The 288,358-nt window shown below is 41.4% G+C and overlaps 4 protein-coding genes across 11 annotated transcripts; 2 read left to right on the forward strand and 2 right to left on the reverse strand.

Annotated features, from left to right (window-relative positions):
* Nucleotides 1-4,691: 4,691 nt before the first annotated feature.
* Nucleotides 4,692-44,211, forward strand: EHF (ETS homologous factor). 2 transcript variants are annotated; one of them, XM_048855652.2, is made up of 9 exons: nucleotides 4,692-4,796; nucleotides 23,038-23,137; nucleotides 28,956-29,201; nucleotides 30,771-30,830; nucleotides 33,329-33,397; nucleotides 33,489-33,557; nucleotides 37,319-37,378; nucleotides 38,738-38,933; nucleotides 39,795-44,211. In XM_048855652.2, the coding sequence occupies exons 2-9, from the start codon at nucleotides 23,041-23,043 to the stop codon at nucleotides 39,892-39,894; spliced, it is 897 nt and encodes a 298-aa protein (XP_048711609.1). In that variant the 5' UTR covers nucleotides 4,692-4,796; nucleotides 23,038-23,040; the 3' UTR covers nucleotides 39,895-44,211. The 2 variants fall into 2 exon arrangements, with proteins under 2 accessions (XP_048711609.1, XP_074985607.1); XM_075129506.1 differs by lacking the exons at nucleotides 4,692-4,796; nucleotides 33,329-33,397 and having other exon boundaries at nucleotides 22,748-23,137.
* APIP (APAF1 interacting protein) lies at nucleotides 38,780-137,303 on the reverse strand. 4 transcript variants are annotated; one of them, XR_012668925.1, is made up of 9 exons: nucleotides 136,907-137,303; nucleotides 130,655-130,755; nucleotides 126,672-126,720; nucleotides 123,590-123,707; nucleotides 121,946-122,081; nucleotides 114,124-114,291; nucleotides 110,984-111,074; nucleotides 57,160-57,230; nucleotides 38,780-38,873 (listed from the first exon to the last, which is right to left on the reverse strand). XR_012668925.1 is itself a non-coding variant. In XM_048855653.2 (7 exons), the coding sequence occupies exons 1-7, from the start codon at nucleotides 136,973-136,975 to the stop codon at nucleotides 113,283-113,285; spliced, it is 741 nt and encodes a 246-aa protein (XP_048711610.1). In that variant the 5' UTR covers nucleotides 136,976-137,301; the 3' UTR covers nucleotides 109,599-113,282. The 4 variants fall into 4 exon arrangements, 1 of the variants encoding a protein (XP_048711610.1); XR_012668924.1 differs by lacking the exon at nucleotides 38,780-38,873 and adding an exon at nucleotides 65,514-65,557 and having other exon boundaries at nucleotides 57,024-57,230; nucleotides 110,984-113,382; nucleotides 136,907-137,301; XR_012668923.1 differs by lacking the exon at nucleotides 38,780-38,873 and having other exon boundaries at nucleotides 57,024-57,230; nucleotides 110,984-113,382; nucleotides 136,907-137,301.
* On the reverse strand, nucleotides 118,622-121,939 carry LOC125639114 (uncharacterized). The gene is made up of 2 exons (XM_048855651.2): nucleotides 120,068-121,939; nucleotides 118,622-119,194 (listed from the first exon to the last, which is right to left on the reverse strand). Exons 1-2 carry the CDS (start codon nucleotides 120,591-120,593, stop codon nucleotides 118,656-118,658), a joined length of 1,065 nt encoding a protein of 354 aa, XP_048711608.2. The 5' UTR covers nucleotides 120,594-121,939; the 3' UTR covers nucleotides 118,622-118,655.
* A 955-nt stretch (nucleotides 137,304-138,258) lies between the features above and the next one.
* PDHX (pyruvate dehydrogenase complex component X) lies at nucleotides 138,259-238,464 on the forward strand. 4 transcript variants are annotated; one of them, XM_048855646.2, is made up of 11 exons: nucleotides 138,259-138,449; nucleotides 149,072-149,155; nucleotides 160,072-160,172; nucleotides 178,886-179,103; nucleotides 183,124-183,222; nucleotides 199,589-199,772; nucleotides 202,459-202,606; nucleotides 219,802-219,860; nucleotides 223,578-223,736; nucleotides 233,559-233,623; nucleotides 235,833-238,464. In XM_048855646.2, exons 1-11 carry the CDS (start codon nucleotides 138,308-138,310, stop codon nucleotides 236,095-236,097), a joined length of 1,524 nt encoding a protein of 507 aa, XP_048711603.1. In that variant the 5' UTR covers nucleotides 138,259-138,307; the 3' UTR covers nucleotides 236,098-238,464. The 4 variants fall into 4 exon arrangements, with proteins under 4 accessions (XP_048711603.1, XP_048711604.1, XP_048711605.1 ...); XM_048855647.2 differs by lacking the exon at nucleotides 138,259-138,449 and adding an exon at nucleotides 138,475-141,223; XM_048855648.2 differs by lacking the exon at nucleotides 138,259-138,449 and adding an exon at nucleotides 141,264-142,335.
* Nucleotides 238,465-288,358: the final 49,894 nt, after the last annotated feature.

Consider the following 288,358-nt stretch of genomic DNA (forward strand, 5'->3'; position numbering starts at 1 on the left):
TTTGTCATGTCCTGCTGCTTTACCATTCTTCATTATATGGACTGCATTTCTCACCTCTTCCTCCATAATGTCAGACTCAGGAACAACATTAGGATCACATGTTGGCAACTCTGCCAAAAAGGGGCTTGCCTCTGTGACACTCTGTACCTCAAAGTAGCACCCTGGAACTCCCATATTCACCACTGTTATATGATTATGATACATTTTGTACAAAATACGCTTTGTGAGGAATCATTTTAAAAAGACTTGATCTGTTGAACCTTAATATCCTGTTGGATTGTAGGTGCTATCGTTGTATGTGAAGTTATGAAGTACTGCTATAGGTGTTACCGAAATATGTTGTGAGGCTGGGAAACACCCACAGGCAGCCTTTCAGTTGTAACAAAGGAGCAGCTTTCACTGGCTAGACAGGTGTTAATGGCCCATCAAAGAGAATCCACTCTCTGAGATGCATTTTGGAGAGGGCACATATGCAGTGGGGACTGTCTGACCAATGAAGACTGCCTGACCCCCATGTCACAGCAAGGATCTTTCTAGCAGCTGAAAGAAAGTATAAAAGAGGGGCAGTGACATCATCGCTTGGCCTTCTCCCAATCTCAAACCTGGAAGACAGTCTGGAAGACAAAGACTTTGAACTAGGAAGATTGGTGCCAGACTGAAAGGGAATCCAGTCTGTGTATTGAGGAACTGTAAACTGCCTATAATGTTTGCTAGTGTGAGAGACTGCTTGATTCAAACTTAGTCTGTTAAAGTTAGAATTTGGACTGCATTGCTATTTTTACTTCTTAGGTGACCAACTCTGATCTCTATGTCTGCATCTTATAATCACTTAAAATCTATCTTTAGTTAATAAATCTGTTTTATATTTTACCTGAAACAATGTGGGTTTTGTTGAAGTGCTTGGGGAATCTCAGCTCGGATTACAAAGACTGGTCCATGTTCACTTTCCTGTTAAGAAGTGGTGAACTAATTAATGAACTTGTACCATCCAAGGGAGTCTTCAGCAGTGTAAGATGGTATATTTCTGGGATGCAAGGCTGGGGTGATTGGCTGGTGCCTTTCTCTGTGTGATTCATGAGTGGCTCAGGGAGCATTCATGCAATTTAGCTGGGTGTGTGGCTCCACATGTTGATGACTGAGTGATCACAGCACCTGGAGGGGTTTTGCTGCTTGTCACTGGCACAGCATTGTGTGAGATAACTCTCCAGCCTGAGCTAAAGGAGCTCAGTGGTCCCACACTGTTCCAGACTGTACCCCAAGGATCCCATCACAGCCTCATTTAAAAGACTCTCAAAATATTGTTTCCGCCTCTACTTCACTTGTTCTGGTGTTACTAGAAGTCTTCCCTGCTCATCCTTTACAAATGGTGCTGTAATACCACCCTCATTTGCGTCTCATTTTTGCAATGCTATAGATCTTTTTGCCAGCCACCTGTGGGTAGCTGACAAGCTCGGTGTACAGGCTGTCTAGGACACTCTCTTTGGCCTTCTTCACTGCTTCTTTGTATCTTTGTATTTGCTTTCATTTGCACTCCATGGGTTCATTTCTTTTACACGCCATTTATTTGTTTCAGATTACTACCTGCACTTCATTGATCCACCACCACTCCCCTGTTTCGTTTGGTTTCCCCACAGAACTCTTCCATCACTGCAATCCATGTTTCTTTAAGATGGTTTCACTCCTCTTCAGCTGGTGCCAAATCTGTTTCCGGATGCCTATCCTGGACTGCCTGCATAAACTTCTCTGCCACACTTCCCCTTAACTTCCTGTACTTCAATCTTGTTTCTTTCTAACTTATTTCCCTCCTTGTCCAATGCTTTACTGCAGCTTTTGCCACAAGAAGCTTGTGCTGCAGCACTAACGTCTCTCTTGGTATCTCTTTGCAGTTCATAAGTCCACTGAGATTTCCTCACCAAGATCAGTCTGGCATATGTTTCCACCATTGATGTACATGACCGCATTCCTGATTGTAATAGGGCTGCCACCTACTGCCTCCAAAACACCCCCTTCTGGCCAATGGTGCCACTGCAGTCTCCTGCCTCTGTTTTCCCCTTTTCAGTGCTTCTTAACCAAACTCCACAGTCCAAAGGTAATTAAACATTCCCCATTTGGGGGTCCAGTTTGTCCAGTCCTCATGTCCAGTGGCCATCCAGACCCCAACCCAATTTCAGTGTGTCTCTACTGTTAATAGAAAATAACACAAAGTCTTTCAAAATAGAACACAAACTGACACAGTCCTCACCTCAGTTTCTGCTGGGCACAGCCTCTCCTCCCTGGGGCTCTGTCGTTGTGTCCCCAGCACCTCCCTCCTGGAGTTTGGCATTTTCCGCTGGCCTCTCTGCTGGTGCCTTTCCCCCTTCAGGCTCTACAGGAGCCTTCTTAATATCTGCAGGTGTAGCCACACTTCTCTAGACTTTTTAAAGTTTTAAAATATAATTTTTCCCCTTCCCTGCAGCTTCCTGCTGCTTTTATACTGGAGTCACCTGAGTCTGTGGGAGCTCATTCTGCAAGCAGGGTTGGCTAGTCCTAGCTCTCCAGCTATTTTGCTTTTGGGACCCTGTATCGGCTATCACCTATTGATGGGCAACACATTTGTCTAGTAACACTTTCCCTTCTTCTTTCATGGTGCCTAAGGTGAAATTTCCTAAGCATCTGTCATACCCCCTTCTTTTCTTGCTTGTGTGTTCATTCATACCACCCAGCACCAAAAGCAGCGCCTCTGATGCTGCTGTATCCGCTAATGCCCACAAGTTGGAAACTCTCCTTTACTTTTGTTGCATCCTTGCTGAGGTGCATAGGCTGATATCACAAACAGGGCACACTCTTTAACTTGGACTCATACAGCCATCAGTCTGTCACTTAGTCTAAAAAGTTCAGTCACCATCTTCTTCAACTCTCCTCTTACTACTGCTCTGACTCCATTATGGTTCCTTTTGTCACCCATGGAGAAGAGTTTACAATTTAAGACCAACTCCTTGGCTGTGTTCCCAGTCTATCATGTTTCCTGTGGGCACAAAACATAACTACCGCTCCTTACTGTCATATCAGCTACTTCCACGCCTTTCCCGGTCAGACTGTATACGTTCATTGTTGCTACTTTTATGGTATGGGATTTCTTTGGCTGTGCAGGCAACTGCTTTTTGTCTGACTCTGCTCCTATCACTCGTCCCCTGACTCTAGAGAACAGTTCAGGTGCCGGCCACCAGAAGTCTTACTGGCCTGGGGCTACCAGGCTGGAGGTGAGCAAACATCTGGTATAGGGCTGAGACACCCTTCCACCATTAGCAGTAATCCCTGGAGGAGAAACATACAGACTAGTCTCACCCCTCCTCATTACCGGTATCTACTACTGCTCTTTCGTAACTTGTCATAAAGAAGAAACTGCTTGCACCAATGTATTTCAGCTTCAACAAGAGAGATTAAGAGATATACACCCTAGAATATCCCATAGCCCAGTGGTTAGGGCTCTCAGCAGGGAGTTAGGAGAGCTGGGTTCAAGTCCCTGCCCTACATCAGGTAGGGTGGGGATTTGATCCCACATCTCCCCCATCCTGGGTTAAGGATCTAACCAGTGGCATATTTGAAATAAGGGGGGGGGGCTCTTCCTCCCCCCCTTGTTTTTCTTGAAAAAGGGCTGACCTGGCTTAGGTGAAATCCAAGTGTGTGTGTGTGTGTGTGTGAGAAGTCTGCCTTTGGCCCAGAGTAAGGTGCCTAATGCCTTTTGAAGGTAGGACTTAGGCCCCATTCTTCTCCTCAGCATTTGCCACTGTCCATCTTAGGCAGCTCCCTGGCTTTGGTGAATCCCTATTTTAGGCTTAATTCTCCCCATGCATTGGACAGTGAGCCTTGGCACCTAACTCAGGGTTGTGAATTCCAGTAGGCAGCAGGGCACCTAAAAGTTCAGTACTGCAACGCTCAGTCCTAAGTCCGCCTTCTTCCACCTTTGCCCTGTTGCACATACATATGCATGTTCATCCTCCTGCACATATGAGCATGTCCTTGTCCCAAAAGAGATTTTTCTCATTATCTTTTCCTTCACTCAGATATTTACAAAAGTTAGAGGTGAAAATGAAATAATGCACTCAATTCTCCCTCACACTTGTGAAGCCCTGTTAAGTTAAATGGAAGCCCACAGGTATAAGTGAAGGGAGAATGACATTGGATCATCCAGTCTATCTCCCTGCTAATGTACGATTGTTCCTCACAGTACATTTTCTAGTGTTATTTCCAGTCTAATTTTAAATGTCCTAAGTTCTGGACATTCTTACATTTTACTTCTCCTTGTTCTAATTATAAGCTGCCTATTTACCTGAAATAATCTTTTGTAAAAACCAACCAACCAACCAAACAAACAAACAAATAAAAAAGGAGGAGGCAGGACGGTCTTTAAAAAACAACTACAGAGCAATCAAGACCTCGTCCATTGACTGGTTTCTTTTTTGTTCTTGACATACATGTGTAACCTGGTTAGACCTGTTTTGTTTGAACACTAAGGTGTGAGTTGGCTGTATGCAAATGTTTGCAGTGTTTCTTTTTTTTCCTCTCTCTCTCTCTCTTTTTATTGCTGCAGACCCAATCAAAAGAACAGGAAACGACGTAAGGAATTCCCCCATTGGCTGATTAAATGTTCTGCAAAATGTTTTAAAATTAATATCACATTCATTTATCATCACTCGTGTGAGGCTTTTGAAGTGCTAACCTAGCACCTGTGTTTACTTAACACCTGCCATTCTCTAGACAGCCTTCTCATTGCCTCTGCTAAAGGATTTCCCCTTCAGAATCAGCAGCTAAATGAGGTAAGTTTTATTTAACTTCCTTTTAAACGAACACCACTGAAGATAAAAGAGTGCAGAAGTGTGCACTGGAATCACTCCCACTCAACACCCATCTCAGCCCCTTTCCCCCCACTTTGAAACTGCAACTAACCTCTTTTAATCAAAAGTTTTTGAGCATTAAAATAATAAACGCTTTTACTCTCCTGGTTTGAACCTGCGTCCTGCCCTTGCTTGTGTTTAAGAACACGCTCCTACTATTTGTATTTCCTTAGGGACAAATCAGCCAGCCTTACTAACTTTGAATAGTCCCATTGATTTCAATGGGGCTACTCATGCGAGTAAAGTTCTATACTCATGGCGAGTAAGGTGGTCAGCAACTGCCCCTTAGTTTTATGAGCGTGGTTTTTATAATAATGTATTTAATGATGTTTTGGGGCCTAATTGTGTCACCTTTACTGACATTAATAATACTTTTATCCCCTGAGTAACTGCAGTCAAATCACTGGGGCTAGTTATTTAATAAAGTACTATTCAATGTGAGCAAGGGTAGTGGAAGCAGACCTTTAAAATTGATGGTGAAATTGGCATGGAGTCTCCTTAGTGTCGCAGCATGTGTGGGCACTATACAGATAAAATGATCTTGCTGGTTTTGTAGTAGTGATGGTGATAATTATGAGGATGATAGAAAATCCTACCTGGCTTACTTTTTGCTCAATCCTTGCTCAACTAAAACTCCCACTGGTTTCAGTTGGGGCTGTATCCTAAAGTCCTTAGCCCCTTCCCAGTTAAAACTCTTCACTGTAGAGTCAATGCATGTTCTGTGTGAGTAAGGACTGAATAAAATCTCAGTAAAAGCTTTAAGAATTCATCTCTCAGAGTTTTGCCTGTTGTATTCCCATTGACTTCAATGGTAGTTTTACTTGAATAAATACAGTGTATGGTCTTTAAGGTTTAGCCCATTCCAAATAACAGTATCTACTAAAGTCTTGTTGTAATATTTTAGTAGAAGAGATTGCACTGATTTTTACAGCAGGGCTGATCAGGAAATGACACTGAAAGTATAAAGTGGCAGTAATACATTTACTAGTATTTCACTGCTTGAGAGATTTAAAATATTATTTGTAGACCTCCTGGATATATATGTATATATATTTGCTTGTGTCTATACCATATGTTTGAATTATTTTACCTAAAAAAGACATATCACGTTGTCTTTCCATCTAAGTTTAAAGTGCATCCAGCTTCTTCGTTTTGTTCATGGGCTTTGGAAAACAGAAACCAGTTCATAATGATAAGAGCTATACCATAGCCAACTATAAAGTAAAACTGGTTTACTTAATACTTATTGTTCTAGCTTTCGGTATATGTGCTTATCTTCAGTGTGTCTATCTTCTAGCAATATTTCTTTTAATCTGTGAATAGTCCTGGTGGGACAATGGATCTGTTCTGAGTGCTTTTCGTTGGTAATTTGCTGGTAGCAGTTTAAGTCAGTTTTCTGATGTAAACTTTGCATTTTATAGTTACCAGAGTTGGAGAACAGAAAAGACCTATTGTTAAAATAAGTCTGACAGCCAAAGAAATCAGTTGCAATTAAAGTCTTCAGACAAATATGACAAAGATGTTAAGCAACAAATCTCACCATGAAATGTCAATTTCAGCCTAGAGTTTCAATAGGCTGTAGCAGAGCAGACTAATCCTTTATTTTTCCCACATTGGGACATCATGACAAAGTAGGCAGTTGTGACTCAGCCCTTGTCAGTGTTAAAAAGCTTTGAGAGAGAAACAGCATTTCACAGCTAGTTAGAGGGTGGCAAGAGTTCATATTATTCCAGTTGTGGTGGGATCTTGTAATAGAACATGGTCCAGTGAGCACTGGAAATAATAGTTTACCACTGTGTAGGAACAATCTGGTGCCATCCCAGTCAATTAGGACATTATTGTAACCTCAGATATTTTCTCATCACTGAGTTTTTATGAGTGAAAAGAAAGTTCTGTGTCCAGTTCTGGTCACCCCACCTCAAAAAGGATATAGTGGAACTTTAAAAAGATTCAGAGAAGGGCAACAAAGATAATCAAGGGTAAGGAAATGCTCTCATACAAGGAGAGACTAAAAAGATTAGGGCTGTTCATTTTAGAAAAGAGACGACTAAGGGGGATATGATATAGGTCTATAAAATCATGAATGGTATGGAAAAAGTGAATAGAGAAATGTTATTTACCTTTTCACACAATAAAAAAACAACAGGTGTCACCTGACAAAATTAATAGGCAGTAGGTTTAGTACAAACAAGAGGATGTACTTTTTCATACAACATGCAACTAACCTATGGAACTCATTGTCATATGATGTTGTGATGGCCAAAAGTAAAACTGGGTTGAAAAAAGAATGGGAGAAGTTCATAGAGGATAGGTCCATCAATGTCTACTAGCCACGGTGGTCAGGGATAGAACCCCATGCTCATGAAGATCCTAAAATTATGATTTATGGATGCCAGGAGTGGAAGATGAGTGGATCGCTCCATAATTATCCTGTTCTATACACACATTCTGAAGCTCTGGTATGGGCCACTATCAGAAACAGGATACTGGACAAGATGGACCATGGTCTGACCTAGCATTGTAGTTCTTATGCTCTTATGGACAGATAATTAGATATAGGAATTAGCGGAGAACTGTGAGATGACAAATTCAACTCTAAAATCGTTCAGTTAACTGTAGAGCCTCTTTCAGCTGCTTTCATTCCCAATGAATACTCATCTAAACACTGGTACTCATTGTGTCTGGTGATATAGGAAGAGGAATTTAGGATGGAGATAAAATAGTAAAAACAAAACATCCAAAATCATAGATTAACAGCGATTAGAGACAGAAAAGCTCTGTCATTTTAGGTGATCCATTCTATCTCCTGCTCAGGCAGAATTGTTTGCTAGAGTATGTTACCCCATCCCATTTCAAATTATACAGTCAAAACTATGAGGACACAAAATAAAGAACGTAACATAAATTAGGTGGGTTTTCCCCCCTAAAATCACACTTGTCATGCAGAAGTGAGCATCAAGTCGTTAATCTCAAAGCCAAGGACTACTGGCAATATCTGAAGGAAGTCTTTCAAGACAGTGGAGATATTAACATTGCACACATCCTGCACACATATATGAGTCTGATCATGGAAACTCTTCCAGACTCAGTTCTTTACATTCACCATGCATCTTCATGCTTTCCCTATTAAAATATCCAGACCAAGGTAAGAGCCACAAATTATATTGATGCATTCAATTTTTCTGCTGATGATCCTGATCATTGTGATGTTTAGGGCCTCAGACAGATCTAATCGGTGCTTGAGCTCCTGAAGAAATTTAAGTGGAATGTGGTCTTTTTGAATCATGCTGGTTACACACAATGCTACATAGTCTCTGATGTGCCTTGGTTTGGAAGGTGGATGGCACAGAACACAACTGGCTGACTTAATATTGGTCAATGTGCCAAGACTGAGATGTAATTAAACAGCTGACCACTAACCAATGTATTTCTGATGATAACAACGTGATTCCCCTCAGTGTGATTCCCTCAGATCTTGCATTGCTCAACTTCTCTTCATGCTGCATACAGTTGAGGATTAGATTTTCAGTTGTTGGTGAGAAGAGCATACAAGGAAAGGAATCACAGGCAGAATTTTCAATCATGAATTTTATAAATGGTTTGCTGAAAAGAAGGTCAGGACATATTATGTTAAGATGTACTTGGTGCTAAAAAGAAGTATTAGTGACTTTAATACCTGTGCAGCTTGCAATACTGCTGTAAAATTAAATCTGGGTCCAGTAACAGAACTTTGGGACAAAAAAATGTATTGGATTTTGTTACTAATTTTAAAGACAGTGCAGTATTATTTGTAAACCTACTGTTAGCAGAGTAGAAGGCTAATAGCACCAGTGGCAAAGCCCAATGCTTTTAACTGCTCAGTGATCCTGGAGCTTAAGAACTCTCAAAAAACAGTAACACCAAAAGTATGTTCTTCTTTCTTCTTGTCTCTGAGTTAAGCCTGTGAACTGACCTGGCAGCCTGCATATACCAAGGACCTGATCCAGTTTCTATTAATCTAAGTTGTTTGAGGACATCAAGATGTCAATGAGTGGAGTTGTGACAAGTAGCTGGGAGAACTTTTGTTGTCTAAAAAATGCAGACGTGGGTAGACACTGTGTGAATTCATGTTGAATTTGCCAAATTGTTTGGATTAAAAAAAAATCCCCAGAAAAAAAAAACATTTTGTTCTGACATTTTGGAAATTAAATGCTTCATTTTTTACATTTCAAATGACTCTTTGTTTTGAAATATATTTCAATTTACTTGAAAAGATTAAAAACTTTTTTGAAACTTGGAAAATGAAACGATTTTATTTTTGACTTTTGGGTCACTAATTTTTGTTTTGACTTTTTCAGAATGGAGTTATTTGCACAGCTCTAGTGATAAGTACATGAATGCCTATAAAGATTTAGTAAATAAATATTTTTGGTGGTAGTGGCATAGGGACAAGAAGAAGAAAGGCCCAAAACTAAAAAAGGGAATTGGTTAAGGGCTAATTCAACTTCCATTGAAGTCAGTGGGAGTCCCTCAATTTACTTTCATGGGAGTTGAATTGAGCCTTATTAGGGATGAGCCCTGTACGAAATGCAATGATCTGAATACCCTTAAACATTGCTTTGCAGTAGTGGTATAGTCATGATAGTCCCTGAAGAGCTCTGTGTAGCTCAAAAGCTTTTATCTTCCCCCCAACAGAAGTAGGTCCAATACAATATAATTACCTCACCTACCTTGTCTCTTTAAAACTTTGGGGAGTTTGGACTTGTGACTACTGAAAGGTCTATCCCTATAAATCAACAGGAAACAGTTTGCAACAATAGGGTTAATTAGTCAATGGAATAAACCAATGGTTCTGCAACTTTTCCCCATTGTGAGTCATTCCATGAGAAAGAGATTACATCATGAGCCCCCAAGCAAATTCCCCCAACATTCCAGATGGCATTCACTGTGTGTTTTTCTGATGGCCCAGTGGAATGGACTGTGCAGATCCCAGTAGAACCTTTGGAATAACATACTATAGGGTACCATGCAATCACTATTAACGACAATATTCAAATCAATATTACCCAGGGCAGTAAAACAGTATTACCATGCAGCAATGGAAAGAGAACCTTTCCTAATAGCTATAAATCCACAAAAGAAATGTAAAGTCCCTGCCCACTATGAAGAAGATACAGACAGTGCTGTATCATCACTCCTGAGCTGTTTGCTGTAATAATCAGCTCAGATGCAATCAGAAAAGGCTCAGAGCCTAGAAACGTTTGTAAAGATTCATAAGCTATATGAAAAGTCCTCTTTTGTAGAGTGAGAACAACAAAAATAATCATTTTCTGTTTTAGATATTGCCCTACACTTCTCTGCACTTGACATTCAATAAGTGATTATTTATATCACTGTATAATTACTTTCCTATTTAACAAAGCCATGTAAAATTGGCCAAGATGTTGTAGTTAGAAAATCAGTGACTAGATGCATGATATATTTATCCCTCCCAAATTGTCCTAATGATTTTTACCAAAACACATAATTATTATTACACACCAGTATGAAAGGAGCCTGCCTTTTGTGTCTCTGTGATGTACTATCAAAGGATATCTGTTTCTGCAATTGACCAATAGATTGGAATGACTGTGAAGGAGCCTCACTGGTATGTCAGGTACTGGGACATACTATTGGGATATTTTCATCTTTTGCAGAGAGATTACTGTTTGCAAGACCCATACCCTGCAACGATACTACTCATAACATTTGCAAGACATCAAATAAAAATATAACCTTTAGTGCTGAAAATTCCCACCAAACTCCTATTGCACAAAAGCAAAATGGTTGTGAAAGTCTGAATGAATGATGGGTCTGGTCTCTAGATAAATGATTTATCATTAAAAAACTGACCAAAACCAAGATGTCCAGAATGAAGACAGACACCATTCATCCTTAACTTAGTGACTTCTAGCTTTTTTGTTTTTGGACTGGACCCGTTTTATTTTGCTGATCTGATTGAATCATTCATTATGAGTCCCTGAAAAAGTGCTTAGCTAGTCATTTTGCAATGTACTGCACTGGTATGTATGACTCATGGAAGAATGGATATAGGAACTAATGGAAGAATGGATATAGGAACTCTTACGACTTCCATGAGCAGTAGGAAGATTACTCTACTTAGGTGCTGCAAGACATTGGTTCTGGACCCAGCTTTCCGGTTGAAAAGGATTTATATAGTCACTGTGCCTATTTCTACAACACATAGCTTTACTATAGTATAACTCAAGAAGACATTTTATTGGAACACCTCATGTTAGGAAACAGGTATCACTGTAAATGTGACAGCACAGTGAGGGTAAATCAGTTCTCTGGATTTTCTAGGTAATGGCTGCCTGTTTTCAGCATCACTGATAGGTCAATGGCAGCTTGTTCTGATGATGCAATACTTTTACCATGAGTTTGATTGGTTGAGTGTGTTATCATTCAGTACCCTGCTAGGCGTATGATGGCTTTGAGGGGTGGAATGGTGTGAAAGCCAGTCTGAACTGGTCTCTTGTGTAGAGAACATTCCATCCCTCCCTACCTGTAATTTCAGTTAAGCTTGCTAGATAAAGCATAATCTTCCTAACTCACTTCCATACCATAAATTTAGTGCAGTGATTATGGCATTGGAATGGGAGCCATGAGATCTGAGTTCTGTAAGATCTGCCAATGAGCTCCTGTGTAACTTTAAGCAAGGCACTTTACCTCTATGCTTCCGCTTCACCATTTGTAATATTGAACTAATGATAGTTACCTTCTTTGGTAAAGTGCTTCATGTAGTTATGGAATATTATTCTAAAACATCCCTTATCTCTTAGTAGCTCAATGTTCATGCTCTTGGGATGTCACCATTTCACTTGTTCTCCAGTCATCATAGAGTCTGGATGGGAACTGAGGGTCAGATTTTCAAAAGGAACCTAAAGGATTTAGGCATCCAAATGACAGTGAATTTCAATGGAAATTGGTTGTCTAACTCTCTTGGGCTCATTTGAGAATCCTAGGCTGATTTTCTAATGTTGGAAGCATGACGAAAAGAGCCCTCCTCTTTTGAAAACAAATCCCCCAAAATTTCAGGTCTTCATCCATTATAAAGAAGAAAGAAAAGGGCGCACGCTCAATCAGTTTCCTTTTCCAGTCACTTTTAAGTCCATTTTGGCTCATTTTACCTTTCATGTGTTTTGGCTGAGGGAAAAGTACAGGGCCAAATATTTGATTATGGCACTCCTTCTCTTGAAGCTGGGTTATTCTGTAGCCAAGGCCTATTATGAAGCAGCAGGGATTCATTCCAGAACTGAAAGCATACATTTATATGAAAAGTAATAGGAAAAGCTCTATCATCAAACCGGCCCAGGCTGTTGAGGCAGATGCCTTGCTTTGCTCTTTTGTTTATATTCCAACAAATCAAAGCTGACCTGTAGTGTTATCGGAGTAGAGCAGCAGGTGCAAAAAAATAACTCTGCTGCCAACTCAAACGAAGGGGTAGGGCTAATACCCTCTGGGAGGTATAGTGAAGATAACAGAAAGCCATGCCAGCAACTGAATTAACGGCTCTATTTATGGTGGGCTTTACCTCAACAACCTGCTTCCAGCCCTCTGTCACATAAACACTTCATTGTACTGTTTAATTCAGCCAGTAGAGAAATAAATGGAAACAGGATGGGGAGCACTCATAGCACCAGCTGAAGAGGAGGAGAGGGGCTGTGTAGGAGCACTGTTCCTCAAAGCCAGGGCTGGCGGGGGGATGGGAGGATGGAGAGAGGAAGCTGCCCTCTGCTTTTTTGCAGAAGGTGGAGAGCTGCTCTTGCTCACCGGTCCCCCTTTCCTTATCCTCAGAAGGAACCACAGAACCAGACTCTTTAATGAGCCTTGGTGAATGTGTTTCTGGCTGGGCTTGACTGATGCAGGTGCATTAATGAGCTTTGTTGGGGCATTAAGCTACAGACCTGCATTAAGCAGATACACTGCTGCGCTGCCTCAGGGGAGCACCACGACATTGTGGCTCAGGAAGGCACCATGCCTCCTGGAGTGGTCTGCCACACTGGGTGAATGCAGCTGCTGTTGCACCCCATGAGAGGGGGAAGCATACACTTCTTTGCAGCCAGAATGTGGGATGCCAGGGCTATGCTCCTGCCACTTCCTTGTGTTGTGTCTTTTTGCTCTTTACACTGGAAAAATACCATGAGGAAACCACAGGGGCACAGCTGAGTCCCGAACAGCCATGCTTACTAAAGATATATAAACATGCCAGACCTACCTACATACATACTGCAGCTCTGGCTGGTTTCTGGCAGCTTCTGGAACAGTGGTGCCAAAACTTGTCCTGCCACACCCCCCTTTGCCAGTAAAAGAATCTGTCTGTCTCTGTCCCCCGCCCACTCCAATTATTGCACTTGGCTTAGCAGAGGAGCTTGGGCTGAAGGCGGAGCTGGGGACAGAACTGGGGATGGGGGAGGAGCTGGGACTAGAACTGCCTGGGGGGCAGAGAGGGAATGAGGGCACAGCTGGGCTGGGGCCAGGGCTGGGCTGGGGCCAGAGCTGGAAGCCACGGTCAGGAGCTGGGGCTGGGAGCTGGAGCCAGGGGTGGGGCCAGGAGCGGAGCTGGGGCTGAGGGCTGGGAGCAGAGCCATGGCTAGCGCCAGAACTGTGGCTGGGGATGGTGGGTGGGGCCGGGAGTTGAGCTGCTGCTGGGGCCAGAGCTGCCTAGTATAAACATACGAGCTATTTTCAACATTTAGCTCCAGATTTGGAGATTTTGACCTGCTTCCCAAAATTTGGGAGTGTGCAAGGCTCTGAGATTAAATCTTTTTACATGATGAATAAGATTCTTCCCACCAATAGCAACCATTCTGCTATGTAAAGGGAAGAGAAAGTGAACTTTCTTCCTTTTCCTCATTCTGTCTAATTCTCATTTAGAAATGAACCCAGCAAAGGAGAAACCTCCAAGCAGAAGTTCTTACAGAAAGGGAGACTTGTAAAACAAAACAAAATAACCCACCCTCATTTTATTTTGGGGGACTTACACTTTAAAAGACAATACAATGACACAATCATCAAAATCACAGAGAGCAGAAAGATATAACGAGAAGAAGGCAGAGAAGATTTAGAACATGATTGTAGATTTTTGTTAGCTTGCTCTTTTCTATCTAATTACAGACACGTGGCCTGTCATGTTTCTAGGGTGGTTTGGGGGACTTTTTTGCTCATCTTTGTTTTAGTTATTTTACATTGTTAGCAAGGGAGTAGCTGAACCTGAGTGTAAATCAGTGGCAGAAGGGTAAGTGAAAGAGAGAGAGTGTTCAAGAGAGGTTTGAAGGAGAGGGGGAAGGTGACTAAGTTCACAGGAGGAGGAGGATACTCCAGGTAGATATGAGAGGCGTGGAGTTGCAGTGGGAGAAAGAGGCAAAAGGAACATGGTGAGGGGAAAATATTTTTGTATTGTATATCCCTACTGTATATCCCATTCTATATCACTGAGACCAGATTGATACATCTGGCTGAAACTACTAAAAATTCTGTGAACACGGTTGACCCAAATTGTCATCAATTCTCTCCTGAGACAACATGGGAGCCATATGTGCCAGTGAAAGTCCTGCTTTCATCTCCAGTTATTTTTCCCTGCCTTTCTAGTGCTGGTCAAAATTTTGCCATGGGAATATTTTTTGTGAGAATTTTTTTTTTGACAAAATGGAAGTTTCCACAAAAAGTGCCCATTTTGGGGGTGGGGGGAAGAAAAAATGTAGGTGAAAATGAAAAAAATGTTCATTGACATTTTTCACAAGAAATAAAATCATTCCCTGACTGGCTCTAGTCCTTTCCCTTTCAGCTGGAGTACTACAAGTTCTCCTAATGTACAGTGCTCCTGTACACAGAACTCCCTCCCAGTAGAAGACACCAGCCCTTTCAAATGTGGGACAAATGACAATGTCTTGTATGTTATTAGAAAGCTGTGGAGGTGGGAGGAAGAGAATATCTGAGGAAGGTAACATTATTGCTGTGGGACTGTAGAGGTAAATATTGCAACACTGCAAGCCCTCTCTTGTCTTTGGAAGTTTAGGGCTATATCCTACTGTCTGATACATATACCCTCTGAGAGATCCCTGTCAAGGGCAGTGCTTGTATTTTCTTCTGATTTAGGCAAAAAAAGTGTTTAAATTCTCTCTAACTACACTAATATACATCTTGAGCTTTGAGGCTGGCTCATATGAAGTGAATGGATTGTGAAAAGGGGATAGAGGAAAATTAGCATATTGGACTATGAGCAAATAATCAAGTAATTTTTCCCTTGCTCTATTAAAGTGAAACTCATGTTGTCTCAGAAAAAGGAGACTGGAGTATGGTTTTGTCTTCAGATTACGTAATCAGTGGTAGAGATAGACAGACCCAAAGCAAAACCTTAGAACATAGGAGAAGTGGACCAGGATCCTAACTTTCCCACTCAGTCTCATCTTAGTTAAAAGACACATGCAGGATTTAAAGTCCGCCTGGACATGTTGAAACAACCACCACCTACACTTAGGTGTATCACACTGCATCACAGGAGTCAGGTCTTTAAATTTGATGGACTCTTTTTATTAGTGATTTGCTTGTGTTTATAACAATCGTATCTGTTACAGTGTAAACATACTTAATGTTCCCCTTCTATTCAGATAGATTTTTTTTGTCTTTACGCTTACCTGCATGTATAAATTTAATAAACATGAAGCTAAAAACAAAAACACCCTAACCCCTCCCCTCACACAACACAGCCAAGGCTAAATGTTGAAAGAGGTCCCAACATAGCCTTTGAAAATGCCCACTGCTTTTGTTGCACACACAAACTTGGTTTTGTGCACACAAACAGCAATTCTATACACCAAAGAGGTAGTTAAATGTCTGACAACCGGTTTGCTGCATGCAGTTGCACACATAAATATAGGCAAGAAAATTCTGTACTAGAATTGCTGCTATACAACAAACTGTGGGTGCATGTCCAAGGGCATGCCCATCTTGTAATCCTCCTTGCTGGCCAAGCATGGCTCTGGTGAGGCCTACCTCAGTTTCCCCTTCACTCAGGGTCCTTTGAAAAGTCCACACAATCCATTCCATACAGTCAAACACTCCACCTTCCGAGGTCCAATTTATTAGGTCCTGCACAAAAGTCTTTCAAAAGAAAACTCAGACTTACAAAGTCTTCGTCCCTGTTCCAAGCTGGGTACAGCTCCTCTCTGAGGGTCTGTCATCCCTTCAGAGTTCTAACACTCTTCGGTGCCATTTCTAAGCTAGGTACAGCCCTTCCTCCCTGCTGCTCTGTCTTCCTGCTTGCCCAGCACCTCTTGCCTGGAGTTTGGCCTTCTCCACTGGTACCTTCCCCCTGCTGACTCAGGGCCCTGCAGTGTCAACACCTGCAGCCATTGCTCCTTTGTAAGGCCTAGGTGTCTTCCCTTAAACCCTACTGCCCAACAGGTAACTGGTCCAGTTGCACTGGCTCCTTTAAGAGTCCAGTCACCCTGTGTCAGTGCAATTTTAGAGGCTGCTTTAATAAATTCGGTCCAGTATCAAAAATTCCTTGAACATTACGCTCAGAATATAATTTGATAAATATATCTATTACTATGGTATAAGGCTACATGGGATGTAATCAAGACATTGCCTTGAATATGTTACATAAGTAACAGTATTTTGCCCTTCAATGTCATCTTTCATCCAAGGTTGTCAAAGAGCCTTGGAAACAAGGTCATGCAGGATGAGAACCCAGGAAGTACTGGGAATCATATGGATTAAAGTGAAAAAAAAATACTGAGGCTGATTTACCAGGAAAGCAGAAGCTCAAGGTCACACACAAACATGCACTCAAAATTATACACCTAATTTGTGCATGCAGTTACTGTAAATGCATATGTAAAATAGGTGCTTGCATGCAAAACTCCTAATTCGTCATTTGCATGCACGAATACCCAATATGTTCATCTAAGTACAATAACCATGTGTGTAAACTAGGCCTTCTTCCTTTTCTGTGTGTGATGTTGGGCTTCTGACGTTTAGAAAAGCAGACCCGCTTGGTCATGTAGTCCATATCCTGACTCTTAGAAACAGTGTGCAAAATTCAGTCTCTCTTTAGGCAGCAGCAATTATTTACAGATGCCATTTTAGTTATATTGATGTTTAAGTACTTGATTGAATTGCCAAATTCAGTCCTTAGATGTCTAAATTGCCCTACTCACCCCTGCTGTTACTTTATTGCATATATAACATACAGTTCCAGGTGAAACCTACACTTGCAGTTCAGCCATGATAGTAAAAGGGAAAAAATGGGGAATGATTGATCCCCTGTATATCAGCTATCTCAAAAGAAAGGCTTCTCCCTTTTGGCCAAACCAGGAGGAGCTGCACTGAGCTTGTCTCAGCTGGAAGCAGAGGTGCTGGAACAATTTGTATAGTGACAGTGCTGAGAGCCATTGAACCAAACTATAAACCCTGTATATGATGGAAACCACTTCAAGCCAGGGGGTGCTGAAACACCTAGTTCCAGCACCTACGGCTGGAAGCCACTTTTAGACTTTGCACAGTTTGGAATGTCTAAACATTATAGATGACAATTTCCTAACTCAAAATGTGTTTCAGCCAGCACTGGGGAATACCATATGAGACCTTGTCATGAGGGGGAAAAATAACTCAATGGTTTGAGCATTGGCCTGCTAAACCCAGGGTTGTGAGTTCAATCTTTGAGGGGGCCATTTAGGGATCAGGGCAAAAATTGGGGATTGGTCCTGCTTTGAGCAGGTGGTTGGACTAGATGACCTCCTGAGGTCCCTTGCAACCCTGATATTCTATGATTCTATGATAACACACATAGAGGAACTGACCACCGAACTAATAGTTATGTTAGGGAGGGTACAAGTGCTTATAACTGGATTACATTTATAATATGCAAGCAGAATAAAGTCCAGAGTAGTAATATATGTACTTGATGCTTTAATTTCACAAAGCTGAAAACAATTATGAGCCAAATCAGCTGGGAGGAAGAATTTAAACAGAAAAATGTGAATGATAATTGGGAATCATTTAAGAACACCTTACTACATACCCAAAAAGCCACAATTCCACAACTGACGAAGAAGGTTGTGTTCATTAAAAAACTGACCTGTTGTAAAAAATTAAACAAAAATATAATAAATGGAAGAAAGGGGAAATGGATAGTAATTAATATAAATCAGAAGTTAGGAATTGTAGAAAATTGATAAGGGACACAAGGATAAATCTATGGCCAGCAGAGTTAAGGACAATAAGAAGGAGTTTTAAAAAATATATTAGGGACAAAAAGAATCCTGACAAAGGTATTGGTTCATTGCTAGATGGAAATGGTAGAATTATCAGTAATAATGCAGAAAAGGCAGATGTGACCAATAATATTTCTGTTCTATATTTGGGGGAAAAAAGATAATACAGTCTCATCATATGATGATTACATTCTTTCCATTCCACTAGTAGCTCTGATGGATGTTAAACAGAAGCTACTAAAGTTAGACATTTTACATCAGCTAGTCCACATAACTTGCCACCAAGAGTTTTAAAAGAGCTGGCTAAGGAGCTCACTTAACCATTAATTTTGATTTTCAATGAGTCTTGGAGCACTGGGGAAGTTCCAGAAGACTGTTTTAAAAGGTAAACAGGATGATCCAGGTAATTATAAGATTGTCAGCCTGACATTGGTCCTGGGCAAAGTAATAGAGCAGCTGATACAGGACTCAACTAATAATGAACTAAAGGAGAGTAATGTAAGTAATGCAAATCAACATGAGTTTATGGAAAATAAAACCTGTCAAACTAACGTGATATCTTTTTTACAAGTTTGGTTGATAACAGTAATAGTGTTGATGTAATATATATAGACTTCTGTAAGGAGTTTGACTTGGTGCCACGTGACATTTTGATCAAAAAACTAGAGTGATATAAAATTAACATGGTGCACATTAAATGGATTAAAAACTGACTAAATGATAGGTTTGAAAATGTAACTGTAAATTGGGAATCATCATTGAGCTGATCTGTTTCCAGTGGGGTCTTGTAGGGAGTGATTTGTGGCCCTACCCTATTTAACATCTTTAGCAATGACCTGAAAGAAAACAAAATAATCCCTGATAAAGTTTGCAGATGACAGAAAAATTGCAGAAGTGGTAAATAATGAAGAGGACAGGTCACTCAGAGTGATCTGGATTGCATGGTAAACTGAGCAAAAGCAAACCTTGTGCATTTTAATATGACTAAATGAACGTGTATACACTTGAGAACAAATAATGTAGAATGTGGGACTATATCCTGGGAAACAGAGACTCTGAAAAAGATTTGGAGGTGGTGAATAATCAGCTGAACATGAGCTCTCAGTGGAACACTGTGGCCAAAAGAGCTAATGCAATCCTGGAATTCATAAACCAGGGAATCTCGAGTAGGAGTAGAGAGGTTATTTTACTACTGCATTTGGCATTGATGTGACCGCTGCTGGATTACTGTATCCAGTTCTGGTGCTCACAATTCAAGAAGGATGTTGATAAATTGGAGCGGGTTCAGAGAAGAGCCACAAGAATGATTAAAGGATTAGAAAACCTGCCTTAAAGTGATAGACCAGAGGAGATCAATCTATTTAGTTTAACAAATAAACAATTAAGGTGTGACTTGATTACAGTCTATAAGTACCTCCATGGGAAACAAACATTTAAATAAAGGGCTCTTCCTTGCAGCAGAGAAAAATACAATCCAATCCAATGGCTGGAAGTTGCAGGAAGACAAATTCAGACTGGAAATAAGGCATGTATTTTTGACAGTGAGGTTAATTAGCCATTGAAACAATTTACCAAGGGTCTTTGTGGATTCTCCATCACTGACAAGTTTTAAATTAAGATTGGATGCTTTTCTAAAAGCTATGCTCTAGGAAATATGTTGGGGGAAATTCTATGGCCTGTGCTCTACAGGAGATCAGACTAGATGATCATATGGTCCCTTCTGGCCCTAGAATCTATGAATAGCTTACAAGTAGAGTCATAGTTTAATAGTTTCTGTCTAATTTTGCTTAGTTTTGTTTTATTTGTCTTTTGCAGAGGGCATATGGTTAAACAAACAGAAAGCAGTGTGCCTCCTCCCCCTTAGGGCTTCATACCCTCTGATACTTGCTGTTTGCACATAAATTGCATGGTTTACCCCTGACTTATCTCAACTTTGCAACCCTCCCATCCCTACAAAAGGATTTCAGAACCACCACATGGATTAGAATAATTTGAAATTTGCTCAGTTTTTTACTGTGCTACTCTCTTCCCCATCGCACTATTTTTCAGCATTATCAATGACACCAAAACATGAACACCCCTGAAAGATTCAGGTCCAAAATTATGAGGACAGTTCACCATCTAGATCTGCAGATTCATTGGAACAAAATGTGAAAATGGGGATCAGAGTCATTCAGATTCAGAGCACAGCTGTGGTATAAAGAAGTAATTTGCATATGGTATGCTCTACAAGGCTCAATGGTTCTTTGTAAATGTGTTTTTCTGAAATGCTGGATCTTATCCATGGTCAGGCAATGACTGGTTAAAACTAAATTACAAACATCAGCTTGGAGTGGTCATATGGTCAAGAAAGAAAAGGAGATTTTAGCAAACTAATTACTTTAGCACCAAGTGCTGAAGTTGAAAACACTTACTGAAGTCAATAGGACTTTTGACCAAGTAAGTCCTTGGGCTTTGGCCTATAGACTGCACCTGATCCTCCAACTGTGGGTGAAACCAATATTCTGAATCCAAATACCAGAAGCTTTGGGAAAGTTTGGATTAGGTTAGAATCCAGACCCATACCTGTCCAGTCTATCTCCAATGTTCTCTCCCATGTATAATTGTATTCCACAGATAATGTTAGAAAGATGATGCAATTGTTTTGTTTGAAGTAACCCTGTACCGGTGCTACTGTGAAAGCATAGTTTTAAGAAGGTATATATATTGGTTTGGTTAATTTGAAAAGCAAAATGCTTGCCAATCTGCATACGTTTTAATCTGCACACAAAGTCTGGTGCTGTTGCCTCAACTCTCATAAAATACTTGGTGCTGTAATGAGGTCTGATGTTACTCAGACTTCACTCATACAATGTTTAATGACTATGAAATATTTTCGTAAATAATTAAAAATAAGATGACAAAGAACGATGCAGCGGCGTTACTCAGTCAATATGCTCTCAGAGATATGTGCATATATGGATAAATGAATCCATAGCATGTGCTACATAAACCAATCAGTGCTTAAAAGAAACTCCAGATTTTCAATGTTACATAAGATGAAATACTGCATGGGTGGCAAATTATTTTAGAGTCAATTTAATTAAAAGAAAACCTTTCTCCCCCAGGGTAGCAGATAATGTGGCACTGGTGTGTCTTGAGAATCTGAGGCCAAAACCTGTCCTAACTTACTCCGTGCATAAACCTATTGGCTTCAGTGAAGCTGCATGGGGAATAAATCTAGACAAAATTTATTCCATTATTTGGCAGAGGTGTGATATTAGAAGTGTATTATCCAAATCCTGCAGATGTTGTAGATGCAAAGTTCCCTTTATGCAAGATAAAGTCTGACATGTGGATGGTTATGGAACTGCAGATTCATAGGAAACAGAAATGGAAAGCAATTATTATATCATCCAGGGTCCATTCCAGCAGTCCCTTATTCATACAAGTAAGGGCCTTAGACCACCTCCTATCAGGGTAGGATTGTTCTCTATATTACATTTCCTAAGGCTTTGGTATTTAATACAAAATACCAGCAATATTGTACATTATACATATATGTGTTCTTATTGCTCCTGTAATATGTGTATTGGTAATTTTTTAATAAGGATTGTTATCTCATTCAATATACCCACAGTTGAGATACTGTGCAGTGTACTGGACTTTCAATGTTTAGTTTCCTGTTTCAATTATTTATAATGCAAAACTGCAGTGCACTTAATCATATTCACATGCCTATGTGACTTTTAAAGTTATAGTTCTAAAAGACAATGGGGCTCTAAAATCAGAAGACAATTTAGAATAACAAATCAGACCATATTTAACATATATTTAACTAACTTGATAGAAATCAGCTGCCTTTATAAATCCTTAACATGCTACTTTAAAACTCCTCCAAAACATTACAGAATATATGTTTATGAAACAAACTTTTATGCTTTGCATCTTCCAGCCTGAGGTATATAATGTACCATATTAAGAACGCATATCAATGGGGAATTTCCTTACATTCACCATGTGTTCAAATGAATAGCACGTTTTTATATGTTATTACAAAGGGAACGTTGCACAACAAATTTATAGCAGACATGAAAGACGCTGTTTTGTATAGCTGCTACAGGCTAGATTTAATTTTTTTTAAAAAAAAGTCTGTGTGACTCCTTAATAAAATGATATTTTAGAATGGTGTTTTTAAGTAACTCTCTGTCCATGGATAATGGCACCTTTCTCTTCCCATTTCTATTATGTGTCCACCTATTGCTCAAGAGCTTTTAACCTGGACTTCTGAGTTTGCTGTGGTCTGAATCTTATCGTCTGCACATCTGTCAGATAACAGTGGCTTAAAAACACTACCAACATAGGTTAGACAAGAACCTATGCCACGGTGACAAAAACATCCATATACCATTACCTCGTAGGGCTTTATGAATGAAGGATTTTCTGTGCATGTGTCTCTGGAAGTCTGTTACATTCATGATTGAAATTATCAGTTATTCTGAAGTCCAAAATAAAATAGAAAACTAGGTGTTTTTTAAAAATGACAGCAGTCAGAGTTTACCTTGTGAAATTTCATTTAAATAAAAAGAAACCGCTTTGTATTTCACTTCACAAAGCTTGGAGCTCTTCCAGCATTGCTCTGTCAGAAGCCGTGCATTTTCATTCTACTCCATTCCTGATCAGAGATTATTCATTTATGGATGGGTGGCTGTAAAAACTTGCCTCATGCATATGAAAATGGTAATGTTTACCACAAGGAGATTTCATTGCAGCCGAAAAGGGGTTGTGGCAACAAGTTCCTTAGCTGGGCTGTGTCTTCTACAAATGGACTTGGAATTGCTCACTTCACTCTCAATGGAATTTTTTGCCACTTGCCTTGTGGCATATACCCCACTAGCTAAGCAAGCTGTTCGATTCACTTACAGATCATGATTTTGGAAGGAACTGGCAGAATGAGTATCAATTCCAGCAGCAATCTACTCCACCAGCAGCCTTCTTGGACAGATGGATATCCCACATGTAATGGTAGGAGGAATTCAACAATGGTGTATTGTCTATATTTTGGGAAGTGTGTGTGTGTGTGTGGGGCGGGGGGGAGGCGGGAGGCAGGGACGGGGGTATTATGCCTTTAAATATACGTAGATATGATTTTTGACCTCTGCACTATCCAAACTCCTTTATACTCTATTGGAATTTCACCAAGAGGACGGTGTGCCTAGAAATGATAATAATTTGTGGTTTATTACTGGTTCTTTTTCTTAAAGTGAATTGAGTGCTGATGAAAAGTGCTGGATTGACAGCCCCAAAGTTCCCTCTTCACAGAAGAAGTACAATACTGGCAGCAGCATTGCAAGCTTCACACACACACTGCTCAGACATTATTCTTTGACCTTGACCTGCAGGGACCACTTGAGAAGGGAGTTCAGTTTTCCTGCTCTGGCACAGTATTTGCCTTCTCAGCTCAGACTACTAAAAAGACAGACTGACACTGAGGGTTATTGCCAGTGATAGGGATTTTTTGTGATATGGAAACCTGTTCAATTCATAATGGACAGAGATGTCCAGTTCCATTTCACATAAGCCACCAAACAGCCATTCTATGGTGAGGGCTTTGGGTCAGTACCAACCCAGTTCAAGCCTAAGCAGTGACTTAGAGCTATACCTCCTGTGCCATTATTTTCTGAATTCTGGATGGTGGTAGAACTGTGCACCTATATATTATATTAGATACACGTTTTAAGATCTTTCATCCCTACCCAATACAATGTCACAGTAGCAGCAGTAAACCTTAAAATCAAGCCAGGCAAGCACCCTATATCACACACTAATCACAGTCCTGTAAAATGCTATAACGAAATGTACAGTGAAGAGTCTCTCATTCAGAACTTAAAGGAGCTCTGTTTCTTTTCTCTGTGTGATTCCTAAATACCTTATAATATATAATAGTGCCCTTGATAAACACACTGGGTTGCCTTTCATTTTGTCTACTAGGATTCATGGTGAAAATCATGTTTGATTGAGAAGCGCTAGTTTCAGTTTACATGGGATTTTGCAAACCTAAACTGGTGGATTTTATTTTCAGAGATTTTTACCTTTGCAATCATTCAGGATTCACTTCCAGTTTTGAATTCACATGAGTCTGAAATTCCAAGTCAACCTATATCTTCCTCTCTGCAATTCCCTCCACATGCCCACTCTCCTCTCTCAACAAGAACCCCCCTTTAACCTTTAAAGTCTTCTGGTTTGAGAACTGGTGGCCTGCAAATGTCCTCTCCCCCTTTCTAAGACTGCAGCCTGCAGGGAGACAGGCCAACCACGTTTCTTATGGCCTTCAGAGGGTGCCCAGTGGCTTCTAAATCCCATTGTTACTTTCTGGAGCCCCCTACATAGCAATTAATTCCCCACAATCCTGCAACTGCAAGCTGCAAATGGTTCTGCACCCACAGCAATCTGCTCCTGAGATACCCCTTGTTCCCTGGTAGTGGTAGCTAGGGAAACTTGGGGATTGTATTACTAACATTTCTCACAACCATGTTGGATAGTCTTGTTTTTGGCTAGAATAGGCAATACTGTATCAGTGCCTGGGATGGAAGGCTCATACAGTAAAGATGATTCTTGACAATTTTTTGACTTGCAGAGCAGGAGCTTGAAAATTCCCCCTGCGTTCCCACCTATCAGTCAAATATAGAGCTGGAATTTTAGAACGTGGATGACATCTCAAATTTTAAAAATTTGAATTTAAAATTTTAGAAAAAAAAAATCACTCAATTTCCCCCCCCCTTATCTCTCATGACCTCCAGAGTCCAGGACTGAGATATGTGGGGGCTGAAATATGCTGTCCTTAGTATCACCTATTGGCACATCATTCCACTTTGTTTAGCTCAGTATGGCCGGAGCAAACCTTTATTAAGATAGGAGAAGGGGGATTCTCTGTGGGACTTTCTGGCCAATTTAATAATTCTAGCTAACACATAAGCCTTATCTGATTAATAAGCCATCTTTATATAGTGCTGCTTTGCTTTGCCTACACAGAGCTTTTTCATCGAGGTGGCTAAGCAGCCTTGCTCTGGTCCCTTTTTGACTATATATTTGTTTTTGTAGTGTTTTCACCAACATTACAATTTTTAGAAATATATGTAAAAACATCAGGGGCCTGCACCACCATTTCGTGGGCCTTAAAGTTAGGATTCCCGTTCTGTGCTATTATCAGAAATATCTGGTTTTGCTGTGAAATTCTGATAAAGTAAAAAAAGAGCATTTTGCCCACCTTCAGACAGAATTAGAGTTTTATTATTTTTAATCTGAAACTGGCAAAATTTCACACCCCCTCTTTTGGGGATTATTTTTTAACCAGATATAATTTATTCTTATTATAGAAAGCGAATAGAAAGGTATAGTATGTGCTTCTTATATCTTAGCTTTAGATTTTAAGCTTTTTGGAGCAAGGAACTTGATCTCCTCTATTTATGCAAAGTATCTAGCACACTCTTGGTGTTAAATAAATATAAATAATATAAATAGTAATATTTAGTTAAGCAATGAGAATACTGTATCAATGTCGTACATAGACACTGCCACATTTTCAAAGACAGAAACACAACAAATTAATAGAATTCAAGGTCATAAGGGATCACTATGATCACCAAGTCTGCCCTCGGGTACAACACAGGGCATAGAATTTCACCCAATAATTGCTGCATTAAGCCCATATCTTGTAGATGAGCTAGACCAGTGGTTCCCAAACTTGTCCCACTGCTTGTTCAGGGAAAGCCCCTTGCGGGTTGGGCCAATTTGTTTACCTGCCACGTCTGCAGGTTCGGCCGATCGCGGCTCCCAGTGGCTGCAGTTCGCTGCTCCAGGCCAATGGGAGCTGCTGGAAGTGGTGCGGGCCAAGGGACGTACTGGCCGCTGCTTCCAGCAGCTCCCATTGGCCTGGAGCAGTGAACTGTGGCCACTGGGAGCTGCGATCGGCCGAACCTGTGGACGTGGTAGGTAAACAAACTGGTCTGGCCCACCAGGGGCTTTCTGTGCACAAGCGGCGGAACAAGTTTGGGAACCACTGACCTAGAGCAATCTGGCCTTTCCTTATGCTCCCATCCTCCCCTGCTAAAACCTTATTCATATCCTAATGAACTTGACTGCTGAAATCCACACCTACTTGGCATCCCTGCTTCTCAGATTTTTGCCACTCGAGTATTCAAATTATTGCTGCTAAAGTCATCTTCCTCTCCTATTGCTCTAGCCATATGATCCCTCTCTTTGGAGCCCTCTTTTTGGTTTCCTGCTCCTTCTTGCATCAAATTCAGATTCCCTATCCTCATCTCGAAGGCCCTATCTGCATCTGTTCTCATTTCCCACTACTTCCCCTGTGCCCTTTCCAATAATAGTTTGTTTCCTTTCCCCAAGTTTCACCTCATGCCTTTTTTCATACTATAGACTATGTCTGGAACCATCTCATTGTCCTCGTTTTCCAAGCACCGTCTCTCTCCTGCTTCAAATTCTTCCTTCAACCCCACCTCTTCAAGCAGTCCTGTTTTTGTTCTTTTCCGCACGAACAATCCCAACACATCATCCCCTCTCCTGCCTTGTGTGTGCTTGTCCTGGCTTATCTAGGTTGTAAACTCTTTAGGGCAGGAAATATGTCTCTTTCTCAGGGCCAGACTCTGATATGTTTATTCACTGAGTAGTCCCTGACACTGTGAATAGTTTCATTTACAGAAGAGGTTACTGGTCAATGTGAATAAGGTCTGGGGTGTGTGTGTGTAAAGTGCTGTGCAAATTTACAACACTGCATACATATTAATATTAATATTTGTTATTATATATTAGATGTATTACTATACATCACATAGTTAATATTTTCACCACTACATTGTGCACACTAACTTTTGCACACACAAGTCTCAGGATTCCCAAACTGCCAGATGTAGAAATCAGGCTATGAGTTGCCTCTCATTGAATTACTTTCCATTCCAGTCCTTCTGTCGGAGATTAGACAGCCCACAAGTGGTCAAGTCCGTGCAGGATTGTTGCTCTCCTCCCCGTACCACATGCAGTACTCCCAACAATCACTCGTGGTGCTTGCACTCGCCTTGGTAAATTAGGACATAGAATCATAGGACTGGAAGGGACCTCAAAAGGTCATCTAGGCACTCAAGGCAGAACTAAGTATTATCTAGACCATCCCTGACAGGTATTTTTCTAACCTGCTCTTAAAAATCCCCAGTGATGGAGATTCCACAACCTCCCTGGGCAATTTATTCCAGTGCTTAACCATCCTGATAGTTAGGAAGTTTTTCCCAATGTCCAGCCTAAACCGCCCTTGCTGCAATTTAAGCCCATTGCTTCTTGTCCTATCCTCAGAGGTTAAGAAGAACAATTTTTTCTCCCTCCTCCTTGTAAAAATCTTTTATGTACTTGAAAACTGTTATCATGTTCCCCCCTCAGTCTTTTCTTCTCCAGACTAAACAAACCCATTTTTTTCAATCTTCCCTCGTAGGTCATGTTTTATAGACCTTTAATCATTTTTGTTGCTCTTCTCTGGACTTTTTCCAATTTGTCCACATCTTTCCTGCAATGTGGCGCCCAGAACTGGACACAATACTCTAGTTGAGGCCTAATCAGCGTGGAGCAGAGCGGAAGAATTACTTCTTGTGTCTTGCTTACAACACTCCTGCTAATACATCCCAGAATGATGTTTGCTTTTTTTGCAACAGTGTTACACTGTTGACTCATATTTAGCTTGTGATCCACTATGACCCCCAGATCCCTTTCTGCAGTACTCCTTCCTAGGCAGTCATTTCCCATTTTGTGTGTGTGCAACTGATTATTCCTTCCTAAGTGGAGTACTTTGAATTTGTACTTATTGAATTTCATCCTGTTTACTTCAGACTATTTCTCCAGTTTGTCCAGATCATTTTGAGTTTTAATCCTATCCTCTAAAGCACTTGCAATCCCTCTCAGCTTGGTATCATCTGTAAATATTGACATCTCATTACCCCATTGGCAGGCACAAATCCTTTTTGCGTACTCAGATTCTAGCATTTTTAATGCAAATTACTGTCATGAAAGAACATAACAGAGGCTGTTCTGGAGGATTTGGCCAATCAACAAAGAATTTAGATATTCAGTAAAACCTCTGAGGAACAAATTAGGGAGCCTTGCATATTAAGAGATCTCTTTGCGGTATCTCCAAACACAAGGCATGATTTGTTTCTCTGCCTTGGATGCCAGCTCTGCTATACAGCTGATGTTTGTTGGTGGTTATATATGATAGATTTTACTATGTAATAATATACCTTTAAATATACATTTATTTGATCATTATTGGGCTAAATACTGAAGTTCATATTCAGCATTTATTCAGTACTTATTCAAGCCAAACTCCCACTCATCTCAAAGGGAGTTTTGCCCAAACAAGAACTGCAGGATTTGGCCCATCATTATTATACATATATCAAAGGTGCCTTTTCCCATGTGGGCGTCAATACATCTATGCTCTAATATTTTTCCCACTGGTAGAGCCTTCCACCCAAGAATATGAAAGCATGTTACAAACATGAATGAATTAATCCCCACAATACCCCAGTAACCTACGTTAGTTTGATTCTTTCCATTTTACAGATCGAGATGCTGAGTCAAAGAGCACTGAAGTGACTTGCTCAAGGATAATCAGCAAGTTAGTGTTAGGGACTGGGAAGAGAATTAAGATCTGCTGGCTTCCAGTGATGTGCTTTAAGGACTAGACCATGCTTTCTTTCCTGTACACGGTACACAGACATTCTATCTTGGTATTACTGTTGTGTTAACGGATAGAGTAAATTCGTAACATTTCTCTTTCCAGTGCCTGGCAGTTTCTATGGAACTCAGTGGCATGAGATACACCCTCAATACTGGACCAAGTACCAGGTGTGGGAGTGGCTACAGCATTTCCTGGATACCAACCAGCTGGATGCCAACTGCATACCTTTCCAGGACTTTGACATCGATGGCGAACACCTATGCAGCATGACTTTGCACGAATTCACCCAGGCAGCTGGGAGAGCCGGCCAACTTCTTTACAGCAACCTTCAGCACCTAAAATGGAATGGTAAATATACACTAGTGCATGGACAGGACTGCAACCACAATTTTGTGAATTCTGGGTTGATCTAAGGCCACTTATGTTCCTCAGCCTTGCAGTGACTGAAGCTCTGCTCGTGAGGGGTTTAAGAGTTTCCCAAGAGTGCAACTTCATTGCTGCTGAGCTCCTAAGAGACACAGGATTGAAACTCCTGGTTATCCCCCACTTTACTAAGGTCTTACCTGATCTACAAGACATTAGTCAATTTAGCAGTACTGGGGAAAGACCATGAAAAAAGATGGGATGTTTTATCAATAAAGACAAAATTTTTCTTTATTAACAAGTAGCCCACATTCTTATATTACAGAAAGGAGCTCTGTAACCCACTGATGCTCAGGAGATTCATAGGTGTGCAGAAATGTAGAACTCCCCTCCGTGCTTTTGAGGCCTCATGTAGCAAGAAGGCAACTCATTCTGTTAAATGACTGAAATAGATGTATGCAGGGTAGTTGTAGCTGTGTCGGTCCCAAGACATTAGAGAGGGTGAAGTAATATCTTTCATTGGACCAACTTCCATTGGTGAGAGAGAAATACATCAACTTAAAGCGGCACCAGCCCCTTCCAGAACAACAGATGCAAAACCTGTAGACATATCTCCACTCTACAATGATCAACACCCCCCACAATACACCTTTCAAGATCCATGGATCCTACACAGTCCATATCACAACATGCGGCGTACCTCATCCAGTGCACTAAATGCCCCAATAACAACTATGTGGGTGAAACCAGACAATCACTACCCTCTCGAATGAAATGACACAGGAAAATGATAAAAGACAAAAACACCCTATTACCTGTGGGTGAACAAGTCACAAAACACTCACTCTATATCTGACCTATGAGTCCTCATCCACAAAGGAAACCTGCACAACACTTTCAAAAGATGAGCTTGGGAGCTTAACTTCATAATTCTGCTAGACACTAAAAATCATGAACTGAACAGAGACACTGGATTTATGGTTTATTACAACAATCTGTAATCCACTAACCCCTCTTTTTGTCCTATGACTTCTGGGGTGTTAATGGGCCACTCTACCTTGACTGGTCTCTTAGAATACGTGCTAACTACTTATGCCAAACAATCTGTTCCACCTTGCATTTAGCTGTGATGCTCAGAGTACCTTTCCCAGAGCTGAAGAAGAGCTCTGTGTGCCTCGAAAGCTTGTCTCTCTCACCCTCTCTCACTTGCTCAACAGAAGTTGGTCCCATAAAAGATATTACCTCACCCGTCTTGTCTCTGAAATAGACGTAGTAAGGTAACAATGATAGACTCTTCCTTCCTTTCTTCTATCCATCCACCTGACACTTCCCATTTCCAGTCATAGCATAGTAATTTAGCAGATTCACACTAAGAAGTTAAATGAGGAGTTCACAGGGTGTGGAAGAGGATGTGTGTGTGTGTATGTGTGTGTGTATGTCCTCATGTCTTTTAAAAATTAGCCCTTTGGTATTGATCCCTGCTTGAAGCCCTATCTTTCCTTTGTGTGCCGTGTGCATAATTACACCTCCCCTCTCCCATGCAATCTCTTGCAGGTCAGTGTGGCAGTGAAATGTACCCATCACATAATGTCGTTGTTAAAACAGAACAAACAGGTGAGTAATAGCAATTGTTATGGTGTACCAGGTAACTTGACTTTACTTGGGTGTCAATGATCAAGGAAAATAGCTGCTAAGATAAAGTTCATAGTGGATGTTTTAGCAACAGCTTCACTTAAATACCAAAACAAGTCTGTTTTCCAGAGAAGAGGTCATTAAATAATGGTAATGAAATTAAAACTGAGCTTTTAAAAATGTCAGTAAATTCTCTTTACTGAATCTCTGAGGTCTCACATGGTACCAGAAGCACTAGATTGCATAGGGTTACTCAGTTAGGAGACCTCTAAAATGTCACATGTCCAGTGTCTTCATCGCCTTCCTCCAAAGACAGTTTGCACAATTTGTAGTGGCTCATAACTTCCTCCCTGGGGCTTGGTTTCATTGTTAAAAAGAATGACAATGGAACAACACAAAATCAAGCTCAAGTCTTCTCCTCAACTTTGGCCATTTTCAGGGTTCCTTTCCAAGAATGGCTCAGCTCACATTCCAGATCTTCTCTCTACATAGCCACTCTCAAGTCCCTTATATGTGGGTGTGTTAATGAGCCACTGGCATACCTACTTACTATTTCCCAGAAGAATCAACACCAGCTTATAGCGTGGGGTGTTTCAGACAAACACTGACAGCCTATTTCATTCATAGGTCTATTGCCTTTTCCCTGTGGCATAGAATACAGCTAGGCACAGATCAAGGCAGGAATTTAGGGTCTTTGGTATATGTTCCCCTTGGTCAGAGCTGGGTCAGACAGAACAATGAGACACAGGGGTAGAGTAGCAGGTAACCGTCCTGTGTATAGCTACAGGTTGGCTTTCTGCTGGAGGGGAGTTGACTGTATTTGAGTTGGAGAAAGGAAAGGTCTTCTGGATGAGAAAGAAAATATCTCTGAGGAGGAATCCCCAATATCGTTGTGGATCTTGGCCTGATTAAGTCTTAATCCACCCCTCAGTAGAGATACACAAGGTCTTCACAAAGTATTCATCTACAGACTGTGCAAATTTTAAAGCCTTGTGTATTCCCTTTTTTTTTATGGTGGCCACTTCTCCACTATTAAAAACTATTGCTGGATTGCGGCTGGTGCAGTGGGGCTGTGGTGATTCTCTGCTCATTGCCACATGAAAAGCCCAGGTTCAATTATCCAGGCGCAGTCAGTATGTCCATGAGCTGGCAGGGGCTGGGCGTGCTACTTTCTTGAGGATGGGAGAACTTGATATGGCTACAAGCCAGCTCCTTGTGATGAGACAGAAATGAAGTTGGTGGGTTCAGAGGGGAATCCTATCTGGTCCTACTAAGTCAAGGAAGGTTGCCTCAGTGTGGATGCTGGCATAGCTGTAAGCGTGAGGCCAAATAATCCCCACAAGCTTTAGCTGGGTAAGGTTTATTTTCAGAGACAACAGTCGGTGGATCAGATGTCCAAACAAGAAAAGGGTGTGTGCTACTGTAAGAACATGGGCTCAGGATGCCCCAACATGTAGCTATAAGTTTGAATGCCTGCTAAATTCCCATGTCATAAATGTTAACGCAGCCAAACAAGATGATTTAGCTAGTGACTCATTTTCAGTTTCCAATTGCATTAACTTGAAAAAATAAATAAATCCCAAATTTGAGTCTTATGCTTCATTGCCTTTGATTTGGAAAGAGAAAGAAAGACAAACTTAACTTCTCTGGCCTGAAAAGTTGTAATGCAAAAAGCATTATGATTTCACCAGCTGCTGACAAGAAAATCAAATGTGTGCACGTTATGAGTCTGCTATTATAACATTCCATTGAATTTTCCTTGTATTGTATGGAGCACTATGAGTCTAAGGGTGGCTTTAAAAATCTTCCATATTCATGGGTTATGCATTTTGTGCCCAATAAAATGTCCTTTAGGTTAAGGATATATGTAAGTTTAGCAACAGGCCCTCAGTATGATCCTCAATAGAGATTCTGCATTGGTATCTAATAATATAAAATGGGACCCACATAGAAGATTGAACTTTCAGTTATATCATGTTTTTTTCTATGAACTGATATGTCACCTAACCAAAGGGAGCCCTGGCCTCAGTGAGGGCTTCGGGGAACCACCATAATACAAACAAAGAATAAACCTTAATTTCTTCAATTCTACTAGAATGCTGAATTGTTGAGGATGTAATCATTTCTGTAGCAACAAAGTATAACGTCACACACTTCACTGCTGGGTCAGGAAGAGAAGCTGATCTTCCATTGGAACACACATAGTTGAAATATTACCTGAGAGAATAGAAAAATTCAGGCCAAGACAAAGTATTTTTAAAAAATAAATATTCTGTATTAACAAATTTGCCCTAGTGTACAAATGGCATGGGTGAATGTAACAGTCTATGGTGTAGCAACTTGCATGTTTTTTTCCCCGTGGTCTTTTATTTGTCACCTTTCTCTTATTCTTACTGGTTCAGTGTCTCATTGTTACTCACCTCACTGCTGGATAGTATTCTTTTACTGATACAGACTTTCCTTTTGGTCCCTATCTTCAGATCCGTCTTTAATGGCCTCCTGGAAAGAAGAGAATTATTTGTATGACAGTGGTTATGGTAGCACAGTAGGTAACTAACATCACAATGCTTCAGGCATTTATAAAGTGTTTTATTGTGGTAAGAGGATGTTAACGTTAAACTTTTTCTTTTTAATCTCCAGAGTTATTGGACAGTAAAACTTTCTGTCGTGAACAGATTTCCACAACTACTACCAGTCACCAGCCTCTTGGTAAGAATCTCTTAATTCTATTGCTGATCATTTGTGTCACACACCCTAGAATTACTGCTATATGAAAGGCTTCTGTTGCAGGTCTGAGTGTAGGTATCCAGTAGTTTTAAACCAAGCAATATTGATGTTGATATTAGTTACTTTAGCGATCCTAACTAAATAGTTATTTGAAAGGTGCACGGCTCTCCTCTCTTTGTCAAGAAAAAAGAACTTCAGATAATCAGTAACCTCAGGGTGACTCCCCATATCTTTTCAAGTGACTGACTCAAGGTGGAAGAGACAGTGTTAGAAAGATAAGATGTCCCTATCCTGTCATAACCTGTTGTGTAGTGTGGCTGTGCACAACCTCAGAAGTGCATTTCAGTGGTGGGCAAAGTGATTCATATATATATTCAGGTATCAATGGCCAGATATGGTGTTACATCAGCACAGAGCGGCCATAGGGCAGGCGTAAGTATGTCTGGGAACTGCCCCAGAGCAGCGGGTCTTCCCGGACATACTTCCCAGGCAGCTTTCCCACAGCTTCAGTGGATCACCTACTCCAGCCCTATGGTGTCTCTGCACATCATGTCCACAGCATGCCATTTTACCCCTTTGATGGCCTCTTTGCACCTCCTGAGCAGTATAAAGAGGATGTAACAAGAATATAATCTGCCTTTTTGTAGGCAAGTGTGATAGTGGGTGAGTGACAGGTGCGTGGGGAGTAGAGAGTGGTAAAAGCATAAATGGGTGGTGGTGGGTGGACACATGAAAATGTGGCAAGCATGATTTAGAGGATGGTGTCTTAGTGGCAGCTGTGGGCAGGAAGTGAGGAAAGAGGAGAGAGAGAACTGATGAGAAGAGAAGAAAGGAAGAGTGATTGGAGAATTGGTAGAAGAAGGGAAGAAGAGAGAGAAGGAAGGAGAAAGATGAGAAGAAAAAGTCGATATAGACAAGAAGCAAGGACTCTTGAGGGAACATGGGGAAGAAGGAGAGAAAACATAAGGAAAGAAAAGGGGGAAAAGAGAAAGTAATCCAAAGAGAAACAAATACTGAAAAAGAATCAAAGGTAGAAAAATATCAGGGTGAGAGAGAGAAAGAGAGAAAAGAAAGGTGAAAGAACCGGATATGGGGAAGAGATGGAAAGAAGACATGCAATGGGACTACACTCCTTCCACTGCCACCGCAGCTCCCCACTGAGACTCATGCTGGGTGCTATCCAGTTCATTTGCCCACTGGGCCCTCGTCCTTAAATTCACCTGACACAATTAAAGGGCAGATTACAGTAACAGTATCTGCATAAAGAACAGGAGGACTTGTGGCACCTTAGAGACTAACTAATTTATTAGAGCATAAGCGTGGCCCTCACCTAGAAGCACAGCAAGGCTCGACAAGGTGATGTGCGGTTTAAACAAATGTATTCAGCAATAAATGTTAAAAAACCCCACCAAATCCAATTGCTCTTTCTCTTGCCAATGCCCATTCTCATAAAATGCCTGCCAGCTCTTCAGAGCTTTCTGACAGTGCTGGGAATCAGCAAGATTCTTGGCTTGGTGTGTTTATACGCTGACTTGTTGAGCCTAGAGTTAGGGTGTCTCGCCAAGGGCACAGCCTGTTGTAAAAACTAAATTTGTATATCCCGTAAAGAAGTAGCTCATTCTGAATCATATGCAAATAATGTGAAATCTTTTGTCACAAGTTTTGCAAGGTTGAAACTGCATCATAATTCTTTTCATCTGTCAAGCCCCAGCCTTCTAATGGTGTGTGCTCAGAACAGGGCGCTGTGGAAGAGTAAAGGCAGAATGGGAGGCTGTTTACACAGGTGTAATAAGGAATAAATCACTAAGTAGAAGGCAACTGACTTTCATTGAATAAATTACCAGCTAAGTCGAACACACCAAAGCCATTTTAAGGTAATTTAGGGGATTCTAAAATCAGGTGTTTTTTTTAATAATCGTATTTTTAGGTAAAACTACCCACAAATTAAGGACCTGACCCTGCAGTCCTTAAACAAGACAAAAGTCCCACTGACTTTTGATATACAGTTGACAAGCTCAGTGACTTCGATCAGTGGCTGGTGCTCTCTGAAAGTGGGCAGGCAAGTAAACAGTGGACTCTCTGAAAGTGGGCAGGATATATAAAATGAGCCCAGAGCTGATTTGCAGCTGTAGGTCAAGACCATGCTATATCAGATTTAAAACAGGGTAGGCAGGGACTGTCCTCTCTTCCCTGAGTAGAGCTGAGCAAAAGCTTGGGTGAAAAAAATGTTTCACACATACAAAAATGCAAAATTGGGTTAACCGAAACCATTCACAAATTTAGACCCATTTTGGCAAATTGTTTTGGTCAGAATGTTTTTTTCCAAAAATGTCAGAAAGGGTTCATTTCAGCATTTATGAAATGAAACATTTTGCCTTTGTTTTGGGAAATTTTAAAAATAATTTAAAATGTATTAAAAACATTCAACATTGAAATTAATTTTTTTGAACATTTTGGTTCACTAAAAATTTCACAACACTTTCACCCAGGCTGACCTAAAATGATTTTTTTTTCAATATTTCAGGCCTGCACCCAGACCTAATATTCAGTTTTTTGGAGAACCTTACTTTTGAGTTCATATTTCCAATTGATGTAGAGTACAGTATGTCTGTAAATATTTTTGCACCCATTTTTTTACATGCAATTATTGCAGATGCATGTGCAAATCAGGCAAGATTTTATGCAAATAGATATTTACATTAAGTCATTTGCACATGTAAATTCCTGCTTTCTATGCAAAATTATGGTAATTGTGAATACTTAGCCACTGGAAAAACATGCATGGGTCTTAAGCATTTATGGAATTCAGGCACTAAATATCCTGCAGAGCAAGCGCAAGAGGGACTTATAATTAAAATTGTCTCATAGACCTTGTGAAAGTTCTCAGCCTGATTATAAGAAACCTTTTGTGTTAATGTCAGTAATAGATTCAGATTTTGTTAATTTCCAAGAAGATGACTACTAAACACAGAAATATCATCTTCTAGCTAGGTGATAAGAAATGAATAAATACGACTTCTTTATTCTTAGTTTCTGAGGAATGGCTTAGCTAGAAATCTGATGCCTTTTAAGAGTGTTTACAGGCAAAAATGTTGCACTGATGAGAAGCAGCATATTCTTGTGGCTTATAGCTGTAAAAATAAAATATATGTGCCCAGGTGTCAAAAATTCCTAACAACACTGGCTTGAGTTCTGGGACTACTCGGCTTGTATTTATTTTCTTAAGAACAATGCCTTGTCAGATAATTCTGCATTTAGGCAGGTAGGTGTACATTACATTTGTACCAGTACATACAATTCACATTAGATCATCTATAGAACAACAAACAATCAAACAAACAAAAAAGCCCCCAAAGTTACATGCTACAGCAAAGTCTGGGCCATAATGGGAGAATTCTGGATTGCTTTTATAGATATGATCCTCTTATTTTTCACTCTGACATACATGGTGCAAGGGACATGGGGTGAGGTATTTGTTAATCTAATTAACATTTCCAGAGTCAACTGTATACCTCTGTATTTGTCCTTTATTCATCAATGATCTCTTTGTGATGTGTAGCCTGGCTGATTAAAATATAACTCAGAAAGCAAAAATATCCCTCTGGATTACTCATTTACTTTTTGAAAGCTGATTATCTTTAAAACAGGCACTTATTCATTTTTGAGGTTATGTTTTAATCTGCTAGTCAACAGAAAACCTTTAGCCAAGTTTATTAGAATGGTTTCATTTTCATCCTCTGCAGAGTCTTCAGATGAGAAAAAAACACAAGATCATCCCCCAAAGTCCCACACCAAGAAGCACAGTAAGTCAACTGCTTATGGCAACACTGGTGGCTTGATTAACGGCCCAGAGACAGTATAAGCTTAGGTTCAAGTTTTGGGAAGGAAGGAAGCAATAAAAAAAAAAAAAAAGAGCCCAGTTTCAAAGCATATGGGTCAAATGGAGCTACACTGATTTACACCAGCTGAGGACCTGACCAACTGTTTCTCTCTTTGCTCCCATTGTTTGAGTTGGCTTTGTCCAGGGTAGAGTAGAGGTTCCAAATAATGCTCTAATCAATAAGGACCTTTCAGAAACACAGAATTAGATGAATGTTTACTGTGTCCTCCTTTAAAACATGATTGCTGTGTTGAAAAGAAGTTAGGAGATGCCTTGGCCACCAGAACGAACTCCTCTCTGAGAAATTCAATCCTTGCAATGCCCTGGGCTTGTCCCTCCACTAAGGAAGGATTCATTATCCACATCCACTATGGAGATTTAAGGGAAGGTTACACCATGGGTGTGCAAATATTTCCATCCAAATATTTCGGCAAATGAGTCATGAAAATCTCCTCCTTAGTCTTTAGTAGGGGAGAACGCCACAGCTTTCTGGGCAAATCACTCCAAGTGCTCTTCCTTCCTGAATGGGTATAAGTGCCAAAAGTCATGGTGTAGAAGGATTAAGCAACAGAGCAGTGGTCTGAGGTATGTGGCTTCAACAGGGTACACACTTGATAGGATTAATGCAAAGAGCTGAGCTTTGAAATATGAAATAAAGACTGGCTTAGGCGCCATTTCTCTGTGTTGCATGCAAGTTTCTGAGGGTGAGTCGGTGCAGTATTTTGCTGCAACCTTACTGAGATATGCAAATCTGTGAGGAGCTATTCTGAAGATAACCTCAATTTGAGAAATGTCAAGATTACTGCTTTATGCAGTGTAGTTGTAGCTGTGTTGGTCCCCGAATATGAGAGACACAAGGTGGGTGAGGTACAATCTTTTTTTGGACCAAATTCTATTGGTGACAGAGACAAGCTTTTTACCTTGAATGGTCCCTTAGACTATGTGCTAAGTACTTATGCTAAACAATCTGTCCCACCTTGCATTTAGCTGAGACGCTTAGAGTACCTTTCCCAGACCTGAAGAAGAGCTCTGAGTGGCTCGAAAGCTTGCCTCTCTCACTATCAGAAGTTGGTCAAATAAAAGGTATTACCTCACCCACCTTGCCTCTTAGATTACTGCTTTACACATCTCAGACAACATACATGGAAGTCTGGAGGCATAGTCAGATTATGGTTTCTTTGCAGACAAGTCATTTTCTGTGAGCAACCTACCATACAAAAATAAAACAAAAACAAAAAAATACCCCAGAGAAAGTCTTTCTGTTTCTTCCATCTTCTTTCAGATCCTCGAGGAACTCACCTCTGGGAATTTATCAGAGATATTCTCCTGAATTCAGAGAAGAACCCAGGATTAATAAAGTGGGAAGACCGATCTGAAGGTGTCTTCAGGTTCTTAAAATCTGAGGCGGTGGCTCAGCTCTGGGGAAAGAAGAAAAACAATAGCAGCATGACTTATGAGAAACTCAGCCGGGCCATGAGGTAGCATGAGTTGAGAAAACATGAATCCTCGAATAATTAAAGAGATATTGCATCCATTTGGAATTTTGTTTATTTTAAAAAATTAGTTAAAAGCAGTTTCATTGGCTACACCTGCCATCTGAGTTCCCTTATTGATTTTGAGTAGGTTATAAATACATTTTCTTATTTTTTAAAGTGTTTTTGTCTCCCTTGTTGCTGTGTGAACAAGCCACACAAACAGGTGAAACTAACTGATATAGAAGGTAAAACACAAAAGGTAAAACTCACCCCTCTGCAAAGGAACCAGCTCAAGGACTTGTCACTGCTAAACCCAAAGGGTTTAATTTGGGCCTAAGCAATGCCTAAGCACTACTGCCAACCTGAACATAAGTCAAGCCCACCAAAATAATAAGACTGGCTTAAGAATCATGGGATCCTTTTGATTTTCACATTTTCAAACTTTTCTTCACACCCAGTAGGGCTAGAAACTTCTTTTTTGTTTTAAATGAAAGCTGAGATTCTTACCTGATCACGGGATTCCAGAAGCTGGCATTTTTACAGAAATGTCAAATATCATGAAACTTGCAATACAATTGCAAGAGTTGGCAACACTGAATAAGCTATGAGCTGGTGTTCTGAAAAGTGGCAGAGTCTACCAAGGTGCACTCAAATGTATAAACTAAAACGAAGTAAAATAAAAAAGAGATAAGATGTTTTCTCTAATCTCTTTCAGTCACAATAACCTTAGATATTATTTGTAATAATAGTAGGTAAAACATGTTCAGTTACAAGTGTGATTTCTTAGTTGACAGTGTCCCTTAAAGACTATTCTCAGCTCCAGTGTCTAGTATCAAATCTATTTCTGTGTTTTTCTTTTGACAGATACTATTACAAAAGAGAAATACTGGAGCGTGTGGATGGCCGGAGATTAGTCTATAAATTTGGAAAAAATGCCGGTGGCTGGAGAGAAAATGAGAATTGAAGATGTCAACAAAAACAGCAGCAAAATCTTCTGGATGTAAATATTTCAAAGACTATTCCCTTCTATTTATGTACCAAAATGAGGGAAAAAAAAACTACTTCTAACAGGAAGAAGGAACACTATCATTGGTGTCAAAATTATTTTAGTCGAAGTATGTCCTGTATGGGGAAAAAATGTACACAGTTTTCTGTGATATATGGTAACTATGATTGTGATTAATTTTCCCATTTTATGAAGTTTTTTTTTATATAGTGTAGGAGTAATGTGATTTATGACAATGCTGTGAGTCATGCAAATAAAGGGGGGAATCATGGGGCATTACGTATTTTTATGAGTAAAATAATTTAAAATAAGGAAGCCTGTGAAAAATAATGATTTCCAATGTTGCTTATCTTTGTAAGAGGACTCCCGGGTGATTGTTCAGTTCAGATCATATTATTTCAACTGTGGATACCTGTGGAGTATGAAGTAACATACGACTGCATGCATGAGGCTGAAAAGCATCTGCCTCATGTAGCTATCCCACAACAGCTGCACATGCTGGAGCATGTTAGTACACTTAAAAAGTGAACTTTGAGTGGATAACATAGTAAGCATCTCCGAGCCATGTGGTGGTTTTAATAGATTCCTAGGCCAGAAGGGACCATTGTGATCACTTAGTCTGACCTCCTGTATAACACAGGCCATAAAACTTCCCCAAAATAATTCTTAGAGCAGATCTTTTAGAGAAATACCCAATCTTGATTTAAAAATTGTCAGTGATGGAAAATCCACCACAACCCTTGGTAAATTATTCTAGTGGTTAATTACACTCACTATTAAAAATGTACACCTTATTTCCAGTCTGAATTTGTCTAGCTTCAATTTCCAGCCACTGGATTCTGTTATACTTTCCCTTTCAAGAGAGCCCATTATTAAATGTTTGTTCCTTGTGGAGATACTTATAGAAGCAAATGTTCCATATTCACCTGGGTTGTAATTTTGTTGTCCAATAACAAGTGTTCCATCTCTCCTATCAATTTCTGAGTATCTTAACATTCGGCTGGCCTCCCTTTGCTTCAGTTACTTCAGATGCTGGGTTTATCTTCAGTTAGTTTATGACAGTAACAGTAGTGAACGGCAGGGAAAGCATTGTGTGACTATGTGCATTTCTTTGGAGAACTTATAATAGCTCTTATATTGGTTAGGACTGGATCCTGCAAGGTGCTAAAGTACTTCCTGCCTGGTGCTGAATGCCCTCTATCTTCATTAATGCCAGCAAGCACGCAGCATGTCCCATGATAAGGGCCCTAGATTTTTTTCCTACTTTGAGGTGGACTGCTAGGCTGACATAGCCTCAAGGATCAAAAGCCATAAAAAAAAGACACATCTAACAGGCAAACTTATTTAAAGGAAACAACTGTTCAAATTGCAGATGCATCAAAGGTTACCGTATCCAAGTAGAAATAGAGAAAAATGTTTTCCAGTGGTGGTTTAAAACATTTGAGAGCATATGGGAGAAACTGGAGAGGGATTAGACAAGCATTGAGGGTGGGCTGGTGGGAACAGTGCAAGGCAGAAAAGCTAACTTGGTGGTGAATGAGTGCAGGGAGGGAGTCGTAATTTCTTCAAATGAAGGCCCGCTGTTCCCTCTGGCAGGCAAAAGTTCACCTGAGAAGGAGCTTCCAGAACACTGCCAAGGAATGCAAAGCACCATTGCACTTACTCTATGATTTCACCCAGTATTTCACAAACACTGTTAGCAAGGGAGCGTCTACTTTTTTGTAATATCTGTCACTTCTTCCTGTGATTCTCAGTTGGATGAAAAACTCTCTCTACACATTGTAATAATTAGAAACGAGCTCATACCAATCATATTCAGATTGGGGAAGTTCAGGTCTGGGTTTGTAGTTTTGACCCTTCTCTCGTGGCAATCATGCCATACAGGGAGTTAGCATGCACTTCTAGCTCTCATTTGCTCTTGGTTAAAATCTCTTCCTTAACACATCAAACATTTCAGAATGCAGGGAAGTAAAAAAAGTGGAGGCAGCCCTGTATCATGGCATTGGAAACAGAAGGGATGCTGAGGATCAGGATTTTGTAAAAGGGTGAGGTTAGGATCCAATCTGAGATGATGATGGAGGAAGTAAGAAACTGAGAGAGATTCTAATTAACTTTTTTTTAGGGGTGTATATTGCAAAAAAAAAAAAAAAAAAAAAGGTCAACGATGAGAGTCATACAAAGCGTGCAGAGGCTGTACAAAAAAACATAACAAAACAAAAAACAGTGAGACAAGAATGCTACCACAGCTATGTTAATGTAGAAGCAAGAGCTATCGGGAAAATAGCAGGAAAATTATTAAGGTTACATCTGCCTGGGCAATATCTGTCTCCCTGGGCATCCATTGGGTCCAAATCCAAACATGCTTGAAACCCAACAGGGTTGAGCCTGAGGTACTAGTTCTGCAGGTTTCTAGTTTGAAGGGAAGAAGGCTGTAAAAGAATATAGAGTTGAAACCCAGAGTTAAGGGAGGATCAATAGAAAAGGCACTAAAATGTGCTTACCAACACCCTACAGAAAACACAAGAGCCCAGTTTGTTACCTGTATGCACAGGATACATCAAACCATTACACCACCTCCTGCACAGTGCATGCCAGAGCTGTCAATATCAATTATCTGTACATGGCAATTTTTACTTTTCATTAGTTGGGTGGAGAGAAGTTCGTCTTATTTACAAAATTGGGTCATAAAACTTCAAAGCAATTTTTTTCTAAACATATTTTTTTTTCTAACTGGGCATTTCTCCTAGCATTGTTTGCTTTTGCTCAGTTCATTCATTTCCTCTTTGTTTTTTAGCTTGATTGGTTGCATTCTGTCCTTTTTATCATCATATGTGGTCTGAATAGCTATAGATACTAGGCTATCAAATCAGAATGATACCTTCAGTGTATAAAATGCATGTGCCAGAAACCTTCAATGTTACTTTCTGACATCTCCTTCATGCTTTTTGTCCTCCATGTCTCCAATGCAATCTTTAGACAAGAGACACTTTGGGTGAAAACCTGACCACACTGAAGTCAATGGTATAATTACTATTGACTTTGATGGGGGGGTCAGGATTTCATTCATTTTGGAGGCATAAAGAAGTGGTAGGTAAGGTGTTGGTAGCAATATAATTATTGTTCTCTGCCTCAGGTTAACATAGATCTCATGGCAACTGAATGTAATAATATCCTGGAGTAATGCTGCTTTGCACCAGACCTCAAGGGAAACAACAATGAGATTGCAATATACATTTGTCACCCCTTCCATGGCACTGAATTTATTATTTAGCAGCAGCTAAACCTATCTGGGGAGTCTTTAGGGTTCTATATAGCAAAACACATGAACTATTAAAATAAAATAAATATTTTAAAAAGCTGACCTTTGCTTGGAGGTGTATTGTATAAAATTTAGGGAGCGATTTCTCCTGAGCTGCAATCTAGTCCTCCATTGGAATTTTTACCAATAGGTGAGAATCATGCAAGCAAAATTTTCCACTGTTCAACTTGTCATTTGAGAGTGGAAACTTGTCATTTGACTTTGTAACTGCACAGATTTAGAAAGGAAGCCATCTGACATTTGCTGTTTTACAAATGTCAGCCTTTGCCTAACACAGATAAAGTGGATTTCTTAAGACTGATTCCTGCCATGTACAAATGCAACCACGCAAAGGTGAACCATTTTAACCAGTCCTACCCAAAGCGAGATAATGAAGATATGAATGTTTATATAAATTGCTACTTAAAGAAAAAGCATTTCTGAGATTGCTCTTTTTACTTTGTATTGCAAAGAGCTGAGCAGTCACTTTTTAAAAAGATGTATATTTTAGGTTAGCAGCAGCAGCAGAACTGCTAACACCATATGTATAGATTTTTATTGTATCATAATTTTTCATATGTACAAAACTCTATAGGAAAAAGTAATTATACTATATTTATATAGCTGCATGCGAATCAGTAATGTCAAAAGTGGTGTTAACATCAACAATCACTCTTAGGATATATTTTCTGTAGATAAATAGAGCAAGTTTCTTAAAGAAACATCCTGAGAGCTGTATGTATGTTGGTGAAATATATAGACATGAAAATGCTTAGTTAAATTTTCATCTCTCTCTTCATCAAATTGCATAATCTCAGCTTCCCTTTCACTCCATCTTCAGTGTTTAAATATGGAAAAATAGATGTTATCAGGTATTTTGGTGTTTCTATTCATATTATATGTAGCATAGAAGTGCCACACAGTTCTAAACACTTTCTATGTTAAATGGATGTTATCAAATAAAAAAACTGAAACAAGTTTGCAGATGAATGTTTATTTCAGTGCTTTTTAAACTTTGAGAATAAGTAAAAATAAGACAAAATTTCCCACTAACAGTGAAAGAAGTGATATATTCAGTATCTGAAATTTACAAAGATGATGGCTCCACCTACAATAGTGCATTCTTTATTAAGTCATATGTTTTCAAACTGTGGTCCATATCCCATACTAATCTCTGGAGCACTTGCTGCTGATCTGAGGAAAACCAGTTGCTTACATTGGACTGCTTCTCCTTGTGTTCAGCTGCTAAACTTCACTCAGACCCCAGTTCAGTACAGATCTTAAGCATATGGTTAACTTTATGTGTCATTAGGATTTTGCAAAATGCTTAAGTGCTTGGCTGAATAAGGATGAGATTACTCATAAGCATGTCCTTAACATTAAGCATACATACTTTGCTGAATCAAGACAACTAAAACATATTAAATACTTTCCTCATATTATTTTTCCATTTAATAACTGTGATTGCTGCAAGAATATGTAAAACTTGTATTTCAAGCAGGAAAAGCACTTTCCTACCACATTAGTGATGTCATGATTGATCCACAGCCAATACAGCACCTCTCATGCTTGTTGTTTGCACTTCTCAATTCCTAAATGATTCTTGTGGATCTTCCATAGCATTTCTTTTCAGAGGCTCATTGGAATAAAAACCTTATTTCCCTTGAAAAATTACCCCATCTATCACAATAAGTTCATGTCTGCATTTCCAGTAGTCTCTTATACTTGGACAGCAACTGCTTATTTCTTCAGGCCACTCTTTAATTATCACTTCTTTAAGGATCCCCAATGATTCATCTTTCTCCATTACCTTTCTTATTTGTTGCAGTTTCCTGTTAGCTACGGGAATAGACTTCATAATCAGATCTACATAGGCTTGCATCTCTGTCTCTAAAGTCTTCTCTAGTTTTGTGAGAGCCCCTGCTCTGGAAAGAATATCTGCAATGAATATGAATTTACCGGGTGTATAGGTCACAACCAAATCATACTTTTGCAACTTTATCATCATTCTTTGAATCCTTAAGATACAGTTGTTTAGCAGTTTCCTAAATAACGCTATCAGGGGCTTGTGGTCTCTTTCAACTTCCACTGTCTGGCCATAAATATACTGTTTGAATCTCCCAGGCAAACAATATTCCTAAAAGCTCTTTCTCAATCTGTGTGTATCTGGTTTCTGCCTCAGTCAGTGATTTGGATGCATATGCCACTGGCTGACAACAATCTTCATGCTTCTGTAAAATCACTGCACCTAAACAAGACGGTGAAGCATCTCCTAAGATTATAATAGGCCTTCCTGGTACATAAAACTTCAACACTAGCTCTAATAGTTGCTGTTTTAAACCCTCCCATGATTTCTCCTGTTCTGTACCCCAATACCATTCATTTTTATTCTCTAGCAGCTTTTTGAAAGCTGCTGCTTTGGTAGATAGATTAGATATGAATTTTCCAAGGTAATTAACCATTACCAGGAATTGTTGAACATCAGTCTTGGACTGGGGACATGGCATCATTTAAAGGGCAAAATCTTCCTCTTATCAGGTTTTACACCTTCATTGGAAATAATGTCCACAACAAAAGTCAGTTCTGTAACCCCTAACACACATTTCTCCCTATTTAGTTTGATGTTTGCAGCTTTAGTTGCACACAGGACTTCCCAAGGTCTATGACCATGCTCCTCTTTCATTGAGCCCCAGATGATGATGTCATCTATTGAGGTGTCAACACCATTAATATGTTCATGCATCATACGTATGGTTTTGCGGTACACTTCTGGTGCTGAAGCTATGCCAAAGGGTAAGCATAAGTGTGACGTTCCCCTGTGGTGTTATCTGGATTGGTGATCTGCTAGGCCACTCCAATCCTTGACTCTGGGAGCCAGCCTTACCCTGCTCGGCTGTGAAAACCCCCACTCCCTGGCTGTTCACGCACAGCTTCTGGCATGTAAGCTGCTCCCAGCTACTTACAAGCGAATGACACTAGCCAATATCTCCGGTCCCAGACACAACCCTAGAACCTCCATCTTGCAGTGTCCAGTTATGCCTGCTGGACGCTGCAAGCTAATATGAGTTCATCAATTTAACAAAGAAATTTATATGTACCAGGCTTGTTATCCCAAGGAGAGCCTCCGACCTGCTTCAAATCAAACACACTGCGTCAGGGAGAATAAACAAACAGATTTATTAACTATAAAGATAGATTTTAAGTGATTATAAGTCAAAGCATAACAAGTCAGAGTGGTTACCAAAATAAAATAAAATATAAGCATGCAGTCTAAACTCTCAACCCTATTAGACTGGGCAGCAACTAGATTAAGCAGTTTTTCTCACCTCACTGGATATTGCAGTCCTTAATATACAGGTTTGTTCCTTAAACCCGGGCCAATCTCCTGTGTTGGAGTCTTTTCTTCTCAGTGTCCTGGTTGCTTGCAGCAGAGGTGGGGGCAGGAGAAGGGCCCAGTATGTGTCCACTCTGCCTGTTTTATACTCTCAGTCTATGTGCTTGTAGAACACAAGTCCAGGCATGTCTGGGGGGCATTGCTGAGTCTCTCCAAGCAAGGTTGAGCAATTCCCCTGGTGTGGCCTCATTCAGGTGAGTCATCGCATTGTAGCTCCCTTGCTGGACAATGGCTGTTGATGGGTTGACACCCAGATGTTGGTTACTTTCCTTGCTATTGCCTCTGGGGAGCTAATATGTGGCTGATTCCCCAATTTACAGCATGTTTTTGTGACCACCATAGAACACAATTCTCATACTTTCATATGCATTAATGATATACATATATGGATAGAGAAATGACTTTCAGCAGATCATGACCTTTCCCCTGATACCTTACAAGGCATGCTTTATATGTAAGATCACGATTATTTGAAAATGAGGAATATGGGGGTTACAGCACGCTCCCCCAAGGCACAGAATGTCACAGTAAGAATCTGTGTCTTCCAAATGGGGTATTAAACTTTGAGCTTTCTTCAGCTAATTTTAGCTGCCAAAAGCCTGAGGATGCATCCAATTTACTGAAATAGCGAGCATTTGCAAATTGAGCCATAATTTCTTCTCTGGCTGGTAGTTTGAAATATTCTCTTTTTTTATAGCCGTTTTGAGTTCTCTGGTATCTAAGCATATGTGTAGCTGGCCATTACTTTTCTCCATAATGACTAGGGAGCTTACTCATTCTGTTGGTTCCTCAGTTTTTTGTATTACTTGCATTGCTTCCATCCTTGCAAGCTCAGCCTTAAATTTATCATGGAGTGCAATGGCACCTTTCCACATGGATGGATAACTGGAGGGATCTGCTTGTTTAGCCAGATTGTGTGGTCACCCTGCAAGCAACCCAACCCCTGAAACAGCTCATGATATTCCCAAAAGTGTGCCTTATAGCCAGGTGCAGAATGTTCATGTAGCGAGAGCACCCGTTTTACCAGATTGAGTTTCTCACATGCAGCCAGGCTTAAAATGGTGTCACCTCCGAAAGGGAGCCAGTACATGGTTGATGCTAGCAACACACTCTCCTTCACTGGTATATTTGTTTCAGAATAATCAGTTACTTTTATTTTTGTTCATCCTAGTTTTAGTCTTATTTTCAATCTCTTATAATCTTGTTCACACAGAATATTAACCTGAGCTCCTGTGGCCAGTTTCCGTGGAATAATTGTTCCATTCACTGTCATCGGCAGTATCCAGTCCCTCTCATCAGGTTTGCTAGATTGCAGTAAGTCCATGAAAAAGTCCTCAACCAGATTGTCTTTAACTGAATGTACTTGACTTCACTGCATTTGGGATCTGCAGCATTTTGCAAAATGATTATTTCCCCAATATTTATGACAAAATTTCCCAAAGGCAACACACTGTTTGGGGCCAGGCTGTGAACCGCACCTTCCACATGACTGTCTGTAACCAGTCTTCCTCTAGCAGTGGTTTTCATAGCGAGTGGTTCCACTCATCGATTTAACCTATTCTGGCTATATTCTTTTGTACTTAGTACATGGATAACTCCTTCTGGTGAATTCAGCTCTTTGACTTGTGCTTTCACAGTTTCTGCTGCCTTGCTTATTTGGAGAGATTTTTCTAAAATCTCCTTCAAAAGCAATCTCTCTTAACACATTTTCTTTAATACCACAAACGATTCTATCTCTGACCAGAGACTCTGTCAGCTCACCAAAGTCACATGTTTTACTGAATTTCCTTAATTCCGAGACATATTCCTCTATAGTGACATCAGTTTTTTTGCATGCATGTAAAGATTTTGTCTCTCTCAAAGATTGCATGCCACAAAGGAATGAAATGTCCCTCAAATTTAGTCAATATTTTAGTTAACTTCATGCTTTCACCTTCTTCAAACTTAAAGTTGTTATAAATATCCAATGCTTTCTCCCCAACAACATGCAAAAAGATTGATTTCACTTTATCATTTTTTTAGGGCTGTCAAGCGATTAAAAAAAATTAACTGTGATTAATCACACATTTAAAAAAATCTTGATTAATTGCAAGATTAATTGCACTGTTAAACAATAATAGAATACCTTTTAATTAAATATTTTTGGATGTTTTCTACATTTTCAAATATATTGATTTCAATTACCACACAGAATACAAAGTGTACAGTGCTCACTTTATTTTTATTACAAATATTTGCACTGTAAAAAACAAAAGAAATAGTATTTTTCAATTCACCTAATATAAGTACTGTAGTGCAATCCCTTTATCATGAAAGTTGAACTTACAAATGTAGAATTATGGACCAAAAAAACCTGCATTCAAAAATAAAACAAACAATGTAAAACTTTAGAGCTTACAAGTCCACCCAATCCTACTTCAGCCAATCACTCAGACAGATAAGTTTGGTTACAACTTGCAGGAGATGCTGCTGCCCACTTCTTGTTTACAATATCACTTGAAAGTGAGAATAGGCGTTCGCATGGCACTGTTGTAGCAAGATATTTATGTGCCAGATGCCAGATTCATATGCCCCTTCATGCTTCGACCACCATTCCAGAGTAAGTGCTTCCATGCTGATGACACTCGTTAAAATGTGTTAATTAAATTTGTGACTGAATCCTTGGGGGAGATTTGTATGTCTCCTGTTCTGTTTTACCCACATTCTGCCATATATTTCATGTTATAGCTGTCTCAGATAACTCAGCACATGTTCATTTTAAGAACACTTTTACAGCAGATTTGACAAAATGCAAAGAAGGTACCAATGTCAGATTTCTAAAAATAGCTACAGCACTTGACCCAAAGTGCCGTCCAAAATCTGAGCAGGACGAGGTGTGGAGCATGCTTTCAGAAGTCTTAAAAGAGCAACATTCAGATGTGGAAACTACAGAACCCAAACCACCAAAAACGAAAATCAACCTTCTGCTGGTGGCATCTGACTCAAATGTTTAAAATGAACATGCATCAGTCCGCTCTGCTTTGGATCGTTATCGAGCAGAACCCGTCATCAGCATGGACGCATGTCTTCTGGAATGGTGGTTAAAGCATGAAGGGACAAATGAACCTTTAGCACATATGGCATGTAACTATCTTGGGACACTGGCTACAACAGTGCCATGCGAACGCCTGTTCTCACTTTCAGGTGATACTGTAAATAAGAAGCAGGCAGCAGTATCTCCCATAAACATAAACAAACTTGTTTGTCTTAGTGATTGGCTGAACAATAAGTAGCACTGAGCGGACTTGTAGGCACTAAAGTTTTACATTGTTTTGTTTTTGAGTGCAGTTATGCAACAACAACAAAAATCTGCATTTCTAAGTTACACTTTGACAATAAAGAGATTTCAGAGTAGCAGCCGTGTTAATCTGTATTCGCAAAAAGAAAAGGAGTACTTGTGGCACCTTAGAGACTAACCGATTTATTTGAGCATAAGCTTTTGTGAGCTACAGCTCACTTCATCGGATGCATAAAGTGGAAAATGCAGTGAGGATGTTTTATACACACAGACCATGAAAAAATGGGTGTTTATCACTTCAAAAGGTTTTCTCTCCCCCCATCCCACTCTCCTGCTGGTAATAGCTTATCTAAAGTGATCACTCTCCTTACAATGTGTATGATAATCAAGGCGGGCCATTTCCAGCACAAATCCAGGGTTTGAACAAGAACGTCTGAGGAACAGTGGGGCGGGGGTGGGGGGGTAGGAAAAACCAAGGGGAAATAGGTTACCTTGCATAATGACTTAACCATTCCCAGTCTCTATTCAAGCCTAAGTTAATTGTATCCAATTTGCAAATGAATTCCAATTCAGCAGTCTCTCGTTGGAGTCTGGTTTTGAAGTTTTTCTGCTGCAATATCGCAACTTTCATGTCTGTAATCGTGTGACCAGAGAGATTGAAGTGCTCTCCGACTGGTTTATGAATGTTATAATTCTTGACATCTGATTTGTGTCCATTTATTCTTTTACGTAGAAACTGTCCAGTTTGACCTATGTACATGGCAGAGGGGCATTGCTTGCACATGATGGCATATACGTAAAAGAATAAATGGACACAAATCAGATGTCAAGAATTATAACATTCATAAACGAGTCGGAGAACACTTCAATCTCTCTGGTCACGCGATTACAGACATGACAGTTGCGATATTACAACAGAAAAACTTTCCACTCCTGAATGCCAGCCCTGCACTTGTGACACCCGCTAAACCCATCCAGCTATCCGCTGGGGTCATGACACCCAGTTCAGAAAAACTGAACCCGGAAAATATCTAGATGAATTGATGTACTCCCGTAAGACTTCTGTGTACCCTGGAAGACCTCTGTGTACTCCCAGGGGTATGCATAGCCCTGGTTGAGAACCACTGGCTTAAGAGATATACTGATTGTTGCAGCTTTATGTCAATGTAACTTGCATCAACCAAAGTTTGTAGCATAGACATGACCTCAGTATGGATAGGGACTTGACAGATTTAACAGTTTTAATGGAACTATTAATGATCCATTAACTAAAGCATTCATCAAAGAGGCTTTGGCTTAATGAGGATTTGAACCCATGAGAAGCCTCTAAAGAAAACAGGCTGTCCAAAGGAGGCTTCAATGGAATCATGCTGAAACAACTGAACTCTCCACTACTTCACTTGTTTAAGATCCCGCTCCACCCGATGGATTTTCTTCATAAATCCTTGAAACCCCATGAAAATAATCTGCTTTCATTTTTCATTACCAGCACAGAGCTCAGCTGAGATTCACGGAAACATTTCCTCAGGCTCAAGAATCTTCCAAGGGAACAGAGATCAAGCGAGGAGGCTTTTTATGTTGAAACCAATGACACTTGGCAGCTTCAAATGCTTGGAGTTTTATGGTTCACAGCAGATTGTCAGCTACTGTATATTTGCCAGAAGCTGGGAATGGCAACAAGGGACGGATCACTCAATGATTGCCTGTTCTGTTCATTCCCTACGGGGCACCTGGCATTGGCCACTGTTGGAAGTCAGGATACTGAGTAGATGGACCACTGATCTGACCCAGTATGGCTGTTCTTATGTTATGTTCTTATGTTCTTATTGTCATAGGCCATTGAAACCAATAAAGCTATGACCATTTACACCAGCTGAGGACCTGCCTCACCAATTTTATGGTCAGAAGGGACCATTATCATCTAGTCTGACTTCCTATTTAACATAGGCCATAGAATTTCACCAACTGTTTCCTGCATCAAGTCCATAAAGCTGGTTGAGCTACAGCATGTCTTTTAGGAATACATCCGATCTTGATTTAAATACTTCATTTGAATCCCAAACTCAAAGTGAAACTCACCAGGTGCAAGGACTCATTAAAGTTTTCAATTCCTCCCTCCCCCCAAGTCTTCAAAGGTCCAAGCATAGCAGTGACTCCTCCTCAGGAAAAGAAGGAATGGGTGTGTCTGTCAGCTTCAGAGACTCATAACTGCTACTCTTTCAGTTGTTCAGAGAGGTCTACTGGAGACTGCCATAGACTGAGTCAGCTGCCTTTGCAGCATACCTTGCCTCTGCTGGGATTAAGGAATAATATCTCTGCAGTGTGGATGTTTTAAAACATATTTTTACGTATTTCAACATGTTACAGTTTTTTGTCAGCTGTCCTGCACTTAAACTGAATTTACTGTCTGTCATCTGAGCCTGGGGAGTTATCCTGTGCTACATGTGGAGGTAACAGTTCCCTCTGGGTATAGTAGTTAAAACAATATTTTTGTGTATGTGTTTAGACAAGGACTAAGAACTTCCAAATCAATGTATGGATCGTGAAATGGATTAGCATGTAAATCATTACACACACAATAAAAAGACTCTTTAATCTGGAGAACCATAGGAACAGCCTGGTGAACACTTCTGACAACCACTTCAGCTCACAAGAAGAAGCTTTTCACTGTAATCATATTTATTAAGTGACATAATGTTATATTCCAGAGGTGTCGTGCAAAATAAATTATTATGAAAGGCTGGAGGCTCATAGGGATATGATTTCAGTGCAAGCCCATGATCTTACAGTGATTTTTAAACAAAAACTTTTTTTTCCAACAAGGTGGAGGAAGTGTTCCTGGGAAAGGTAACTTTGCTAAGTAATTAACCAAATTATACTGTCATTAGATTCTTTTCTGATTTTTTTAGTGTTGTCACCTAATGCTGTCCCATTGTTAATCATCCATTCCCCAAATTTATTTGACTGCTTATTTCATCTGTTGGAATTCTTTGAAAATATTATTAATTGTGGAGAGAGCAAATTTAGGAGATATTGTACAGTAAGGGCAAAAACCTCTTCTCACCTGACCCCATTCAAGTCATCTGGAAAGGCTGGTGACATCGGAAAGTAGCAAGGCAATACCGAATCCTATATAAAACTTCTGAAACTCAACACTCATAGATCTCAGGTGATTTACAGAGGAAGGTAGGTATCATTATCCCATTTTACAGATGTGGAAACTAGGGCACAGGGAGGTGAAACACAACTTACTGAAGGGACAGTGGCAAAGCTGGGAATAGAGACCAGGCCCACTAAGCACTGGAGCATATAGGCTCAATTTACCTCAGAGGGCGAAGACTGGATGACACCAAACTCAGAACCTGGTAGGGGCTGCTTGTCCTGTTTCCTCCGAGGAGCCTCCACAGCTGGGAAATTGTAAGATACATCTTATTTTTTTCCCAGCATGACAATGGAGCCTCATAACCATCTTGATGCAGTTCTGCATCTTGCCTCTCTTGATGCACTTATCCATCATCAATCCCTTATCTTTCCATTTCCACATATGGGGTGAGATACTTGCTCCAGCCCCTTTATGCTGTGTAAAAGGGCAGGAGCAGTATAAAAGGGTTCTAAAAGCCCTAATTCTGGCTATGAGAGGAATCCTCCAACATCAGCACTTGGAGCACCTCGGGATCTGGAGGGCACAAAGGTAGCTAAAAACCACCATAGACTCCCCCCTCCTCCTGAGCTGCAAGTTTGGTGCTGCACCTTTTAGAAGTGCCAGCTAGAATCTTGCCCACGACTTCTAATATGCTGTGAAATGAGTTTTGTTGTCTTGGTCCAGTTTCCTGTGGAGAAGAGCCCAATCCACAAAGAACGCTACCACAGTTGGCACTCCTTGACTAGCTCAGCAGAGACGTCACGGGCATAATGAGGCCATGGAATCTGGACTGTTCTTGCATCTATGGCGGTGATTCCTCCAGGCAGGATGAGGCACTATTATACCTTTAAAGACATAACCCTACACTGGGGGAACATGAAACACAATGCTGCAGCTGGAGTTCTGCAGTGTGCACTCCCCCACAAGCTTTGCCACTTTACTGGTTAGCGTAGGGGTGTGTCAAACCCTGACTCCACTTCTTCACACTACTTCCTTCCTCCTTTGGGGTGGGTAGGAACCCTAGCAGTTCTTGCAAAGAAAGCAGTTGCTTTCAAGGACTGTTGCTTGCCCTCTGCAGCTAACCCCTTGTGTCACCTTTCAGGGGCTAGGCAGGTTTAGGTTTACACCTCATTAGGCAGGTTTAGGTTTACAAACCATAACCAAAACCTGAGGCTGTTCAGATAAAGTTTGGAGTAAAGGGATGATTGGACAAAAGGTTCTGTTTTTGTCCTACCTCTGTTAAGAATCCATTACTTGTCTCCTGCATATGAAGAGACGAGACACCTGTGGAGTGCATGCTCTATTTTCAATTACCCCCAAAAACCAATATCAAAGAGCTAGAAGGAACAAGATGGTCATGCCATCACACATACACTGCAGACTGTGTTATTTATACTCTCCCATGCCATGCATCACCAATCAGAGGCAATTACATCTGTCTGATATCAATGTTCTCATACAAAACCTGAGTTCAACATATTGGAATAATCTTACTACACAAAACAATTACAAATCCAGATGATTAGCCTGTTAGTCATGCCAGATTATTTCAGAATTCATGCATAAAACATTACAGTACATCCAGATTGAAATCTGAAATTGATGTAGCTGATAGGAAAGTGCATTCTACCCAGATACACATGGAATGTTCAGCAGCAGGCAAGCACCCCAGTGAGGCTAATTGCTACCCTTTCCCATCTCTTTTCTGGTGATTTAGATGATGCTTTCAAGGGGAATTGGTTACAAAAGAAGATTGGCAGTATGGAATGCAGGAGGTTTCCTCTGTTTAGTCTTAAAAGAGAGATAGCAAGGGTGGGCACTGTAAAATTTCCCTACCCATGTAGTGCCATCTTACTTCTAGGTCATGGAGTCATTTGCACCTTAGTCTCTCTGTTGATGTTGGCAAGAAGGCCACCAGATAAGACCAATTTCAAGGAGATAGTGTGTCAACTATCTATATTGTCTGGAAGTGTATTATGACTATGTACAGCCAACTACACGTAAGGTTGGCAATACAACACGTAAGGGGATATCTGCCCATATGTGTCTGAGGTGTGTAAAACATCAAAAAGGGAAAGGCTTTATTTAGGGTGTTTCCAACAGGTACAAATAGGAGTATGGAGATTAAATTAAGGCAAGGAAAACGATGAAGGGTGAATATTGGGAATGACTTCCAGACAGTGAAATCTATTATATCAGCTCTTCTCAAATTCTGGTAGGTGTACTGCTGGTGGTACATGGGCTACAATCATATTGCACGCAGGCTGGTTTACACTATATTCCAGGGATTGGCAACCTTTGGCACGCGGCCCATCAGGAAAATCTGCTGGCGGGCCAGGACAGTTTGTTTACCTGCAGCGTCCACAGGTTCGGCCGATCGTAGCTCCCACTTGCCACAGTTCATCGTTCCAGGCTAATGGGGGCTGCGGGAAGCGATGCAGGCCAAGGGATGTGCTGGCCACCACTTCCCGCAGCCCCCATTGGCCTGGAACGGTGAACCGCGGCTAGTGTGCCAAAGGTTACAGATCCCTGCTATATTATCAGCCATTATAACTGCAAGAATTGAAATTACGGGGGTGGTATGCCTAGGTTATGAGTTTTAGATGTTGCACACTAGGTCTTAAAGTCTGAGAATTGCCAAGAAAAGTAAAGGAGACCCCATTATTAGAGACAAATAGGCAATTGCAGATTCCACTAAGGTCAATGGGAGCTGTGATTACTAAGCGCCTCTGAAAATCAGGTTGGAAAAAGCACTAGCAAATATAGTGTAAGTAACAATCTCGCACTAGCAGAGTAACAGACTAGATATGACTTAATAGGTTTTTCCCATCTCTACAATATATGGTCATGAATGAACATGTTCACTTGATTTTCTGGTTTTCTGAATTGGCCTGTGGTCAACCCACTTGACAACAATCTCTAGTCCCTCATCTATCAAAGAGCTTGCTTGAAAAAGCAAAGAAACCATGAGCAGAATGGATAATCGCAACACTCGTAACATCTAGGTTATATCAAAGACAATTTCCCCTCACATTTATGTCATGTTTTAAGGCAACTGGCTAATCAGCTTATTAAAATGGGAACTTCGGTGAGTCACTGGAATCCTTTATTGAATCTTGGGTGTTGATAACCAACACTGGCAGTAATTCACCGGTTTCATACACAGCTGTCTGCCTTGTCAGGGAAAGGGTTCTTAGATTTTGAAAATGTTGCAGATTTTTTCCTGTGCACTGACTGATTACAGTCTACATACTGTAGTGCTGAATGCAAGAAAGGAACCAGCTAGAAGAAAAACCTCTCTTTTGCTATGTTAGTGTTGTGTAAAACCTGGAGATTTCATCCTATTAATTATCAGAGGGGTAGCCATGTTAGACTCCTTGCTGTTTTTGTGGATACAGACTGGTGGCACCTTAAAGACTAACAGATTTATTTGGGCTTAAGCTTTCATGGGTAAAAAACCCACTTCTTCGTGCATCAGAAGAAGTGGGTTTTTTACCCACGAAAGTTTATGCCCAAATAAATCTGTTAGTCTTTAAGTTGCCACCAGACTCCTCATCCCATTAATGTGGAAATCATGGCATCTAGAAATGGTGTTAGTGCCGAACACTTATTTTAACTCCATGGAGGCAGCATTTCCTCTGTGGGTAACAATAACTGTGTATCTTGTTGAGTCCCTACTTTGCAGTTCCCTAGACAGTGGTTTGCACAGAACAATGACTTCTCTTTCTGGAAAGAGACACTGGATTCATTGTGTGTGTAATGTTCTTGGTGCCTGATCTAAAAACCATTGCCATCAATAAGAGTTTTGCCACTGACTTCAGTGGGAGCAGGATCCAGCCCATAATCTCTTATTTACTAGAACATCTTGCTGCTGCTATCCACAGGGTAAATTTTCATAGTCAAAGTAGGTGGATTTATGAAAACATAGAAGCCATCCTATATATAGACAGAGACACATATTTAGTACAGACACCAATCACCACACATTTTTGTTTACTTAGTATTTGAAAAAATGTTCATCAGAGTTAATCTGAAATTGTTTGTGTGTTCAGGTAATGTGAGAAAAATTTGCTTGACTGACACCAGATGAGATTCTAGTATTGGCTTCTTACCCTTGCTTGTGTGTTTTCTTCTGTTTATCCTTTTACTTTTGCTGTCTCTCTCTCTCCTTTTGCTTCAGTGACTAAAGAGAGGACAGAAAAATTTCAGTCAGTATAGTATATAATATAATTGATGTCCAAATTAACTACTATGCAATTTTTAGATATCTGCGCAGCCATTTAGTTCTACACTGTTACTGTCAAAATAAAGCCCCTAATGTAAACATAATTCATGCAATCAGGAATGAACATGAGAAAGGCACTATTTAACTGCTCTAAAGCATATGCATGTCATTGAATGTCAAGATGAAGTGAAAAGGAAAGTGAAGGTGACTGTTTACCCCTCCTGCTGGCTGCACAGTAGGCTTGATTTCATTCTTCTCAAAGCATCCCAACTGTCAAGTCTAGCCTTGCATCTTTGCAGTGATGGGGATTAAACAGCTTCCCTTAGCAGCTTGTTTTATTGTCCGATTACACTTAGAGGTTTATGTTTTACAGTATTTAATCAAACTATCCCTTTCTTTAGCTTAAAATTATACCTTCTTGCTCTATTCCTGTTACCTAGTGAATGCTACTGCCACTTCTTTCCACATTACAACGACCACCTTCTCCCTGTGTAACACTTTGCTATGTATGTTCTGGTAACCCGTTACCATTGGTCTTCAATTGTCATTTTCCTAAGCTAAATTCTACGGGTAGTCACACACGTGCCAATCCAGAGTAACTCCTGTGACTAGCCTAAGTTCAGATTCTGACCCAACATCTTGTAACCTCTTCTAACAGGTTATTTTTTTCATGAGATATCTCACAGTGAGCTTCACAACCCACCCACCATCACTACACACACATACCAGGACAAGTGGGTAGAATAGCTGTGTGAATCCAGCACACTTTGAAGTCAATGAGAGTTTTGTCTGAGTTTACAGATCTGAAGACGGGAGGCCAAAACCAAACTAACAGAAAACAAACAAACAGTCCCCTTTAAGAAGGCGTCCAAATCAACCCCAGCCAGCAGAGTTCCTAGTTCTCTAATTGTTCTAGGAGACAGACAGGTTTTCTCCCTTTCCCTTAAGCATTAGGTCAGGGAAGGAGCAGCTTAATCTAGTTCATAAGGTCCCTGCCTCAGAGCCTTGAGTCAAACCAATCAAATTATAATCAGAAAACAGTTTTTAAGACTCAGGCCAGACTAGTGTCCTAGGGCCTGCAACCCATAGCAGCCAGCATGGCCTCTAGTCCCTTCTTGCTCAGCTTCCTTTTCCAGACAGGGGCTGGGTGCACCTTCATTGCACCCAGGCTGTTTTGGCCATAAGATGTCCCTTAAAGGGGTAATATGGTCCACCACAGTAAGTAAACTGCAGCATCAGGCCCTTTACCAATTAGGGCAAGTTTACTGAGGTTTCACAGGCATGAAAGAGGTGCAAAGGTGATATCTAATTCCTATGGGCTAGATTGTCCCCTGGTCTTATTCATACAAAGGAGTGAGGAAGAGTCAGTCTTCCCACATCTCCTCTTTGGCCAAATAGGGTCCAGGAGTGGTGCACAGTGTCAGGTCATCGTCTCTACAGGCTCCCTCCTACAAACCAGTGGAGAGACTGAAGGGCAAGAAAAGGTGATGAGCCTTCATTGTGCCCCTCCCAATGCCTGACTGGCAAATGGAGCAGGGTCAGTGGAAATGGGGAAGTGAGCTGCCCTCTTTTGAGAGATACAGTAAGTTACTTCTTTCCAGGAGAAAAGAGGAACAGGGAAGGAAATATCACTCAGACTCAGTTCCTTCACAGGGCTCCTTCTGAGATCCAGCAGCTACAAACAACCCCTTGCTCAACAACCCCTTTTGGTCTAGCCCTATATATGCAGCATAGAATCATAGAATATCAGGGTTGGAAGGGACCTCAGGAGGTCATCTAGTCCAACCCCCTGCTCAAAAGCAGGACCAATCCCCAATTAAATCATCCCACCCAGGGCTTTGTCAAGCCTGACCTTAAAAACTTCTAAGGAAGGAGATTCTACCACCTCTCTAGGTAACGCATTCCAGTGTTTCACCACCCTCCTAGTGAAAAAGTTTTTCCTAATATCCAACCTAAACCTCCCCCACTGCAACTTGAGACCATTACTCCTTGTCCTGTCCTCTTCTACCACTGAGAATAGTCTAGAATCATCCTCTCTGGAACCACCTCTCAGGTAGTTGAAAGCAGCTATCAAATCCCCCCTCTTTCTTCTCTTCTGCAGACTAAACAATCCCAGTTCCCTCAGCCTCTCCTCATAAGTCATGTGTTCCAGACCCCTAATCATTTTTGTTGCCCTTCGCTGGACTCTCTCCAATTTATCCACATCCCAAAACTGGACACAGTACTCCAGATGAGGCCTCACCAATGTCGAATAGAGGGGGACGATCACGTCCCTCGATCTGCTCGCTATGCCCCTACTTATACATTCCAAAATGCCATTGGCCTTCTTGGCAACAAGGGCACACTGCTGACTCATATCCAGCTTCTCGTACACTGTCACCCCTAGGTCCTTTTCCGCAGAACTGCTGCCTAGCCATTCGGTCCCTAGTCTGTAGCTGTGCATTGGGTTCTTCCGTCCTAAGTGCAGGACCCTGCACTTATCCTTATTGAACCTCATCAGATTTCTTTTGGCCCAATCCTCCAATTTGTCTAGGTCCCTCTGTATCCTATCCCTGCCCTCCAGCGTATCTACCACTTCTCCCAGTGTAGTATCATCCGCAAATTTGCTGAGAGTGCAATCCACACCATCCTCCAGATCATTTATGAAGATATTGAACAAAACTGGCCCCAGGACCGACCCCTGGGGCACTCCACTTGACACCGGCTGCCAACTAGACATGGAGCCATTGATCACTACCCGTTGAGCCCGACAATCTAGCCAACTTTCTACCCACCTTATAGTGCATTCATCCAGCCCATACTTCTTTAACTTGCTGACAAGAATACTGTGGGAGACCGTGTCAAAAGCTTTGCTAAAGTCAAGAAACAATACATCTACTGCTTTCCCTTCATCCACAGAACCAGTAATCTCATCATAGAAGGCGATTAGATTAGTCAGGCATGACCTTCCCTTGGTGAATCCATGCTGACTGTTCCTGATCACTTTCCTCTCATGTAAGTGCTTCAGGATTGATTCTTTGAGGACCTGCTCCATGATTTTTCCAGGGACTGAGGTGAGGCTGACTGGCCTGTAGTTCCCAGGATCCTCCTTCTTCCCTTTTTTAAAGATTGGCACTACATTAGCCTTTTTCCAGTCATCTGGGACTTCCCCCATTTGCCACAGCAAAGGCTGTGGCTCTTTGCTTTGGCTCTATATTACCTGAAAGATGTTGAGCTATCTCAACTGCAGCATGTTACCCTAGGCCACGTAGTAAAAATATTCATTATTCTATAGCTGCCCTCCGTTGCAGCTAAACAGGCAGCTGCACTGATGATGCATTGCAACGGGAGAAGCAGCACTAGAAGAGTTAAGTCTCTTATGTTAACACAGAATTTATCAGAGCAATTATCCCATTTACCATTTACAACAAAAGCATAAATCATAACCATGAACTGGATCATTATCAGTATGTCAGAAAGCAGCCATGTGCCTGTACATGCTAATAGTTTTCCAGAGAAAGGCTGTTGCCTTCCCTGTAGTATACAGAATTATCTATCAGTGCAGTCCAGCATGGATGTTCTGAAATTCTTACTCCTATTTTCCCAAGGTCAGTACTGCTTGTTATGCTTTTATTAGCTGGATTTAGACAATAAACTGAAAGTGGAAGGTTTCATTCCTTGCCATTACTGGATTTGCATGCAAACAATTTCTGAATAGATCCTGCTTCTGGCAGACAGGGTGGTACATTACTGACCAATGGGTGTGTCTTTGTACCTCTTTGGGGTGTGTTATGTTGATTCCTCTTATGAAATGTTATGTTGATATCTGGGGTGTTAAGTACACAGGAATCTATTTACTGTACAAGATTAGACAGCTGGTATGTATCTGGCAGGGACCAACATCTGATACTTCAGTGGAAGGAGAATCGCCCACCCCACAAGCAACTCTTCCATTGCACAATGTTATACAACAGCAAGAAATCTTTCTTGTCCCGTGAACTGAATTTATAATTTGCCAGGACATGTGAAATGTGAGAAATACAGCATAGGTGATGTCATGTTTTACATTCCCGCATCTCTCTCTCAAGTATAGTTTCCTGAAGCTGATACTGAGATAGACGGAGAGTCCCTACCTCACACTGAACGTAATATCTTACTTCACAAGTATCCCATTGAAATCAATGGACTGACTTGCTGTATAAGGTGCTACTCAGCATGAGTGAAGCTATCACACTCTGGTCTGCCATATTGATCTGTTACAATGCAATGGGTTAGCAATATTGTTAAGCATATTGATATCTAAGCAACCAGAACTCAGAAGAGGTTGTTACAGCATCTACACATCTGTAATTGCCTGGTGGAAGATGCTATTCTGTATGCGTGCTGTACAGCTCAGAAGGAATGCCATAGCAATGAGTGTCACTAAACTGTTATATGTAGATATCTAGCTGTGATTCTCATGGTGAAGGTTTAAACAACACATCTTCCATGAGGATTAGTATCTCAGCCCTTTTTGGGTATAGTAAATTTACAGGGATTATCATTGTAGTCTCTTTAAACTATAACCAATTCTCGCTTTTCTATTTTATTATATAGAATTATTTTCTTTTACATTCTGCACTAGTAAAGATGAAGTTAAACCTTTATGAAAGAGGACACATATAACCAAAGAACTAGATAGCTCAGGGTGTGGATAATGGGTTATGAAGCTATCAACCAGTTCCAATTTGGGGCCAGCTGATTGTGAAAATCATTATCATTTCATAATGCATGTGAAATAGTTTTACAGTTTGGGATTGAAGGAGTAGAGTGACTGAATTGCCCATTTAGCCCTAAGGGTTAGACCTGTTAGCAGGATAGGAAAATTGTTGCTCCTGCTAGGTGTTCCTTCCTGTGCATGTGGCCTTAAACTAAAGAAGGAAAAGATAAAAAATAAACGTTCGTCTTTTTAAAAGGTAACCTGTATCTTTTATAGATAATATGCTGTAAGTAGAGCTGGCCAGAGAACAATTCTGTTTCATGATAAATTGTGAGATTTTGAATTTTGTTGTATATTGGCATGGAAACAAAACCTTTCAAATGTTTTTGCAAAGTAGAATTGTATTGAAACATCAGTTTTCAGATCCAAAAGGCCAGGTTTTCAGTTCACATCTCTCTCTCTGACCAGAGAGTCCACCCTGGATCTCAGAAACCTTCCCCTCAAAAATTTCATTGGAATGGACATGTTTCCAACAAAACAGCATATTTTGATGAAAAAAGTTTCATCAAAATGTTCCAACCAGCTCTAGCTATACGTTTTTACAATTGCAAATACACTATTGTGCTTTGAGCTCACGTGCATTTTCAAGTACTTGGCTTTAATCTTTGTGAAAAGCTCATGAGTCTGTTTTCACTGTATGCTTTTTAAAGCACTCTGGCATCGTGATGGATCTATGTCATTTAAATGATAGTATGTGCAAAAGCCAAAAGGGATTATGGAGGAAGAAATGGAGACTCAGTCATTTGGACCTACCTTTGGATTTGTTTGTTCTAAACAAGCCCATCTCACCTGTTTGATTAATATTTTTTGTTTACTTTCTCACTAACATAGGTGATAAAAATAGATCAATGCTTTTAAACTAAACTAATTGGAGCTGTGATTAGCACTTGAAGCTGGTGGGAATTATAGTACATCAGGCAGTACCTACACCCTCAGGAGGTCATCCACTGCAAATACCAGCTGCTCTGTTGGAGGCTAGAAAGAAGCTTTTCCTAGCTATGCCTCCACTTACAGTAGTATCTGTGCACCTCACAATCTTTAGGGTGTTCATCTTCACAACACCACTGAGGTAGGGAAGTTCTACCATCCCCAATTGCAGATGGGGAACTAAGGCACAGAGAAGCTAAGTGACTTGCCCAAGGTCACAAAGTATGTAGCAGAGCAGGAACTTCACTCTAGGTCTTCCACATTCTAGGCTAGAGCCTAACTATTGGCCCATCCTTCCTTTCCTTTCCCTGTGGGCCTGGTATTTAAAAAAACAAACCAACCAACCATCTAACGCAGAGTGTCTCACCACAGCTGGTCAGCAAATGTGTGAAAGATATCCGTAAAAGCAAAAGAAAAGTTTTCATCTTTATCAAAAGCATTTCTTCAGAAATTTTTATTTTTAGTGAAAAGCTACAACAATCCTGGGTATTGGTTTTGGCAACTGAAAAATTTCAGCTGGATACCAACCAGGAATCTTGTCTTTGGGTTTTCAGGTTCACAACAAAACCCTGAAAAATGTTGTAAAAAAAAAATAGATGTATTTTACAGACATTTGTTTTAAAAATATTTTTCAATCAGACCAGCTCTAATCCTCACATCTGCCTCCGCCAGTGAGAGTTGTTGGCAAGAGGATATTGGACTAGATGAACCACAGGTCTGACATGGATTAGCAATTCCTATCTCACTTATCAGCACAGACATTCTCAGGGTGACTGGTGAAAGCTGCAAGGCACTGCTGTAGCATGTCCACTCAAAGGGACTGTAGTAGAGTAGTCAGCTCACAAGGCCCCCAGGCAGCTCCACATGCTTCCCCTCACCTCAGCTTCCCTTCTTGGATCCCCAAAAACTCCACACTGGCTTTTTCAGTCCAATAACAGCAGCATCTGATTTACTCACTTAAAGTTCAACACTGAATATAAAAATCTTCCTTCCAGCCTTTAGCTAGGTATAGGCCAAACTCCTTTGGTCTGGTCAGAGTCTTTCCTGTTTTAGAAGGCTACCCCTAGCTCAAGCAAGTTCCCTAGCCTCAGAATCTTACCAACAGGAACCCCTCTTTCTCATGCTCTACAATCTTACTAAAACCTCCTGGCCTTTACCTCTACTGTAGCCACCTCTGCTCTTTATACAAAATTACCTGATTCCCTCTCAGGTGGGGCTCACTCTGCAATCAGGGTTGACTTGGCTCCAGGCTCTCTGGCCCTAGGCTTTCCATCCCCAGGGCAAGCCACCCTCTTACAGGGACATTTCCCCACTGCTGTAAGGAGAACGACACTGATAGACAGAACAGCGCAATACTTCCTGTACATGTTTCAGTGGCAAGGAAAAGGGGATCAGCCAGGGGCAGGAATCATGTAATTTTCCACTGTTTAAAAACTGCCAGTATCTCTGGCACACAAAATATTCCCTGTGGAAGGCTGGACAAACCAGGCAGCAGTGATATAATAAAAATAAATAAAGAGAAGGATTTCAAACAGGACATTATTATATCTCTTGTTGCTGCCATTAGGCATCATGTCTCTTGAAAAACCACTTTTCTGTTTATTTCTCAGAGCGTGTACTCTTCAGTTCATTTTTCAGTAGCTACTGGAAGGAAGGAGTAGAGTGAGGAGTTTTTTTAGTGAACAGAAAGGACATCTTATTTATCTGGACTGATCAGAAATAACACAGCTCTGAAACCAGTTTGCAGACCACTTTGCTGCTCCCACTGAGGCCACTTCATTTATGATTTATTACAACAATCTGTAACCCACTAATCCCCCTTTATTGTCCTATGGCTGAGGGGTGCTAATGGACACTTCACCTTGAATGTTCTCTTAGAATATGTGTTAAATACTTAATCTAAACAATCTGGTCCACCTTGTATTTGGTTGTGACATGCTGAGTACCTTTCCCAGACCTGGAGAAGAGCTCTGTGTAGCTCAATGGCTTGTCTCTTTCACCAAGAAGTTATATACGATCATACTAAACCACAGAAATAGAGATTAAATGCCACCTCCAGGCTGAGATAATAAGAAGACTGGTAAGGATTTCTTAAATTAACAAATTCATTACTAGGGTTAAATATTTTACCTCTCCATTAATTCCACTTGAATCAATATTTCCGTCAGAGAAATAAAATGTGTGTGTAAAGGAAACGTTAACACCTTGGCAACCCTATATACTTAGTATGAGCTAGACCATGGATGTCAGAGTTCTAAAAATACAAATACCCCAAACCAGATATTGCAAATACATTCAATATTTATCTGAGCCCAAAAAAACTGCAAAAAATCCCCAAAGACAGAGTATGTTTGCTAAAAAAACCCCAGGAATAAAGCAAATCATTATAGAATGTACGTTCACCCAATGTGATATTTTGTCCGTGTGCTACCACTCCTTCATTGAGTAGTACCTTTTTCAAGAGTAATCCATTGATTTCATTGGAACTTCTTTGAAAGTAAAGGTGGGACAATCAAGCACTTAATTAACACCCTATGATTATTTTTAAAATGTTTAAGTAACTTATGTTTGTTTACCTTTCCTTTGTGTCTTTGTGAACGTCCCATGATCATCCTGGCTGCTAACAATGAGAAATAAATGGTATTTTAGTTATGAAATGGGCTGATTTATGTTCTGTCTGTGTAAAATACTGGTTTACTATTTTTCTATTTGAGATTTTTAATTTTTTAAATATTAAAATATTATTTTAAAATTAGCTGCTGCACCAGAGAACAATGGGGGATTGCCAGCTTTAGAGACCAAACCCCTCCATGGGCTTAATCTGCAGTAAGGGAGATATAGGTTAGAGATTAGGAAAAACATTTTAACTAGAAGGGTAGTTAAGCTCTGGAATGGGCTTCCAAGGGAGGTTGTGGAGTCCTTATCATTGTAAGCTTTTAAAAACAAGTTGGACAAACACCTTTCAGGGATGGTCTACATTTATCTGGTCCTGCCAAAATGCAGGGGCTGGATCTGATGACTTCTTGAGATCTGGTCCAGCCCTACATTCATGGCTTGGGGCTCTCCAAAAGGGACAAGAAATGCCAGATGTGACACACCTTGGAGGCTCACCAGCCCACTGCCTTTGGAGCACCGCCACCAAAAGCTCTCAAGATGTGAGACCCCTCCCATGCTCCACCTCCACTCTGCACCGAGGCCCCACTCCTACTTGGCCTCTTCCCCTGTGGCCCCGCCTACATGACATCTTTTCCCACCCCAGCTCCACCTCTTCTTCCTAAGGCCCTGCCCTCGTTTGCCTCTTTCCACCCTCCCTCCGCTGCTTCCCCCAAGGCCCCTCCTCCCTCCTGCCACTTGCTCCTCTCCTCCTTGGGGGAGGGGACAGAGAGGAGCGAATGGTGGGCAGGGGGGGCCTCAGGGTAGAGGCGGAGCAGGGGCAGGAAGAGGCAAAGTGGGGGCACGGCCTTGGGGGGAAAAGGCCGAGTGGGATCATGGCCTTGGGGCGGAGCAGGGGCAGGGCCACAGTACGGGTGCTGGTGGCCCCCTCCACATCTAGGGAGCTTGTACCCAGCCTCCCCAAATGCAAGAGTCTAGCACTGCCTAAGCCTACATTTTATGATCCTATGATTTATACACAGCTTATACAGCACAGTTTATGGCAGTGCAAGTGTTATAATCAAACTGCAGTGACTTTGTCATGTTTAACATTGACTGAATTTGATTTGGTTGCACACAGATGAAAGTCTCTATATCCCATTTCCCGCTGCTCAGCTCAGCTCAGCCCTATTACATATCGAGGGAAAGAGAAAACTTCTGCAAGGAAGGCTGGATGCACTGCCAATGAATGAATAGAATTACTCCTTGCTGTACCAAGTAATTCAATTGCATGTAAAAGGCGCAGAAATTCACTGTAGTGAAGAAACTGCAAATGTTTCCTCCTAAAACTTCTCTCTTTCTTCTCACAGAGAATTCAGGTGAAATCTACAGTGAACAGCTAACTGAGTTAACTTAGTCTTTCATCATAGATTTCAGTGGAATCCTTCATGATATGAGGGTGGAGGAAGAAGATAACAATTAAGAAGCTTTTCACCCTGTGTAGAAAATGAGTTCTTTTTTAAAAGATAAAAGCAATAGAGTAAATCCAAACAAATAATCATTTGCACACGTATAAGATGCTCCAGGCTAACTTTTATTTAATTATAGAGGACCCATAACAGATTTACCTCTCTGTTGTACAATAAAATTGTATAAATGTATGAAAAATCTTCCATCAGAACTGACTCAAATGTTCTACCATTCACAGAAGCTACACTGTGCTTTAGAAAATGTTAAGCAACATGCCTTTGCACTTGCACTTAAAGGCAACATCCTTGAGAAGTAGGAATATTATTTACAGAAGGGTATCTGAGGCACAATGAGTGATTTGCCCAAGGTCACAAAAAAAGTCTCTGGCAGAGCAGGGAACTAAAGCAGGGTCTCCAAATACCAGCCCAGCACCAAAGCAGGACCATGTCTCAGTGTGCTGCAGTGTTTTTTCTATTACAAGGAAAGAACCAGAAGAAGTCAAGATCTGGCATATGGCTCTAAAAGCAGAATTTTCCTCTAAAAATGTCTGTCAACAATTGCCAATGGATGCAAGATTTTCAGCCACTTTGTCAGCTCCCAGGCTGCAAGTACACATTTAATGACAGTTATGTTGACATGAAAATGCAGAACCTGTTTTGGAACACTCAGGCTGTGTTAATGCACTACTTGAGAAAGGACATTCCTGTGGCTTATTTTTATTAATCTGATATGTTTTTGTTCGTTATATAGAAGAACATAGTCTGAATTTTTATGAGGTAGTTCACGTTGGGTTAGCAATGAAAACTTTTTAAAATTAATACAGTACTAGAGAACCTGGCTATAAACTGATTGAAAGGGTTAGCAGGAAAATGTCACCAAAATATAATTCCCCAGTGTCAGTTTCTGTCCTTCTTCTCAGAATAGAGAAGAGGTGTCTCCTTTCATTGTCTGGCAAATTTTGCAGTTATGTAGATCATTGTGGATTATGTCAAAAATAAAACACATATTCCCATCATGCTTCAGATACCTCTGAACAAAAGGGCGCCTACCAGTGATGACGAATTGGTGGGGAGTAGGCTAGGCATTTCAATACTATAGTATTAAGCCTCAGGTAAATGGCATGTGTTTAACAATGCAACAGTATATTAAACATTTTAATCACACTCTCAGAAGTAGTTAGAGTTCTTTTCCAAGGTAATTTTGTCTCTCCTAATTTATACTCCATGGCTGTGAATTCCTTCACCCCTGTGGGAGGCGCAACTGTATGTAGGAAGAGGAGCTTGTGGGATGGCCTTCTTAATCAGTGACTTGATTCTTCATGCTTGCTGTCAGGTGAGTGGGTGTTTCAGTCTCCGTGGTCCATTCAATACTTGGCTACTCTCTTGAGAACCAGTTGCATTGTGATGTGGAGACAATTGTTGCTCTTTGAGTTGTGCACAGAGATCCACTGGAGACTAGCATAAGGCATTTTATCTCCCTTTGCCCATAGACTGAGACAGCTGCCTTTGTAGCACTCCTGGCCTCTTCTGGGCTTAAGGAATAGTATCTATCAGTGGGGATTTTTAAAATAATATTTTTATATATTTCAGTGTGTTACAGTTCTTTTTGTCAACCCGTGCTGCTCTTAAACTGAACTTATTGTCTGTCATCTGAGCCTGGGGAGTTACCCTGTCCTACATGTGGAGGTAACAGTTCCCTCTAGGTGTACTAGCTAAAGCAGTGTGTGTGTGTGTGTGTGTGTGTACACAAGGGCTAAAACCTTCAGTATACATTCAGTGTCTAGATCATGAAATGGATGAGCATGTGGATTAGAACGTAAGAACGGACATACTGGGCCAAACCAAGGGTTCGTTTAGCCCAATATCCTAACAGTGACTGATGTCAGATGCTTCAGAGGGAATGAACAGAAATGAGCAATTTATCAAGTGATCCATCCCCTGTCATCCAGTCCCAGCTTCCAGCAGTCAGAGGTTTAGAGACACCTGGGGTTGCATCCCTGACCATCTTGGCTAATTGCCACTGATGGACCTATCTCCATGAACTTCTCTAATTCTTCTTTGAGCCCAGTTATACTTTTGGTCTTCACAACATCCTCTGGCAATGAGTTCCACAGGTTGGCTGCGTTAGAAATTGTTGATTAGAAATAGTCAAATCATTCATTACAAATGATATTCATTGTGAATATTGTCCTATTTCTTTCTGCAAATTGTTCACAAGCCAATCCCAGTTTTTGCAAATGTATATGTTATTTGCAAGTATTTGCTATGAGCGAGGCTGAGACCACCAATTCATTTTAAATAGACAACTCAAAGAGCTATCATACTGCAATTATCTTTGGTCACTACTGCTAACTGAGCCTAGAAGAGAGACTTTATAGCAGGGGTGGCCAGCCTCTGGTTACGGAGCCACATGCAGCTCTTCAGAAGTTAAGATGCGGCTCCTTGTATAGGCACCGACTCCGGGGCTGGAGCTACAGGCACCAACTTTCCAATGTGCTAGGGGGTGCTCACTGCTCAACCCCTGGCTCTGCCACAGGCCCTGCCCCCACTCCACCCCTTCCTGCCCCCTTTCCTGAGCCTGCCATGCCCTTGCTCCCCCCCCCCCCCCAGAGCCTCCTGCACACCACAAAACAGCTGATCGGGAGGGAGGGGGAGGCACCAGTGGGAGGGAGGCGCTGGGAGCGGCGGGTGGGCTGATGGGGGGCTGCTGACATATTACTGTGGCTCTTTGGCAATGTACATTGATAAATTCTGGCTCCTTCTCAGGCTAAGGCCACCCCTGCTCTATAGCCTAGGAACAATCTCCATAGCCAAGCAGGTCCTGTATACAAAAGGATAACCCTTCTTTGTCATTTCCCCTTATTTTTTATTTCTTTTCTTGTGTATTTATTTCTTTTAAAATAATTATAAAAGGTATATAATATTCACTGTATCCTGACAAAATTTGTAGCAACAGTTTAACGTAGCACTATGCTGGAAATCACAGTTTGAGTCTCAAAATAAAAACATCATTCTCAGCTAATCAGGGTTTGGGACTAACATGGAGGTAACATGTACGTTCAGCACATTTATCTAGCCATTTGCTGACTACACATTTCCCACTTACTGTCTGAGTATAATTTACCGTAAGCCATAGCTGATCTAATGAAAATCCAAGCCATAACATGTACCAGACAGTTCCATTGTAAATCAGGCTGATCTCTGGTCTTCAAGTCCTTTCTTCTTTTAAGAAGTCTGTTTGTTACATACCTTTTCAAATGGAGGTTAAAGAATAAACAATTCCAGTTACTAGGATAGGACAAATCAGTTCAGATGGACTGAGCACTTGCCAGAATCTTTGCCCAAATCTCACATCAAAACCAATAAATTTTTTGTGGTTTGAAAAAGTTTAGTTAACTTTTTCTTTTTAAATATATATTAACCACCTTTGCACTATCTGGCTTTGGCTGGGATTGAAAGGAAAAAAAGGTGTGGGAAAAACTATTCCTGTAACATGTCTTATCAAAGCCAAACCCAGAAGTTTTGGGTTTGTTCAAGATTTCCACCCAAGTGGCTCAATAAAAGAAGTTTGGATAAGCATCTACACTTTGGAATGTTCATTTGAACTAAGCCAAATCCCTATTCTACCCACAGACAAGGTGAAGCATGGGCCATAGCAGTGCATGCTTCCCTACATTTCCTCCCTTTTGTATTTCAGCCCTTATATGGAGACACCACTTTACAGGTGAGACAACAGTTCTGTCTCCATAGATCATTTCATTCTTGGTCTGTGTTGAGACTGCCAATAAACTTGCAAGTTCTGGTGACTTTCTATTATGGATGCTAATTCACAGGGGACTGGAATAAAATGACATTTCACATAGATCTCCAAAGAGACTTCAGGTGGAAATAATTTCTGGTCACTCCTGATCTAGATTGGATTGAATCAGTGACCTACAGATAGAAAGCTCTGTACTGCATTACTAATTTTCCAAGCCATCCATTGCACCAGTTCACACTGGTTGATATTCATTGTGTGTTTGGTGATCAGCAAAGGCTTCTGCTCATACTTTTACTGTAGCATATTTTTCTTTAGTTATTTCAAAAATGATCAAACTCAACATTGCCACTTTTAAAATCTTTAGCTGGAATCTAGTTGTTGCATTTGGATGTAGCATCAATGTGCCATAATATCCTCCCCAACAAAACCAGGATAGTTCCACAAAAATGCAAGAGGTAATGATCCTAACATATAGGCATTCTCTTTTGCAGTGTTCTTGTCATCTAATAACTATAACAACTTATTTAAGGTTTCAGAGTAGCAGCTGTGTTAGTCTGTATTCGCAAAAAGAAAAGGAGGACTAGTGGCACCTTAGAGACTAACCAATTTATTTGAGCATAAGCTTTCGTGAGCTACAGCTCACTTCATCGGATTGTCTCTTAGCTGTTAATCGATTGGTTGATTTTTTTAATTAAGGGTCAAGCCAACTGAACTCATTCAACTCTTTTTGGGTTCACAGTTTTCCTTGTGTACCATTAAGTTGTCAAAAACAAATAAACTATTTTTCTGTGGGCTGTAGCAATCAGATCAGCTGGCTGCTATGAGCTCCAACCTTCAAGCAGATGCTTCTCTGTGTGTCCTCCGTCCACTACGTCCTCAGCCAAGGGCAGAAACCAGAACATAGACTATAATAGTTAGGTATTAAGGAAAGTAATTCACCCAAGGGAATCATACAATAAACCTATTTGTGACTAGTTATGCTGTGTAAACAGTTAAGCTATTTTGCAGTATTGTGTCTTATCTCCTATTTATATAGAGAGAAATTACTTCAGTAAAAATGAGAAACCCACATAGACAATTGCTGCCATAACTAGTCCATACAGTTAATTGCTGTTACAGCACAGTTCCCTTGACAGCATTCTTAATGCTCAGAACCTCCCCATCTATGACAGAGAAGGGGAGTCATGCAGGAGGTTGTGGTGAAGCATATTTCATCAACACTGAGGCTGGCCCAACCACATCTAACTGCTCTGTGGCTTCTTATTGTAGTGTGTATACTCCCGCTTAGTGCACTCATCCTTACATAGCTGACTGATGTGACTTGAAATCCTCCAGTAAAACCTTCCTGTGTTTCCTCTCTGCACCACTTACCATTAGGCCCAAAACTGAGGACAGAAACCAGTGCCCTCCTGGAGTTCTGTTTGCGTCAACACCAGGAAATAGGGCTCTGGCTGGAAATGTCAGTATCCCTCCCTCATTACAGAGTTGGGAGCATCCTCTCTGTGGCATTTCCAAACCCTGCCCTCCTTGGAGAGAGCAACACTGAGCTTAGGGATTTGAATTCAATTCTCCCAATACAGACTTTTCCACTGCTTTGTTGACACAAGAACAGGGTGCAGAGAAACAGAGCAACTGCTGGAGCTATTTATATTTTAATGAAGACAGACTGTACAGTATATTTTTTTGTATTGTCTTTATCAAATTGAAATCTGATGGGTCTGGTATATTTGTAAGAGTCTTGTGTGCATTGTTATGCTGTTTGGTTTTGATCAAACGTGATATCGTACTTGATGTTCTTTAGCTACGTCAAACCCTGCTTCATGATTAATACATGGCATTGATCCATACCACAAGTTGTGCAACTCTTTGCAGCAAAAATACTGCTGCTTCTTGGGAATTAAGATAATTAGTTCAATGTGAATTTAATTAAAGAGAGAAGGGCAGAGATTAAGGGAGAATAAAATTCACTACAGAATGGGGGTGAGTAAACTGATCTGGAAGAAGTAAGAACTCTTCATCCGTCCTAACCCTACACCTTCACCTGTTTCAAGAACAAATCTCTTTTTAGTTATGTTGTTACATCCCACCCCCCACTTTTAGTTTCCACTAACTACAAAACAAAGAAGTGCAAAAACAGAGTGAGAAAAGTTCTTAATATAGTAATTCCAGTCATAACTGGGAGTGGAAGTGGCAAAAATCTCACAAAGAATCCTCTCTGAGCATTTTCAGTCCAGTTTTGCAGAGTCAAGAGTTTTGGATAGTTCAAACCAACGCAAACTTTGGAATGTTTGGCTTACTGGGTCAAATTCATGGTTGGTGTAACTCTACTGAAGTAAATGGAGCTACACCAGGGATTATTTTGGCCCACTATGCTTAGAAGCACAGAAGCAACATTTGAGATCAGACACAGCTGCCAATGGAAGCTCCTCTGGGAGTTAAATATATTGTTTTTATGCCTTCCCCTTGTCTGGGAACTGGGTGAGGTGTGGGGACCTGAAGGTCCGATGTTAGCTGGGAGTGACGGCTGGGGTAACTAAATGGGTCAAACATTCAGGATTTCTGGCAGAAGTCTGCCCTTGCAGGTGAGCATTGTCAACATTGTGGAAGAGCCTTCATCACCAGACTTCATGCCCTCACACTGAGGAAATGGGACTCCCTATCCCATCAGACACCAGAACTTTTTCCTGCCTCACCAGTGATAGTCTTACACTGTCAAAAACACTATTTGTGTTTGCCAGCCAGTCAGGTGAGAGCCCTCTGCAGGGGAGGGACCAAAACAGAGATAACTAATCCTGCCCAGAGGAGTAATACTGAGCTTGGGCAGGATTTGGAGAGGTCTATTCAAGGACTGACTTTTGGGCACAATGGGATCTGGAAAGGCATTGTAGAGCTTGTCCTCCTGGACACGTTATCTGTTGGTAGTATGCTAAGGCAATATCCACCTCCCTGAACATACTACAATATCTACAGCCTAGGAAATCTTAAAGAGAAAAGCTCTGAAGGCCTTTGAAGAGTCTAAAGTCACATAAATGAGCCATTGAGGGTGTAGGGAGAGCGTAAAGGAAAGCTGAACATTATATCAGGAAATGGAGGAGAACACACAAAACACTAAAACTTTTCTGATATGGAAGCATCTGGGTTTTGGGCTCTATGGGATCTTGACTCCCTTCAGCAACTGATGGAGGAGGAAGGATAGTTAAGGGAGTGCCCTGGGCCTTTGGTGAGCTGGGTTCAATTCCCAGCTTTATCATAAAAATATTTTGTGTGACCTTGGACAAGTAATTTCCTCTCTTTGCATGACTGTTCCCCATCTCTAAAATGGAGATATTAATCCTCCACCCCACCCACTGTTTGTCTGTCTTCCCTATTTAGAATGTCAGCCATCTGGTGCAGGCGCTATCTCTGATTCTGGATTTTTACAGCTTCTAGCTGTAATGGGGTCTCTGATCTCTGTTGAGGCCTGCAGTCACTAGTCTAATAGTGCTACTGCTTCTACTACATAATCCCTGTAGGTATCAAACAAGGAGTTTATCAGATGCCAGTAGTACTACACATTAGAACACTAGTGTCATTGAGGACCAGATCCTCAAAGGTATTTAGAAACCTAACTCCCACTGAACTCAACAGAAGTTAAATGTTGAGGCTCTGGGCCTGACTCTCAAACTAAAAACTGGTTTAATGTCTTTCTTCCAGAGTGCATCTGGGTATTCTCAGAATGGCTTCAGGGTGAGGACCTCTGGCTGTACATATTGGGGCCAACACCAAATTGCCCTTTTAGTAACTGGATCACACAGCTGGCTGAATCAACCATTTCAATCTTGATAAAAAATGGACTCTCTCCTCCTAAGCAGCTATTTACTCTGGAGATGTCTATCTACCTCACTATGAAACTACCACTCATGCATTACAGATTAATCCACTAAAGTTTGCATATGGTGTTTTTGTTAATTACATTCTTGAGTCCTCTTGTCATCCTTTGCATCTTGTCTGCTACACTCTTGGGCTGACAATGTCACTGTGTATAAAAACAGTGAAGCTAATTGTTCTGCTATTACAGTGGCCTCATAAAACAAAGTGAGTTTGGAAAATACTCTGTGTTGGGAGCAGGGACGAGAGAATCTACAGGAAGAAGAAAGTCTTAAAGTTAGTTGTTTGCCAGCAATATATATATTACAACAAAACAGAATTAATATTGTGCTCCCTTTCTCAGCTCTGCTAGTTTCCCTTTAGTGTATGTAATTATTCAGCCCTTTCTGTCCTTCTTTGCAAGGGGGGATAGATTAGATAACCTATTAGGTATCTTTAGGCTTGGAAGAATTTGATTTTTAAAAAATAATTTTGATGGATAATATTGAGGTTTATTTTTAAGCATTTTTAAGGATTTTTATACATTAAAATTTCCAGAGTTGTGTAAAATTATGGGGGGTGTGACACAATTATTTAATGACAGTAGATATTAAGATTCAAAAAGTTAAAGTTTTATAAATCATTAAAACACAAACTCTCTACATCAAATATCATAAATACAAAGTAAATCTCCTTAAATCAACAAATCATACCTGTTTTTACTACTCATTTGCTAGTCCATTTGTAACCAGTTTAATTCAAAAGTCTAGATCTCTGGATTTTGACACTACTAAGTTCTCAAGCAGTATTTTTCTTACTTTGCCTATCTGTAAATTTCTATTATTATGAATGGAAATATTTTTCATCAGTTTGTGTACACATGGTGAAATTGATATTTACTGACATTTACAGATAAAAATCTAATCCTACAAAGGTATCTTTCATCTGTAAATTCTGTGATCGTATCATAGAAACTCAATAGGCTTCAATAGGAATTATCCTTTCTATAGTTTTTTTAACCTATCCTATACAACAGTGGTTTCCAAACTTTTTCTGTTGTAGCCCCCTTACCAGTAAAGGTATCTGTCTGCGTCCCCCCACCTGTACTGCACAGGTGTCTCAATAGAGAGCTTGGGCTGAAGGTGGAGCTGGGTGCTGATGAACTGGGGATGGGGTGATGAGCTGGGGCTAGAGGTGGAGCTGGCCTGGGGGTGGACAGGGAGTGAGGGCAGAGCTGGGCTGGGGGGCAGAGTGGGGCTGGGTGGCACTCCCTTCCTGTCCCTGTGGGAGCTGGCCCGGACCCTGCTGTGTGCCCCCAAAATATTCCTCTATGCCCCCCTGGGGGGACAGGTCCCACAGTTTGAGGATCACTGTTCTAGAATTTAAGAGAATTATATCCTTGTACAAGAATTCTGGAGATTGTTTAAAAATTCTGTAGATTTTCCACTGGGGAAAGGAGAATCCCCCCCCCGATATGCGTATTGTTTGCTGTCTTTAGATCTACTACCGCCAAGTTACAGTAAGAGGAGGAACAGAAAAACAGGCCAGTGAAATCAGAGCATTATAGTCACTCCACATTGGGTTTCTTGCCTGATTTCTTGCTCACTCTTTCAATTCCATTAAACTGCAACTACTGATGAACCATGCCTTCCGGAAAAGAACAACAGATAATGCATGAGAGACAGACTCAGAAGCTAACATGTATATTCAGGGCCAACAAATTTTTTAAAGTAACCATCCATGTGTTCATATTAAATACAGAATTTTAAAACCTAAGCTTCACATTATTGTTTGATAACATTGTAGATGTAAGGATCAGTAGGATTCCAACCCAGGTTGACAGAGCTACCAGGCAACAGACACTTCCATACCGCCACTCAGCAGCAGCTGTAATTTGCTTGTTCTCATTACCCACAAACCGCAGCAGACTAGTAGTACCCACAAACCGCAGTAGAGTATGGGAAGTTCTGCCCAGGAGACATGATTGGCAGCTTCCTGGGAGGCTCCTGGTTGGCCCCTTGAACCTGTATAAGCCCACAGGGCATACTAGGAAGGAATGTTCCCTCTCATTTTTGACAGGCCGTGTGCCCAAAAAATTTCTTCTATGCAAATTTTTGACAGGCTGTGTGCGCAAAAAATTTCTTCTGTGCAAATTTTTGTGTGTACGGTGTTTAGCTGTGGGCGTGGGGTTTAGGATCAGCTTAGAGGGAACAGTGCTAGGAAGTATCCAGGTAACAAAGTGTCTCCTTAGTGAGCTGCTATGACGGACTTTGCTTCTGAACTGCTAAACTGACTTTGGCTCTTACTTGGGTTCTGACTCATGCCCTGGACCTCTGACACCCTGGATGTTCTGAACTCTGGTACTGAACTCAGCCTGGAAATCTGACCTTGAGTCCTATCCCCACCTCAGGACCCTGACAAGGGTTGCAAATGAAACTGAGCAAATTTAGGAATGTTTGCAGTGTAATTGTAGCCGTGTCAATCCCAGAATATTAGAGAGACAAGGTGGGTGAGGTGGTATCTTTTATTGGACCAACTTCTATTGGTTCAAGAAACAAGCTTTTGAGCTCTGTCTGAGCTTGGCTATCGCACCAACAGACATCGGTCCAATAAAAGATACTACTTCACCCATCTTGTGAAATCTAGGAATGTCAGGTTTAAGGCTGAAACATAACTCTTAATTCAGAGGGGTAGCTGTGTTAGTCTGTATCCACAAAAACAATGAGGAGTCCAGTGGCACCTTAAAGACTAACAGATTTATTTGTGCATAAGCTTTTGTGGGTAAAAAACTCACTTCGTCAGATGCATGGAGTGAAAATTACAGATGCAGGCATAAATATACTGACCAACTCTTACCACTGACTTACTCTTAATTCAGGTCAGTGTAAACAAAACAAAATACAGTGATAAAGCTATGTAAGTTAAGAGCAGAGTAAGCCATTTTGCCTTTGGGGGCCTGATTTTCAGAGACAGGTGCACAATCCAGTCATACAGCAGAAAGGCACATAACTGTACATAGGTTATTTACTCATGACTGTACATACAATTTTTCTGTACAAATGGCCATTTAGCTGCCTAAAAGGGTATTTATATATGCAATTACCTGATTTGCATGCAGCTTCTTGTGAGTTCTAAACACAAATGTAGCTGCAATTACACATATTTTCAAAAGTGCTAAGACTCAATTTTTTAAAAGTATTTAGAAGTTGCTGCACTTAGTGTCTCAGTGCCTAAGAGGTTTAGGAACCTAAATATACTCTTCAAAAGGGATTTAGGCACCAAGGTGACTATCAGTGGGATTTAGACTCCTAAGTCTATACAGCAAGTCCAGCAAACTTTTCAACAGTTACATCAGTTTGGAGTGTGGGACATTAGGTAAGTCACTTAGCCCCTCTGTGCTTTTGTTTCCAAGCAGACATTTTTACCTTATAAAGGTATTTTGAGGTTTAACCAATGTTTGCAAAGCACTTTAACAAGTTTGGAAAGCTGCTACAGAATTGCAAAATTATTATTAATTATTATTATTACAATGATTAACCAATAAAAACTCTTGGCCTTTGTTTACCACCATCTCCTACTGAATTAGACTTCCTGGAAGCTGCATTGTTTGCTATTCAAGTCACTGTCATGGAAGGGTGACTGAGTACAACATGGATGCTATCCAATTGTACAGGTACTGTATGCAAGGGCTGAATCTTTGTAAGTTTCTGCAGTGCTGTGAGTCCATACTAAACATCCTGGGCTACATTCTCTATTTGGCTAAGGCCACCTTGCACTACTTAACCCTCTTTTTCCCCATGGGGTGGGGGGAAAGCAGTTAAGTGAGAAAAAGCAAGGTAGAAACTTTCAACAGAAAATGGGGTTTCACTGACAATGAAACTTTTCACAGAAACATATTGTCTCTGAATTTTGTTTTTTATTTCAAAATTTTGGGACAACCCAGTTTCTCCAGCTTTTTTTTACGTACCCACACATAAATATTCATCAGTAGATAAAAGGGGATTGGGGGAAGTGAGAGAAAGTGGGATTTCCCCCAACAATTTCAAAATGAAAAATGTCAACAAAAATGACATTTTCCCCACAATTTATCCAAATTTCATATTTGATGGAAAAATGCTGATTAGCTCTAGTGTCCACACAATGGCTAGTAAATAGAGTTTTTCTAGTGTGGTGAAGGCCTGGGAGAGTTTCAGTTTTGCATGGCACCCAGAATATGATGGTAGAACTGTTCCTGTCTCTTTCCTTCTCTCATGCTTCAGTCTAAATGTTATCTAAAAACTCATGTACACATATTCTCTCTCTCTCTCTCTCTCTCTCTCTCTCTCTCCAAGATTCTCCCTTGAAACATGCAACTCATGAGTAACATGACAACATCTGTAAAAACAATAACCACCTTGGAAATATCTGTATAAGGAAATAAAGAGAGTTAAAAAACATAATCTAATCTTGAGCTCCTGGTGCATCAGCATTCTCTAACATCAACAACATACACATAGCTTAATTGGCAGAAGCTGCTGTTCTTGTTTTTCATATTCCTCTTGTTCACTGACAACATGTCTAAAATACATTTACTACACAGAACTGATACATCTTTGTTGTGAAACAAAAGGGATATTATTGGACACACTGCTGGTAACAACACACACCTATTTACATATCCTGATTCTACCTTGCAAACAAGTCCTGTAGGTTTGTGATCATGTGTCCCTGGAATGGGTGGGTTTCTGGTAATGTGACTCATACTGTAGATGTACACAATATAGTGGCCTTAGTGAATAATAATCATATCCCGCTCTCAATGCAGAGAAGCACTTCTCACTGTCTACACCGGTGATACATTTGGAATGAAAGTTTTTGCTCCAAAAATGGATATTTCTTGAAGTTCATTGAAAACTTTTGAATTTAAAAATTTTTCAATAAGGGGGACAAATTTTTTGTGAACATTTCCCAATAGTTTGACCAGCGCTGGTACTTCTGAGCCTTGTGTTGGTGGTAGCTAAGCTGTCAAAAAGTGAGTGACAAAATTTATGACAGCAGCAGGCTCCTCCTTTCTGGCCTTCCTGACACACATATATCACCCCTCCAGATCATACAAAAAGTAGCTGCTAGGTTCATCTTCCTACCCCATTGATCTGACTGGACTGCATCATCCCCTGTCTTTGAATCCGTGCATTTTCCCTACCATTCTCCTTTCTCCAACACATTAAGTTCATGCTGCTTCATCTCACCTTGAAGTCCATATATAGTTGTCTCTGCCTACCTATCTGACCTTCTCTCTTACTGCATTGCCCCCTCCATTTTATCAGTGATGAGCCTCAATGCTCTATTCACTTGTGGCTGCCATGAAGCCCCAACACAGGCAGCTTCTTTCCTAACTGGTCCACAAAGCCACTACCTTACCCTTGTGAAGTGTTGTGCCTCAGTGCAAAGTGAGTGGCAAGTGGGTATACAATGCTGCTAAATGAAAACAGTAGAGGTTTACACCTATGTATTTATTCCCTTTGTGCTGGAGTAAATGACTACACTAGGTGCAAGGCAATGAAAAAATTGGCCTTGACATTCCATTCCATCCCTAAAGCCCACTTCTACCAGAATGCCTACAAGAAACGAATCAGGCATGGATTGATTTTTATGTTTAATCACTATATTTTTGCTCTACCATGCTGTGTACTAGCTTCTACTGAGTAACTGCATAATCTTATTGATTTTGCTCCTGTTCTTCCTCTCCCTCCTACAGCTTTGTTTACCTCTTCATTACATCATCTCTGAAACTAGTTTGGAAGCCTTTAAGAGCAGGGTCCATAATTGTGAGGCACCTACCACATATCTGGACTTTGTTAAATAACAAATTATTTCAACTATTTATTATTCATTAGTAGTATCGAAGAGTTTCCCTAGGGAACTGGTGAAAGCCCTGTTGTTTGAGACATTTACAACTAGTCTGGGAAAAGAATTCAATAACATGTTAAGGAACAATCCTGCACCTTCCGGGGGATTGCCAAGAGAACTCAACATGCCTTCAGCATGTTTATTGCCTATGAACTAAATTCTGAAGCATTTACTCTGTCCTTTCTTAAGCAAAATTCCCACTGAATCCAGCATATTAAAAACCACTTTGAAGACCCAAAGTAAACCTCTGCCAAAACACACAAATTGTGCACGGTTTGGGAGCAAACCAAGACAAAACCTTGAATCAAGTCAGGTTTACTAGAAGCTCAGTGCAGTTTCACTTGAAATTTGACTCATCTGGCTCAGAAATTGGCCCAGACACTACAGTTTATTACTAGTTTGCATTCCTGTGACCCTCAGCAGCTCTGGAGAAGGTTTGGAGAGGGGAGAATGTGTAGAGTTCTGGCTTTGTGTGTACAAGTGATTGAGTTGGTGACGTTGCCCTCTAGTGGGTGGCCCACAGGGAGGATATGAAACTAGTACTGCCAAGAAGTAAAAACAGATTTCCTTTGGCTCAAATGATAGAGCTGTGTATGGCAGCAAAGAGCCAGGGTACTAGACCCTGCTCCCTCTGTTTCATTTTATATAGCTACTGTACTTATCCTCTGCAGCACATAGAGTCATTCCAACACACCAAAAGGCTGGTGAATATTTAGGCAAAGCTGGCCCAAATATTGTGTTTCATCTCTCAGAGTCCTTCCATGAATGAATTCTACTTTAGTTTAGTAGGATTTGCATAAAATTTACATGGAAGAAAACATTCAGCCACACGACTTCTCTTCCAACAAGGGGTCTTTCTGATTGTACCCAAATTACTGCCCCTTCCACACTAGCCTGTTATGTCACATTTATTACTACATACTATTTACATCCCAATAGTAGAATCCTGAATTTGAGGTTACAGAATATATTATTCAGGTTGATTCCCTCCTCTGCCTCCTCTTGTACACTGCATCATGTTCAAACTTCACCTTCAAGACTCTGCATGATTCCACTCCACCCTACATCTGATTTTGTCTTATAGGAATTTTTCCCATTCATTCTAACAGGATTTATGTCAGACCCTTATAGCATTACTTCACCAACCTGTCCAGTCTGCCAAGGTATTTTATTTGTTTCATTTTCCCACTCACCTCTCTGTGATTTTTTCCCTCACTGCCCCTACGTTTGGAATGTTCTTCTACTATCCTGGTTTGCCAAGCCACTATCTCTCCTCATTCAAAGCCCTCCTGAAAACCTACTTCTTCTGGGAGGCCCACATGAAGTCAGCATATAATAATTATAACACCCAACCCTGCCACACACACACACATGCTAATTAATACCTGTTCTTGGATTCCCCTTCAGGGTGTTTTTCTCCTGTAGACTGTATGCTCGTCGGTTAAGTGACTATCCTTAAGTTTGTGTGTTGTACAGCACTGAGCGCACTACCAGTGCTAAGTACATAAATCCAGCATCATTTTACGTTTAAAACAGTAGTTTTCTTGGCTCTTATGTCCTTCATTTGGGCCCTCTCAGGGACAGAGGTATAGGAGAATGAGGAGAGCAGAAACATAAACCCCTCATATTCCTCATAAAAATTCCTAAAGCCACCATACTGTCCTCTTCAAATTCCTCTTCAGAACTCACATTTGGTGTGATGGCTACAAAATGCTCGACAATAGCTAGGCCGAAGGCATTGAGAGTGCTGCTTTCGATAGCAAACACAAGCATTTCCCTGTTACCTTATCCCACTTCCTCTCCCTATTTTTTTCTTCACCTGTTGTCTCTTGTCCATATGCTAAAGCTTGTGAGCTCTTTGGGGCAGCAACTATTCTTTTGTTATGAGTGTTACTTCTAGCACAAGGAAGCCTTGATCCCAGGCTGGGGCATGTAGGCACTAATGCATTATAAATAAAACATGAATAAGTAATACCGGGGGGGCCAGTGTGAAAGGTGAGGGAAAGAATGAAAGTGAGAGATAAACATATGGAAGGGGGGAAAGGTAAAAAGTATGAGGAAAAGAGGTGTCTGAGGAGGGGAATGGAGAACAGGGAAGAGAAGAGCAGAGGTAAGGTACAAGAAATGGAGAAAGAGGTAGAAAAAGATCTATCTATTTATCTAGATGCAACAAGAGTCTTTGGTGTTGATCAGGAAGAAATACAACATAATCTACAGAACAGGGAAGGACACGCAGAGAGAGTGCACAAGATAAACCCTAGGATGGGGAGGCAAAGAAAATAGTGACACAACCATTGAAAAGCAAAGGACAGAGCATGCAGAAGAAAAACACTGAATGCTGGAAGAGAGATGTACAGGAGCCAAATAAATATCACAATGCGTCTAAGCACATTATCATGCCTGTCTCTTTCAAGGGACCATTTCAAATGGGCGGAGGGCGTTAATTACACTGGCAACCAAAAATCAGTGGGTGGAGTGTGGACAGCATCCATCTATCTGATCTCATGCTTGTCAGCACGCATGGCTTCTTTGATAATTCAAGAAAGCATCTGTTGTGTCTTTTCCCAAGTACTGGGAGTTCCTTAAATTAGATAGGAGAATGTTTTGGATGTAAATAAATGCGCATATAAGAGCACATAAGAGATCTTCTGACCAATCTGAATGAATTCAAATCAGCAGGGCCATATGCTATTTACCCAAAGGTACTGAAGGAATTGGCTGAAGAAATCTTGGAGCCACTGGCAATAATATTTACAAATTTATGAATGACAGGAGAGGTCCTGGAAGACTGGAGAAGGGCTAACGTAGTGCCCATCTTTAAAAAGGGAAAAAAGGAGGAGCTGGGAAACTATAGTCCACTCAGCCTGACTTCAATACCTGGGAAGCTACTAGAGCAATCTATAAAACATTTGATTTGCGAATACTTGCTGGATGAAGGGCTAATCACTAGCAGCCAGCATGGATCTACTAAGAACAAATCATGCCAAACCAGCTTGATTTCGTTCTTTGACAGGGTAACTGGTTTGGTGGATGGGGGAATGCAGAGGACATAATATACCTGGACTTCAGCAAGGCTTTTGACGCAGTCCCACATGACATTCTGATAAGTAAGCTGGAGAAATGCGGGCACAACAGAACTACCATTAAGTTTTTGGATACATGATTGGTTAAACAACCGCAAACAAATGGAATGATGTCGGATTGGAGGGATTCCACAATGATCTGTTCTGTGTCCAGTGTTGGTTACCATCTTTATTAATGACCTGAATGTAAGAATGGAGAGCATACTGATCAAGTCTGCAGATGACACAAAGTAAAGTGGATTGCCAATACTTTGGCGAACAGAGCTAAAATTCAGAGGGATCTTGATAAATTGGAGAACTGGGCTATAGACAACAAAATGAAATTGAACAAAGACAAATGTAATGCGTACAAATGTAATTCCCACCACTTAGGGAAGCAAAACCAAATGAGCAAATACAGAATGGAGAAAACTGGCTTGGTAGCAGCACTGCTGAGAAGAATTTGGGAGTTGTGGTGGATCACATCCTCAATATGAGTCAGCAAAGTGATGCTATTGCAAAAAAAGCAAATGCAATTTTAGGTTGCATAACAGAGGCATATCATCACTTTACTCAGTGTTGCTTAGGCCTCAGCTGGAGTACTGTGTCCAGTTTTGGTCACCAATGTATAGAAAGGATGTATAGAAACTGGAAAGGATCCAGAGGTGAGCGACAAAATAATCAAAGGGATGTAATACAAGCCACACAAGCAAAGGCTGAAGGAACTGGGTATGTTTGGTTTGGAAAAGAGGAGATTAAGAGGGGATATAATAGCAGTCTTCAGATACTTGAAAGGCTGCCACAAAAAAGATGGAGAAAAGTTGTTCTCTTTTGCCACAGAAGGCAGGACAAGACACAATGGGTTCAAACTACAGCATAGTAGATTTAGATTAAATTTCAGGAAAAAACTTCCTAACTGTAAGAACAGTAGGACAATGGAACAAACTGCCTCGGGAGGTTGAGAAGCTTCTTCGCTGGAGGTTTACAAAAGGAGGCTAGATAGCCATCGGTCTTGGATGGTTTAGACATAACAAATCCTGCATCTTGACAGGGAGTTAGATTAGATGACCCTTGTGGTCCCTTCTAACCCTATGATTCTGTTATTCTAAATTCCAATCAATTACACCTGTGCAACCCTCTTTGCGGCACTAAGGTAGCACAGGTGTCACTGAGGGTAGAGACTGAAAAGAATGGGGTTGCATAGGTATAATTGGAGATAGAATTTGGCTACAGCCTTTATGACCAGTGATGATTGCACAGAATGAAAATAACTAGGGTTGCATGGCTGGCAGTCAGAACATTTTTTTTTTCAGTTTTGAACAGAGCACATTGGATATGGAAATCATTGTGATATGGATTCCCATAATCCTTTCTTTTTGCAGTCACATGACAGAACAAACTTGCACTTTGTGCCAACCTTCTCCTATTGCTTTATATGTAGAATTTTGCTATTGTTCTTTGCGTAAGGCATCACAACTGATTGATGTGGAAATGGCTGTAATGTCACTAGTAGGATTGTACTTCATATAGATTCCCCAACATTAAAATACTTCACTCTTTTATAGTCTCATTCATTATGAGTGGTTTACAAACAATCCTGTCAGTGCCCCAGTGTGACAGGTATTAGCCACGTTTTACAGATGGGGAAATTGAGGCACGGAGACGTGTGCTTGCTCAGTGCTGCACAGAGTGAATGCCTGAGATAGGAATAGACCCTAAGAGTCCTGACTGTTAGTCCCCTACTTTAACTATAACACTACACTTAAGGTTTGTGCAAGAGAGGCCCTGCCCTCACTTTCTTGCCTTCTTTTCAATTTCTGAGACATGGCTGCCTTTGAGTTTAACATTGCACAAGCTCTCAGACCTTTGATATCAACATAAGCACATTGAAATATGTTCTCCTTTTTTTCCATTCTTGTTGGAACTTTTGTGAAAACTGAGGAGATATACATTCTCTTGTCCCTGCTGCTTATTTTATGAAAGATCTCAGTCCATGTTTCTCTCTTTCCTCCTTAGGGCCTGATTGGGTAATGTGTGGCATTCCCATTTTCCTCAGTTGGGACATTGAGCCTACTGTAGGATGGTCAAAGCTGTGATCCTGGACTCATGTTCTGTCATATTTGGGGTGGTATGAAGGCAGAACAGCTTATTTCCACATCCTACTTATTGTGAGCACGCTGAATTTCATCGACTTTCAGAAATTATTCAGAAATTTTGCAGCACACTGGATAATTCTTTGTCATATCTAATTGTAAATGTTTCACCACTTACTTCTTTTTGTTACTTTTTTCCATTCCAAAGAGTGAAATCATACACATTCACCCTAGTTGGTTTTCACTGGACATTAAAGAAAACAGCAAAGAAAGAACAAATATAATTATCCAGGAAAAAGAGAGAAAGTGATAGGGCAGCTTTACTCTATTTTTAACATACTAGCTCATTCAGAGCTAGCGTGTAGTCTCCTCGAGCTGGGAATCACACTTCCAACTCAACGTGTAGAAATACTTAGAAAGGGAGCACAGTGTGTGAGACTCCGGACCTGCCAATTTGAATTGTTTTTCAGCACAGTCCTTAGCAGAGACAGGCTCTTTATATTTAAAGGTGCAAGACACAGAAAGCAGAATTATAACTTCTCACTTACATGTACAACTAGTAGCGATACACCACCCCTTTATGGGAGGGAAAATTATGCCATAGTCCAACAGATCTCCAGTTTCTTATTCCAGTATTTTATAGGCTTGTTATATACTATAACCCAAAGAGACGCAATTCACAATCACAAAGAAGAGGACGCCTATGGGGGTATTCTTTTTTTTCTTCCTGACCCAAAAGATCTGTGCTGAGGCCATCAATTGGTGTCACACAGGTTACTAGCCAGCAGCTGACCACTGTTGACTTGGACTGGATTTGAATCACTGTTGAGCAATTCAGCCATGATAGACAGTTTCATTCCAAGCTCCTTCTAGAAAACTAGCCCTCGTCCTGGCCATTATTCACCAGCTTCCAGGCTGGTGCACGTATGCGTGACGAACCTATCACTGCTGTGGTTTAATGGGTATAAACAATTAAGCAATTATAAACCAATGACTTCTGTTGCTCTCATGCTGTAATAATTACATTTTAAAAGGCACTACTTAGTCACAACTCAGGGATTATTTGTAGGGAATAATTAAGGTCAGACTGACTTCCTGCTGTTACACAAAGTATTCAGAGCAGCGTGGCATGTGGTAATTAATTTAGGACAAGAGTAATTGCATATTGTATTGGAAGTGTCATTAACCTGGAGAATATGATCACTGTTTATGTTTTAATGGGAAAGGACGTTTTCTTAAAACCAAATTGCCTAATGTTGCGGTTTGTTAAAATTCAGTTTTTATTTAAAGTAGCAGTTGCTTTGAGTTTTTATATAGTCCACAGATAGTGGCAATCCCAGAAAGACAAGATGGAAAAGATTCATTCCATCCCTCTGCTACTGCAGAATCATTTCCTGCAGTGTATTTCCTAGTGCTTTGTCTGGTCTAGTCTTTAATGATTTAAATGATATTGCTTCCCTTAGGGAAGATTATTTCAGTCTCACAATGTTCATAGGAAATTTTATTGATATTCAAACTGTTTTTCTTTGCTTCATTTTACCCCATTACTCCTAGTTATATACTTGTCTTGGCCTATTCTAAATGGTTTATCTCCTTCTTGGGTATTCTGAGTCAACCAATACATATTTAGTTCTTTTAATCTTTCCTCGAATCAAAGTGTGGTGCTCACTCAAGCCATAAAGAGACTTGTTGTATGCAGTGTTGTTGTAGCCATGTCAGTCCCAGGACCTGAAGAGCTCTGTGTAAGCTTGAAAGCTTGTCTCTCTCTGCAACAGAAGTTGGTCCAATAAAAGATATTATCTTGACCACCTTATCTCTATAAAGAGACCTGTCATTCTGAACACAGCACCAGCTTTCTACCACACCCTTCTCCTACTCTTGCCTGTGTGTGGATACAGGAATCTCCAGGTTCACCCATGAGATAAATACACACTGGGGAAGGCTGGTCCTCCTTGCTTAAATAGAGTCATTGCATCAGATTTATTCCAATGCTCCAGTACCTCACCTCTACTGAAACAAAATGGCCACTAGTAGCTCTGCATTTTCCTTAGCCACTTTTTTGAGAAATATGGCCCCCAATCAGACACACATACATTCTGGGATCAATTATCCTGGAACAGACCTGAGCATCACATACAGCTTGATGAAATGCTAGTTACATTTACTGCTGCTGGTTGCCAGGTGATTATAAGTTTCAGCTTTCTTAAAAAAGGGTGTTTGGATTTTGTTGACAAATAGACAGTACATCTAAATGAAAGACAGAGTAAATGAATAAACTGAGTGACCAGATTTATTAGTCCATTGAGGAGAGACACCTTGGGGAGAGGTGTCGTCTAAGTACAGGACTGGGAGCTATGCCCTCCTGTGTTCCGATGCTGACCCAGGCACTTGCTTTATGGCGTTGAGCAGGTTACTAACCGGTTTCTGCCTGAAATTACCAGTTTGTAAAATGAGGATAACATTTGCATCTCTCATATCAGTGATGCAAGAATTCCTGATTTATTTGTGAATTGCACTGACGATGAAAAGTGCTGAGTATAAATTGTGCCATACTCACACTGAGTAGTACTCTATTCTGTGATAGCCCCATTGATTCAACAGGGCTACTCATGTAACAAGGTAACGTTGCATATAAATAAGATTGCAGAATCTGGCCCTCAATCTTTTGTCCTTCAAAAAATGCAATGTAAAAGGTTTTCTAGTCAACTCTTAAAATTCCTAAACTGTTTTAATCGCTCTCTGTTATTACTGAAATGTTACCAACTTACCTGGTAGCACTGGTGAGCTGGCCATTTGAAACATGAATGACTTAGCTGCTGAACCATGACGCGATACATGCATTTTAGAGACTAACCAATTTATTTGAGCATAAGCTTTCGTGAGCTACAGCTCACTTCATCGGATGCTGTAGCTCACGAAAGCTTATGCTCAAATAAATTGGTTAGTCTCTAAGGTGCCACAAGTACTCCTTTTCTTTTTGCGAATACAGACTAACAACGGCTGTTACTCTGATACATGCATTGCAACTCAGAAATTCTCACCACAAACATGGAAGTGTTTATAGACAAACAGTAAATTGTTCATACATCTGTGTAAATGTGCATTAAAAGCACATGAAGCACATCCCAGCGGATCTTTGTTTTGTTTTATAAAATAAGCTTTTATGATTTTTATATAGTGAGAACTAATATATTCAAATCTGTGAGATCTCAGAGTGTTCTGAAGAGCCTTTGGGAGAAAGAGGTGTGATTTAAAAACACCACCTGTGAGTGTTGAGGGGGTTGTACATATGTGTGCATGTTGTCTGCAGACTAGGATGCACAGATAAAGAGCAATGGGAGAATTCAGATTCAAATTGAAAATCCTACTCTCTAGATTTAGAACAGATTTTAAAACTTTCTAAAGTTCAAGATCAATTTGCCCCTCATGAATACTATAAAGGCTGATCCTGCAGTATACAGAGTGGCCTTAGCTCCCAATGAAGTTAATGGGAGTTAAAGACACTCATTACGTTGAACAAGGTGCTCAGCATCTTGCAGGATTTGTCCCTCTCTGCATTGTTGTCCTAGAAGTAGTGCGAAAATTAGTTTAAAACATATTTTTCTTCTGTTTCTCTGAACTGACACACACATTTATATCTTAAAATCTTTGGGGTGGTCTCTTACTATGTCTGTCAGCACCTAACACAATGGACCCCTAATCTCAGTTGCAGATAATGCTGAATAAAAAATGGCCAAGACAAAATTCTGGGAAGAATGATTTTTTCCCCCCAAATAGTCATATAGCATTTTTCAATTAAAAAAGAAGGTATTTAATTTTATTTTAAATGTGAAAATATTGAAAGGTGCTGTTGGGAAAACCCCACTTTCTTTCCTTTTAACTTTTTTACCCTTTCCTGCGTGGAAAAAAGGATTGTAGAGGAGTACTTGAAAGTGTGTTTTTAACTGGAAAACATTTTTTTACCAAAGCCAGAAATGTTGATTTTGGTTGATAATCCATTTTCAATAAAAAATGTTATGAACATTTCCAACCAGTTACATTTAGGTGCTACTGCAATACAAATGATTAATATAGGAAATATTCAACAAAATTCATAGGTGAATCAAATAAAAATCTTACCAAGAATTGCTCTTACAACACTTTGATAAACAATCTAACCTATTTACAAATAAAATGATGTCCAATGAAAACTCATATATGGCTCCCAAATCTTAAATGTCTTGGGTGATCTCCAAGTTGATAACACATAATCCTAACACCATACACTATTCCCACCCTTAATCCAATCTGACACCAAATTTATAGCTTTCTCTGCCAAGTGTCTCCATAGGCAACTTCCTGCTACTGACAGTGCGACTCCCAAAAGTTCTCTTTGATGTTTGTTTAATGTAGCTCCTTCTAAAGCATTTGTAATGCAAACAGCTGGTTTAACTAACCCCTCTACACTCAGGACATTTTTCATGTATTTTATAACTAATGAAAAAATTCTGCAATCTTTTGGCATTTCCAAGCTGTATGCATAAAGGCTTGATCCAAAGCCCAGTTCAGTCACTAAGATTCTTTCTCCTGACTTCAGTAGGTTTTGGACCAGGTCCTAAATCCCCAACGTGAAGTCCTAGCTCCACTGAAGTCAACAGCAAAACCTCCATTGACTTCCATTGGATCAGGATTTTACCCCCAATCTCTAGTTTACTTATAGCACCGATCTGTGACTATACACTACGGTCAACTTTTAATGCCTCAAGTAAGGCTCCTTGTAACGGAACACACACCGTGCCCCTCTAGTTTGGCCCTTCTCCCCCTCTTCTCAGAGACTCAAGGACACTTCAGGTTGGTGCAACACCCATGCTCTTTATTTGTGATCAAGTCCCCACAACCAGTTTCCAACTATATACAGGCTTTTTACAACAACTTGGCCTACCACAGGCCTGGCCAGCAACAGACTAGGGGGCACCCAAGCTTAAGCTTAAGCTTAAGCTTCCTGGTCTCTGCCCACCTGCTTGCTCTCACTTCATTCCAACCTTATAGGTCCTGCTAACGAGGCTGGCAGGTGTCGTCAGTTACCAGGCAAGCATCAGGCTATCTACAAAACCCCATCAAATTCCCCTGATTGGGACTGGAGTGGCAGCAGCTGATTAAGGCCTTTCTAGCAGCACCTTGCCACACTCCTACATCCATATTTAGCCACTTAAATAAAGTGACCTGGTTCTCTGAGCACGTGTAGCTTCCACTGAAGATAAGAAGCACAGAGGAATAAATGGATACAGGAGCAAAGATATGCACAGTAGTAATTATTTACAGGACTGGATGCTTAATCTGCTCGTATATCAACATCTAATCTTACTCTGATTATTCTGTATTTTATTCTGCATTCCACATCTCTGTTGACCTTTGAAAATGGTCTTCACTACCAAGAAACAAAGTTATATGAAGTAGAAATTCTTTTATATCTTATTTGCATTATTAATCAGTTAGCTCTCCAAACAATCAGAGTGGGGTGTGTTTGTGTGATCTTTCAGTCCTTTTTCCAAAAGTGCATACAAACAATTTCTGAGCAATAAAAAATGGCAGAAGTGACTTGTTCAAATATAATATTGCATTATCATATAATAAGAAATTAATACTCCCTTATGAAAGATATTAGTTAAGTGAGTTATGGCTTCTTCCTAAAGAGGATATCTATATATACCAGGCAATCTAAAACTATGGTTTAATAGCAAATGTAGTTTGAGGTGAGACGTAATCCTTACTGGGGCTAACTGCTGATTGATATGAGATGTTGTTGGAAATGAGAAGGAGAAGGGTTTTGATTAATTTTGTAACCTTTTAATTGTGTTTTTAAATTTATGTCAAGGATGCTAAGAACTCTGCATAGATCTTAATTGGTCTGGAGTTTAAAATACAAATAAATAAATGTTTTGGTTTTAATTTCCTGAATGTTAAAAGCTTATTCCACACATAACTTTTTACAATGATTGGATCATATTCTTATCAGTTATTTCCTTTAAATTAATTCATTTAATTCTATTTAAATTAAACAGAGATGACACCTGACACAAATAATAGTGTTACAAAATCCGTGTACAATATCTATCTTGTGAAATCCAAAATGGGAGGTATAGGGGAAAGAGATTTGAGGTTTTGTGAAATATGAAGCACCCATGCATGTACCCATCGCTATTTAAAAATGCCTTGTAAAGCAATAAATGAGCATGCTACATCAAATCTAGTTTTCTTTCTTTGTGGCTATATAATGGGGGCATAATTTTTCAACATAACTTCATGTTTCTTGGATACCAGCTATGCTGAAGAAAAGTCAATTTTAGGATAAATAGCAAAGCTAAACTATACCTGATTAAATCATATTTACAGACTGGAGATGAAAATTATAGCTTCTGCCAGGTTTATAGATGTTAACTTGTCTGGAGCCACTTAGCAAAACCATCTCTCAGACTATATTATGACAATTAATTTACTGAAGTTAGGGATGGTCATCTAGTCCAGTGGTTTTCAATGTGTTTTCATTTATGGACCCCCTAAATATTTCAAATAGAGGAGCAGGCCCCTTTGGAAATCTTAGACATAGTCTGCGAACCCTCAGGGGTCCACGGATCACCGGATGAAAACCACTGACCTAGTCCAATGGTCTCAAACTTTTGCATTGGTGACCCCTCTCACACAGCAAGCTTCTGAGTGCGACTCCCCCCATTATAAATTAAAAACACATTCTTTTATATTTAACACTATTATAAATGTTGGAGGCAAAGCAGGGTATGGGGTAGAAGCTGACAGCTTGCGACCCTCCACGTAATAACCTCATGACCCCCTGAGGGGTCACAGCCCCCAGTTTGAGAATCCCTGATCTAGTCCAATCTCCTAGGCAGATGGGCTTCTCCACCCAGTGAAAGGTGATATATAAAAACCTCATCTCTCTTTCTCAGGTTGTTCCCTATGCATGGGAAAAATCTCACTAACTTCGCAAAGCTGACATGTTATCCTCTTCTAAATCCTTCCTCAAAACCTATCTCTGCTGTGACTCGTATAAACCACTCCCTCTGACACTGGTTAGGCAAGCAGTGAGCTGTGAGTGAACTTTGTTGGCTCTATAATTATCCCATTCACCCAATCCACTCCTACCCTGTTTCTTTCATCCATCTTTTGCATCCTTTCTGATGTGTAGATTGTGATATCTCTGATGAAGGGACTGTCTTCTTTGTTACTTGTCTGCACCTCACCTAGCAAAATTGGGCCCTGATCCTTGATTGAGGTCCCTAGGAGCTACTGTAATGCAAGTAATAAATAATAATTAGTATTATTATCCCCACTTTGCAGATGGTGAAAGGAAGGCTGAAGTAGTAAGTGGTTTGCATATAACTACAGAGGAAGTGAGTAACAGAGATGAGTTTGAGTTCCAGGTTCCTAGTCCTTTTACTCCTGAGGGAATTCTGCACAAAAAAATTAAAAATTCTTCACCAAAAAAATAAAATTTCTGCACACAATATTTTTAAATTATGCATATTTTATTTATCAGTAAATAAATGTGTGGGCTCCAGCATGGCAGTGGGGAACACAGGCCACTGGCTGCATGGAGGTGGGAGATCACCCTGCAGCCCCCTCCCTGGGACATGGACTCAGTGGTGAGGCTGCACCCAACCCTGATACAGCACAAGGGCCAGGCCTGCCACAGGAACAGGCTCTGCTCCTCCACACCAGGTGCACCAAAATAGCAAACAAGAGGGACAGAGTCTTGCACACATGCCCAGCCCCAGCCTCCAATCCAGGCGTGGGGCAAGCAGGCTCAGCCCAGCAGGATCCAAGTGTGGAGGGACTTAGTGTGTGGGGAGTGTGATGTTGCATTCCATGTTTTATGGAAATATGCTAATGAGTGTGAATATAATGTAACTGGAATATGCTTTATGCAAAACATCTCTTGTAAAGTATCATTACAAAGCTTATAATCTACTGAGTGTGTTCATCCTGTTTGTATGTATGTATCATTCTTGTATCTAAAGCTAGAAATGTGAAGTATTACTCTAATGTCTTATTGTAACTATGCGAAGTGTGGGCCATTAATAATGGCTTGGAATCTTGATGGCACCTATTAACTAGGACAATTGGTTGTAAATGGCTCTGTTTACTTGCAAACCTTCCTCGGTACCTGCAGGCCAACCCTGAAAGAATGGAGAATAAGGTCTTATAGGAACATGTGATCATGTCACCTGGTACTGGAATCCATCTTAAACCTGGTGCTTTTCCATTTAGAAGGAAGGGTGGGAACCCAGAGAGAGACACAGTTTCTTAATGTATTAGGCCAGGGGTCAGCAACGTATGGCATGTGTGCCAAAGACGGCATGCGAGCTGATTTTTAATGGCACGCTGCTGCCTGCCGGGTTCCAGCCGCCTGCCCCGCTCAGCTCACTGCTGAACCCAGGCTGGCAGTGGGCTGAGCGTGGCTGGTGGCCAGGGGACCCTGGCAGGCAGCAGCATGCCATTAAAAATCCTGCTTGCCCTGGCCCCCCCAGGGGGCAGGGTGAAGAAGTTTTGTCCTGCTGGCTGCTGCAGCAGGGCAGGCAAGGTCCCCACTCCCCCTCCTCTTCCCACAGCATGCTGGGTTCCTGCCCCTCCTTCTCTCGCTCCCTGCTGCTGATCAGCTGATGGCCCTTGCGAAGAGGGGGATAAGCGGAGCCGCAGCATGCTTGCTGCTGCGGGGAGGAGGCGGAGAAGAGGTGGGGACAGGGCCTTGGGGAAGGAGGGTGGAATCAGGGCATATCCCCTCCAGCCGCCTGCCATGAGCCGCCTTTGGCAGGGGGCTGAGAGCACCCCCATGACCCTAGCCCACCCCTGCAGCCCTCTGACCTGACCTCTGTATCCCCCACAACTCCAGCCCTGACTCCAGCACCCCCCTCACATGCTCCCAGCCCTCTGCCCTGATTCCTGCACCCCCATACATATCCAGCCCCCCCATACCTCATGCCCTGACTCTTGCACCCCCCACATTCCCACCCCCACCCTGAGCACCAAACGGGAGCTCCTACACCCCACCCCCCATTCCCACCTGCACCTCTCACACCAAACGGGAGCTGCCCAGGAAAGCACTCCACACCCAAACCTCCTGCCCCAACCCTGAGCCCCCTCCCTCATTCTAGCTCCTGGCCAGACTCTACATCCCAACCCTCAGCCTGCTCCTTCACCCCAAGTCCTGTGCTCAGTGCACTCCCACCCTCAGCTCAGTGCAGAGAGAGAGGAAGAAAATGGGCTAGTACCAGGGAGAAGGTAGGTACCCACTCTATGTGGGCAGGGCTGGGACCCCAGATTGGCAGCGGGCTGAGAGGGGCAGACAGCTGGGACCCTGGCTGGCAGGAGCCGGTGGACGGAACCCCAGACCGGCAACGGGCTGAGTGGCAGCGGGCTGAGCCGCTCAGCCCACTGCTGGTCTGGGGTCCCAGCCACCAGCCCCGCTCAGCCTGCTGCTGGTCTGGGGTTCTGGCTGCCAGGCCCTTGCCAGCCGGGGTCCCAGCTGCAGGCCCCGCTCAGCCTGCTGCCAGCCTAGGTGAACGGAACCCCAGGCTGGCAGTGGGTTGAGCAGGCCAGCGGCGTAAGAACAGCATTTTAATTTAATTGTAAATGAAGCTTCTTAAACATTTTGAAAACCTTGTTTACTTTACATATGACAATAGTTTAGTTATATAATATATAGACTTATAGAAAGAGACCTTCTAAAAAACGTTTAAATGTATTACTGGCACGCAAAACCTTAAATTAAAGTGAATAAATGAAGACTCGGCACACCCTTCTGAAAGGTTGCCGACTCCTGTATTAGGCTTAGACTTGCATGTTGTTGCTTTATTTTACCTGGTGACTTATTTTGTTCTGTCTGTTATTACTTGGAACCACTTAAATCCTACTTTTTATTCTTAATAAAATCACTTTTGTTTATTATTGAACCCAGAGTAAGTGATTAGTACCTGGGGGAGCAAACAGCTGTGCTGCTCTCTCTATTAGTGTTAAAGAGGGCAGACAATTTATGAGTTTACCATGCATAAGCTTTATACAGAGTAAAACGGATTTATTTGGGGTTTGGATCCCATTGGGAGCTGGGTGTCTGGATGCTGGAGACAGAAATACCTGCTGAATGGTTTTCAGTTAAAGCCTGCAGGTTTGGGGATGTAGTTCAGACCCTGTGTCTGTGTTGCAGGAGGCTTACGTGTCTGGCTCAACAAGACAGGGTTCTGGAGTCCCAAGCTGACAGGGAAAACAGGCTCAGAGGTAGTTTCAGCACGTCAGGTGACAGTCCTAAGGGGGTCTCTGTGACCGAACTGCCACAGGGGGATCTAAGTGTGAGGTGAAAGGGTTCTGGGGCAATCTGAGTGCGGGTGTCTCAGTGGGGGATTTGGCGGGGAGGATGGGAACCTGGATGCACAGCTCATGGAGCGGTTCCAGGTGCAGAGGGACTGGGACTCTGCACGGAGGTCCAGGTGAAGGTGTTTGGGGCTCAGTAAGTGGGGTTAGGGTGTGTGGGAGTGGGGCTCGGCAGGGGGAGTCTGGGTGTGGGAGATTTAAAGGGGGGACCGGGTGTGGGGGATTGAGGCTTGGTGGGGTGGGTGTCCAGAGACAGCTGGTTATGGCTCAGTGGGGTGGGGTGTCTCACTGCAGGGGGCTCATTGGGGTGGACCAGATGCAGGGGGGGCTTTTGAGGGTTGGGGTTAGAGTGCAGGGGGGTTCAGCAGGGGCTGGTCTGGGTGCAGGAGCAGGGTTCCAGATGCAGGAGGTGAGGCATGGTGGAAAAGGGATTCAGGTGCAGGGGACTTGGTGGGGTGTTTCTGGGTGTGTGGGGGGAGTGAAGGTGGGTGGGGTCTAGGTATGCAGGGGTCTGGATGCACAGGAGTTGAGTGGACAGGGAAGCAGCTCCCCAGACAGTGACTCATCCCCACACAGCTAAAGAGTGAGGGAGGCAGGAGGCAGGAAGCAGGGGGGCAGTGTGGTGCCAAGGGAGGTTCCTGGGGTTGGGTCTGATCTGGCCCCAGCCACGGCTGCTCATTGCTGGGAAGAGGATGCCCCTTCCTCTCCAGCCCCCGGCACAGCTGGGACTAGTAGCTGACCCCAGTACAAGGCAGGAGCCTCTGGTTGAGGTGTCCCCCACACCAGTGATTTACCCTCTGTCGTCTGCTCCCAGGAACCTGAAACGATGTACCTGCTCTGCTGGGGAGGGCACGTGACTGGCCTTGTGGCTTCCCTTTCCTTCCCTATCAGAAGTTATTTTTCTTGGGGGAGCAAAGAAATCTAAGGGGGACATGAATTTTGCACATGCACAGTCCTTAGTATCCTTTGCACAAACCTAGGTTCATATTTCCACACTGGAAATTAGCCATCAGATAAATCCTGCCCAGTAGCCTGAGAGAGAGCTAACAGATTTAGGGAACTTTTTGGGTGCAAATTAATCCTATTGGACACTGAAAAAATCTGCCCGGAAAGAAGGTTAAAACAGGCAAGTGTCTCATTTGTAAGATGCTCCTTGGCTACACATAACACATTTATTCATTCATTTCCACACATTTTGGGTGGGTTTATTGGTCATGAATGTTGCTGGAAACTGGCTGGATCGTAGGACAGCGCAAACTTCCCACAATACATTTCAGTACTGCCCTACAACAGCCTGCTTCGCCCAAGCTTAGACTAAATCTGTCAACAGTCTCTTTCATGCTCGGGGAAAAAGTACCTTACAAAAGAAGTAGGATGAGGCTCCTTATTGGTTTAACCTAAATAAGAGTTGATCAGATATCTTCAGAGGTGAATCATGTACACTAACCCCACTCTGACACAATTTCCAGTATGTCACCCTTCCTATGACCTATCAATAGATAGGTCAAAACCAGCACAAATAAATGAATATGTCGTGCATCAATAAGCCATGATGAGAACATTGTGTCTTTCAGGATCTCTGTGCAACTGGTCATTCCTGTTCTAAACTGAGTACATTCTGTTAGAAGCATAAAAAGAAACAGTCCTTACCCCAATGTCTTGTCAAAATAAATGACATGTTGAGTTAATTATTACTTGGTAATTCTTTATTTAAACTTTGTACCATGATTCATTTGCAATATATTCTTTCATGCAAAACATAAAAGATATTATTGTGTGCAGTGTGGGTGTGGCTAGCCCTAGAACCAATTGTAGAATAATTTGTTTATACATTTGGCTTCTGTGAAGAATGTTGTACACATTGTGCAGCTATTTTCTCAGTTTATAAGACTAACTATTTACATTAGTTGTTTTCACAATGGAACTTGTACTAAATCTGGACTTTCTGGGCCAACTGCACTCACAAGGGCTGAATCTATCCCTCTGCAGTCAGGTACAATTTCACATAAAGCACCACACAAGATCTCATTTTTGCAGCAACCATAACACTAGTTTTTCATACACACATGCATTTTGCACATGTGATTGCTACACAAGGGACATTTTGTATGTGCAAACAGGGGCACTGTACATGTACTGTACATGGCACAATGTACATGTAAACTGGAGCATGTGCAATTCTGAATGCATAGAATTAAAGTCATTTTTGAAAATTTAGCCACCATGTCCACAAAGTAATGAACTTGTACTGAAAAAAGGTGACTGTTCAAAAACAGATTTTTTTTTATTTGCTGATCTACAAAATGTGAATGCTGCTGTCTCTTTGTATGAAAAAATTAAAAATTCTCAGCCTGATTCTTATTTTACTTACACTAGCTTTACTCCAAAGTAACTGCAGTTGCTCCTGAGTCTGAGAGCAGTGTCAGGCTCACTGTGTGTCTAAAAGATGCATAAGACTAATTTTTATCTGCTGCTTGACCCAGGTCAATTGTTAGTCACTGACATTATGAGTGTCTGATGTCATAATCCAGTTATTGCTAACAGAGAAGGGTCAACCAATCACAACTGGTACCTTTATCAGTCTCAAGAAGGAGTACAAGGAAACAGTGGGCATGGTGAATGGGAACTACTCTCTTATGCATCCAGGTCAGGGTGGAGGCGCATTGATTGGTTGCATGAGAAGAAGCAAGCAGTGCAGTTGTGCATATTATACCTGGTCCTGTGGATAAAAATGGACTCCAGTTTTCAAGGCTGTCACCCAGAGACTTTCATAAGTGGTGAACTCACTAAACCACAGACCATCTCTGATCTCTCCATTCTATTTGCATATGTGTATTCTTGGTTCACTCCCAGATATTCTCTTCTTGGGGATCACTGCACCATAGAGTTCTGATTTAGCTCTGGAGGACCCAGGATCTTTGAGGTGAGCACAACAGAAATACAACAAACTACAGAGGAAAGGGAGCTTGTTCTTCCTGCCAGGGTAAATAGATGGCATAATGTTGGCCTGCCACAGAGCACCCATTGTATTACAATACAGACAGGATCTATTCTGTTATCAGCTATAGAGAAGGTAAATATTTTTTTAACCTTTGCTGGTTTTGTGTCTCTTAGGTACTCTCTGTTCTTAGTCCCTTTACCCAAAATTTCTCTTTCTGATGTTTTCCTTTTTTGTACCTGTCTCAGCTCCCTGAAGCCTTCCTGGTACATGTCCATTTTCTCCTTGCTGCTTTGTCACATTTTGACTATTGCAGTAGTAGGTTCATGGTTTCTCCTTTTTAATAATTTTTCTCTTTTTCTTTCCCCCATCCCTTTCTACCTTACTTTCTTCCTTTCCACATTTTCTTTATCTTTTTCTCTGTCTTCTTTGTTATACTTATTATTTGTAATGCAATAGCAGCTGGAGTACCCCAACTGAGATCACAGCCCCATTGTGCCAGGCACAATCTCAAAAGCATGGGAGAAAGCACGTATTATCCTAGTTTTATAGATGGGTAACCCAGGCCCATAGAAATTAAATAACTTCCCCTAAATTACACAGGGACAGTGTGGCAGACCTGGGAATCATAACCTAATTTTCTAAGTCCCAGTTTAGTGCCTTAACCACAAGACCATCCTCTCTCTTGTCCTTGTCATTTTGTTTGCCTGTCTCCTCCGCTCCTCTCTCCCAAATCTCTCTTCTTTTTCCCTTTCCTCCTCACCTCTTCTCTTTGTCACACAGCTCCTCTACAGATAAGAGTAGTTTCTTCTCCATGCCCATTATTCCCTATGTCTTTGCACAGCCTTCTATGTAGGATGCCTCCTCGTCTGCCTGACTTGGTGGCAATGTTCCCAGGATACACAGCATTACACGAACTACAGAAAACCTGTGTTACATAACTCAGACAAGAGAGCTGAGTAACATACCTGTCTTTTAAAATAACACTGGCCACAAAAGTTAATTGCATGGTTACTGTGAAATAACACAAACTATTTTGTGGTAATCACACAGTAATTCCATTAGCAATGACAGTAATTATATGGGTTAACACAAGTTAACACATTAAACGCTTCTGTGCTATCTTCCAATAACGTCGTAATTCACTGGTGTGCCAACTGTGCTGGACAAAGTTAAACAACTCACATTAAAGCCCACGCTATGGTGCCATGAAGGAGCCACTATTACAGCTTCCACAAATGTTAGTAAAAATGTTATAATTATTTCACTAATATAACAATATGAAAAGCAGAACAGAATCAGCATGTCTTATGCTGCAAACTCAGGGTCACTCCACTCAAGCACTGGTGCAGGGATGAGGGGAGCCAACCCTCAACTCAGGGCCCTGCAGCTCTTCCTGGAGAGTTTAGTCCCAGAACTGTAAACCAGTCGATAAGGCATGTGCCAACCCAATCAAACACACGTGAAGAAACCAAAGGGAGATAGCTGAGAGAGAATTTTTTGCTCCTAAGGGCTAATAAGAGCACCCAGCTAACATTTAGAATTTAGATTGACAAAACCATCTTGTGTCACCCTGCTTAAAACTGAGTACCACCATCATATAGTTCCAGAGCAAAGTTCACAATGTACCTTAAACTGTGCAAGCATAAACAATTGGCCAACACGAGTTTCTTTCTCATACTCCCAGACAACCTTTCTCTTGATAAAGAAAAGCCAGGTTTGCAGCCTAGTGACATTCTCTTATAGCTATAGACTTGTAACACCCTAACTACAATGGACTTATGCTGAAAAGATGGGCTGAAATACCCTTGGCACTTGGTATGAGCTAAAGAATGTTATAACATTTATAACCTCTGGGTTTTGTTATTGGTGGAAGAATGGATGTTAAAAAACCTAAAATGCTAACAAGACTCTGCAAGGCTGGGAGTATTCAGACTTGGGTGGATGCCCCAGAGAAGGAGGAGGAGGAGGATGGAGAATGAAGGAATCTGACTTACATCCAAAGATAGAGTTCAACTAATCTTTCCTTCATTCCTTCTGATTAATTGTGGTTAATGATTTGCAAAATGCCTTAGACATCAGACATTCTGTTGCACTGAGTGACAAAAAGAAAACAGAAAAGAAGAAGAGAAAGGGAAAAAACAAAACATCAAAATTTCAAAATTTAATTTTTTTTTTTAAAATTCACATATTTTAAGTGTTCAGGTTTGATTAAAAAATACCCACAAACATTTAAAAAACCTTATAGCTTTATGTAAACATTTTTCGTTTAAAAATAAGGCAATTTTTTCATTCTAAAATGAGTTTTGAATTAATATTGACCAGCTCTACTACCAGCAGATGTTAACAGCCATGCTTAGATGTGGGCTGGGATAACTGGGTCCCAGTCTAATCGGACCTTTAATTATCACCAGCACCTTGCATTTAAGGCTTTATCTACATAGAAGTGTTGCATCAGTATAAACTGAGGTATGCATTTAAGATGATACAGTTAAACCTGGGCAAATCCCAGTGTGGATACTCCCATTTCAGTATCAGAGTGGCTTTTATCAGTTTAACTTAATTCAACTGGGAACGGGTTTAAGGCCTTGTCTAGATGGGAGAGATTTGCCAGTTATACAGGTATATACCTCTCTTATTCCAATGTAAAAGTAGCATTTTTTAAATTAGTTTTCCCAAGTGACATAATCTAAACTGAAAGAGAGCATTCACATGATAGGGTTATACCTGTAAATCAGTATCACTTCAAATCCACACCTTAGTTATATTGCCTGTGTAAACAAGGCTTAAGTTGTTTGTAATGATGCTTGCATTTGATATCAGCTCTGTTGGCATTTTCTAGGCCAGTGGTTTTCAACCTGTGGTTCACAGACCCTGGGATGGGGTCTACAGACTATGTTGAAAGTTTCCAGGAAAGGTGACTATGAAAATAAAGTTTCAGATGCCAGAAAAGGCATTCCGTTTTTCTATTCAAACAAAAGTTTGTGAATACCCACACCTACAGGTCAAAACTCAGAAGTGTTGTCGTTATTATAGAAGCCCACAGTTTAACACCCTTTCTCACAATGCATCAAATTCCATGCCAAGCATGTGCAACATTTATAGTTAAATTCTGTTCAGTCAGTTTTCAGACTAAGACTTCTATGATAGGGGTCCACGGACTACAGGTTGAATTTCCAAAGGGATCTGCACCTTCATTCAAAATTTTTTATGAAATGAAAAAAGGTTGAAAACCACTGCTCTAGGCTCATTCCAAGATAAAGCTGCAGTGAAATTGCTCCTCGGAAACTGATGGAGTGGAGCACTCAGGGTGATCAGTAACAATACTGTCTGCAAGGAGTTCACTACACCTGGCATTCTGTCAATATCAGTCAGTGATGGGCCTCCAATATTAATGGAAAATTGGAGGGAATTATTATCCCATATTGAAGCACAAAGATGACATTTCAATCTACTACTGAGCCTTAACAGCGACGGGCACAGTGCTCTTTTCAATATTAAATGGTTGGGGAACAACTTTTGGAAATGTTCCTACAGCAACACCCACCCTTCCTGGGAAAGGGATTATCCATGCAAATTTCAGGGAGTATGTACTGAGGTTACTAATTTGAAAAATGAAGGATTTGCCAAGGTAAATGACTAATTAAATCCTCTGTATCCTGGGACAGAAAGAAGAGCTGGATAAGAATAATTTGTAAGCAGGAGAGACATAAACTTGTAACCCAGGAGAACCGGATGTGATAAAGGTTTGGTTCTTTAGATTTGTTTTAAAAACATCTATTCACAGTGCCTAAAAGGTGCATTCACCCCTGTGCGGAAAGCCAAGTCAAGGCCTTCAGTTTTTGAAACCTCAAAACAGAGCTTTGGTGGATCACAAGCAGTGCAAATAATGGTGCTGGCCCTCTGCACAGGAGTGAATTCCACCCCAAGGGTGAGATCCTGGGCCTCATCTCAAGGAAGGCGCTGGAACAATTTGTGTTTTTTGGGGGGGAGAGTGCTAAGAACCCCCACTGTAAACCTTGTATATGATGGAAACCACTTCAAGCCAAGGGGTGCATAGCAACCCTAGCGCCAGCACCTATGTCCCCTTTCTTCCCTTGAACATGCTGAAATAAATTGCTTGTTGTCTTATTGTTTTTCTCTTCCCTCACTTTGGTTTCATAAATTATTCTCTTTTCATTCTATGGCTCAGAGCTTCAGTAAGTCATTGAACTCTTAGATGTATACTGGAATTCTTAATTTGCAAGGTGTGACAGGTGTTTCAAAAGTTATTGTAACCTCAACATTAAGGCACAAAATAAAACTATGACCCAGCAAAATGCTGTGGCTTGAATTCCAACCTGTGAGGTAAGTAAAGTACCAGAGTGATTTAATTTTATTGTGTAAATTAAATTGCACTCACTGCAAAGTTGAACTTAAAATAACTCTTTTAAAAATTGCTGTAAATAATGACTTAACCAGGAGAAGTTGGAACCTGTTGCTGCTGAACAGACTACTGGGTAATTTGGGGTAGAGGCGGTGGATAAAGACAACATTTTCATATGTTTAAAGAAATTACACCTTAGGCTTGGCTTTGGCTTTGTCCTGGCATCAAACTGATTTGATCTCTTGGGTTTTCCCAAGATCTTCCCAGTCTGTGATTAGGCAAATAATCCTCTAATGTTAGTGACTCATTAACAGGAAATTAGTCTTAGATCTATGCATACTCTCATGCAACCAAGGGTACCTTTGCTTGCTAAACCCTGAATGAGGTATCTGATGCAAAGAAGGAATTTTAACCATTAAAATGCTGACAGTTACAACCAACCAAATAAGAGGGCACAATCCAATATATTACAACTCATAGAAGGGAGAAATTTTATTGCCCAACTTTGACACTCCCAGGTTTGAAAGTTCAGCAACTATCAACCGTCATTCAGTTCACATTCTGTCTGGAGAAAGTGTGAAACAAGGACTAGAGAGAAAATAAATCCAATAGCAAAACAGGGTAAAAATGGAGATGAGACCAAAAGACAAATTCTAATGAAAAAATAAACACAAGAATCTGTGTAATAAACAGGTTGTGGATTACTCACACATACATGCAAACATATTGCAAGGGTAGAATTTTCCAGAGCTGTACAAAAGAGTGGGTTGGGGACAGTCTAGGTGTTTGGAGGGAGCAACTTGGAGAATGTGAATTTGGGAGTAATCTGTTTGGAGATTGCAAGGTGGGGAAGGCTGTCATCCCTCTGGGGGCAGGATGACGGCTGTGATGGATGGCCTGTGGTATAGGCTAGTTGTGGTAAAATGTGTATCTATGGGTGGAGAAGTAAAGCTTAGCTTTTCATTTTTTTGATTTTGTGTCAAGTATATTTGTGGGAGGCAGCCTTTGCTATTAAACAACTAAATGTTTTGTGCATGGGTCTCTTCTTCTTCTTCCCTTTTTTTTAAAAAAAAAAAAACTGTTTAAGCATTTGTTGTCAGCCTGGGATTTGCCTGCAGCCATCATTCTAAAATCCTTATTTTACAGAACTGAGGCACATAGAGATAAAGGCTAGGAATTTCAGAGGAGCCTAAGGAAGTAGCTAGCTCTGATTAGATTTCAGTGAGATTTAAGCACCCGACTCTTTCAGGCTCTCTTTAAATCTCTGACCCAAAGTGACCTGCCTAAAGTCATACCTCAGCAATAGAACCCAGACTTCCAGTTTGGCGCTTTAACTAAAAAAACATTCTGTCCTCCCAACCACAAGCGAACTCCATTTCTAATTACCTGATTTTTGCTAATGATAATATTCTGTTGGTTTGAGGCATACTTAGAGAAGATGGAACTTATGCTATACATTTAAGCTCTTGTAGAACTGGTTTCTGAAGATTAAAGTCTGTAATTTTATATGTGCCAGGTGTGAGAAACTTGCTTGGATTGTAGCATGATCTCTTACAGTTAAGGAAAACAATGGGTCTTTGTAATTGCTGTCTGACCAATTTGAAACAATGTCATTTATCATTGCTTCATATCTAGACAAATTTTCCCATTCTGCTTTTTGTATTTTATACCATCTGATCACTATTCCTTCTGATTGTGGTCTAGCAGAAGCAAAAGAATTGACACAAGAGACGTGGAAAAACTCACGACAGTTCAGCTCACGATTCATTAAAATGGAATTCCTGGTTTTGTTTTGAACAAACCTCAAAACTCTAAAACCCAGCTGAAGTTACTTTCATCTGTTCAGAATGCTTTGCAGTTTCAGTTTAATTGGCAACACAATCCAGAACTAAATTACTTATTTTAGGTTTTGTTACAAAAATCCAGCACAGCTCCACAGCCTATATTTGTATGCAGTGTTAGTCTAGTTGGTCTGATATTCTGCCTTAGGCACAGGAAAAAACATCTCTTCATATCCCCCTTCCTGTAGTGTGTAGTGGCCAATTGTCCAATATTACTCTAGAGGAAGGAATGATTCCTTCCTAACCTCTGCTAGCCACATTGAGTTTAGGTGCTGAAGTAGTAGGACTGCTAACTTTCTTTACCCACAAGTTTGTAAGATCAAAGTTTCTTTACATCAAGTTTGAATGTGGCCTCTTACGGCAACAATTTGGATAAGGAAGTGTTAAAAGCAAGATAGCACTATTTGAATCTAATAATGTACGAAGAGGGCAGTGACTTATCCACAGATGCCTTTTATTTAAAAAAAAAAAAAACAGAGGGGCAAGAGAGGGCATTTACTTTGAAAACGTTATGGTAGCTTGCTTGGCTGCTACACACTCCCTTTTTATATAACTGAGTCAGGTAAATTTCTCTGGTTGAAAGAAATTGGGGAATATAGCAGTGGGGGAAAAAAAGCAAAACAGTGGCAGAAAACTAAACATTCCTTGCCTATGGAACAAACAGGGAGCATCGTATTACTTCATCAACATTTTTCAGAAGTAGATTAGTGTTCGATGGACGGTAGTGGAGACACAATCCTCTGTTTATTAGGGTACAGCATCAATGCCCATTTCCCCGTACTGTTCTCCCCCATTACCAAAGCGAGTGTGCCTCAATGCTGACATGGAGGTAACACCTGCAGGGTGATTCAGTCTTCATGCCAATTTAACAGCTAGCCCCTCCATTGAGACTGCTATTGGTGGCAAATGCAGTAGTGTTTTCTTGGTGATGTGATTTTCCACAGGAAGAGAATCAAAACCAATTCACTTAACAGAAGCTGCCAAAAAGCAAACACGTAAGGATTTCAGAGAAAGGCTTCCGGTCCTGTTACCAATTTTCCTATGTTGCTCCTTCTGTCCTTTTAGGTTTTGACTTTTTAAAATGAAGGTTGAGGTGTCAGAGGAAATGTAATGCAAGATCAATTATCAAAATTGAGTACTTATGGTAAATAATTATGAAGCTAATGTGGATTACAGGCATATCATTTAATATTGCAAATTTTTGCATTTTGCCAACTTCTGCCTTCTGAAAACCAAATGGGATGTTTTTTGAAAAACTAACTAGTATGAAGGAACATCTGATTTTCATTTATAATTAGTAGTTTATATGATCCACCAGTAATAGATAGGTTAGCATTTTGTACATAACACGAGCTGGTGATACTAAACTCAGATTATCAGTTAGAATTGTGAAGGTGATCAAACTCTTGCTGCAAATGTACAAAAACACCTTAGTCAAACAAGTACAGTAGACATAGGGCAATAGTTTTAAGAATGCTTAGTGCCTTAGGTCCAGATCCTCAAAAGGTATTTAGAGTTCTAACTCAGTCCTGACTAGATGAGGGACCAGTCAGAAAAAGGGTGATAACTGCTGTTCTGTTGGGACTAAATCTTCTATAAATTATTATGAAGAAAATCTCTCAGCTGGACTCAGAATAAAATGAGAGTACAGGGAGTTCAAAGGCTAGAAGGGACAATTGTGATCATTTAGCCTGACCTGTATAACAGGCCATGAGACTTCTGCACAATAATTTCTTTTGAACTAGAGCATGTCTTTAAAAAAAAATCCTATCTTGATTTAATTGGCAGTGATGGAGAATATGCCATGACCCTTGAAAAACTGTTCCAGTGGTTAGTTACCTTCACTGTTAAAAATGTATACCTTATTTCCAGTTTAAATTTGTCTAGCTTCAGCTTCCAGCCAGTTACAAAATACACCTGGGGGTGGAGAAAGCATGTATTGAAAGAGAAAAAATTCCTATGTGGAGTTATGTTACCACTGAAATTTTATAGAGGCAGTCTTTACACCTCTGTTAAAGAGAGGTCAAAGCAGATCAAATGTTTATTGGTTATTAACATACAAATCTTGAAGAACAAAGATGGCAAGAAAAATGCTTGTCCTTGTATCCTCTAGTCTAGTCAATCAGTGCAGTACTAATGGAGCAAAATAGCAAGTAACTGTGGAAGCTTTTTTGTATTTGTTTTAAACATCAGTACTGTACAATGATATAACTATGTTCCACTAGGATTGTAAATGGTAGGCTTGAAAACCCTTTTTTATTAATTCAAAACTAACAGGAATTCACTTTTAAAGAGATAGTGCAGTTTAGAGAAGGTATCAGAGGTCACCATCAGCTATCAGATTGTAAACAGAAACTACCTGTAGTTGGATTGAAACATCAGCAATGAATCTGTTTGCTAGCATATCTCTGGGGTGATAACAGCACTAAGGAAGACAGAAGCTGCTTAACATCTTTCAAATATATAGCATCTTAAATACAAAGATCTTGACACTGTTTACACACGTTAATCGGCGCTACAACAGGAACATGATTAGAGCAGAGAGATTACATGACCGGTCAAAAATCACACAGTGAGTCAGAAGGACACAGGAGTTCTTATTCTCAGTCTCTGCTGCAACCCACAGATCATCACTCTGACTGCTGCAGTGAATGCTCCCCACCAAAAACCAAATGTCCGGTACTGAGAAATACATCTAGTGATGAGAAAAATTAGCCAAGAAAATACAGATGCTACGGTAGCTAGCTAGTGGATCAATAATGACACATTTGACACAGAATATGTGAACAATGATGTAGAAAAAGGTCACCACACTGTTGGTAATCACCACTGGAAGGTTGGAAGGGCAGACTTGGTTAACAGTGGCACAGGCCTATGCATCACACAGGACAAAGCTCCACCCAAACCCATCAGTTTGACAGTAAAAAGTACTGAATACGACTTTGCTGGGTGCTCAAATTGGGTAAAAAAGCATGAATAATAGGGGGAAAAAAATCACAGTAAGGCAAGTCTGAACTAGGAACTAGAGCACCTACGCGGGAAAGTGGGAGTAAGCCCTATACAATGGGTTTGATCAGATCCCTGTATTAACTGTTCACTTTCAAAATTCCTCTCCTTCAACTTCACTTGAAAACATGGTTCTTGTTAAAAAATATAGTTTCATTTTAATTGAGTAAATTTGCTCAGAACTGAAGACATGGAGTTCAGTAGATACAATACAGCATGGGTGTATATATGAAATAATAGAAATAACGAAGTCTAAGCCACAAAAGACAAGTAACTGAAAAGGAAATAGGGGTCCAAAAACAATAGAAGAAGTCAAGTAGGAAATAGCCCATTAGCTTTTCAGTCATATTTGGGGAGAAAATATGAAATCCATCGTCAGTGGAAAAGAAAAGTGGCACTACTTTGATGCAATGCAGGGAAAGGGAGCTTGGTTGGCTACATTACCAGCAGAAGTTTGTTTTCTTAAGGTAGAGGTGAATTATAGGGAAAACAGAAATAATTCAAGCTGCAATCACTCATATTCAGTGCAATGGCTGTGTTCTTCCTAAATAGTGTAAGGAATCCAAGACCAGCCAAATTTGGTCACTGGTAGAAAGTGGGAAATGAAAGACAAAACCGAGGTTTTCCTCACTGAATTTTGATGAAGAAAATTCGTGTGAGGAGGTCATTTTAGGCCATTTCTACACTAGCGAGCTTACAGTGGCAGAACTGTACTGATGCAGCTGCACCATTGTAAGATTGTTCATGTAGCCGCTCTATACCAACAGGAGAGAGCCCTCCTGTCAACACAATAAAACCACCTCAATGAGTGACAGTAGTTATGTCAGCGGGAGAAGCTCTCCTGCCGACATAGTGCTGTGCACACTACCACTTATGCCGGCAAAACTTATGTTGCTCAGGGGTATTTTTCCACACCTCTGAGTGATGTAAGTTTTGCCAAAATAAGTGGTAGTTTAGACATGGCCTTAAACTCCATCCCTCAGAGATAGATGGGGTCTATCTAAACATTCACCAGTACTGCAGTTCTTTCAAGGAACTTATTCAAGAAGGGGCAGGATAGAGGAATTTGAAGGGATGAAAGATTAACTACTTCCTGGTGAAAGTACTTGAATTCTTCCAAGGAGGGAACAGTATATTGTCCTACAAAATGTATAGTGGGTAATGTTCCTCGCAATTAAGTCATTCCTAACTAAAAATGCCTATTTGCAGACCTTTAGTCACATTACAAAGTCCAATGCAAAGCTTGATCAAGAAAGAACATCATATTTGTTGGATAAGTTCAGCACACCACAATTTATTTCTAAGCAGACCTGGGAGAACAATTGCATAAGGTCACAAGAGAGACAAAAAAAGGAGATAATTTCTCCTTACCCTAAAAGGCAAATCTGACTGTCGACATTATGGCATACATAATCAATATAATAAAGGAATCAGCTCATCTTTTTCATAGAACAAAGTAAAATTTATTGCTATATACTGTAGCTCTTGATTTACAGAGGTATCCATAGAGACATAATTACTCAATCTGATCAGACCATTAGCCCATCCAAACTGATACCTTGCTTCCAACACTGGCCATTCCCCAATATGGTGGAAGAAGATATTAAAATGCACTATTATGGAATACTGTATTTCAGTGAATAACGTACTTTTTGACCCTCATGGCATTGTTTATATCCTGAATCATGACATTTGATGAAATTTTTCCATGGTTAATTATGGCCATAAAGACATTTATCAAGATGTTTTAAAATTCTAATGGTCTTTAACAAGATCTTATTGAAAGTGAATTCCTTTGTGAAGGAAAAATTAAGACAGAATATCAGTCTTGTAGTAATTCATTCCCAAGGGCAAGCTATAGAATTGTTAGCTTTTTCTTCGTTCAGAAGAGAACCTAAGTTAGCAGAGGATTCCAAGGCCACCAGTTATAGGCTTGATTAAAAAACAACATTAACAAAACACTCAGGAACAAATTAGTAGTTCAACTGGTGCTTCAGGCTTCATATCTAATTTTTGAATTCCGCAATTTTTTAAAAAAAGTATCCAGCCCAGTGGTATAGATTCTGTCAGCTGATACTGAAATTTTCAACTTGAGTGGCTAGACAACTATCAACAAAACCACCATGGGTCATTAGTCCTGCAGAAATTATGAACCACAGTCCAGCACACAGCTAAATATTTAGAAGCAGAGCTAGAAAAAATGCAATATCTCACAGCAATATAAAAGAGACATCACAATTAAAATATATTAATCCTTCATCGAATATGGTGCCTAGTATCTTTTTCCAGTATATACTTAACAGAAAATAGAGACTGAACTGTTGCCCACATCATCTCTACATCTTCATTACCCTTTTTATTGACCTTCAAAAACAGATGTCCAAGTCTGACCAAACCAAAACCCTCTTTTTTGAGAGAAAGTGCAGGCAATATGATGGCAATAATAATTAATAAATAAAAATCATTTCAATACAGAGAGAAGTTGCAGAAGAAAATAAAAAAGTTAAATTATAGTAAAAGATTATATCAGTGTGTATTTGTCATAAACCTCCACTTAAGGTTTTCCACACCAAACCCGCCACCCTACAAAATAATAATAATAAAATTATATGATTGTGAAGTTATAAACAGAAAGCTGTAAGAGCAAAAAAAAAGTATTTAATTTTTTTTTTCATTGGCAGGTGGAGCATTTCAGAAACTTACAATTGAAGTGAGAAAATCAAAGTGATTTTTGGAAGATATTCATCCACAGCAATCTAAAAAAAACCTCTCCCTCCTTTTCTTCCAAACCATCTCATAGTCAAAAATAACTAGTAGAATCCCACCTGTCAAATGAGTGGAATAGCGCCCCCCCTCTGGCTTGGGTCATGTGCAGGAGAATCTGAGAGTTGCGTAGTGGATTAGGAACACCCAAACCTGGATGGGAGAAGCAGGACAAAGGCAAAGATATTCTAAACAAGTTATTAAAGTAGAATAAATAGTCAAAGGGATCTTAATACTAATATGTGAAACCACTAATTCGATTAGAAAGGGTTTTGTTCAAATTTAGGCTCTGGAATCTTTGAAGATTGCTCTGATTTTCAGGAACAGGCATCTTTGGGTCGGTTCTTTACAATATGTGCTAACTGCTAATCTGTTCCACCTTGCATTTTGCTGTGATGCTGGGAGTATCTTTCCCAAACCCGAAGAAGAGCTCTGTGTGGCTCAACAGCTTGTCTTTCTCACACAAACAGAAGCTGCTCTAATAAAAGATATTACCTCACCTGCCTCATCTCACTAGCATCCTGGGACCAACACGGCTACAACTACATTGCACAATTGCAGTGTAGACTTCTGTGATCGGGCTGGAGCCTGGGCTCTAGGACCCAACAAGGTGGGAGGGTCCCAGAGCTTGGGCTGCAGCCCTAGCCCTGAAGTCTACACTGCAATTAAACAGCCCCATGAGTCAGAATTAGCTGGCATGGGCCAACCACAGGTGTCTGCAGTGTAGACATACCTTAAGTGCTATAATCAGTTTTTGCTCAGATACTATTTTGGACATTTTTCTCTTTCAATTAAATACAGTGCTATATTGATTTTAATAAAACCACTGATTCTAGAAAAATTACAAACTACCTAAATATTGATGCTGGATGCTGCATAAAAATATAGAAGTGGGTTTATCCAAGACTGTCTTTGTGTCTGGCTTACTTGGTCCCTCAATCTCTGACTTTAAGTTTAACTAACTCTTCTCATCTCAATACAGATATTATTCTGAGTATATACATATAAATCCAGGTCACCTAAATGGACATTGTCCAGCAAGGTGAGTATGGGTGGTGGTGTTGTTTTCTAGGGATTAGGAGAGTCAGAGGAGCAGATACTCACTCAAGGTTATTTACACTGCACAATAGTGTCATGTGACTATCAAGGGCAATCTCGCCTAGTAGTCAGAGTGAGCGTTAGATCTGGGGGTCGGAATAGATGTCGGGAACTAAGGTTAGGGTCAAAGCTGGAGTCAGTAGTCAGAAGCTGGAGCCAAGGGTCATGCTGGAGGTCAGGAGCTAGATACCAGAGCTAAGGATCAAGCCAGAGGGCAGGAACTGGATATCATAGCCAGAGGTCAAGCCAGAGTCAGTTGTAAGAAGCCAGAGCCATGGGTCAAGCTGGAGGTCAGGAGCTAAATACCAGAGCTGACAGTCAAGCTAGGAGTCAGCAGTCAGAAGCCGGAGCCTAAGGTCAAGCCAGAGCTCAAGAACTGCAGCAAACAGGGTAGCAGGCAAGCAGGTTCAAGCCAAGGGTAAGACAAAGACAAGGCTGGGTGCAAGGCAAGAGCAGCAGGAACAAGGTAACATAGGAGCAGGCACAATGGTGGGAATGAGCGTTGAACAGCCAGTAAGCTGCTGCTGGCTTAAGAGCCAGCCTGCTGGCCCCTCCAAACTAGCTCTGCTGCAGGCCCTGTTCCTGAGAGAGAGAGAGAGAGAGAGATGGGAGGCACAACTGACTGTACAGTTAGCCTACGTGTATTATATGCTGCTGTATCAAAGTCAGGCACGCTGAGGTGGAGTTAAGGTTTCTGCTCTGAATTCCTTTGTTCTGCTTAAAACATTCAATTACTGATTTAATGTGTTTATATATTTAAACAGATACAAAAATGATAATCTGATAAAATTAAATTTCTCATAAAAATTAACTAAGACAGTTTCAGCTATTATTAAGCAGTGATTCTTTGGCAACAGGGAGCCAAATCCACTGTAGTTTTTCTGTCCAAGGTACACAAGTGACACACCATGCACACTGAAATTAATCAAATGGCATTCAACAATTGCTACTGAAGGAAAAAAAACCAAGCCCGAAAGAAGGATTGCTATGCATGACCCTGATCCTGCAGTCAAGGTGTGTACCTGGGCATAGGGGTCTGCCTGCACAGGTCAGCTTGCAGGATTGGGGGCTACATTTCCTCCACTTGCTGTTATTAAACACTTTAGCTATAATTCACCTTTTGACATAAAGACATAAAGCATGCTCTACTAGATGCAGTAGAAGGGCATTCAATTATAAACGCTTGAAGGTTGACAAATACATTTCCACTTTCTGCACTGCAATTTTGGGTGGGTGGGGGTATAGAACTGTGTTGTTAGTAGTTTATACAATCCCGTTTTCTTCAGCTGGATGTTTTGCAGGATTTAGTCCATGCTGCTTCATCTGTACTGCGATATCGAACAGGTAATCATAACATTCGCACCTTCAGTAAAAAGAGAACAGGAGAAATGTGGAGTTGGGACGCATCCTTAGGAAGCTGCATATGTTTAAAAAGCGAACATTTTTCTTCTATACACTGACCATTGATAGCACAGTGGTCAGGCAGCACACTCCCGCTATCACTTTATTGCAATAGTCACTCCACCTCCACGGTGAAGTCTCTGGTGGGGGAGGATTAGCAAGGTCTCTGTGGTGCCCAGGGTTTGTGCTGCACAGCTCTCCGCTGGCAGGTGGGGAAATGGATTCTCGTTAAACAGCCCATCATGTGTGGCTGTAGGCTGAGGCTGTTGAGGAGGATACTGCAAGGGGCCCATGTAAGCAACTTGGAGATCTTCCCCAGAAGCTGATGTGTATGTGGGAATCCGGACTATCTGTTCCCACAGGTTGGCAAACTGGGCAATGATGGCTCTTCCAGATGTCAATGGCTGCTCCATAGCCATGAGGAAACAAGTGTAAGTTTCCTCTCCAACGGCCTATATAAACTCCACCAAAATCAATCAGAGTCTTTATATGCAGATTGTCAGAGGAAAGATCACAGATTCTGTTTTCCCACATGAAAAGAAGTTGTCAAGAACCCTGTAGACTGGGCCAATTGTCACTGGTGGTGTGAGCCAAGAGAGTGAAGTATCAACTGTGGCTGGGATGCATATGCAGTGATTCTACCTCCATTAATATTTCAGGGCTACTATGGCAACAGATATGACCTTCTTTAAATTGCACTCACATTGTTTTGGCTTTTTCCCATGTTTCTCCCCATACGTAAACTCCATGACGTCTGACCAATACAGCACAAGAGTCTGGGTATTCATTCATTGCATGTGCCATTCGTTCCTTGAGATCCTTCTCCTCTGGTGTGTTCTCAACGATGGGGACCACTAACTTATCATCATATCTAAACAGAAAATAAGGTAGTATTGCAATTAAAAACCAATGCGTTCTGAAGTGTTTTCTATCACGAGACTACTCTGTTCCTGCTCTTACATGGCATGGATGATATCAGTTCTTTCCCACATCTAAGAGCCATCGTCCTAAGCTTTCCCCAATCAAGGAGGTTCTCCCTTCATTATTTGCAGAGGATTTGGTAACATCTTTAACAGTGATTCTCAAACTCTTTCATCTTGTGAACAATGCTATGCTATACATCCTCTCAAGGACACTTCCGGTCCCAAACCTGATCCAACATCTTCCCTATGAAAGCTATTGTGCTGGGTTACACTACCCTGGGAATACTTGAACTGTATTCAGGACAAAAGAAAATAAAAATACTTTAATGCACTTCGTGTAACTGCTTGCTTACATATCATTATTTTGTATCCGCTGTTTATTGTCTCTCCTTGGATTTAGGAATTTACTTTTCTCAGCACTAAATCTCCTTTCATTGCCTGCCCTTACTGCTTGCTTCAATATGAGTCACTTAGCAGTTTTGGTCTGTCCTCTTCTGCACTGGTTATCCCTCTAATATTGGCAACATCTACTAACTTGATCATGGCTGAATTTATTTAAAAAACTCTTAATAAAGAAAGATATGAAGCAGTCACTTAGGATTAAAATGTCTAAATTTGGTTGGTCTAAAAAAGACTTTGGAAACCCTGACAGAGTCCTGATCAAGGATAAAGGTAGAAGTAAGTGTCAGTGCTTGAAGAATTAAAGATGTTTCTCTGTTGTGACAGAGTCCTCAGAGGGATACGTGCAATCTGCAACAATAGTTTGAGAACCACTGCACTATAGGTAAGATGCTGCATGCTGTTCAGTGGAACTTGCACAATAGTGTGTAGCAAAGAGAGACCAGGATATTTGGCATTGTTTGAACCTTAATTAATATTTGCAGAAACTTGTTTAAATAGATATAATAAATCTCTAGATCAAATTCAGATTCACCATCAAGATCATACAGGTATTTTTTAAGTAGTTGGTGGGAGAACATCTTCAAAAAAGATGGAGTCACATTATAGATAAGAAGCAATGCTGAAAGTAGTAAATCTAGTATTAGATGTGTTTATTCATAGAAAGAGAGAAAATCTGGTTCTATACAGAGTCTTTTATGCTGAAGGCATCCCAAAGCACTCTACAGTCTAATGAATGAAACAAATGTAGTAATGTTTGTGAGCTCACCTACTACTCACATACAGCGTGGAAATTAAAACAAGCGCTGAAGTGTTGGCTAGGAGTTAGAACAGACAACTGGGAGCAACATGTCCTAAGTTCTAGTCCCAGCTCTGCCACCATCTGAGTGAATTTAGACAAGTCACACCACTTCTCTGTGCCTTCTTCTATAAAACCACTTACCAGCTTCACAAGGTTGTATGTGAGAATTAAGGTCTACAAAACACCTTGAGATTTTTAGATGGTATGCACGTGCTAAGTATTAATTTATTATTGAGAGAAAAAGAAAGAGAGACCAGGCTCATGCTACTCTTTTTTAAAGATGTTCTGGGATAACTGAGGGTTGGGGATTTTCAAAACTGTTTATCAGTGGCTAGCATCGACTTAAGGAGCAGTGCACTGTCGGTAGCTATCCCACAGTTCCCACAGTCTCCGCTGCCCACTGGAATTCTGGGTTAAGCTCCCAATGCCCGATGGGGCAAAAACTATTGTCGAGAGTGGTTTTGGGTACATGTCGTCAGTCGCCCCTCCCCCCCTCAAAGCAACAGCAGACAATCGTTTTGCGCTTTTTTTCTTGGGTTACAAGACGCCATACGATGGCAAGCATGGAGGCCGCTCAGCTCACCGCTGCTGTTACTGCTGCTGTTAATACACGGTCTCCCACAGTATTCTTGTCAGCAAGTTAAAGAAGTACGGGCTGGATGAATGCACTATAAGGTGGGTAGAAAGTTGGCTAGATTGTCGGGCTCAACGGGTAGTGATCAATGGCTCCATGTCTAGTTGGCAGCCGGTGTCAAGTGGAGTGCCCCAGGGGCCGGTCCTGGGGCCGGTTTTGTTCAATATCTTCACAAATGATCTGGAGGATGGTGTGGATTGCACTCTCAGCAAATTTGCGGATGATACTAAACTGGGAGGAGTGGTAGATACGCTGGAAGGCAGGGATAGGATACAGAGGGACCTAGACAAATTGGAGGATTGGGCCAAAAGAAATCTGATGAGGTTCAATAAGGATAAGTGCAGGGTCCTGCACTTCGGACGGAAGAATCCAATGCACAGCTACAGACTAGGGACCGAATGGCTAACCAGCAGTTCTGCGGAAAAGGACCTAGGGGTGACAGTGGACGAGAAGCTGGATATGAGTCAGCAGTGTGCCCTTGTTGCCAAGAAGGCCAATGGCATTTTGGGATGTATAAGTAGGGGCACAGCGAGCAGATCGAGGGACGTGATCGCCCCTCTCTATTTGACATTGGTGAGGCCTCATCTGGAGTACTGTGTCCAGTTTTGGGCCCCACACTACAAGAAGGATATGGATAAACTGGAGAGAGTCCAGCGAAGGGCAACAAAAATGATTAGGGGTCTGGAACACATGACTTATGAGGAGAGGCTGAGGGAACTGGGATTGTTTAGTCTGCAGAAGAGAAGAATGAGGGGGGATTTGATAGCTGCTTTCAACCACCTGAGAGGTGGTTCCAGAGAGGATGGTTCTAGGCTATTCTCAGTGGTAGAAGAGGACAGGACAAGGAGTAATGGTCTCAAGTTGCAGTGGGGGAGGTTTAGGTTGGATATTAGGAAAAACTTTTTCACTAGGAGGGTGGTGAAACAAGGGAATGCGTTGCCTAGGGAAGTGGTGGAATCTCCTTCCTTAGAAGTTTTTAAGGTCAGGCTTGACAAAGCCCTGGCTGGGATGATTTAATTGGGGATTGGTCCTGCTTTTGAGCAGGGGGTTGGACTAGATGACCTCCTGAGGTCCCTTCCAACCCTGATATTCTATGATTCTATGTAGTGAGCATTGTAAACACCTCACGCATTATCCTGGAGTATGTGCAGAACCGGGCTAAGAGACACCAGCAAGAGGACGATTGTGATGAGGACACGGAGAAAGACATTCCTGAAAGCACGGGCTGTGCCAACTGGGACATCATGGCGGCAGTGGGGCTGGTTGATACAGTGGAATGCCAATTCTGGGCCCGGCAAATAAGCACAGACTGGTGGGACCACAGGTATGGGATGATTCACAGTGGCTGCAAAACTTTCGCATGTGTAAGGCCACTTTCCTTGAACTTTGTGAGTTGCTTTCCCCCGCGCTGAAGTGCAGGAATACCAAGATGAGAGCTGCCCTGACAGTTCAGAAGCGAGTGGCGATAGCCCTGTGGAAGCTTGCAGTGCCTGACTGCTACCGGTGAGTCGGGAATCAATTTGGAGTGGGCAAGTCTACCATGGGGACTGCTGTGTTCCAAGTAGCCAGTGCAATCACTGATGTTCTGCTATGAAGGGAGTGACTCTGAGAAATGTGCAGGTCTTAGTGGATGGCTTTGCTGCAATGGGGTTCCCCAACTGTGGTGGGGTGATAGACTGAACACATATCCCTATCTTGGCACTGGACCTCCTTGCCAACCAATACATAAACCACAAGGGATACTTCTCAATGGTGCTGCAAAAACTGGTGGATCACAAGGGATGTTTCACCGACATCAATGTGGGATGGCTAGGAAAGGTGCATGACCCTTGCATCTTTAGGAACTCCGGGCTGTTCGAGCAGTTGCAAGAAGGGACTTACTTCCCAGACCAGAAAATTACAATTGGGGATGTTGAAATGCCAATAGTTATCCTTGGGGACCCAGACTACCCCTTGCTTCCATGGCTCATGAAGCCATACGCAGGTAGCCTGGACAGTAGTAAGCAGTTCAACTATAGGCTGAGCAAGTGCAGAAAGGTGGTAGAATGTGCTTTTGGACATTTAAAAGCTTGCTGGTGCTGTTTGCTGACTAGGTTAGACCTCAGCGCAATCAACATTCCCATTGCTTTTGCTGCTTGCTGTGTGCTCCATAATATCTGTGAGAGTAATGGGGAGACGTTTATGGAGGGGTGGGAGGTTTAGGCAAATCACCTGGCAACTGATTTTGAGCAGCCAGACACCAGGGCAATTAGAAGAGCACAGCTAGGCATGCTGCGCATCAGAGAGGCTTTGAAAACCAGTTTCATGACTGGCCAGGTTACGGTGTGACAGTTGTGTGTGCTGCTCCTTGCTGCAAACCTGCCCCCTTTGTTGATTTTAATTCCCTGTAAGCCAACCACTCTCCCCTCTTCGATCACAGCTGGCAAAGGAAATAAAGTAACTATTGTTTTGAAACCATGCATTCTTCCTTTATTAATTTAAAAAAAAAAAAGTGAAATAACTGACAAGGGAGCCCGGGTGGGGTGGGGTGTGGGAGGAGGGAAGGACAAGGCCACATTGCTTATTGCAGCCACACTACAAATCAAAACTGTTTGAACAACAGCCTTCTGTTGCTTGGGCCATCCTTGGAGTGGAGTGGCTGGGTGCCTGGAGTCTCCCCCCTGTGCGTTCTTGGACATCTGGGTGAGGAGGATATGGAACTTGGAGGAGGGCAGGCCATTATACAATGGATGCAGTGGGGTCTGTGCTCGTTGGCTTTCCTGCAGCTCCAACGGACGCTTCATCATGTCCGTTTGCTCCCTCATTAGCTTCACCATCTGCCTCTGTTCTTCGTGCTCACTTAGTCCTTTCCTAGCCTCTGCCACTGAATGCCTCCATGCATTAAGCTGTGCCCTATCAGTGCGGCAGGACTGCATGAGCTTGGAAAACATGCCATCGCGAGTGCGTTTTTTTTGCCTTCTAATCTGCGATAACCTCAGGGACGGAGTTGATAGGGGGAGCATAGAAACATTGGCACCTGGAAAAAGGGAGAGTAAAATTTAAGATGATACATTTCTGAGAACAAAAGGGAGAGTCTTTCACAGTGAATCATGCAATCCACAGCAGACAGCACATGTGCTTTAGGTACAAGGTCGCATTTTGCCTTTTATATTGAGCGCCTGCTGGTATGGTGACATATCACAAATGGCTGGGCAACAGAATTTGGTTTCCAGGAAGCCATGGTAAGCCTTTTGGTACGTGGGGTTGGCTTCTTACGTCTTCATAACATGTGGGAATGGTTTCAAACTGCAGCGCCATCCTTTCCCATAGCAAGCACTGCTGGTTTGGTTTCACATTTAAAAGGAGGGGCTGTGGTTTTCAGGTGGATGTGCAGCACACACCTCCCCCCAGCCCATCACATGACTACTCTCTGGGATGATCCCTTTTAGCCAAGTGCAAACAACCCAGCATGAACGGGGTCCTTTTACTGTTTCCTTACAAAAATTCCCCTACTTCAACCAGGTGACCATGAATGATATCACTCTCCTGAGGCTAACCCAGAAGGATAAAGACCGAATGTTGCTTGAATGCGATCAAAACCCAGGACCATTCGCTGCCATGCTTTGTGTTGCAATGACTCAAGACACTGGCTTGGCGTCGTAAAGTGTCCTACCGTGGAGGATGAAATAAGGCAGCACTCCCCAGAAACCTTCTGCAAAGGCTTTCAGAGTACCTCCATGAGAGCTTCATGGAGATGTCCCTGGAGGATTCCCGCTCCATCCCCAGACACATTAACAGACTTTTCCAGTAGCTGTACTGGCCGCGAATGCATCCCAATTCTTCAGGGCAAATCAAACATTAAACACGATTGCTTTTAAACCCTGTACTGTAGTTTCAAATGTGCACTCACCAGAGCTGCCTCCTCCGCCTTCAGGGTCGGGGATCCCGCCTTGGGAGGGTAATGGCTCCAGGGTGATGAAAAGGTACTGGCTGCCAGGGAGAATGGATTCACCACCTGCCTGCTGCGCATTCTCTTCCTCCTCCTCATCCACAAAATCCTCCTCCCTGTTGCGTGAGACTCCCCCCTTGCAGGTGTCCGTGGACAGTGGTGGGGTAGTGGTAAGGTCCCCCCCTAGAATGCCATGCAGCTGATCAAAGAAGCGGCATGTATGGGGCTCTGACCCTGAGCAACCGTTTGCCTCCTTTGTCTTTTGGTAGGCTTGCCTGAGCTCCTTAACTTTCATGCGGCATGGCTGTGTGTCCCTGTTGTAGCCTCTCTCCACCATGCCCTTTGTGATTTTGGCATATATATTAGCATTTCTTCTTTTTGATCGGAGTTCGGCCTGCACAGATTCTTCTCCCCATTCAGCAATCAGATCCAGTGTCTCCCTTTTGGTCCATGCTGGAGCTCGTTTGCGATTCTGGGGAGGTCGCATGGTCACCTGTGCTGCTGAGTGTGCTATGCCGACCAAACAGGAAATGAAATTCAAAAGTTCCCGGGGCTTTTCCTGGGTACCTGGCTAGTGCATCGGAGTTCAAAGTGCTGTCCAGAGCAATTAGAGCACTCTGGGATAGCTCCCGGAGGCCAATACTGTCGAATTGCGTCTGCACTACCCCAAATTCGACCCAGCAAGGTCGATATTAGCGCTACTCCCCTCGCTGGGGAGGAGTACAGAAGTCGATTTTAAGAGCCCTTTAGACTGACGGGACAGGGTTGGTGGTGTAGATGCATTCATTTTAAAATCGACCTATCATGGCTAAATTTGACTGAACCCAGCAGTGTAGACCAGGGCTCGGTCAAAGGTAAAACTTCTGCTGACTTCAGTGAGAGCCAATGATAAATATTTTGAAAATCCTATCCTTAATATTTACCTGAACAATCACCAGAAAACAATACCCAGAAAGAGCCCCTGAAAATTGAATTAAAAAAAAAAAGATTTTTATACAAAATTCAAGATAATAATCCAGTGCTATCAGGTGCCTTTGCTATACATTAAAAATACAAATACTAATGCAGACAAAAAGTTTGCGTGAAGTTGCCATCTTTATGTGCAGAGAACACACCCTTGTGTCAAATCCAAACTTCAATGCATTTCTACCTTCCTAAAAGTTTTTGGGGAAAATGTTAGTTACAAAATTAACACCAAGAAAGTGCAGAGGTGTATATCTTTAACATCCCATAATTTCTCATCTTGTTGTCACACACACCATCTGAAATGAGTGTGCTCGTCTCAACTCCATGCTTTGTGGGAAAGAGTCCCACAAAAAGCCACCACATAAAATCTAGAATAATTCAGCACCTTCTCTGGAGAAGTCAGTGACTGAGCTGTTACAGAGATCTTGTTACTTTTTATCCCTAACCATAGGGTGTTTTCTTTTCATCAGGTTAGGGTCACCCCTGAGACAGCATGTTGGAAGCTGGGGCTGCTATCTTTTCACTATATCTAGCATCAGTATTAAAAAATGGCAGCCTTTCACCTTTCATTAGTACACAGAATCACTCAAATTCGCAATAAAAGCAGCATATTGAAATGTAAGGGAAATTCATAACACTGGAAAACATTGTTCTTCCCTAGGCAGTTTAACGTTCCTCAAACTGGATTTGAGCTTTGGTCCAAGACACGCATGGTAAGTTTTATTCAAATAAGCCCCTTAGTGAATATTCCACTGACTTAATTACAAATATTGCTCACTTGAATGCTGACACCATGAAAGACACTGACATTTTTGAAGATGACATTTAGCAGAAACATTGTACACCGGATTAGTCTTGTAAATGGGAATCTACCTGTAATACCCTCCTGAAGTGCATTTCTTGATCCCTTTTATCATTTCCTGATGAGTAATTCTAAACTCACTTCCTGGATAGAGAAGGGTAGCCATGACAGCAGCTTTTGAATGAGTGTGGATCACAGCTCCAGCTCCTAGGAGGAGAAGAAAAAGGGATACCTCTGTATTTCGTCTTGAAATGTGACTCCCTATCTTCCATTAAGATAACCTGACATGTGAAAATGAGTTTCAACACTTCAGCTGAACATCCTTGCTAATGGACTAGACAAGGAAAATAGTCAGTTCTTTCGAGCAACCAAAAGGTATGTTAATAAGAAGTCCTCTCTAATCTACAAAGAACAGTGAGAGTTATCTTTAGGGTGTCAGTAGCTAGTTTTAGTGCAAATTCCAGGCAAACCTTCTCCCTCATGCACCTAGTTTACATTTCCATCTGTTGAGATGACTAAAACATTTTAATTACATCACCAAAGAGCGCTGAGGTTCTAAAGAATTAAAAATTTGACTTATTTGTGGCAGAAGAGTACAAAGAAGATTCAAAGAACTCTGAAGAGAAGGAGAGTTTCTTTGATGTACAGCTATTTCTCTCTGGAGACTATAAACTGGTTCCCTGACATCACTTTCAATCATTTTATTTTTATACTGTGGTGTGGTGGAAAGGTCAAGCACAGGAATCACAAGGTATAAACCTGCAATGTTGTTGAAAATTGCAAGTTCTCCTTTGGATATGCAAAGGCTCTCCATGTGCAAGTTTCCTTTACAGGAAAACAAGAATAGACTCCCAAAATCTTTTTTTTTTTTGAAGGGGGGGCGGGGAGGAGGACAAGAGACACAAATCTTGTACAATTGCATAAAACTTTCAGCTACTGTTAAAATCAAATTCCATAAAATTAAACTGATAAAAATGTGCAGAAAGTGCAGAAGTGTTAGATTAATATACATTTAAAAATATTTTTAAAATATATTAAAATATATTTCTAAATGGGACCAGAGACATTAGATAAAGGTGTTGTATTGCCTTTTTTCCCCATTAGGATGAATTGGATAGAAGCAGTAGACAAACAGGGCCTTTAATCCAAGTTTACTGCAGTCATGCATGAAATGTCATGCCCGTTACTAGATCCCATTTGGGTTTGTTTCTCTCAAAGAACTGATATGGGGGATGCTGCTTCCACTTAATGTAGCAAACAATTGAGAGTTGCACTCTCTGTACTATTTCTGGCGTTTCTGATATCAACAGATGCAAGAGAAATAGAATCCTAAACTCATGACTTGGCCTGAAGTGTAATTGGAGAAAAAGGAAAAAAGTTTTGCTTTTCAGAATATTTATAATTGTAAAGTAAATACATGTTCTGTCAATAATTTGGAATCTGAATAGTGTTACATTTCTTACACCATTGTAACTAGCAATTTGGTAACCTTTACAATTGCAAAAGATTGTAATATGGCCTAAAATCTATTGGTATGAAACTACTGCAAGGTCATGAGACTATAAATTTAGCTACTACGGTATTTTCCAATTAAGGCAATATTAAATTCCAGAGATGCTACACTTATGACTTAGGAGTTTCCATTTCATGAACTGATTTATATTGTCATGAACTGATTTATATTATTGTCCGAATAAAATGCATTTATTGCATACCTCTCATGGTGTAAGCATTCATAAAGAGAGGTGTGCATTGGCTTTTCTTTAGTTGCTTGTGTGGTGGAGGGCCGCTGATGTCCCGTTCTTCTATGTCACAAACAAACATATCTTCGGGCTGTGAGAGAGGTAGAACTACTTAAACTGTGACACTCTTCCCCAAAATAGATTTACTTTTCTTCTGGGGAGATAAGTAGAAAACAGGCCTGCTTTTGGCAGCTTTACATAAACTGTATTTTTGCATTAATAAACTGTTTCTCCATGAGATTAAGCCCAAAGCTTTTTTATTTAAAATACATTCTGGCATGATGCATAATTGATCTTCCCCCATCTTTTCTTCTGCAAATACATTTAATGATCACCATATGGAAACCCAAGTGTCAATCAGTGAGAGGATTCCTATCATCCTTCATTGTATTATCTCCGATGGAGATGTGGAGCAGTGATTCCTACTCCACATTGTTTCGGAGGAGTCCCTAGTATCATAAATCAGCTGGCAGTATTTACTATTCGTCTCCAGCAGTACTTCTGTTTTTATCCTTAAGGGAGAGGAACTGAGATAGACTAAGGTAGTGGTGGGCAACCGGCGGCCCATCAGGGTAATCTGATTGTGGGCTGCAAGACATTTTGCTGACATTGACCATCCGCAAGCACAGCCCCTCGCAGCTCTCAGTGGCCATAGTTCGCCGTTCCCAGCCAATGGGAGCTGCGGAAAGCGGCAGCAAGCACATCCCTGCGGCCTGCTGCTTCCCGCAGCTCCCATTGGCTGGGAACAGCGAACCGCAGCCACTGGGAGCTGGGGGGGGGGGGGCATGCCTGCGGATGGTTGTCAGCAAAACGTCTCATGGCCCGCAATCAGATTACCCTGATGGGCCGCATGCGGCCCATGGACTGCAGGTTGCCCACCACTGGGCTAAGGTCATCTTGATCTGGGGAAATCCTACCTGCCTACAGAGCAGCCCTAGAGAAAGAAATATTTACATACAAACAAATAAAAATTAGGGCTGTCAAGACATTAAAAAAATTAATTGCATGATTAACAAAATGAATTGCGATTAATCGTACTGTTAAACAATAAGAGAATACCATTTATTTAAATATTTTTGGATGGTTTCTACATTTCCAAATGTATTGATTTCAATTACAACACAGAATACGAAGTGTACAGTGCTCACTGTATATTTATTTTTGATTACAAGTATTTTCACTATAAAAAATCCCAAAAGAAATAGTATTTTTCAATTCACATAATACAAGCACTGTAGTGCAATCTCTTTATCATGAAATATATTACAAATTTAGAATTATGTTAAAAAAACACCACCTGCATTCAAAAATAAAACAATGTTCAGTTCTAGAGCCTGCAAGTCCACTCACTTTTTGTTCAGCCAATCGCTCAGACAAACAAGTTTGTTTACATTTGCAGGAGATAATGCTGCCTGCTTCTTGTGTACGTCACCTGAAAGTGAGAACTGGCGTTCTCATGGAACTGTTGTAGCCAGTGTTGCAAGATATTTACATGCCAGATGCGCTACAGATTCATATGTCCCTTCATGCTTCAATCACCACTCCAGGGGACATGCGTCCATGCTGATGACGGGTTCTGCTCAATAACAATCCAAATCAGTACGGACCTACGCATGTTCGTTTTCATTATCTGAGTCAGATGCCACCAGCAGAAGGTTGATTTTCTTTTTTGGTGGTTTGGGTTCTTTAGTTTACGCATCGGAGTGTTGCTCTTTTAAGACTTCTGAAAGCATGCTCCACACCTCATCCCTGTCAGATTTTGGAAGGCACTTCTGATTCTTAAACCTTGGGTCAAGTGTTGTATTTATCTTTAGAAATCTCACATTGGTACCTTCTTTGCGTTTTGTGAAATCTGTAGTGAAAGTGTTCTTAAAATGAACAACATGTGCTGGGTCATCATCTGAGACAGCTACAACATGAAATATATGGCAGGATGCAGGTAAAACAGAGCCGGGGACATACAATTCTCCCTCAAGGAGTTCGGTCACAAATTTAACTAACAAATTATTTTTTTTAAATGAGCATCATCAGCATGGAAGCATGTCCTCTGGAATGGTAGCCAAAGCATGAAGAGACATACGAATATTTAGTATATCTGGCACGTAAATAGCTTGCAATGGCTGCTACAAAAGTGCCACACAAATGCCTGTTTTCACTTTCTGGTGACATTGTAAATAAGAAGAGGGCAGCATTATCCCCTGTAAATGTAAACAAACTTGTTTGTCTTAAGTGAAGGGCTGAACAAGAAGTAGGACTGAGTGGCCCTGTAAGCTCTGAAGTTTTACATTGTTTTGTTTTTGAGTGCAGTTATGTAACAAAAAAAAAAATAAAAAAAAAATCTACATTTGTAAGTTGCACTGTCACGAGAAAGAAATTGCACTATGGTACTTGTATGAGGTGAACTGAAAAATACTATTTCTTTGGTTATAATTTTTACAGTGTAAATATTTGTAATAAAAAATAATATACACTGATTTCAGTTACAATACAATATATATAAAAATATTTAATACATTTCAATTGGTATTCTATTGATAACAGTGCAATTAAAATTGCGATTAATAGTGATTAATTTTTTTTAATTGCTATTCATTTTTTTGAGTTAATCATGTAAATTGACTGAGATTAATCGACAGACCTAATAAAAATATTTAGAACAGAAGCTTTAACACACAGTTACCCAATTGCATGTATACATTATTAACTAAAACTGTAGCAAACTAGCTGAATGTTGGGTTGTTGCAGAACAAATCTGGGGCTGAAGTAGATTTCAGATATCATGGTCAGTACTAATTTAAGGACAAGAAAACTCAAAAGGAGTAACCTACTTACGTCACTGAAGAAGTACTGAATTGCTGTCTGAGATCACAGAATACTAGGAGAAATCATCAGTGGTCTCAAGAAGGTAGTCAGTAATAATAAGGTGTTTCAGACTTCATAACAAGAAAAAAACCCAAACTGCTTTGAAAGAACACTCAGAATAAATAGCTCACTAAAAGTAATTTTGTTACTTTTCAGGGATGAGTTCTGAGGTAAAAAACAAAGTTTTACATACCTGAATTCTTTCCTTTTGGACTCCTGATGGCGCAATGTAGATTTCATCTCTAGGAAAACATATAGAATTTAGCTCCATGTATAACAGTGGTTCTCAAAGCCGGTCCGCCGCTTGTTCAGGGAAAGCCCCTGGTGGGTAGGACAGGTTTGTTTACCTGCCGCGTCTGCAGGTTCGGCCAATCGCGGCTCCCACTGGCCGCGGTTCACAGCTCCAGGCCAATGGGGCTGCGGGAAGCGGCGCGGTCCAAAGGATGAGCTGGCCGCCCTTCCCGCAGCCCCCATTGGCCTGGAGCGGCGAACCGCGGCCAGTGGGAGCCACGATCAGCCGAAACTGCGGACGAGGCAGGTAAACAAACTGGTCTGGTCTGGCCCGCCGGGGGCTTTCCCTGAACAAGCGGCGGACCGGCTTTGAGAACCACTGATGTATAAGATATAGAATTTGAAGTATATATAATTTGCTAGCGCCATTTTAGTACTCTACCCTTTATTGATAAAGAATTAACTTACACAGCACATGATTATGCAACCACACTTGTCCTCCCACACATTCACATACAGATGGTTTTCAATATGCAACACTGATCTTACTAGAACAGTTGGAAGCTCTGAGAATATCCAAAACGTAAATAGTTCTTTCAAACTGCCTACAGATTTAACTGAGTATATTTGTATCACTGAAGAGAAAAAAAAACCACACCCCACATTAGTTGGAATTGAAGGAAACAGAAGGGAATTTGCAAGTAGACACTGAGTGATGCAAGAAAAAACAGGGCCAAACCTATCATTTATAGCTTAATATCAATTAGTTATTAGAGTATGTAATCACCTTTAGTTACTGGGAAATACACTTATCTATATGGTAACCATTAAATTGTATTATATATGTTTTAATGTATGAATAAATATACAGTATTTAATTCACACAGAAGAAAACACTGAACAATTCAATAAACTGAACAATTTATGTTCAAGTGGAAATACCTAAAGCTTGCAAGCCTTATGTGAATGAAGAATTTCAACATCTTTACATAAATTAAAATTATTTAAAAATAGGATGTGAAATATTTTCAGTAAAGGCAATAAAAAGGATAATATTTGTAATCACTATTCATCTTCAAAGGTCTTATTTTAAAATCTGTAGAGACACCTAGTGAACAATTAGTAAATCTACAGATAAATTTCCAGAAATTTCAGCACAAAGACTCTGTTAGTTTCCTAAGGAAAACATGGAGCTCATATTTATGGACAAGACAGAGTCCTTTGAATAAGATATAACCTTCAAGATAGTATACTTATCTTGACAAAACACGTGATATCTGAGATACAAAAAAATGTGGTTTTAATGGATTAACTATTTGCAGTACGAATGTATTAATACTAATGAATTTAATCATTGATACTTGGTGCCATTCTATGAGCAAGATAACTAATGTGGCAGAGCTCTGACCTTGTCTCAGTGGGTCCCGTGCTTCCTGGAGGATTACGCTAGCCTCAGAGGCTCACTGTGACCCTCTATGTAGCCCTTCTCCCTCTAGAGGCAAGGGTCACAGCCTACTGAGCCATTTTCATCATAAGCCAGCAAGGAGGTTGGTGAGAGAACTCCCACAGTCTCTGCTGTCCCTATGGGCTTGTTCCAGAACAGTTTAGCCTCCTGTCCTGACAGGGGCCTGTCTTCCCCTCTTAGGAGGTGTTTCTGTAGTGTCAAGTTCAGGGGAACCCGGGCCCGACCTCTACTCCCGGTTCCAGCCCAGGGACCCTAATGGCAGCAGCTGTTGGCAGCTGACCTTTTACTGCCACAGTTGCTACATTTCCCTGGGCCGCTTCCCCACAGCTCTCCCGCTTCTCTCTCTCAACACCTTCTTCACCCTTACCATAGGGCTCCCTTTCTAGTGGCTTGAGGGTATCTTCATTACCCAGCCCTTCAGTTGCACTTCCGCTCCCCTGGCCTGACTGGAGTGAGCCCTTTTATAGTATCAGAGGGGCTGTAATTAGAGTCAAGTGTTCACATTAGCTTAACAGCCTCACCTGACTCTTTGCAGGTTAATTGGAGTCAGGTGTTCTCATTAGCCTAATGACTTCAATTAACTCTTTGCAGGCTAACTGGAGTCATGTGTCCACCCTAGCCTGGAGCAGCCCCTTCTCTGGTCAGTCAGGGAACAGAAAACTGCTTATCCAGTGGCCAGTATATCTGCCTTCTACTACTCTGCTGTACCCAACTGGCCTGGGTCTATCACACTACGAAAGTAGTATGTTAAGCAATTGATTACTATTTGATTGCTACTGAAACAAAGAGACGTCCCTCCTTTCTAAAAGAAAAATTACTTGTTTTAAAATTAAATGTTTAATGAAGAGTTGACAATAGAATATAGTATTTGAAATGTAGGACAGTTGATCAAGAGTCATAGAACAATTTTCCAATTCAGTGCCCTACATCCAAACTAGTGCAATTATTCTAAATCATTCATGAGATTCCACCAGTGAGTAATGATGATGAAAACTTGTTTCTCTCACCAACAGAAACTGGTCCAATAAAAGGTATTACCTCACCCCCCTTGTCTCAAACAGAAAATGAGGCAGAGAGGTTAAGTGACCTGTCCAAGGCAACAAAGGTAGTCAATGTCAGCACACACATTAGAACTAAGGACAGTTCTAAATGGCTCTAACTGTGCTCAGACTAATACACCATTCCACCCTGTAAAAAACTTCAGAGGATATAGCAGTCTTTTGAGCTGCTTAACCTCACACTTGTAAAATCAATGTCCTCTACTTCAGATAAGATGCTTGAAAAGCAACATAGTTGCATGCATGTGGTGAGGCGAGGGGTACTGACAAGTCTCAGTGTTTCACTACTTTGTGACTTCAGATCACATTTATCTTGCACTAACGGTGCATCTGTGGTGTAATTATGACTAAGGCTCCGTGTTTGTCATGGAGGTCATGGAAGACTTTCTGCGACTTCTGCAGCAGCCTTGTGTGGCTGGCCCAGGAGCCACCTGAGCAGCTTGGGCAGCCCCTGGGTCAGTTGCACTAGCTGCTGCTGCGGCAGTCTCAGGGCCCTCCTGCCCTACAGCATCAGGAGTTTGGGTGTGTGGGGGCTCAGGGCTTGGGGCCGCTGCTTACCTGGGTGGGGGCTCCTCTCCCTCAGCTCTTAGCTCCACTTGCTGCCTCTGCCCCCAGGCACTGCCCCGGCAGCTCCCATTGGCCATGGTTCCCAGCCAATGGGAGCTGCAGAACTGGGGCTTGGGGCCTGTCTCGGGATGGAGTGGAGACAGCACGTGGAGCTGAGGCCACTGCTTCCCAGGAACTGGGTAGGGAGCCTGCCCCAGCCCCACTAACCCTCCCCAGCACCCATGCCCCTTCCCCCCGCCAGGCCATGACTCCTCCCCCACAACACCCTCCCGGGCCATGAGTTGCCCCGCCCAAGCACCCACTCCCCCACTTCTCCAGCACCCACGGCACCTCCCGAGTCCGCCCCCAGTTTTAGTCAGGGGTATTTTTAGTAAAAGTCATGGACAGGTCACGGGTCCGTGAATTTTTGTTTACTGCCCATGACCTGTCCATGACTTTTACTAAAAATACCCATGACTAAAACTTAGCCTTAATTATGACTATGGTTCCTTTCTTTCAATGGCCACTAAGAGGAGCTCTGCGTCCATTAATAACATCAAATTTATCAAGCTGACTAGATAGTGGTACATTTCATGCAAAATTATACAGCAAAAAGTGGTTCCTACTGCAAGTCATCTTATCTTCTTGTTGCCTGACCTGCCTAAATTATCTCCCATTAATACATCTTCAGGATTTATCTGAATACAAGAATTATTCCTTTCTTCTCAGAGACCAAGAATGTTATCTCTGCAACATATCTTTGTCTAATGCCTCACTCCTGAATTTCAGCCATCCTTCATGAATTGTGGTGCACTCACCGCTTATTCAACTGACCCCATCATCTGTATAGTTATCGCTTTCAAAACCCCCACTTACCCATGTTTCAAGCTGATTCCTCCACCAGTTCCTGTGACCCATCCTAAATGATAAAACTGCTTACAGAGCTCCGGGATCAGATTTCTTGGATGTAACTTGTCCTAAAAAAAAAAAAAAAAAAAAAAGTAATTGTCCACTTATAAATGTTGGAATCAATTGCATGAGATATCTGATTCACACAGAAGGACTTCAAAATCAAAAAAAATCTCACTGGTGCCTGAACTAAAGACTGACAGTATGTTTGTATGCTGCCCTGGACATTTTATGTGGGCCACATTAGAAAAACAAAAAAAATCAGATGGCATTCATAGTTGGAAGGCCTGGTCCAAAGCTCAGGGCAGTCAATGAACTTTAGATCGATCCCACCAAGATTAGCGAGAAAAGAGAAAGATTAGGTCATCTAGTCCATCCACTGACCTTTGCCAATACAGGATAACTATCCTTATGATCACAAAGTAGCATAATTTTTCTCTTATTTCTCCTTCCATGCCCTAAATACATTTGCCCATCCTTAGTGTTTACATCCTTCAAATGTTTTGAAGGCAGTTAATTCCTCCCCTTGTGAAATTACACATAGGCTAACTTCCTGTGCATCTATCCCACCATAACCACTACCCCAAACTTGCATTGTAAATTCATATCACATGACTGAAGAGTTTCCACTGAGTGCCAAATAAAGGAACGTTTTCCATCATCTCTAGGAGTAAGTGTAGGACCTGCTTTTAGAAGTCTGTGTGATACATACTTCCTCCTCTTGAATGGTTTTTGTGTAGGGTTATTTTGCAAGATTTTAATTTGAATTACAATAACAAAATTCCTAATTTTATTAATGGGATATATCTACTATGATTATGAATATGTATGGATCATACTGTATAAGTTTTAGATCTGTTTTATTTTCTTTTTACTTAGCATTTAAATAATATCAAAAGAGGAAGGCTCACCTCACCAGATCACTTGACTAGCTTCACATTCCTACCATTTTACGATGTGAGAATGCCTCAGATGCTGTTTAGCTATCATCTTAATTGCTCCATTTTAATATTTCTTTCAGAGAAAACATTATTCAATTTAATATAATCACTAATTTTATAAACACAATGGAATATTAAATAAAAAAAAAGTATATATAGTTCCTGAAGGTGAGTACAGTGTCACAGACTCATTCATAGTTCATCTGGGATTTTTGCAGCTCAGCTTTGCTTTACTGTTTAAATATCAGACATACTAAAGGGAGCACTGGTCGAGCGCTGCATAAAACTAAAAAACACAGGGAAGAAGTATACTAAGTAACAGCACTCAGAAAATGAATACTATTATGTATCCAACATTAGGGAAGTTGTTGAAATGTCTTCTTATTAGTATTTACAACATTAATGGATTTTACATACTACATGGAAATGCAGCTATTTCTGGGCTAGAGAGCCGCAATTTATAAATGCACAATAGAGGTTTAATTTTACTTTGTTTATGACAAGAAAACTGTTCAAACTTTTATATTTTTGTTTGAAAGACCTGAATACACACTTTGATCTCCAACTTGTAACACAGTAACACATACTTCAGTATCACTGGTTCCTGAAGCTTCTACCTTTGAAGACTTGTCACTAACTTCACAGGCTATTGCTGCCTGTTCTGATTTCGCTACTCTTCCTGTAGAATCTCTTTTCATGAAAAGTATCATTTACTGATTAATTTTGGATTCTGTAACTCATTCTTTAGTTCACCTAGGAAAAAGGGGATAGTGATTGGGAACCCAAGACATTCCCATGTATCTGACACCAAAGTTAGTTTTGCAAACCAGATGCTTTGGTCTTGTTGCTTACAACTCTATGGAGCCAATAACATTCACCCTTAGAAACTGGTTTTCCCCTTCCTGATGTAGAAAGTTTGATTTCTCAAGCACAATAGATAGACAATATTTTACATTTATCTAAAACCAATAAAATACTATGTACAAGAATATCTGAAAAACACACCTTTAAGAAAGGTAATATTTTTCTACAAAGGAAACCTGAAACTGAAAATTCCCTAAATACTTTCATCTGCAGTATCATTTAGTTTCACTGAGCTGAAAATGTAAGTAACTCATTTTTGGTTCTCCCCTGATGGAAAAAGCTATATTAAATACATTTTAATTAAACAGTCAAATCTATTTCCCAAATACTTATGCTGTTTAACAATGCCATGATCCTGCAAAAACTCATGCACATACTTAATTTTACCACTACAAAGCAAGTGTATGTTTGCATAATATGGGCCTTAGTTTTGATAGCACACTAGTGTATATAAAATTATAAGTCAAATTTGATTTTAATAATTCTGTCACCCTCCAGACACATAATACAATTCCCAGAGCCTCTTCCTTTTTTAAACTTCATTCACAATACACTATTAAAAGTTTCTAACCTATGTACTACGTTCCTATTTTTTCTTTCAACTTCAAAGAAAACTTGTCTCCTTACTAATTTGATTAAAAATAACATGCCATTACACTTGAGTGCATAAACACGTTTCATATATGCCTGTTATGTAATATGAGTTTATATATGTGTATAAATTGTATATGATGATGACTCTACATGATGACACTATTTCTAGGTGCACCGAAGTGAGCTGTAGCTCACGAAAGCTCATGCTCAAATAAATTGGTTAGTCTCTAAGGTGCCACAAGTACTCCTTTTCTTTTTGCATATTCTCTCTGGTTGGTAGGGAGCCTGTCATAAATGCTGTGACCACGACAATACAATTGTTTCCTTTAGTTTTAACATCACTGGAAAAATTGAGATGAATTAAAAAAAAAAGTTCACATTCAGCAATATTTTTTTTTTTAAATCAAGAAGATTAAGAAATTCCCAACATTTTCCCACAGAATTCCAGGGTTACAAAAAACAAAAAACACCCCTCCTGTATTTTTCCAGGATCAGCAAATGCTCTATTTATGAAAGCATCTGGTTTCATCACATAGCCATGAAGATCAACTATGGTATTTTAAATCAAATACAACAGTGTTTCCAATTTTTAAAAATTAAATGGTTATATAGATTTAACATTGTAATCCTCTCCCATAACAGACAATGGCTGTATTCTTCATATGAACCTTAGCTGTGAACATGTTTAAAAGGCACTTGGAAATTCAACAGACATAATCCAGGATTAGTTTTTGATAAATCTGGGCTAGCTATCATTTGTACAACAGATATAAATTGAAACACAGTCATCACTGTTCTGCTGTGGCTTATTATCTTTTGAAAACAACATTGACTGTGTTTTGTCGTCAAGTGAAGCAAGACAGTTAAGAAAAGCAGCTTGTTAAAATGAACAGAAACTAGAAGATTTTAAACTATATAATTATAATACATTTTAACTGAGTGAGTCCGTGTATAAGAATCCTAAGCATTTATATTTACATTGGTGAAAAATAAATTTGACAATTAAAATTAAATCAGTTTTAAAAATCTAAATTGTCATTAGTAACAGTTAAAATACAGTTTTAATAGGAGTTTTATACTGAGATTGCTATTGATTTGTCATTCTTCATTTTTCACACTTAGGCAGATGCCAAGTTAACACACATTAGACCAGATACTCAGTTGATGTATATCAACACAAGTCTACTGAAGCCAATGGAGTAACTTGAGTAAGGTGATCTCTTTTGGACCAACTTCTGTTGGTGAGAGAGAGAATCTTTTGAGCCTACTCAGAGCTTTTCTTCAGGTCTGGGAATCTTACTTAACTGTTTCAGAGTAGCAGCCGTGTTAGTCTGTATTTGCAAAAAGAAAAAGGAGTACTTGTGCCACCTTAGAGACTAACAAATTTATCTGAGCATAAGCTTTCGTGAGCTACAGCTCGCTTCATCGGATGCATCCGATGAAGCGAGCTGTAGCTCACGAAAGCTTATGTTCAGATAAATTTGTTAGTCTCTAAGGTGCCACAAGTACTCCTTTTCTTTTTACTTAACTGTGACCCTCTGAGTAAGTTTCCTGGACCTGCAGAAGTGCTCTGTGTAAGCTCAAAAGCTTGTCTTTATCACCAACGGAAGTTGGTCCAATAAACGATATTACCTCACCCACTTTGTCTCTCTGGGAATTGGATGCTTTATTAAAGTTATTTTTTTTAAAAGCCAATAGAGTCTAAGGTGTCAAGGAAAATTAGTTTTTTTCATGTGACTGCAACCATTTGTACTACATTAGGGTCTCAAAATGTGTTAAATTATTTTTATATTGCAATATAAGGTAATTTAACAGGTTTAATAAATTTCATTAAGTTTAATAAGTCCATTAGTATGATTTTTGAAGACAGTTTTCAATAGCTTTACGATCCAAAATACAGTGGCCCACCAATGCTATTTTAGGACTCTAGGGTGAATATCCATATGTATTAAATATGTGTCTTCCCTTGACAAAATCTTAGGGACAATATGTATATTTCCCTTAGAAACAAGTGCAATGAACCAGACATATGCAGAAGAAATCATACAGCTGATATTTCACAGTAGCTGTTTCTAAAGGCACCAGATCCTTGCAGTAAATCACCACAAGTCTTCTTTGGATAGCTACAATACTTTAAAGCAAGTTTAATTTAGTAAAAGCAGCTATTGACATACATAATCTAAATGAAATTAAAAATATAGATAAATTTATCCAAGATAGATTTATTTGTCCCAAAGATAGATTTCTTTGTTTGTCCCAAAACAGGATTTGTTCTAGTTGCTCTTATGTATGAGAATTATTTGAACATTTAAGATTGATAAAATGATTATAAAACTAAAGTTGACTAAAACACACCTTGGTGCATTATGACTAAGGCTACAATTTAGTCACAGAGGTCACAGAATCTGTAACTTCCAGCGACCTCTGTGACTTCAGCCTGGGGTGGTTGGGAGCTGCCGGGTCCCCTGCTGCTCATGGAGCTGAGGGGTACCCTTGCCATCTCTGGCAACACCAGGAGCGCCAAGCTGCCATGGGTGGTGGGGTACCCCCGAGCTCACGGCCATGGAACCCCCAGAGATCCTGGCTGCTACTGGTGGCGGGGGAATCCCCTGAGCTCCTGGCCACTGCGGGGGAACCCCTGAGCTCCTGGCTGCTGCAGTGGGGGCTCCTGAAGCTGGTGGGGGAATCTCCAGTCGCCATGAGCCGGAGGAGCCCCCAGAACTGCAGGCAGCACGGGTTCCCTGCAGCAGCTGCAGGCAGCTCCTAGCCTCTGCACAGCTGCCTACTTCAGGCTGTGTGGGGACCGGCAGATCCCCATTTTTTCACAGGTATTTTCAGGAAAAGTCACGGACAGATCATAGCTTCCGTGAATTTTTCTTTTTTGCCTGTGATCTGTCCATGACTTTTACTAAAAATATCTGTGACAAAATCTTAGTCTTAGTTATGGCCCTTATTTAACTACTATGAATGCACCACATCAGGCTTTCATTTTGACAGATCTTGAGTTGGGGTAGGTCAATCAATACTTGATGGGTGACCGCCAGAGAAATCTCAGCTGCTGCAGGAAAGTGTCAGGCAACTCACTCTTCCCTTCCAGTCAGTACCAATTCAGTGACAGAATATTATTGAGGTGTTCCCTGCTGTTGCTCATGCAACCTTTTAGCTAGTAGAACAGAGGTCCTTAAGTAATTAAAAGATTCCATTGCCATTTCAGAAGAGTTAGGAATGTTTGCTCCTGTGCCCTCACCTAATTCCAGCGCAGGTGATCACACCACGCCGAACTACGACAGTTGTCAAGTACGTAAAAGACTGTTACAAAGAGGAGGGAGAAGAATTGTTCTCCTAAACCTCTGAGAATAGGACAAGACTCAATGGACTTAAATTGCAGCAAGGGAGGTTTAGGTTGCTACATCAAGTAGCAGTTTTTTACAATCTATACTTATCAATAACTGCTACATATAGCACATTCCTACACACACACTATAGTGCAAGAAACTGCTCCCTGTAGGCATTTGCTACACCAGGTAGCAGTTTTACAAAACAGCAGTTTCTTACACTCCGCTACGTATCAGTAACTGCTACCAGTAGCACATTCCTGTGGAGAGCAGTTTAATACACTACAGGCTGCATGTCACTGAGGGATAAAACCACTCCCGATGCCATTTATAAAGTGGCCTGGGAGCCTCCCAGCTCAAGAGCTGGGTCCCGCAGAGCGCTGAGCTTTCGGTCCCTGAACCACCTGAGCGCTTCCGCGCACGCGGCCAAGCCGGGCCCCGCGCGGTGGCCCCCGGCCCTCAGATGCCGAGGCCCCGCCGCCTACCTGCGGCGCATCCCCGGCCACGCAACCGCCTCCGCGCTGGCAGCCGAAGCCGCCCCCCGCCGCAGCCATGGCGCTGTCTGGACACACGGAGCCAGCCAGCGCCGGGGAGGACCCCGGGTCCTTCCTCGCCCTCGGCGCAGGCAGGGACTCGGCTGCGGGGAGCCCAGGGTCCCCGCTCAGGCGGGGAGGGGGCAGCCCCAGGGCGGGATTGTCCCCGCCGCTTGCTGGGGCGGCGCCGTGAGTCAGGTGCAGTCGGATCCCCGCCGGGGCAAGGGGGCGCCTCGCCCGCCAGCCCGAACCCCGCCCCCCGGGCCATGCCCCAGGCTGAGGCCGGCTCTCGCCCAGCCCGGACTCCGAGTGGCTGAGGCGGCCCCAGGCCCGGGCCCGACGCAGAGCGGGGGGCGAGACGCTTCCTTCTCCAGCGGCCAACACGCCGGGGAGGGGAGAGAAAAGACCCGTGGCCGGAGTATCTGTCTGGGCGTAACCCCCAGCGGGGGCCTGACCTAGGCGGAGACCGGGGTGATGAGCCCGGGCACCGGTGCCCGGTGATGTGGAGGCAGCTGGCACCTGGGTACGCAAGAAGGAGGTGGCAGAAGGAGCCTCACGTTGTGTATCCCGGCTGGCAGGCGCAGGCCCCGGTCTGTCCTGTCCAGCCGTTGTGTCTCGTCTTAGACCCAGCTCCTGAGCTCTCCTGGGCAGGATCCTCCGCGGACCCCTCTTCGTGCGGTGGGGCCACGGCGCAAAGTACCAACCACGGTGGCCAACGCTTGTGACTGTACCGTGGGGTTCGCTTTAAATGCCCGGCTTCTGGAGTTAGGTGGTGGTTGTTAGGTGTGAATCTCGCTTGTCATTAAAAAAAAAAAGTTTTGTCACGGCGAAGGACAGCTTGGGCAAGGGATCCAAGGGAAACCCCACGGCTCATACACCGGATAGCAAACAAACCCCAATTTTCTTATTAAAAAAAACAGTCTTTCTAAGTAATCACATTATTTTGGGGCTCTGACTGATGATTTTTGAACGCTCAGGTTTGGCAATACTGAAACAAGACGGGTATTATGGGGAAATCAAATCCTACACCCCACCTGAAGCCCTGCCCTAGCCAGGTGCTCGACACAAATGACAACGCTTCTCTGGCTTGCATTGATGAGAACGGGTTTTGAATTGAAGTGTGTGTCTTTGGGCAGGGAGGTAGCCAGTCCTGCTCCCTCTGTAGGCGGGGTAGCGGGTTCCGCCATACCGGAGCACACAGTAGCCCTGGCTGCAAGGGGGTGCTTATCTCTGTTGAGACAATTAGGGGTGGGACAGCTGTTGTGTGTGCCGGGCGGGGAAGGGGGGGCGGGTATCTTTTTTTTCTCAGGCAGTGAGTTGGACAGCCCTAGCCTTGGGTGGGAGGAGAGCAAGATGGCAGCCTCCTTGTGGCTGAGCTGCCGCAGCAAAGGGATGGTCAAACTACTCTTGGGTGGGAAACTAGTCGCGGGGGCTTGTGCTTCTCTCCGCCTTGGAGGCGGCTGGAGGCTTCTGCACAGGAGCCACGAGCTGCTGGGTGAGTATTTGGCCTCAGTCACAAACAGGTAGTTCTTAGTTGGCTGCCTGTGCTGCAGCTGTGTGGAGGACAGCACTGACTTCCAGGGGCAAGGAAAGGGGATGGTAATGACAGAGGCCAGGTGTCTGCGAGGAGCTTGTGGTTAGGGCAGAGTATCTCTGCAAGCTGGGTATGGTGGTGAGTAGGTGATCTGGACAGAGGAGAGGGTCCATGGGATACCTGCTGAAGTGAGTGGGCAGTAATGTTGGGGTGTGAAGGGTTGGCATGGGGGAGAAGCAGAGTGGACTTCATGATTAGCCAGTGGAAGAGAATGAAGGGGGTGGATAGCGATGCTCTGTTTGGCCAGTGGAAATAGGATGAGGGATGTAAGGCCTGGGAAGAAAGGAAGACGGTGGTGTGGCACCAAGCTTGGTGTCTAGAGGACAAAGTATATGGCAAACGGGTTTAGACTATTTTCTAATGATAGTTGTGGCTGCTTTTGAGTTGAGTGGCTAAAGAATACTGAGATCTGTCTTCAAGAACTAAAGCTGTACTTTCTCAAAGTCCTCTAACTCCCAAATTCCTTCTGTGATTTACCTCCATCCATTTTTCTGCTCCTGGCTCCTGACAAAAAAAAAAAATCGTTTAGTGTGAGATTAAGTCTGAAAATCTGTAAAACAAAAGAAAGTATTCTGTGCAAGTTACAGGGTCAAATGTAGGACTAAAAATGGAAGCAACCTTTCATCCTGAAAGGAGGATTCCTGACTCCAGAATTTGCTCTCTGTCTCTTTGAGCCAGAGTTTGGTCTTCAGCTAAAATGAGCATCTTTTAAACCTGGTAGTAGTTATTGGGAAGTTTTCTAGCAGTACTGCAGGAGGAGGAGTCTGTAGATTAGAGATGACATTGGTTGAAAAGTTTTGAATGAAATTTTTCATCTTTATGAACTGAAAATGTTTGCAAAATTGTCAATGTTATCGAAATATTTTGGGTTTTGCTCAACTTTTCACAAATTTTTATGGAAAATGACCATTTCAATAAAAACAGTGAAATTTTGCCAAAAAATGGTGCCTTCAGACCACCGTGAAGCTGAAACAACTTCAGAATTTCTAAATATTTTGTTATTTAAACTCTCCTCCCCCAAATTCTGAAACATTGGAGTTGCTGCTTGTGACTCCTTAATTAGTTCTCAAAATTCCGGTAAGCATAGGTACCGGGGTTTTTTTAACAGGATACCTATTTTTTTAAAATATCTGTTCAGTGAGACATCTAATGAACTGAGCACTCTGATCAGAAAAGGACAAATGAAGTGAAAATCATTAAGTGATCAGGGAATAAAGGGGATGGGTGGAATAACGGACAAAGTGGAAAGGAATTGAGACAGCGGTGATGGGGGCTGCTTATTTAAATAGGAGTGGAAGTAGAGTGGGAGAGTCACAGCGAAGCCACTTGGAGCTTTTTAGATCTATGAATTTAATTTCACTTATTTCTGATTATCCCTATAGACTTTATTCTACAGTCCTTACCTAGGCAAAACTTCAGTTCACTGTGTTTTGCCTGATTAAGGATTCCTGCTTCTAGTCCTACTTGCTATATTGCTTGCCTCAATGACAGCATTTAATTTTTTGTTGTGTGGGTGGGAGGGGGGTAATGCATGTTTCTGTTGAGGTTTGAAGCTTTTTTCTGACATCTCTCATTTTCTGGGGTGTATGTCTGTAAATTCTGTAGTAAAATGAACAATTTTTAATTTCAAACCACATGCAAGGATTTTCTTAAATAAGAGCTCAGATTAATATATAATTTTCAAATTGCATTTTAAAATAGCTGACAAGTCTTTCTACCTTTGTCTTTTTTCACTTGCCAGGACCTGTGTTTTGCACTTACAATAGCACCTTTCATCAAAGGATCTCAAAACTCTGTCATTTATAGAACTCAATTTTAGATTAAATCTCATATTCTCTTGTGATAAGGATAAGTAGGAATATCCCTATTTTACAGCTTTGTTGAGACACTGGAGCAATGAAGCACAGAGGAAACAAAGTAATTTGCCTGGTGTCCCATACCAAGTTATTAGTAGAACAAAAACAGGGCCACAACTCCTATTCCCTTGCTCTAACTGTTCTAAAATCAGCTCATGTTCTTGCCACCAGTGAGTGGATTATTTTTTAATACAGTGAAAATTACTAAAACAAGACGGAGTATTTATTTCTCTTCTGGACTGTTCTGTCAGAGTTCTCTCAGTCATCAGTTTCTGCAGAATGCAAGTTTTCATTTAAAAAAAAATTATTAGGTTTCTATCACTTATGGTTGCAAAGGTAGTATTCCTGTCTACTTGATTCTACATGTGTACAGCTTTTCTGCTGCTTCTCAAGTAGCAGCAGAGAAAATTTGATAAGACTCTGGTATGTTTTGGGGAGGGTCAGTGGTAAAACTGACAAGAATCATGTCACTTTCACTCTGATACTTAGGAAAGTTAGGAGCCACTCTACTGGCAGGTAATGGGACTATTCACTGGCAAGGAAGACCCAAAAATAGACTGTGGGGAAGAAGAGAATTCTGTATATAAGATGGAAGAAAGACTTTCAAATTTATGACACACCTACTAGCCAGAAAATGATGAGAAGGAACCCCAAGGAGGGTCAAGAGGCAGTACTTTGATGGGCTATATTCCTCCCCCTTCCCAGGAACTATGAGTTTCTTACCAGGATGTTATTTCTCAACCTCATTGGTAGTGTCCTTCTCTCACCTGGTATATCAGTCTCTGGTTAGTAGATGTATTGGATGCGTTTCAAGCCTGGGTGAGTTTTTATACTTATAAAAATACACTATAACCTATTAGTAATACTTTGTAAATGTGTGATGTGATGTTCAGTGTTTAATGCCCTAGTTCACCAACTTTCAGGTATAGTTACAAAGAAGTATGCTCCCATTGAGGACAGAGGAGATCCCAGAAGACTTGGGAAGAGAAAACATAGTGCCTCCCTTTAAAAAGGGGAATTATAGAACAGACAGCCTAACTTTGATAGCTGGAAAGATACTGGAACAAATTATTAATCAATTTGTAAGCACCTAAAGGATAATAGGATTATATGTATTAATCAACATGGATTTGTCAAGAATAAATCATGCCAAGCCAACCTAATTTTCTTCTTTGATGGGTTTATTGGCCTGGTTAGTAGGGGAGAAGCAGTAGATGTGAGATATCTTGATTTTTAGTAAGGCTTTTGACATAGTCCCACATGACATTCTCATACGTGAACAAGGGAAATGTGGTCGAGATGAAATTACTAGAAGGTGGGTGTGACCCAATGCTCCCCTGTATTCACACCCTATACACAACTGTAATAACCTTTGTACAAAATATGCCTTCTGAGGTACCATTTGAAAACTAATAACTTGCTGGTCAATAATATCATGGTGAAATGTGTGCAACAACACTATATGTGAAGTTATAACTTTCCCCTGTATGATGTTGATAGCACATGTTCAAACCCACATAGACCTACTTAACCACTCCTGCCTAACTGGGGCTATCTTAAAGGAATGTGTGTTTACCTCAATTTACATATACATAGTAAACAAGGTCCTTGAGACAGCAAGAGGGAGATGAGGCAAATCTGCACTTCAACATATACAAAGGAGAAGAAAAAGCAGGAGAGCACCTTCATGACCAGACTACACCTCACCTTCTTTATTGTTTGAATAAACTTTCTTTGAGGGGTAATCCTTAGATGAAACCACTTCAAAGGGGACTGGACTATAAAAGTTAGGGGTAAAAACACCCCAGGGATTCTTTCTCTCTCTCTCATTCACTCACTTTCACCTAAAAAGACAAAGGAACCAGCCCTTTGGACTTTCAAGGCAGATTCTGACTTGAGAATTTGGTCAACTATGTTGCTGGGAACATGTGGTAAGAATTTTATCTTGAATCAAGTCTAGTTTAAGTTGTGTCTTACCTACCAGGAAGCATTTTATCTGTATTTCTCTTGTAACCATTTCTGATTTTAATGCCTTGTACTCACTTAAAACCTATCTCTTTGTAGTATAATACACTTTTTATTCTGTAGTCACAACTAATCAGTGTTGTGTTTAAACTGAACTGTTTGGTAACTCCAATTAAAGTAGCAAACTGTTGTACATTGACCCCTTACAGGCATAATGGACCTCTAATATCTGAACTGCCCAGGAGAGGGCTGGGCAGTGCAGAACACTCGTTTTTGGAAGCAATCCGGGACTGGAAGTGTGTTGCGGTCACTCTGAAAGTAGTAAGCAAGGCTGCTGGAAACCAGAGTGTGGCTGTTGTGCACCTGACAGGCTGCTAGTGTCAGAGTGGCTCCTACTCTGCGGCTGCCTTGAGCTGGCAGCCCCAGCATCTTCATTCTTAGATGTAAGTGGCTGCCCTGCAGATGGGAGTGGGGACAGGCAGCCCAGATGTGCCTACCTTTGAGATGCAATACAGACACAGAACAATATTTGCTTTTTTTTTTTTTTTTTGGTCTCCGCTGCTGCCTGACTAGTTACTTGCAGTTTCACAGGATGTCTGGTTGATCAGTCAGTCCGTAACTCTGGTGTTCGTATCTTTGAGGTTCTACCTCAGTACTGCTGAAAAGGATCTGGAGGTTATAGTGTATCACAAATTGGATATGACTCAGCAGTGTGATGCAGTTGCAAGAGAGGCTAATATCATCCTGGAGTGTATGAACAGGAGAGTTATATGTAAGATACGGGAGGTAATTGTTTGCTGTCCCCTGCACTGGCTCCAGCTGGAATACTGTGTTCATTTCTGGATGTGGACAAATTGAGAGAATCCAGAGGAAAGCAACAAAAATGATAAAAGGTTTAGTAAACCTGACGTAGGAGGAAAGTTTCAAAACAAATCAGGGCATTTTTAATCTTGAGAAAAGAAGACTGAGGGGGTTCTGATAAGTCTTCAAATATTTTAAGGACTGTTATAAAGAGGACTGTGATCAATTGTTCTCCATGTCCACTGAACATAGGAGAAGTAGTAATGGGATTAATCTGCAGCAAGGGTGTTTTAGGTTAAATATTAGGAAACCGTTATCAACAATAGGGATAGTGAATGATAGGGATAGACTTCCAGGATAAGTGGTGGAATCCCCATCATTGGAGTTTTTAAGAATGGGCTAGACAAACACCTGTCAGGGAAGGTCTGGGTATTCTTGGTCCTGCTTCAGTGTAGGAGATTGGAGTAGATTACTTTTGGGGTGCAGGAGGGAATGCGGGATCCTGGCAGTGCTTACCACAGCTCCCAGGAAGTGGCTGCCAGGTCCCTGCAGCCCCTAGGTGCAGGGCGGTCAGGGATGCTCCGTGTGCTGCTCTCGCACCCTCAGGTGCTCCCCCGCAGTTCCCATTCGTTGTGGTTCCCAGCTAATGGGAGCTGCTTGGCTGGCACTAGGGGCGAGAGCAGCGTGCAGAGCTTCCCAGGCTGTCATTATGCCTAGTGGCTGCAGGGACATACTGGCCACTTCTGGAAGCTGCATGGAGCCAGGGCAGGCCCTTAGCCCCGGCCCAGGCTGAGCCGCCGACCAGACTTTTAACGGCCTGGTCAGCAGTACCGTCTGGGGCCACCAGGGTCCCTTTTCGACCAGGTGTTCTGGTTGAAAACTGGACGCCTGGCAATCCAATGGTCAGATAAACTATTACTGCAGTTCCAAAGGGACGTTATATGGGAAAGTAATGCTTTTTCAGTTGTCTGTTAATGTGACTAGGCAATAGGAAAGGAGGAGAGCCAGTACCTTGTGATCAAACATCTGCCTGCAGATAGTCAGCAAGTGCTAGTTAGGGAGTCACAACATCCATTTCTTTTGTGCCTTTACACTGCATCACATATCATAGGCCCTTTAAAGTCAGACTAGAACTTTAAATAATGTTTATGATAGAAAAAATTATTTAAAGATTTTCCTGTTATATCCATGACAACTGAAGACTTCTTAAAACAGGTTCTAGAACAAAAATGGACTAATTCAAATTGTACCCGTTTTGTACCAATCTAAGGCCTGGTCTACACTGGGCGGGGGGATTGACCTAAGATATGCAACTTCAGCTACGAGAATAGTGTAGCTGAAGTCAATGTATCTTAGGTCGACTTACCTCGCGTCCTCATGGCGTGGGGTCGACTGCTGCCGCTCCCCCGTCGACTCCGCTTCCGCCTCTCGCTGCGGTGGAGTACAGGAGTCGACGGCAGAGCGATCGGGGATCGATTTATCGCGTCTACACGAGACGCGATGAATCGATCCCAGATAGATCGATCACTACCTGCCGATCCGGTGGGTAGTGTAGACGTACCCTAAGAGAAGCACACTTTCTCATGTAATCCGTAATTGCAGTATTAACATTTCTTGCCATTAGCCTTGCTATAATGTTTCCTGAGGTGCACATGCCATAGTATATGTATTTTGTCTAACCTGCAGATGGTGCAAGTGTGTTATCTTTAGAGTGGTTTGAACAATGTTACTTTAATGAACACTAGTATTAAGGGAATTAGCTGTGTCTGACCCTCGTGGAATATAGAAGATGCGCAGTGCGGGGGGGAGAGAGAGAGAGGAGCTGAAGTGAAATATGACTGGGTAATTTATTCTGGCATTGATCCAACCTCTACTATAGCTCTTTGGTTCACATAATGTGCTCCCATAAGCAGAGAGATTTGAGATGAAATTCCAGCAATGCCATATGTAGACTAGTCAAAGTAATGAAGCTTAGATCTGCTTCATAATAGCAGCAAATTGGTTTGTACTACATTTATATTTGAACAGGTAATGGGCATGCTAAAACGCTGTAGGGCTGCTCATTAAATGCAGTATAGGGCTAGAACCCTGATGAGTGAAGACACTGGTGCATTTTTTTCACAGAGAGAAGAAAATGGTCCCCTAATGTAGTACTTCACTCTAGTTTTTAATATATCTCAGCTATTACTGTGTTATGTTTGCACTGATATAGAAGCGTAGTAAATTTTTTCTTTACAACTGACTGGGTAATATGCTGAGGATGCTGAGGCACTTGTATCTCTAGTTCACTGCAGCTTTTCTGTTTTGACAAAGTGCTTCCTGTACCCATGTCAAGGCAGGTGAAACAATATAAGCAGTGAGCATAAAAGTTCTGACCAGCGCTTTGGAAGATAAAATGCAGTGCAAATCCACAGGATTTTTCAAATCCATTAATTTAAATCTTATGTCTGGAAGGAACATAACAGTTAAAATGGTCACCAAACGTGGAAGTGTTATGGCCTCAGTGATGGTTTCAAGTTAGCAATTGGTTTGTGTTTAAAAACATTTTAAATTGATTCTCTAAATATAATTGGTGGTAGATTTAGATGTGGCCCTAAATAAACAGTAGATGGCTATAAAAATATGAGTGACGGCAGCAGCATGGTCTGGTGGACAGGGCATGGAACTGGGAGCCAAGAACTCCTGAGTTCTAATCCCAGCTCCACTACCACCATAGTGAAGCTCTGTGCAAGTCACTGAAATGTGTCTGTTTCTCCACCTATAAAATAGGTGTACTACTTACCTCCCAGGAATCTTGTGAGAATTAGCTAATTGTTGTACAGATCTTTGAATCTGGAAAGTGCTACATAAATGCTAGGTATTATTAATACAAAGGCAGGATTATTGAGTATAGATTTGTTTTTGGTGAAGGGGAATTACTCTCATAATAGTTTGTAATAAACAACTGGGATTATTGCTTAAATTAAATTAAGACTGTATGATCTGGTCCAAAAGTGATTGTAGCAGCCTTAAGAAAATGACATCAAAAGTCTGTTTGCTCTGCTTATACTAACTTTCCACTTTGGACAGTAAAGTTGTAGGATGAGACCATGGTGTCCAAGTTTCCACCAGTTGGCGTTCACAGAGCTGCCTAAGCCCTGACGCTGTCTCACAGCTAACGAGCTGCTCAGGTCCCAGAGACGCCAAGGCAAAATTCTTAAACTAGGAGGTAGGGGAATGTCTCTTTTGCTAGTGGTGCCCAAACCTGTAGGTGTGCTTTCAGCATGCCTTATACCTGTCAAACCCTGCAGTAGGAGGTCTAGATGCAGAGCACCTACACACAAAAAACAGCTAGGGACACAGGGAAATGGAAGGCAAGTGTGAGAATGGTGAGAGAGAGAGAGATGATTGGGCTGCTATGACACTGGGCTCTCTAAGCAGCTGACATGGCCTAAGTACCTAACTCTAGGAGAGGATTCGCAGCTAAGGATCCTGAGTGATAGACTGGAGATTAGCGCCTCCCGTTAGCCAGACTTGCTGTGTCAGTTGCTAGACACCCATGCTCCTCTCCTTTCTTGGGCCTCCCGCTCCTGGCAAGGTTAGGTGGCTTCTGAAGATCCTTGTCTTAGGTCCTTAACTTTCTCTATGAATTGTGTGGGAAGCTTGGGTACCTATCTCAGGACTGAGGATTCCACTAGACAGCTGGCGTCTAGGGGTTAGGTATTGCAGTGCTGAGCAGAGCAACGCCTGTGTCCTTTGAGGATCTGGACCTCTGTTGCTCCATCTATAATATGAAGATAATACTTAAACCCACCTGTGCAAAACACTTTGTGTTTCCAGATGAAAAATCCGGTAAAAGTGCGGTGATGGTGGTGTCATACAAAGGTATAAGGAGTGGTTAGTGAGTTCAGGACCTGCCAGCTCCTCCCCTGCTCCCAACCAGCTTTTCATAAGGGTTGTCCTGTTCCTAGTGATGCTAGAAAGTTCTGTGAGAGACATAAACACTTTTATTTTGGTATAAGTGCATCTACACTAGGCCTTATAATATAGTAGCTTTAAAAAAAAATTACACCCCTAACTCACATCATTATGCCAGTATAAGTTTTAAGTGTAGACCAGGCTTAACATCTGGTATTTTTGAACCACCATGGCTAGAAATAAATGCTATATATCACTGGAAAGCTAGAGATCTCTGCTTTTCTGTGATGTTTGTCCACTCATTACTATTTGTATAGGCCCACATTAGGCATTTTAAGTGGTTTTAAATTGTTTGGATTTTAACATGAGTGATAGGCCTGAAGTATGTGACCAAAAAGAATAAACTCATGAGAAATGTGGTTTGTTTGTGTTAAACTCATAGTGTTATCTTATTTAAAGTTTGGGCTAAGCTATAGAAATAAAGAAAACATGGTTAAGTGGACACCAGGTGCAGTAAATAACTGGTTAGAAATGCTTAGTCCAGTAGCTGGGGGAAAATGCAGCAAAGTGAAATAAGGGGAAATCCTTGAAGAAAACAGAGTGCAGCCCTAAACTGTTTCAGCTTACTTTAGTGAAGGTCCACTAACCATCAAAGACATCACTTGTTTGTTATATAAAGCAGCAGTGTTTTCTAGGTTTTTGTCAGAGCTTTTCCTTGCCCTTCTGGAGCCACACCATAATGGGAAAGTATCTCCTGGCCCAGATCTGGTTGTGTGTATTTGGTCAATGCTTATACAGTAACTGTTTTTATTACTAAGGTATATATGCTTATATTTGTATTTTGGGTGTAGCCAGCACCAAGTGGCCTTTGGACTAATAAAGAAATGCTTGTGTGGAAACTGAGTTGTGGTGAACCTTAATTAATTATTGGATGTTCATAACATAAGAACTTTAAACCACATTCTTATTACCATGTTTTATTCTCAGCCTTTAAGGTTTGATTTACTAATTGAGGCCAGTGTCTCAAAACAGACTGTTAGAACTGGAACCAAGTCTGTGTATTTTATGAAATCTTTCAAGTCAATAAAGAGAGAATTTCTAATTCTGGGGGTCCATAATATGATCACACAGTCAAAATATTTGAGTAAACAAAGCCATGGACCCAAGCTGTGAGGTGCACTATTTCACATGTTCTCAAGGATAAAAAGGGTTTGGCAAACTGATACAAATATTCTCAGGACCAGTAACTTTTCTAAGTACTAGTCCCAGACCAGCAGTTATCAGAAAGAAAGATTATCAATTACTGTAGATGATACAGCCACAAAAGGAAATTTGATCAGGAATAGTCTCTGGATTCACTTTACAAATGCTAAAATAATGAGTAATGCTAAAGTTAAATAATTTAAGTACCAGAGCAAAGACAGGTCAGTTTCTATGACTGATTTGGAACAAGAGAGAACTAATTAGGGAATAGAAGTCAGGAGCAAATTTATCTATATTTCTGCACTGTAGACTTTCTGGGAGCATGAACCATGTATAACTTCAACTCAGTTTTACAATTCATGTGCTTTAGGGATCATGACCCCTTGGATGTGGATCTACAGAGACTTTAAGGAATAAATGAACTCTGTTTTACTCTTTCTCTGCAAGATCTTTATAGCCTGCAAGCATACTAAATCTTTGTTAGAACATTTTCCCTTTGCAGAAAAGGTCCACATTGTATTCAGAAAGGATGAAAAAAAGACATCTTGTTTTATCTCTGCTGTTGAATAAATAAGCATTCTTCCATAAGTATTTCTTTACAAATGTAATAATTTTCTCTTTCAGTAGTCTATAGCACAATACAGAACAAGGGTGGATTTTTTTTTTATTTCCTTGGATTGTTTGTCCATTCACTCATTTTGCTTTTAACTCTCATTTCTTTCCTTTCTTAGGGATCTCAACTGTATTAATTGTGTGATAAGCAGAGGTTTTAGTGGTTAATTCCAGTGTCTTGTTTTCTAGGTAGTCCTGCTGTTAAAATACTCATGCCTGCACTGTCTCCTACGATGGAGGAAGGAAATATTGTGAAATGGTTAAAAAAGGAAGGTGAGAGACAATTATCTAAAATGACAAATTTAGTGAGCTGTGCATTGGTTCTCCAACTCATTATGTGGACTATTTTGTAAGAGCAGGATCATTTACTGGATGCCAACTCTCTACCAAATACCCCATCCACAAATTGCTTGTTCTCAAAAATGTTTCTTTCTGCTACCTACCAAGGACAAGTTCCATGGACCACCGGTTCACTGGTCACAGTCTGAAAACTACCTCTAAGCTACTCTGTTAACATATTTTGTATTTTTGTAAATACATTCTTAACTCTCAAGTCAAGAAGCATCTTTGCACTCCGCTTCTGAGAGCGTGTGTGTGTTTTTAAAAACAGTAATGGACAAGTAATATTGTAGATTATGAATAATGTACAGATGACTAGATTCTCATGAAATATCACAAATGATTTTTGGAATGATTTATCAATATAGAAATCCTAGACAACTTCAGAGGTGTTGTGGAATCTCTGTTATTACATTCCCAATTTCTTATGGCAATTTGAATTTAAACTGTGTTTTGAGAAAGAAACCTCTGTATGTGGTAATAGTGCCTTATCAGCGTGATGTGAAACTTTAGTTTGTGCTAACTAAACTTTATTTGAATCTTTAAGGGAGGGTATGTACCCCATCTTTGGCACACTAGAATCATTAAGCTGAACATTTAGCCCTTGTCTACACTGGAGTTTTGTTGATGCAATTTACACTGATGTACAACCACTACTGGAATTAAACCGCTGTTGCATGTTCACACTAGGCTTCTTGTGTTGGTGAAGTGCATCCCCAATAGCAGCACAAGAACAGGGCATTGTGGGTAGCTATCCCAGTATGCAACTGGCTGCAGGGTGCTTTGGGAAGTGTTTGCAGTGCCTCATGGGGGCAGGTACAGCATCGCTTTCTCAATTCCATTGTTCCATGAGCATCCTACTAGATTGCTTGCTGCTTTTCAACTGCTCTGGTAACCTGCAACCCAGCTGTCTCTGACAGAAAGCGCGGATCCTGCACTCCTGTTCAATATTGTTCTGTGTGTTATGAACACAAGGCTATAAGAGGAGCCCAATGGGGGAGGAGGAGAGGCTATTCATCTGGGGAATGCCTTGAAGGAGCATATTAACACTGAGCCACAGTAATGTGTGTGTGGTGAGCCTGGCCCTATTTGTTTGCATCATGCTATGGACCTTGTAATGGTTGCTGTGTGCGCCCGAAAAGTAACACATTTTAAATCACTTTTTAAAGTAGCACTCAGTAATTTGACCAAACTGACATTGCTGAACACTAACACAAGAAGCCCTCCGAAGTGTGTGTGTGTGGAGGGGAGGGGGGATGAAAGTGTGTGTTGGGGAGGAGAGAGTGTGTGTGAGAGAGAGAGAGTCAGTGTGTGTGTGTGTGTGTTGGGGGAGAGTGAGTGTGTCAGCACCCTGTCTCTAAGTATAGCACTCACCAGCCTGAACACTTGTTCAGACCGCAGCCGGAAGCAACCAATTCTGAGACAGAAGCTGGAGCACTGACGGCTGGTGTCCCCCCACCCCCTACCCCAGCTCAGTGGAGACCAGTACGCTGGCGGGGAAGGAGGACACCCCTACATCAGCCCCCACGTCCCTCCCTGGCTCTTCACAGCACAGCAGGAGTCTTTCTCTCCCGCACCTCTGCCCCAGCAGCAACCCACCCTGCCTGCCTGCCTGCCACTGTGGTCCTAGTGCTGGGGAGAACAGGATTCAGTGTTAATCTTCCCTCTGAGTTCTCCCACAGCCTTCTCTTCCCAAAGACCAAGGAGATTCACCCCTTTCCCTGTGGTCCTAGCAGGAGTGTGTTTGCTGCTGGGAGCCGGCGTGTCCAGCTGGGCAGTAGCTATGTGAGCTCTGCATGCTGAGCAATTTCAAAATTTTGGGAGGAGGTGTATGCCTGTGTAGCTGGATGCAGGGCAGCGGAGTTCAAAATAGTGAGCAGAGCTATCACGGTGGGCATTGTATGATAGCTCCTGGAAGCCAGATGTGGCAAGGAACGAACGCAGTCTCTACACTGACACTTAGTCGATCTAACTTTGCTGAAACATGCTTTACGCCTCTTGTCAAAGTGGTTTTATTTTGTTGACAAAACAGGAGAGTTTTGTTGGTGGGAGGAGCATTGAAGTTTGAACACCTACACTGGTTTGTCGACAAAAGCTGCCTTTTGCTGACAAAACTGTGTAGTGTAGACAAGGCCTTAGCTGTCCTAATCATTATCTTGTGATCTTTCACACTGTGGGCTTGATTTATTTTTCCCCCAGAGGTGCTAAGTACTTGCAGCTTCTTTTGATTTCAGTTGCAGTAGTGGGTGCTTAGCACCTTTGAAAATCAGGCTTCATGGCTTTAGGGGGGCAACATGTTTGTGTTAGATTTGGAGCTGCCTATGATTATGAATACTATGTTTTATATGGTTCTCTGTGATTATTTTGAGGCGCTCCATTGTGTGACTAAATTGGGTTAATTCACCAAAGAGAGTGTTTACCTGCAGGTAGGAGGAAGAGAGCAATAGCTCAGATAATATTTATTAGCAAAAACTGGATGGACAGTGCTGGAGCCATTGGCTGTAATGTGGTGGATAGATTTCCCCCCCCCCCCCACCCCCCCCGGGCTTGCTAAATTGTATTTTCCAGGAATGTTTCAACCCTGAGAGCGGGAGAGGGGATCAAAGGGTTTAAAGAGACTGACACATTCTTGAGGAGGTCAGATAGTTAAGGGGAAGACTTAGGCAGATAGTGTTGGGGAGCAGACTGAAACCCAGACTCCAGAGGGTTGGGAAAATTGGGTAAAATAGGCCTGCCTAATTCTTAAAATATGGGCTTTTGTACACAGCAAGCAAACCAGGTTATGAATCTTCAACTCACCAGCTTGCTGCACAGTAATGTTCCATACGGACGTTGTTAGAGTTCAATGAAAGTCCCGGAGTGCTTCTTAATATATTACACTTTTGAAGTAGTAATACACCAAGATGCCTTCTGGGACTTTCGCTGTACTGCAACAGCATCCACATAGGATGTTACTGTGTGGCAAGCTGGTGAGCTATAGATTCATATCCAGGCTTGCTGAATAGTAACTTGCTGTGCAGATGAGCCTAAGATAATTATGTGTATAAACTGGTTTATTGCTTTCAAAATTCTTTCTCTTGTTATGCTGTGTTCCTGTTGTTAGGATTAAACAATACTTTGTTTTAAAGAAAGCTATTTGGGTCATTGTGTTTACTGCTGGTCGCAGCTCCCAAAGGGAAGAACTGCAGGTAATGAGTCCAGCAGGACCTGTTAAGAGTAATTAGAGGTGGTACACACAGGGCTGTAGCCCAGGGCCCCAGTTCTAAGAGTGGGAGAGTCACATGTTTCACCTCAAAGCGGTGAAAGCTCAAGGCCTAAACCTGGCTGGCCTGTACCCCGAGAGAGACCAGAGCAGTGTCAAAAGTGCAGCTAGCCCTGAACTGTGATAAAGTTACAAGCTATTTGGTATGAATTCTTATGTTTCTTCCTACTAGTAAATTATGAAAGACAAGGAACTGTTATGGTGGGTATTCAGGGCTGACATTTTAATAATTAAACGACAGTCTATTCTTAAAGCTAATGGAAATGTAACAAATTTAAGTTGCCTAGACGTATCTCTAAATCTGGAAAGACTCATTTCCAAAACCCATTTCCTTTGCATGAAAAGATACTTTGGGTCCTCGTTTATCTCTTGCTGCCTGAGGTCTGTCACCTGAAAAGTAATTGACCTTTATTAGAATGTGTTGACACTCCTAGATGAATGACCTGTGCAGTATTCTGTGTCTTCACATGCCTTGGCTGTAAATGAGGGTGCTCTAGCTCCATAGGTTCAATCAGAAGAATAATTGGTTCTCACTCTTGTCATCAAGAAAACCTGTTTCTTTTTAGCTCTCTCTTGTCCCAGATTCCATGAAAATTCAAGTTAAGGCTGGATTTTAAATTTAATAATGGAGCCCAGGGAAAGAGACATGTTTATGGCTCCTATTGGTGGGTCATAAAGTTGGCAGTTGTACCTTTATGCCCTGGCCTTTAGGGACCAGTAAGATTATATCATGGGCTCTAAAGACCACTGTTAGTTTCACTTTAGAGATAGTTGTAGTCTGAGCACAAAGCTGGGAGCAAAGACCTCCTGAAGTCTAATGCTAGTTCCGATACAGACTTCTTCTGTGGTCTTGAGTGTATTTTTAATTTTTTTCTGCATCAGTATCCTTTTCTAGAATATGGGGATAATACGGGGACTGTGGTACCCCACAGAAGTTTTGAAAATTACTTAGAAATTAGGCTAGGTACTTATATCGCCCTTATTACCATAGTATCAGCATGCTTAATGTTTGTATATGCTTTGACTTATATATTCCCCCACCCCTCCAAATTTAGTTACACTTAAGAAATCATTACTCTGATTCAAGATTAAAATTCAGTTTGTATTTTGATAAAATTCTTTGAGAACCTCAGATCAGAGATACTGTAGGAGAGCAAAGTGTTTTACAAATATTAACCCTCACAGTAACACTTTTGGGAGGTAGGTATAATTATAAATTATAATTTATAAATTCAATAAATGAAATTGAAGATCCGTGAGGTTTAATGACTTGCAGATAGACAATGACAGCAGCCCTGGAAGTTGTCTTTCTCTAAGGCCTGGCATACATCTAAAACTTAGGTCGATCTAGCTATGTTGCTCAAGAGTGAAAAATTCAGATCCCCAAAGACATAACTGAACTGACCTAAGCCCTGGTATAGACCTCTGTAGGTTGGTGGAAAAAGTCTTCAATTGACCTAGTGACCGTCTCTCAAGGGGGTGGATTTACTACAGTCATGGAAAAACCCTTTCTGTTACTGTAGCAAGTGCCTATACTGTAGGGTTGCCAACTTTCTAATTGCACAAAACCAAACACCCTTGCCTTGCTCCTTCTCTGAGGCGCCATCCCCCTTACCTCCATTGCTCGCTTTTCCCCACCCTCACTCACTTCCACTTGGCTTGGGCAGGGGGTTCGAGTGTGGGAGGGGGTGAGGGCTCTGGCTGGAGGTGCAGGCTCTGGGGTGGGGCTGGATATAAGATGTTTGGGGTGCAGGAGGGGACTCTAGGCTGGGGCAGGGGCGGGAGGGGAAGTGCAAGGTATGGACTCAGGGCTGGGGCAGGGGTTGGGTGCAGGCTTTGGGAGGGAGTTAGGGTCTGGGAGGGGGTTCCAACCTGGGGCAGGGAGTTGGGGTGGGGGTTCAGGCTCCAGTTAGGCAGTGCTTGTCTCAGATGGCTCCCAGTTGGCCGTGTGACGGGGCTAAGGCTGGCTTCCTGCCTGCCCTGGCTCAACATGGCTCCCGGAAGCAGACGGCATGTCTGGCTCCTAGGCACAGAGTGGCCAGGCGGCTTTGCAGGTGCTGCCCCTGTCTGCAGGCACTGCCTCTGCAGCTCCCATTGGCCATGGCTCCCTGGGTGGAGGTAATGCGCGGAGCTTTCCTGGTCGCCACTGTGCCTAGGGGCCACAGGGACATGCCGTCCGAATCCTGGAGCTGCGCGGACCCAGAGTAGGCAGAGAGCCTGCCTTAGCCTGCTGCATCACCGACCGGATTTTTAGTGGCCCGATCAGCAGTGCTGACCGGAGCCGCCAGGGTCCCTTTTCAACCAGGCGTTCCAGTCAAAAACTGGACGCCTGGCAACCCTACTACACTGCAGTGCTATAGGGGTGCTGTGCTGCTCTAGTACTTGTAGTGTGTAGATGTAACATAACTAACCAAAAGTTTCTGATAACCATGAGACCATATTCTACAGCAGTTTAGATTCTTACTTTTGAATATTGTGTCTATAACTACAGTTTAAAGTACAAAATCTTTTAAAACCACTGTACAACTGTTATTTCTTATTATAAAGGTCTTATGCCAGTTCCTCCATGTGTGCTATAGAAAGCTATTTCAATCCCTATTATGCTTCCCTAGATAAGTATCTGAAAATCAGTTGTGCATATTAATTGCTCTTAATTGAAGGTTGGACTCAAAGACAAATTATTCTAACATTTTGAATACAATGAGATCTCTTTCCATTTAAAAAATCTGAATGTGATACATGGGCTCATTTAGCTCATCTTTGATAATAATTAGTTCTAAATATTATTTTTTGCCAAGCAGTGTAATAAGGGTTAAAGCAAATGGGTAGATAGATTTTTAAAGGGGGTGGGGGAAAGGAAAGTGGAGTAATGCTTCTAAATTTACCACCATTAAGTGATTCTCATAAATGACTCATCCTGCAATGACTTGATGTATATGATTGAATGGCACTAGTAGATATATATTCTTACTGATCTTATATCTGAAAAAATAAACATTATATGGTACCGTGTTTTAAAGTAAATGGAAAGAGACAAGATTGGAAAGGTAACATAACAGGTTTACATGGGGAAAACCCACACATTTCCACCATGTAACCAGCAGGGGTCACCAGAATACTATTCTGGTCACTGATCCTACTCTTTAAGTAAGTATGTAATATTTGTTTTTACAGTTGCACAGGAGAGAAATGATTTCACGTCAGCAGGAGAAAATACATTGTATTTAATAGGCAGCTTCACTATTTCTCCCTTACTATTAGTGCAGCTTTCTATTGATTCCTGTGGGTAATGAAATCCATTGCTTTAGAATAAAAAGCAGTTTTATTTTTAAGATATTTATTATGTATGAATTTAGTACTGGTGAAAGATGATAGATTGACAGCCCTGGAGACTACAATCCTCTGATTATCCTGAGACAGGTACACAGAATTGGCAGCATCAGTGGATGCTTCCCCATATACTATTACTCAACTATGTTCTAGAGCAGTGCTACTCAAAGTGGTGGTCCGCGGACCGGTGCCGGTCCGCGAGCCATCAGCTGCCGGTCTGCGTGCACATTGGAAAAAAAATGACCAGTCCCCCACATCAGGTAGCTTGAGAAAGCACTGTTCTAGAGGGACCACCTCTAGAGACTGAGAGAAGGGAGTTCTCCATTGTCAATCCTTATGCATCAAGGGGTGCAATTTGTGTCCTATGATTTGGACACCTGTCCACTAGTAACTGGACTGACACTACCAACTTTTTGCATCTAGGCTACTGAACCTCTGTTGGGTATGACATAAGTTAAATTTGAAGGAAAACTCCAGTGTAGTAGAAGTCGTAATCACTCTAATATAAGGAGCTAACCACTGAAAACAAGGGTTTTCAAAGTGTCTGAATAATTACAATGAATTTAACTATTCACACAAAGAGTAGCCATCTGAACAATTTTATGATACCAAGTACCAGCTTTTCCATTTTCAGCAAAGCTCTCTGCTTTCCAATTCTTTCCTGTCAGAAAGCTGATTTTTTCAGTTGTACTTGGCATCAAATTGGGCACCTGCTGGGATGTATCATGAATTTGGCAGCCCCCGCTGAGAGGTACCACACTCCCATTCATTAAACTGAGTTACTGAACCAGTGACCGGGATTTCTAAAGGCTATATCACAACATACTTCTAAAAATAGATATTGCGTCAAATCTTCTGCCACTGGCTGCTGCTCTGGTGGGGCCAAGAGGCAGAAAAAGTTTGTGTTATCAGTTTCCTAGGGAGTCCCCAGTGCAGGGGAATCCCCAAGCACCTTGGAAGGCTTTGATGTCCCCAGAGAAAGAGGCATATTGAGCGGGTGGGGACCCTGCTGGAGCGCTGCTGTGCTTTGGCAATCATGTACTGCTGGAGCTATTACTGTAAAGTAAAATTTAAAAATAAAACTGCTCTAAGGCTGCTGTAAGTGGCACCAGGGCCTAGAGTAACCACCGACAGGCCGCAGTCTATTGATAAGAGGTGTAGAGATGTCACTTGCCCCCTCAACTGTGCTGGGCACAGAATTGGCATAGCTAAGGAATGAGTCCGTTTTATTTAGTAAATACCTAGCTAACTGTCTAAGGTAGTATAAGTTATAACAAACCACACGAAATAACCATCTAACAGAACTAAACCACTGTGAATTACAGTTGACGAGCTTGGTAGCCCCCCGTGAGCCATCCAGTCCCTAATTCTGTTGCAATTTAATGTGTCCTAATGTAGATTTCTTTTTTAACATGAAATAATGAAGTGCTAAGTTCCCTGTATATATTTGAGTGGACAAAGAAACTGGCCATCTTTTCTCTCCTTAGAGTTCCCACAATGGAACCTCAGGGAAGTATTTATTTAATCGAGGCTTGAATATAGCTGCTGTTTCTTACTGCAAAGGTCATCCAAACCATATAGCAGTTCTTTCTCTTTCTTTTTCCCCCAATCCCTTTTCAAGTAGTCACAATACAAGAAATAATCAAGACAAAGATCTGCACATGTCACATACACAAACAGAAATCATAGGTGGCAAAGTAATTTTTCTGAGGTTTAAGCACTTCAGAGAGCAAGTGGAAAGTAAAATTAGACATATAATGCTGTCACTTCATTTATTGTGCTGCGGAAAGTGTTAAAGCCTGTGTTTTGCATTTTAATTAAAAATACAGTACCTACAAACCTGATACATAATTGTACTTTTTCTCCAGTGCTGTGTAAAGGAAAGCATATTTTTATCTGCTTTAAAGCCAAAACATTCTGGATCCTTTCCAGGTTTCCCACTGTAATTTCATTTAATGGCAAGTATCCAGTCATTATTCATCTGTCAGAACAATCCAGGCTCATAGGGCTGTTGTTATGCTATAGCAGGCATGTATGTGCTTAAAAGAAGAGGAAAACCATAATATAACTTGATCCCATCAGTAGATTTGTGTAGTTCATGCTGATCCATTGCAGAGCCATTGGCCATTATCTTTGAAAACTCATGGCGATCGGGGGAAGTCCCAGAAGATTGGAAAAAGGCTAATGTTGTGTCCATCTTTAAAAAAGGGAAGAAGGATGATCCTGGGAACTACAGGCCGGTCAGCCTCACCTCAGTCCCCGGAAAAATCATGGAGCATGTCCTCAAGGAATCAATTCTGAAGCACTTAGATGAGAGGAAAGTGATCAGGAACAGTCAGCATGGATTCACCAAGGGAAAGTCATGCCTGACTAATCTAATTGCCTTCTATGCTAAGATAACTGGTTCTGTGCATGAAGGGAAAGCAGTGGACGTGTTATTCCTCGACTTTAGCAAAGCTTTTGACACAGTCTCCCACAATATTCTTGTCAGCAAGTTAAAGAAGTATGGGCTGGATGGATGCACTACAAGGTGGGTAGAAAGTTGGATAGATTGTCGGGCTCAACGGGTAGTGATCAATGGCTCCATATCTAGTTGGCAGCTGGTATCTAGCGGAGTGCCCCAGGGGTCGGTCCTGGGGCCGGTTTTGTTCAATATCTTCATTAATGATCTGGAGGATGGTGTGGATTGCACCCTCAGCAAGTTTGCGGATGACACTAAACTGGGAGGAGTGGTAGATAAGCTGGAGGGTAGGGATAGGATACAGAGGGACCTAGACAAATTGGAGGATTGGGCCAAGAGAAATCTGATGAGGTTCAACAAGGACAAGTGCAGAGTCCTGCACTTAGGATGAAAGAATCCAATGGACAGCTACAGACTAGGGACCGAATGGCTAGGCAGCAGTTCTGCAGAGAAGGACCTAGGGGTGACAGTGGATGAGAAGCTGGATATGAGTCGACAGTGTGCCCTTGTTGCCAAGAAGGCCAATGGCATTTTGGGGTGTATAAGTAGGGGCATTGCCAGCAGATCGGGGGATGTGATTGTTCCCCTCTATTCGACATTGGTGAGGCCTCATCTGGAGTACTGTGTCCAGTTTTGGGCCCCACACTACAAGAAGGATGTGGATAAATTGGAGAGAGTCCAGCGAAGGGCAACAAAAATGATTAGGGGTCTGGAACACATGAGTTATGAGGAGAGGCTGAGGGAACTGGAATTGTTTAGTCTACGGAAGAGAAGAATGAGGGGGGATTTGATAGCTGCTTTTAACTACCTGAAAGGTGGATCCAAAGAGGATGGATCTAGACTATTTTCAGTGATAGTAGATGACAGGACAAGGAGTAATGGTCTCAAGTTGCAGTGGGGGAGGTTTAGGTTGAATATTAGGAAAAACTTTTTCACTAGGAGGGTGGTGAAACACTGGAATGTGTTACCTAGGGAGGTGGTGGAATCCCCTTCCTTAGAAGTTTTTAAGGTCAGGCTTGACAAAGCCCTGGCTGGGATGATTTAGTTGGGATTGGTCCTGCTCTGTGCAGGGGGTTGGACTATAGATCCCTCCGGAGGTCCCTTCCAACTCTGTTATTCTATGATTCTATGATCCACTTCTAACACCACACACATTTTCATTTCACAAAAGATGCGTATTTCTTGTTTGTTCAGGATTTTATAAAAGACTAAGAGGAAACAAACTGATAGACTTGCCATTTGAATATTTTTCATTTCTTGAAGTTTTATTTGTATATCTGTAATGATGATTGGAGTCCATTGCAGAGGATGGTTTCATGTTTAACTCTTTGCTATAAATTCAAAATAACACTTGCGCCTCTCTCTCTCTATCTCTCGCTTGTGTATATAAACACACACAGACACACAACAATGTCTTATGTATAGTTTTAAGACAGTGCTGCTTGTTATCAGTATTCTATTAAGAAATACTTACATCACCATTTTCATCAATGGCTAGCAGTTATTGCCAAAGGCTGGAGATAAGGATTTCAGGGTTGCCTTCTTGACTATGCTCCTGACTGGTTGTGACCTAAGGCAAGTCACTTCATTGTTCTGTCTGTCTGAATACTTACCGCAAACATGGGTAATTAATGATGTTAACACCTTACAAAAGAGCAATGATTTTTATCCAGAAGTCTCAAAGTACAATATTATTTACTGCATTTTTAATCATCCTTACAATACTGGAAAACTGGTAGCCAGATGCATGCTTCAAAGTTATTCTACAATATTTTAAAATCATGTCTTGTTTTGCAGGTGAAACTGTAAATGCAGGAGATGCATTATGTGAAATCGAAACAGACAAAGCAGTGGTAACCATGGAGTCAAGTGATGATGGCATATTGGCTAAAATAATGGTAGGATTAACTGTCTTTAGCGGGGTGGAGGTCGTTTGTCATGGGTTGAGGTCAACTCTCATATTAGTTCAAAAATTACTTTAATATGAGCTTCAGTCTGTATTTCCTGTCACCTCATTTTCAGAATAAGACACCAACACACTTTTACTGAATAGCTTTTATATTTGTAAATTTACAAGTGCTGAACTACTAAAGTTATAGATAAGTGTAATTTTCATCTATGAGGATAATTTATGGTTTTATACATTTTGTTGCCTTATGACTTGCTTCCATCAAATATTTAAATTTTATTCTTGGTGTTAGTTAATTAGAATTTAGGAATAACACCTAATTAATTTTTCACTATCTACCTGCTGAAGCATCTGGTGGGGGGCCACTGTTGGAGACAAGATATTGGACTAGATGGCCCATGGGTCTGATTCAGTATAGCAATTCCTATATTCCTAAAATCTATTTTAAAAATAGGAAATCTCCATGAGTGTAGAAAAAATAAGGGAATATTGAAATAGCCAGAGGTAGGAAATAATTGGAATTAATGTATTGAATCTACCATCAGGCTGATTGCTCTGCCTGTTTGGGAGGGGTGTGTGTGTGTGTGTGTGGGGGGAAGATATCCTCTTTGTGTGCGGGCGGGCGGGCCGGAGGGGGGTGTCTTTGCAGTCTGATTGTAAGCGACAATAGGGCTTTGAGCTGGTCTGGAGCCTACCCATGCAGATCAGATTGCCAGATGGATTTTAAACAATTTGGAGCAGGAACAGTATCCTCTTATAAGTCCATACAGCATCTAGGACAATGGGGTCCAGATTCTCACTGGGGCCTGTAAATGCTACCAAAATACAAAGGATTAATAATAGTAATCACATTCTCCATTTTACTTAATTACAAGTTTTATATAATGGCAATCACATTCTGGTTCTGCACTTTAGAAATTCAACTCTTCCCTTTGTTATAAGTTTTTAGGACAATGATCCTAATTACATCATCATCTTTGATATTTATTAATTTGCTGGTGGAATAGTGTTGCATATTTTCTCTATCCCCATCCTCACTTAGCTCTGTAGTCTTAAACTGTAGATTGTGAACTTTTTGGGCCAATGACCATATTTGTACAGAGCCTACCAGAATGGGGTCCTGATCGTGACGGGGTCCCATGGGTCCTTCTGTAATATAAACAATAATAAATAAATCTGATATCACATGGTTACTAAGAACACATCATTGGTATTCAACATGTAGATAACTGATTCTTGTGGTAAGCTTCTGGATTCACAGTGCAGTTGAGAGTCCTGTATTTGTTATGTAAGGTGCTAAAGAAATCGCCAAATGCTGTTTCTCCTTCTGAGTTGTTTTTGGGATGACTCCGAGTAGAACTTCAGTTTTGACACCTTTATTCTGACTTAATTGTTTTGGAATAGAGAAGAAGCTTTGATTGTCTGGAGATGGAATGTGTCAATGTTGCATGTGGCTGGGTATTTTCAGCTGTTCCAAGACCACTAACTTAGACTGAACTCCACTCTAATTCTTCAAACTCATCTTTCCTCTTACAAGGCTTGATCCAGTGAGGACAATGAAAGGGTCAATGACTTCAGAGGGAACTGAAATGGCCCCTCAGTTCCTAGCCTCTGTTTCTGATACATTCATTTTGTTTCAGAGGAACAGCCGTGTTAGTCTGTATTCGCAAAAAGAAAAGGAGTACTTGTGGCACCTTAGAGACTAACCAATTTATTTGAGCATGAGCTTTCGTGAGCTACAGCTCACTTCATCAGATGTTTACCGTGGAAACTGCAGCAGACTTTATATACACACAGAGAATATGAAACAATACCTCCTCCCACCCCACTGTCCTGCTGGTAATAGCTTATCTAAAATGATCAACAGGTGGGCCATTTCCAGCACAAAGCCAGGTTTTCTCACCCTCCACCCCCCCACACAAATTCACTCTCCTGCTGGTGCTAGCCCATCCAAAGTGACAACTCTTTACAAAATCAAGTCGGGCTATTTCCTGCATTTTTTCTAAAGGTGAGCATGCACTGCCAAGTCTGTGTTTTGGTAACAAGGACTAGAAAGGTGGATAGGATGTAAATAACAGCATGAGAAGGGGGACAGTGAAGGGGAAACAGCATTATATTGGAGAGATTAATCTTCTAGTGGCTTCACCAGAAGGGCAGTGAATTTGCCAACCATCTAAACAGTTCTTAAAGCCAGTCAGACTTCATCTCTTTTAATTCATTCGGTGATTTTTTTTTTTTTTTTGTCACAGGAATGTTTGAGATGAGCTGGGCATGTGACTTGGGGTGGTCTTTCTTCACACTTATTCACGTCATCTCTTGAGCCAGATTCGCCATACAAAAGACTGATTATATACTGGATGCTTCTATTTGATCTACTAATGTTTGTATTAGATTAAGCCATAATAAATATTTTGCAAGTACTTATTGCTTTTTAGCATAAAGAATCCCAAAGTGCTTAACAGTTATACTAGTACCACAGAACTGCATCCACATTTGGGCTGGAGGGTGGTAACCAAGTGAACAACCTGGGGTGCACTGCACAGCCTGAAACTTGTCTAAGGACAATGGCACCGAGCTGTTCCAGGCCAGGATTTCACTAATAATGCATAGACCACTCAGCCATACCATCCTGATCTCAATGCAAATTCTCAACGGCACACAGTAGTAAGAGGTGTGTACAAACAGATCAATTTCTTCACCAAAAAAATATAGAATTAAGATTAAATAAGCAAAGTGTGTTTCCAACATTTATAGACTCATTTATACACTGTTTTCTTAATAAAAATAACTGTGATTGAGTACGTACTTTAATCATGTATTTAGGGTTCTTATTTTTGTATTAAAATATTAATAATGGTGTAGCTAACTGAATAGGTTTTCAGTCAGCAACCTAGCCTATATTTCAAAACACAGCAACCAGCCCAGAGTCCTACCAAACTCAGTGCCACGTTCCAGCACAGAAAGTGCTCCTCTTTTGCCCCCCCCCAAAGTTTGATCAATAGTAATAAGACAGAATTGCCCTTGAGAATACACTCTCTCTGGCTGACTCCCTTAGTCTCCCAGCTACCTTCATTTTACGAGCCACTGCAAGCCTGGGCTCCACCTAGAATGGGTGACTCAGCTGCTCTCACTAAGCTGCCTCTAATCACTGTCCTATTCAATCAGATCAAACCAAAAGTTATATGGATAGTGTAGCATATGTACATGTTTAATACCATTCCCTATAGAAACATTTTTAAAACGAAGGATTGAAAATACTGTAGGGGGAAGTATTGGAAAAAATATTTTCTTTTTTAGTCTCTGTTGGGAGGCCTGAGAAAAATGCCACCCAACCGCATCAGTGGTGGGGAAACTTAATGAGGCCAGTGGTGAAAAGGGGACAGACTCAGTAGCAAGGGAGGGAGGCACTCTCTCAGGGACAATAGGTAGCTTCTCTCCCCTTGAAGTCTCTGGCACCCATTGACCAGCTGAGGCAGAGGAGTGCTGATTGGCCAGCATTCCCCAGCCTCCTTGGGCTCCAATCCAGCAACCCATCCAATCCACCTGCAGGTCTAGCCAATTGCCTGTTTAGGGGATCAGGAAGGAATTTTTTCTCCCATGGGCCAATTGGCAGAGGACCAGGGAGGAATTTGCCTTCCTCGCAGAACCTTCAAGCCACGGTTGGTTAAGTAGGAATCTGCTTAGTACCTAACTGAGCTACTGGGGTGGAGTTGTTTATTTGTCACAACTTGTAGCTGGTTTCCAGTGTGGTTAAGAGAATAAAATGAATGGTTCCCAGAGGTAAGAGACCAGGGATTTTGGTGTTGGGCCTTGGGCTCATGTGATGGTGTCAGAACTTGTGGCCCTTGTGTGTTGAGGTCCCCACCCTGCTGACCCTCTGTCTCCCTCTTGACAATAGGGGTAGCGGGCTAGGACTCAGAGAGCTGAGTCCTGCGGGGTAGGCTGACAAGAATTGTCAAGGTTCCTTCCCCACTCTGAACTCTAGGGTACAGATGTGGGGACCTGCATGAAAGATCCCCTAAGCTTATTCTTACCAGCTTAGGTTAAAACTTCCTCAAGGTACAAACTTTGCCTTGTCCTTTAATCCTATGCTGCCACCACCAAGCGTGTTAAACAAAAAACAGCGAAAGTGCCTACTGGGAGACGTCTTGCCCCCTGCCAAATATCCCCCCAAGCCCTATACCCCCTTTCCTGGGGAAGGCTTGATAAAAATCCTCACCAATTTGTACAGGTGGACACAGACCCAAACCCTTGGATCTTAAGAACAATGAAAAAGCAATCAGGTTCTTAAAAGAAGACTTTTAATTAAAGAAAAAGTAAAAGAATCACCTCTGTAAAAATCAGGATGGTAAATACCTTACAGGGTAATCAGATTCAAAATATAGAGAATCCCTCAAGGCAAAACCTTAAGTTACAAAAAGATACAAAAACAGGAATATACATTCAATTCAGCATAGCTATTTTACCAGCCATTAAAGCCATTAAACAAAAGGAAATCTAATGCATTTCTAGCTAGATTACTTACTAACTTTTAACAGGAGTTCTGAACTGCATTCCTGATCTGTTCCCGGCAAAAGCATCACACAGACAGACAGACTTTTTGCTCCCATCCCCCTGCTCCAGCTTTGAAAGTATCTTGTCCTCTCATTGGTCATTTTGGTCAGGTGCCAGCGAGATTATCTTAGCTTCTTAACCCTTTACAGGTGAAAGGGTTCTGCCTGTGGCCAGGAGGGATTTTATAGCACTGTGGACACAAAGGTGGTTACCCTTCCCTTTATATTTATGACAAGAGGCTATCCCGCGTTATGGGTTATATGGTAAGAAGCCCTGTAACTCCCGCACTGGAACCAGTTAATACCTGGCATAGGAGAGTATTAAAGTTTAATGAAAGTTGCAGCCAGCTACTTAATTCCATGCATCTGTCTGTCCTCATTCTGCCACTCTCTGCATCGAGTGGCAGAGATGAAGAAATAAAATATAACTGCAAGAAATGGGATAAACTGAGGGTGAAGACTTAGGATGAATACAGGTAATCCTTTCAGAGAGTGAGGACTCTTACGCTAGGAATTGTCTGCTGTGGTTTAATTGTTTTGGACTAATGAAAAACTAGACTGGATAAAACGCTGTTTACTGTAGGGAATACTTTTGCATTGTCACTGAGATTGGTTGGAGGATCATTCTAATAGGTATTTTCTATCTTTAAATTTTATAATCAACTAATCAATTTCAGTAAGGTATTTGATATAGTTCCATATGGGAAAATATTAGCTAAATTGGAAAAGATGGGGATCAGTATGAAAATTGATAGGTGGATAAGGAACTGGTTAAAGGGGAGACTACCGCAGGTCACACTGAAAGGTGAACTGTCAGGCTGGAAGGAGGTTACTAATGGAGTTCCTCAGGGATCAGTTTTGGGACTAATCTTTTTATTACTGACCTTGGCACAAAAAGTGGGAATATACTAATAAAGTTTGCAAATGATACAAAGCTGAGAGGTCTTGCCAATACAGAGAAGGACCGGGATATCCTACAGGAAGATCTGGATGACCTTGTAAACTGGAGTAATAGCAGTAGGATGAAATTTAATAGTGAAAAGTGCAAGGTCATGCATTTAGGGATTAATAACAAGATTTTTTGTTATAAACTGGGGATGCATCACTTAGAAGTAACAGAGGAGGAAAAGGACCTCGGAGTATTGGTTGATCACAGGATGACTATGTGCTGCCAATGTGATATGACCGTGAAAAAAGCTAATGCGGTCTTGGGATGCATCAAGTGAGGTATTTCCAGTAGAGATAAGGAGATGTTAGTACCGTTATACAAGGCATTGGTGAGACTTCATCTGGAACATTGTGTGCAGTTCTGGTCTCCCATGTTTAAGAAAGATGAGAAGGGCTACTAGGATGATCCGAGGAATGGAAAACCTGTCTTATGAAAGGAGACTCAAGGAGCTTGACTTGTTTAGCCTAACCAAAAGAAGGCTGAGGGGGGATATGATTGCCCTCTATAAATATATTAGCGGGATAAATACCACAGAGGGAGAGGAATTATTTAAGCTCAGTACCAATGTGGACACAAGAACAAATGGATATAAACTGGCCATCAGGAAGTTTAGACTTGAAATTAGACGAAGGTTTCTAACCATCAGAGGAGTGAAGTTCTGGAACAGCCTTCCAAGGGGAGCAGTAGGGGCAAAATACCTATTTGGCTTCAAGACTAAGCTTGATAAGTTTATGGAGGGGATGGTGTGATGGGATAGCCTAATTTTGGCAATTAATTGATCTTCGACGATTAGCGTTAGATATGCCCAATGGCCTGTGATGGGATGTTAGATGGGGTGGGATCTGAGTTACTACAGAAAATTTTTTCTTGGGTGTCTGGCTGGTGAGTCTTGCCCACATGCTCAGGGTTTAGCTGATTGCCATATTTGGGGTCGGGAAGGAATTTTCCTTCAGGGCAGATTGGCAGAGGCCCTAAGGGTTTTTCGCCTTCCCCTGCAGTGCGGGGCATGGGTCACTTGCAGGAGGATTCTCTGCACCTTGAAATTTTTAAACCACGATTTGAGGACTTCAATAGTCAGACATAGGTTAAGGGTTTGTTACAGGAGTGGGTGGGTGAGATTCTGTGGCTTGCATTGTGCAGAAGGTCAGACTAGACGATCATAATGGTCCCTTCTGACCTTAAAGTCTATGATTCTATGAAGTTCTCTCTCTGGGAACAGGAATTTCTTTTACTAGGTACAGGTGTGTGTGTTAGTGGTCATGTGTGTGTTACATGTTCACCACATGATGGTTATAATGATGACACAATAGATGTATTTATTTTTCTTATTACCAAAGGGGTGTTGTAGGCTGGTGCCAAACTGAATAGCTGCAAATTGTTTTTATATATAAAATCCATAGGATAAGTACTATATGTCTTACCAGTCTATTTTTTTCCTGACAATAAACAAAAGCTGGGAGGAGGATGGTTGGAGGCTGAACAAGCACTACTTAGGCAGAAGCTATCAGCAAACCTGCATGCTTTTTTTTTTTTAATTTTTTAAAAAAGCCTTCTGTCAGCATATCTTATTCTAAGGCAGTATTTAAAACAGCCATTATAAATGGTACTTGTATTGCACATTAAATTATCATTAAAGTAGTAGTATTGTATGCACTTCCCTTATCTTTATTCATGCCACATCAGTGATGCTCAGCTTCCAGTTTAGAGTCACTGACGATATGTGGTCATAGATTGGTGAACACATTTCAAAGCTGACTTGATGTGTGGAAGAGAAATGTTTTGAAGTCAGATCTAAGCATTTGTATTCACTGCTCTCTTCCCCTCCCGCCTCCTCCCCCACAATCTCCCCATATTATCTTACTTCAGGATTTCACAGAGTTAAATGGAAACAGAGTTAATATTTATCTGGAAAGTGAAAGGAATGTATTGCAGCTCACCTGGGACTTTTTAAACTTCTTTGAGGTTTTAAACAGCATCCGATGAAGTGAGCTGTAGCTCACGAAAGCTTACGCTCATATAAATTGGTTAGTCTCTAAGGTGCCACAAGTACTCCTTTTCTTTTTGCGAATACAGATGAACATGGCTGCTACTCTGAAACCTGTGATGAGAATGAATCTGTTAACTTACACCCATCTGCTATAGAAGATAGATAAGCTGTTCTCCATCCTCCTCTTTGGTTGTCTTGAGCTCATTATGATTTCTCTCCTTTCCCCTTGCCCCCTATCCTTAAGGGATTGGAAAGCACTTCGCTTAGTTGTATGGCTGCATGAAATATTGATGGAAGTGACATTAGCCTTTCATAGTTGAACCTTTTAAGTATTCTAATGCTACCTATGAGTAAAGCATGAATTCGGATATAAGTAACATCTGCTGCCTTATCTATAGGTTCTGAATTAATTCACTACTGTAGTACTAAAACTCCTGGTTAAGAAATATCAGAGTTTAAAACACTACTCACATTTATTAATCATTGTTGCTTAATTAATAAATGAGTTTTGAAAGCTCTTAACACTGCAGCAATTATTCTTTTATGCTTGTGGGTTATTTGATATCAGTGAGATGATGCATAGGACAATTTCTAACTCAATGTACATGCCTTTAGGGTTTTTTTTTTTTGGTTGTGGGGATATACATTTGCATACTGCTTGTATTTCAAGTATTAAAAGTTATTTAAGTCCAGACCCAAAACCAAAGTTTAAACTTTGGTTCCAAATAACCTATCTGGAAAATGCTTGAAGATGTTGCTGAACTGTTTGCATGTACAGATATTAAGTACAAAATTTAAAACTGCTGCTGACTTTTTAAAATGTTGTCATAATTTTTAACTGTCTTCTCACCAAGGCACTCAGGCTGCTGTACAACAGAAATTAAAATGCATTACTGCATTTTAAAGATACATGCAATAGAAGCATGATAAAAAACACTCTTCACAATTTTAGAGGTGATCTGTCATAAATAAAAAGGAGGAAAGGTAACTTTTCTATGTATTTGCAATATAAGGCACCTATAGTGTGGTATATGGAAACTTTTTTACATGGCTTTAACTCATATTAATAACATACTTTAAAGGAAGAGCAAAACCACCACAATCCTCTGCAGCTCGAGGCTTTAGAAACAGGACAGAAGGATCATCTATAGGCCCACCATTTCATAGGTCAGCCAGCTGAAAGACTGCAAAGAAATAAATCTTGCAGAGCCACATTTAGAATTAGCTGCTTGTGTTAAGCGTGTCTGCCGCAGGGGTGATTTCCACATGCCTAGACCTGCTACTGAGGGAGGCCTGTATCTGGCTACTGTGAACTTTATCTCTAGAATGGCGAGTTCCAGCATTCCGGACAAGCATAGGTCAGAAGGCAAGTCAAAGGTCGAGAGTTGTGCTTAGGCTACTTTATGGTTTTATGAATAATGACCAGTACCTGGAACTTCATTTGGTGCAGGAAGCTGCAGTGCACAGTCATGAGCGTCTCAACCACGTAATACATTCCAGAGGCAGGGAACTGCACTTGGGACTAGCTGGAGCTAAGTGCAAACCAAAAAGTCCCCAAAACATGGACAACCAGGCATGGAGTGTAGTTTCTTTGTAATTAATGCAATCTGAGAGTCTAGGAGTAAAGATAAAAGTGCTATAAATATTGAACCCAGGTTGGTCTTGCTATATTTCTTAATGCCTCAGTTTCTCTCTTTAAAATGGGGATAATTATGTTTATCCACTTTTGTGAAGTGCTTTGAGATATATGGGTGAAAAGCTCTGTAAACATGCAAAGCATAACTGAGATTGATGTGTTAGTTTCACACCTAGAGTCCATCCCACAGTAAAAGCACTGTTACCTGCCGACCAAAAATGGGACAATGGGACCCCAAAATGTTTTTGGTATCAGAAGGCAAATATATTAGATGGTTTTACTAGTTGGTTAATTATCATGACATAATAAGACATAGTAGTAAATGTCCCACCTGTTTAGTTGCATTTATATTTCACTGTGTGCTTGAAGCTGCTTTCTAAATACCTCTGGCTCTAACCCTGCATCGTATGGTTATAAATGTCTCCTAGAATTGATAGTATTTTTCACTCAGTTGCTTGATAATGTATTTTGAATTGCTAACACTGTCAATAGGCCAAAAACAGTTGTTCATCCAGGCTTAATGCCACAGGAAGGGTGAAAAAAATCAATAGACCAGTTTCAGCAGCGTTAGCAGCAAGTGCTCATGCTTCCTCTAAGGTGAGAATTGCTCTCACTTGTTGGGCTTTGGGCTTGCAATGTGTGTTTGTGTGTGTGGGGTGAGGGGGGCAAGTACAGAGCGATATTTATAACATTTTAAAACCTATTTTAAATGATTTTTGTTTTCTAGTGCCATTTGGTAGACTAATCTTTAGTGGGGAGTACTGTCCAGCTGTTGAGAACAGGAGGAGTCAGGACTGTTTGTATGTATCTCTACCACTATTAGGTGGTGTACCCAGAACTGTGCCAGGCATATCGCAAGGTTAATAGAAAAACATTCTTTGTCCCAAAGAGCTGACTTTCTTACGTGACCAATGTTGCTCTGTTTCATCTTTGAAAATGGGGGCAACATTTACTTCACTAGGATGCTGCATATAAGGTGAATAGAACCCCCTGAGAGGCTCTTTTGAGCCTGTTTGGTGTAAAGTACTGCTGTATATCATAGTCATCAGCAGTTTATATAAGTTACTATATGATTGATATGAATACATTTCACAGTTTTCTCACAAAGGGCTTGGTTTGACTGTCCACTGAAGTCAATTGGAGCCTCCCCATTGGCTCTTTACCTTTTTATGAGACTCTTACATGGTAAAAAGAATATTTCTGATGGATGATTTTGGTAAAAGCAAATCCTCCTTCAGAATGGTCAGTTTTGAATTTATAAAATTGTTTAAAGAGATATCAGGTAGGTTAAACACCAAATTGTATTATAGTTTGCTCTTAAAACTGCTTTTGCAAAACCTGATAGAAAAATTTCTGATTTAAAAAAAAAATTAAATGGAAACAGATTTTTGATGGTTGATGTAAACATTCCCTTGTGATTTAAGCAACCCAAGTATTGCAGCATTAAACTAATGCATGGACTGAGAAAGTGAAACTGACAAGTCTAGTTTCCTTGTGACTGAAATACTGTACAAAACAAACCCAAAAGCATCAGTAGAGAAAAGGGAATTTGGTATTTTTAAAAGTTTGTTTCCAGCATTGTTATATAATTGGCTTTCCCTAGCTTGCCATGGAGATCATTCACCTGGAGTATGGTATATGGGGTAGGAATTGGACTGTGAATTTTTATTCAGTCTCCTGAAGTCTGCACAGAATTATACACTAGCGAGCTTTTAGTGGCATAGCTGTACCTATGCAGCTGTGTGGCTGTAGGAATACTTGTGTAGCCACTCTATGCCTATGGAAGAGAGTTCTCCCATTGACATATTTCAACCACCTTCAATGAGCTGCTGTAGCTATGTCAGCAGGAGAGCATCGCCTGCCAACATAGCCCTGTCCACACTAGCACTTCTGTAGGTGTAACTTATGTCGCTCAGAGGGCTCAGTAGCATGAGTGCTTATATCGTTAACTCTATTCAGTTGTCGGAGTCTACCCTGAAAAATGAAGTGTGACTGTTTTTACATTTTCACATAAAGAATTGAAGTCAGATATTGCCTTGTAAATGTTACTTAAGAGAAATGTAATCTTTCAGTAATGAGACTTCCAAACTTAGCATTTAATTGAGACTTAAATAATAGAGTTTCTGGTGAAATTTTTTATTCTGAGGAATATGTAGCAATGGTATATTCTAAATATCTGTCTTATGCACATTGAAGTAAGGGAGCTATTTTGGTTGCAAACATTTGTTTTGTTTTTAACTTGTACTGTGTGTGGAAAGGAGTGCTGGTGAAAGGATTGACAATTTTACAGACTGTTTATCCACAGAACTAAGACACTAGTCAGTGGCATTGCACACGTCTCCCCACACTCTGCTTATAGCCTGATAGTGAAAAACCACATATGGGTTGTGAAAAGACTTTTCATGATCCATTCAGCTCTTTTCCCCTAAAATGCCACTGTGAGGAAGTTAAGTATTTTAAGGCGCATACAGAGTTTCGGTGATTGTCTGAAGTTCCACAGGAGATCTGTGGCACAGCCAGGGACTGAACTCAGTTCTTGGGAGTTCCAGACCAGTTTCTTAGCCACAAGCTCGCCCTTCCTCTCACTTGTCAGAGGCTGCCAAAGAGTCATCAAATGGTGATAATTTTTAGTCACTACTAATTTGTGCTAGAGGTGAAAGACTCAGTAACCCATCAATCCCCTGGCCTTTTCAGTACCCCTTGGCTTAAAATAGATCTATGTAAGAAGGATCATGGTACCAATCATAGTCACTTCATTAAAAATTAAATTTGGTGACGGGGGGAACCTTCCCATGTTCTTATTGTCTGTGTTAAATTGTGTTGTCCGAGTAGCTGTCCTATCCCAAGATCACTTTTCAGGTGAACCTTCTGTTGTGAAAGAAATCCTATTGAATTTTTAAAATCTTTTAGTCTGTCCTATGAAGTGTGGGATCTGTAGGAAGTAATATAGTCAATGCAGTCACTTATTTATACCTCACAAGCAAAGGAACGTCTGTTCCCGAAGTGGGCTTATGGAAAGAGTTAGTTTTGTTATGTGAAAGATACAATTAAAGTGCAAATGAAACAGCAGTTTGATTGCTCAGTAGTGTTTGTCAGATCAGAAATGTTCAACAACATGTAATTTCAGTTGAAGATACTTTGCATTTTAAGTATTTGTTTTAAAATAGCTGTTCACGTTCATATAACCATTTTTCCTCCTTTAGATTACATTGTTTTACATTGCTATTATATTGTTCCAGTTCATAGCACCTTGATCAAGTGAGCATTGAAAAACTAGAGTTTTAAAGCCTTCAGCTCAGCTTACAACCCCTTTAATAAATTGCATAGACACTGTTCTGTGCTGAGCATTAAAATTAATGTTGGACCAATTTTCAGACTTATTCTTATGGTCCCTGTTGTCATCTCTGTTTTAGTAATTGATGAGTGATACTTTTGCTGTACTTAACACTCTTCTCATCAATTTGGAATACTTCTGTTTCTCCTGAATCTTACAGAGCATCAACAAGGAAATTTCATCAGAAACTGACTTGGTCACATCAATTTTTGTACTCCAGTACCAGTTGCAACTTTAATGTGGCTGCTGTCATGTTTTAGCTCAATGTCACATTGTTTGCTTGTGTGGAAGGGAAGCATAACTGTAGCCAGCAGAGACACCTAATGATTCTTAGAGAGCTTAAGGCATGGATGATGTACTTTGGTGGTGCTATGCTGAGCACAGAACTGCGTCATGGCTGGCAACGTCTTCAGGAGTTAACTCCTATATGTTCAGATAAACAAAACTAGCCAACCTCTCAGTGCTAGTGCCTCCTGGTGATTAGCATAATCTTAATGAATGATGGGATGGATCACTTGATAATTGCCCAGTTCTGTTCATTCCCTCCGAAGTAGCTGGCATTGGCTGCTGTTGGAAGACAGGATACTGGGCTAGACGGATCCATTGGTCTGACCCAGTATGGCCATCCTTATGTTCTTAATTATCAGTTAGAAGAAAGAATTTAATCAGAAAAATGTGAATAACTGGAAATCATTTAAAAATACCTTACTAGATGCCCAAAAAGGCACAACCAGACAGTGCTGGTTTAAAAAAAAATGGTTTAGAGGGAAAGAGAAGGCAGTTATAAAAATAATATTTAATCCCAAAAGGAAGAACGGAGAAATTAATCGTAATGAATATAAATCACAAGTTAGGAATTATAGAAAATTGATAAGGAACACAAGGATAAATCTATGGCTAGCAGAGTTAAGGATAGTAAAAAGGAGTTTTGAAAAATATATTAGGAACAAAAAGAATCCTGACAGTGATATTGGTCCATTACTCGATGGAATAGGTGGTATTATCAGTAATATTGCAGAAAAGGCAGAAGTATTCAATAAATTCAAATTACTTAGTCAAGTTAGGTGTCTTCAAGTCACCAGGGCCTGATGAAATGCATCCTAGAATACTCAAGGAGCTGACTGAGGAGATATCTGAGCCGTAAGCAATTATCTTTGAAAAGTCATGGAAGACGGAAGAGATTTCGGAAGACTGGAAAAGGGCAAATATAGTGCCAATCTATAAAAAGGGAAATAAGGACAACCCAGGGAATTACAGACCAGTCACCTTAACTTCTGTACCTGGAAACATAATGGAGCAAATAATCAATTTGTGAACATCTAGAAGATAAGGTGATAAATAACATCCAGCATAGATTTGTCAAGAACAAATCATGTCAAACCAACCTGATAGCTTTCTTTGATGGGATAACAAGCCTTGTGGATAGGGGGGAAGTGGTAGACGTGGTATATATTGACTTTAGTAAATTTTGATACTGTCTCACATGACCTTCTCATAGACGAACTAGGGAAATGCAACCTAGATGGAGCTACTAAAAGGTGAGTGCATAACTGGTTGGAAAACCATTCCCAGAGAGTAGTTATCAGTGGTTCACAGTCATGCTGGAAGGGCATAATGAGTGGGGTCCCTCAGGGATCAGTTCTGGTTCCAGTTCTGTTCAATATCTTCATCAATGATATAGATAATGGCATAGAGAATATGCTTATAAAGTTTGCAGATGATATCAAGCTGGGAGGGGTTGCAAGTGCTTTGGAGGAAATGATTATAATTCAAAATGATCTGGATAAATAGTCTGAAGTAAATAGGATGAAATTCAATAAGGGCAAATGCAAAGTACTCCATTTAGGAAGGAACAATCAGTTGCAGACATACAAAATGGGAAATGACTGCATAGGAAGGAGTACTGCAGAAAGGTATCTGGGGGTCATAGTGGATCACAAGCTAAATATGAGTCAACGGTGTAACATTGTTTCAAAAAAAAACAAACATCATTCTGGAATGTATTAGCACAGTGGCTTTCAAACTTTTTTACTGGTGACCCCTTTCACATAGCAAGCCTCTGAGTGCGATTCCTCCCCCCCTCTTATAAATTAAAAACCCTTTTTTATATATTTAACACCATTATAAATGCTGGAGGCAAAGTGGGATTTGGGATGGAGGTTGACAGCTCGTGACCCCCCCCATGTAAGAACCTTGCAACCCCCTGAAGGGTCCCGATCCCCAGTTTGAGAACCCCTGTATAAGCAGGTGTGCTGTAAGTCCAGAGGTGTGTGGGTTACATAAGCAAGACATGAGAAATAATTCTCCTGCTCTACTTTGCGCTGCTTAGGCCTCAACTGGCATATTATGTCCAGTTCTGGGTCCACATTTCAGGAAAGCTGTGGACACATTGGAGAAAGTCCAGAGAAGAGCAACAAAAATGATTAAAAGTCTAGAAAACATGACCTGTGAGGGAAGATTGGAAAAAAATTGGGTTTGTTTAGTATGGAGAAGAGAAGACTGAGGGGCGGGATGGGACATAACAGTTTTCAAGTACATAAAAGATTGTTACAAGGAAGGAGAAAATTTTGTTCTTAACCTCCGAGGATAAGACAAAAAGCAATGGGCTTAAATTACAGCAAAGGAGGTTTAGGTAGGACTTTAGGAAAAACTTCCTAACTGTTAGGGTGGTTAAGCACTGGAGTAAATTGCCTAGGGAGGTTGTGGAATCTCCATCATTAGAGATTTTTAAGAGCAGGTTAGACAAACAGCTGTCAGGGATGGTCTAGATAATACTTAGTCTTGCCATGAATGCAGGGGACTGGACTAGATGACCTCTCAAGGTCCCTTCCAGTCCTATGATTCTGTGAAACATTTCTGTTCCGTATTTGGGGAAAAAACGTGACATAGTGTCATCATATGATGGCGATATCTCTTTCCATTCCACTAGTATCTCTTGTGAATGTTAAACAGCATTTACGAAAGTTAGACATTTTTAAACGAGCAGGACCTGATAACTTGCCTCCAAGAGTTTTAAGAGAGCTGACTGAGAAGCTCACTGGACTGTTAATGTTGATTTTTTTCAATAATTCTTGGATTGCTGGGGTTGTTTTAAAAGACTGGGGGAGAGTTAATGTGCCAAATTTTAAAAAGTGTGAATGGGGTGATCTGGGTAATTATATGTCTATCAGCCTGAGATTGATCCCGGGCTAGAGAATGGAATGGTTGATGCAAAATGCAATAAAGAATTAAAAAAAGGTAATGTAATTAATGCAAATCAGCTGGAAAATGCTTCCAGATCATAGAATCATAGAATATCAGGGTTGGAAGGGACCCCTGAAGGTCATCTAGTCCAACCCCCTGCTCGAAGCAGGACCAATTCCCAGTTAAATCATCCCAGCCAGGGCTTTGTCAAGCCTGACCTTAAAAACCTCTAAGGAAGGAGATTCTACCACCTCCCTAGGTAACGCATTCCAGTGTTTCACCACCCTCTTAGTGAAAAAGTTTTTCCTAATATCCAATCTAAACCTCCCCCACTGCAACTCGAGACCATTACTCCTCGTTCTGTCATCTGCTACCATTGAGAACAGTCTAGAGCCATCCTCTTTGGAACCCCCTTTCAGGTGGTTGAAAGCAGCTATCAAATCTCCCCTCATTCTTCTCTTCTGCAGGCTAAACAATCCCAGCTCCCTCAGCCTCTCCTCATAAGTCATGTGTTCCAGACCCCTAATCATTTTTGTTGCCCTTCGCTGGACTCTCTCCAATTTATCCACATCCTTCTTGTAGTGTGGGGCCCAAAACTGGACACAGTACTCCAGATGAGGCCTCACCAATGTCGAATAGAGGGGAACTATCACGTCCCTCGATCTGCTCGCTATGCCCCTACTTATACATCCCAAAATGCCATTGGCCTTCTTGGCAACAAGGGCACACTGCTGACTCATATCCAGCTTCTTGTCCACTGTCACCCCTAGGTCCTTTTCCGCAGAACTGCTGCCTAGCCATTCGGTCCCTAGTCTGTAGCGGTGCATTGGATTCTTCCGTCCTAAGTGCAGGACCCTGCACTTATCCTTATTGAACCTCATCAGATTTCTTTTGACCCAATCCTCCAATTTGTCTAGGTCCCTCTGTATCCTATCCCTCCCCTCCAGCGTATCTACCACTCCTCCCAGTTTAGTATCATCCGCAAATTTGCTGAGAGTGCAATCCACACCATCCTCCAGATCATTTATGAAGATATTGAACAAAACCGGCCCCAGGACCGACCCTTGGGGCACTCCACTTGACACCGGCTGCCAACTAGAAATGGAGCCATTGATCACTACTCGTTGAGCCCGACAATCTAGCCAGCTTTCAACCCACCTTATAGTGCATTCATCCAGCCCATACTTCCTTAACTTGCTGACAAGAATACTGTGGGAGACCGTGTCAAAAGCTTTGCTAAAGTCAAGAAACAATACATCCACTGCTTTCCCTTCATCCACTAGACTAGATTGTGGCTCCTGCACTGATTGGCAGGGAGGTGGGCAAAAGTGGTTTTGTGGAAGAGGTTTACAACCTTCACCCCAGTCCTGAGGCCAGATAGGGATGGGACCTGTCTAGTCTGACTTGTGCCTAATGCCTGTGATCCCAAGGTACAGTTCTGATTTCTGGAGATTGCCAGGACATAGAGATGCCCCTGGAAAACTTCCTATGCTGGGGACTGGAAGGGTAATGGTGTAGGAGCTGCTACAATGGTTGTAGACTAATTAATGGAGGAATCCTTCACTGACTGGTTACACTGACATTTACAAGCAGCACAGATCCCTCATAATGGGAATCAGGATCTGTCCTTGCATTTTTCTGTGCAATATGCCCTGGAACTGATCTGCTTTAGCAGATTAATAGCACCATACTTGCTAGTATTTCCATTCACATGGTTCCCAGAGCATTTTATAGAGGTTACTTGCTCACAACAGAACTGCTGTCACTTTTCAGGTCAGACACAATAATCATTCCACCTCAGTAATATTAAAACAGCCATTAGAATTGGAAGCAAAGAATAAGATTGTCAAATATAAATCATGGGGAATTGTAGTTGCTGTTGAGGGTCCCTCCGCTGCCCCAATTTTCTTTACTGTTGTTTTTTGCTGGTTGTCCAAGCTTTCAGGGGCTCTGATGGGTAGGACCCTACCAAATTCACAGTCCATTTTGGTCAATTGCGTGGCTAGGGTTTTTAAAAATTAGTCAGTTTCACATTTTCAGATGTTGACATCTGAAATTTCAGGGTGTTGTAACAGTGTGGGTCTCTACCCAAAAGGCTTTTGGGGGGTGGTGGTGTTGCAAGGCGATTGCAGTGGGGTTGTGGGATTGCTACCCTTACTTCTGTCCTGCTGCCGGCAGGAGTGCTGCCTTCAGGGCTGGACAGCCACAGAGGGAGGCTGCTGGCTGAGTGCCCAGCTCTAAAGCCAGCACCACTGCCAGCTAGCAGCACAGAAGTGAGGGTCATGGTATGGAGGGAGGGAGGTTACCCGGCAGTCTCCTGCCTATGCACATGTGGGTGACTGCTTGAGCTGCAGCCTCCCTGCGTGTGTGTGTGTGTGTGTGTGTGAGGGTTGATAGCTCGAGCTGTGGAGCTTCCAGCAGCCAGGGCAGGTTCCTGGAGGTGTGTCTGACCTGTCCTGGGAGCAGCCCCTAGGGAAGACTAGCAGCTGGAGGCCTGCACAGGGGAGGAGCCTGAAGCTAGGTATAAGATTTCACAAGGGAGATCAGATTTCACAGTCCATGATGCATTTTTGATGGATGTGAATTTGGTAGGGCCCTACTGATGAGTGTATTTTAAATAAACTGGAAAAACTAAATATAATGTTAGCAAGACACAGCGGAATTACACAAAACTGAGAATTTGGCTTGGACACTTAAACCAAAATTTTCCAATCTGAGGCCTGAATTTAGGCATCTTAATCTATATTTAGGCATCTAAAGAAAGTGGCCTCTTTTTCAGAGGTATTGAGCACCTGCAGCTTCCACTGACTCAATGGATTTAGATATCTAACTTGAGGCGCACTCACATCTGTTAAATTTTGGCATAACTTAACACCCCACCTTGGTTTCCCGTACCAACTGTTTAATATTGGTCCTAGACTTTTATTATAAGAATGAAACTTGATGTACTCATACGTCAGTGGTATGCCTGCAACTTCTAGATCTTTTTTTTTCTTTTTAAAGAGTACATAGCACTATGTGTTACTTATATGTAATGTTCTCATTGTCTTTTAAATTTAGATGGAAGAAGGAAGTAAAAATGTGCGTCTGGGAACGCTAATCGGTTTGCTGGTAGAAGAAGGACAGGACTGGAAGCAGGTTGAAATACCAGCAGATACTGGTGATCCATCTTCTCTGGCACCCCTGATGGCTCCGCCTGCAACTGTACCTACTCCTCCTCCAGCAGGCATTTTAGCATTAGCCTCTACCAAAATGGAACATGGGCTTGGAAAACTGTCGTGAGTTTCTGTATTCCTCATGAACAACGCTTTCAGTGTGAGACTTGAGGGTATTGCCACCACAACTGGGGCCAAATTCATCCCTTTTGTAACTTCAGTGAAATCAGTGGAGTTGCACCAGGGATGAATTTTGTCTCCATAGCTAAAATCAAAGTACTATTTGAGAAACACTTTAAATTTTCCTGGTTTGTTTAGGCCTTGTCTACAAAGGAAGATTTTGTTGTTTTTTGTTTTCTGTAACCTAAGACATGAATTTAAACGAGTATAGTTATACTAGCATAACTCCGTGTGTGGACACTCTTATTCTGGTATAAGAGTTCCTTTTTTTCAGTTTAGCTTATGTCACATAGGAAGAATTTTAAGCAAAACTGAAAAAAATTACTCTTGTACTGGAATAAGAGTGTCATGTAAGGGCTTCTCAGTAGAGAGGTGTGGAATGTTCAAAAGTGTTGACTTAAGTGTGCCCTCTTATTAAAACTTATGCAAATTTGTAAGGACACCGTGGTAATAATCAGTCAAAACATCTTCATCACTGCAGATAACACAAAAATTGAGGGAAATAAATAATGAAGAGGACAGGATACAAAGCAATCTAGATCACTTGGTAAACTTGGCAAAAGCAAACAATATATGTTTTTATTATGGCTAAATGTAATACATCTAGGAACAAAGAATGTAGGCCATACTTACATGATGAGGGACTCTATGCTGGGAAGCAGTGATTCTGAAAAAGATGTGCAGTCATGGTAGATAATCAGCTGCATATGAGTGAGTGTCTAGTGTGATGCTGTGGCCAAAAGGCTAATGTGATCCCTGGATACAAAAATAGGGGAGTCTTGAGCAAGAGCAGAGAGGTTATTTTACCTCTATATTTGGTATTGGTGTGACCACTGCTGGAATACTGTGTTCAGTTCTGGTGTCCACAATCCAAGAAGGATGATGATAATTTGGAGAGGGTTCAGAAAAGAGCCATGAGAATGATTAAGGGATTAGAAAACATGCCTTATAGTGATAAACTCTAGGAGCGCAATTTATTATTAGCGTAGCAAAAAGAAGGTTCAGGGGAGACTTTATCACAGTACCTACATGGGGAACAAATATTTAATAATGGGCTCTTCAATGTAGCATGGTCCAATGGCTAGAAGTTGAAGCTAGACAAATTCAGCTTGAAAATAAGATGTAAATTTTTAACAGTGAAAATAATTAACCACTCAAACCATCTGCCAAGGATCATGTGGATTCTCCATCACTGACAATTTCTCAGTCAATGTTGACTGGTTTTAGAGTAGCAGCTGTGTTAGTCTGTATTCGCAAAAGGAAAAGGAGTACTTGTGGCACCTTGGAGACTAACAAATTTATTTGAGCATAAGCTTTCGTGAGCTACAGCTTATGCTCAGATAAATTGGTTAGTCTCTAAGGTGCCACAAGTACTCCTTTTCTTTCAGTCAATATTGGATTTTTTTTTTTTTTTTTTGTAAAAGATATGCTCTAGGAATTATTTTGGGAAAGTTCTATGGCCTATGTTATACAACAGGAATGACTAGATCAGGGATTCTCAAACTTCATTGCACCGTGATACCCTTCTGACAACAAAAATTACTACATGACCCCAGGAAGTGGGATCAAAGCCTGAGCTCACCCAAGCTCCACTGCCCCAGGTAGTAGGGGGCCAAAGTCGAAGCCTGAGCCCTGCTGCCCCAGGTGGGGGGTTGAGGGGACCTAAAGCCAAAGCCTAAGGGCTTCAGCCCCAGGTGGGTGGCTTGTAACCTGAGCTCTGCCACCCAGGGTGCCATGCTTTAGGAAAGGTGTGGACAAATTGGAGAGAGTCTAGGAGGGGAGGGCAAAAAAAAGATTTAGGAAAATCCTGACCTTCGAGGAAAGTTTAAACGTGCCCATTTTTTTCAGTCTTGAGAAAAGAAGAGTGAAGGGGGAACCTGATAAGTCTTCAAATGTGTTACACAGAAGTCTAATTGTTCTCCATGTCCACTGAAGGCAGGACAAGAAGTAATCGGCTTAATCTGCAGAAGGGGAAATTTAGGTTAGATATTGGGCAAAAACTAACCTTATAGTTAGAAAGTAAGATCTGGAATAGGCTTCTAAGAGAGATTGTGGAATCCCTTTCATTGGAGGCTTTTTAAGAACAGGTTGGGCAAACACCTGTCAGTAATGGTGTAGATAGACTTGGTCCTGCATTAGCTCAGATGGCTGGACTTGATGACTTCTTGAGGTCCCTTCCAGTTCTACAATTGCTATGGTTCTATGAGTGTTGACCACTATACAATTCAATTATTTTTTTAGCTTCTTGCCTAACTATCTGTCCAATTTTTGTTTAATTTTGCTACTAGCATTCAGGCGGTCCTAATGCAAATAGAAGACACTAATTGGAAGACACTAACTGAGGCCTCTAACAGCATGCTTGCTATAGTAGGAGAATGATTAGAGCACTAACAAGGCTTAAATCAAGTGCTTTGACATCAGAGATTGTTAGAACAGAAACTGATTCAGCGAGGCTCCTAATCACAAATACGTGACAACTAATTGAAAATCAAATTAACATCTTTAATAATTTACTTTCCTTGTCAAGCTGGTATTACCACACTTGGAATTCTTGTGTGGTTCAAAGGGCTCAGGTCCTACCAGCTCTTCTGTTTATCTGCTCAAGACATTCTTTCAAGAATTTGGGGAAATAAGATCTGGTCTCAAGTACTAATGTTGCTCTGTTGTTTTTGCGAAATTAACTTTTGCACCTAAGAATTCTAAAGTCTGTCTGAGTTCACTATGTTCTCATGTCATATAAATTATGTTAAAATAAAATGAATGCTCTGGAACTTTTCTCCAATATACCTCTCAATTAAAATGCAGAATTGGGTTATGATGTAACCTTTGTTTGTTTGTTTGTTTGTAGTTTCTGTATGGCAGTGGAGATCAGTGTTATGTGCTCTAGATGATGTGCTTAACTCTGTCTCCTCCTGGAAAGTTACTGCAAAGCATATCCCACATGGGTTGAGATGACACAGATACAACTTTATAATGTTTGAGAGTGGGAGGAAACTGCTTTAAACTTGTAAAGCTGAAAATGAGATTAGAATTATTTGCATAAATTCCTTATTTCTCAGTCCAGATGATCTGTTGTATTTCTAGAAGTTTGTCCAGTAAACTTAAGTATAAAAGCAAAAATTGAAGATATTAAGTATGAAGATTGTTATAATTGAAATTAGACAGAACTAATGATGCAGTTGTCACTACCTCACCTGCTATTGAAGAAGATCATGCTTGTGTAGATATGTATACATTGCCTTTAAAACTGTGGCTGGCCTGTACCAGCAGGCTTGGGCTGTGGGGCTGTTTAATTGCGGTGTAGACTTCTGGGCTCGGGCTGGAGCCCAGGTTCTAGGACCTTGCAAGGTGGGAGTGTCCCAGATCTTGTGCTTCTGCCAGAGCCTGAATGCCTACACTGCAATTAAACAGCCTGTAGTCCAAGCCCTGTGAGTCCGAGTCTGCTGGCACAGGGCCAGCCACAGACATACCTTGTGAGACCATAAGCATACAGGGCCAGCTCCTTTATACTGCCTTGCCAAGGGATTATATATGCAGCTGGAATATCTGGCTCTGTGGTGATTACCTGTTTATGTGGGGATCCTCCAATGGTGTTGAGGCTTCTGTGTCACCCCATTCTTTGCTGGTACCATAAGGTAGATGGCTGGGACCCCGATGTTGGGATGATGCCCAGCTCTGGTTTCAGCTCCTTGGGGTCACTAGTAGCTGTAGTGTAACCTCAGAGCTCTGATAAGCTGGTATGGTAGAGCCACCCCTTCACATTGCAGCCCTGGGATCAGGGGAGTACAAAGGTGAACTTTATACTACCGTTGCACAGACACCCACTGACTTGTACTGCATTCTCTCCAGCTGGAGCTGAGGCTCTGGACCATAGCACGTGGTGTCGAGAACCTTTTGACATATTATGTGTGAAATAGATTCACCTAACCCTATTATTTAGGTGGTTTTCTTTTTTAACTTCAGGATTCGCTTAAGTCCGGCTGCCCGCTACATTCTGGAGACACATGGACTTGACCCAAGCAATATTACTCCCACTGGGCCTCGAGGAATCCTCACTAAAGAGTATGTATAAGCCTGCTATAATTAATCCAAATATTGTATTCATTTCCTTGTTTCAGCCTAGCCCGAATTCCAAGGTGTTCAGCATAGGAGACCCACTTGTTCTCTCACCCTTTTCCTTGGGGGAATTGATTGTTTGGATGACCAACAGAGGATGTGGGAGTCTGGTTTTGGTGACATTGTAAGAAATTTGTATTTTTCCTTGTATGATCTCTGGAACAGGGACTGTCCAGCCATGGGACAGCTGGGAGAGGTAGTGCAGCCCTCCCATTCCCCTTAGCCCACTACTAGAATGATTGACAGCTCCCAAACTGTCAGCTGGCACAGGGGTTTCTTTGAAGAGCTCCCCCACATGCACAGAGGTGAATAAAGGGTCAGAAGAAATAGCAGAGGCCACCCTTCCCTTACACCTGTTATATGTGGGATCTGAGCCCCTGCTTTCCCGCACATGGGTCACTGCTGTAGTCTTGTATTTTATTTAAAGTGAATTTAGTAATGCTGTATTACGTCACTGTGAGTTCAGCTCTGGAGGCTACAGTTTCAAGTTCAACAAAGTAAAAGTCACCTCTGCTACTTGCTTCAGATTTAGAGACTCTAGTAACGTGTAAAGACCAAGGATAGTGACTACACATGTATTTACAAGTACAAGGTCTCGTCTGATTTACAAGTTTTATTAAAGTTACAGTTAAAATTAAAGTTGATTACCCGTGCATACAGAAATCCTAAAAGACCTATGCACAAGTTACAAATATGGTCATACTCACATCCTTAATGATATTCTTAGGGTCTGATGGATGCCTTGCCAGTTGATCATCAGTAGAGGGTTGGTTCCTGCTGAAGTTTTCCCATAGGGAACTCATTTTATCCAATCTGGGAGCCCTCTTTTATCTTGTGATTCTGACTAACCTAACACTCTGTGCATGTGCATGAAGGTATCCATCTTCTTTTTCCTTATTTGTATTGTCCCCCAAGAATATTGGGGTACCTCATTTTTCATAGGTTGTAGTTTTTTATTCTCATTAGCATTTACACACATGGTGCACCCTGCAGTTAGGGCATGTGTTAGAAAAATGTGACTACCCAGTATCTTGTAATCAAAAATTAATCTTAAATTTAATTTTTTGCAGTGCCATCCATTGGCACATCTATTTCCATAACTTTGTGGCATAGGGTCATTCTTTGGTCACTTACTTATGTCAAGCATTTCTTAAGCCTAAGACCTAGTATGGCTAAGCTGATATCTCACATTCCTCAGCCTGTAGGCCTTGCGTTTCATCCCTACTTACTTAGATACCTAATACATAATTATCACTTCTAGATACTTATCAATCTTATACTTCAGTAATCCTACAATTGAAATCTATTTATCCTACAATGATTATATATGACCTAGCATATGAGCTAATTATAAGATCACACAATAAATGAATGATAAAATGAAGTAATTGGCTGCATTGCTGACCCCAGCAGACACAAGTATTCATCTGTGGAGTCCAGGGTCTGATTTGCTTCCAGTTTAGTACAGGTAGGCTAAAGACATGAAACTTAGTTCTGGAATTCCTCAAAGTTTAAAGAGGTTGGGGTCTGGAATTCTGTTTCACAACCATCTCTGTTTTTAGCCTGTCTTTAATTCTGTTGTGAATGTTGAGGATTCTGGGATGGTTTAATGTGCTCCTTAGATGCCTTAGACGCACTACGCTCTCCATTAAGATGTGGTTTCAGTCAAGGAACCCAGCAGCCTTTGGAATTCGGTACTCATTTGTTAGCACTATAGATCAGGGATTCCTGACCTTGAAATGATGACCCTCCAATCTGCATGTGTGTTCTGGTAAGGTTGTGTGGGAAGGGTTTCCTTCAGGAAACTGATTTTGTCCTGGACTAACATGAAGGGAAAAGGAGTCCAGGAGAGCTGGCTGTATTTCAAGGAATCCCTGTTGAGGTTACAGGGACAAACCATCCCGATGTGTCGAAAGAATAGTAAATATGGCAGGCGACCAGCTTGGCTTAATGGTGAAATCCTAGCGGATCTTAAACATAAAAAAGAAGCTTACAAGAAGTGGAAGGTTGGACATATGACCAGGGAAGAGTATAAAAATATTGCTCGGGCATGTAGGAATGAAATCAGGAGGGCCAAATCGCACCTGGAGCTGCAGCTAGCGAGAGATGTCAAGAGTAACAAGAAGGGTTTCTTCAGGTATGTTGGCAACAAGAAGAAAGCCAAGGAAGGTGTGGGCCCCTTAATGAATGAGGGAGGCAACCTAGTGACAGAGGATGCGGAAAAAGCTAATGTACTCAATGCTTTTTTTGCCTCTGTCTTCACTAACAAGGTCAGATCCCAGACTGCTGCGCTGGGCATCACAACATGGAGAATAGATGGCCAGCCTTCTGTGGAGAAAGAGGTGGTTAGGGACTATTTAGAAAAGCTGGACGTGCACAAGTCCATGGGGCTGGACAAGTTGCATCCGAGGGTGCTAAAGGAATTGGCGGCTGTGATTGCAGAGCCATTGGCCATTATCTTTGAAAACTCGTGGCGAACGGGGGAAGTCCCGGATGACTGGAAAAAGGCTAATGTAATGCCAATCTTTAAAAAAGGGAAGACGGATGATCCTGGGAACTACAGGCCAGTCAGCCTCACCTCAGTCCCCGGAAAAATCATGGAGCAGGTCCTCAAAGAATCAATCCTGAAGCACTTACATGAGAGGAAAGTGATCAGGAACAGTCAGCATGGATTCACCAAGGGAAGGTGATGCCTGACTAATCTAATCGCCTTCTATGATGAGATTACTGGTTCTGTGGATGAAGGGAAAGCAGTGGATGTATTGTTTCTTGACTTTAGCAAAGCTTTTGACACAGTCTCCCACAGTATTCTTGTCAGCAAGTTAAAGAAGTATGGGCTGGATGAATGCACTATATAAGGTGGGTAGAAAGTTGGCTAGATTGTCGGTCTCAACGGGTAGTGATCAATGGCTCCATGTCTAGTTGGCAGCCGGTGTCAAGTGGGGTGCCCCAGGGGTCGGTCCTGGGGCCGGTTTTGTTCAATATCTTCATAAATGATCTGGAGGATGGTGTGGATTGCACTCTCAGCAAATTTGTGGATGATACTAAACTGGGAGGAGTGGTAGATACGCTGGAGAGCAGAGATAGGATACAGAGGGACCTAGACAAATTGGAGGATTGGGCCAAAAGAAATCTGATGAGGTTCAATAAGGATAAGTGCAGGGTCCTGCACTTAGGACAGAAGAACCCAATGCACAGCTACAGACTAGGGACCGAATGGCTAGGCAGCAGTTCTGCAGAAAAGGACCTAGGGGTTACAGTGGACAAGAAGATGGATATGAGTCAGCAGTGTGCCCTTGTTGCCAAGAAGGCCAATGGCATTTTGGGATGTATAAGTAGGGGCATAGCGAGCAGATCGAGGGACGTGATCGTCCCCCTCTATTCGACATTGGTGAGGCCTCATCTGGAGTACTGTGTCCAGTTTTGGGCCCCACACTACAAGAAGGATGTGGATAAATTGGAGAGAGTCCAGCGAAGGGCAACAAAAATGATTAGGGGTCTGGAACACATGACTTATGAGGAGAGGCTGAGGGAACTGGGATTGTTTAGTCTGCAGAAGAGAAGAATGAGGGGGGATTTGATAGCTGCTTTCAGCTACCTGAGAGGTGGTTCCAGAGAGGATGGTTCTAGACTATTCTCAGTGGTAGAAGAGGACAGGACAAGGAGTAATGGTCTCAAGTTGCAGTGGGGGAGGTTTAGGTTGGATATTAGGAAAAACTTTTTCACTAGGAGGGTGGTGAAACACTGGAATGCGTTATCTAGGGAGGTGGTAGAATCTCCTTCCTTAGAAGTTTTTAATGTCAGGCTTGACAAAGCCCTGGCTGGGATGATTTAATTGGGGATTGGTACTGCTTTGAGCAGGGGATTGGACTAGATGACCTCTTGAGGTCCCTTCCAACCCTGATATTCTATGATTCTATGAAAACCACTCCCTCTCTAGGCAGACTCCCACTGGTGGTATTCTTCTTCACACACCTGTTGAGCTGCTGTAATATGTTGGCTCTGTATGGTTTGAAACCTTATATCAAAGATGACAAGGTTTGGTAGGCTTGAGTTGAACACAGTAACAAAACAAGAAACTATGAAAGTGTTTCTTTTCTTAACCTTTGTTTCCTACAGACTGCGTCCTGGTTTGGATTAAATAGTGAGGTGGATCGATGGGGTATCATTTGTAAAGCAGCACATTATCAGAAAGCTTTTTAATTATATAAGTGCAACTGTAAATTATGGTGTATAACTAGTCCATGGCAGGTGGGAACCCTCTGGGACTCTGAACTATCTAATTAACATCCCCTAGTTGTCAAGGAAATGTACCACAGATTGTGCTAGAGAGAGGTAATTACAGCTACAAAAATGTCTCTCTCAAAACTTGTGTTTCATCTGTTCAAAGAAGTTGACTCGGAAATCATAGACTTTAAGGTCAGAAGGACCATTATGATCGTCTAGTCTGACCACCTGCACAATGCAGGTCATAGAATCTCACCACCTACTCCTGTATCAACCCCTAACCTATGTCTGAGCTATTGAAGTCCTCAAATCGTGGTTTAAAGACTTCAAGGTGCAGAGAATCCTCCAGAAAGTGACCCCTGCCCCATGCTGCAGAGGAAGGTGAAAAACCCTTAGGGCCTCTGCCAATCTGCCCTGAAGGAAAATTCCTTCCCGACCCCAAATATGGCGATCAGCTAAACCCTGAGCATGTGGGCAAGACTCACCAGCCAGACACCCCGGAAAGAATTCTCTGTAGTAACTCAGATCCCACCCCATCTAACATCCCATCACAGACCATTGGACATATTTACCTCTAATAGTCAAAGATCAATTAATTGCCAAAATTAGGCTATCCCATCCCCTCCATAAACTTATCAAGCTTAGTCTTGAAGTCGGATAGGTCCCACTGCTCCCCTTGGAAGGCTGTTCCAGAACTTCACTCCTCTGATGGTTAGAAACCTTCGTCTAATTTCAAGTCTAAACTTCCAGGTGGCCAGTTTATATCCATTTGTTCTTGTGTCCATGTTGGTACTGAGCTTAAATAATTCCTCTCTCTCCCACTTCTTTCTTTGTTTTTTTCTTATTTATATGGCTATAGAACCTTTTACTATTGGTTTTAATTCCTTTTGCAAGGTCCAACTCTACATGACTTTTGGCTTTTCTCACTTTATCCCTACATGTTCTGGTCTCAATAAGGTAGCTTTCCTTGCTGATCCCTCCCATCTTCCACTCCTTGTAGGCTTTCTGTTTTTTCGTAATAACCTCTCTGAGATGCTTGCTCAACCAGCTAGGTGTACAACTCCTGTCTATGAATTTTTTCCTCTTTCTTCGGATGCAGGCTTCTGATAGCTTCTGCAGCTTTGACTTGAAGTAATTCCAGGCCTCCTCCACCTTTAGATCCACAAGTTCTTCAGTACAATCTACTTCCCTAACTAATTTCCTTGATTTTTTTAAAGGTAGCCATTTTGAAATCAAGAACCCTAGTCACAGATCTATTTTTGTTTATCCTTCCATTTAGTTTGAACTGAATTAGCTCATGATGGCTTGAACCAAAATTGTCCCCTACAACCCCTACATTTCTTCTATGAGGTCCTCACTACTCACCAAAATCAAATCTAAAATGGCATCCCCTCTTGTCAGCTCAGCAACTACTTCGTGAAGGAATCCAACAGCTATCGCATCCAGAAAAATCTGAGCCCTATTATTATTACTAGCACTTGTCCTCCAGTCTATATCTGGGAAGTTAAAGTCTCTCATGATCACACAATTCCCATTAGTATTTACTTCATTTAAAACATTAAAGAGGTCTCTCTCCATATCTAAATCAGATCCTGGCGGTGTATAGCACACCCAAGCACTATCCCAGGGGAGGCTCTAGTAGCTTTCTTCCCCAACGTGATTATTGCCCAGACAGACTCTGTCTTATCCATTCCATTACTTCTTATTTCTTTACAGTCTACCTCATCATTGATATACAATGCTACTCTACCACCTTTGCCTTTGTTTCTGTCTTTCCTAAACAGCACATACCCTTCAATACCTGTACTCCAGTTATGACTACTATTCCACCGTGTTTCTGTTATCCCTATAATATCTGGTTTCACTTCCTGCACAAGTAACTCTAGTTCCTCCATTTTGTTACATAGGCTCCTTGAATTGGTGTACAAACATTTTCATTTTTGCTGTTTGGCTTCGCTCACATTCTTTACCTGATTAGGCACAGACATTCTACTGCCAGTATCACCTATTAGACTGGTATCTACACTACCCTTCCTACTTATGTCCATTCTCCTACCCACGGCTGTATCCTTTCTTACTGCATTTTCTTCCCTCTCAATGTTAAAATCCGGCGTGGAGATTACCTGGACATCTCCCAACCATCTCCCCCAAATTCCTAGTTTAAAGTTCTCTTAATCAGTTGTGCCAGCCTCCATCCTAGAAGTCTATTTCCCTCCCTACTCCAGGTGAAGTCCATCCCGAGAGAACAGTCCTCTGTCCATGAATGCCTCCCAGTGGCCATACATCCCAAAACCCTCCTTATAGCACCACTGCCTGAGCCATCTGTTGAGCATCATAATCTTGTCACACCTTTGTTGCCCTTCTCTAGAACAGGCAGAGTCCCAATGAAGATCACCTGAGCCTCGATTTCTTGAAGCGTCTTCCCCAGCCTGGCATAATCTCCCTTGATACATTCCAGTGAGAATCTAGCCATATCATTTGTTCCCACATGAAGGACAATCATTGGATTCTCTCCTGCTCCTGTTAGGATCCTCTTCAGCCTGAGGTCCAGATCTCATATCTTAGCACCCAGTACAGTACACCCTTCTGTTCTCTGGATCAGCTCTTGTTACAGGCCTGTCTGTTCTTCTCAGTAATGAATCCCCAATCACGTAGACCTGCATTTTCCTGGTGATGGTGCGAATCTCCAGTCTAGCCCCTGTTCCCTCTGGCTGCAAGTCCTCTTGATTTCTATTCTCCCTTTGCAATCCTCTGCAACCCATCCCGTATCCTCCTTTGACTCATATTTGGTGTCAACTCCATTGACTCTTCCCCTCTTCCTATAGAAGAAGCTGCTCTTCTCTTCTTCCTTGCCCTCTCACCTTCAGTGGCCACTTGCTGTGCCCCTTCTTCATTTTCCAACTCCGCAAACATGTTTCTGAGCTCTATTTCTCCTTCATTAGCCCGTCTTTTCCTCTGCCTGGTTCTCCTAGTAACATGCTTCCACTGTCCACTTTTCTCACCCAGCAGTCTCCTCTCAGAGTTCTTTGGTCCTGCTTCCATCTGCAAGTCTGAGCTTTTCCCTTCAGCCTCCTCGTGTCTTTGCTCCATCATCTGCTCGATCCCCCTTCTAAACTCAACCGGAGTTTCCACCTGCATCTCCAGTCCTCTGATCTTTTCTTCCATCAGCACTTCATGCCGACGAAACTCTTTTCAGGTACCCCCTCCAGGATCATGTACATGCCTCAGCTTCCACATCCAGTCACCTTCCTTGCGTCTTCCACTGCTTGGGTCGCTATCACTGCTGCCTCTGTATCTGTCATCGCCTTCTCACCTAAATCCTGTTAGTCAGGGAAAAACAAACCAAAACAAACCCCCAACGAGCACCACAACACTGCCAGAACACCACACACTCCCTTCACTAGTCTGTCTGTTCCTCTGCCGGCTTCCCCCCCCCGTTTACAGCTCTGTTTGCTGGCGTCTGTGCCGCTGCCTGCCTGGCTACCCTTATAGGACCCCTAGTCAGAGAAGCCCCACCCCCTAATCAGGGCTCAGCTTCTCTCCCAGCACACTGCCCCTACCAGCCTCCACACATATAAATACAAATACCTTCTCCTCCAACAGAACTCCCACTCAAACTCCCCTGTTTACAGCTCTGAAATGTCATTTTTAAAGATATATCCTGCTGTTTTAACCATTATTTTAAAATGGAGAAGTGTTTGTAAGTACCTATAAACCCCCTCTGTTTGATACTGTCTGAAAAGAAAAGTTTGCAGATATCTGTAGACAGGTACTCTCTGTTTGGATTAAATATTGCGTGTTTGTATGAAACTCAGCAAAATACACGCTGTGCTGCACAGCTAAACAGTTCAGGCCTCTTTATCAAGTAGGCTAAAAGGTAATTAATCATGGAGTAGAGCACTACAACACAGCTCACTTGGATGTATTTAAAAGCAAATAGGTTGCTTGCTGGTCATGGATATCCAGTGTTGGCCACCAAAGTACAAGACTCAGAGAAGTGTAAAACCCAGAACAGAGGTGGACATTAAATGTGGTTTTGTTTGTTTCCACCAACTTGATATCCCAAAAATAATATGCAACTTACAAGATAAGTAGGGTGAACAGATGTCCCAATTTTAGAGGGACAGTCCCAATATTTGGGGCTATGTCTTGTATAGGTGCCTATTACCCCTCATCCCCGTCCCAGTTTTTCACAGTTGCTGTCTGGGAAGGCTGAGGATGTAACCCTGACAGACCTGTATTGCATCATAGCTTGCTCCTTTTAGCAGATTGATTTATTTCATTTCTCCATGGATCTATAGGAGGCTCAACTTGAGCCTGAGATCTTTCTCCATTTGCTCTTGAGTCTTGTGGGCTGGCACGCAGGGGGAAAATACTGTTTTCCTTTTGAAAATATTTACTACAATCAATATTTAAGCGGTGGACTAAACTTTCAGACTTGTGGCCATAAATTCCAAATAACTAGATCTACCAAATATCACGATTTATCCAGTCTAAAATTGTACAGCCCCCATTTAACAGTGCAATGAGTGTGGGTAATGGCTGCTAAGCTTATCTTATTGAATCAGATTCTGACTATAATGCAGTCTTGATTTTCACTCTTTTGATGGCATAGAAGAAGACACCAGACAAGCTGAGATTAGCACCCAAGTTTTTGCTTTGACAAGCTATCCAGTAAATCAGGTATTGACTAGGATCCAATACTTTTTGTTCAAGGAAGAATATAGATTGTTTGGAAAGCTGGCTAGTAAAAGCTTCCTGGATGAGTAATTGCCTCGTGCAACAAATAGAAAGGCATGGCACTTGTGAAAATGAAGACATAATTCAGTTGTACAGACACTGAAAATATCAAGTAAATGTAGAGGAAGCTCTAAAGAAAAAAGACTGGATGATAATAGAAGACAGTATAGGATACAAAGCATATTGCCTTTTGGAAGGGCCAAAGTCACATGCCTGCCCTGTAAATTCATGGTGCTCATAAAATTAACACAAATATTACATTTAAATGAGATTTCTTCCCCTCACTCTACCCTTTTTTAAATGGTGCAAAAAAGGAGGAAAAGAAGATATGGCTCCATATTTCAATTGTCTTTGTGTTAATCTGTTTAGCAAATGCATCATCCACTTCAGTTCTTAATGGCTAGTTTGCAGTTCTTAATTTATAGTATTTCTTTTTAAAAAATGAGTTAAAGAAATTAATACTGTGGACAGTGTTTGCCTGCATTTTCTCTAATTTCTGCACATTGTAACTTGTTCACCTTTTTCATCCCCTTGTCTTCTGGGACCTGCTAATACTCCGCCTAGTTGCGGGTTAGTTATTGTATACATTTCTCCATGTAGCTGTGCCAGTGCATCGGTCCTCACATGCCACATCCATACTGCTCCAATCCTGAGAGCTCTCTGAATGTGACAGATTACATGGTGGTTTAGTGAGATAAATAGCTGTCAAATTTAGACTAGCTTGATAATTCCAAACATGTGAGATATGGTCCATCAGTTCTTGAGCTCTTGTGGTTAGAGAAGAAAGCCTAGCAGATTAAACCATTTAACGCTTGACCTTAGTTCTTTGAACATATTTTGCGTTAGTAATTTATCTACAGCTTGTTTCTAGTGGAATCTGAAAATGGCAGTAAGACGTATATAACTTTCAGCACAAAAAATTATATGATATAATTTCTGAACTAGCTAACGCACTAACGTTTGTGTGCTATGAGGTTCTGCCTTGCAGTTGCATATTAATGTGCTAAAGATCTTTCTCTCTAGCTTTTTGTCAAACACATTTAGGCATCTTAGTGTATTTTTTGTCTTAAAGCTGGGACTATAATTGTAACAATTTCAAGTTAGAAGCTCTACCTGCTGTTAGCACAGAAGTAGCCTTACAGCAGTATTAAGCCTTCTCATTTTGACTATGGCTTCCTCTCCTCACCCCTTTCAAAATGCACCCCAGATACCCTTCCTCTGCAGTGGCATTGGAAGAGACTGTTACCTCTAATATCATGTGTCGTACCTGTTCTTATCAGTTTAATATCTGATATGTCCAGTAAAAGTACAGAAGACACTCTCCCTCTGGATATTGTGAACAACATAAAAACTGGAAATAAATATTCCCTTAAGCAGGGACTGAACCCACATGGTAGTGTTTCCTTTGTATGGAGTGCTGGTTTCAATTTTCATTTGCTCTCACTTTGTGTCTCTGTGTAGCAGTTTTTCAATCTATAAAGTGAGGACTTTATTTACAGTTCTATGTAGATTAATTATTGTTTGCATTGTAAAAATGCTTTGAGGCCTATGTTAAGACACCATACAAGTGCAAAGTATTTGTAACTTTTTTATCCTTAAAATTTGCATTTCAGTATAAATCTCAGGATGCAAGTCATTTTAAAATTCTGTCACAATTTTTAATTTTTACTAAATAGCAATACCCAATGTATAACTTAATTGACAAGCTGTCCTTGATCAGTAGTCGCACATTTTCCATGCAAGCCACAGGGAACCAATTTAATTTTATCGAGGTTGTGGCTTCTAAAGGAAGATAAACACTAAAGTAATTTTTAGTACATTAAACACAATATGCATGTTTCAGCCTATTATTATTTACTTATTTATTTATTAAGCATTTACGCAGTGCTGTAAATGTATCAAAAGTCTGGCAAAACACAGACATCAGGTGCTGTATAGAATGGTTTTCAGTAATATTTTATAGCATGAAAATCAGAGTGTATAATGGAAAAACTACTTCAGCCTCAATCTCTGTATCTGTGTGAATAAAATGTCTATTGAGAATGCAACATCCATTACAATCTTTCTAGTTAGATTTTTTTAAATAGCTGACTGCTCGTTCTGTACATGGTAATTTGCGTTTATTAGATTACGATGTAAAAGTTTAATGGCTTTATTATATTGGATTTAAAAAGAGCTTGCTCCAAATGTGAAAAGTCAAATAATTAACTGCTTTTGTTGTTTTTCACCATAACTATCAACATGCAACTCTGTAAGTGGTACAATGTTAGGTTTATGCTGATAGGTGGTTGTTGGTTTGCTTAGCAGAGACGATATGGCAGTAAATGATCAGTGAGTACATCACACTGGAAAACACAATCAAGGAACTCTTATACTTTCTGGACTCTTAAACTGACTCCTTGATTTAGGGAGAGATTTTAGGGAAGGGGAGACAAAAAGTAATTACACACAATGGCCAATTACAGTTGCCTTTTGTCAGGGCAATTCAGAAGTTGTTCCCCTTCTGTGCCCAAATGGATTGGAGAAGAGGTGGTGACCCAGCTCAGACTCAACAGAGCAACACTCCATGGAACAGGTTGCATCAGACTAAAGAGTGCACAGCCTACACAATCAGGGTCTAAATCCAAAGCCCACTGAAATCAATAGAAGGACCCCAACTGACTTCAATTTGCACTGGACTAGACCCTCACTGTTTATGCTGGAAAGCTCTGTGTTGCTCTGTACCCAAGGTTGTTCTTTAAAAGTATAACCTAGCTTTTATCTCTTGTTGGGTTTTTTTCAGGCCAAATTGCAGGTGGGATTTCTGGTTTTAAGGATGAAATAAAAACCATGTCATCAAAGTAAACAAAAGCCAGAGAGACTAGGTATTCTTCAAGTGTGTGTCAGTGTGGATCCCATGGCAGTTGCACATGCACCTCGTGTGTCCAAGACTGCACCTTTTGAATAGCATTGTCCATTGGGGCTGCACATGCACCTTGTGCTGCCTTGTACACCTGTATGAGGGCACGAAGCCATAAAGAGTGGAGCAGTTGTGGCCCTTCCTCTTGCTGCTTGAGACCGAATGTAGTGACCGTTCAACCCACTACTCTCCTTAGAGATTTAACTTTTTTCTTTCCCCCGGCTACAGTCTGTGAAGAAAACTTACCTTAAAACTTCCACTTTCCTTGACTTAGATGTTCTGGAGAAAAAAGAGAGAGAAAACTGTTCATGACATGCACCTTCCCCTCACACCTGTACAGCAGGGTGAAGTACTTTGCATCAACCATCATGCTTCATGGTGGACTCTGAAATGTCATGGTTCAAACCACATTGGTCTTGTGATTGACTGATTTCTATCAAAGATGGACATATTTGTTGCCTCTTCAGCTGAGGGGAGAGCCACATCCCTGATGATGCTCTGTATACAAATCCTTCTCTTCGTTTACCCACAAATCCAGTGCTGCTGGGTTCAAGTTACATCTGCTAGAGAAATCCATGTGGGTCACTTTGGAACCAAAGGTGACAGAATGAGACCAATGGCCAGTGCGCTCTCAAACACACACCATACCCTGGGCTCAGTGGAGGATGGGGGGACATGAAAAGGTGATGCTGGTGCTGACAGAGTCGGCCGTGGAGATTTCTGTGTTGACAATCTCAACGTCCATGAAACCCACAACACCAACAGCCTTGGTGCTGGCATCTCGGGCAATAAAGTCAGCGCCTCTGCAGAAGGTCAGCACCAAAACACAGAGCCAAATGGAGCATAACTCCAAATCAAGCATAACCCCAAGCATAAGGGGAAGTCCTAGAAAGAGTACATAAAACCCCACTTCTCCAAGGACAGGAATGGAATGGCTTATGGGCAGAAAAAGAAACCTGATACTGACACTAGCATCATGACTGAGCCTGGCAAGATCCTGAGATACATCTGCATTTATCTGCGTCTCCTGAGAGATGTTCTTCATGTTGAAAGGATGACTAGCACAGGAGCCAGGTGGCTGTGCAAAAGATTCTGATCTTGTATGCATGAGGCACATACTTACAGTGAGATCCACCCTGATTACAACGTGTTGAAGAACTACAGTTTTTGTAGGTTATTTTTATAAAATATGAAGCACAGAAAGCGTCACTCTTTGCAGGGTATCTCTTTCAGTATATTAACGTTCTTTGACCATCTTTCTCTCTTTCTGGGGCCAGGTCTACACTAAAAAGTTACATCGAAAAATCCACACACCTGAGCGACATAGTTAAACGTACCTCACCTCCTCCCCCTGTAGACAGCACTAGGTTGATGGAAGAATTATTCTGTCAACCTAGCTACCACCTTTCAGGGAGGTGGATTAACTATAGCAACAGGAGAACCCTTCCCATGGCTGTAGTGAGTGGCTATGCTGAAGTGCTAGAGTGGTGCAGCTGCAGCGGTGCCATTGTAGCGATTTAAGTGTAGACAGCCTGAGTTTTCTATCCATCCTTGTACTCTGACGTTCAGCAGAAGGAAACTGAGGTGGCTGAGGAACAGCACAGTACTTTATAACCACCACCAGGGATGCCAGCGTACTCCCCAATGGGCACCATGTACTGCAAGGTTTTGTTCATTTATTCAGGTTTGCAGAATTGGGCCTTCTAAATACGGTTGTTTAGGATATTCTATTTCAGCTTGTCTACTTAAACTGTAAACTATACAAGTAGGCAGCTGCATTTGAGAAAAAAGGTGTCCGAATTATGCAGAAAACTTCCTAAATCTGAGCTTCTGCTAAATTAGTACTTCACATGGAGACGCTGAAAGGTTTCTAAGTATCTGGGCCATCTTATTATAGTGGTGTAGTGAAGTGTAACTCTGAGTTGCCAGTCTGTGCAGACTCCATGTCGTAACAATTTTGACAAGGAATATTCAATTACTCTAATACATGTGGTGGTAAGGAAAATGTGTGCTTACCAATGAATGTTTGCTGTTTTGACAATAGGTTTACCTGTCGTAAGATTTGCTTCCCCTCTGTGCTGTGTTAATGGGTTTTAGAAAAGCAGTGTTGCTGCCAACCTTATTTTTTTAAAATATTATAGTAGTTTGATATGAGAGGCCTTGTGTCCCCGGCCAGCTTTATTTGCAGGCCCCTGTCTTAAGAATGTTTTGTTTGTACCCTGTGGCATTACTAAATTGGTGTTCTACTGTGTCTTTTTATTAATCAGTTGAATTGCACAGATTCTGTAATAAGAAATTTAATGTGCTGCACTTACAGGATTTAAAGACTTCTAAATGAATCTTCTAATTTAAAAATAAAGATCTGTTTTCCTAATAGTTTTATATTTTTGTACACTTAAAATCTAAAGAAATCAATCAAACAACAATAACCGGATGGTTTTAATTAAATACTTATTACTGCCATGTTAAAAAGCAGAAATAATTTCCTGTTGTCTTTTTGTGTCTTCTTTGTGACGATTTTCTCAGCTAAAATGTCTAGTTTTTTCTTTAAAAATCATTTTATTCAGTAAAAGTTTTTCATCTAGTAGAGGATCTATATTAAATAAGTGTTTGATTTTAAAAGAAATTCAAGTATGACTTTAATTTGCAAAAGTAAGTAAATTCTTTCTTTCTTAAGGGTGAAACTGCATCCTTAGCTCACCATATTATGCTTAGGTACTTCAGCAAATGATATTTGTATCAAAGCATCTTTGTGCACCTGTGTTATTGACAGGGTATGTCGAAAGAAAGACTGAAGACATTTGACATGGGTTTAATCAGGCCACAACTTTATTATTAGACGTCTGTGACGACCTGGCAGATAACAGTAGACAGTGTAGATAACCCCATGTTTATTCCATAATTACTCGGGGGGGTTGGGGGGGGAGGCTTTTACCTGCTACCTCTCTTTTCCCCTCCAGGTCCCGCCAACAAATCCATTGCTGGGACCTTAATCCCTCCTCCCCACCCCCCCCGTCCCATAGGAGGGTTAATGTGAGCTATAAGAATGGGGGGTTGGCTCCCTGCCATACCAACCATAGGAATCCCCAACTGCCCTCCATTCGTTCCTTTCATGAACTTCTCTTTTTAAGTCCTTTTCCAAGCCATTTATCCGATCACTGTATACTTTTCCTGTGGAGTACCTACACTTGACATCCGCCCTACACTTAAATAATGAGTTGCTTCAACCTTGGTTCATGTAAAAAGGAAGGCTCAAGGCACCATGCTGCCCCTTTTCAAAGCCTGCATTCCCAGGGGATGCCCCTTTTGCAGCAGTTTTCATCTCTTCCCCCACCCCAGCCATAAAGCACTGTTCCCTTCACTCACAGGGGAAGCTCTTCACACTTTTGTTTTTAAAGCATATTTTCACAAATACACACTTATATCAGAGTAAAGAGATGTGAAACTTTATTATTTCCTAATCAAAGAGCTGTATGGTCTAGTAGACCAAACATAGGGCTGGGAGCAAGGTATTCCAGAGTTCTAGTTTTGACATTAACTCATTGTTTTATCCTTAGGCAAATTACTTACCCGTTCTGTGTCTTGTTTGTACCATGGCCTGCTAGCCAAACATCCGCTTGCTTAAAGGTGCAGGGCGGTCATTAAGGATGTTGACACAACTGTTGAAATAGTGTCAGAGCTAGCCAGCAAACAACAGTACATATTTGCTAGAACATATAAAAATAGTAGCTATTATTTTTCATTAATGTCTCAGCAGTGGGGTATTACATTTGAAAATAAATAAATAAACTTAACTATTGAGCCTGCAGCGGGTGAGAGCTATGGGGGCCTGTGTTGGCTGACTGCTCCAGCCTCACCGTCCCAGGGCTTCAGTGTAAAATGTCACGGAGGTCTCTGGAAGTCACTGATTCCACGTCCTCTATGACATAATCTTAGCATTATTTATAACTGGTCTATTTTTCAATGTTTAGAAGTAATGCAGTTATGTATATGTGATCATTTATTTTAACATATAAATGTTATGTTTTATTTGCTGTGTCCCAAATATAGTCTGAATGCACATCTCATCTGTTCCCGTAACACCTTCATTTTAAGAATTGACAGTACAATGCACAGTATAGTTTAGCCACTGTTGTCTTTTAATGATGATAAACATACTCCTGTTTCTCAACTGCCCTGTGCTGCTGCAGATTTAAATCCTAACATGGCACGGATGAATAATCTATAAATATTTATGGTGTTTCTTCATGCTCCTAGGAGTTTTCTTTTTGCAAATTATTATTGATTAAAAAAAATTGCCTTTTAACTTTTAGTTTAATATCCAGAATTTTAATAGCCAGAAGCTGCTCATTAGAGTTGACTCTTGAAATTGTAGTATTTCTTTTTTTGTCTGTTGTTATGCTTTGTTCTTTCTAAGTATTTTTCATATTACTGTTTAATCAACAGGGATGCACTCAATCTTCTGCAGCAGAAACAGAAGAGCAAAGCTGCGGAATCAGGACCTATGGTTTCTCCAGCTCCTACTCAGCCTACTGTAGTGCCTTTGGCTCCACAAGCAACAACTGTGTCCTCTGTTTATCCACGGCCTGCAGTTCCACCAATTTCCATACCAGGTCAGCCTGCAGCACAGGTAATAATTCTGTTAAAGCAGCAACTTGCATTCAGTTACAACTAAATAATGCCACATCTTTTCATTTTAAATAAATAATAATAATCATGACAAATATGCTGAACTTCATTTTAGTCAGTGTTATCTAGCGATTGGAGACGGGGCCTGGGATTCAGAACTCATGGGTTTTATTCCCCAACTCTGCAACTGACTTGCTGTGACCACAGGCATGTCACTTAACTGCTCTGTCCTTATCTACACTTAGAAAAAAGTTCTTCCCCCCCACCCCCCAACTAAATTAGTTCAATTAAGCTACTTTAACTGGACTGAAAACCTCACTTAACATCAGTGCAAACACAGTTTAACACATTTAGCATGACGTGGCTATATCTTGACCTGCTGAAGACATTAAATTGATGCTAACTGGGCATTTAAGTTGTGCTAAAGTGGTCTTTTTGATCAAAGTTGATCTTCATTTTTACCTCAGTTGAGCTAACCCAATTGGGGAACCTCCTCCCCCGAGTTTTTTCCCCCCCAGACTACATAAGGCCACAATGGCTAAGTTTTCCCTTACCCGTACAGTAAAACATTACACACATCTGATTATATGTATAGCACGTTGAAATCTCTGAATAATAAGAGGCATGTGAGTGCAAAAATCTATAATCATGGATTAAAAATAAATATAGGTAAGAAGCATGGAGTTGGATTAGGCAAGGGTTAGAGCAGGGGTGGCAAACTTTTTGGCCAACCGCTCCCTGTCCCCAAACTGCCCCCCAGGACCCCCTGCCCCTTATCCAACCCTCCCGCTCCCCCCGCCCCCCTTATCATGAAGCTCAGAGCAGCAGGAGCTTGCAGTCCCGCCTCCCTACCAGAGCCAGCTGCGCTGCCCGTGCAGTGGCATGGATGCAGGGGGGGCTAGAGGCTAGCCTCCCCAGCCAGGAGCTCAAGGGCCGGGCAGGACGGTCCTGCAGGCCGGATGTGGCCCGCAAGCCATAGTTTGCCCACCTCTTGGTTAGAGGATTGGGGCTGAGTAAGGATTGTTTGTGTTTATAAAATGTCAAAACCTTGTGAGCCTTTCTCTGAATAGTTGGACCCTAAATGGCAGAAATATTGAAAGATCCATTATTTTGGGGAGAATTCCACCATGCCGGAATGCTTCCAGATCGGATCTGTGAAATTGGACCATTCTGGTTCTAGAACCAACTTTGAAGTACAGCTGCAGGTTCAGGTCTGGTACCTGTTAACAATTTATAAGAGTTATAGAATGTTTGCAAAAAGAAAAGGAGTACTTGTGGCACCTTAGAGACTAACCAATTTATTTGAGCATAAGCTTTCGTGAGCTACAGCTCACTTCATCGGATGCATGCAGTGGAAATGCATATATCAGCTTATGCTCAAATAAATTGGTTAGTCTCTAAGGTGCCACAAGTATTCCTTTTCTTTTTGCGAATACAGACTAACATGGCTACTACTCTGAAACCTGTCATAGAATGGTTGGTATTCTGTGATGAACCATAGTAAATAATGTAGATTTTTTTTTTTTTTTTGGTAAGGTTAAAAAAAGTAATAAAATTTCAGGTCTAGATATTTTTTTCTGTCATGATAAAAAAGTGCTTTGCCTGCAGCTATATCAGAACACACTGTGATTTGTATTCAACACACAGTGTATATGCTGTATAATTTCAGAGAGTATTTCTTGTGAAATCCACCGGTTTTTCCTGCTTGATATTTTCATTGGCATTACAAGGAATTGCTTGCAATATAGTTCCCTTTCATGAAAAGGTTGTGAATGCTGAATTGCGACATGACTGAATGAATTGGGCAGGAAAGGCAGGTTGATGACAAAGGAGACGGATGTACAGTGAAACCTGTCTTAAGCAACCACTGAAGGGGCTGATAAATCTATAGCTCAACAGAGCTTCTACTAACAGTTCTCTTCTAAAATAAAGGTTTAGCATAACTGTACTCTGCAGGCCCTAAGCTGGTGTAATACAGCAATGCTGATTTCACCAGCCGAGAACCAGGGCTGATACTTGTGGAGTAATTTGCTAGATCAGTAGGATTCATTGTACTCTGTAAACTGAAGTTATCTTGTTCCTTATCAGTGATAAGAAATATGGGCAGAATAATAGAAATTGGGTACACTTTTTACCCGAAATGTATATGACTGTGGAATTTTCTTTAAAGAAGATTGTTACTTGTCAGTACTGTCTGTATGATTTCCTTTATGATTTCCATCTTGATTTCCTTTATGTGCTGAAGATCAAGTACTTGTATAACATGTTATAGTACTGTGCCTAGAATCTCTGTGTTTATCCAGATTTAAACCTGGCAGGCGTGGTGCAATGGAGCAAATATTCAGATTTTTTTTTCAGCCTTCATTTTCTTACACTTCAGCTTTATGGAGTAAGATAAAACAAATACTGTACTGCATTAATTTCCTTGGTTCTGTATAACCTGTTTTGCTGGTCTGAATAGGATTTTTCTTTCTGCTATCTTTCAGCAAGAATAGAAAATTCAAATTATTTAAATTTAATCTTAGGCATGTTAATACTAGCTACATGTTAATGCTTTTTTAAAGTTGAGGTTTGTTGTAAGTGAACAAAAGCTACCAACTGAAAAGCATTACTGCCCTACTCTTGTTTCAGCAGAGGAGTGTGGGTGTTCTCTCCCTGTATTTAATATGCAAAATATTTGCTTTCAGGGTACATTCACAGAAGTCCCTGCCAGCAACATCCGAAGAGTTATTGCTAAGAGATTAACAGAATCTAAAACTACTGTGCCTCATGCATATGCTACTACTGACTGTGACCTTGATGCTGTCTTGAAACTAAGGAAAGAACTAGCGAAAGGTTGGTAGATGTTATTTATTATTCAAAATAAACTGATCTAAAGAGTACCCAGTACTAACTGGACTATCTTGACCTGCTATACAATTAGTTACACCCACGCTCTCTGTACAGAAAGAAAAGTAGTACTTGTGGCACCTTAGAGACTAACCAATTTATTTGAGCATAAGCTTTCGTGAGCTACAGCTCACTTCATCGGATGCATACTGTGGAAAGTGTAGAGTGAGTAGTCTTCTATATTGAGTTTCAATACTGGGCATTCAAATAAACTTTCTTTCTTTGTACTATGACAATTTGTTTTCATTAAGACACTTCCTGTTTCACTGTCCTGTCTTAAGCAGCCACTTTGTGTCTGTTTCTGGGGAGGCTGGTGATGATTGTGATGTGATTTTTATGTATGTCTACAAATCTAAAATCAAGTAAAAGTTATTGTGGTGTGGGGTTTTTTTTTTTGGTTTGTTTTATTTTAAATTTGATTTCATTCAGCATGTTGTTTTTAAAAGCCCCTTCCTACGGAAATAAACATACTAGTCAAGGTGTTCTAATGTGACTCATGATTTTGGGTACCTTAATTTTTGGAAGCCCAATATCACTTTAAAGGGGCCTGATTTTCAGAAAGTGTTGAGGATCCTTCCTCTGAAGACCAGGCCCAGTTCTAATTTCTCAGGTTACCTGAATTCACTAATCATTCTGGAAAAACCTTTGCCAGTCTATTCACAGGAGATGCACTTCATACAATATTTCTTTTTTTCATAAAGTCATGGCCTATCTTTCTGAATTTAGAATGCAGCCTAAAAATGACAGAATGGTTTGCCACAGATAGTGGTATAATCTTCAATCCTTAACTCTACTTTAGAGTTCATCTGCTGTATTACAGTTATCAAAACTGTCCGTTATTGTGTAGTCTTTTTTTTCTCAGTACATTGACAGACAAGCAAAAAATTACCATTTGCTTCATCATCATGTAGATAAGACACAAACTCTGTGATTGCTTGTGGTTACTGGAATCAAGCAGGTTCATAGGAGACCAGAAGACTGCAATGTTATTCAACCAACCAGTATGAGAATGCTCACGCAACTGCAGATTAACATAAGATTTCTAATTATACAGTAGATTTTTGTTTCCTTCAGTCCTATCTCTAGAATACCTGCAGATTTTTCTGACTGACCACCTAGAGAATTAGGTGTATTAGAATCTTGGCATATCGGGATGGATGCATTATAGGTTGAATTCCTAAATGACAAATCTGTGTGTAATGTTGAGGGATATCCTACTGAAAGATACACACATGCTGTTTCCCATAGCATACGCTACTGGAAGCCTGGGTTTTGGTAGCCTAAAGCTGATGAAGCTACTGGGAAATGAAAGGTAATTCAGTATGACTAAAAGCTTTGTGTGGCTTTGTCTTCACTAGGAAAAAAAGGTGTGTTCTTAACTCATCTTAACACATGAGGTAAAATCCATTAAAGATCAGGCAATTTGTAGTTTTAATATGAACTAGGAGATCTTACCTTGAATTCAGTGTGACTTATGCACGTGCTTAAAGTAAATACTAGAGCTAGTCAGAAAATGGAATTTCTGTCCTGCGGAAAATTCTGACCGTATGGAAAAACTTCAATTTGAAACTAATAATTTCATTTTGATAATGCTGAAACATTATAATAAAATTAAATATATAAAAATGTAATAATAGAAAAGTTTAAATGAATCCAAAGGAGATAGTCTAAATGACTACTTTCAAAATGTTTCCATCAAAGATTTAATCTAAATTGACACATTCCTGCAACACATTTTAGATTTTAATGACACTGCATTTTCTGTTGGAAAACTATTGGCATTTTTTCTACCACCTTTATTAAATATGCATATAGTAGTACTCTGCTGAATTGCAGCCTGACAAACAAAATCCTACTGTTTGGTGGTGAATACTGAGATTTGTAAATCCATCCTACTTGAGAGTGCTACCTCAGCTCTATTTAAGGTGCAAAGATATTTTTTTAAAGAACTTCTGTTGTCCAGAATCAACTTGGAACCCAAGTGAAGTTGTATTCTTTATATTTGGTAAACTATGTAGACTGGGGAGTATTCATTGCCTTTGAAGAATATTATATTAGCTGACTTCAGTCACTGTTTGTGTGTACGAAGGAACTTGTACTTGTGGCAGAGGAAAAATGTAGGCAGCCACTTAGCAATCCCTATATTTATCTACTCAAAAATCTTCTCCTCATTGTAACTAAAGTAACAGTTACATTGTTGTTTGTGAATCTATCCGACGTTTCTAGTTGCCCTCAGATACAGAACTGAGGATATTATAAGGAGTATTTGTTATTACAGCCACTTATTTGATCTAAAGAGAGAACACCACCATAATACAGTCTATTTTTTAAATGCTGTTACTAGAAATGTGAAAAATATTGAAACTGTTTCCATCAGACCTTGAAGTCTACAGGCTGACTAACTCAAACCAAATATAAAACTCAGTATGCCATAATGTCATACTAGAGAGGCTACAGGTTTATCGTGATCCAATACATATTGCTCTTTAATAAATCACATTTATTTATTTATTTATTTTAGAAGAATTCTATCTTCTGGCTTAGCCAAGTAGAAACTTTAGGCTGAGGCAAAGTTTCTCTTCTGTTCTGTAACATAATGTTTTACTGTGTTCTATTTAAAGGACTAGTTCTGATTAATTATTCATTTTAATAAGTTCATGTTACCACCTAGATGAAGATGAAACGAATTTGGTAAACTGTGAAGTCATGTGATAAATGAATTTACCATGCACCTTTGACCTGCTTTCTGCTCACTAATCTATCTCTCAAGGATTTATTCTAAAATTGTAAATCCCTGAGTAGTTGCAAACACTTGCCATAATTCTTAATCAACCTGCTCTGGAAAATTTTCCTGAGTCTCCTGCAAAATGTGAATTTTTCTCCACAATGATGTGCAAGATCCATTCCTGCCCTAGCAATATCTTTTCTGTACATAAAATGTCATTACATTAGTGTCTGTCTTGCATCCCTGCAGAGGACTTAAAAGTCTATTCTCCCGCTCTGTCTAATTTAAACCAGTTATATCTGAATCTCTCACTTCCATGAATTATAATCACATTTATTACTTTTCATTTTTTAGGGGGAAAATGCTTTAAAATAATTGGGAAAACAATGACTGCTTCTCCTTTTGATGAATCTAGTAAATTATGTTGATGGAAGACACATATAATCACTTACAAAGTTTAATTTATCAGTGTATAAAATTCAGATAATCTAGGGACACAGATCTATCTTTGTCACTTTGCAAATCTAATTTTGGACCATATCGCTGTGAAATCTCATTTTTCTCCCCCACAGAAGTGTAGACTTCATAAACCCAGCAGCAAAGCTCAACTCTTCGTAATTTTTTTTAATGTGTTCAAGAACTCTCACAAATAAAGTTATGTAAGTAAATATTAGGCTGAGCCAAGTCTGTTAGCGAATTAGGATTAGAATTATGAATGTTGTTTCTTTTACATCAAAAGAAAAATTTGCCTTTAGCATTTCATAGTATTTTTTTTTAAATGAATGGTGTATTACGTTTTAGGAAGATACAACTTTGTTCTTCAGGATTTTTATGGAAATGTATGTGAATATTGACCTTTGTTTTACACAAGAAAGTATATAGATAATCCAACAGGTTTCTGATGTGGTTTCTGAATGGAATGTTTTGATAGTTTTTCTTCGATCATTTGTGTCAGGTGTGCATATGTTCTCAGCTGTTGTTGAGCCAGTTTTAATATCTGTATACTCTCCATTACATCATACTACACATATTGACAAGCTGCTACACATGAGAGGGAGCTTTATAAATCCAAAGAAGCCATATACAGCATTTGCATTTTGTCTTAAAGCTTTCCGGTTGTGTTTGCCATCATCATCATCATGGTTTGAAAACTTGTAGAACCAGATTCAGATAAGGAAAGTGATAGCTTAGCTTCAAAGGTGGCAACCCTGGCAAGGGTCTTTGACTGCGCAATGCCTGTCTAGAGTGATAGGGCTGATTTAGGAGATGGTGCAGCCAGTGGTACTGATTAAATGCATCCCCTCGCCAGCCTTCGCCTGATTGTAAAGCTGTGCTCCTCTAGCAGAATTCACAAGACAAGGCCACAGTGAAAAAACAGCCCGCCCTTCCTGGTGGGTGAACCTATCTTGTACTAGGTGCATTAACAATCGCTACTGCAGGGAGACATCATGGCTGGTAAGGTGGGGCCGAATCTAACCTGTAATCTGGTTAATACACCGTCCTATTTTTGGAGAATAAAACCCAAGGACCTCACCACTGGAAACAAGATATAAAACTTAATCATGCATCAAGCCGTAGGGAAAACAGAAACAACAAAATGGAGCAATAAATACAGTAAAATCCAGTGCACAGAAATGCAAGTAACAGAATCAAGTTAGTTTCCTAAAAAAAAACTGCCTCAGCACTTCTTCACAATGATAAAATACCAAGCTCAGCAGAGCAGTCTATTAGCTGAAAAGATGCACTGAAGATGAGAAAACGTATGAGTTTGACCACAAATATACATCATTCATTGAGAAAGTAAAGATACCCACTTGGCAGAAAAACACACTACACGCCTCTTAAATTAAATATCAAGAGGATTTTAGGCCAGAACAATAAACAAACTTTAATATACCACTCACCCATCTTTCCTCAGTCCCATTACTTACTAAAGTGGGGCTTAATCCCTGCTAATACCCTCTAAAGAGTTTTATCACTTTAGTGTTTTAGTTACACATCTTCATATGTATATGATTTTTCTTTGTACCCAGATGAATGTCATGTGGTTTGTAAACAACTTCACCAAATACAGGGCTGTCTACCAGAGCAAAGGAGGGTGCTACTAACTGCCTGTTTTAGTGGATTTGGGGCAGAAAGAATCCCTTTCTTTGCTCCTGCGATGCCACTGTGGTGTTATGTAGCATGTACAGTACACTTTACATCTTATTCATTAGTGCACTGGAAGAGTTATCTCAGTAGAACTGCTGCAAACCTTTTGTCCCACAGTGAGCTCAGTAAGACAAGCCCATCAAAGCTTGCTTGCTCTATTTTATGAACTGTCTGCCCTTCACTTGAAAGCTTCAAACACATTAGACTTGTAAATAAGGAGGCTAACTAAAATAATACAGACTGGGTGCCTCTGATCCAACTGGAAATGATACTACTTTGAATGATATTCTATCCTCAATTTGTTGAAACATCTTTCAGTTGTAACAAGTTCATGTTCTCCTGATGATCTGCATTGTGAGAAACCAACAAACTTTCTTTACTCTGAACAATCGCCTAGGCAAATCATTAACATGGTCTCATCATGGGTCATCTATCAATGTACAAATAAGAGACTAATTCATGTATGGATTTAGCATGTGAACTGTTTTGTAATATTGTTCATTTGACTTCAGTGGGAGATGCCCCAATTTACACCAGTTCATCTGCTCACATAGCATTGCATTTTAGATTTGGAGCAGGATGTCATGTGACTCAAACCCTGTGTGCATTACTTTTGTAAATTTAGTGCTAGAATGCAAACAAAAAAGGCCCTAGTGAGCAGGAACTTTTGATTGAAAGATTCTATGATATTGGGATTTATATATAGCTTTATTTTTAACAAAGTCTTTCTGAATTTATTGTAAGCATTGAATCATTCATGAAGAAAGATCATAATTTTTGTTTCATGGTTCCTTGTGGAAAAGGCCGGATACTTTATTTCCTTGTATATATTAGGATCTATATTGTTTTCTATAGAGATTGTACAGAATCCGACATAGTAATTTAAAACTAAGTTTCAGACATCTATAGTTTTTCTATGTCCTCCCTCTACCATTAACATTGGTTTAATTGGTTTAAGGAAAATGTATGTGAGCTCTTCTGTAATTCTTCCATTTGAGTATGAGCTCTGTTTTCTTTCCTCTAATGGCAGATTATCCCCTGAAATTCCATTTATCTTCTCCGCCATCATAAAAGATTTTTTTGGGCATTGGTCTCTTCTAAACTGTAATTCTGTTCCAATCAAAATGTTTTTTGGGGCAATGGAATTTTCTTCAGTCATCAAATATAAAGCCATTTGAGCTCAGCATTCACTGCTATCTCATGAAATTAATACTTTTTGTTCTTGCTGTATAAGTTGAGCTATCTTACTGAAGGGTTTGGAGTAGAGCACTTGGAGCAGGACTATCTATTCCAAACTCTGTCAACTTGTCCAGTGACACACAGTGAATCACTTTGGGTCCAATCCTGAACATTGCTGAGCAATTCCCATTAAAGTCTATGGCACCTGATGGAATTGGGCTATTAATCTCACAGGGATTTTGTGAAGCTTAAGTAAAGTCTCAGCGCTTAGTGTGTGTAGCATATTGCATTTTCAGCCGAGCATCTCAAAGTGCTGTTCTTCTGCTAGTTGGAGTCCTCTCTTTTTTGAGGTAAAAATGTCACCCCCTCTAGGAGTTGTATGTTATCAGACTGCTCCTGCTCCTTTTGAAGTGGTAGATGGCAAAACTGCTGTTGATTTAAGTCAGAGCAGAATTGGACCCTGTCCTGTGTCATCAGAAGGGCAGGGTGAAGCTGGGAGCAGAAGCTGTGGCTTCTACTGCTTTTCCAATAGTGTGAACCCTAGGAGGGTCTGCAGGTTGAGGTTTGGGAGAGCAGGTTAACATGGGAGAGCTAACAAGGAGAGGAGCTGGTCATGGGGAAATCTCTCCTGTGGCAGGAAGATGATGGGAATACTGCTTCCAAGGAACTCAGTAGATCACCTAGCAGGCAGTGATTCTGGTCCCATCACTGAACTCCCTCCCACTCTCAGCCATCTGCTGCAGAGCTATATAATGCAGGTCTTTTATAATCCCCTGTCTGTAGTCCTTTAAACTGTTTCCCAGGAGGATCACATGCTCTGTTTTCCCCAACCCCCTCTAAATTTATCTATAGTCATTTTTTTCAGAGAACTTAGTATATTATAGCTCTCTATTGCACTTGTGAGTGCGAGAACTTTGGCAGAACAGACCCCAGGGCATCAAATTGGTCACCAAGAAAACGAGGAACATGCTGTCACCTGTGAAAAGTTTGGTTTAAGTGACTTGCCCAGCATCGCACAAGTACTCTGGCAGAGTCAGGGATTAAATCCAGTTCTGCAGTATGGCATTCAACTGCCTAAACCACAAGACCAGACTTATTCTTGCAATCCCTTGCCTCATTCTGCAACAAATAAGCAAGGTTCCTACAGACAATAGTCTCTTGACTACAAAAGCCTGATCCGTTCCTTGAGCCCTGTCTGTCCTATGCACTGAATGAGGTAGGGATCCTGTGGAAAACACAGTATGTGATCATATCTTCTTTTGTATGGAAATAGCAACATTTACAAGTTAATAGAAAGTTTGAGGGCTTCAGGAGATGCAGAGTGCACCTTTGCTATCCCTCCTGGAAATGAAAAGATGGGAACTCGTTCACAGTGTGTTCTATGGTGTGGAGGTTTCCACATTCACACTATGGTGAATCCTTCATTCTCCATTTGTGCATCAGGTGAGTGCATCTTCCACGTAACATCCTAGTACAATTGATGGTCATCCAGCGTCTTTGGCAGAGCAAGAAAACAGGCAGTTTGGCGGTGGGATCATCTATGGAGTGTTTGCTCTTTTTACATCAGAGCCTGCCCTGTTACATGTTTTGTGAGAATGGTTGGCAGGTCTTAAGGCAAGTGCGAGGCAGGTGAACAAGGTTGTCATGAAGCGAGAGCTTTTGGCTAGTGAGTGCTTTCCCATACTCAGGCAATGTAGCCATCTCTCACTGGATAACTCAAGGAAAGATGTTTGCAAGAATTGGAAGCCAAGGCAGCAGAGTGAATTTCAGTTACAAGTCTCATAACTGCATTTAGCTGGATATTGACAAGGTCCGTAAGTGACCTTTTTCCCCAGACAGGTGTGCAATATTCGGCCGTGGAACAAACTGCTCTTTTAAACATAGAGGGGGGATGTGTGTGTAAAATAAATATAAGTACACACACACACACGAATATATAAATAATCACTAAGTATATCAGTAATAAATGCAAACGGTTGAGTATATATAAATTTAAAATAAGTGTGTATTAGGTCTGTAGTAAAATTTTCACAAGCGCTTAAGTGACTTAAGAGCCTAGGTCCCATTGACTTTTAATGAGAGTTAAACTCCTAAGAGGTTAAGACACTTCTTAAAAAAAATGGGACTTTGGGTAAAATTTTCACAAGTACCTATATCAAATTATTAACTGCAGATAGTTTAATGAATATTGAACTTTTTCCTGTGACTATATTCATCTCAAATATTTAAATTACCCACCAAACAGAACTGGTGGAATAACATTCAACAATTGGTTCATCATCAAATAAATTATTTATCACTAAATTACTTCATGATTTGACTAATTCTATCATTTATCTATGTTGCAATGTCTTATTGTTTTGCTTTTTTCACCTTGAATTTTTCTAACCAGTTTTTTTTAAAAGAAAGAGTTATAGTTGTTCTAGACACAAACCCCAGGTTTTCAGTAGCTTTCATGTTCCCATATGTAAGTGTCCTGTACAACAATGCCAACACCAAAATGAATAAGTAATTTTCTTTTCTTTGGGGAAAGGGTTCCTAGCAATCCAGTCTGTGTGCACAGTAATCTATGTGCAGCTGGGTAGAGATTTTTGTCTAAAATGAAAACATAGCTTTCCTAATGTGTGGCATCTATTCCAATTCAAAGCTTAATATAGTCCTGTGCTAAAAATATTTCACACCAGCGGGGTCATCCAGATGCCAGTGCATGATGATAAAAGGATTTTGATTTACTGAAAGCTTGGCCTTTACTGCAAAGCTAAGCAGCTTTGATACCATCACACTACAACAGCAAAAAGGAATAATCAAGGTCTAGGTTAAATTTCTTTGTGAGTGGGTTGTCACGTGGATGCTTTTTGGATTTTCTAAAGTTACTTTTACATAAATATAGAGCAAAACAAGAGGTGGGGTTACCTCCTTTAGGAGGAGGACAGGTCACTACATTAATACCTGATCATGTCTGAATTCTAACCTGTGCCTTCTGTCTTTGGAAGCTATAAAGGAGGTGACCCCACCATCTTGTTTTGCTCTATATTTTACCTTGCATGTGCCTACAGCTTCCTCTTGCTTCTCAGTTAGCCTAAGAAAAACAACTTAAGTCTAAAAATAATGTAATATAAACTTCTTAAGCTAAAACAACTTAAGCTAGTTTTTTCTCTTTTAAAAAAAACCAAAAAACCTCTCCCAATGTGGGTGTGTGTGCACACCTCTTGGTGTGACATACTCTAAAACTCATCGAGGGGATTACATTTTTTTAAAGCATTTCATAATCACTTGCTATTCCTCACACTACAACCTGTGAGTGAGTTGTTCTTCCATTTTACAGATATGGAAATTGAGGCACAGAGGTGACAAAGGCACAGAGCTGCGACTAGAACTAAAAAATTATAGACTCCTAGTCTTGTGCCTTAATGACTAGACCACACTACCTTTCTTCTTTAGTAAAGTACCAGGGGAAATTTAGCTGTTATATTCAGATTTCCCAGATTCTGATGGCATGTGGTCTGATCCTGCTGTCACTGACTGACTACTTTTTAACTGCTGGAGTACCTAGAGTATTTTCATTTTGGTTTTTTCCCCTCAGATGAAGTCTTACTCACAGGCTATCGTCAAAGGGAGTTTGAGTAGATTTCAAACTACTAAAGGTCATAGGAGGAAATGGCATGGGTTCTATTCACAAAATTATCTTGTCTTTATAAAATAATTCACTTGCATTTAGAGTGGACACCTTTAAAAATTCACTTGTTTACCCCTTGTGTGGATTTCTAAGTGTTGCATGCATTGGTGGGGGGGGGGGGGGGGGGGGGGAGAGGGAGAAGGAGCCAGAATGTCCTTAAATGGAAAATTGAGTTGTGTTCCCTTTTTAATTTGGTTTTAGGATGGTGGCTTCTAACAAATGACTAGCAAGCTGCTGTCCAGGAGGCAAGAGAATCCAGCATCCCCTAGACCAGTGGTTCTCAACTGTGGTCCACCGCTTGTTCAGGGAAAGCCCCTGGCGGGCCGGGCTGATTTGTTTACCTGCCGCATCGGCAGGTTCGGCTGATAGTGGCTCCCACTGGTCGCGGTTTGCTGTGCCCGGCCAATGGGGGCTGTGGGAAGCGGCGGCTAGTACATCCATCGGCCTGTGCCGCTTCCCGCAGCCCCCATTGGCAGGGCACAGCGAACCGCAGCCAGTGGGAGCTGTGATTGGCCAAACCTGCGGATGTGGCAGGTAAACAAACCGGCCCAGGGTGCTAGGGGCTTTCCCTGAACAAGCGGTGGACCACAGTTGAGAACCACTGCCCTAGACACAGAGCTTTTATTGTTCTGATTTGTTATGAATATACACAACTAAGGTAGTCCTTGTTAAAAGATGAAGTATATTTTCACTATGCCTTTGTACTAAGGGAAACAGACACGGATAGTTCTGGCTAGGCCAGGAATAATGTGGACAAGCTTGTGTCTCATACACACTTCCGCCAATGCAGCTCAGTATTGATCTGCAACATCCCCGCTATTATAATACAATCCTGGCTCTCTTTCGGGAAGACGCTACCAACCATGATAAATACTGTAGATTAGTTATGTGGACAAAAGGAGACTAGGATATGACCCCAAATTCACTAGTTATAGTTAAGCAAATATCTCTTAATTATAGAGATGCAGCTTAATTTCCTCTGTTTTGAGAAATGTTTTCGAACACATGTATCAAGTGCTGTAAACCTAACCCCCTGAATTGAAGCATTTATGCGGCCTTGGCTATTCAGGAGCCAAGTTACTATGACAATAGACTAGTCCAGCAAGCTGTAGCTTTTTTGATAATGCATTTAATACCCTAAAAAAGTCTCAGACATGCCTTCAGGATGATGCCATAGTTATTGTGAAGTTACACTACTATGTATCAGCAGCTATTCCTCTCCTGCCACACACTACTGATTGTATCTAGTTATCACAGCCTCCTCCTAAACACTCTGCAAGTAATGTAGTGAAAATATAGCCATTGACTTTTTCCACACTGTATCTGGAGTAGGGGGAAGGGAAGCAGTATGTCTAAGCAGTATGCACCATTCCTTATGTTCACACTGGAAAAATCCTCTCCTCTCAAGTTCACAGTGTCTCTTTGGGCTAAATCATTACTATTGGGTTTGATGTGGTTTTTAAACACTATAGACTGCTGACCCATGATTCAAGAGCTGCTGCCTGCTCTGCTGCTGCTGCTGCTAACAGAATTTCAGCATTTGCAGAGGCCTTCACCTTGGTAATCCTTGTAGTAAAAGGCTCCAAGGGTCATTGTAGAATGGCGAGGTTCTGGTTCACAGTTGAATACAGATAATCCTTGTGATTCTTCCAGTTTATGCATTACAGAACATAAAAAGGAACAATAAAATTTGAATATACAGGATTATTTTTCTTTATCTTTAGACCAACAGTAGATTTCTGCATAAGATTTAAGCCAGTGTATAATACACAAAATACATGGTCATCTATACTGTGTGTGTTACTCTTTATTAATAGACTCATTTATATTACTGTATTCTATTCCATGTATAGAGTTGCCCCTCCAAAGCTTTAATTTAATATTGTAATTAATACTGAACTAAAATTAACTTGCTCATTGTACTAAAACTGCAGAAATTTAGTATGAGACAAAAGGGGAGATTTCAAAGGAACACATGGCAGTTCCTAATTCCCATTGACTATCAATGCAAATGAAGTGCCATTGTACCATTTATACCTTTGAAAATCTCTTTGTAAATCTTGACATGGTCTCTTTTTAGCCATTCTTCCTACAGGTTTAGCTGGAAATTGAATACCTTTTATTCTTATCATAAACTGTTTAGTATTGCTCACGTACACCTTGTTAGAAAGCAGCTAGGTTGTACTCCAGAGGTGGCTACGTTTCATTAGCGTGTGGAGCAATTCCTGCATGTATAATATTTACTATAGTTTGCAAAGTACCTTGGTAACTTTCTGGAAAAAAGGATAAATAAATGTAAACTAAATATTACGTTAAATATACCAAACTACAGATTTTTTAGTAATTAATTCACTGTAAGCCATTCTAGCAAAAGAAAATGTCTTCCCATTTTAGTCCTAAAGACTTCCAAAGTATTGTTACAAAAATGTTTATTTTTAACATAATCTCCATAAATTGTCTTGACGTTTTGACATATCAACATTGCCTAAAGTTTGGAGTTCTAAGTGACTGGCATTCTTTCCCTATTTAAACTCAGCACTGTTTCTGTGTATTTATTCTGCATGCAGTGTTATGAAGTAAATCATCATCCCATTATAATGAGTCAAGTGGAGATGTTGTCTGATTTATGATGTCAAAGGCAAAGAATGAAATTTGGCTCGTGGTGTCAGCTGGAAGGATAGGATTGTATTATAAAGTTCTCTTGATTTAGTGATTTTTTTTTCTAGTTCCAGTTCCCATCTGAGAATAGCACATAACCACTCCTACATACAATATGTGTGCTTGAGGGGGGAAAATTTTTTCTCACATTCTGCAGTAATTTCATCTCTTCATGGCCAGGAAAGGTCTAAAGAGTGGATATACAGTACATTGTAAAGAGTGTTCTGGCAGGATTTTGCTAATAGATCACTCATCAAAATCAGTTTGCTCATTATTCACTATTCTCCTTACTGTAGTTTCCAACCCCCACATTTAATGTCCAATTGCAATAACCGCTTCAGAGTAACAGCCGTGTTAGTCTGTATTCGCAAAAAGAAAAGGAGTACTTGTGGCACCTTAGAGACTAACCAATTTATTTGAGCATGAGCTTTCGTGAGCTACAGCTCACTTCATCGGATGCATACCGTTGAAGTGAGCTGTAGCTCACGAAAGCTCATGCTCAAATAAATTGGTTAGTCTCTAAGGTGCCACAAGTACTCCTTTTCTTTTTGCGAATAACCGCTTGTGGATCCAAATGGGTCAGTCTAGCTTGATAACAAGTAATTACGAGATGTGCTGCAAAGACAGTTTTCAGAGTTGTATTAGTTTGTAGGTAAGGTCAAATTAGAGCTGGCATTTGGTTTTAGAGCCTACAGCTGGGAACCAAAGGGACCTAATCCCACTGAATTTCTGAATCCCTTAAATTACTTGGAAAACCGCAACCAACAGCATCATTTGTTTCCATGAGAGTTCTGCCATCTTGGGTCAAAATCTTGCAAGAATGGTTGTTTTCATGGTATTTTGGCAGCACACTGACTGGAAACAGAACACTGGCTCATCCTATATTGGAACAGACCTGGAATCAACACAGTAGGGGCAGAATTGGATCTTGGGAGTTGAATCAGAAGTCCCTTCAGTGATGGTCACCAGTTCAAAACCCTTGGGGCAAAACAAGAACCTTTATGTAGAACCTATTTAAAAAATGAATCCATTTTGCTAGATTTTCCAAAAAAAAAAAAAAAAAAAAATGTTCACTCAGCTACATGCACAGTTCCCAGGATTGTGCAAGGTAAATGTGGATGTAAATGACAGGTTGGAACTTTAACATACATTCCTATCCCTCAGCCCAACTGCATATTTGTAAAACACAGAACCTGATTCAGCAAGCACTGACTCATAGGAGTTACTTAAATTGCATGACGAGGCTTGTTTTAAAATCAATGCAACTACTCAAATGAGTAAATATATGCACATAAATGGTTACGGGATTGGATCCTGATTGTTTAACCATATGAAATTTTGGCCTTTCCATGAAAGGGTTTTTAAAAAAATTAGAAATAGCTTGAAAAAATGTAAAAAAAACAGAACAAAAAACCCAGGCAGTTGCTAAGGTTTTCATCAGAACTTCAGTATTTAATGAACTAATTAAAATATGATCTCACATGTTAACTAATAGTTAACATGTGATCTTCGCGAAAACGCCATCCTAGCCACTATGGATATAGAAGCTCTCTTCACGAACTTACCACACTAAGATGGACTACAAGCCATCAGGAATAGCGTCCCTGATACCATCACGGCAAACCTGGTGGCTGAACTTTGTGACTTTGTCCTCACCCACAACTATTTCAGATTTGGGGACAGTTTATACCTTCAAGCCAGCGGGACTGCTATGGGTACCCGTATGGCCCCACAGTATGCCCACATTTTTATGGCTGACTTAGAACAACGCCTTCTCAGCTCTTGTCCCCTTATGCCCCTACTCTACTTGCGCTTCATTGATGACATCTTCATCATCTGGACCCATGGGAAGAAGGCCCTTGAGGAATTCCACCAAGATTTCAACAATTTCCACCCCACCATCAACCTCAGCCTGGACCAGTCCACACAAGAGGTCCACTTCCTAGACGCTACAGTGCTAATAAGCAATGGTCACATAAACACCACCATATACCGGAAACCTACTGACCGCTATACTTACCCACATGCCTCCAGCTTTCATCCAGACCACATCACATGATCCATTGTCTACAGCCAAGCTCTAAGATACAACCGGATTTGCTCCGATCCCTCAGACAGAGACAGACACCTACAGGATCTCTATCAAGCATTTTTAAAACTACAGTACCCACCCGGTGAAGTGAAGAAACAGAAAGGGTACCCAGAAGTCACCGACTACAAGACAGGCTCAACAAAGACAGTAACAGAACGCCACTAGCTGTCACCTACAGCCCCCAACTGAAACCTCTCCAGTGCATCATCAAGGATCTGCAACCTATCCTGAAGGATGATCCCTCACTTTCACAGACCTTGGGAGACAGGCCAGTCCTCATTTACAGATAGCCCCCCAACCTGAAGCAAATACTCACCAGCAACTACACACAACACAACAGAAACACCAACTAGGGAACCAAACCCTGCAACAAATCCCGGTGCCAACTCTGTTCACATATCTATTCAAGGGACACCATCATAGGACCCAACCACATCAGCCACACCATCAGGGGCTCATTCATCTGCACATCTACCAATGTGATATATGCCATCATGTGCCAGCAATGCCCCTCTGCCATGTACATTGGCCAAACTGGACAGTCTCTATGCAAAAGAATAAATGGACACAAATCTGACATCAGGAATCATAACATTCAAAAACCAGTAGGAGAACACTTCAATCTCTCTGGTCACTCAATAACAGCCCTAAAAGTGGCAATTCTTCAACAAAAAAACTTCCAAAACAGACTCCAGTGTGAAACCGCAGAACTGGAATTAATTTGCAAACTGGACACCATCAGATTAGGCCTGAACAAAGACTGGGAGTGGTTGGGTCATTACAAAACCTAAACCTAATTTCCCCAATACTAATTTCCCCCTACTGTGATTCACACTTTCTTGTCAACTGTCTGAAATGGGCCACTCTCATTACCACTTCAAAAGTTATTTTTCCTCCCTTGGTATCCTGCTGATAAGTGAATTATCTCATGAAACTGACCTCACACTTGGTAAGGCAACTCCCATCCTTTCATGTATTTATACCTGCTCCTATATTTTCCACTCCATGCATCTGATGAAGTGGGTTCTAGCCGATGAAAGCTTATGCCCAAATAAATTTGTTAGTGTCTAAGGTGCCACAAGGACTCCTCATTGTTTTTGCTGATACAAACTAACACGGCTACCACTCTGATAATAGTACATTGGTTTTTAATTAAGGTATATCTGTTATTCATGTCATACCTAAGCATTTTAAACAAAACAAAACCACCTCTATTATGTTCATCTGACAAAAAGTGATTGCTCATGTGATGATTAATCTAGTCCATGTCAAGACTAAGCATGCATAATGGCTGTGATATGAGTTGGAGGTTTCAGTCTAATTCATAGAGGATGGATGTTCAAAAACAAATACAATCACTAGAGTTTATTCTAATCTTGTTGGTAGTCCTAGCCAGGAGGCCTGGGTTTGTGAAGCGATTAATACTGAATTCCCTATTGGCTCTAGCATCTGTTAACATCAGGTTCCCTTTGAGACACATAGGTGAGTGCAGGGTGGGTGTGAAGGGAGAGTTTTTCTTGATGTCCAGGAGGTTCCTGTTGTGGGAAGAAGACAGAGGATTTTGGTTTCTCCACTCCTCAGTCCGGCACTTTTGCAAAGGCACTAGATCAACCATTAATATGTTCTCCTCTCCCCCCACCCCCAAGACAGTTAAGCCACCAGATTGCTCATCAGCATTGGTTAAAAACTGAACACACTTTTTTTTCCCCATCCTAAAATACACAGTAGGTCATTTTTGAAAACAAGGTATGTCTTTGCCTTTGGAAACAAGATATTTCTGTGGTGTGATATTTTCCCTGTCAATTAAGAGAATTTTGGATAACAGTTAAGTTGTTCCCAGAATAAGCATTTCTTGTCAACTAATATAACTAAAATAATAGAAACTAATTGTTCTAAAGTTCATGAATCACAGTTCTCCTAATTGCTTGCCTCTCCGTCCACATCTGCTGGTTTAATTTTATCCTTTGTGCTTTAAATACTAGTGGAGCATTCAGTCATGGGGGATTTTTTTGTTTTTTTTTTTCTATCTCTAATTTTTATTAGGGCATCTTGACTGATCTTTCCTTTTCCTTTGCTTCTATGAGAGTATTTCCTGTAGTGTATTAGGCAGTGCTTTGTCCATTAGCATCTCCCTCATTGTCTGACACTTCAGTATGGAAACAAATAAACCGGATTCAGAGTAGCAGCTGTGTTAGTCTGTAGCCACAAAAAGAATTTCCACTGAATGCATCCGATGAAGTGAGCTGTAGCTCACGAAAGCTTATGCTCAAATAAATTTGTTAGTCTCTAAGGTGCCACAATACTCCTTTTCTTTTTGCAAATAAACCGAGTATCTTCTAGAGGAGACTAGACAGGTTTTCTCCTTTGTCTATTGGGGAACTAATAGCACACTATTTCTGAACTGCTCTTACCTTGTGGTAATAGAAGCCTTGTGCTTTGTGTCTAGAGTTTATGCATTTTATATAGAGTTTACATGCTGTGATTATGTTGTTATAACCCAGTTATTTAATAATTTGTGACAGTATGACTTTCTAAGAGCCCTAAAGACTAATTGACTGAAACGCTGGAATATTCAGTCATGAAACTGTCTGGTTTGTAATTTCTGGAGCTACACTAGTAACCACTACTCATAATATTTGTATTTATTTTTCCTCTTGCAGATGACATTAAAGTATCAGTAAATGACTTTATTATCAAGGCAACAGCAGTTACCCTCAAAGTAAGTAAATAATTTACCTTCAGTAATATAGTTGTAGAATAAACTTTTTTTGAGGGGGACAAAAGAAGTATTGACAAAGCTTGGAAATACTACAGTACCACTGTATTTCTATGCATTACCTCTTTTTAGATGAAAGTATTGTGAGCATAGTAATAGTGGTCCATGATCTGCACTGTGTATTGGTTTTTGACATGGAACTTAAGGTGTTGGCATTGACTTAATAAAGCCCTAAATGATCTATGATTAAGCTAAGATTTTGTCATGCATTTTTTAGTCTTCTTTTGTATGGCTGGTGTAGAGCAGCAACTACAATTTCATCTGAAGTTGATTGAGTCAAATGGCTACATCCGCAGTAGCAGAATTTATTGCAGTAATGTGGTGGAAGGTGGCAGCCTTCACGGGGTCCATTCTAAGTTAGAATTCACAATGAATGCCATCAACTCGGCGACCGAACATCACTCCGCGATCTCCCAGTCATCAGAGCAGTAACTCAACAATATTTTTAGTAAAAGTCAGGGACAAGTCATGGGCAGAAAAGAAAAAATTACAGAAGCCTTTGATCTCTCTGTGACTTTTACTGAAAATATCTGTGACAAAATGGGCAGTGAGGGCCCCGGTTCAGAGCTCCGGGCGCCCTTACTGCCCATTGGGGCTTGGAGCTCAAAGGTTTCCTGTCCCGCCACGGCTTGGGAGCTCCAGTGTCCCCCTGTGGCAGCTCAGGAATGGTGGTGGGACCCTGCAGCTTCCTGTTGCTGCTGGCTGAAGTCACGGAGGTCTCTGGAAGTCACCAATTCCATGACTTCTGCAACCTCTGTGGAAAAAATTGTAGCCTTCCCTATGATCTATATACCTGAGAGATTGCCTCTCTCCTTATGCCATATTGCTGAAGGTACAGAGACTCTTCTATGAAATTCAAAGGAATAGTAGAGCATTCTCTGTGAGAACCCTTTGACTTTGAAACTTGCTCCCCTCTTTGGTCCAAAATTGCCTACATCTGATTACTTTAAGAATACATCGAAAAGCCCATCTTGTTGCCTAAGCATTTGAAAAGAGGAGAATTGGGAGGGTGTTTTTAATGGGGAGGAGTAATGTGTGGATTGTTTCCATATTTTATTTGCATGTTGCTGCAAATAACTGATAGAGGATGGACTTGCTGTAGTTTAGTCATAATTTAGGGGTGTGTGTGTATGTGTGTGTATATAGAAGTTAATACTTCTAACAGGTGCAGCCCGCTAACCTGGGGGGGGTCTCTGCACTGCAGTTTAGAGGTGTGATTTTCAGGGCAGGTAGACAGACTTATGCTAGCTCAACACAAGAAAGTGTGCTAAAAATAGCATTGTGGATTTTGCATCTTATGGCAGTGGCGGCTGTCATGCTAGGCATCCATACTCCTATTTTTGATGTGCTAGTTCAAGCTGAACTAGTGCAAGTCTGTCTGCCCATGCTGGGAATCACATCTCCATTCTGCAGTATAGATATACTCTTGAAGCCACTGTAGCAGGTGACTTTCACAGTTTTGATTTTTTTCAATATGTTTTACCATATGGTGTAAGGATTATGCATGTTGTTCATTTGTTATTTAAAAGGGGATTTCTGCATTTATTATTACAGAATGATCTACACCAATCAATTTAGGAAACGTGATTTTCTGTTCTTAATATCTGAATTTTAGTTGATTAGATTTTGCATTTTTGTTTTTTGTTGACTGTCATTGCTAATCCAGTGTTTGGCTCTTCTACTGAAGGATTAGATTGCTGCTGGGCATTAGAAAATCAGCGATAACATGTCCTCTCCAGGCTCTTAAAGAAAATTCAGAGAACTCTAATAACTGGATGATGATGATGATGATGATGAACAGCTTATTTAGTACATTGTGTATGTGCTCAGTTATAAATGAGTTGCCACACAGGCTATTACTATTCCAGTTTTGATGCAGTTGATAACTAGCAGACATTTGTGAATTAAAATATGTAAATTGGGGAGGAAAATTGAATAGAGTATTTTAATGATGTGCTAATTTTATGTGTACATTACATAAAAGCCATTTATTGTTTTGGAAGATATTTAGTAGTCATAAGACTACTCCCACTCCATTATACTGTTGTGAGGTAAAAAAAACAACAGCCCACACTCAAATTTGATTTATAAACTTACAATGTTCAGAAATAATCAAATATATGCATAGCATGTCAGAAATAAGCTCAGGTTAGTAGTAGCTAGTCAAAAAAAACCCAATACATTTTTGTTAAATGTTTGGGGATGTGGGAGATGGTTAATCAAAAATTAGAATTTTTGACAAAATTGCATGAAAAACTTGAAATTCAGAAAATTTTGATTACCTCTACTTGGTTTAATAGGAGATGTTTACAATTCCCTGGCTGCAAAATAAGAAATCACAATATCTTAATTCTTCTTTTCTTCATACACATAAGAAGGTGATCTGAGAATGTTTATGTTTCTTGCGTATTCTCCTCTTATGCAAATAGCCCAGAAGTACCATCTGTGGGATGACAAGGTAGAGATCTGAATGTTGGATGTTCAAAACAGTTGTTAAAAAAATCTTGCTTCAAAGTGCCAGCAAGATACCAAATTTCAGCTTTTCAACTCCAAGTTATATTATTATTTGGACTTTACAATTGCTAGATTGGCAGCCCTAGAGTCTGAAGCTTCATATAAACCTCCAGGTGTCCCTCTTGCTACCACTTGCCAGTGTATCTTACGCCATGATGACGTTAGACTACCAGGGAGTGAGGAAAGTTCAGTTCTTAGGCCAGTGATTAGATGGGCATTTCTACTGAGACATCTCCCCACTAGGAATTGGACTTTCTAATAACTCATTTCACACTGGACACAGAACAAACCTACAGATCATATATGTACGGTCACTGTGGACCAGCATTACTTTAAACTGGTGACTTAGACATGAAGGGCCAAATACCTTGTTACCAATTGCCTTAGTGATTCGTTATCGTTAATCGGTTAAATCTGATCTGGATCTGTCCCTAGAAATATGCATGAGGCTTTTTTGGATAAGCGAACCTAACACCGATGATAGACTTCAGCCTATTGCAATGTATTCAGTTAAAACTCAACCAACTTTTTTGATTAGAGTGATACCAAAATGAGCAGGGCAAAAGCAATTAACATGACTATCCTGGTGTATGTTTAGTAGAATCTCTGCATTCCTTTTCCATTTTATTCTGTTCACTACCCTCTCATCTAAAATGTAAATACAGTATGTTGGCTCACAGTACTTTATGGTTGGCAAAAACCCCTCTGCTTTGTACTCTTGAATTTCAGGCATCCAAAAGGTGATACTTGTGAACGCCAAAGGAATTTGGAGGCTGCTGTTAGCATATCATTAGTTTCCCAATGACCCGGAATGTTCATAAATATTCCTTTTTGCCCCCCTGCTGCACAATTTCCATCTCTGCAGCATACATTCGCACTTGCTGACAGTGTAGATATAAATAGATGCTAGCTAATAAAGTCGGTCTATTCTTAGAGTTACATGGCAAGTCTTTTATTATCCCTGTCTTGCTCATGGCAGTTCTGATGATAGATGTGACCTGTTCTCTCAAACAGCATTCTGTGTTTCATTAATTACTTTGGTGAATGCCTGTATATCGCTGTGCATTTTAAAGAGGTTTCCTTTTAATAATTGGCTGAACCATTATTCCTTTAACAGCTGGTTCTCTTTGTGTTTCTCTTTTCTAGCAAATGCCAGATGTGAATGTGACCTGGGATGGAGAGGGCCCCAGGCAGCTGCAATCCATCGACATCTCTATTGCTGTGGCAACAGACCGAGGTCTCATTACACCAATCATAAAAGATGCTGCTGCCAAGGGAGTACAGGAAATTTCTGCATCTGCAAAGGTAGGTCTCAGATGTACAGTAGGTTTAGGAATATCATGGCTGTTTAGCTTCTTTCAGCCAAGTGTATGGCATGACACAGATGAACATGAATGATGATCTTAAAGCAATTTTAAAATGGTCTTTAAAGCTGCTTTAGTGGTGTTGGGATTTTCAAATTATTATTAATATAGTAAGCCTCTGCCGTTCATTCTCTTAGCATTCTTTTTTAAATGCAAAGATAACTTAGCCATCAAATTCTGCAGTGAAATCCCAGCTAAACATGGCTCACTACAGCCTGTGAAATTGTGTGTCTTAATCGGAGTGATAGATTAAAAAACAACAACAACAAATAAGTAATTTCAGATTTTTTAGTATTTGCAGTATTTTCTCCAGGCGCTAGGTGGAGGTGGTTTGTTTTATTGTAATTATTATATCCCTTGTTCGTGGCTGTGACCATTTGAGCATTCAATGCAAGTCATGAATGGAGTGGCTTTAAGGTGGCTTTAAGGCTTGAAGGTGGCTTTAAACTAGCTCTGTACTTCCTAGAGCTGCATTGCCTTAAACCAGGTGTAAATTAGAGCTATTTTCCTTTGTGGCAACTGATGCTAGGGGACTGTTGTGACAGTTAGGAATTGCTTGGACTCAGAGATCCCCAACTACACCCTCTTGCTGCAGAAAGGGGGTAGTGGCTTAGGAGCCCTCCAGAGGGCAAATCCTACCCAAGCAGATAAGCAGTTATGGGTTTGTAAAACTGCCCATGTGCAGGAGTGAATCTGCCTCCACATATGTAAGTTCATTCTGTTTCAGAGCTACAAGAATTACAATAGCTTTGTTTTAACTGCATGGATTTTTTTTCTGCATAATTGCACTGAAAGAAGTAAGAATTAATACTACTTAATATATGGTCTTTAAATAATATCATCCCAAAAAATGTACATGCAGTGGACTTCAGAATGTTCATTTTGATAAGTGTTGTCAAGGACACCCACACCCCCCCAAAATATAATAATTGCTAAGGCCACGGTTTAGTCATGGGTATTTTTAGTAAAAGTCATGGATAGGTCACAAGCAGTAAACAAAAAGTCACAGCCAGTGACCTGTCCATGACTTTTACTAAAAATACCCTTAACTAAATCATAGGTGCTGGGGAAAGTGGGGTGCTCCAGGATGCGGGTGCTCTTGGGGAGGGAGTGCTCCGGCGGTCACTGCTCCTCTGTGAGTGGGGGGAGGGGTGTTCTGCTGGCTGCTGCCGCTCTTGGGAGCGGGGTGACCCAGGGCCCCGTCACCGCTGCTCTTGGGAGTGGGGTGGCCCAGGATGCCACAAGTGCTCTGGGGCAGCACCCGGGACCAGATGCCTGGGGTCACTGGAGCAGCAGCCGGTGTGGCTGGTCCCAGGGCCGTCTCCACCCAGAATCCGTGACCTCCATGAAAGACTTGCAGCCTTAATCATTGCTAAATGAGAATGTTTTGTTGGATAGGATATTGAAGTCACTTCACTGATCCACCAGTTAGCCAAGGAGCCAGGGTAGCAATATAAAGCTTTAAATTCACCCATTTACCTCCACTTCAGTGTTTTGAGGGTTTATATTGTGTTTTAACTGCTTTCACCAAGAGGTGGCCAACTTTCAGATCTCCCTTTCTGTGGTACAGTACATAAAAGTGCATTGAACCAGCTTGTGAAGTAACAAGGTGAAAACTCCAGTTATCAATAGAGTGTGGGAAATGCAACTTCTATTCCTATCACAGACACCTAGCAATGGGATGCATTATTGCAAACCACAAACCAGTATTGCAACACCTCTGAGGTGAGGATAGAACACTAGCATAATATTTACAAATGCGATGCTGTTAATTTAAACATTTTTCATCTCAACTAGTAATTCCTATTAAATGTGGTATGCATTACCAGCTACCGAGTGTCAGTACTTCAAAATCTACCATGAACAAGGGCTGCAGGATCAGGCCAACTAGAAAAGTAGGAATAATTTTGGTTTGCTAATTTCTTACACTTCTGCTCTATGTTGTTGAAAAATATTCTTTTATTTTATTCTATAGTGGGAGGTTGTGAAACCTGCGGCAGCTTCTTTGATAGTTTCCCTTTATAGGTTGGCAAATGCTTCATCTGATGGCTGGGTTAAATCTGTGTCCCATATTGCCCCATGTTAATTCTGCCTTATTTCCAGGTCATGTGCATATGAAATCATCTTGCTTTAATCATGAGTGCTTTTATTACACATAAGCAGTATGCTCATGCTATCCCTACTGTATGGACAAGAACTGTTCCCAGGGATGTTGTTCTCTGGTTCAGTAACTACTCTAGGATAATTTTTTTGCCATGCTCAAATTTTCTGTATATCTCTGGCAATTTTTACATTTATAGTATGCTGTCATCTTTTTATAATAGCTTAGGTATGCTTGAGTCATTGTTCTTGAGAAAGATACAAGGATAGTGCAAACAAACTTGGTCATTCTGTACACAAGCAAGGAAACCAACTTGTTTCTGCTTTGATATATTGCTATTCTAGTTTAAATAATCTATTTGGTTTTTTGTTTAGTCAGAAGCCATTAAACATCTTAATTCTTAGTCCTTAGATGTACTCATTAGATGGCACAGCTTTTGAAAGCTCTTGACTGTAACATGCCCTATGAGCATCTACAAGGTACCAAGAGCATCATCAGAGATGGGATGTTATTAGAATCATAGAATATCAGGGTTGGAAGGGACCTCAGGAGGTCATCTAGTCCAACCCCCTGCTCAAAGCAGGACCAATCCCCAATTAAATCTTGCCTCTTTCCCTTCATTCTACACCTCCTCTAACTCCTGTCCTATCCCAGTTAGGTTTAACTCATAAATTGTATCATTACAAGTTTTAGGAATTTTTCTAATGGGTTTTGTCTCTAGGGAACCTTAGCTTTTACTTTTAGTGGACAAAACCCATTAGAAAAGTTCATAAAACTATTTGTTCCACTTGACAGTAACACATTCTATACAAGGAAACTATGCTGAAATCAGTGTCGGCCTGCATTTGTCATTCTTCTCTTCTGGGTGAAGGTAGAGTTGTTGCAAGATAAACTTTCACCTTAAATTATGAAAATGAGATGCTTTATGGCTAGAGAGACAAGGTGGGTAAAGTGATATCTTTTTATTGGACCAACTTCTCTTGGCTAAAAGGACGAGCCTTTGAGCTTACATAGAACACTTCTTCAGATCTGAGAAAAGTACTCAGAGCATCACAGCTAAATACAAGGTGGAACAGGTAAGGAGTTATCACCTTTCTCAGACCTGAAGCAGAGCTCTGTGTGGCTTGAAAGCTTCTCTCTCACACCAACAGAAGTTGGTCCAATAAAAGGTATCACTTTGTCCACCTTTTCTCTCTGATATCTTGGGACTGTCAACAGCTACAACACTGCAGATATACCTCATAGTTGTGATAAAATTAATTTAAATCCTGTCTCAAGTTGTAATTATGACTTTATCATAAATTACCTTGGGCAGATGCCATTATTATCAATGGAAGTAAGGCCTTATGTCAGAGGCACATTCAGTGGCACTTGTGTTCATAAAAATACTTTATGCTTATATAGTGTTTTACAGTTTCAGAATATTGTACAAACATTAATCTGTAACTTGATAAAAACAGCTATATCACAAGGGAGTTGTGAAGATTAGTTCATTGCTATTTATAAAGTGCACATGATTCTCTGCAAGAAGGTGTTGTAAAAGTAAAAAGTATTAAAGCAAGTAAGCAGAGTAAGTATTATGCACATTGTAATATAGAGAAGCTGAAGCACAAATGTAAGCGAATTCCCCAAATTGACATGTGCTGGAAGTAGGGCCGAAGGCAGCTGGCCTGCTCAGGGTGTCTTTCTCTATCTGAGCCTGTGGACCAGGCTCTGACTACCTTGACTGTCCTACAGGAGTCACCCTTTTAGAGAAGACTGACAGCAGAAGCAACATCAAGGCAGACAAAAGCAGATAAGAAAATAGGAAATGTCTGCAAATTTTTGATCTCTTTAGTAGAAAAGCGGACTATCTGATGTTTTGCACTGCATGCAAAGTTCTAATTCGTAAAGGAAGAAACATCTAGAAGCATCACCACGTATGGAGAAGGATAGAGAGAGCTTGATACTCCTGCAGATTTTCTGTAGGCAAACAGGTGACTATGAAAGAGGAGTTTGGCAGAACAACAGTGCTACATAAGAGGTACCCCCTTTGTAATTTAACTAAATCATTTACATCTGCTAATATGCTGCTCTTTGCTCTGGATGATCCAACTCTCCATTTCTACCTTGAAGCAAACCTAAAATCTACCTTCTTACAGTATAAATACTAGAACATATTTTAATTGAATTTACTGAAATTTGTTTTGTTTCTGAACAAATTACACACAGCTTTTCCTTTTCATCCTTTGAGTTTTTCAAAGCAAACCTCCAAAAAACTAAATGAGTAGAAATTCTTTGGGCCACATTCTGATGCCCTGACACTGAATTGTACCTCACTCTTTGAGCAGTCCCTTCAATGTCAGTAAGAATCTTAGAGTCTGGTCCTCTTCTCTCTTTCTCCAAGTTGGTATTGAAACATTTTTAGCCTATTGTAAGATATTGTTCATTTCACACTGGCTATTATAATATAAGTTTTTGAAATGTAATGTTGCCCTCTGTAACTTGCCCTTTTTCATAACAAAAAATAACATTTTCTCCACGGGAAAAAATAAGAGCCTGAAAAAGGAAAGGAAAATGGATTTATAACAAAGGTTATTTATTCAGATGTTTAATGTTGCATTTTGAACTGTGGCTATCTGTAAACTCATTGTTTATGAACTCGTTAAAACTCCAAACTATTATAATAAGTAAAAACATTTATAGAGCTGTTTGGCTTTTGAATCCTTTCCTTCATATTTGTGAAGTCCCTAAGATGGGTGTAACATTAAAAGATGTTTTGTAGTTAGGATTTGTTAATATAACACACTGCATTCTAATCACAACCATTCACAAAAGACTTTTCTGCTTCTCATTCATGTGTAGTACAACATGCAATACCTTACTGAGAGTTCTTGTAAGCTTTTGTTATAAATAGTGTTTTCCCATTTGGTATCATTATGGTAGTTTATTTCTAAATTTCATTTTGTGAGCAATTTAATGGCTTAACTGTTATCACTTCTCAGAGAGAGATTCTGTCTCAGAAGTAGTTTCCAAAAAAACAGAAATACTTAATAATCCAAGAGGACTGACTGGTGCAAAGGACTAATGACAAAATATATGTTTATCCTTTAGGTCACTGGTTGAAATCTAGCTGAAGTCACTCGTGACTAAACAAGACCGTTTGGTAGCGTGTGTGAAATGAGTTGATGATTCTCAGAGACACATGGTGGGTGAAGTAATATCTTTTATTGGACCAACTTCTTTTGGTGAAAGAGACAAACTTTTGAGCTACTCAGAGCTCTTCTTCAGGTCTAGGAAGAGAAGAAGAGTTCTGTGTAGCTTGAAAGCTTCTCTTTTACCCACAGAATTTGGACCACCCACCTTGTCTGTCTGATATCCTAGGACCAACATGGCTACAACAGCACAGTAAACAACAATTAATGAGTTGGATTCATTTTCTAGTTGGCAGGTGACTGCATCACCAAAAAGAAAATCACCATATCTGGCACTAATTGGACAGATTTATAAGAATTTTTAGAATTTAGAGACTGAAAAGACCAGTTTGACCAATTAAACATGTTAGACCAACCAGTCCACCTCTATATGGCTAATGCAATATTATTTGCTACAGTTTGTATTAGTGCTTTGTCCAATTTAATTCCAAGCGATTGGGCTTGCACCACTTCCTTAGAGACTATTTCACAGGCAAATGGATCTTGCAATCAGGAAGTTTTTCCTCATATATAGACTGTAGTTTCCTTTTCCAAATTTGATACCATTGCCCCTTATTCTGATATCCCTGTGTACTATAATAAATAATTCTTCCCCATCTTTAGTGTTTAAACATACCAAATGTTTATAGACTGTTAAGTTTCTATTCTTCATCCTCCCCAGTTATCACTAGCCAATTGTAGACATATTTCTCTCTTTTAATCTTCCCTCATAAATGAATCCTTCCAGCCCTCTCAGTATTTTGTTACTTTTCCTCTAACCTCCCTCTAATTTGTCTTATCTTTATGATGATGGGGTACCCAGAACTGAACTTGGTATTCCTGGAGCAGTCACACCAACATCTAGGACTATTATCTCCCAGCTCCATGATTTGGAGCCTTCATCTGTGTAGCTTGGAATTATATTTGGCCTTTTTGCAGCCGTTTCTCATTGAAATCTCATTTTAGATCTGTTGGTCACTCTTACCCTGAAGTTTTTCAGTAGTGCTGCTGCCACGATTTCTTCCTCCCACGATTTCTTCCTCCCATTGAGCATCTGCATTTGACAATGTTTTTCTCCACCTGTATTAGTTTGCTTTATCCTAATTCAAATATCGTGTAGTTTTCTACTCACATTTCTGATATTTCTGGTTCCTTTTGCATTATTTCTCTGTCCTCACTGTAGTTTCCCACTACTTCCAGTTTAGTAGCCTGTATGAATTTCATTAAGTAAGACCAGTCCTTAAAACTGATCCAGAAATGCCCATTAGAAACCTCCCCCAACTCTATACGTTGCTGGTTATAATTGCCCATTGCTCGTGGCCAGTATTCAGTCCACTCGGCAAAGATTTTGTCCGAGCAATTTTTAAACTCAGTGCAAAATTCTGTACAAAAATCCACATAGATTACATCCATATGCTCCCCTCATCCACAATTTATCCCCCAAAAATTGCCAAACAAGTGTGATTGGTTTTCTTCTTTATGGAAGAGATTCTCAAAGGCACAAAGGGCAGTTAGTTACCATGGCAGATAGGTGCCTAATTCCCATTTGTGCCATTCAAAATCTCCCACATATCTCCTTATATTCTCCTTCTTGACCTTCCACTAGAAAGACTGAAGTTTGGATGGTCATAGAGACTGCATCACCCTCTTAACCTCTGTGGCTGGCTGGTTCAACAAGGTCAGAGTTATGGTACAATGGCAGCAGAGCATGAGGAAATTTGAACAGCCTCTGTACCTGTTCTGTGCATAGTGAACTTTATGTCTCCAAGGCTGTTGATACAGTATTGTTCACATACACAAAATTCACACAAAAAGCGTCATGTCACTGTCACTTATTCGTGGATTCATTCTCTGTGGACTTTATAGAAACCTGGTGTCCTGAGGAGCGATTTGAAGGTGTTATGGATCACTTAAGGAAAGGGAGGTGAAGTGACTTGCCCAAGGCCTCTCAGCAGACAGGAAGAGAACCCAGGCCTCTGCCCTAAACTTTAGATCATCCTGCCTTACCTAGGATTTTATGTTTTTTAACAAGAAAAGCTTTCAGTTTATTTCCCATGACTTCTGCAGTTAAAGTAAATTTTTAGACCTTTTTCTTCCAAATAAATCCCACATATACTGTTATCAGAACACTTTTATAAAGGGAGCAATGTAGTTTGAATTTTTTTTCAATCAGTTTAACTAAACCTAAATATTCCTTCATATCTGATGAAACTGTGGGAAATCCATCATTTGTTTTGTTGCCTCTAGCAAGGAAAAACTATACAGACTGCATTCCCTCCACTCATATTCTTGAGATCTTTGTGTAGATCTGAGCCCATCTCTCTCTGATTTTTCAGGAAAAAGCAACTGTTTCCAAAATTACAATCAGAGGGAGATGGGTTCAGACCTGCACTAGAATTTTGAGAATATAGATAAAGGCAATGCAGTCTGTATACTTTTTTCCTTTCTGTAGGTGACAAAGCAAATTAATGTATATAAAAATACATCTAATTTAAAAAATTAAGATAAAGAATAAAAGCAATACTTAGAGGAGGGCAATAGAGGTAGGGAGGGAAGGAAGTTCGTAGAGAGGAGGTGTTGGGAGCATGCATTGAATAGGATCAGATAGATAGTTTCAGGACAGCATCCCATATCTCTGAAAGCTTTTTCCTGGGTATTTGTTACCGTATTCAATTCTTTCCATGGTGACCACGCTTACAATGTGTATGCTCCAGTCTTCAGTTATTGGTCGCTGTTTGGATTTTCACTTTTTTTAGTGCTAGTCTTTTAATAATTATTAGTACTCTGCTAAGCCAAAGTTTTTCAGATTTATTCAGCATCTAACGAACATCCGTTAGGTTCAAAATTACATGTTTAGTTTGCAACACAGTTTTGATAGAAAATAATTAATTCTGCAATTAAGTTCTGCTCAAAACATATGGACGTAGGAGCATTCCCATAACATATGGGATAAGTTAGCACCTGCTTAACCACAGAGCCAACATTCTTCTGACTTAATCCCTCTATGACTCAGCTCCCCATCTATAAAAAGCGGGTAATATCCCCCTCCCCATCTCCCATGTGTTGTAAGGATGGATTAATGTTTGCGAAGTGCTGAGAGACTATTGTGATGAATGCCATAGACAAGCCCATTTGAAAACTAATAATTCTGCCTTTAGAGCAGGGTATGGATAGTGTGCAGCAAATAAGGCCTTGGGCAACATGCTGAATAATGAGGAGAAAACAAAATATTGAGCAGAATAGCAGCTCATTAAGTGAGCACTGTCCATCCAGTATACTGAATGAAATAGGGCTCCTATGGGTCAAACATAGTATGTGATCATGTAATTAAAGACTGTATAGTAATGTGTATGCAGAAGGGGGCTAAATTAAGGCATTTCCTAACTTTTGAGTGCTTGACATTGCAATGTTAATATATTATTTTAGTGTATTTTTTGTGTGTACTTCCCTAGGTTTTTAAGAAAGCAAACTAGAAAAAAACCAACAAATTTAATTATCTGACATAGATTCATAGATATTTAGGTCAGAAGGGACCATTATGATCATCTAGTCTGACCTCCTGCACAACGCAGGCCACAGAATTTCACCCATCACTCCTAAAAAAAACCAAAAAAAAAAACACAAAAAAACCTCACACCTATATCTGTGCTATTGAAGTCCTCAAATTGTAGTTTAAAGACTTCAAGGAGCAGAGAATCCTCCAGCAAGTGACCCGTGCCCCATGCTACAGACATCATATTGACACACACACGGTTCATCAGCAGGTTTCGCTCTCTCACACAGACCACTTCTACTGAACTAACAGAGTAACTGATAGCCTACTACTTCTATTATCCTGTGTGTGGACCAGCCCAACAGGAAGATGGGACACTTTGCCAGTGGGTTTCCCAGATATTTGCTTATAGCAGAAGAATGGTGAGACTCAGGAATCGTGGGTTCCATTCCAGGCTCTGGAGGAGGGTGTGCTGTAGTGAGTACAGACTCTTCTGCCTGTTTTGCCTACACTTGATCCATTCTGCTCTATCCTCCCCAACCTGCCCCTGTTCCAGTCCTGACTCATCCACATCCCGGGGCCCTCATCCCAGTTCTACTCTCCTTGCCTATCCATCCCCAATTTCTGCTCAGGAGTCTCATCCAAGTCTCATTCTCTTTGTCTGTCCAGTCCTAATCTCCACATCCAGGCTCTCTGTCAGAGTCTCAATCTTTCTTTTGAATGCCGGCCAGTGCCAGTTACCCCTTCCCGCTCCTCATCCAATCTCTCTGGCTACCAGTCCTAGTCTTCTTCCCCAGACACCTCATCCAAAATGTCTCACCCCTCACATCTTGCACAATTGCAGCAGCTAATCATTTTCAATGTCATTTTTAAATAGCAAAACTATTTGCCTCAAATATTTGTGTAGACCAAAAAGCAGAGAGGGAATTTTACTAATATTCTGTGTGAGTGGTATAACTTGGTCTGGGATTTTATTTTCTATCTTCACTTTCTTAGGCTCTCGCAAAGAAAGCAAGAGATGGAAAACTGTTACCTGAAGAATACCAAGGAGGATCTTTCAGGTAATTTTTTTTTTTACCAATTTAATAGATACAATATGAGCTTAGAGCTACGACTGGCTCTCAGATATTCAGATGTGCATTAACATGTCACATTATAAAATCAGCCAATGTATCTGTGAAACCACATTGTGATTTTGAAAAGAGATGCAGTGATCTACACCTGCAAATTAGAGAGGATAATCTAGGCCTGAGATTCCTATATCAAAAGAAGAACCCTCACAGTTTTCAGACAGGTTCACCTTGATACAGCCAAGTCTGTTGAGAGGAGAAAAAGGGTTTTGGCTTTTATTTTGCATGTCTGTCCATCTGCAGGAGATTGTTTGTTTATTATATTTAGTAGTTAAGAAAACACAGAGTCAAATATTTACTTTATAATGTAAATATTAAGCTTTAAAAAAATTAAAATGCCTTTTTATTGCAAAGACACGACTACTGCAATGTAAACCAGTGTACTCTCGCCTCATTTAACCCAGCCTTGCAGAAAAAGGTCTCCAGCCAAACAAAAGCTGCTCCATAGCTGGGAAATAACCCTCCTTAGTCCACTCTGATCTTTGAGATGTAAACTTCAAAACTTAAATGGCACAATTTACATGTATTTAGCAGTTATCCCCCCGCCCCCCCCCCATTTTTTTTAAATGTACAAGAAGAAATGAAATGATTTGTGCTAAACAAAATGTTAACATTTAAATGCAAGGCAATACAAAAGTTAAGTTTCTAACAAATTTATATTGGCTTCCTTGAACATATGCTGATTGAGTTTTTTGTGGCTTAATGTGCATCTTAATGTATTACACTTATGAGAAACAGAACACTATTAAACAGAGAGTGGTTAACGTTACTGTGGAAACCTGAACTTCATGACTTTTTAAAGTGATTAAGTGTGATTTTTTTTTTCAACTGTGCAGAATTATGGTATTAACACAAATCTTTGCATTTACAATGGATAATTGGTGACTATAAAAATGTCCTGAGACACACTAGTAATAAAGCTCTTTTACAGAGAGAGATCCGTTAATATGGGTAGTATAATTGGACTACACCAGCCTAGAGCACAGAACTATTTATTTTGCATGGTGTTTTCAGGCTGAAGCAGCTGTCAAAAGAAAATATCTCCTAGATGATCATAAGCATTTCAGCAGAAAAAGCTAATGGGAATCCAGCAGTGCAGGGATGGATGTCCTCATTAACAGAAATGGCTTTAGCGGGGGGAGAAGAAAAAACACCACCACACAGGTTTCAAAGGAAGGATGATAAATCTAAAAATAAATGGAGGCATTGGGCTAGATCCTTCTTGTAGCAAGTCATAAAGTCATCTTGGGGTGGTATAGAGTCACCGTAATGGCTTGTATGCCACCTACAATGAGTGAAATAGGGGCATGCCCTTGGGAAACAGGATAGGACCAGGGTTTACCTGTGCCCCAATGATACCCAGCTGCTGTAATGGTACACTGGCATTACCAGTAGCCTTTGTAAATTGAAGCACCCCTCAGTTACATCTGGGGTCCAACCTGGCACACATCTGGCCCAGGCTCAGGTGAGGTGCAAAGCTGGCTTAAAGCTTGCACACTCCTCAGCAGTGGTGTGTACTCATCATCTGACCACAAGGATTAGGGCTTATAGATTCTATATATACTTGCATTGAGGCGCAATAGCTAGTCCCCTTCCTCCCTGCACTCTGCCTCTTTCATCTTTGTGCTCGTTTCTTTATCATACTTTTGTGAAATATTAGACAGTAGGTATTCTGTGAATCATTAGAACTTCGCTATGGTACAGGAGCTGAATTCAAATGCTAGATAGAGTTTTGCATCATATCTTTTATGTGTTTCCCTGCATCAGGCAACACCTTACTCAGCAGATAGGATTCATTCATAGGAGACAGCAGGCAGAGATTTGACTGCTGCCATCCCACTGGGTTTATTCCAGGGTGAGGGTCACTATAAATTGAAATCAGACTCCCATTGTTAGAGGCTGCAGTTTTGATGTGCTGAATGGGCCTTTTCACAGATGCCTGGAACTAGGCCTCCTGTTCAGCCCATACCTCTCATTTTTTGGGCAGTGCTAATCTGTCTGGAGGAAGAAGAGGCTGCCACTGCAAATTCCCTTAGTAGTGACTTTTCGACAGCTGGGTGTATCTCGGTTGTGTGACGATGCGGTGATATCTTCCTGTAACACGTACAATATGTACATAAACTTTTCCCCCTTCCTTTAGCATTTCCAATCTGGGCATGTTTGGCATCAGTGGCTTCATTGCCGTCATAAACCCTCCTCAAGCCTGCATCCTAGCTGTGGGGCGAGCTCGACCCGAACTCAAGATTGTGGAAGATGAAGAAGGGAACGAGAAACTTCAGCAGCATCAGCTTATGACCGTGACATTGTCAAGCGACAGTCGGATGGTGGATGACAAACTGGCTTCAGTGTTTCTGGAATCCTTGAAAGCAAACCTAGAGAATCCGATACGACTTGCCTTACATTAAACTGATCAGGGATTGGCTCCTTCTTTGGCAAAATACAGAACAAGGTTACAAACTGTTCCCCTCTCCTCCCCCGCTGCCCCAGAGAAATAGCGAATACTAAGCATGAGGGGGACAATTAAAATATTTAATTTATTTGAATTAACTTGAAAGACTCTTCAGATCCACCTGTGTGACCATTTCCAGCTCTCAAGTTTTATACTGTAAAACTGAAATAGTTAAATATTAAAATAGAGTTAATGCATTAAAGTTCTTTCACTGCTTAATAGCAACTGCACCAAATTTAAACACATACGTTACTGTTTAGTTAGAGAAGTTGAGAAAACCTTGGGACATTTGAGTGAGAAACATGAAATCAAAAAGGGAATAAGACAATGCTTTGTTTAAGGACTAAACTAGCTTTCACAGTGAGGAAAGCAAACGGCATGACTAAGCAAGATGGCCCTATAAATCCCAATCATCATTAAGAGAATCAAACCAGCTACCAGTTCAAGCAATTATTTTAGCTATTTAAATATGTGAAGAGGGTTCCAGCTAAAATCTTCTGTCAGAGTTGGGTGATATAAACTGTGAGAGCTCTGAGGTTTTGACAAGGATTTTGCTAGGGGTTCTACTTGACACTAGATAAGTTACTTTGGTTTGGTGACACATGACCATATATAAGTTACTTTAGTTTGGTTCGTGTCACAAACTCAACTGTTCTTGACCTTCTACTTTACTATGAGCTTTTCCAGATGAAAATAACAGAGGGCAGAAAAATTCTAGTGCACAAACCCCAAAGTACATAATGGATGTAAATGGAAAAACTCAAATAAAATAAAATATTAAATAGCCTATTAGCATCTAAAAGCTGGATTTGAAAATGCATTTAGCATTAGATTAATTAAAAACACATTTAAAGTGTGTGTGGGTATGCACTTCAGTATTTTAAGATCTCTACTTAATGTAGTGTCCCATAATGGAGACAAATAAATTTAATAAATGTGTCAGTAGGAGTTTTGTCATTTACTTCAAAAGAGCCAGGATTTCACCCCAGATATTTTTATCATTACAAACTTTCAATCTGCAATAAATTGTGAAAGTGATACTTTATTGTAATAATTTATTGGGTTAAAAAGTAGTCATGAGTTACATTAAATAATTTAAACATTGCCCTGTATCAAAATTTAATTGGTGTGTCCTTGTTTGACTATCGCAAATTGTAATAGTGCTTTTGCAGTTGTTCCATGGTATTGTTACCTGATGTGTAACTGAAAATTTAAGTATGTTTTGCAGACTGAATACCTTAATGAAAAATGATCTTTCTATCACATAGTGGTACCAACTTCTTCATCAGACCTGAGTGGTGAAAGTCATGAAATTTTTGAAATTTGCATGAAATATGAAATTTTGCATACTGAACATTTGCTCAATAAATCCCTTCTTTGAATGGAATGAATGAATGTATAATCACAAAGTGCATATCATAAGTAGATGGCTACTGAATTCTAATTCAGTTTGAGGCTGAAGAATAGTAGCCTTGTATTTGGATTAGCACAATGGAATCCCTATTATGATAGTTTACTGTTATGTCATATGGAAACAATGGGGATTTCCAGTGAAATAATTCCAATGAGGGGATCTGGTGACAACATAAGCCACTAGTGCCCCATTCAAGTCCTGGAGTCTGTCACTATTAGTGCCACCATATTTTGTTGTATGTAATTCACTACACCAATTTGTTCTTTAAGATCCAAACTTCTTAAGTATTTATTTACTCACCAAGTTGTTGCAATACTTACAATAGTAAGTGTATGTCTAAAACTTATGTCAATGTTCAGGTTGGAGTTTTCATGAAATTAGTTTGCTTCTTTAACTGATACAGTGTGAATGATGCAACATGAGAAATTTATAAACTATCAATCTGACACTGTATTTCTGATTACTTATATAGCATTACTAATGCTTCTATCATAGCCATGCAGATTAACTTCAGTGTGTGACATGTAGCTAACCCCTTCACAGCATGCAGAATGGTTACCTGTAAGCATCCCAACGTTGTCACTGGATTGAAACATAGTTGGTGACGTATGATATGTGCTGCCCGTCCGACTGAAGAAAGTCTGAACAAGTGAAAATGTCTTGTGGTTTCAACCTAGTTCCAAGGAAATGCGTGTCCATATTACAGAGTAACCACACGATTTGGCACAGCAAATGACTGCTACAAGAGAAATGGAACAGCAAAAGTGGTGCTTTTTAGTATTAAAATATACAGCAAATATTTCATTCTGAAAAACTTAGATTTAAAAGTATTGTGGATAAGATGTTTCAGAAGTGTCTTAATGGTTAAAAATTAAATTGTTTTACTTTAAATAAAAAGCTTCAAAAGTATCATACCTCATGCGTTGTTCTTTGTGAATTTACCGTTGTCAATATCTTTGTCATATCTAAGCAAGAGACTCATGAAGAAGTGATCCAATTTCGTAGAAAGCAGGAGTCAGAAAATTGAAAATAGAGATCTATGAACAGTGTACTAACATTTTCTGCTGGGAACATGCTTCCTGGGAACAGGGATATGCTTGAATGTTGTGGTGGGGGGAAAGAGTTCCATACAGCTTTACTTTGAAAAGAGAAATTGAGAAAGAGGACCAAAAATAGATAACATATTTTGCTTCAAATGCATTCTGTGCTTGACAGCATGTCAGAAACAGTATGTACCTTCCCTATACTAATTAATTCCTAATTATGTTATCAGTGTAGATGACTTTCTTTCTGAGACTCTTTTTTTGTTCCTCTGAAACCTGTCTTTTTTTAATCTATTGTCTCTGGAATCATCCCAGATGTGAATCTCTAAAATAACGTGGGTACTGCAAAATGATTGGATAACACTCTTTTTTCCCCTGAACCTCTTGTCTCGTGTGTTGATTTATTCCTACACATAATACAATAGAACCTCTTTAGATCCCACTAATGACGAGGTCTATTAAACATTACAAAGTTCTGCTTTTTATCAGGCAAGCCAAAAATTTGATGTCAAAGATTCTGTATCAACACTGCCTTTGTGGACATGAACCCATGTATTTTGTGTGTGTTGTTGTAGTGGGTAAAAATTGCAGTGTATTAGGTGGAGAAAGGAATATATGTGGTATATTAATGAGAGAGTAACAGTTGTATAATTCTGAGCCATTGGAGCAAAGTATCCTACAGGCCTTTGTCTCAATGTGAAATAGTCAATGCAATAAATGAGTGAAAGTATGGAAATGGGTGGCTCAAGGGGTTGATAATCTGATACAAAGCCTTACTGTGCTGATTGTTTGTTGGTTTGAAACTGACTCATGCTGTTATTGAAAGAGAATTACTATTTGGTGGCTGCATGGTGACCTGTGGGAAATGAATCGATGGCTTCAGGTCAGATGCCCACAATGCAAAACACAGCAATGTAACTGAGCCCATGCGGACAGTCTCGGTGAAGCAGTAAAGGATTGAGTAGAGATAAATTACCTCCTCACCCCCACATGTTATCCAGAAATGACCCATGATGGGGAACAATGTGTGGGAAGCTTGCATAGCTGCCCCCTTTGCTGTAGCTGTTCTGTGAATGAGGACCTTGCTCTCCAGGACTGACAATCCAGCATCTTTCACAGGTACGATATTCACTAACCTTCAAAGAGATTGAAGAGTTCCATTGGAGGAGTGATAGATGGAGACTAGATATGACTTAGAATTACACTGTGGCAAATGGCAGCAAAGACACTTGAAAGCTGCGGTGACTGAAAGAGGGCAAAGCCTTCCACTGCTTGTCCCACAAAGAAAATAAGGCATGTTACTGACATCTCTCTTGCCAGGCCAGACAGGCCTTTAGGCAAACAGCTTATCCAATACTCCCAAGATATCTGGGCTAGTGACATGACAGCTCACACTTCCTTTACTCGCTTGGCTTCTCTCCCAAGAGTTCTCTTCACTTTTCCACTAGACCATTTTGTCCTGGCCCATTATAGGCTGCTACAGGTTTGTGGGGTTTTTCCCCTCCACTAAATTCCTTGGAAAGTACTGTGCATTGTGATTTCCGTGGAAAGCACCTCCTGGACATGCACATCAAGGGAGTGCTCTCTGTGTGTGCACAGAAACCCTCTTTGGCTTATTCCAGGACCATATACAGTCCCCACAGCTGTGGAAGACAGAAAATTATGCTGGAGACTGATACGCAAATGCAGAAGAGAGAGACTTTGTTTTTGGTATTCCACCAGGCTAGTCCCCTACTACAACTATTTGTAGGAGTCAATAGCAAACATTCTTTGAAGCAAAGTAGCAATGTGGTGTGGTCTTTTGCATACCAATACCCATAGTGCTTGCTTATCTCATACAGCTGCTTGATGGCTATAAAGATTTGAATGCATGATTATGTGCGGCATTCAAAGTTACTTGAAATTAGGTACTGTATTTTTTTCCCTTTTATTGGAACACAAACTGCATAGAGAAGCTGAAACGAACTTTTCTGAGGTTGAAAGCAAAAGCATGGGTTAGTGGCAGAATACCTCCATGAGATCAGGCTGCCTAAGTGTGTACTCATCTATCTAGCAATTTGTAAGTGAACACCAACAGGAGTTCATATACCATGTGATGAGCATGGTAAAATCTAGAAACCCATGCAACACTATTAATAAATGATTTTATTACAGAATCTGTTTTTGGAATGAATTTGTAGACTTCTGTGGCACTTCTGTTCTTTATTCTATTGGCCTTTCCAAGGGCTATTATTTGAACTCACACAGAGGCCATTTCCATGCCATTGGAAAGCTGTTTCTCCTAACTTCCATGCATAAATGATGTACGTTACGTGCTCTAATTTACAGTTTGCAGGCCTAGAGAGAGAGAGAGGTTTCAAAACTGCAAAATTCATATTAAAAACTAACTTAAATGAAACTCTTGGTTCATGTGCTAAGAGCTGTTCACAGCATCATTCTTCAAAAAGTAGTTTAATTAAACCGATTTATTCTTCTAATCTTCCAGTGTATGCATTTGTTTACCGTAGACTTTGATAGTTACTGATTTCTACCTTGCCAAATCAGGGCTAGCAGTTGCTTTAACTACAACTGCTGATTTACAGATAGGCCAGCAGAGGGCAGTCTGAGCAGCCCGGTTATCTTCTTTCAGCTCAGTTGTGTCTTTTGTAGGCAGGTGTGGCTAAGCATTGTTGAAGGCTGTTGGTGTTTAAGTGTGTGCTGGAACTGAAGCTGTAGATCGGTAATTTTAGTGTTTCTGATTTGAAGTGTGCTGAAGACACCTGATGTGGAAAAAAGGAATGATCATCGACAGGGGCTGTCGAGCAGCTTCCTCCATGCTGATGTCAGTTCCACAGCTTTCTTTGTAATTGGTTAAACAGATGGGGAACCAAGCATTTCATGCAGTTGAAAATACCCTTGAGAAAATGTAATTACTGTGCTCCCCCTCCCCCGTTACTATATGTGAGATGCAATATGTCCATTATAATCCCTTTCCACATTGTGTGGAAAGACAGGAGCTTGCCTCAATGATACTAGCCATGAGAAAAGTGATGGGACATCAGGAAATCCTGCTGGAAAATTGCATTCACCAACAAAAAGCAGAAAATGAGGAAGAGTGGGAATATACATATAAAATGATTAAACTGCAGTGGATATATTTTACTGACACTTTTAGGCTAGGTAAACTATCTCTCCCTTCTGACCAGTGTATTTCCAGTTATCTACATTCATTGTGTTATACTCACAGAAGACAGGCTGCCCAAATACACCTGCTTGCTTTCTCTTCAGTGGCTGAAAATTGTTACCACACAGTTCTTTTTATGCAGGCTTATTCTATTCTTAATCAAAAGCACTTCAGAAAAAACAAATTCAAAGCAATAAATGGACCTATATACATGCTAATAAGACTACTAGACATCACCCCAACTCTACTGTGGGTTCTGGCAGGAGCAGTCCCTCAGCAACCCTTCATGCAGTTCAGGGGTCTGTGATCTGGAGTCTCCCAAGAGCTGGTAATCAGTAGACAATGGGTTTTTCTTCCTGGGTGTAGCTTCAAAAGGGTGGATTTGAAGTGGGTCATTTGCATTCGCTTATCCTCAGGTACTTCCTAGGAAGTCCACTTCACATGTATTGTTCCACAAAGCCCTTTAAAATTCCTTATAGAATTTCTTGAGAAGGTACATACATACAATGCCACAATAACACATACACAATTGCATTTTTAATACAATGGACCCCAAAGGTATTCAAACTAATTCAGTAAAGTTTAACTTCATTCAGTTAAGTTTATATAGGATAGTGTCAGTTTGTCACAATTGCGGTTTTAGTGAGAAAATTCTAATCTCCATTTTGATGATTTTGCATTGGCATGTACTAAACATATTAAAATATACTACTTTACTTTAGACGGCAGGTGCCTAGCCTGTGGAATTTTACAAATAAATCACCATCAGGTCTCTCACTACTATGATGTGTACTAGCTGAGGTATATCAAGGGATTTAACAATACAAGATAACTTCTCACTGGTACCTTCTTGCCTAGGGCCAGATCCTCAGCCGGTATAAAATAGCATAGTACCACTGACGTTCATGGAGTCGTGCTGATTTATGCCTAATAAGGATATGGCCCTTTATTTTTAGTATCTATTAGAGAAGGCAGGGCACCAAACACTTTTGTCATTCATTGCAAAATCGATTTCCTGCAGCTTGCAAACATATGAGCTGAAATAATAACATTGTACTAAATAAATTTCACAGAAAATTTCAATATTCATAAGAGCCAAGCAGACTGAACAAATTTTTATTCTAATCAAGACTGTCAAATGCTGCAGTGTCCGAATGGAAAGTGGTAATGGCAAACACTTTCAACTATCTGTGAAAGCTGCTTTCAGCAAGTGAAATGACTTCCTGGTATTCTGACACTACAATCTTTGTTGTTTGCCGTGTTATTGTTGCTATTTTGGTCCCGGGATATTAGAGACAAAAGATGGGTGAGGTAATATCTTTTATTGAACCAACTTCTATTGGTCAGAGAGACAAGCTTCAGGTCTGTATAGCTTGAAAGCTTCTCTCTTTCACCAACAGAAGTTTGTCCAATAAAAGATTACCTCATCCACCTTGTCTTACTACAATCTCTGTCATGTAGTCAGAAAATATTTTATAGTAGGAATCATCAGTCTGTACCTACCCTACCAGATGCCCCATATCTTATGATCCTCTACCAGAAATGGTTGTGTATTGATAGGATGTAGTTCTAATAGTCTGTAATTTTATATAGAATGTTTCATTCTTAAGAATCTCAAAGCACTGCACAAACTGACATGCAAAAACTTCACCCTTCACTGAAATACAGGCATCTCTGATGTGAAATCTAGCATCTGTTCAGCAGCATATAGCATCAGTGAACTGCTGAGGCTACCATTCCATCCATTTGAGACTGCGAAGGGAAACCAGGCTAACAGAATGTAATTCCTTCTGTTGGAACTGGCCCTGGACCAAGCCCGTGCTCTTTGGAATGGTGCCATTTGTTCTTTAATGACCACAGGTGGTCAGGACCTCTGACTGTATCTCATCCAAAAGAAGATATTCTCCCTATATTGATGCTTTGTACTCCCCCCCACCCCCACCCCCTTTTTTTTTGTTGTTAATGAAAGATGAGCTTAGCTTTCTGGAAAGGCATAACTTCTTCTCATGTATTTTTAAAGAAGTACTTTTAAGCTCAAAAACCTAAATCACCTTCCACCATCCTAGTAGTAGTGTTCTTAGGTCCTCTTGCTGAATATTCTAGGCATGCCATATTAAAACAGCTCTTTCCACTTCTACTATCCATCACACAATTCTCCCATGTCCATTTGCAGAGCAATAGTTGCTAAGGAAACAAAGGAGAAGTTATAGTCTAGTTCATAAGGGCAACTAAACTTTTTGAGCCAGATCCACAGTTGGTTTAAATAAATGTAGCTCCACTGAAGTCAAGGGGAAGATGCTGGTTTACACCAGCTAAGGTTGTGCACCCTTATGTCCAGCTTCACTAGCCTGGGTACTGTTGTCCTTCCAGGCTTCCATCCTTACCACATGCTTATCCTTATAGATATCCCCAAACCTCAGGCAGTGGCCTGCCAACTTTTTACATTTTCCTACACCACACATGCATGCTACTTGTTGAAACAAGAATGTCACTTTCCACTTTCATATAGCCACTCACTCTGTTCAAATTCTGAGGTTGATACATCTTAACAAGTTGCAGGCAATAAATATATGGAAACTATCCTCTGGAAGGTAGTCTGCTCTTTCACCTCACTCGTGTATTTTTAAGGGCAGTTGTTGACCAAGCCAGGGCAACACTCTCCCTTAAAATGATCTGTTGCCCAGTTCTAAATGTGTTAACCTATTCTTTACCCAACAACTTCTCTCCTTTTTCTACCGTTTGTATTATCATTACCTAAATTTGTTATGATGTGCTCTTTGCTCTGCAGCCTTGATACATTTTATAGAATCATAGAAATGTAGGACTGGAAGGGACCTCGATAGGTCACCTGGTCCAGTCTCCCCCACTGAGGCAGGACTAATTATTATCTAAACCATCCCTGATAAGTGTTTGTCTAACCTGTTCTTAAAATCTCCAAAGACAGAGATTCCACAACTGCCCAAGGTAATTTGTTTCAGTGCTGAACTACCCTGACAGTTAGGACTTTTTTCCTAATGTCTAGGGTGACCAGATGTCCTGTTTTTACAGGGACAGTCCCATTTTTGGGGACTTTTTCTTATATAGGTGCCTATTACCCCCCCACCCCCTGTCCCCTTTTTTCACAGTTGCTATCTGGTCACCCTCCTAATGTCTAACCTAAATCTTCCTTGCTGCAATTTAAATCCATTCCTTCTTGTCCTATCCTCCAGTGGTTAAGGAGAACAATTTATCACTCTCCCCTTTACAATAACGTTTTACCTACTTGAAGACTGCTATCATGTCCCTCACTCTTCTCTTCCCCAAACAAAACAAACCCAATTTTTTCAATTTTTCCTCATAGGTCCTGTTTTCTAAACCTTTTATCATTTTCTTTCCTTTCCTCTGGACTTTCTCCAATTTGCCCACATCTTTCCCAAAGTCTGGTGCCCATAACCTGAGGAGTACTCTGGCTGAGGCCTTATCGGTGCTGAATAGAGTGGAAGAATTACTTCTCATATCTTGTTTACAACACTCCTGGTAATATAGCTCAGAATGATGTTGGCTTTTTTCGCAACAATATTACATTGTTGACTTATATTTAGTTTGTGATCCACTATAACTCCCATATCCTTCTCTGCAGTATCCTTCCTAAGTAGTCATTTCCCATTTTGTATTTGTACAGTTTTGCATGTCTTTCCTCTGCTCTCTGGACATTTCACAAATAAATAAACCACAGCTTTAGTTAAAGGTGAAGGATTCAAAGATAGGTGGATAATGTTTTGTAGTCAGATATAGTACTACATGGAAGCATATCAGTTGCCACCTGCCTTTTACACTACTTCAGTAACGTGGAAAATAATTTTGATCCTTTACATCCAAGAATAAGACCCAAGGGAACGACAGTCTTCTCCTCTTTGCCTTCACTTGTAGATAATAAGGTCTAATAGGTTGCAGAGGGACTCATTTAACATGTTCTCCATATGGGAAATCGCTAACAAGCACAGTCAATTGGTAGGATGAAGAAACTTTGGAAGTCTTCAGGAAAGACTGTCATACCATAACTGGAGTAGTAGATACAGACTAATCTACTAGACTATGAGGAATAGATCTTACTGTTCAAAACATGTTTGTTTTCAGACTAGGGTAGCAGAGATGTACATTCTCCAAAGGAACCCTAGGATTCAAATGATCTAGCCATGTCCTATGCTCAGTGTTTTAGTTCATAAATATAGCCTGTGAAATTACTCATCTGGAGATTACTTTTGAACCCACCTTTTAGCGAAGGGGATTTATCTTTGGATAAATGCACTCAAATATATACACATGGCATATCTTATAGCCGAAAGGTGTACTGTGATAATAGAAATCAGAATACACACCCACACTCAGAAAGCTGACACAGTATGAAAGCTATTAAATATCCTTTTGAAAGATCTTTCCAGAAATACAGTGTCATACTCTGATTTAACATGACCAGCATGTTTTGTCTATATAACTCCAGGGACCTAAAGTATAGATCAAGAATAAGGAAATCTACACTATATACGGTTTTAGTGTCTCAACCAACTTCCATTTAGTAAATGGAAATCTTTCCATAGTTTCTAATACACCCAAAATGCAAGGTCATACATCTAGGAACAAAGAATGTAGGTCACATTTACAAGAATATATCCTGGAATGTAGTGAAACGGAAAAGGACTTTAGAAATCATGGTAGATAACCATTTGAACATGAGGTCCCAAGGGCTGCTATTGTTAAAAGAACTAACACAACTAGCTTGTTGCTTGTTGTAACTTTTTGCTTCTTTTTTTTGATCGGCTCCTGGCCAGCAGGGGCAAGGGGGAGAAAGCTCGGGGGAAGAGGGTCAGGGATGCACAGCGGGCCCATCACAGTCCCAGTCCCAGACTGCACGCCAGGGGGATCTAGTCACATAGAGTGTTGGGGTTCTTAGGAATGGGCTTGTTTTGGCCTTGTCTTGAAATGGGATTAGCTTGATTTTTGGCTTATTGTGAAAGTCGGAGTCCTTATTTACTGCGTGAAAGTTGACAACTGTGCTCATAATCTGTGTGGGAATGGGGTGGGGGGGCAAGCAAACCATGAGAAAAATGGGAATAAACATCCGTTTGTTCTATGATTCTTGATTGTTTTATTTTCTGCAAAAGTAGAGCTTTATTTAATAGATTCAAATGGCATTCCTGATTTTGCTAAATCTAGAGTGAAAATGACCTGTCAGGAAAGAAAAAATTAACAGACTGTCTCTGTCCATGCTTCTGTCAAACTTTACATCCTTTAAAATGTTGTTGTTTTTATTCTATTTTCAAGTTCATTCATTTAAATAAAGGTAAATCTACTTCTTCAATTTCTTTTAAAAATATGTGCATATATAATATAATATTAGGGAGGCCTAAGAGAAAACTGCTTTGATGACATTTGAGAGAGCCCTGCACTAAATAGGTTCAGTATCATGATTCTAGAGCAAACTCTAATTCGTGCCAATCAATTGTGATGCAGCTGAATGTGATGATTGGAAGCAGACAATTTTCATCGGGATACCATTTATGCCTATGCAGACTCCCATTGAAGTTAGTGGGCTCTGCCTGAGGGGAGGGCCCTGTGTGGATCACACTGCAGCATCAGGCTCTGAAATTATTGGCAGGGGTCTTGTTGTCTTACATGCAGTGTGAGATGCCTAATGTACTTTTATGTGCTGTAAATAAGTGGTTCTCAACCTTTCCAGACTACTGTACTCCTTTCAGGGGTCTGATTTGTCTTGTATGCCCCTAAGTTATGCATCACTTAAAAACTATTTGCTTACATAACCAGATAAAAATACAAAAATGTCCAAGCACACTATTATTGAAAAATTGCTTACTTTTTCATTTGTACCATATAATTTATAAAATCAATTGGAATATAAATATTGTACTTACATTTCAGTGTATAGTTAAGGCTAAAATTTAGTCATGGATATTTTTAGTAAAAGTCACAGACAGGTCATGACTTCCGTGAATTTTTCTTTTTTGCCTGTGACCTGTCCGTGACTGGATATTTTTAGTAAAAGTCACAGACAGGTCACAGGCAAAAAAGAAAAATTCACGGAAGTCATGACCTGTCTGTGACTTTTACTAAAAATATCCAGGACAAAATGGGGATCTGCGGGTCCCCACACCCCCTGAAGCGGGGCAGCTGCACAAGGGCTAGGAGCCGCCTGCAGCAGCTGGGGGCAGTGGGGTATCCCCGCCGCTTTTTTTTTCTCTCCAGGTGCTGTACGCTTCTGTGGAGTGTTTGGTCAGGCTCAACTGGACCCTGACCAAGCCGGTCAGCTTCGGGCAGGGGGTGCATCAGTGGTGTCCGCTGTTGGGCCAGCAGTATGCTCTGGCAATCAAGCCCTTTCTCTGTCTCCTCCAGGGTTGGTGCTCTGAGAGAGCAGAGTTGCGGCTCATCCTACTGGCGTATGCCGACGACATGCTCCTCATGGTCCAGGACCTTGGTGCGAGTGGAGGCCTACCACGCCATCTACTCAACAGCTTCCTCCACCCGGGTCAACTGGGTCAAGAGGTCTGGGCCTGCTGGTCAGGGACGGGTGGCAGACGAGCTCCCTCCCACCTGCGCTTCAAGCCATTTGGTGGGGCGTGGGTCTGCTGCTCTATCTCAGCATCTACCTTTCCGCCATGCATCCTTCTCCGCCGGAGAGCTGGTAGGATTTGGAGGCCAGGGTGGGCGAGCAGCTGCGGAGATGGACAGGACTGCTCCATTGCCTCTCCCTGTGGGGGAGGGCACTGGTGCTGAACAAAGTAGTCCTGTCCATGCTCTGACACTGGCTCGACACCCTGAGCCCAGCCCCAGGGATCCTGGCCTGGCTCCAGAGGGTAGCTCTGGAGTTCTTCTGGCCAGGACTGCACTTGGTCTTTGCAGGGGTTCTGAGTCTTCCCCTGGAGGAGGGAGGACAGGGCCTGGTCTGCCTCTGCAGCCAGGTCTATGTCTTCCACCTCTAGGCCCTGCAGAGACTCCTTTATAGTGCAGGTAGTCGGGCGTGGAGCACGTTGGCGCACACCTTCCAAGGGGCCAAATTTACATGCTTGTGCTCCACATGTTTAGTTTCTTCACCCTCATGTTCCGCCCCAATACTAAGGGGTGGGACTATCTACTACTAGTAGAGGGTGAAGAAACCTGGTGGCTCAGCCTCTATTCCACCCTGGTCTCACAGCCTGCTGGGATATTGGCTGGCGGCTCCTTCATGGAACCGTGAGCACGGGCATGTGCCTGGCATGGTTCACCCCCATTCCTGATGCCTGCCCCTTTTGCATCATGTGGGAGAGAACCCACATGCCGCAAAAGGGGCAGGCATCAGGAATGGGGGTGAACCTATCTAGAATGCGCCAGGTTGCAGCCTCTATTTCGGCTCCTCCAGAACCTCCTGTTGAGGTTCTGGCTGCGCTTTTCCCCACACCTTTTCATATTCGCACACCCTGTCCAGGGCCCCAAAAAGTCATGAAACCTCCTTGTTAACCTCCTCCTGGCACTGGCCAAAGCGGCCATTTACTACACTAGGAGAAGGATGCTTGACGAGGGGGTAGTCTGCGACAGTGGGGCCTATTTCAATTCCTCCCTGGTCTCATGCATCCAGGCAGAGTTCCTCTGGGCAGCTTCTGCTGGCTCCCTAGACAGCTTCGAGGAGCAGTGGGTGCTGTCGAGGGTTCTTTGTTTGGTGTCCCCCTCTGAATCCCTAGTTTTGAACCTGTGTGACCTGGACACGGTGGCTGAGAGCTGTGGGGTACCCTGCCACCTGCGGGGACCAGGAACTGTGGAATACCCCTGCCGCCCGCAGCTTGGGGGTTTCCCCGCGGTGGCTGAGAGCTCAAGGGTTCTCCCACTGCCTGCAGCGGCTGGGAGCTCGGGTGTTCCCCCACCACCAGCAGCTCCGGGGGCACCCACGGCCCACAGTGGCTGGGACCTGAGGTGGCTTGGATCTCCAGGGGCTGCCAGAGCCAGCTGGGGTGCCTTGCAGCTGCCTGCTCCCGTGGGCAGCAGGGGACCCTGGAGCTCCTGACCACTACAGGCTGAAGTTATGGAGGTCGCTGGAAGTCATGGATTCGGTGATTTCTGTGACCTCCGTGACTAAATTATAGCTGTATGTACAGTATATAGAGTAGCTAAGTTCCCTGTAAGCTGCGTGGCCATGTAGCCGCCTATTTAGCACTGTGCAGGCACTCTGGGAACCTGCCCAGGGACCTGCCTCAGCCGGGGGAGGGGCACCTCTTCCCCAGCCCCCAATTTAGCCCAGCCCCCAACCTGCAACGGCTGGAGCACCCCTACCCTGGCCCGGACCCGGCCGGGGAAGTGCAGCACAGCCTGGATCCAGCCTCTTCCTGGGCGGCCTGGCCCAAACCCAGGTAGCCCTGCCAGGACCCAGCTGCAGCCAGGGTGGCCCAAACCTGGGCAGCCTGGCCTGGACCTGTCGCGGTGTGACCCTTCCCAAATCCAGCCCAGGCCCAGATTTCTTGTGGCTGGGGCACCCCTCCCTGAAGCCAGCCCCAGTCCCAGAGCTGCCATGGCTGGGGGAGAGGTGCCTATCCCCCCCAGCCCAGGTGCTGCTGCGGGGAGAGAGAGCTGGGGGGAGTCCTCACTCCCCACTGTAGCCCCGAAGCACCTTCCTGCACCCTGAACCCCTCATCCCTGGCCCCACCCCAGAGCCCACACCCTCAGCTGGAGCCCTCCCCCCTGCACCCCAACCCCCACCCCAGCCCTGAGCCCCTCATTCCCAGCCCCACCCCAGATCCCACACTGCCAGTCAGAGCCCTCACACCCCTGAACCCCAACCATCTGCCCCAGCCCTGAGCCCTCTCCAACACTACGAACCCCTCTGCCACCAAATGAATTTTGTTATGTGCATCAATATGAAGGTAATGTGTCACACATCACTTCCATATTGATGCATATAACAAAATTAATGCTGCACATGGGTGTAAAAAATTAGAGGGAACATTGTAGAGCAGTATAAACAAGTCATTGTATGAAATTTTAGTTTGTACTGACTTTGCTAGTGCTTTTATGTAGCCTGTTGTAAAACTAGGCAAATATCTAGATGAGTTGATGTACCCCCTGGAAGACCACTTCATCCCCACCGGGGTACACATATCCCTGGTTGAGAACCACTGCTGTAAATAGGAAAAGTGACCAAATTACAAAACAGTGGCTGAGTCAGGTTCATGGCAGCAGATCATCTTATGTAATGTGGAGAATCTTTGAATAGAGAAGGGAATGTCCTAAATAAATCTTATGGAATTAGGATTGACACAGAGGTTGTCTCATCCATTATTTTCTCCAGAATTTTGTTTCCTAACTAGTCTAAAACAGATTCTGAATGGATTTGTAAACTCTTAAGGGCAGGAATTGTCTCACTCGGTGTGTACAGTACCTGGAACAATGAGGCATCTAGATACCCCTGAAATAACTAATAATGGACATCTCCAATGTACTATCAAAATTTTGGAACTAGCTTCTGTCAACAAAAATGGAAATTGCTTTTTTTAAAATTTAAAGATTAACATATTTAACAACAACAATAATGGGTAAAATGTGTTTCCTCCGCAGAGACTGCAATTTTCTTGACTGTTGGCAGGAAGAAAGAAAAATTAGGACAGAAAGACCAATAATTCTGCACTGAAATAAAGGAGAAAAGCACTAGACCTGTTATCAATTTTTAGGTAAATTGCAATTGATTATTTAGGTAAATGTAGGTTTTGTTTTAATCTGACTTGTGTTCTTACATTGCCAGAGTACATCTGGGTTTTTCAGATTAATATAAATAACCCCCTTGCCCACTTTTCCATTCCTGAACAGAATGTCTTTGCTTTCTTTCCACCTTCCTTGTTTTGTACTCCTGTGCTCCCAGACCAGACTTCACCCACAGACAATCCCATTTATCACCTTGATATAGGCACTCTATCCCACGTACCCTTTGGGGAAGTGGCCTGCTCTGAATGAAAGAGCTGAAGTACAGAAATGGCAACCTTCATGGAATAAGATCAGATACCTTTAGCCATAAGAACATTCAAATTTCAAGAAGTAGTATTTCTTAAGTAAATTAATTTGCTAGAATTCTTGTAATGTTCTTGGATCCTCTTGCTGAATATTGTAGGCATGCCATATTAAAGCATTTCTTTCCACTTCTGCTATCCATCACACAATTCTCCCACATCTACTTGCAAAGCAATAGTTGCTAAATATACCAAAGAGAAGTTACATTCTTAGTTGCCCTTGTGAGCTAACTTCTTGAGCCAGTTCCTCAGCTGTTTTCTTCTGACTTTGACAAATTGTATGTGACCTGCAGATAAAAGGGACATGTACAACCTTTCAGATTACTGTGCTTCTGGTTGACAGATGCCTTGTGTTCCCAGAGTTCAGGAATCAGCTTCCAAGTCACAATCTCAATATGAGAAGCAAAGGATTTGCTGAGACAATCACCCTGTTTGATTAGCTTTCCAATAGATTTTTTTGCCATTTAGAGCAGTGAACTTGAGTTCAGCAAAGTAGAAGTTGCAAAGTGATAAAGTAGAGACACTTTAATCTGCATTTCTGATTAAATCTGGTTCAATCTTCAGTATCAACCACACTGTAATCTGTAGTTTGAAGGCTTTAAAACAAGTTTCAGGGAGGAGGAAAGTGCTGTCAGATCATTTCTGGCACAAGACTGAATGTTATACAAAGACTCTCTAGCATCCTAAAAGCAGGCTTCCAGGTAAATCCAAGATGCAAGTAGAGCCCATCCCAGATACACAATTACCATGTGGCTAAAAGTGACTCATCCTGACAGATGGAAAAATATATTTATATATGTCTTTGAAATCAGCAACTGAATAAAAAGGTAATTGCCGCCACAATTATACATGATGCACCACTGATAATAAATTTAAAGTGTCACGGTCCAGTTTCTGGTTTCAGATCAAACTCATTAAACCAAGCAGAAGATTGGATCTCACTGAGCCTGCTTTTAGAGATGAAAAATTAAGCAATGATTCACAGTGTAAGCCCATTACATAAGAGGGAAAAAAAGGTGGTGGTGGGTGGGAGAGGGAAAACCACCAGGTGCATGTGAAAAAATGGACTTACATTTTATCTGGCCAGATCAGTATCTGTAATAAATTAATAGGAATGCATATCCTTTATCTACCGTGATCACATGCATATAAGGATCTTTTTGCAGTTGATGACCTTAGAAATACCAGTTCAGGGACACTTGCAAATAATTCTCTTGATCACTGTAAAAAGCATACCTTTCAAACACTTCCACATATAGCCCATAACTGAAAGTTTTGTAAGTGTCTTTTCAAATGATCACAAGGATTGCTACTGTTTGTATTGTGATAACATACAAGAGCTCCAGTGAAGATCATGGCCCCATTGTCCTATGTCCTGAACAGACACACTGCCTCTATGGGTCCTTTTTTAGAAATAAATATTCAGTCTGACTACAAACCAAGAAAAATGAGACTTCCCCGTACAGGAATATGGAATTTTACCAGGATATATTACTGGAATCATTATCTATATGACTCTCTTTCCAAAATGATCTACAAGCAGCTCTAGGTCTATCCCAAATACTGAAGGAGACAAGAATGTTCAGATGCCAAATGTGTCTTTAATAAGTAGTGGGCCCACCCCACATAGATATGATAAGGAAAAAATACAAAAGAACAATAAGATATGCTGGTACATGTTGACGTTGACTAACGCAGTCCAACGACTGTTGATTTCTTCTTAAATCAGAAGCAATAATGTGGCATCATCAAATAAGACATTTTGTCTAAAATATTCTAGCAAATGAAGTGCCATATATGGGACTTCCTCATGGAATCTCGGTCACAGCTGTATGTATAAGCTTGGTAAAATTACAATTTTATTTTTGTGTAATTTTGATTGATAATATCAATGCTTATTTTTAAGCATTTTTTATTTTTATTCATTTAAATTTTAACAGTTGTGGGAAATTATGAGGATCAGACAATAAGTAATGACAGTAGATTTGGGGGGAGGGATAGCTCAGTGGTTTGAGCATTGGCCTGCTAAACCCAGGGTTGTGAGTTCAAATCTTGAGGGGGCCATTTAGGGATCTGGGACAAAAATTGGGGATTGGTCCTGCTTTGAGCAGAGGGGTTGGACTAGATGACCTCCTGAGGTCCCTTCCAACTCTGATATTCTATGATTCTAGAAGCTGAGATTCAAAAAGTTAAATTTCTATAACTATTAAAACTCAAATAGTCAACATCACATGTCAAAATATACAAAGTAAACAGACTTAAATCAAACTCTTAATAGGTTTTCAAGCAGCACTTTTCTTACTTTGCCTATCTGTAAATTTTGATTATTATAGATGGAAATATATTTTTGTTGGTCTGCAAGTGTATTGTGAAATAGATGATTATCCACATTTACCAATAAGAACCTAATCCTCTCAAGTGTGTGTATATATAATAATTAATTAATATGTGGCCAAAATGATCCAACTTGGGCACCTAATCCATATTTAGGTACCTATATGAATGGCCTGATTTGTAGAGGTGCTGAGCACCTGAAGTTCTTATTGACTTTGGTGCCTGGGGAGCACATGCTGGGGATCAGGGCAGATTTTCAATAGCAGGAGGAACAGCTGCAGTGGGAGCATGTGCCAAGGACTGGGGAAGGTTATCAGAAGCAGCTATGTAGATCACTTGGGTAGCACTTCCCAGGGATCAAGGAGGGTTCTGGCACTGCGATGGGGAAGTGAGTTGACTGATGACTCCAGACTCTCAGTCAACCGTGTCTCTCTATTGTTGGAAACATGCCTTGAGCCCCAGAACAGAATGGCCACCTACTACAGCCAATCTGTAATCTGGCTCATTCTGTAAGGGCAAATGTTCCCACAGCAACCTTAACTCTAGCCCTTGTGAGCATGCATCACAATAAGGTCTTTGGAATCTCTTATATGGACTCTATTTACTGCATCTCCATACTGTGATCAGCAGGGTGGGAATGAAACTATTCATTGCCATGGCTGGCATCATTCAAGTCTCCAGTCAAGCAAATTTGTGTCTGGGATGCCCGCCAGTGTCTTTTCAGCGTGGAAAACAACGATGCCTTGAATACGTTATGTTTTAACAAAAAATAAAATGCTTTCAGCACTAAAGAAAATGCCTTTGACTTTGTTCCCCCTTCCCTCCTTGCAAAGCGTCTTCAGTGTATGATTGCCGCAACCCAACATTGTCATATTGTACAGCATGGTGCAAGGTCGCTTTGATGTGATTCAAGCAAAAGGCAGCCATTTGGTTATGCAGTCTAGATTTCCAATTTAGATTGGAGGCCTAGTTATTGTAGCTTTACTTTTGTGAACAGTTCATTGCTTTGGTGTCTTGTACACAGTGCATTAGGCACAGATATTGGGCTGGGTGAAACTGCAGAAAGTTTTCTAAAGCTTCCTTGTTCTCTTAGCCAAGCATGTGCTGCTTAATCCAGATTTTGTGGATCTGTCCCTGCAGGAGATTGGGCAGACATAGGATCCTGGGAGTCCTAGGTTCAAATCCCAGGAGAGTCAACTAAAATCTTTATCTGTGTGAGGTAGTAAAGTATTCCAGGCAGTTGACTTTGTTTGGGGTCTTTTGGGTGAAACCATTAAAAACTGAAATCCTGCCTTCTTTTAGGGGACACTAAGGGCCATATTCTGGCACGGCCCTGTATGGATCCAGCAAGGTGGGAAAGGACACAAGGAACATTGACCGGTTGGAATCTGGTTGGAGAGTGTAGGGTCTGCCTCTTAGTGAATATATGGATGCTGGGTTTCTGCAGGGTGAGTGCAAGGGGTATGACTCCATTTACCTCCATGTAGGCCAGCAGCTTGGCAGAATATACTGCATTCTTTTTAAGAGTAGTGTAATTGTTGTGCTGGTGTGCACTGCCTTAGACAGCCAAAATGCTTCTTAGGGATGTTAGCTGCTGTGTGACTCCCTGATGCACCTGATGGCACCTACGGCACAATCTAATCTTAATGGCTTTCATAGCTAAAGCTGCTTAAATGAATAGCTAGCCCACAGTACCATGGATTGACTCTGATGCTATAGCACTAGTAACTCAGCTAAGAGAAGAGGTTTCTGCCTTATGCTCTTGATCAAAATGTTCACTGCCCACACTGTTGTGCAGTGTACTATGCGCCAGCAGGTTGCTAACCAACATTTGGAGGTGGCTGTAATTCAGTAGTTCCACCTAGATGCCAGAGCAATTTCATTCAGTCCTAAAACTTAGAAGGTCCAAACCCATTAACCAGTAGTTGGGGTCCTGTCCAATACACAGGTTCCATAATAAGATTTCTCTGGCTTTTTAGTTGGGAACAGACATATCTCATCGTCTCTTTCTTTACACAGGACTCTGTCTTGTCAGGATTGTTAGAAACAGGATAATTGTGGAGAGAAGGCTTTCTTTACAATAGTTAAATACACATTATTATACATCATCCTTGAGGGAGCAGTGTTTATGTCCAATGGCGTATTGGTCACTTTAGATCTTTAAAGACAGTTGTGACTTCCAAAAACACATTTCTGCAGTTAATGTCATTGTTTATAATCAGTCTGGCAGACTTTTAAGCTGAGTCATTCTCCTGGCATTCAGATGGATTATTCCACTCCTTTTGCTTCAGCCAAACAAATTCCGTTTAATTTATTGTACATTAACCTCAAGTTTCTGAGATATACATAATTTATGGTGGTGACTGTTGTAAAAATGCCTGCCCTGCAGGCAGGAGGGCTATGGGGACAGGAAGAGGAGAGAGAAAGATTGCCAGGAATCCTGCAGGGAGTTTTAAGGAATCTGCAAATCTATTTATGGAGGAGAGATGTGTTACATTTATAACTGAAAACAGGAAATTAAGAGCAATCTCCATTTAACTGCTGGAGTGCTGCCAAATGATATGCCTGAAGAGTGAGGGCAAATCACAATTCAGGCACTGACACAAATATCAGAAAAAACACTTGGGGTGCTTATGTTCCCATACACTGGGAAAGAGGCCGGAATCAAAACCATGAATCCAAATATCCCATATGTTTGGGATTTGTACTGGGAACTGAATTTCACAGCCATCCTTTTTCTCTTCTGTATAAGAGGAGTGAACCAAAACTCTAAATCTTAATTACCCCACACTTTGGGAAAGTCTGACTCTTGATCCAGTCTTTGCACCTTGGGCCCCTCACACTGACATTCCAGTCTGTTGCCTTTAAATCAACACTCTTTCCTTCTTTTGTGGCACTGAATAAGTTACAGCAGAAAGCAGCAGCAAAGCATTTAACAGAAGGCAAAGCTTACCACTGCCGTTTGATAAAAGACTACAGTAATGGATGGTCCTCAACTCTACAGCCTACAGCAGTATTCCCAGGCCCTTATGGGAGTCCTGTTTTTAGTAAAGACAGTTGTTAGTGTCATGGCAGAGTCACGGTGAGGGCACTGGTACCAGTCTCCTGAATGTCTGGTAGCATGCTGCTGGGTATACCACACTCTCCGAGGCAAGTGCTATAGCCGCTGTAGGCACCAGGCCATTATGGCTCCAGCCTTCGGTGGGTTCCCACGGACACTCACCGAGTGAGATGAAGAACAAAGGATGCTTTGGTAGGGCTCCAGAAATAAATGCTGCAGTTACCCTGGGAACAATGGCTTTAAGCTACAAACTAAAAATGAAGCAACAGGTCCTAAGACAGTCCCTAGGGGCAGTCCAGTAGAGTGGTATGAAGGTATGGCTCCTCTGGCCTAGTGCCAGAGCTACGCGCTCCAGGTCACACTTCTCCTGGAGGCAGTCACACACTGGCTTGCAGATCCCTTGGCCTGTTCAGACCTATGAACAAGGCCTCCCTATTTACAGGATGATCCCCAGAATCTGCCTGTCATGGCTACTGCTGACCACCTTGCCAACCACAGGCTGCTTCCCAGCCCAGCTCTCAGCATTGCAGTCCCAACCTGCCTGGCTTCTCTTTACAACCTGCTCCCCAGCTGCTCCCTTCAACTGGCTGTTCCAGCTTTCATGTAGCCTCCGGCTCCCTCCTGAACCATGTCCCCTCTGATCTTTGGTAGTAATTCCATTTCCTGTGCTCTGCAGACTAAGGCATTTGACTGGCTAGATGTTGTACTGGAGGTCAATATAGCAGTCAGTCAGGAGCCTGTAGATTTATTACAGTGCAAAACACTTCTCCTGGACTGATCAATGCAATATTGCTGAAGGGACTACTGAAGGCTGTCAGCGGAGGGTGTCCTACTTTTTTGTAGGTATGGGAATGAAGAACTCTTCAGGGGAAACAGTGCCCTCGTCAAGGTGCTCAAGTAAGATATGTATTCACAGAAGAGACTCCAGATTGACTAGAAGGTACGTGGAGAGAGGTGGCATGGGGCGTAAACCTGATGGGTTGGTTTTGCACAGGGCAAAAAATTCTTCACCTAAAGGAGAAAAGTCCAAAATTATGGGGTTGAAAGGACATATACCCTCCATAGTTTTATCTGGGGCTGAATGCAGAAGACTGTTTGTTAAGGGGCATTTCTTTCAGGGATCACATTCCATCTGTACTCCACCATCTACACTGAGGTCCACTTCCAATGTCAGATGTTGGTTTTAACTTTAAAATACCTAAATGGTTTGAGTACTGAGTATCGTCTCTCTGCTCATGGGAGCTTGCAGTAGCTGAGATCTACTGAGGTACTAATAGCCCCTAGATTTAATCAGGAGTGGTTGGAGGCAGAGAGTTAGGTGAAGGGTGGAGTTTACTTCCCTGGTCCACTCTGGTGACCTTCAGTACACACTCCAAAGCTTATCTGTTCTGACAGCCATTTCCTGGCTGTGGAGGAATGGGCAAAGAGGATGTGTAGAAGGGTGAGGCTGATGGGAGGTTTTTACAGCCACAGTGACAAAAGTAGATGCTGATGTTGATTCCCTCAGTTTTTGAGCACCCAGCTTGAGACTTCTGTGGCCTGATTTTCAGGCATTTGTGCACCAGCAGCACCATTAGAGTCATTTGGAGTTGTGAGGGCCCAGCATCGCTCAAAATTAGGCTCTGGGTGCCTCAGATTGGCAACCCAAAACCGGAAGCACCCGAAATGTGCGTAAAATTTGGGCCTTAGTTTTTGGGAGTTTCTTAGATTTGGGGCATGGGGTCCTATTCATTTTTATGAAGATTGCATTTGTTCTTGGGGAATTGCATTTGGACATTTTTATGAATAGAAAAAGCCAGATCAAATGAATAACCATCTTTTTGAACATTTTTTTACAGCTGTACATGTCAGACTTACGCTGCCTCCAACTCTGGAGTTAGATGAGTTGAAAAGGAGCAGGTGGTTGACGTTAATAATGATGGCGTAATTGCACAGCTGCAAAAAAAAAAAAATTAACTTTCAAGGACTGGATTGCTTCCAGATCCCAGTTCATGTGGCTGTTATATGCAGCGCCTGTTTAGTCCCCAAAGTGCATTTGTTCTGCTTAAATGAAAACTGCACTTGTTTCCACACCACTGGCAAAGACCAGTGTATCACATAGCCATGAACAAATATAGCCTGTCTTCACTCTTGGCTTGAAAGTATATAGGCAGCCACATGCCTGTATTCCATGTTGTACAGCATATCCTGATGAGAGGGGCATGGTTTTTTTTGTTCATCTTTTCATTATCACTCTCCTATCTAATTGCACACATTGGGCTAGTGACCACAATTTTTGTCATGCATGGCAGGTCTGCTTTGGGAGATTCTAGGGACACAGATGACGGGCAGAGGGGAAAGGGGCAGGAGGGCTGATCTGTTTCAGATTTCTTATACCTATGTAAAATTCATTGCTATTGTGTTGACTCCTTACTGATCCCTCCAGACTTCTAAAGGAGATGCTATACTGTGTCACGGGTGCTCAAAGTATCGGCTGCAAAGCTGAGAACTTTCCTTGTCACTTTCTCTGTCCAGAAAGATAAAATAACCTCTGACTTTCTGTTTCTATAGATCTCTAGGTTCTTTGGAAAACCCATTTTATTTTGTGCTTTTCACACTGATTTTCAGCTGATGCTTCCCATCATTTGACAATGAACTTGGCTGTCATACCAGATAAGAAACCATCATCCTGCTCACAAAGCATCCTTCAGCTTTGGGCTTCATGGGCACCTGTGAGCATAAGAAGGTCCAGACCTGCTCCGTTTCTTTAATATAATCTCTGTATCTCAGTGTTTATACCATGCCTGTCACTGTGCTGTCTCTCCCCCACCTCACTTCTTCACAGAATAGTTTTCAGTGGGCATGACTGACTGGTTGACCTAAGCTGAAAAGTCCAAGAGCAGTTTGTCTGGTATTTTGGTTTGGCCCCTTGTAGAGTTAAGGGCCAGGAGCAAAATTCAGATCTGGACACATCTCTAAGTGACAGATATCAGATCAGAAAGAAAGATTTGTGTGTTCGGTCCTACCAACGCGGGGTAACATTTTCAATGGCACCTAAGTGAGTCAGAAGCCCAAAAGTCTTATTGAAAGTCAATGAGAGTGAGGCCTCGCCTACTATTTCTATTAGATCAACCCAGCTACATCACTCAGGACTGTGAAAATTTCACACCCTGTGTGATGTAGCTAAGTTGACCTAACTCTGGTATTCATGTGGCTAGGTCAATGGAGGATTTCTGCTGTTGACCAAGCTACCATCTCTTGGAGAGATGAATTAACTACACTGATAGAAAAAAACATTCCATCGGTGTAGGAAGTATCTACACTACTGTCATAAATATAAAGGGAAGGGTAAACACCTTTAAAATCCCTCCTGGCCAGAGGAAAAACCCTTTCACCTCTCTCTGCGTGTGTGATGCTTTTGCCGGGAACAGAACAGGAATGGAGTCTTAGAACTTAGTAAGTAATCTAGTTAGATATGCGTTAGATTCTGTTTTCTTTAAATGGCTGATAAAATAAGCTGTGCTGAATGGAACGTATATTCCTGTTTTCGTGTCTTTTTTTAACTTAAGGTTTTGCCTAGAGGGATTCTCTATGTTTTGAATCTGATTACCCTGTACGGTATTGACCATCCTGATTTTACAGAGGTGATTTTTTTATTTTTTTCTTCAATTAAAATTCTTCTTTTAAGAACCTGATTGCTTTTTCCTTGTTCTTAAGATCCAAGGGTTTGGGTCTGTGTTCACCTATGCAAATTGGTGAGGATTTTTATCAAGCCTTCCCCAGGAAAGGGGGTGTAGGCTTTGGGGAGAATTTTGGGGAGAAAGCTGTTTCCAAGCGGGCTCTTTCCCTGTTATATATTTGTTAGACGCTTGGTGGTGGCAGCAATAAAGTCCAAGGGCAAAAGGTAAAATAGTTTGTACCTTGGGGAAGTTTTAACCTAAGCTGGTAAGAATAAGCTTAGGGGGGTTTTCACGCAGATCCCCACCTCTGTACCCTAGAGTTCAGAGTGGGGAAGGAACCTTGACAACTACGGTGCTACAGTGGCACAGCTTTAGTGTAGACGTAACCTATGTCACTTTTGAAAATGGGACTTAGGTTCCTAAGTCATTTGGGCACTTTTGAAAATTGTGTCATAGAAGCACTGGATCAATACACTAAAGCTCAGTATTAAGATAATGAACCTGGAGCATTAGTCACTACATTTATCTTGCCTGATGGTCTGCATTGACGTGATTAAATACACCCAGAGAGTCCTGGCCCAGAATAAACTATGCCTTGTACAGCAGCTGAATGGATTCTTTGAAGGCTGTCTCTGCTATGATTGTTTCAAAGTCCTGGTTTGGATCTGAACTGGAATTGTTCCAAGACATTACCATAAATTGAGCTTGACTCTTTTACAGAGAAGCTTTTTTTTCACACAACAAATGGGTTATTATAACCCTGATTGCATTTTGCACATCACAATGTATTGAAACTATATTGAACTTACACTGTATTTTGCTCACTAGTGTCCCCTTGCGATAAAGGAGAGATAGGACTCGTGTAATAAATGGGCACAGCTGGGCACAAACAGATCTTCTCTGGCTTGCAAGGTTCCAGCATATTTACATATCTTGTGCAGCACAATGTTACTTCACAGGATCTGTCTAAATCCTGGCCCAGACTTTACTGTGATGGAATGGCTTGCTGACTACACTGCCCACTGGAAAGACACTTCCAGGAGATTTAAGTTCAATAGTAGGGGGTAGCAATGTAGCTTTAGCTGGAACTCTTGCTCAATATTTGAGATTTTTGGCTCACCATCCCTGTCCAGTTCCCTTGTACAATTACCATCTCTGTGAGAGCGGAGCTGAAACAAGAGCACTTAATTGGAAATAGGGCAGTGGGACCTGCCTGAACTTGTGTCCAGTGCTGGATCAGAACCTAGCAGGTTTTGTTTGTACATTGTTGCAGAAGCCACACCAGGGAGTGAGAAAATACAGGCACTGCCTCCCCTGGACAGGTCACTTCTCAGCAGTCCGTGGAACTGGAGGGGGTTTGGAACTCTAGGACTGACAAGTCCAAACTAGTCTTTTGGAACCAACTGAAGTCTTGCAGTGCTGACTCCAGAGTTTTATTGTGTTTATTCACTGTGGTATGATTGAGATAGCACTGGGAAGTGATTAGCAAGAAAACACCCTGGTTGACAAACATTCTGCTGAACACACTCCCTTTTCCTGGGGTCAGCCTTGAGATGGCATTATTTACCCGTGTGCCTTAGATGTCGATATACACTCAGTTAGAATGTACTGTATATGCTTATCCTGACCATTCTACCTCACTGGCAGATTGCAAAATAGCATTGGGTTAATGGTATTTACAGTAGCAGCAGCTTGGAAAGCCCACCTGGTGATGAGCCAGCTAACTAATTAAACTCCATGCTGGGAAAAATATGAAGGACTTTAATTAGTGTTCACAAAATTGGAAGGCAGCCAGTCAGAAAAATTTCATTACTGAAGATATAAGGTAAACCTCATCAAAATGGCATTGTTTACCCACATTGCTTGTCTTACTCTTACCCTTTCTCTCTGCCCTGTCTCTCTACCATTCCTTCTTCTCTTGATCTTTCCCATTCTTTTCTCTCTATTTCCTCTCCTTCTGTCTCATTTATTTTCTCTTTCTTTTTTTCTGCTAAAGCCATTTTTAAGGCCTGGTCTACCCTACAAACTTAGGTCAACGTAAGCCGCATTAAGTTGATCTAATAATGTAGGTGTCTCCACTACCGAGTCCCTTCCACCAACCTAAGTGGCCTGTAAAGTCGACTTTTGTACTCCATCTCGGACAGGCATAGTGCTTGATTTGACAACCACGGGTTGACATCAGGATAGTGTAGACACTGCATTGTGTAATTCGAATGAATTGGCCTCCAGGAGGTGTGTCTGCTGTGACTGCTCTGGAGAGCACTTTCAGTTCCACTGCATGTCAGCCAGGTACACAGGAAAAAGCAGATCCCCTATTAAAGCCCTGGGAACTTCTGAATTTTCATTTCCTGTTTGATCAGCGTGGAGAGCTCGCCAGCACAGCTAATCATGGAGACTCAATGCCACAAAGATGCTCCAGCATGGAGTACACAGGAGGTGATGGATCTTATTGCTGTGTGGGGAGAAGAGTCTGTGCAGGCAGAGCTCCAATCCAGCAGAAGAAATGCTGAAATCTATGCCAAGATTGCACGGGGCATGGGGGAGAAGGGCTACCCCAGGGACATGCAGCAGTGCCACATGAAAATAAAGGAGCTTCAGTAAGTGTACCAGAAGACCAGGGAGGCGAACAGTCACTCTGGTTCTGCCCACAGACATGCTGCTTCTATGAGAAGTTGTTTGCGGTTCTCGGCAGCAACTCCATCATGCTCTGTGGACACCTTCGAGGAACCCTGGGCGATCTCTAGCAACAATGAGGAGGACATTGTTGATGAGGGAGAGGAGAAGGAGGAGAATGAGAGGCAGGCAAGCGGAGGATCCATTCTCCCCGACAGCCAAGAACTGTGTTTAACCCTGGAGCCCGTCCCTTCACAGGACCAGTTAGTGGCGGAGCGTGAGGCCGGGGAAGGCACCTCTGGTGAGTACACACTTCCAAACTGTAGGGGTTCCATGCTATTATTTTTTATGTTTAATCTGAACAAAAAAGTAGGTGTAGTGGGTTTTGGTGGCCACTCCAGCTACGCAGAGGGTGCTCTCCGAAAAAGAGAGTTTATGTGCACGGGGATGGCCTGGGAATCCTCCATGGAGCTCTGTAGGAAGGTTTCATGGAGGTACTCCTTTGCAGAAGGTTTCTGGGAAGAGCTGCCATATTTGTTCCACCATGGTAGAACATTTTCCCGTGTCACTCCAGTATTAATTCTGCTGGTATCACTGCAGCACACAGCATTGCAGCATAAAAACCAGGTCTGTACCCAGACACTTGCAGCATCTGCTCCCTTGCCGTCTCTGTTACCCTCAGGAGAGTGATATCACATAGGGTCACCTAGGGAAAATGGGGGGAAGTTTTGAATACTAGCCCTTAAACCACAAACAATTCAACAAGTAATCTGTTTCCTGTTTGGTGAAATCTGGGTCACACAACTACGTTTTCCCAAATGTGCCGTGGTTGTAGTTGGAAGGGATCACCATGTATTGCACACAGCATTGAAAAAACAGGGGTAGTGGCGGCTTCCTGTTTGTCTTCCTTCCCCGCTGTCATAAATATAAAGGGAAGGGTAACCACCTTTCTGTATACAGAACTATAAAATCCTTCCTGGCCAGAGGCAAAACCCTTTCACCTGTAAAGGGTTAAGAAGCGAAGATAACCTCGCTGGCACCTGACCAAAATGACCAATGAGGAGACAAGATACTTTCAAAGCTGGAGGGGGGGAGGAACAAAGGGTCTGTCTGCCTGTGTGATGCTGGGAACAGATCAGGAATGCTCTTCATAACTCCTTAAGTTAGTAAGTAATCTAGCTAGAAATGCATTAGATTTCCTTTTGTTTAATGGCTGGTAAAATAGCTGTGCTGAATGGAATGTATATTCCTGTTTTTGTGTCTTTTTGCAACTTAAGGTTTTGCCTAGAGGGATTCTCTATGTTTTGAATCTGATTACCCTGTAAGGTATTTACCATCCTGATTTTACAGAGGTGATTCTTTTACTTTTTCTTTCATTAAAATTCTTCTTTTAAGACCCTGATTGCTTTTTCATTGTTCTTAAGATCCAATGTTTTGGGTCTGTGTTCACCTATGCAAATTGGTGAGGATTTTTATCAAGCCTTCCCCAGGAAAGGGGGTGTAGGGTTGGGGGATATTTTGGGGGGAAGACATCTCCAAGTGGGCTCTTTCCCTGTTCTTTGTTTAACATGCTTGGTGGTGGGAGCATAGGGTTCAAAGACAAGGCAAAATTTGTACCTTGAGGAAGTTTTTAATCTAAGCTGGTAAGAATAATCTTAGGGGGTCTTTCATGCAGGTCCCCACATCTGTACCCTAGAACTCAGAGTGGGGAAGGAACCTTGACACCCTAACTCCCAATCTGGTGTCGCTTTTATAAAAAAACAAATTGTTTGGGGGGCTTTACACTAGTTCCTGTCCTCAAGCACCATCCAGGTTACTAGGGAAAAGGGGACTTTTCTCAAGTTCCAACATGTGATCCCAAGGAAGTCTTCACAAAAGCAGCAGCACAAGACCTCTCGCCCATGGCTCGTGGCTTTACTCACCATAGCTGGAGTAGCAAACCAACTCTTGCAATAGCCAGCGGTTGTGATTATGTTGTGGCTTGCAGAGAAGCATATTGAGGGGTGTTTTAATTAACCTTTCACCAGAAACAATGTATGCACTGTCAATGCTACCCTTGTGCTTTGCATTCCCTGCAGCCGAAACCTTGTCCATTGGCATATCCTCCACACCGGGACAGAGACTCTCCCAGATGAGAAGGCAGAAAAAGAAGACTCAGGAAGACATGTTCAATGAGTTAATGTGCACCACCAAGAGTGACAAGACGGAGCTCAGAGCATGGAGGAATACACTGTCCGAGGACATCGACAGGGATAACAGGAGAGTATGCAGGGAACAAGAGCATGTCACGCAGGAAGAGATGCTGTGGATTATGAAGGAGCAATCAGACATGTTGAGGTGTCTGGCTGAGGTTTAAGAAAGGCAGCTGGATGCTAGAGTCCCTCTGCAGCCTTTGCTGAACCTGCTGCCATCATCACCCAGTTCTACATTCTCCTCACCCAAACGTCCTATGAGGCGTGGGGGGGGGAGTTCGCTAGCCCTTGCACTGAACACCAGGGGAGGGTACAAGGACCAGAAAGTGCCCATTCCCGCACCTTTGATTGGTACTGCAGGGCATCTGTAAGCAAGCTTTCCTTGTTTCTCTCCCACAGTGTTATCAGCCCAGGTTATCTTACTTTTCTTTGCTGTCAGTGTGTATTTGTGTGCATAATAAAACTTAACGGGTTGAGGGGGGAAAGGCTCTTTATTCATTCAACACATGATGGTTGGTGGGGGTGGAGTTTACAGGGGAGAAAATGCAACAGAGGGGTAAGGAACAACACAGATAAGTGTCACATTACTGTGGCTTATTGCTGAAACTGGTTTTCAAAGCCTCATGGAGATGCAGAGCCCCTCGATGTGCTCTTCTTATTGCCCTGGTGTCTGGCTGCTCAAAATTGGCTGCCAGGCAATCTGCATCAACCCCCCACCCCGGGGGAAACTTTTCTCACTTTTGTTTCACAGATATTATGGAGCACACAGCAGGCAACAATAACAATGGGGATATTGCTTTCACTGAGGTCTAACCTAGTAAGCAAACAACACTGGTGACCTTTAAAACGTCCAAAGGCACATTCTACCACCATTCTGTACTTGCTCAGCCTATGGTTGAACCGGTCCTTACTGCTGTCCAGGCTGCCTGTGTATGGCTTCATGAGCCATGGGAGCAAGGGGTAGGTTGGGTCTCCCAGGATCACGACTGGCATTTCAACAAGTCCGTGCTTGCAGCTTTCTGAACCGCCCTGTGTTCCTAAAGATGCACACGTCATGCACCTTTCCCGACCATCCCACGTTAATGTTGGTGAAACGGCCCCTATGAGCCACCAGCGCTTGCAACACCATTGAGAAGTACCCCTTTCAGTTTATGTACTCCTTGGCAAGGTGGTCTGGTGCCAAGATAGGGATATGTATTCCATATATCACCCCACCACAGTTAGGAAACCCCATCGCAGCAAAACCATCCACTATGTCCTTCACATTGCCCAGAGTCACTACCCTTCTTATCAGATGTCTGTTGGGCCCATCAAACTTGGATCACAACAGATCCCATGGAAGATTTACCCACTCCAAATTGATGCCCCACTGACTGATAGCAGTCTGGTGTTGCAAGCTTCCATAGAGCTATCGCCACTCGATTCTCCACTGTCAGAGCAGCTCTCATTTGAGTATTGCTGCACTTCAGGGGTCGGTTCTGGGACAAGTTTTGTTCAACATCTTTATTAATGATCTGGATGATGGGATGGATTGCACTCTCATCAAGTTCGCAGATGACACTAAGCACGGGGGAGAGATAGATACACTGGAAGGTAGGGATAGGGTCCAGAGTGACCTAAACAAATTGGAGGATTGGGCCAAAAGAAATCTGATGAGGTTCAACAAGGACAAGTGCAGAGTCCTGCACTTAAGAAGGAAGAATCCCATGCACCGCTACTGGCTGGGGACCGACTGACTAAGCAGCAGTTTTGCAGAAAAGGACCTGGGGATTACAGTGGATGAGAAGCTGGATATGAGTCAGCAGTGTGTCCTTGTTGCCAAGAAGGCAAATGGCATATTGGGCTGCATTAGTAGGAGCATTGCCAGCAGCTCAAGGGAAGTGATTATTCCCCTCTATTCAGCACTGGTGAGGCCACATCTGGAGTACTGCGTCCTGTTTTGGGCCCCCCACTACAGAAAGGATGTAGAAAATTGGAGAGAGTCCAGCAGAGGGCAACGAAAATGATCAGGGGGCTGGGGAACATGACTTACGAGGAGAGGCTCAGGGAACTGGTCTTGTTTAGTCTGCAGAAGAGAAGAGTGAGGGGGGATTTGATAGCAGCCTTCAGCTACCTGAAGCGGGATTCCAAAGAGGATAGAGCTCAGCTGTCCTCAGTGGTGGCAGATGACAGAACAAGGAGGAATGGTCTCAACTTGCAGTGGGGGAGGTCTAGGTTGGACATTAGGAAACACTATCTCACTAGGAGGGTGGTGAAGCACAGGAAAGTGTTACCTAGGGAGGTGGTGGAATCTCCATCCTTAGAGATTTTTAAGGATTGACAAAGTCCAGGCTGGGATGATTTAGTTGGTGTTGGACCTGCTTTGAGCAGGGGGTTAGACTAGATGACCTCCTGAGGTCTCTTCCAACCCTAATCTTCTATGATTCTGTGATTCAGGGCTGGGGAAAGCTCTTTACACAGTTCATAGAATCATAGATCAGGGTTGGAAGGGACTTCAGGAGGCCATCTAGTCCAACCCCCTGCTCAAAGCAGGACCAATCCCCAATTAAATCATCCCCAGCCAGGGCTTTGTCAAGCCTGACCTTAAAAACTTCTAAGGAAGGAGATTCTACCACCTCCCTAGGTAATGCATTCCAGTGTTTCACCACCCTCCTAGTGAAAAAGTTTTTCCTAATATCCAACCTAAACCTCCTCCACTGAACTTGAGACCATTACTCCTTGTCCTGTCCTCTTCTACCACTGAGACTAGTCTAGAACCATCCTCTCTGGAACCACCTCTCAGGTGGTTGAAAGCAGCTATCAAATCCCCTCTCATTCTTCTCTTCTGCAGACTAAACAATCCCAGTTCCCTCAGCCTCTCCTCATAAGTCATGTGTTCCAGACCCCTAATCATTTTTGTTGCCCTTCGCTGGACTCTCTCCAATTTATCCACATCCTTCTTGTAGCGTGGGGCCCAAAACTGGACACAGTACTCCAGATGAGGCCTCACCAATGTCGAATAGAGGGGAACGATCACGTCCCGCGATCTGCTGGCTATGCCCCTACTTATATATCCCAAAATGCCATTGGCTTTCTTGGCAGCAAGGGCACACTGTTGACTCATATCCATCTTCTTGTCCACTGTAACCCCTAGGTCCTTTTCTGCAGAACTGCTGCCTAGCCATTCGGTCCCTAGTCTGTAGCTGTGCATTGGATTCTTCCGTCCTAAGTGCAGGACCCTGCACTTATCCTTATTGAACCTCATCAGATTTCTTTTGGCCCAATCCTCCAATTTGTCTAGGTCCCTCTATATCCTATCCCTGCCCTTCAGCGTATCTACCACTCCTCCCAGTTTAGTATCATCCGCAAATTTGCTGAGAGTGCAATCCACACCATCCTCCAGATCATTTATGAAGATATTGAACAAAACCGGCCCCAGGACCGACCCCTGGGGCACTCCACTTGACACCGGTTGCCAACTAGACATGGAGCTATTGATCACTACCTGTTGAGCCCGACAATCTAGCCAATTTTCTACCCACCTTATAGTGCATTCATCCAGCCCATACTTCTTTAACTTGCTGACAAGAATACGGTGGGAGACCGTGTCAAAAGCTTCGCTAAAGTCAAGAAACAATACATCCACTGCTTCCTGGAAAGTGGCCTTATGCATTCAAAAGTTCTGCAGCCACTGCTCGTCATCCCATAGCTGCATAACAATGTGGTCCCACCCAGTCAGTGCTTGTTTCCTGGGGCCAGAAACGGTGACCAATTGTGTCAAAGTGATGCATGACTGTCGCCAGCATCTGCAAATTGCTTCGTTCTATGTCTTCCAGCAGGGCTGCTTGCATAGCATCGCATTGTTCCACACAGCGACTCCTGTATCAGCTGTCTAAATACTGCAGGATAAGGCGCGAGGTGTGTGTAAAGCTCACAACAACAGTGTATAGCTGAGCGGGGTCCATGCATATCATGCTATGGTGTAACCCAGGCTTATGTAAAAAGGCACGAAAAAGGCTTGGTTTGTTTTCTATTGATTTTAGGGAGGGATGAAGGGAGGTAAGTGCATCATAGGAGGCTAACACTATGTTCCCATAACCACCCGCGCCAATGTTTTGGTCCCAGAAGGCATTGCAAGCCCAACCCAACATTCCACTTGGCTACGTGTGTCAATACAATGCTCCGTGTGTCAATACAAGCCCTGTTAGTGAGGATGCACTCCGCTGACACTAACAGGGGAGGGATAGCTCAGTGGTTTGAGCATTGGCCTGCTAAACCCAGGGTTGTGAGTTCAATCCTTGAGGGGGCCATTTAGGGAGCTGGGGCAAAAATTGGGGATTGGTCCTGCTTTGAGCAGGGGGTTGGACTACATGACCTCCTGAGGTCCCTTCCAACCCTGATATTCTATGATTCTATGACACAAGTGTAGTGTGAACACGCAAGATTGACTGGTTTAAATCGGAGGCTCAATGTTGATTTACATGTCGACTTAACTTTGTAGTGTAGACATGGCCTTACTCTCACATTCACAGTTTTCTGTCTCACTTCCTACATTTGTCTCATCTTTCCCACTTTTCTTTTCTCATCATTTCTCTACTCCCTCTGTGTTCTCTCTCTCTCTCCCCTCCCTGCCTTATTTGTGAGCTGTAGCTCATGAAAGCTTATGCTCTAATAAATTTGTTAGTGTCTAAGGTGCCACAAGTCCTCCTTTTCTTCCTAATGCTCCCTGTGCCTTTATAATAAACTGCATGCCTGTGGGTGAAATATGTGAGGGTTTGTATTAAAACTCATGAGCTTTCATTCACAGCAACTCTAATTATAACTCTCTCTGGCTTTTCTGCACTTTTAATAATGGCATTTTCGTGCAGTACTTTCCATGAATGATTAAACCAGGCATACTTCAAATGTTCATTTTAAGCTTTATCCAAGTCAGACATCTGAGCAATATTTCAGTGTTGCCCCATCTGAAGGAGAGGATTGGCTCACTCGTGTTGCAAAGCTCAAGTTGGTGCCTGAATAGTTTCCACAACTTTACGATATAACATAACAAATGGCACTTAACCCTGTGCCTGAAGCCCAGCCAGATGAGTCACAGTAGAACAGTGGAATATAGTAGAGGAATTGGGAAAAAAGCTGTGCAGTAAACGCAATGATGGGAAAACTATCAATTTGACTAACTGCATTTTGCTTACCAAAAAAATTCCCTCAGCAGTATCGATTTCAATTGCCTCAACTTCTTGTGCAGTGCAGTGTTACTGCATGCTGTTCAACAGCTGCCATGCTCCACACCAGAGTTTGATGCACTTTAGTAACAGCAAACAGAAACTTGCATATTAATTATAGTTTTGCAGATCAGTTTGTAAAAAGCTTTGAGTAATACGACAGTGTAAATAATTACAAATTTCTAAAACACCCATCACTGTAGCATCTAGCTAGCAGAATTTAGTCCTCTTCATGATCTGAGTTTATGGGAAATAAGATTATGATCGTCTACACTACAAAATTAGGACGCATTTATAGAAGTCGGTTTTGTAGAAAGTGTTTTTATACAGTCGAGGGCAAGTCATGCCTGACTAATCTAATTGCTTTCTATGACAAGATAACTGGTTCTGTGGATGAAGGGAAAGCAGTGGACGTGGTGTTTCTTGACTTTAGCAGAGCTTTTGACACTATCTCCCACAGTATTCTTGTCAGCAAGTTAAAGAAGTATGGGCTGGATGAATGCACTATAAGGTGGGTAGAAAATTGGCTAGATTGTCGGGCTCAGCGGGTAGTGATCAATGGCTCCATGTCTAGTTCGCAGCCGGTATCAAGCGGAGTGCCCCAAGAGTCAGTCCTGGGGCCGGTTTTGTTCAATATCTTCATTAATGATCTGGAGGATGGTGTGGATTGCACCCTTAGCAAGTTTGCAGACGACACTAAACTGGGAGGAGTGGTAGATATGCTGGAGGGGAGGGATAGGATACAGAGGGACCTAGACAAATTGGAAGATTGGGCCAAAAGAAATCTGATGAGGTTCAACAAGGACAAGTGCAGAGTCCTGCACTTAGGATGGAAGAATCCAATGCACCGCTACAGACTGGGGACCGAATGGCTAGGCAGCAGTTCTGCAGAAAAGGACCTAGGGGTTACAGTGGACAAGAAGATGGATATGAGTCAACAGTGTGCCCTTGTTGCCAAGAAGGCCAATGACATTTTGGGATATATAAGTAGGGCATAGCCAGCAGATCGAGGGACGTGATCGTTCCCCTCGATTCGACATTGGTGAGGCCTCATCTGGAGTACTGTGTCCAGTTTTGGGCCCCACACTACAAGAAGGATGTGGATAAATTGGAGAGAGTCCAGGGAAGGGCAACAAAAATGATTAGGGGTCTGGAACACATGAGTTATGAGGAGAGGCTGAGGGAACTGGGATTGTTTAGTCTACAGAAGAGAAGAATGAGGGGAGATTTGATAGCTGCTTTTAACTACCTGAAAGGTGGTTCCAAAGAGGATGGATCTAGACTATTCTCAGTGGTAGCGGATGACAGGACAAGGAGTAATGGTCTCAAGTTGCAGTGGGGGAGGTTTAGGTTGGATATTAGGAAAAACTTTTTCACTAGGAGGGTGGTGAAACACTGGAATGCGTTACCTAGGGAGGTGGTAGAATCTCCTTCTTTAGAAGTTTTTAAGGTCAGGCTTGACAAAGCCCTGGCTGGGATGATTTAATTGGGGATTGGTCCTGCTTTTGAGCAGGGGGTTGGACTAGATGACCTCCTGAGGTCCCTTCCAACCCTGATATTCTATGATTGATTCTGTGTGTCCCCACACAAATGTTCTAAGTGTATGTAGTCGGCGGAGTGTGTCCACAGTACCGAGGCAACCGTCGACTTCCGGAGCGTTGCACTGTGGGTAGCTATCCCACAGTTCCCACAGTCTCCGCCGCCCATTTGAATTCTGGGTAGAAATCCCAGTGCCTGATGGGGCTAAAACATTGTTGCGGGTGTTTCTGGGTACATATCGTCAGGCTCCCCTTCCCTCCCTCTTTCCGTGAAAGCAAGGGCAGACAATTGTTTTGCGCCTTTTTTCTTGAGTTACCTGTGCAGACGCCATACCATGGCAAGCATGGAGCCTGCTCAGATCACTTTGGCAATTAGGAGCACATTAAACACCATGTGCTTTATCCAGCAGTATATGCAGCACCAGAACTTGGCAAAGCGAAACCGGGCAACGTCAGCATGGTGACGAGAGTGAGGAGGACATGGACACAGACTTCTCTCAAAGCACGGGCCCTGGCAATGTGGGCATCATGGTGCTAATGGGGCAGGCTCATGTGGTGGAACGCCAATTCTGGGCTCGGGAAACAAGCACAGACTAGTGAGACCGCATAGTGTTGCAGGTCTGGGACGATTCCCAGTGGCTTCGAAACTTTCACATGCGTAAGGGCACTTTCATGGAACTTTGTGACTTGCTTTCCCCTGCCCTGAGACGTATGAATTCCAAGATGAGAGCAGACCTCACAGTTGAGAAGCGAGTGGCGATAGCCCTGTGGAAGCTTGCAACACCAGACAGCTACCAGTCAGTCAGGAATCAATTTGGAGTGGGCAAATCTACTGTGGGGGCTGCTGTGATGCAAGTAGCCCACACAATCAAAGATCTGCTGATATCAAGGGTAGTGACCCTGGGAAATGTGCAGGTCATAGTGGATGGCTTTGCTGCAATGGGATTCCCTAACTGTGGTGGGGCCATAGACGGAACCCATATCCCTATCTTGGCACCGGAGCACCAAGCCGGCGAGTACATAAACCGCAAGGGGTACTTTTCAATAGTGCTGCAAGCACTGGTGGGTCACAAGGGACGTTTCACCAACATCAACATGGGACGGCCGGGAAAAGTACATGACGCTCGCATCTTCAGGAACTCTGGTCTGTTTCAAAAGCTGCAGGAAGGGACTTTCTTCCCAGACCAGAAAATAACCGTTGGGGATGTTGAAATGCCTATATGTATCCTTGGGGACCCAGCCTACCCCTTAATGCCATGGCTCATGAAGCCATACACAGGCAGCCTGGACAGTAGTCAGGAGCTGTTCAACTACAGGCTGAGCAAGTGCAGAATGGTGGTAGAATGTGCATTTGGACGTTTAAAAGCGCACTGGTGCAGTTTACTGACTCGGTTAGACCTCAGCAAAAACAATATTCCCACTGTTATTACTGCTTGCTGTGTGCTCCACAGTATCTGTGAAAGTAACGGAGAGACGTTTATGGCGGGGTGGGAGGTTGAGGCAAATCGCCTGGCTGCTGGTTACGCGCAGCCAGGCACCAGGGCTGTTAGAAGAGCACAGGAGGACGCGGTGCGCATCAGAGAAGCTTTGAAAACCAGTTTCATGACTGGCCAGGCTACGGTGTGAAAGTTCTGTTTGTTTCTCCTTGATGAAACCCCCCGCCCCTTGGTTCACTCTACTTCCCTGTAAGCTAACCACCCTCCCCTCCTCCCTTCGGTCACTGCTTGCAGAGGCAATAAAGTCATTGTTGCTTCACATTCATGCATTCTTTATTCATTCATCACACAAATAGGGGGATACTACCAAGGTAGCCCAGGAGGGGTGGTGGAGGCGGGAAGGACAAGGCCACACAGCACTTTAAAAGTTTAAAACTTTAAAACTTATTGAATGTCAGCCTTCTTTTTTTTTGGGCAATCCTCTGGGGTGGAGTGGCTGGGTGGCCAGCGGCCCCCCCACCGCATTCTTGGGCGTCTGGGTGAGGAGGCTATGGAACTTGGGGAGGAGGACAGTTGGTTACACAGGGGCTGTAGCGGCGGTCTGTGCTCCTGCTGCCTTTCCTGCAGCTCAACCATACGCTGGAGCATATTAGTTTGATCCTCCAGCAGCCTCAGCATTGAATCCTGCCTCCTCTCATCACGCTGCCACCACCTTTCAGCTTCAGCCCTCTCTTCAGCCCGCCACCTCTCCTCCCGGTGATTTTGTGCTTTCCTGCACTCTGACATTGTCTGCCTCCACGCATTCGTCTGTGCTCTGTCAGTGTGGGAGGACAGCATGAGCTGAGAGAACATTTCATCGCGAGTGCTTTTTTTTTGCCTTCTGATCTTCGCTAGCCTCTGGGAAGGAGAAGATCCTGTGATCCTCGAAACACATGCAGCTGGTGGAGAAAAAAAAGGGACAGTGGTATTTAAAAAGACACATTTTATAGAGCAATGGGTACACTCTTTCATGGTAAACCTTGCTGTTAACATTACATACACAGCGCATGTGCTTTCGTTCCAAGGTCGCATTTTGCCTCCCCCCAGCACATGGCTAGCCCTTCCCCCCTCCCCATGGCTAACAGTGGGGAACATTTCTGTTCAGCCACAGGCAAACAGCCCAGCAGGAATGGGCACCTCTGCATGTCCCCTTAAGAAAAGCACCCTATTTCAACCAGGTGACCATGAATGATATCACTCTCCTGAGGATAACACAGAGAGATAAAGAACGGATGTTGTTTGAACGCCAGCAAACATACACTGCAATACTTTGTTCTACAATGATTCCCGAGTACGTGTTACTGGCCTGGAGTGGTAAAGTGTCCTACCATGGTGGATGGAATAAGGTTGCCCTCCCCAGAAACCTTTTGCAAAGGCTTTGGGAGTACATCCAGGAGAGGCACGAATGCCAGGGCAAATTAATCATTAAACATGGTTGCTTTTAAACCATGTATACTATTTTAAAAGGTACACTCACCAGAGGTCCCTTCTCCACCTGGCGGGTCCAGGAGGGAGCCTTGGATGGGTTCGGGGGGGTACTGGCTCCACGTCCAGGGTGAGAAACAGTTCCTGGCTGTTGGGAAAACTGGTTTCTCCGCTTGCTTGCTGTGAGCTATCTACAACCTCATCATCATCATCTTCCTCATCCCCAAAACCTGCTTCCGTGTTGCCTGTATCTCCATTGAAGGAGTCAAACAACATGGCTGGGGTAGTGGTTGCTAACCCCCTAAAATGGCATGCAGCTCATCATAAAAGCGGCATGTTTGGGGCTCTGACCTGGAGCGGCCGTTCTCCTCTCTGGTTTTCTGGTAGGCTTGCCTCAGCTCCTTAAGTTTCACGCAGCACTGCTCAGGTCCCTGTTATGGCCTCTGTCCTTCATGCCCTGGGAGATTTTGACAAAGGTTTTGGCATTTTGAAAACTGGAACGGAGTTCTGATAGCACGGATTCCTCTCCCCATACAGCGATCAGATCCCGTACCTCCCGTTCGGTCCATGCTGGAGCTCTTTTGCGATTCTGGGACTCCATCATGGTCACCTCTGCTGATGAGTTCTGCATGGTCACCTGCAGCTTGCCACGCTGGCCAAACAGGAAATTGAAATTCAAAAGTTCGCGAAGTTTTCCTGTCTATCTGGCCGGTGCATCTGAGTTGAGAGTGCTGTCCAGAGTGGTCACAATGGAGCACTCTGGGATAGCTCACGGAGCCCAATACCGTCTAATTGCATCCACAGTACCCCAAATTCAACCCAGCAAGGCCGATTTCAGCGCTAATCCTCTTGTCGGGGGTGGAGTAATTAAATCGATTTTAAGAGCCTTTTAAGTCGAAAAAAAGGGCTTCGTCGTGTGGACGGGTGCAGGGTTAAATTGATTTAACGCTGCTAAATTCGACCTCAACTCCTAGTGTACACCAGGGCTTAGTGTTTATCTTTTACAGTGGTGACTTCTTTTTTTTTTTTTACTTGCTCAAGTAAATAACATGGTTTCTCCTCCATTACGTTAAAAGGCATTCCCTCCATTGTGCATTCTTGTATATTTACTAGAACCTGACATAGTGGGCCAGAGCCTAAGCTGGGGTTAATTGCCATAACTCCATTGACTCCAGCTGAGAATCTGGCATTGCATGTTTACACTTTAACCACATATTGAAAGAACTCTATCACCTAAAGAACTGGTCTTATTAAATAGGAGGATCACAGAAGTTTTTAATGAAAACCACATTTTACATCTGGAATAGTTTAAATGAAAAAAAAAATCTCTAGAGGACTTTAGGTTAATCATAACCTACAAAAATAGTTTTGGAAAAAGGGAAATCCCTGAAATGTGTCCATTTTGCATGCATGACGCATGTGCTGGCCCATCACATGTCTGTCTGGTGTATCATCCCTAGATACTGTTGCTAGTTGTATTGTTTTTTTCTTTCTTTTTAATATTCTTTGGGTTCTGTGGTTAGTTCTTAAAAGAAAGCAATGTGTTGTCTGGCTGATATTTTTCATTCACTGATGTTCAGGAAATTGGGAAAGAGATTTTTCTTTAACCACTTTGAATTGGTGACTCATTAATATCGGCCATTAAAAAAGAAAACTTTGCTCCCCCAACCCCAGCCCAGGCATTACTTTATAAGACTACTTATTATAACAGAGGCCTTATATGTTGAGGTGCTTCGTGAAGACCCATCAGTTCTGGAATGCACTCCCCACACCGCAGCCCACCAGGGCCTGATTGCTACTCCTGCAGACAAGTGGTGCAGCTCTCTTTTTTTGTGGACATCTGAGGAACAGAATGGGATGAGGGTGGGATTTTCATGAAAGGGATTGCAGCATAACGGAGTTAGAGTGTGAATTAACTGTGGTTGTATGGGTTGTCATTATGGAGTGTAATTGTTGATACTGCGTTGTTTAAAATAATGGAAAAGGTCCCCAGTGCCTAGAACAGATGTTCCAGATATGGAAGTTTTCTTCAACCCCCCCCCCTCCCTTATATAAAGTGTGTGTTTCCCGGTCTCCATTCAAACTTCCAATTTTTAAGTGTTCATTCATACAAATTCAGCCTAGGCTGAAATATAGGACCTCTGAGTGTGAGACAGTCCTTGTTTTCTTTAAATTTGACTGAAATAATTTTGGCAGGTTTTATTAAGGGTGACTGAAGATTATTGTTTTTGTTAGAGCCTAAAATTAAATTAAACAGATTCATAGATACTAAGGTCAGAAGGGACCATTATGATCATCTAGTCCAACCTCCTGCACGACGCAGGCCACAGAATCTCACCCACCCACTCCTGCGAAAAACCTCTCACCTATGTCTGAACTATTGAAGTCCTCAAATCGTGGTTTAAAGACTTCAAGGAGCAGAGAATCCTCCAGCAAGTGACCCGTGCCTCATGCTACAGAGGAACGTGAAAATCCTCCAGGGCCTCTGCCAATCTGCCCTGGAGGAAAATTCCTTCCCGACCCCAAATATGGCGATCAGCTAAACCCTGAGCATATGGGCAAGATTCACCAGTCTGATACCCAGGAAAGAATTTTCTGTAGTAACTCAGATCCCACCCCATCTAACATCCCATCACAGGCCATTAGGCCTATTTACCATGAATATTTAAAGATCACTTAATTACCAAAATCATGTTATCCCATCATACCATCTCCTCCATGAACTTATCGAGTTTAATCTTAAAGCCAGATAGGTCTTTTGCTCCCACTGCTTCCCTTGGAAGGCTAGTCCAAAACTTCACTCCTCTGATGGTTAGAAACCTTCATCTAATTTCAAGTCTAAACTTCCCAATGACCAGTTTAAATCCATTTGTTCTTGTGTCCACATTGGTACTGAGCTTAAATAATTCCTCTCCCTCGCTGGTATTTATCCCTCTGATATATTTATAGACAGCAATCATATCTCCCCTCAAGCTTCTTTTAGTTAGGCTAAACAAGCCAAGCTCCTGAGTCTCCTTTCATAAGACAAGTTTTCCATTCCTTGGATCATCCTTCTCTGTACCTGTTCCAATTTGAATTCATACTTCTTAAACATGGGAGACCAGAACTGCACACAGTATTCCAGGTGAGGTCTCACCAGTGCCTTGTATAATGGTACTAAAACCTCCTTATCTCTACTGGAAATACCTCGCCTAATGCATCCCAAGACTGCATTAGCTTTTTTCACGGCCATATCACATTGGCGGCTCATAGTCATCCTATGATCAACCAATACTCCAAGGTCCTTCTCTTCCTCCGTTACTTCTAATTGATGTGTCCCCCAGCTTATAACTAAAATTCTTATTAATCCCTAAATGCATAACCTTACACTTCTCACTATTAAATTTCATCCTATTCCTATTACTCCAGTTTACAAGGTCATCCACATCCTCCTGTATAATATCCTGGTCCTTCTCTAAATTGGCAATACCTCCCAGCTTTGTATCATCCGCAAACTTTATTAGCACACTCTCACTTTTTGTGCCAAGGTCAGTAATAAAAAGATTAAATAAGATTGGTCCCAAAACTGATCCCGGAGGAACTCCACTGGTAACCTTCCTCCAGCCTGACAGTTCACCTTTCAGTCGGACCCGCTGTAGTCTCCCTGTTAACCAATTCCTTATCCACCTTTCAATTTTTGTATTGATCCCCATCAATTTAACTAATAATTCCCCATGTGGCACGGTATCAAACACCTTACTGAAATCTAGGTAAATTAGATCCACTGCGTTTCCTTTGTCTAAAAAATCTGTTTCCTTCTCAAAGAAGGAGATCAGGTTGGTTTGGCATGATCTACCTTTTGTAAAACCATGTTGTATTTTGTCCCATTTACCATTGACCTCAATGTCCTTAACTACTTTCTCCTTCAAAATTTTTTCCAAGACCTTGCATACTACAGGTGTCAAACTAACAGGCCTGTAGTTACCCGGATCACCTTTTTTCCCTTTCTTAAAAATAGGAACTATGTTAGCAATTCTCCAATTATACGGTACAACCCCTGAGTTTACAGATTCATTAAAAATTCTTGCTGATGGGCTTGCAATTTCGTGTACCAATTCCTTTAGTATTCTTGGATGAAGATTATCTGGGACCGCCGATTTAATCCCATTAAGCTGTTCGAGTTTCGCTTCTACCTTAGATATGGTAATATCTACCTCCATATCCTCCTTCCCATTTGTCATGCTACCATTATCCCTAAGATCCTCTTTAGCCTTATTAAAGACTGAGGCAAAGTATTTGTTTAGATATAGGGCCTTGTCTAGATTATCCTTGACCTCCACTCCATCCTCAGTGTTTAGCAATTATTAGATGATAATTGCTAGGATTGTTCTTTCCTTTTTTGAAGATTGGTTCTGCAATTAATATTTTTTTCAGAAATGCTCTGGTAGTGTGACATTTCAGAAATAATTGTCAGAGGTTCAGGTATTTTAGAATGCTCATTGATTTCATCCTCATTTATTTATTAATAGGCTTACATTCTTGTGTTTCATTCTCCTTCATACATTGGGAAAATACTTCTTACCTCCTTTACCACCAAAGCAATAAAAAGGGCTTTTCTCCGTCACCAGAGCTTTGGCTTTGTATAAATATTCATGACGAATACAAGTAATTTAGAATGCTTTTTATCATTAAGGTCTTTGTAAATATGAGTATGGTATAGACCAAATTAGGTCAATAGTCTGTCTAGGTACTCTTATGGCTCCCATCCCCATAGTATCAGATCACTTCACAAAGATAGATGATTTTATCCTTACAAAGTCCCCACCGTCTAGGAAAATATTGTTATCCCCATGTTAGAGATGGGGAAACTGAGGCACAGAAAGACCAGGGTCACACAAGGATTCTCCAGAAGAACCAGTAGTTGAACCCAGATCTCCTGTTTCTAGTCTAGTGCCTTAATCAAAAGGCCATCCTTCATCTCTGTGTCCTGTCTCAGCAGGGGTTTGTGGCTGATGAACTAGAGCAGCGGTTCTCAAACTGTGGGTTCTCAAAATGGGGTCACCAGGGCTGGCATTAGACTTGCTCTGGCCTGAGGCCAAAGCTCGAGCCTCACTGCCCGGGGCTGAAGCCCTTGGGCTTTGGCTTTGGTACCCCTGTACAAGGTGGCGGGGCTCAGGTGGGCTCAGTCATTGGTCCCCCCGCCCCACCCCACAGGGTCATGTAGTAATTTTAGTTGTCAGAAGGGGGTCAGAGCGCAATGAAGTTTGAGAACCCCTGAACCAGAGGAAGGTGGAAATAAAATGCACAGTGCATTTAGCAAACTCTTCACAACTATACATAAGGGTGGATAGGGGTTGGGAATATTCCCATCCCTTCCCCGCAAGTGATTTCACGCTGACCCAGGAGATTTAACCAATTGGAACAGTATGATAGCTAATGTAATCTGTCTGTGTAGATAAATCCCCAGGTCACTTTTGGGAAGGTTTGCTACTTTCTTTCCATTACGGAGCATTTCTAACATCATTGGCTTCATTAGATGACTGACATCTCTGTGTGCAGCTGGTTCTGACAAGCAAACGTCATATGTAACAATACTAAGTTTCCTATCTCAGACTTTTCACTAATTGCTCTTGAAGCAGGAATTTCTGACTCCTTTCCAGGGTCTCCCTTATGCATGTTACCAGCTCACTCTTCAGCCTGTGCTATCATCTATGTATATAATTATCTTTCTAAATGTGCTTATTTATAGGAGACCCATTCAGTGATGACACCTCATACTGTTGCTTGTAGATTTGAATTAATCTTCAGACATGTTGTGAGTAGAGTACTTAGCAATTTGTAGCAAGGACAGAAATAGCATAATTCCTGGTTAAAATATATGGATAAAACTCCCATTTAGACACTTATGCTTCTTTCCTTGCACAAAAATTATCTGGGTGTTTATATATGATGTGTCAGTGAACTGAAGGCTGATGAAGAGCATTAAATTGATAGTCCTGACATCTTTAAATTCTTTACGCACACAGAACAGGTTAGTGTCTGTAGGCACCACCTTAGTCTGGAGACCTATTTAGCTGGCGAACTCTCTGCTAAGACTTGTAACAGGATCTCCTATGGTTAGCATCTAGACTGAGATCCACCACTAACAGTCTATATAGGGCACCAAACAGTCATTAGTCAGCTATCACTCTGCGGTTGATTTGAACTGACAAAATGGGATCTTTAGCAGATTTTCAGATATTGGCATCTCTTTTTTGTGCTTTCAGATTGTGGGAACAAATAATTTTGCAGCGTCAATTGTGCTCACTCCCAGTATAGATTACATGTCTAAATCTTTGATATGCAAGCACAGTTAGGGCTTAGATGTCTAGGAGAGCTGAAGATGATGGGGAACACACCCATCCCACGCTGGCAGAAAGGCTAATGAGCATTCCTGCTTGCCGGCAGTGCCAGGTAGGTGCACCTGCAGAACATGCTGCACCTGGAAAGGGGAAGCTTAAAATGGTGAAAAAGGGGGCTGGGGGGAGTTTCCCCAAGAACAGGAAAGCTGCCAGGGACTGCTAGTGGACTTGAATAACAAAGGGGAGCTCAGCCCAAGGACGGCCTTTCCTTTCCCTTCCCCCACTTTTGGTTGGGGTAGAGTGACACTTCTGAGCTTGATAAGGGCAAGGGGTCCTGGTGGACTGCTTCCTGCCAGTGACCAGTGGTGGGATCTTGGGACTATAGACAAGTGAACTGTAGTTGGACTCTGACAAGACCCTGAATGCCTGCTGGGAACAGTTAGATTGCCCAGAAGTAGGGCCAGTCCTTAATTCTTGTCAGGGCTTAGCCCTGGGACCTCTAGGCTTGGCAGTTCATAGTCCTGACACCTTTGGGCTTGCTGGTTCAGTTATAAATGTAAACAAATAGCTTGAGTCCCAGTACCTAATTGCTTGATCCTTGGCAATTCTTTCATTACAAATTAAGCACTGAATAGCGCTCCTGTATGGGACACAGGGACAAGAGATCAATGAGACTACAACCGAGCCCTGGCTGAGCGTCAGCCAGTTACACTGACTAGTCAGTGCCAATAATTGTAGTTCCAAAATTGTGGCTGCAGAATTGCAGGACAAAAGATAGAGGACTGGTGAAGGCTAGGCTAAAAATCAAATTCATAATGTTTACTCCGGCTTCCAAGATCCTCATCTGTTGATGTCTTATCTGAAGACTTGCACGGCTAGTAATAGATTACGTGGAACTTGATTTATTGACCTTGGAAAGATGCAGGCTAAGATGATTCTGCTGAAATTTGAGTCTTGGTATTTCAAACATGATGGTGCTGTCACCAAAGAGTTAGTAGGAAGAGACTGAGAGAAGCCTGTGTTTACACACTACTTTCTGGCAGTGAGATCAGGCACCTGCATGGGATCAAACTTAGATAGGAAGGGAAACTCAACAAAAAGCCACAAATCCTGAGGGTCTAGAGCAAAGAAAGCAAAACATTAACTGTTCCTCAGTTTCCACACTTCAAGTTCCTTTAATTTAAAGGAAGTATTTGAAATGATGACTGAAACCCAATATTAATACAGGCATAAAACAGAGAAGGGTTACCATCTCTACTGGTTTATCATCATGTGGGAATTGCTGTGCTTAGTCAAACAGGACTCTCCTGTTTTCAGGATGAAATATGCTCCCACAAACTGAGCTGCTAGTTGGCCACAAGCAGTTGTTGTAGAATTAGGTGTTGCGTATGTGTCTCTGTTTTGCTGCAGCAGCAGCCTATCTGTCAGATAACAATCAGTAGGTGATGATCTAATGGTGATATTTGTTTTTTTAATCTGAGGCTTCTGTTAAGTATTAACATGAAGCCAGATGTGGGTGCCATTTTATAAGAGGTGGGGAACCCTTCTCCCACCCTTATTCCCTTCCCAAGGCTAATCCAAGCAGGATATGGGATTCCAACTCTCCTTGTTTGCAGGGATGTTGGCAATGGGGTGGGATGCAAGAGGGGGTTTCTAATCTTAGGTAAAAGTGTGTGAAGTAAATGTTAAATGTACATGTTTTCCATCTGCTCTTCCAGGGGGTGTGGGCAGTGTGACTGGATGAAATCTTCAGTGCCTGAATTCTCCTATGCCATCATCACTTTTTTGGCAGCTGGAATGTAACTAGAGTGAGGAGACAAATGAGGCACCTCTTGACACTTGCAACACTTGAATACGTAAGCTTCTGGAGAGAGTGTGTGACCAAACAGGGCAATCCTATTCAGCATTGCTTGCAGAATGGGAGTAGGGGACAAACTGTGAGAACCCTGTTAGGTTCCTCTTTATTTAAAGCATCTCCTCTCTGTTATTTATTTTGGATCCTGTTTTGTTAATATGCGGAGTGCTCCAATTTTGCCCCTCTCTGATGTTCATGGGGCTGCCATTGTTTTCACACACTGGTGCCAATGCTACTGTTCTGTGCACTAATTCCAGGCACAAGGATTTCTAAATCTCTTAAAAAGAAAAGGAGTACTTGTGGCACCTTAGAGACTAACTAATTTATTTGAGCATGAGCTTTCGTGAGCTACAGCTCACTTCATCGGATGCATTCAGTGGAAACTACAGTGAGGAGATAAGGTGCCACAAGTACTCCTTTTCTTTTTGCGAATACAGACTGTGTATATAAACCTCCTCACTGTATTTTCCACTGAATGCACCCGATGAAGTGAGCTGTAGCTCACGAAAGCTCATGCTCAAATAAATTGGTTAGTCTCTAAGGTGCCACAAGTACTCCTTTTCTTTTTGCGAATACAGACTAACACGGCTGTTACTCTGAAACCTAAATCTCTTAGTAACCAAACACGGAGTCTTCTGAAGAGTTTGAAAATGACTGGCCTTAGTTACCATTCATTTGTTTGGCTATCTCATGAGAAATCAGAATTCAGAGAAGGGAAGTGCTGAATATTTGTTTATCATCTGAGGCAGACAAAAAGCCTTTTCCACATAACTCTGGCATCACAGGAGGAAGTAGTGTCTGCTGAAAATTAAAGGTGTATCAGCCTTATTCTCTTTTAAAAAACCACTAACTTGGTATGTCAGAATGTGAAAGTGCTGCCTACAGAATCACCAATAACACTTTTCTCTCGTACCTAGTTGTCCCTTAAGAGTTTCCCATCAAGTATGCATAGCCCAGCCCTGCTAAGCTTTGGAGAGTCAACAAAATCACAGCACAAGGCCATACAACTCCAGGCCCACCACTGTTTCTCTAGATGAAATAATTATGGCTAGAGAGCAGGATGCAACCTAAGCCAAGGAATCCCCCATCGGGTAGCTAGACTCACTCACGGTTATTACCAGCAGTGCATCTCAAGCCAGGTCCTTTGTGGTCCATAAAGGGAACCTTGCACCCAGATGAGCGAGGCTGAACTTAGTCCACATACTTCAAGGTAAGTATTACTATTGAGTTTTGGCAGTCTAAATGCATTAGTAACATGAGCAAGATTTGTCCTCTTGTTACTTTGTTTTCCCTCCTAAAGTTTTAATAACTTTCGAACACTGAATAGTTATGGTATGTGCAACAGCTGCCCTACCGTAGTAACAAGACTCATTTGTTGTCTAGAAGACATGTTGATACCTTTTCGAATACTGATCATTTTAATTGAGTCAGTTAAGCAGGCATCTCCTTTGAGGAAAAGTGTTTATCTTCTGAATACGCTCACAGAATGTGAGGTTAATTACCATTCAGGGGTGTATCAGTTTACCAAGGAAAAATACCCTGGCTAAAGGTAGGGTATATGTGTGCTGCCGAATTATTTATACACATGATACCTGACAGTGAACAACTTAGGATACCTGACAGTGAACAACTAAATATCTGTAGTGATAATCAGTCAAAGAATTTACAACACCTGAGGAACAGACCTCATATCTTGAGAGCACTTTAAAAATTACCTGTATTCACAAAACTCACCCTAACATCATGCCAGAATGGGTTTAACTAAAATCAGATAAACCCCAAACACTTCTTTGAGGTACACGGACTGTGTCAAACTAAAGGAGTACTTGTGGCACCTTAGAGACTAACCAATTTATTTGAGCATAAGACATGGGACCCCTTCCAGGCAGTAGAAAATAACCGACCCACCCCATCATAACTATAACATAAACAAAGTATAAGCCTATTAAAATAAAGAGCCAGTATAGAAGCTCCTCAGACCCTGATGCAAAAATAGCTGATATTGAACAAACTCCTGATCAAAGAGAGAAGCTGTGTTTACAAGCTCACCAAGCTCAAGGTCTGAGAGATTATGAGAGAGGGCAATTTCCATAGATGTTTCTCCCTTGAAAATGTCCTGACACAGCTCCTGGAAAGTTCAACCCCAGAAACTCACAGCTAGAGTGAAATAGCAGACCACAGGTGATAGGAGAGAACATGAGGAGAGAGACCATCTCTGGAGGACTTTGTAGATTGCAACCAGTACACTGAACTGTATTTGGATGGAGAGGCAATTAGTACTTACTACTCAGTGTTATTTGATTTTAATGAAGAATCTCCCTGTATTTAGAATGGAAAATTACTCAAAGATGGGGAAATTTTAAACACATTGCATGTTTTTTCCTTAATTAGTGCCCATCATATGTAGCCAAAGCAGAATAGAACAGTAGTGTTGTATATTTATAACAGCTCAGTCCGCTCAAAAATGAGCTAGTGAAGCATGCAGTGACTCAAGCATGAGAGCTTTTGAATGGCATCCCCAGGGACAACATATTACAGTGTTTCAGCAGGGAGGAATATACAACTGTAGGAATTGCCAGACCAGGCCAGTGGTCCATCTAATCCAATGTCCTGTCTCTGAGAGTGATCAACACTAGACTCGTCAGAAGAAAGGGCAAGAAAAGCCCATAACAGACAATCCTTGGAAGTCCAGGGATTGATTAGGCCCAGAGTCTAAACTACCCACTTACTCTGGTTGAAGAGAGAATGTGGATGGAACATATGTGTGGTATTTCTAATGTTCATTTCAAATGTGCATGGCTGCTTTTGATACTCTTTGAATAAAGGACTTCCAGTTCCAGGGCTCTCAATCCAGCACTATTCACCAGAAACCTAATTGCTGTGGTGGCCATTTTTAGTGAAAATTAATTTTTTGCACTGCAGTTCAGTCCATTACATATCCTACTTTTATTTCCAAATAATGTTCCAAACACCAGAATGTTTGCATATTCACAGGACAGAAAGAGCATATCAGTCCTCTGAGAGATATTGGGGATTCACATGATTGCATTAGGTCTCTCAGCTGGCACTAGACCAAATGAGCTTGTGATGTGTCTGGTACTAGATGTACTGTACATTTTACATCTCAGTAGCAAAACCACAGAGTAATTTACTGAATGGAATGATTCCATTCTTTTTGCCCTGGCAACTTTTTAATGAATGTTCATCCCTATAGATATTTGTAATTGACAATAATGACCATTTCTTTAGCATCTTTATTCCGAAGGATCCTGGATACAGGCTATACCCAAGGATCATTTTGTTCATCACTGAAATGCAGCAACTGCTTGAAAGCACATGGCACTGAACACAGAATGGAAAGCATGTAATTTCCTGGAATTTGGCTGGCACGCACCAGGGCTAATGTCTCTGTTCTTACAAATAGTGCACAGGAGTATTTGTGAGCACTCCACCAGCAAAGTAGTCCCTAGCACCATTCTGGGGAATTGGTTCAATTCTGACTAAGGCCAAATCTAGATCACCGATGAACAGGCTGAATAAACAGGTGGAGGTTGTGAAAGAGATAAAGAATGTCTCCCAGCCAGCAGTAGTGTGTGGAGCACCAGCAGGGCCGCTCGACAGCAACTATTAGTCCCTTGGCTTTAATAGCCCCCATGCCTGATTTGCCAGCTCAACCCTACTCATGAGTTACAGTAAGTGCATCTGCATTGCCACCAACCCACTGGTCATGTCCTTGGCCTGCCCCTTCCACCCTACACATGGAATATCTGTAGAGCATAGGGGTGTTGAATTCCTCTCTCTTTCTACCCCCTGCCCTAACTAGCAAAAACAGTCATGATAATTGTTTCTGGCACCACCCATAGGAAATTTGCAAACATAAAAGAAGAAAGGCCCCTGCCCTGAAGGATTTATCATGTAGAAGAAAAACAGTCTAAGGATATAGAGAAAGGGAGCAATCTACTGTATACCTAAAGTGGTTAAGGTGCCAGCTGGCCATGTTTTTAATATAATGTTTTGTAATACAATGTTTAAATCACAACTTTTTTTTTTGGTAAGAGATATAAATTATCCCCAAATACTCCCAACCCAGCCACAATCTTCCAGTTAGTTTCTTCTTCATGTCACAGTAAAAGTGAGCCTCTGAGAGGGAGATGAAAACGGAGTAGGAATGGCCTTACAGACTGGCTTAATGAGCATGTTACATGCACAGAACATGGCATGGAAGAAAACACAGAGATTCTTGTGGATAAAGCGGACAAATCTGCCAATACTAATAAAGAAAGGAGTGGATGAGAGAATAATGCAAAAAGAGTCAAGGGCAGATTAGCAGAGAGGGGAGAGCACCCCTATACAAAGGTGGAAGCAGAGAGGCACTGAATTTGGCAACTAATGGCTTGATTCCCTTAAATTCACTGGTTCCAAAGGGTATTGGGGTCATGGTAATTATCTGAATGTATTGAATGTGAATTAATTAGAACACCAGTGTCAGTGTATTTTTATATCTGAAGTGCCTGCAAAGAGAAAAATTGTCATACACTGTTGCAACTAGTGTTCTAGCTTGCACAGGTGCTTATTCAGCCTTGTTTTGTCTGCAGAAAATCAGAGGACTGTACTGACAGAAGACAGAGAGAAGCTACCTAGGACAGTGTCTAACTGATTTCTTCTTTCATTTCTTTGAATTCTTTTTCTATGTCAAATTCACAGGAACCATTTTATAATGAAATTCATCAGAGTGCTTTGAGATTCTTTTATACACAGGTCACAAGCCCAGAATGCTCTTTTCAGCTTTGGGAACGACTGCCATTCCAGGCAAGGAAAGTAGAACTAGCTGAGCTTGTCCACTTCCTAAAGGTTGGTTGCAGCAGCCCTGTAATAATATAATTAATAACCTCTCAGTTTAGCTGA

Source organism: Caretta caretta, chromosome 6 (genome assembly GCF_965140235.1).
Source record: "Caretta caretta isolate rCarCar2 chromosome 6, rCarCar1.hap1, whole genome shotgun sequence".
NCBI classification, from domain to species: Eukaryota; Metazoa; Chordata; order Testudines; family Cheloniidae; genus Caretta; species Caretta caretta.

Coding starts and splice junctions, on each gene's coding strand:
- EHF (XM_048855652.2), top strand. CDS start 23,041: ATGATTTTGGAAGGAACTGGCAGAATGAGTATCAATTCCAGCAGCAAT. Junction 30,831..33,328: donor TGTTAAAACAGAACAAACAG/GTGAGTAATAGC, acceptor CCCTATCTTCAG/ATCCGTCTTTAATGGCCTCC. Junction 33,398..33,488: donor TGGTTATGGTAGCACAGTAG/GTAACTAACATC, acceptor TTTAATCTCCAG/AGTTATTGGACAGTAAAACT.
- LOC125639114 (XM_048855651.2), bottom strand. CDS start 120,593: ATGCGACCTCCCCAGAATCGCAAACGAGCTCCAGCATGGACCAAAAGG. Junction 119,195..120,067: donor AGGCGGAGGAGGCAGCTCTG/GTGAGTGCACAT, acceptor CCCTTTTTCCAG/GTGCCAATGTTTCTATGCTC.
- APIP (XM_048855653.2), bottom strand. CDS start 136,975: ATGGCTGCGGCGGGGGGCGGCTTCGGCTGCCAGCGCGGAGGCGGTTGC. Junction 126,721..130,654: donor GGAATCAGCTTGAAACATGG/GTAAGTGGGGGT, acceptor ATGTTTTCCTAG/AGATGAAATCTACATTGCGC. Junction 114,292..121,945: donor ACTTCAGGAGGGTATTACAG/GTAGATTCCCAT, acceptor TTTTCTGTTTAG/ATATGATGATAAGTTAGTGG.
- PDHX (XM_048855646.2), top strand. CDS start 138,308: ATGGCAGCCTCCTTGTGGCTGAGCTGCCGCAGCAAAGGGATGGTCAAA. Junction 199,773..202,458: donor CAGGTCAGCCTGCAGCACAG/GTAATAATTCTG, acceptor ATTTGCTTTCAG/GGTACATTCACAGAAGTCCC. Junction 219,861..223,577: donor CAACAGCAGTTACCCTCAAA/GTAAGTAAATAA, acceptor TCTCTTTTCTAG/CAAATGCCAGATGTGAATGT.